Here is a 288,358-nt window from a genome sequence, read left to right as displayed (position 1 = left end):
CCATGGGGTGCAGGGGGACATGTGTTAGCAGGTCACTTTGCATTTAGGATTTTCAGGGCTGTCTGGTGCCTTGTCCTGATTTCTCTATCATGTGCCTGGGTGATCCCTTTTCATCTATGGTAGTTATCCTGCCTTGGGGAAGCTGTGCCCTTTTCTCCACTGCTCTCCATGCACTGTGCCAGAGGGAAGCTGTGAAGCATTTCTTCCTGTGGCAGAAGCATCAGCAGCTGGTGGGACAGTATGGGAAGGCAGCAAGTGGCTCTTAGATGGTGTGGGGATGTGTAGTGCCAGGATGGCCTGACTGCAGCCAGCAATTCCTTGTGTAAAATCAAATGGAGGAGAAGCAGTGTCATTAGTGAGCAATCCACTTAATGAGTTCCTTGGATTTTGGGCTTCTCTTTCGCCTTCTCTTTCCACGTGGTGGAAACCCAGCACATGATGTGCAGCATCACCTCCCATCCTCACATTCCATGTCCAAGCATTTGGGTTAGACCTGGCACTCTTGGAGGGTTGGAAGATTTTTGCTTTGACAGGGCCTCACATTCTCTGTGCTCTAGGGCTTCACAAGCTGCACTCAGTGCATCAAATAGCTGCTGACCTAAACTTGAGTGCATTCCCTGGGGGCACTCAGCCCAGGCTTTTTCTGATTTTCTGCTGGAAAGTCAGTATCAATCTGATTTTATTGGTAAGAGTCAACAATTTCTTGTTAGGCTGCAATAGTGCTGTGTGTTATTTGCTCATGGAGAGGTTGAGAATTGTCCCTCCAAAGTAAATATGAAAAGAGAGATGAATTCTCTCTCCCTCCACAGAAGATTTCTTGCCCAGCAGGTAGGTGCTGCCTGCTGGAAACATGCTTTCTTCTTGCCTTAAGGAAGAAGGCAAGAACTGCACTGGCAGCAGCAGGGTCACAGCCTGAGGTGACCAGGAGGGCTCTGCAGGCAGGGTCAGTCAGTGCTTGCAGCCACTCATCATTTATTAAGAGGGCAAAATGTTCTGGACAGACCATGTTTAAGCACCAGCAGGACTAAAACCTGTCCTTGCACCATTCTTCCCTCTGGGTTGAATTCCTGCACTTTTGAGGATGGAGTAAATGCATTTCTCCTCATCCAACCTCAATTCAGGAGGAGCACTTCAAGTCTGTGGTGTTTGTGCTATGTGCTTTCAGGCTGTGGCATCAGCTCTTGTGGTTTGACCCAGAATTTGCAGTATTTTTATCTTTCCTGAAGATCCAGGTCCTGGAGGCACGTGCTGACACGAACTGATGACATTTTAGGGTTTGGGGGGGTATGTAAAGCAGCTCTTGTTGCTACAAGAACCTTGAAAATACAAATTATAAAAAGAATTCTTAGAAAAAAAGAAAAGTGAAGGAAATGAAGACCCATATTGATTTAACCTGCCCCTGGCTCTCATCAGCACTGAGCTGCAAGCTCCTGATGCTGAATTCTCACAGCCCATCAACAGAAAAGCACAGTGTCTTTCCCCAAGGCACTGCCCTGAAGACTTTTACTTGTCTGAGACAGCCAACACTCCTGGAAATGAAGGAAGAACCAAGTTGTTTGTACAAGATGAATGTTAAATGGGCTCCACAAAGATTTCTGTTCATTCCCCTGAATTTGTCAGAGGAGGAGAATAATTACTGGTGTCACAGTGCTGCAAGTCAGTCTTGGTTTGGGAGAGAGGGAGAAGTATGGCAATAAGTGAAGTGCAGAAATATGGTCAGATGAAAATTACCAATTAAAAAGACTCAATTTGGTCACGGCTCTCCTCCTCCAGCCTAGGGAAAATATGAACCAAGAGATTCAGTGTCTGATGCTTCTGCTATCTGTGCCCTCTCCTGCCACATGGAAACGTCACCTGTGGCCAGAGGGAGTTGTCCTGTGCTGATGGGAAGAGGGATGGCAGCACTGGCACCTGCTCTTGGGTGCCTTGGGTTGTTTGAATGCGTGAGTGTCACCCTGGAAGGTGTGAGCTGGGCCCTCATGGGGTGTTAAACATGCAGCACAGCCCTGGAGCTGTGGGGTGCTGTGGGAGATCAGACAGCTGCAGAAGCTGGGCTGGGCAGTGCTGCCAACGTTTTGGCCTTGGTGCAGTGAAAGCTGAGGGAGAGATAAACTCAAGGCAAGAACAGAAGAGAAGACATCATGTCTGGTGATGCTGTCTGCTCTGATGAGAGGAGATAACAAGGACATTGCTGGGGAGAGAGTTTAACAGGGACATTGCTAGCGTAAGAGGGATTATCGAGAAGATTGTGTTTCTAAAGGGGACCAGGACAAAGGGGTCTGAGTGGAAAATGTTTGTACAAACATAGTGACCTATAAATACTGGTAAACTGGTGTAATGAACTGGCTTTTCTTTGCTGGCATAAGCACAGTCCGTGTCTGTCAATCCTCACAGGGTGTGTGTTATTTGCAGGATTTATTCCTCCATGGGAACGGAATGCTGTGTGGCACCACGCTGATCCACAAGGGGCAGTGATGCTGCTGGAGAACCCACTGCTGACAGCAAAGGTGGGGAGGACTAGAAATGTGCTGGGTTAATTTTTTTTTAATCTGAATTATTATTATTTCACAGATGGCTGAACTGTCAGGTAAAGAAGTTCAGTGCTGTGGTTTTTGTGCCAGTGGTTTGGCACCAGGTGTTTACACAAGTAATGCAAACATGAATGACTTGGAAGTGTCATTACATGTTTCATCTAATCCTGTCAAACAAACCAAGTGCCTGCAGGGGACACCTCAGGGTGCCTGTTAACCCAGATCTGTGGTGCTGGCACTGATTTTGGTTTTGGGTTGGTTCTGCCCTGTGAGCAGCCGTGTGCCAGGCAGGGGTTCCCGCTCTGTCACTGCTGGCTGCTGGGACTGCGTGTGGGGAGTGTCAATAGCCAGCCAGGCCTTTCACTGGGCAAATGATGTGTGGCCAGCTTGAATTCTTCAGATCAATAACCCAGTGACAGGCAGCTTGAGAGCTTGGAAATAGCATTAAACCCGACACTGCTGTTTTGTGCATTGCAAGGGATCGAAGAACACCAGGGCCTGAATTGCAGAGCTCCATCACTGTGTCAGGGCTGCAAGCATGAATATAAAGTGCTGTGGAAGAATGTGTGGCCTCTTTGAAAGGTGAAAAGGAAATGTTAACATTTGGACTTGCCAGCTGCTGGGGAATGGACATGGGAGCTGGGACCAATTTCCACCAAAGTGCCATATCTGGTCACTTTGCCCATCCACCAGCTGGAGGAAGGACAGGAATATAGAATGTTTGAGTTGGAAGGGACCTTACACCAAGTTCCAACAGCCTCCCATGGGCAGGGACACTTCCAGTCCAATAGGAATTGAGGTTCCTAATCTCCCTGGGTAGAGAATGCAATCCTTGTACATTGCAGTATCTGTTGTGAGCAGCAGGGAATTTTCTTCCCTTATGGGCAGGATCCACATGAATTTCCTTTTCCACTTAGGCTGATAATATTTGTTATGCAACAGAATACTGTTTAATCTCTAGCTGGGATTTTTTTCATCCCCCAGAAGAAACACCTTTTTTTGCTCATGTTCCTGAAATCCATATGTGTAGTGAGTCAAGCATAAAGATCCTGTGGCACAAAAAGCTGATGTAGAGCTTACAGGGCTGTTCTTGATTTTATTCCAGGTCTTGCATTTAATCCAGTGTAGCTGGTTCTTAAATGCTGCCTCTTCTGAAAGATATCTGACGAAATGTAAATTTGGAACATATTCTCTTCAAAGAACAAATAAAATTGCTGTACCTGCAATGGTTAAACTATTGTTGCAGCCTAGGGTTCCTCTCCCTCCTTTTGCATTTTAGTTACTCTGTTTGCTGTTCTATTAAAAACTACCAGTGGTTCTAAAGCATCAAATTTTTGGCTATGGGAAGCAGATGCCTAGGGAGGAATTTTAATATTGCTTTTGCTAATTGCTGGGAAGTGAAAGTTAAGCAACATAAGCAGGCATTGAGTAGAGCTGGCAGATGACAGTCATTACAGACAGAAAAGTCTGGTGTCACTTGTGAGAAGGTTTAGTGTAGCAGTAGTAAAACCAGCACAATGTCATTAGAGTCTTTATAGGAAAAACATTTCAGAAGCTGACTCTGAATCCCAGTGAAGTCTGTGCAAACACTCCTGCTCACTTTTAAAGCCTGAATAAAATCCGAGATGATTGCTAAGCTACTCATAATGTCTCCAAGGTCAGAGGAAACTCCCTGTATGGGCTTATCTGTGTAAAAGGAAAAAGAAAACACTCAACCAAAAAGCCAAACCAACCCTGATGCCTGAAGAAACAGCATAATAAAAGCCTGCATAAAAAAGGGAAGTTTGGGTAGTGAAATTGTGATGGAATGTGTCTGTTTTCCCCATGGAATGTGAGCGTCTCTACCCAGCTCAGCAGCTGAAATTACTCTATTGAATACATGTTGTCTTGTGTCCTTGTTGTTTTGTCTTCAAGATCTATCTAAATGTATACCTCTATAATTCAATACATATGTATTTGTTTGACATATTGCAGCATTTTAATAGATGCCATTTCCCTGTGAACAAAGGTTTTCCCCATCCCTACCATCAGCAGCCTTTGCTGACTAATCAAGACGTAGCCTTGTCCTGCTCTGGCAGCCTGAGGGGCTTTGTGCAGCTCTGTGGGGTTTTGTCATTCATTTGGATGCTTTGCCAGTGTGTTGTGTACCTGGACAATGTCAAATACAGATTGTCCACAGCAGCATTTAATAGACTTCCTGATGTCAATGGAAAGTCAATAACTCGAGGTCTTAATTGCAGGACATGTCTGGGTCCTGGCTCATGGATGATATTTTCTGTGTCAAATAACTTCAGATATTTGGAACAAAACTAGAGTATTGTTTTCTCTATGGCCCTAGGAAAGAAAAATAACATTTTGAGAGGCAGTGGTATAGAGAAATGTTCATTTTTTTCTGGAGAAAGAGCTGCAAGATGGGTCATTTTCTCAGCACAATGAAACATTTACCAAATTGTTTCAGTAAGTCAGCTTTGTAGAATGAAAGGAAAAGCATTAGAGAATTCCCATTTGTGAGATCAGAAAGGAAAAGGTGATGTATAGACAAAAATACTGATTAAAAGCTACATTCATCCTTTTGAGAGGAATGCAAAATATGCTGGTGTGGCATGTTCTGTGGGGGAGTGTAACCCTTTTATGTAGTTGATTATTGAGCTAATACTATCCTTAATCAGTCTACAATTGAATGTAAAACTAGCTGAGGCTCAAATTCTCTGATTTTCAGAGCCCTGCACTAGAATTAAATCCTGGCAATTTGTCAAACCAGGGCTGGAAATCAGCAGTTTTAAATCCCCCAAAGCTATTTCCTTGTGTGGAGGAAGGAGGGGCAGGAGTGCTGATGGCATCTGCCTTTTTGGTTTACAGCTGGAATCTCAGGTAAGTGAGACCCCAGGGCAAACCTGTGAGCCTAAGGTGTAAGTAAGGATGCAGCTGGGCATGGCAGGGACAACAAATAGGAGCCCTGACCTGCAGGGTGAACATTCTTTCCTTTGCATATGTACTAAATCCAGAATTTATTGTGGTTTTAGGAAAAAATAAGAATTTCAGAGACAGTAATAACCAGAGCTAAATCCAACTGTTGATGTGGCCAGTGGTTTTGGGCTCTTGACCCTCAGCCATGATGCTGGCTGAGCTGCTCAGACCAAAAGATGGCACTATTTTTCTATTTCACTGCAAAGGAAATTCCTCTCTAAATCAGATTCATTCACTGTTGAACCTCTCTCAATACCACTATTTTCTGAGGCTTTACATACAGCCAAGTCCATTATTTTGAAGGCCAAATTGCTGCCAAAAAATCTTCAGCTAAAAATATATATCTGTAAACTAATAACACATCATCCTGATGAATGATAAAACAGGGGAGGATTTTTTCTCTATTATTAATGGCCAATGTTTGTTATATTGTTGTGTTTAGTCCAAGAGGCCTTGATAGAGAGAGGCTTTTCAACATGAATGGTACTTCAACAGGCATTTTATAAATTTTACAAAAGAAAAAAGATCTCTGGAATATTGAAGCTTCCTGTTGATATTAAAGAATGGAAGCTGCAGGCTGTGGGAGAGGGATCAGATGTGGGATCAGATGGCAGTGCTGCCATCCCCCAGGACAGGAGAGCGAAGCTCAGGGTGCGTTCAGGGCTCCCCCAGGTGGGAGCACACCCAGCACAGCCCTGAGAGCCCTTAGCTTCAATCAATTCAGGTATCAGCTAAGACAGACTCCAGGTCTTGCTGCAGGTGAAGGCTCCTGATCCTCAGGCCACTATAAAATGTTCCTTCCTCTCAGCAAAAGGCAGGAGTGTGCACCAGAGCTGAGCATGGGTCCCACAGCACCTCACCTCTGGCTACACAGCTGGATGAATTATTCAGGGTCAGCACAGGATTTAGACACTCAGTCATGGTGTGTTACTTTGATGCTGCTTTGGCTGCCCTTCCTCTTCCCAGGGCAAGCACCACGACATGGTGTCATGGAGCAGGGTCCTCTGGGGGCACTGGGGTGTTCTGGTTGCTGCATTCCCTGGAGGACCAGCTGTGACATGGCATTGCTTTCCTCAGCATGGCTGGGATAACCAATGGCAGCACTTTTGTCACATATAAAGTCCCTATAGCTGCCTGATACAGCCCAAGAAATGAAAATTTAAAGCAGAACGGAGTAGTAACACTGGGTTGAGTGATCAGAAGAGACTCCTGTTCCCTGGTGAGGTCACTCAGCCCAGCTGCTTAATTGGAGGTGATAATGCAGCATACATTTCATCTGGCAGTGTCTATATTGCAGCTTATCAAACAGGCTGAAGAGCTCAAGAATAGCCGAACAGCAGACCCCAGCAAAGACAAAGGGATGGGAACAAAGTTCATTTCATTAAGAAAATGCAGGAATAAAGGAATAGAGCTTTTCAGACCAGCCTCATTAAAAGCCTAGGCAAATTAGTGACATTATGGTTTATTAAATATTATTATGCCAAGGAGAAAAACCCTTCCAGCAGAATGCTCACAATGGCAAAAAAAGAAAGAAAAAAAGAAAAAAAAAAGGAAAAAAATCTACGAAAAACTTTGTTCTCACTTAAATGCTGCCATGTAATGTAATCCTGAGATCTCTTGGTTTTAGCTTTTAAAACATTAGAACATTTACTAAACAAAAATCTGGAATTGAACTGTCCATGCTGAATTTGAACATTTCAGCCAAATATCTTGGGAGGTCTCATAAATTCAGAGAAACACCAGCCAGTGAAAGTATTTTCCAAGACTCCATTTGTGGGGAAGAGTGTCACAGATTTTTCTTTTTCCTTTCTTTTTTCCTTGAAAGCTAATTTGCAGTGGTACATGTGCAAGTGCATGCATATTGATTTTATTAATTAAAATTAAGATTGTACAAATCTGCCTCTGTGGAGGCTGTGGGGTAGGGAAAGGGAAGGTTAATCACACTTAGCATTTCCTGCTGCCCGTGCTCAGGATTCCCTGCACACAGGAGCTGTGTGTCAGCCCTGATTGGGATGCAGAGCTCCTTCTGCCCATCTTCTGTCTCTAGACTGTGGCACACATTGCGAGGAAGATAAAACAGAAATAAAGATCCCTTGACCAGCTGATTGCAATGCGGACTCAGAGCTGTTTGGCACAGACCTGGGCTGGGCACAGACCCACTGTCAGCAACTAGAAAAGGGAGAAGGGCTTTGAGCTGCAGACACAGACATTTCCTAAGCTCAAACCAGGTACTGTGAGGTTGGTTTTGGGCACAGAGGGCAGAGAACAAATCTGGTGTGAAAAAAATGAGATTAATACATGTGAAATACTTCTCATTAATATATGTGAAATCTCATTCATTTTAGCTGATTCTGATGACAATGCCTGCTGATGTGCTGGAGTGGAAGGGCAGTGGAGGATTTATGCTTTGTTGCCACCAAACTGATAAAGGGACCATGAGTAAGTAGTGATTGTTGCTGTTTACCACACAAGGACATAATTTCTGCCGAAGACTTGGGCAGGCTTTTCTTAGAGCTGACTCACACATGAAGCTGCAGTGGGATTTTCTGGTCTTGTGCCCCACTGGAGTCACCTTCTGTCTGGTTCAGTTCAAGTGAAGTCTGAGCTGGCTGGCAGGAGGGTGAAGTAGCAGGTGAAGGATGATGGAAAAGAAAGCCAATGTTCTGCTCCATCTTGACTGGCTACAAGCTGTCTGCATGTCTGTGGATGAAATGAAAGGAGTCACAGTATTTGGCCAAGAGATAAATGTGTCATCAAACCACAGAACACCTGAAAAACCTGGTCTAGTGGAAGGTGTCCTACCTATGGAAGGAGGGTTGGAATGAAATGTTCTTTAAGGTCCCTTCCAACCAAAACCATTCTGTGATTCTGTGAGTGAAGAAGTACTTGGTGTAGCTGATTATCTGTGTGTGCAATATGCATCTTCAAGGGTTTCTATTTTACAGGGATAGTGGCCTCTCTGGTCACCTCCTGTAGAGAGGGTAAAGCTGGATGACTTTGCTGGATATGGTTGCTCATATTTTCCCACTTTGTCCCCAAGCCATGTGGTCAGACGACCAGCTGGACACACAGACATGAGCACACAGCCAAGGGTAGGGCTGGAATGTGACAGAGATGCCACATGTGCCACTGGCTGTTACAAAGCCCGAATGAATTCTTACAGAGGTTGACAAAAATAGCCTCATTTGCATTCATTTCAAATCCCATGAGGTGCCTGTCTTCATTTCTAGGCACCTAAATACTTCTGCAAATCTCCCTCTTAATGCTGCGTGAGCTGGGGACTGATCTGGCACATCAAACTTCAGCTAAAACAGGAGCTCCTAGATCTGAGCAGCTCCTAAAATGAGAAGCAAAGCTTCTCTAACATATGCTGAGGTCAAAATTGCTCATGCTAGTGAGAAAGTAATTTCTGGAGATATGCAGATTTTTTATTTTTAAATGCATTTTTAAGGGCTTTTGTTGCAGTTGTTTTTTCATTTATGCTATGGCAAGAGGCAGAAGATATTTCTATCAGCAGTAACACATTGGGAATTGTTTGGGTCAAATAATTTCACCCTTTTGTTAAACATTACTTTTGGAATATTATCACATCCATTGGTTATATTAGCAATCTGTTTATCCAGGTAACTGAGAGGCAAATAAAGCCTGCTAGTTTCTCAGGAGGACAAAGACAGTGTGGAGAGTGTTTATATGATCCTGCACAGAAATTTATTTGTTTTGATAAGATATTACAGAAATCCAGAAGAGAGGTTGGACGTACATACTTGTCACTATGCCCACTCTCTGTGCCTGATGGGCTGCTGTTGGCAATTCCAGTCCACATGGGTGGCTTGGCTAGAGGGATCCCTGTATCCGAGTGCCACCATGCCCAAATCCTGATCCTCTTCTATGCTGGCCCTGGGCTTGTGAGGATGCTTGAGTGGTTGCAAGGACAGTTGTTCAGGGCCTTGCTACCTCCTTATTTTTGGGGGGTGAAAGGGGAGGCTGATTTTTTCTTGTCTTGATCAGCATTGCAGTGGCTTTGCTCAGAGGTCTGAGCAGGTCTGCTGGGTACAGAGCTGGTTGTCCTTAGCCCAGCTCATTCCCACCTTGGCATCAACAACAGTGCTGAGAGAACTCTGCCTTTACCTGTTTCCGAGTATTTTCAATGTTGCTGGAAGCAGTGTAAAATGTGTTAATGAATTTAAACTCCACCCCTCCCCACCCCCCAAAAATAATCTAAGAATGAAAAATTGTGGCAGTGGTCACAGGGGTTTTCAGGTGAAGGGAGAGACGAGAATGTTGACTCTATGATCAGAAGGCTTGATTTATTATTGTATGATATATATATATTACATTATAACTATACTAAAAGAAATAGAAGGAAAAGGTTTCCTCAGAAGCTAGCTAAGCTAAGAATAGAAAAGAAAAGAATGATAACAAAAAGCAGCTCTCTCGGACTCTGTCTGAGATGGCTCGGTCCTTGATTGGCCATTAATTATAAACATCCAAGATGGGCCAAGCACAGGTGGACCTGTTGCATTCCACAGCAGCAGATAATCATTGTTTAAATTTTGTTGCTGAAACTGCAGCTTCTCAGAAGGAAAAATCCTAAGAAAAGATTTGTCATAAAAGATGTCTGCGACAAAAAATTGCTTAGAATCTCCTGTCAAAGCAGCAATGCTACAATGCCAATTCTGCAATTACAGAGATCATGCACGCATGAGTGATGAGACTTTTACATACATGAGAAAGAAGAAGAAAGCCTTTTAAAATACAATTTAGTTTTACTACATGATTATGTGGAACCAGGATGATGCATCACAGAGATATCCCTATGCTCAAGTATGAAATTGTTTGAACATTTATTTTTATCCAGAAGCAGTACCTTGAGCAATTCTTCAGAAAACTCAGAATTGACTAGAATTATATTAGTCACATTTTTATTACAAAGACAGTAATTTATGCAGGTGATTTAGAAGGTTTTGATTTTCATCTCTGAAGACCTGAAGGGTCAAAACATAAATCAGAGTAGCACATGGTAGTGCTGAACATCCAGGCTATAAAAGTACTAATAATTATGTTTTAGTAAACCCTTAAACAGTGTTATGTGGAGTGGAGAGTCTGTAGCCCTGGAAAAAGAGGTCATGAAGCAACTGATAGTATGGAAGAATTAATGAATATTAATTAATAAAAAATAGTATATTAATTCTTTAAAAAATTAACCTGGGAACATGAGTCACAATGTGGCCTCACAACTTATCCTTAAAACAGAGACATCATCACTTTTTGCAGCTTTGTCGGAAGGAGTCAAACCAGCTTTTTACCCCCTGGAAGGTAAAATGTCCCACACATTTAAAGAGTTATTGTTTGCAAAGAACTTAAAATGTTGTTTCTTTTTTTTTTTTGTTTTCCTGCAAAGAACTTCATATGAAAGGTACTGAATGTTGTAAACAGGATCATTATTCTGCAAACCACTGTGTAAAAGATGCAAATTGCCTTTTGTCTGGAGTGAAACAGGCTGTTCTTGCCAGTCACACCTGCTGACTCCTGAGACTGAACCTGGAGATCCCTGCCCATAATAAAAATAATAATCCCAGACAAGAGCTGTTACAGGTAAGCCTGCATTTTTCCACTGTGTGGAATTACATAAAGACTTGATAGACTCAAACATTACTCTTTTGTTTTTTCTCCAAGGCACAGGCTTGAAAATAACAGTTTTATAGAATCATGGAATCATAAAATGGTTTGGTTTGGAAGGAACCTTAAAGATCATCTCATTCCAGCCCCCTGCCATGGGCAGGGACACCTTCCACCAGCCCAGGTGGCTCCAAGCCCCATCCCAGGAGTCCTTATATTCATTTGGGCACCACTGACATTCTTCTGGGCACCACTGACACAAACATGTGAAGACAAGGACATCTCAAAAGCACAAATTGCTTACTGACAGTATTGGATTGCTGGGTAGCCATTTGCTTAGGGCAATTACCACTAATTATTTAACAGAATTGGGAAAGCAGAAAAATAATCCATAAAGGGTGCTAGGGACACATTACTGTGTGATAATGGGATTTTACAAAGATAGACAAAAAGTACTCTGTTGTAAATGTCTGTAGATGTACAAAAACAGATACAGATTTTTGTTACTTCTGATATTTCATGATAAAAATCCTAAATACTGCCTTGTATTGAGCATAAGATTAGGTTTTGGCTGATATTTATTTATGGAGGAAGATCTTCTTGATAATTTAGAAAGTATGTAAAGTGCATCTAATTTTATTCCCCCAGATACACACATGAGATTCTGTCTAAGCTAAAATTAGCTGAGTGGTTTTTGTCTAGACCATCTGTAGATGTAATTTTATCTTGCAGAGTACATGCACACCCAACTGTAGCATATAATGACTTGAGCTTCTTGTCCCCTCTGAGGGGCAGGAAGGAGAAAATGCTCCATCTCAGATCTGCGGGTTGGATTTTCCCTCTCTCTTGGTCAGGGTTTCTGCTTTCTACCCCAGCTACCTTCCTTGCCAAATGACCTGAAGTCAGGCTTATGGGGGCTTGTGACTTTCTTTTATTGTCCCTGCCCTTTTCGTCTGTAAAAGGAGTGTCATGAAACCCATTTAGATCACACAGCTGCCGTGAGGATTATTGAATTGAAAGTGGTTTTGGACTGTCAGTTGAAAGAATATCCAAGTATTGACTGGTGTTAGTTCTGGTCTTTACTCAATTTTTGTAATTAATTAAGATGGCAACTGTGTTTGGGGAAGAGTTTGATCCCATGAAGCTGCAAGAGCAGGAGTGGCTGGGCTGGTCCAACACAACCCTACCCAGTTTGTGGCTCTGCCCCAGCCCTGAGAGCCCACAGGGGTGGCTGGGCTGTGACCCCACACCACTCCTCCAGCCCTGGTTGTGCTGTGCCTGGGGGTTCTCCAGGGGGCTGCTGGAGCTGTGGGTCACTGCTGGGCTCTGCTGCTCCCCATTCCCTCTCCCAGGGAGGGCTCTTGTCACCAAGATATTTTCTGAAAAATCCCTTTGTCAGGATTTTCTCTCCTGGGAAGTTGAGAGGCCTCAGAAAAGAATGAAAACAATGATTATCTGATTGTTTGGTAATGTGGTCTGGAGATCATTTACCAACAGGTGCATCTTTGATTTGTTCCGTGTAAATTGTTTTTAATTAATGACCAATCACCATCAGCTGTGTCGGACTCTGAGGAGTCAGTCATGAGCTTTCCTTGTCATTTTCGTTCAGCCTTCTGATGTATCCTTTCTCTTTCTTTAGTATAGTTTTAGTATAGCATTTCTTTTAATATAATATCATAAAATAATAAATCAACCTTCTAAAAATATGAAGTCAAATTCTCATCTCTCACCTCATCCTGAGGACCTCACAACACCACAGGTTGTCATCTCCTACTGCCCCACTTTCCTACCTATGGACATCATGAGTCCCACTCTGTGGTTTTTGACAGTTTCTTGATGCACAGCTGGTGCCATTGCAGAGCCAAGCAAAGAGAGAATGGGTTATTTTAGAGCAAACCATGGGTTACTGATTGCTTTCTTGTATGTCACTCCAGCTATCCTAGAATCATGGAATGGTGTGATATTGGGAGGTGCCTTCAAGTCCATGCAGCTCCAACCCCCCTGCCATGGGCACTGGCACTTTCTACTAGAACAGATTGCTCAGAGCTCCATCCCCAGAGAAGAAGGAGGCTCCAGTAATTATAATATAGCAGTAGTAATAATAATAATAATAACAACAACAATGACTATGTAATGTTTTCTGCTAAATGGTAGCCTAATTGCTTTCAAAAGTTAGTTAACAAGCCTTAATTACAGCTTTTTAAAACCATGTTTTTATAATTTGAATTGTCATTCCAGCAGTTCACTTTGTTGGAGTCTATTAGGAGAACAAGAAAAATCTCCTGGTTTAGTCCTGTTGGTAGTGAATGGAATGAAGCCAGTGGATTGCACTGTGTGAGGGAAGCTGATCCCTGGAGAAGTGTTTGTTTTTCGCCAAGATAGAAAATGCTGCTGGATGAGGTGTCTGTGGGCACTGCTCCCATATGTACAGGCATTTTGCATGAAGCTGGCCAAACTTTGTTTACTGAGCAGTGCTTTTAATGCAGTTATAGATCTCAACTGCTGTGCATCAGTGCTGGACAAAACCCTCTGATAATGATGATAATCTTTTATTTATTACCTATTCCCATGTAACCCCATTTTGTTGATTCAACATACCAAGTCTTTACAGAATTGCATCTAACAAGACCTTGGATTGCATTGAAGTCACAATTTCAACTGTGGTTCATCTTTGCACCTTGTGCTTTGGACAGCTTGAGTTGCAGTAAGGGCACATGGATTGCCTGGAGTGAGACAGTGACACCACTTCAAGGTGGAAAACAAAGGAAAAAGGACCAATGGATTGAGCCAGCCTAAACAAAGAGTATCTTTTCTGTGACTATTAATTAAGTAAGATTGTTGGCTTGATTGAGAAATCCTTGATAGAGGGATTTAACCATATAGATTTGATTTCTTTGTTTGAAAATTGGGGGTTTAAAATTCATGTACTTAGGGATTTAATTCAATCTCTTGATATCAGGTGTTTCCTAGGTAGCACAATCAGATGTTATTGACAGTCAGCATGTTGTCAGAATGCTGCTACTTCCTTCAGAAGGTTATGCAAAACAGCTACGTTACCAAAATTAAGAAAACCGAAATATTAAAGTGTGGGGATTGGACTCAGCTCCCTGAGAGCAAGACTCTGAAATGTTTTTTATAACCTCCTGCTTCACTCTCTTCATATTGACTCACATCATTATGCAAATGCCATAAATTGCAATAAAATCAATTAAAGGGCTATTGAGTCTCATAAAAATATGTACCCATTAGTTTTCTGCTGAGACTGTATTTCTGCTCTGCTTCCTTTGGGCAAGGCAGAGAGGAGTGCCCAGCTCTGGGAGCCCTGGTGCCACCTGCCCCCAGTGCCAGAACCCAGGTGAGCAACGTCCTGCTCACATCCTGTGGGCTGAGAGTGCACACCTGGGGAAGGGGCTTGTGCTGGGTGCCAGGGAGTCTGGAGAGGGATGTTTAATAAAGATATGGAGTGACAGGACAAGGGGGAATGGCTGCAAACAGAGAGGTTTAGGTTTAGATTGGATATTAGGAAGAAATTCTTCCCTGTAAGAGTGGTGAGACCCTGGCACAGGTTGCCCACAGAAGCTGTGTTTGCCCCATCCCTGGAAAGGTTCAAAGCCATGCTGGAGGGGACTTGGAGCAACATGGTTCAGCGAAAGGTGTCCCTGCCCATGACAGGGGTTGGAACTGGATGAGCTTTAATGCACCTTCCAACCCCAATCAGTCTGTGATTCCAGGATTTCCAGCCCTGCTCCAAAATCTAACCATGCAATCTCTTCTTTTCTAACCATGAAACTGCACCCTGAAGAAAGGACCTGACACACCTGCCTGCAGGCTGCAAGAGAAGCTGCTAGGAGCCATAATTGCATAGAAAATGTGGATTAAGAAGTAAGTCTTTAATATTTGTGTTTCCTGGAGAGTTGCATCCTGACTGTGCTTAGGGGTTTGTTCTGTTCCCTTCTCTGTAGTAACTTTGTCACAGAGAGCCCTGATTAATTTCTTAGTTTTTCAGGTTTTGGCGTTTCTTTCATCACGCTAGGGCAAACTCTACCCAGAAAAAAAGAGAGCTCTGCAGGATACTGTGCAGTGTCTGGGTTTTACATTGCTTTGGGGAGAATTCCTGTAGCTAAAAACTTCACTGCCAGGCTGGGAAGGCTAATGCCTTTTCCTGCAGACCACAAGGACTACGTCACAACAACATAAAAGTGATGCAGCAAATCACTGCAGTGCTCTGCAGTGCAGAACTGGTGCCATTTTTCTGTGCAAATAAGGTTTGCATGGACCTAGTTGGTACCTGAGCTCAACAATATCCCCAGGCAAACTCTTCTATTCAGTCTGACTGTGCAAAGAAAGGAAGTCAGCTTTGTCTCATCATTTTGAAAATATAGAGGTCATGATACACTAGGAAATACCACCCAAAAAAGGCAATACAAATTAGATGAAGGGAGGTTTATGTAAAAAATGTCTGTGCCTCTAACCCAAGAACCAAGTAATGTTGTTCACAGAGTGCTACTTTGAAGGAATGTTACTTGAACATGATTTAATGTAAAACTGGTGTATCTGCATTGTTGTATACACCTTATCTTATTTAGATTTAACCAGACCTTAATGTGAGTGTCCAAGGCCTGACCCATCTGAAGGGTAGCTTAGGAGAAAGTGCAATTGCACTATAAATAATTCACTTTGGTGCCTTGGCTACCATCCACTATAGCCCTTTTGATACCCCATAAACTCAAATGTACCATGCTATTTCTCTCCATTTTAAACTGCTCTCCCAGGGAAAGCAAATGGAATAGCACCATCAGACCATATGCTGTGGAAACCAGGGAGGGCATGAAATTGCAGAGGTACCGACACGTGCTGGATTTTTCTGGCTGTTAAGTTCATGTGATAAAACACAGCTCATTCCTCCACCTCTGTGTGATATGCGTTGAGAAAGTTTTAATACCACAACTTCTTTGTGGGCTGCAATACCATCTGGAGTGAGGATGGAGAGTTCTCCCTGGGTGTTTTGGTGAGCAAGGAGTGTGCTGGTGCTTGTCCTTCCTCATCTGCTGCTGAGATAGAGAGAAAAGGAGCCAGTCCCACCTGATGGGCAGCTGTCCTTGGCTCAGTAACTTAGGCATGATTGTTTCTGAAGTCCTATGGTTGCAGATCTGGTAGAATTTTAGGAGAATGGTGAGTGCTTCAGACAAAAGATGCAGCTCTCTTTAAAGCATTGCAGTGTCCTTGCTTATCCCACATGGTTCTGCTCTGTGACAAAATTTTGGAGATGTTACACCCAGCTCAGTTACTGTTGTGGAAAGAGAAGGGAGAGCTCAAGCCCTGAGCAGGTGTTTGCACCAGAATCCTTTATCCATCTACATTTGGATTTGGTTAAAAAAGGGGGGGGTTCACCACAGCTTGTCTGCAGAGTCCCAAAGTTATCACCATTATCCGGTTTCTCTCTGCTCTTTCCCTCCTTCCCTCTCTCCCTCCCTAAAGGTTAGTGAATCGATTTTGGGCTTATGCAGGAGTGAGAGGACTCTGGCTCGTGGGCACCTTGAATTTACTGATAAGGAATCTCAAATGAATTTTCCCCAAGTTATGAAATGCATGGCACCTCTAAGGCTATTGTCCCATCTGGCAGGAGACCTGGAATCCCCACTCTGCCTTGTACAAGCCTCCATTAAGCAGTGTAAAATCACTCTATTTATAACTCATTTTAGGGTCTAAATCTCAGGATGAAGCTGAAATGACTAGAGCTTCCTGGAAGGCAGCCAGGATTTGTCTTGCCCTTTTCGTTTTCCTCTTAAAGAATAAAACCCTCAATTAGGACAGAAAAAATAAGGCAGGGTGGGGAAGAAACAAGCTAGTGCTGAGAGGGAGAAAAGCTGCTCCTGGGGCACAAGCTCTTTTTGAAGGTTTTACAGATAAGAGTTTGCCTTGGGGCCTGGTGTGGAGGGGATATTTTGAGGGATGATTTTGGGATTTGGTAATCCAAACCCCTTTCTAATCAGGCCTGGTGTTGCCTGGTATTCCTACTCCTACAGTACACTGGCCTCCCTTCTCTTACTGCTAAATTAGTTCTTTTTTTCCCAATTTCTTGAGTTATTAATTATTGCTAAAATGAGGTGTGAGAGCAGAGCTCCATGTGTGTCATTTGATGGCAAATTCCAGGTTAAGCTGAAAAAAATTTCCAGACTTAAGGAGCTTCCAAATACAGCAGTGACTCAATTTCTTGGGTTTTTGCAGTAATTTCCATTTGGTTTTCCACTGCAGACTGTTTTCCTCAGCTGATTTTCTAACTAGGCTCTGCCCTCCAAACCCTGAAAATCACATGTTACACCACAAGACCCCTCCTCTCTTCACTGCAGCACTTGCATTTAGTGCAATGCTCTCTGGAGTTACTCATTTGCCTTGGTTATTACTGAATAAAACCTTCTCTCACCGCCAGCTCCTTCTGCTTCGTTCTGCCAACAGTGGCAATCCAATGTTTGTAAGGTAATTGCAGCTTCTGTGACCTGTGATGTGAAAAAGGCAGTGGCAGCATTGTGGAATGAAAGCAAGAGGATGAATTGGACACTGAGAAGAGAAAATGTACCTGTTTGCAGACAGTCAAGTAACCAAGAAAGGAGAAAAATGAAAAAATTGGGGGTTTAATAGTCTGGTAGAGTGAGCAGTGTGGAGGTGAGTCTCTGTCCTCTGCTGCAGGTTCAGGCTGGGCTCCACCAGCATCCCTGGCACCCCCTGGCTGGTGGCATCTCAAAGGCCACCATGGACATGTCACCTCTGAGTGGCTGACTCTGTTGATGTCTGCACCAGTTAGTTAAGTTTTGGAGACTGATGCTGATGCTTCTAAAGGAAAGCAGACCCTGGGATGACTGGCATCTCTATAAGGGACTTGTGAATTTTGCAGGACACAGAATCTGTTTCTGACAACAGCATCACTTCTTATTACATCGCTTGCTTTACTGTAGCTTTTCTGTAAGTTTTGGGATCAAATGGGCCCCAAATGTCCCCTGACCCAGTGTGATCCACTTTGTGTCTCAAGCTGCAAATGTCACATCCTTCTGTTGCAAAGTGATAAATCACTGCTGCCTTCTGACCATGGAGATGGTGGAAGGCATGATTAAAATCCTGTTGTTGCTGGTTTGCAGCAGGTTTTTTGGCATGTTGAAGGAAGCAAGCTTTGTAATGGGTTAATGCCCCCTTTTTCATAAGCTTAACATTAAACACATGCTTAATAACTTTGTTTACTCAAAGTGGGGGCCTACAGTGAGTGACTGAGAGCTGGACTTTTCCAGGCTCTTTGCTTTCACTGACTCTTTCTATAATGCTGTGGATAGTCATTTAAATGTCTCCAGTATGTAAGTTTACCCAACTGTAAAATTGGGTATAATAAGGCTTGCTTACTTTACAGCTGAGGTTTAATTCAATAATGTTTGTTGTGAGTGTCAGATCTCATCTAGGAGGTATAATAGGAAAGGTGTTATAAATGGGCAGCACAGGGGGATGTCCATTAGCAAAGCCATTGTTAGAAGGAAAATCTCGCTGGAACAGAATACAGAAATCAAACAGCAGCTGACAAAATCAGATAATGATCTTGTCTGTAAAACATAACCCTCCAGATAATGAGATGAAGGTGTTAGGAAGGGAGTTGGTGTGACAGAATGATAAGTGTCACTAAGTGCCTGGAATCAGCCTGGGTGCCAAACTCAAACCCGTCCCACCACTGTGGCTGCTGGGATGGACCTGCCTGGCCCCTGCCCAGCCCTTTGCCCTCTGCACTTCTGCTCAACGTAGCAGGAAGACTTTTTAGAGCAAAGTAGAAACCACATGGTGGGCTGGGAAATCTGCCTGCTGCACACTCATCTAGACCCCAAAAACACCAATAAGAGCAATACACTTATTTTAGCTCAGCTGCCCTCTGGCAGCTTTGTTATGCTGAACACCCCTGTTGAACAGTGGATATAGTTTGTTTGAAATGCACATTTATCACTTTCACGGGTGATTTATAATATGAAGCACATTCAAGGAATAAGGCTTGTGGTTTGTCCTGCCATAAAGGTTTTTGTTTGTTTTTGTGGTCTCAGTGCCTGTTCACTGCAGAGACAATCACTGGGGGGTTGTGGGAGGTGGTGTTCTGCTGGAAGCTGTTGGTTTTCATTAAACTCCTCTGTGTTATGTTAAAGGCTGGGGGACAGCCAAGCTGGCACTTTCTTGCTTGGCACATGGAAAAATTCATTGCATTAAGGTGACAAAAGTCCAAAAAATGGTAGTGATAGGGTGATGAGAGATAAATTGCTCTGAATAGAGGTGACAATAGAATCAGCTGTGGCCAGTGTTCACTGGGTGAAATCCAGCTGTGGCACACCCAGAATCTGGTTCCAGCATAGACAGGCAAATGTTTTCAGAGTGGTTTGGGTAGCCATCCTTGCTTTTCTTCATCACTCAGGTGTAATCATTAATCTAAATAATCTAACTGAGGATATGAGGACCCAATTTTGACTGTACCAGGGATGGCGTGAAACTGATGCCATGCAAGCCAATGTGTCTCCCCAGCACTGCTTCTGCAGAAGCAAAAGCTCTATCCAATGCTTTAACCAAGAAGGTTCCAATTTGGCTATAATTTGGCCAACAATTACTTTGTAACATGGAAACCCTGAGGCCAGATAGGCTTTTCTTATCCTCCAGCACTCTGTGGCTTTCCTGCCTTTGGTGTTTTCTTTGTTGTGTTTTGTTCACAAACAAAACTGCCTTAGTCCAGGTGAGTATTTTAGGTTTATTTTGTGAACCATGTGGTTTTCAAATCACTTGGTGTGAATTGTAGTAATGTCCAGAAGCTGTAGCTGTTTAAATTATAATTATCAGATCAATCAGGCAATCTGGAAAAGGTGCTCCCAGAGAAAAAAAATCCTTCTGGTTCTGCTTTTCTAATGAACTCAACAGCTACTTGCACTTACTGTATATTACAGACCTTTTTTTGACTTTTATATTTCATGCTTCCACTACATGGCTCTTTGTTTCCAGTGTTAGGAAAATGTGGCCCACTTCTCAAAAATTAAGGGCTTCTAAGGGCTTCTAATTAAAGCCTGACTTTCTAAAGCATTTCCTCTACTAAGGAACACATCCTCTGCTTCTCTTTCCCAGCCTCTCCACAGTGGAGAGTTCTGCTGGGAAAGGGCTGTAGCACTGACTTTGATCATTGCCATGTTACTCATAAAAATGTCTCCTCTGTAGATTAATCTTCCCCTTGCATGTTGACACAAGCCCGGGACTCAGTGCCTGGATGGAGGGGGGAGTTCCCTTGTGCCTGGCTCTGCACTGGGCTGTGCTGGGGACACTGCAGAGACCCCTGAAAGCTGCTGGCCAGGAACATACTGAAATGTGCCTCACAGATCCTGTGTAAATGCCCTACAGCCAAGCCTGCCTCTCACACACACGGTGGGTAGAATAAAAGACAGCCAGTGGATAAGAGAATGGCAGGCTAAATAAGCAGGCAAAAATAACAAGTTTCAATTCAGCCAGGGCTCAGATTTCAATCTGAGAGCACAATGCATTTCATTGCATTAAGGGGCAAGGGATAAAACAGGTCTCATCTCTTTCACAAGTGTAGCACACTGGACGTGGAGATCAGTCAACAGCCCCTCTGTGTGTGAGGAAAGGGCTGGGCCAGCTGGGCCCTTTAGTGACACAGGGCAAGACCCAGAACAAGACCCAGAACTGGACTGTGGCTACAGAGACCTGGCACACGTGGAACCTGCCCTCTGGGGTGCTGCTGATGGTGCCATGGAGCTCCAGCTGTGTCTGCAGGCAGAAAGCAAGTGGGAATGCCAGGATATGCCAGAGGCATATGGTGCCCAGCCAGAGTGGTTCCCAAGAGATGGCTTAAAATTGAAGATAAATCAAAGGTCTTGGAGATCAGGAATGGGCTGAATAATACTGCTGATAAAGGGAGCACCACAGAGCTCTGACCAACAATTCCTTACGCTGTTTCTCCTTATGCTGTTTCTCTCAAAACATTGTTTCTATCATGGCAATCTGTTTAAAAGTGCTGCTGCTTCCCGTGCTTTCTCCCTCCTTATTTATTTTGAATGTTGCCTAATATTTATCTCACTGTCCAACTGACCTTTCACTTTTTCTCTTGTTTTAAGACAATCTCTGGACTCCCTTTGTCCTTGGAATGATGTTGGAGAGCCCACATGTGCGCCCCAGTCTGTCTGTGCTGTTCATCCTGTTCCATGGGAGCACTGAGGAGCCTTCAGCTGCCAGCCCAGCTCTTTCCTCCTCCCAGCCTGGCAGGGACCAGCAATGCCCATGAGCAGGTTGTCAGAGGTGAAACACAAACTTTTATGCACTCTCTGTAAGTGTTAATGAACCTTGTAAAGCAAAAGCTCAGTGAAGAATATCAAGCCCCAGCTGTTCTCCCAGGGGAAGATAACCTGGCAGAAATAGCACTGCTGTTTCCTGAAAGATTCTTCCACTTCTAAGGCTGGTGTGGATATATAGGAGGTGCTTGCAGAGGGAGATGCTTGCAAAGGGATTGCTACCCTTGGAGCACTATCCTCCTTCCAACATGGTGATGTTTCCTTTTAAAAATGTCTTTTTTTTCTCTCTTGCTCTTATCTTTCTTCTAAATTCCTAGTCACTGCCCTCAAGTGTTCTTTCTAATGTCCAGGAGGGGAACCCAGTTTTATCCACCCCACAGAGGCATACTCACAGAAACACAGGGTTGGAAGGGAGCACAGTGGCTCAGCAGGCTCAGCCTCCCTGCCCAGGCAGGGCTCCCTGGGCACCCTGCACAGCACTGCACCAGATGGTTCTGCAAGGGCTCCAGAGAGGGAGAGGCCACAGCTGCTCTTCCCACAGCCCGACTTTTGAACCAGTTTGTGAGTCTTTTCTGGGCAGAATCAGGTTTCCAGTAGTGCATCTCACTGTGCTTCTGGAGAAACTCAGAGTTTTGTTCCCTCCCTTGACTGACTAGAGCTGACATAAACACTGCAGCTGACATTTCTGAAGTGATCACAGAGAGCACTTGGAGCTGAGCTGAGCTGAAGGGGAAGGATAAGAGAATATCCATTGCAGCAGAGGATGCTGCCAGGTGCAGATGGCAAGTCCTAGGAAAAAGGCAAAATGAAAGATAGAGGAATGGAGTGACACTAAAAGGGAAAATATCTCTATTTTGAAGTCAATAACAGAAATGTTAAGGCTAAGCAGCCTCTCTGAGTTAGTTATTAATAACCTACAAATGACAATGAATTGACACTGCCAGCCTGGCTGCTTGCAGCTCTCTTGGTGAGTATCTGTTGTGTCAGTTAAGATGCGCATCTTTTTTTGGGTTAAGTTACAGGAAAGAGGCAGGGGTATGCTCTTACAAGCTACCCACTAGTTCAACTGTTCAAACAAAAAATTTTCTTCTTTCACTCTAATACTTAAGACAACAGGAAGCCCTTTAGTTCTTAGAGAAAAAAAAAAAGTTCCAGCTTTATATAAAATATTTTTGGCATCACAAAAGATCTACTATCATCAGTTATTTCTTTGTAGTTATGAATTGTCACTGTTGCAATTTTTACATTGGATATTTCTAGAGCTATAGAAGATAATTCTTTCTGGTTCTGTTTTGTTTTACGGAATTGCAAGTTGTGATTTAAGTTTCTGCATTCAGGTTTATTTCTGTCTCCCACTGGGATAATATAATCAACAATAATTACTATTGCTTTCATTTTAAAGAGAGGATTGATGAACCAGTGCACCTACATGTCCTGAATGAAGTTAAATTAAATACATATTTTAAATACATATTTTGATAGTTCCTTTTTTTTTTCTTTAACAGCAAAAGGATATTATTTAGTACAAGAACCAAAGATGAGAAATCCCAAAGGTGAATTTCTTTATGTACAAATTTCCAGGCAGTAAATGAATGATTACCCTTTAAGTGAGGATGGATTCTAATCTTTATTCTGCAGATGAAGTGCCCATAGGTTAGTCATGAGACTGAAAAAGGCATCTATGTCCTTCATTTTATGAAATCTTATGAATTATCTGACTGGGGATCACTAGATGGGCTTCAACACATCTTGAATGCGTTTGATGGCCCATATGTTTAAAATTTGTTCATGTAGCCATATGTTGCAAACTTCCCCAAATGCTGCTACTTCTTATTTTTAGGCTGTTTTTAAGTTTTAAGAAAATGACAGTCTAATGTTGTGACCCCTGTTACTTCAGGCTGTGCCAAACATATTGAAGTCAGCTACTCCACAGTGACCCCACAGAGATGGGAAGTGTAGGAGTGAATGTTAGGGAGGCAGAGAGAAAAGTCTGGCAAGTGACTGCAGTGAGGAAAATGGAGACAAGTGTTTGGAATGTGCTGTGATTATTATCTTTCTCCTTTCTTGCTAATAATTGTGCAAAAAATTTAATTCAGAAAGGGAGGATATTATAGTTGATAACCAAACTGTAATCTCTCTGTATAAAATGTTGCAGATCATCAGCGTACAACTCTCTCCATATGCACACCACTATAATTTTATATTCTCATCTTTAGGGCTTGTTCATGCTCTTGCATGAATTAAGTCTCTTTCTGTATAAATGATTAGATTATGGACCTCTTTTAAGGTTATCACCTTCCTTTTGAACAAAGCAGATTTGAGTTTAAACTCAGAAATTTTCAGTTGTCACTTCCAAAGTGGCACCCACAGGTGAGCCATGCTGGACCAATTACACAACAAACAGATAAAGAGGTGGTAGGAGCTCCCTCCCACACCTGCCTGTGCTTGCAGTGGCTACTGAAGCTGAATAAATAATGCAAAAAATGAGTCTTTTCTTCTCCATTTCCTGCTGAAGAGCACAGTATATGCTCATGTTGGGAGGGAAATGCCATTTTCCCATCTCTTTGTGCAAGTACTGAGGAACTTACACTGAAACTAAGGCAGCAACACAAAAGTGTGCAAAGGAAATCACTTTCTGAACTCAAATATATTAGAATGTGAACCATGGCAATGTAAAATGTCTAATCCTTCTATTAGTGCTGAGTCTTTAGTCTAAATGCTAAGTGGAAATGCTGTGTGGAGAATTTAGACCCAGGACTTGAACCTGATAGGGGATTACCTACCTGATATGACAAACAGAAATAACCAGTGTTACTAGGGTTAACAGTTAGAAAAACTTTCTGGAGGGAGATTTAAAAGCTCATGCTTCTGAATCTAAATCAGTATTTATCCATGTCTGAGGTAAACAAACATAGAATCAGAGAATGGTTTGGGTTGGAAAGGACCTTAAAATTTACCTGATTCCAATGCCCTGCCATGGGCAGAGACACCTTCTACTGTTTCAGGTTACTCCAAGCCCCATCCAACCTGGCCTTGGGTCTTGGACACTTCCAGGGATGGGGCAGCCACAGCTTCTCTGGGCAGCCTGTGCCAGGGTCTCACCACCCTCCCAGGGAGGAATTTCTTCCTAATCTCTAGTCTAACCTTGTCCTCTGTCACTGTGAAGCCATTCCCCCTTGCCCTGTCACTCCAGGTCCTTTACAAACTTCAACACAGCACAGACAGAGCTCCTGGATAATGGCTTTGGTTCAAGTGGGACATCAACTGCAACACTGATTAAATGAGGTTTAACACAGCAATCAGTTAATAGGTAGGTACACTGTGCTCTCTGTGCCCTCTGCACTGACACCAGAGGACCAACACTCTGCTTTTGTGTCTGTCTGACTAAAGCAGTCTGAGGGTAATTTTTCAGGAGCGAGTTAGATTCACCACAACACAATTAGCACACTGTCCCAACATATCAAGGCCTCCAATGCTTTAAATATTTTGCAGCTTTTCTGCCAGTAATGTCAAAATACGTTTCTTTGATGCTTAGGCACGTTTCACACACTCGCCATCAGACTGATACATCTGAACAAACAGAGAAAATTAATTTATAGAGCTGTTAGCAGAAATGTTTGGAAAACATAAAACATGATTTATCTGCTATTTCCTATAGCAGAGTGAAGCTCTACATGTTCTCTGCTGTACTGCTTTGTTCTGGCCATCCCTCATGGCTCCCTGGGGCTTGGCTGGCCCAGGATCTGACTGCCCAGTTCTGACAAAATTGGGAAGAAATTTATTTTTAAATTCGAGTCATAATTTAAAATATCCTTGGGCAACACTATGAGGCTTTGGGGACTCTTCTGGGGTTAGCAGCTTTAAAAAGCCTAGAATCAAATGATATTTCATTTAACTCCATTTTATATCAATCAAACTATTTAAAGAACAGGTATTGCTGTTGGTTTAGATTTTTATGCTGGAAAACCACTATTCAGACATCTCTAACAAAGAAAAAAATTGTTTCAGCTCCTGTTGCAGGTGAATATCTGTCATTTGAAGATCCATCCTGGGATGAAGCTCTGCCCAGTGATGGAGCAGGTCAGCCCAAGTGTCACCACCCAATGTGTCCAACAACATGAAATCAGTGCTATTCTCCCTCAAAGAGCTGGCTAAAGGTCTGCGGGTCTGCAGGTACCTTTGGAAATGAGGGCTCTGACCATAAGGGCAGAGAGAAAGAAAGAAGGGGCTGGGAACTGGAGGTGAGATGGGAACTCTCCTTTCTCTTCACTCTTGTGATGCATGGACCAGCTGGGTGCATTCTCTTTTGGGTGAGAATTGTTTGAGGTTTGCTGTGTTGACCTGAAGGCAATTTTTTTCTCCATCTCAGACCTGAGGAAAAACCCAGTGAGAGAAGTTGTGCTGGGAATTATATATTGGAATAAAGGTGAGTATGTGTGTATATATATATATATATGGATGTATGTGTATGCAGCTCCTGAAAACCCTTCTGGCATCATGCAGAATTTGAGCTGAGAACAGCCCCCCCAGACAGTAGCTTTGATTTATGCCTTGGAGAGGCACCACAGTGCAGCAGGAGCTCAGCTGAACCCAGGAGATATTTTGCAGCAACTGCTTGCCACAGGGGCACCTCATGCGGGGGTCCTGCTCATGTGCCTGGGTTTTGTTCAGGCTCTGGGAGCTCTGGCCATCATGTGCTTCCCTGCTTGGTTCCTGGAAAGTCCTTTCATGCCTCTGGCTCAGTGTACTCAGCCACAGGACTGCCTAGTACCTCCTGGATAAGGTTTATGCAGCTTAGGAGGAGCTTCCCAGTGCCCTGGGATAAGTGGTGCCACACAAATGCCGAGTACTTTTATATAATAAAGCACTTAATAACTAAGTGTGCCTCTCAGAGAAGAAAATCCATGAGGAACTCTGCAGTGGAGAGGGCACTTGGTTTTGTATTGCTGTCAGTGCTCAATGAGTACCCTGGAGAACTGTTTGAAATGAGTGTGGTATCTTCCAGGGAGATCAGGGTACTTCCAGAGGGGTTTTGCTCAGAAACCTGTGAAGCTTCTGTTCCTGTAGCTTTTGACAGCTTATAGCTTTCTCTATTTCTGCCATAATCATTCATTAGGTTTTGTCAAACTGTTCCAATTGCTATAGCAACTCTAATGAAATCTTGCTCTCTAAATAGCCACACCAATTTTATCAGGTCAGAATCTGCCCTTTCCAACTAATTCACTACCTTTTGAATGTACTTTTCTCTCTGTAGTGAGTTTGCAGCCAGAAGGAGCCAATTATTAACCCAAATATTTTTTCTCTTTTCAGCTTAAACTAAATGTAGGATTTTTTTTTTTTTTAATCATGTGTGTAGTCCACTAATGTTTGTGGAAAGACAAACCCTCTGGGGAAGCAAGCTGAAGCCTGTCTTGTTCCTGTGATGATCCTGCTGGCTGACCTGAGGATTTGGAGCAAGGCACTGAAAATTCACCATCATTACAATCCAGCACGAGTAAGATTTCTCTGAAATGCTCTGTAAATCCGGGGAGAGGGTGTAGTGTGTATTTTATGGTAAAATCTCTACTATTTCACTGCAGTAAGACCTGATCTGGCTTGAATTCAAGGCCCCAACAAGGCAATCTATATTATATTTGCTGCACCCTGAGGCACTTAGTCACCCCTTTCCCATGGAAATCCAGGACAGAATTTTGCAGTACCTTTGTTGGCATGTGAGTGGGTCTATAATTGAATAGTAAAGGTCTCTTTTTACTACTTTCCTTCTGGAATAATATCTACTGTGCAAAAGCAAGATTTTCTTCCAATTTCTGCCAATGAATGAGCTCTTTAGGGTGTTTAATTTAAAATAATTTGTTTCAGTTTATGGGTTGGAAGGAATAAGATGAAAGTAAAAGATGAGTGGCACGCTCTGCCCCGAGTTTCAGCTGCAGCCAAACAGCATCAATAGATATTACCCAGCTGGACAGAGATTAAATTATTCTCTTTGGCTGGACAAAGAGGTTTTTGCAAAACGAATGACTGAAGCCATACCCATAAATGACAGCACCTTAATAATAAAACCACCATATTTCACAAGTTTTGAACAGAAAGCAGGGAAATGTGGAATGAATTCGGCAGCTGAAATAGTCTGCCTGATGTGTATTGAGGTACTTTGAAAGGGTATTGTGAAACTTCCATTATATCTTCCTACATTTTACATGAGCGGACACCTTCCTCTTGCCTAGCTTGTATATGTTTCTCCACAAAAGGAAATGAAAAAACTTTTTCCTTGCCTTTGGAGAAAAATGGTCAAACACCCTCTGAGACAGCTGCTATGTCCCCAAATCAGAAAACTGCCTAATAAGCACAATGCTATGAAGTCTAGGCTAAAGTACTGTTTTCAATTTGCTTGCAGACCCTCATCAACTTCAGCACTAGAATTTCATTAGAGATTGAATTTTTGAAGATATTTAAGGAATGGAGTGGAGGCAGAGCCCCAAGTTTTGCTAATACACCATGCAAGTTAGATGCTTCACTTTTTCCCCTGCTGCTCAGGTGCTGTACTGCCCTGCATGCCTTGCTCCCACAGCTTTGGTGGCACATTGTGTTGATTGTGTGCCCTCTGACCCCTGTGCTGGCAGAAGACTCAGCACAATCATTTGGGAGTGGTGGTTCAGGCTGGATATTGGGAAAAATTTCAATACTGAAAGACTGATTAAGCATTGGAACAAGCTTCCCAGGAAAACAGAGGGGTCACCATTCCTACAAGTGTCCAAAAATGAGTAGAGATGAAAATTTGTGATGTGGTTTAGTGGGAAAAGTGGTATTTCATCAAAGGTTGAACTTGATGATCTAGGAGATCCTTTCCAACCTTAATGATTCTATGATTCACCTACCAGAAGATGGTATAACCCAAATGTCATTGCCATCCTCTAAGAATCTTGCCCTGTGTTCTCAAATAGGTGTGAGGAGTTTGGGAGGCAGGAGCAGCACTCATTTATAATGGTAAAGTGTGATCAGAATGCAGCAGGACTCAATAACAGAAGTAAAGTTGGGTTGGAGAAGCAAGGGGATGTTGGTAACCTGGTGGAAATGAGGAGACTCTTGCCTGACAGCAAGAACCCCTGCAGCTGATAACCTTGATGAAGCTGCCCTTGGTACAGCACTCATTTGGCTGCAGCTGTTTTTAATTGTTTTCCACTCTCTGCTGAGGTTTCCATCACCACCCACACACTCTGTATTTAACCAGCACACAGAGCTTTCTGGAGATCAAGATTTGTGTTGCTTTGGGGATACACCATGTAAATACCATCCAGCCAAAGCCTGACTCTACTGGAAGTGGCGCATTTGTAGGAAGATGGTGCAGGTGAACATACGTGTTTTGTAGAAGTCCACAGCTTAATAACTGCCAGAACCGTTATTATTTTACATTGCAGACCCATCAAATGAAAGGCAAAGGCTGCAGGCAGGGGTGCTCAGATTTCTCTGTGGGAGCAGATGCAGAGAGAGAGGCCTGCAGGGCAAAGTCAGGAGGATCATTCTGAAATCGAAGCAGGGCCTGATTAAAATGGGAATATTTTGATGCTGAGGGGATTTAAGTATAGGAGATAGTAAAAAGCCAAAAAAGATCTCCAGAAGCAATGTACAGATTCAAATGATGATACTTCAGTGACTGGAAAACATGGCCTGCAGTGAAAGACAAGAATCAGATTCCAACACCCTGAGGTTGGCAGCACAACAATGATTGGCGTGGTTAAGCCAGACTTTGAAATTCTTCTCAGAAAATCACACTGCACTAAATTCTTTTTTCTCTACTCATGTGTTCAATCAGAAATTTGTTCACTAAATATTTTATAATAATCTCATGTCACCTCAGAGTCTTACAGGAATATGTTGGCACTTGGGAACTTTGCTTCCCCGCGTTACAGAATTTTTATTCCTTTTGTAAGTTTCCTGAGCTTATTATACATTTAACACGCTGCTCTGGCTGACTATATAATCTGAAATTTCTGCAGTTAGCAAATGCTGCTCTGCTTTAGCTTCTGCTGATCTTGACAACCAACCTGCTCACATCACTTAAATCACTAATCCCATGAAATAACTCAGTGTCAGTCTCTAGAGTACATAAAAACCCCAAACAAAACCCTCATCTAAAATGTAATGTCAATCACAGAGAACAGTTATACATTAAATTTTTGCTATGGGGAAAGAAAAAGCCCAAACCTCTCAATTTCACTCATAAAAATCTTTTTAGTTGTGAGTTTTTAGAAAATGCTGTCTAATTCAATGCATTTATGATGTTAAATTACCATTTACCTGTAACTCACTGTTACCCACAGCCATTAAATCTTCCTCAGCCTATGCCTTCCTCCTCTGGGAAGAAGGTGATAGCATTACTTCCTCTCCAAGCTAGAAAGCAATAACTTCTTCTTCCCAGCATTTTTTTTCTGAGAAAGGCACTACAGAAGAATTGAGACATTTCCACTATTGAAGATTACTTGAAAATAAATGTTTTGCTGGCTAAAATAATTCCCTTGGCATTTTCCCTTTGCCAAACCACATTTACATTTCTAGCCCTATTTAACTAGAATTTTTCCCACATCTGTTGCAAGAAATTAAGCATTCATATTCTGGATATTGTGTTTCTGGAGATAACTTCTGAAACTAGGAACATTTTCCCAGAAAGGAGGGCTCTCCCCTGTAGACCCTGTCTCTCCAGGAATCCTTTGGGATATAAAAGCAGTGTGGGGGCAAGTTTTTCATCATCAAGATTTCAAGGGACTTGTGTTCAGCTTCTTTTTTCTTCTTAAGTGTCAGCAGCTGAGCACAGATGTCTGATTGGCAACAACTCTGAACCCAATTAACCCAGTTAATGGCACTAGAGCCCTCCATGAAGTGAGGGATTATTGCAAGCAGAGGTGGCACAGCCACCCACCCCTGTTGTGTGCCCTTGTGCCACTGAGAAAGGATGTGGAGGTAGGAGCCACCAAGTGATTAACTGTTATAATATTGTTAATTAAGCACCAGTAGGAAGTTTGCCAGAAAAATAGAACTAATCTCCATCTATTTCTGTATATATCTATTTCAGTCCAGCATCTGGGCAGCAACTTCAGAAGAAGAAGTGACATGAAGAAAGATGAGAGAATCAGGAGGTGTAACCCTGCCATTCACTGAAGTGAATGTGTGACAAATTGAAATCAAACAGCTCCAGAATTTCACTGGGTCACCCATTTCTGCACCCCTGTGGTGGTGGGTCTCATGGATTGGAGACCAGGACAGCAAACTGGAGCAGTCAGGAGCTGTAACCAGTCTGGCCAAGCAACTTGAGGTGTGCTGATTTGCAAGATTACACTTACAACCTGCTGTTGTAAATCATTGAATGGTTTCTCAGCTTCACATGGACTGCACAAAGCAGGTGAAAGCAAATAGCTGATTTTTTAGGGTGGTCCTCCTGCAATCTCCTCTGTCCATTCTGTCTGGTTAACAACAGCTGCAGCTTATGTGTGTTACTGATGGATCCCTGCAGTTTTACACAAATGGTTGATTTGATTTTCCCCAAATTAACCAGCTCAGGACTCCTGCCACCCTATTCACTACTTCAATTTCTCCCTGGATTTAAACAAGAATTTTTTTTCTGTGCTGTCCCATGAGCCACATTTTCCTGAGGGTGAACCTGAGCAGTGGAGTGCTGTGGGAAATGGCACAGTTAGGCAGCAAACTGCTGTTGCAGAAAGAAATGTTAAAGCCATATTTCAGAGGAGATTTTAAGAAAACTACAGATAATATCCTGACCTGTGTTATCCACTCAGATAAAATTGAATGTAATCCTACCCCTCTCGCTACACCACTAAATGTATTTAAAGGAAGAGATTTATTTCCCCTCCTATCATCCTTCTGTTCTTCTTTCCTCTTGCACTCCGTGCTACTTAGAAGTTCAGAAATGAATATTTTAGCAAGAAACTTCTGCTCACCCCCTCATCTCTGGGAAATTTCTGGGGTAATGTTCAGGTATTTCAATGCTTCCTTTCCTCTACTATTATGATTCAGGACTTCAGGGATCTGTTTTGTAGACAGGCTTTAAAGGTTACTCCCTTTAGTACCTCAATACCTCTTACTCTAAGGTTATTCTGCCATTTTTTCTCTTAGAAGTCTTCAATTTTTGTTTTAAATGACAAATTTCTCTTCTAGCCCTTTTGAAGAAATCTTGTCATTTCGCCCTGCTTTTCCAGCTCTTTGTGTTACCACATCTCATTTTGATCACAACTAACTGCAGCAATTATTACAAATTCTTTAGATGTTCTGGTAATTTACAACGAGCAAGGAGTGTCAGCCATGGTCAAGTAAGTCTTTCTGCATCTTCATCAAAATTCAGGCTGGACCCTATTCTTGGCATTTTGAATAAATTTTTTTGAATAACTGAGAAATTGAACCTTGCTAGGACAATAATGCTCATTATGTAAATTCTAATCCAGAACAGGCAGCATCATTTGGATTTTGAGTTGACAATTTTCTCTGATTCTCTGCTTTCAGGACAGCATGACCCAAGACTTCCTGCTGAACTGAGATCTCTGCATCCCTTATCCCTGTGAAAAGGGCAGAATGTAATAATTTTAATGTTTGAATTCATTATTTGTTGCTTAGTTACATATGTCATGAAAGAAAAACAGTAATAGTGCATGATTTATGTAACTAACTGACAGTCCAAATATTAAGGCTTGAACATTAACTATTCATATCATGTTTATATGAGCTATTATCTATGAGGGGAATATCAAGAATAAATTCAACATTTTCTCTTGAGCATTTTTAAGCAAATAAATCATTAGTTAGTCTGAATACTTGGCTGTGTTTTATAATTAAATCTTTAAGTGTCATTGTACATAGGGTAACTCTTGGCTTGAAATTTTCTCACCATGGTGATGGGCAGATTCTGCTCTCTAAATTCTGCATATTAGAGTGAGAGTCTGTACAGGGACAAAGTGTGCTTTAGGAAAGGAAAGGATTAACTATTAAAGTAAAATGCTTTCAGTTCCTTGGGGAATAGTGGGAATGCATTTTCCTATGTACCCAGTACAAAATATCCCCAGGACAATAGGGAAAAGAAGAGCATATACTTGGGAAGCAGAAAAGAAATGCCTTCACCATGACAAATGTACAGCAGCACTTTAAAAGTACTGCCTCCTGAAATAAGGAGATTTGCAGAATAAAGGGCAAATGCATTTTCTCATTTCTTCGGATGAAAAGGTACTAAGATTTAAATTTTCAATTGAATGCGATAAATTCTTCTTTTTAGGAACTAATCTATAAATTGAAAAGATTTATCAATTCCCCTAAAATGTACACTTTCCCATAATATGCCAGGCAATCTGTTCTGAGCAGTCATCAGAGACAGCCGAGCTGCTCTTTTGTGTCCATTTTTGCAGTCTTGCTGCAGTCCAGGAGTTTGATGCAACATCTAATGAAGTTATTAAGAACATTTCAATAGAGACTGTATCAGGCCTTTAAACACTAAATATAGTTTCTAAGTGCAGCTTTGTACAACCTCCCATTTGTTTTTATTAATTTTAAGCTTGTTCTGTCCTGCATGTTAGGAAAGGATTTACACTAATCTGACAAGTACTGAATGATTTAGTTTAAATTTCTGGCTACTGCTTTAATGTCTGGAAAGAAGACAAATCATGTCAGCTTTGTTATGTGATAGAATTGAAAGACTGGAATTTAAGCAAAGTCTCAGCATTTTTCTTGTGATTTTAGTTACTTTACAAAGGCAGTTACCCTTCTGTGTCTTCATATATATGTGAGAACAGTGCAAAAGCCTTCTTTCCTCAGCAGTGCCATTCTGAGTTGTGTCATTGAAGAGAATCTTTTCTTTTCTCTTTCTTTTCTTTTCTTTTCTTTTCTTTTCTTTTCTTTTCTTTTCTTTTCTTTTCTTTTCTTTTCTTTTCTTTTCTTTTCTTTTCCTTCTGTAGATGGGACACTTTGCAGTGTGGTTTATTGGACATGGAGTGTTAGGTCAAAGGTTGGACTTCATGATCATGGAGGTCTTTTCCAACCTTAGTGATTCTGCAGTTTAACTTACTACAAGATGCCGCCTTGAGCATTTTTGTGCATGAACTGGAATATGTTTTTTCAGCCAAATGTAATTTAAACTGAGTCATGGGGTGGATAAAGCAATGGTATTTAAGGAGTTGTGGCCTTGAACTAGTGCAGCCTGCCAGCCCCATGAGAGCAGCTCTGCTCATTCATCTGGAATTCACATGGAGGCCTGAAGTAACATCAGTGTTTTCCAATGACCGACTCTTGCCTAAAGAGCTGAGTCATTTGACCATAATAATCAAACCTGATATTGACTTCATGATGAACAGGACTCTGTCACAGGGATGTAAACAATCTGGGAGCTGGTTTGAACAGATGAGCTCCACCATGATTCAGCAACAAGGAAATATACCTTACCTGCCAAAATACACATTCACACATTTTCTGAGCTGGCATCATTCAGTATGATGAAAGATAAAATTGTTAGAGTAACAGGCTGCCCTCAAAGAGCCAAGGAGTTTGGAGCTGTTCTGTACAGCAGAGCTTGAGCATGACCCAGAGTTGGTTTGGAAGGGAACTGGAGGAAGGAGATGGACTCCCCCACCTGGCTTTGTGGAGCAGGGAGTGAAGGAAAGGACGGGCTGCCCTTTGACAGCAGGAGGTGAGAAGGACAAACACCTTTTGGACACTGTAATCTAGGGTGGAGAGATGTGTTTTGCAAAGAGAATCTCTTCCAAGATACCTATTCCCTCCCTGTCCATCTGAGGGATATTACTTAAGGTTTGAATCAATGAGGTTTCACTCCCTGTGACTGATTTCAGCCTCAAATGTAGAGTGAAGACGTAGAGAAAATTCAAGGTTACTGGACAGTGTGAATTTATTTTCTTGGCCCATGTGTTTTTCCTTGGCAATAGGAATACAGTACAGTATTATGTATTTTGAAGAAGTTATGGACCTGTTTGGAAGTATAGCATAGAACTTGTCTGTGAGTAACTTAGGCTTTAGCTTCAGTGTCCTCAAAAGCTGTGAATCATGACTTTTTACTCCACTTCAAGGGTCAGTACTCTGTCCTAGTCTCTACTTCCTTCTTAAGAAAAAAATGGTCTCCTATCTCTCACCAGAGAGGTTTTCCATTCCTGATGCCATATTGCTTCATTCTCTTTGGTCTTGTAATGAATGTGTCTGTTCCTTTGTCTCATTTCCCCTCTTTGCTCTTCCCCCTTTTCCAGTGCTTGATTACAAGGGACTAAATTTGTGAAGTGTATTTAAATGCTTGAACCTTTTTTAAGCACCTGACTGACTTTTTCCCCTACTGTGATGAGGATGTAGGCCTAAGTGATTAATCTGTCTTCTGGAATAATGACAAGAATGTTGCATCAGCATGAGAGGATCTAACCTTTGAAAAATTCCCCCAGGAGCATCCACTTCTGCTGGGGATTTCACTGCCAGTCAGAGCAGTTAATCAAAAAGGCAAAGCTGATAACACTGCCAGAAGTTTTTGCCCCATAGAAGTCAGAGGATCAGTTAGAGACTGTCAAATGTAACATATGGCATTATTAATATGAAGAATTTCAGATCAAAATGGGGCTTACTGTCCCAGTGACTGGGTCGTGTGGAAGTGGCTGTGGAAAAGGGGAGCCTTCAAGTGGAATTTTTAGAGGAGAGTGCTTGGGCAGACTTTGCAGAGTCATTAATCTCAGTATTTCAGGAGGATGAGAAAGTGCAAGGTAGGAGAGGAGATTTTCTATCTGTAATGCTGGGTGTGTTTCAGCATGTGGCCTCTGAGCTGCTCAGGATGGGGGAAGCCTTTCCCTTCTGGTGAGCAGTGTGGGCAGCAGGTGCCTGGACAGGGCTGAGGGACAGGGTGGGAGCCTACCCAAGCACCTAACAAGTCATCTTGGCTGCTTGCAGTGCCAAGGCACCAACAGCATCAAAGACAAACTTCTCAACCTTGCCCCCAGTATTTTTTCTCCTCTTTTTTAAAATGTCACACTCTGAAAACATGGGCTCAAACCATGCAGGAAGTTGCAGTGCCTGCTAAGAATTCATTATGCAGTCATGATCTTTTCATAAAGCCACAGACTGTTTATTTGTTTAAATATTTGTTTTGTTTGTTTCATAGAAATGATCCCAATCCTTATTATCTAAACACGCTGTGTAATTCATCTCTCATCTAGTGGGACAATGCTCTAGTACAGCTGCCTGGAAAGCTGGCAGCTTAGACAAATATTCATAAGGCATCCTTAGAAGCCTAAAACTGGCTTGGTAACCTATGGAGCTTCAGCAGCTTCTGTTGAGTGCACAATTTCTTTGACAAATCCCATCTTATTGTGTGTGAATTATCTACCAAGAAAAATTGTTTTTAAAAGCATTGGTTAGCTTTAAATAATTTCTCAAATCTGTATAGACTTTTTTGTGGCTGTTTCATGTCAAGGTATTTCTTTGAGTGCAGAATGGATGTGCTGGGCTCCTGATAACCCTTTATTCCTTGATTGACCATAACTCTTGGAAGAAAAATTTGTTGCACACGTTTGGCTTCAGAAATGTCTTTGCATGAATGTTTCCAAGTTTCCTGGGCAGGTCTGTGCCTGTCCCTGGTACTCTGGGCACCCCAGGGACCTGGATCCATCACCCTGGCCCAACTATGGGACTGTGAGTGGGTGGGGAGCCACAAATCCTCACAGGGGCTGAGAATGAAAAGTGCAGAACTTGGTAATAGTTTTGCTTATATAAGCCCATTACCAGGCTTGTGTAATCAATTTAAAGCAAAATATTCTGCTGTGTTAGATGTTTGTATTTAACTTAATTTAATTTTCTTATATTAAGGGCAGCTAACACACAAAAAATGATGATTCAGGTAAAGTGAGCTGTTTCCATGTAACTTTTGCAAGGAGCAGTATTGCTGCCCCACTGGAGAGGAATGAAGGGCAGTTAGCAAAGTGATTAACAACATAAATCTCCATTCCTTTTTACTTCTAATAGCTGTTTTTGACACCAATACCAGAAGGTATTAGGTTTTGGTTGGCCATCAGGTTGGTTTTGTGGTCTTTTTTTCTGATGGACCAGATTTTATTTCTGTAATGGTATCCCTGCCCCAGCAGTATTAACTGGTCAGCCACAACTTTATTTTCTGTTATTACAAGCAGGAAAGAAGATCTGTGACAAAATACCCATCTGGAAGAACTCTTTAGTACCAAGACATGGATTCATCCCATGAACATTGTGACCTTTCCCTTCCCCTTCCTTTCCCCCTGTCCTTCTTACCATTGTGTCTCTGACCGCTCTCTATAATTGAGCTATGAAATAAGAGAAGATTTCTCTTTCCAGGTAAAGTGAGATGAAGTGTTCCTCCCTAGAGTCCAGGGAATCATTACTTAAGTATTTTTTGCTTGATGTAGATAATCCCTCAGCAGCAGAAGGGCACTGCTACAAGCTGCATGTGTGTCCTGGGCCATCTTCTTTAACTCCCTCATTGTGAGGGATCATTTGTAAGATAACAGGAAAAGACCATTTTCCCACCAGAAGGTTTTCCAGCTCTCAAATTGGTGATTTTTTTTCCTCATTACATGTCATGGGCTGTTCATCAGCTCCTGCCTGAATTGCAAAGTAATTTTGAAAGGTCTCAGCAACTCACAGGCAGCGTGCCCTTGTACCAGGGGAAATCAGAGAGTATTTACTTCTTCAGATACTTTCCCTCATAATGTAATCGTGCAGCTTTTCAACAAGGATTTAAAATACTTGTTGACACAGCAAGGATGGTATGTTCTGCTTTTCATCCTGATGATGCTTAGTGTCTTTAGGGGCTGCTGTATTCCTCAAGAGTCTAAACTTTCAAGATTTTAAAGCTCTTTGTGCTAATAATATTTGTCTTATAACACTATATTTAAAAATGTAAGAGTGAAGGGCACCTGGGGAAGGTTGTACCTGGAAGATTGCTTCTGCCACACAGAGCAAAATACCAACTGTTCTTTATGATGTAAGACCGCTTAACTAAAATTTGAAGTGGCAGATTGCATTAGATTTTCTCAAGATAAAAATTGTCCAGTTTGCTTTTTGTGATGTCTTTATTTCAGTAGCATCAGAGCATCAAAATATTACTGCCTGCTGATCATCTGATAAAAATCATCTAGCATGTCTTGAGTGAGACAAAATTGAGTGCATAAAAATGTTCCTATTTTCAGTAAATCCTTCCAGTGATAGAGACACTAATTTGGTTACTTTAAACCTTGTTTCATTACAGAAAGGGTTTGGCAGCAGACCTGCAAGAACTAATTCAGTTTGATGCAAGAGACCCACTCACAGTATTTTTAGTTAAAACCAATGGGGATCAAGATTTTATCCTTCAAAGTGTGATGCACAATGCATAATGTGTGGCTCTGGTGTGGGACTGAACTCACCTTGGGTTTGGTGTCACAATTATCTGGATGATATATGAACACACAGAGCCAGCTCAGGGCTCTGTGCTGGCACTGGGAGGGGGCAATGAGACCCCACCAGGACCTCAGCACCACTACAGAACCATGACTGCATTTTTTTGTTTTACAAGGACATATAGTGACAGGACAGGGGGGAATGGCTTCACAGTGACAGAGGAGAGATTTAAGTTAGATATGGAGAAGAAATTCTTCTCTGTGAGGGTGGGGAGGCCCTGGCACAGGTTATCAGAGAATCTTTGGCTGTCCCATCCCTGGAAGTGTCCAAGGGCAAGCTGGGCAGGGCTTGGAGCAACCCGGGACAGTGGCAGATGCCCCTGTTCATGGCAGGGGGTTTGGAACTGGATGAGTTTTAAGCATCCTTCCAATCCATACCATTCAATGATTCTATGATTCCCTGGGAAAAAGATATTTCCTGAAGCCCATGGATCAGTTTAAGATATGTCTGTTTTCTCACCTCACAAGCTGCTAAGTGTGGCTGAAGAGATGGGGAGATCCCTGTCTGAAAGCTGTTCTCCCCTCATTGCTGTGGAAGATTTATAACAAAATTTTGCCCAGAAATGACTAATCAGCAATGGTCCATCCATCTGCCTCATGGATCCCAGATGGAGGGAACTGTCTTCTCCCATCCTGTGTTGCTACAGTGATGCATAGTTTGAGATGTCAGAATGCACAATGACTGCTAAGATCAGTGTTAAAAAAGGGAGATTTCAAACAGGGATTGCTTGGACCTTCATTTAATATTGGATCCATGGCAGGAGCCATGGCTGGAAAGATCTGTAGTGTGTCTTTATGTACATGGAGGATAATGCTCAGAAAGTACAGGAGTGCTTTTTTTTAAAGGCTTTCTGGAAATTATCACAAATTTGACCAATATGGAGCAATTAAGGTTTTTGCAGCTGATTGTGCTCTACAGCAAGAAATAGAAGCTGTTTTCACTCTGAAGGTGTGATACCACTTTGGGGTACCTGGCCCTCTGCACATGGTGCTGAGGTCTGGATCCGCAGTCATGGCCCTACCCACAGCTGCAAGTGGTGATGGGCATCCTGTTTGTCAGAAGAGACAAATTGTGGGATTTTTTTCAAGTCCTTCCAATGTATCTGTGAGCATGAATGACACTGTTGTTATCTCGCTGGGTGTTAGAAGAGCTACCTTTTTTATATCTTTTGGTTTTCAGCTGCATCTCTTCATCTGAGCAGAGAAATATTTCTCATGCACCATTGCACAGAGATAAACCCACTGTGTCTGTGTCTGTGTGTGGGGGTCTGAGAGGTGCCAGTGTTGCTGGGAGCCTGTGTAATACGTGATTTCTGCCTTTCTGTGAAGAGGCACCTATTTAAAATCTGAATTAAAATATGCTGTGCAGGGAATGAACAGAGGAGAGAACAGACTGGAAGCTCCTTCTTGGAGGCAACACTTCAAGTATTGGAAAGGGAGAAGAAATTGCATCTGTAGTGGAGGGATCCCTGACCTGGTGTTGTTTGGGGAAGGGCAGTGGTGCCAGGGCTGGCACAGTGAGCAGGGCACAGGAGTGGGCAGCCGCCCCCATGGGCACTCCAATGGCTTGTTTACTACTGGCCCTGTGGTCAGCCCCAGTGACAAAACAGCAGGATGAAAAGAGGAAACAGGATTAACACCAAAACAAAATATCAGGTGGAGAATTAATCATGGAAGGAAACTCTCGGGGTTTATTACATTGAGCATAAATTTCACCTAGGTGGCATTACTGAAACCAGATGAGGAGATGGGTATGACTGGAATGTTAAAGTCCTTTTTTTAATTATTTATTCAGCAAAATCTGATTGGGTTGAAGGGAAGGGATAGTGACATGGCAAAGGTTCTGCTCCTTGTTGGACACCTCAGAAGCAAGGGACATTTTGGCACTAAGGGTTAAAATATAAGAAGGTAAAGTACAGCATTGGATACTTGTTATAGATGCTCCCAACCCCAAATCACACTCTCAGAATAAGCTCAAGTGGCTCAGCTTCCCATCTCCTATAACACAGCCCCTGCCATGCTACAATCACATACAGGCCAGTAAAAATTAGAGTCTGCCAGGTTTTTAAGTGTTGAATCCCAAGAAAACAAAATATTTAGACTTTTTTTTGACAGACCTGGAGAATATAATTACCAAACAGAAATGTAGCACTGGATGAATGAATGTCGTTGTGATTTTGCCATTTCCAAGCTGGGTCTGGTGTATTTATGGGTACAAATTCCAAAGCACATGTGTGTGCAGGTATCTGCAGAACACACACATGCACTCTCTCTCACACACACACAGAGGGCATTGGCACAGCTAGGGTCAAGAAGGCAGGAAAGACTTAAAAAAAAAATCAATGTGAAGGAATTTAAACCATTCCAATTACCATTCATGTTCCTTTTATTTCAAACCTATTAGCAGACACTGGGGAATTAACAATTAGGTGTTCAGAGACTAAAGGATAGGTCAATTTAAGAATAAAGAGGTTGATTTCCCAGCAAAAGATATCAACAGAATCTCATTTAATTCAATTCAAACATTTCATTTTATTAGAGGTAGATTTGCTATGGTACATATCTCTGGTTATCCCCATAAAGGGACATTAAGGGCATTTTGCCATTAACTCTGCAAGGGAAGGTGAAATAGAAAATACAGCACAAGAATATCCTCTTGAAATTCTTATGTATCTGAAATGTTATATTTACAGATTCCAGGAAGATTAGCAATCCATATGGCAACAAATTACTTTGTGTTTTTAAAGTATATACACGCACAAAAATTTGAATACATTTGGTGCTGGTGCTACTCCTGTGCTTCTCTGCCCATTCTTCTTCCCCACGTGCCACTGGTCCCTGGGCAAGCTGGGGGGTCACTGCAGCCCTCACCTTCAGCCCAGCCCTCCCTGGTGCTCACACTCTGGCTGAGCACTGGGGAGTGTTCTCATTCACTAAAAATTGCATTTTTATGTGAAATTTATTCCAGCTGTTTGCTCTTGTTGTCCTTATTTTCATTAATGAGGAGAAAGACAGGTACCAATCCTTACTGTGCTGAATCAAATGTGAAATGGTAACTTGGGAAGATTGAAAGGCTTTCTAATGCTTTATCAAGTCTCAAACTGTTTCTGGTTCTGTCTTAAGCTTTAAATATTTGCATTAAAATCCAGATTGCAAGTAACTGTCTCAGAAAAACGTGAAGCAGGAATTTTAAATGGAAATGTGGAATGGAAAATGTGGCATTCTGGAGCTGGGCTTATCTGAGCATGCAGCAAAGATGCAGTTGTCTGCTAAAGCAATGACTCTGCTCAAAGGACATTCAGCAGGGCAAGCTGGGTGCTTTTTTTCTGCCTGGAAATGCAGGCTGCCTTCCTGCCATCTTCCCTTCATAATGCATTTTAATCAAGTCACAGGATGGTGAATTTGCAGTCAATCCAAGCCAGGAATCTATAATCTCATTGAAAATTATTTTTAAATAGAAACAATTTAATATCTTTTTATAAATTTATGTCCACTATGTAGTTGGGATTTAATATGAAACCTGTTTTCTGTGCACCTGGATGGAAAGTGGATAGATAAAATCTGCTGGAATGATTCAATTTGTTTTTTCCTGGTCATGTGGAGTGTGTTCGTGTTGATTGCTGTTCAAGGCAAGCACATTAATGAAGCACCTTCCCTTGCATTCTCCATAGCAAAATCACATTAGTTGAAATAGCTTGCACACAAGTGGTGCTGGATCATATATAATGAGGAAATAATTAAAGAACCAGACATTCCCATCAAAATGTGTCACTGTGAAAGAGGAGCCAATGCTGTTGAGGTCTCTGCCCTCTGTTTCCATGTTTTCCACCTGTGAGGTGAGCAGGCAGAGGAAAATGACAATTTTGCTTGTCATCCCCAAACCCCCTGGTGTGATATCTTGCAACCATAAAGCACTGGCACAATCATGGAGCACGGGCAAGGTGGGAGCTGAATGTGAATGTGTTTGATGAACTCCTTTAAATGATGGTGTGGACATGTGGGGTTGCCTGCAGCAATCAATGTCTGAGCAGGGCCCTTGCACCAGCTGAGACAGGATGCCCTGAGGGGCAGGAAGGACCAAGCTGAGTTCCCCAGCCTGCATTTGCCACTGTAAATATTTTGATTTTGTCTATATGACATTTGTATTCCTGAGGCAATGGCATGAAGCTGTGTCAGGGAAGGTTCAGGCTGGATATTAGGAAAACCTTCTTCTCCCAGAGGGAAATGGGAACAGGCTCCCCAGGGCAGTAGTCACAGCACCAAGCCTGGCAGGGTTCAAAGAGCATTTAGACAATGCTCCCAGGGTGGGCTTCCTGGGGTACTGTGCTGGGCCAGGAGCTTGACTCAACCATCCTTGTGGGACCCTTCCAACCCAGGACATTCCATGATTCTATGATTTTGTGCATGTCCATATTTCCACTCTCTCCTTTACACCCTGGGGGCATTTTCCTGCAGTCCTGCAGGGATGACCAGCTGCTGCCATGGGTCAGTACTTCTGGTGTATGCAGACATGCAAAAATCAGACTTGACCTAAAGCCCAGGAGCTGGGGAGTGATAGCAGAGGTATCTGCTGTCACACAGCACCCACACTGCAGGGTAATGGGGATTTCTGGGGTCTGTGGAAAGGATAGAATGGAACTAGTGAGTTAAAGGTCAATAAGGCTGGGAATAAAGCACAGAAAAATCATGATAAATAAAAGAACTGCTGACAGCAATGGGAAATGAATAATTTCATACAGCTGCTATTGCTGAAAACTCTTCCAAAGGAGTGGTGGAATTACTCATTGTGCTAATTCAAAGTTGCCATCCAAAGTCCTGGCAAGTGCTGATAAGAGGAAGATCAGCATAACTCACAGCTACCTGAAAACACTCAAAAAAGATGTGGAATAGCAAAGGGATGTGGAAAATGTGCTGGGGCAATGTCAATCTCTGCAGCAGTGGCAGTGCTGGGCCACGGGCAGTGGTTTGGTTTTAAGGTCCAGGCTGAGTGGGGACAGGGTGCAGAAGCTCACAGCCTGAACTGCCAGCCAGGGACAGCTTCATAGAGGAGTCTTCAGAAAACCAAATTATGGTCAATAGTTACAAAATCAACCTTTTTTATTTGCACCCACTAAGTCTTTAAAACTGTCGTTAAAACAGCTGGTAATCACTGCTGTAATTAGGTCATGCTCTACACCTTGAAGACAAGCAGTAAACCTAAAAGAAAAAAAGGAGAAATTGTTTTGGGAGGCATTTATAACATGTGTTTAATAGAATCACAGAATGGTTTGGGTTAGAAGGCACTTCAAGCTTCCCTTGTTCCAGTCCCCCTGCCATGGATAGGGACACCTTCCACTGGACCAGGTTAATTCAAGACCCATCCAAGCTGGACACTTCCAGGCACGAGGCATCCTGTGAAATTCCAGCTAAACAACCTTAGCCAAAATGATTTTTTTCATATCCCTTGGTTAGCTCTTCCCTGGGTTCAGCAGCCAAACTGGGAATGTCTGTGCTGGTTTTGGTGGTGCAGAGGGAATAACCTATGTGTCATTGCAAACAGCTCCAGGTTGTCACAGCCGATAATTCCTCCAGGTTTTATGTAAGTGATTTGCTTGTTATGATTTGGAAAAGTTTTCTACTAATTAAAGAGACTGTAGTTTTCCACTAACTAAAGAGACTGTAATTAGGATACATTATTCTTTGCATATCTTGTATATCTTGTCATTTACACACACACACACACACACACACACACACACACACACACACACGTGTGTGTGTGTATGTGTGTTTGTTTATACACACACATACATACATACATATACACACACTCATGCATAAATGGCAGCTATTTGAAGGTAATGCCTAATGTATATTTATTTTTATTATGCACTTTTTAACATTTTCAATTTAACCATACAGGAAGCCCAGGATAAAGAGTCAGGGCCATGTGCAGAGCAATTCTTTCCCTCTCCTTTTGTGTTTACACACAAATTTATATAATGCAATTAAAGAATGAAAAAATGCCATAGTATGCAGGTAAAGCAGTATTATTTTTTTAAAAGCACATGCAGTAAATAAAAAAGCAATATTCAGACTAAAAGGAAAGTGAGAAGGAATGTTTGTTTTTATCTGAAATACCATAAAAGTCTGAGGAAATTTTTTGAGGTTATGTCACCCTCTCCACATATAATCAAGGATTTATGAAACAAAGCAGGATTTGGGGCAGAGCTTTTGTTTCATGTCTTCTTCTTGGCTCTCTTTATCCTTTTTCATGCCTCAGCAACCTATTTTTTATTTAATTTTCCCAGAGCAGTCAAAGACAAAACGTGGATTAGAGCCCTGAGAGCAGCTGAAGCTTGCACTTGGGTAATGGCATTGAGAGTAAAAGTGTCCAGATTGAGGAGATTGCTCCAAGTTTTACTAGACACATGTGAAAAATATAACTCCAGAGATGATAAATCAACATTATTACTGCTGGTTATTATTAATTTAGGTCGTTGGCCTTTAAAGAGGACGTTGCTGCCTAACATTGGATGTTGGAAGGTTGAGCTACAATGCAAAAATGGGATTTGGAATCGTGGTGAATCATGAAGGAATTATTATAGAGAAAAGTTTTAAAAGCATCCCTAAGGTACTCTGATCTTTCCTCTTCTAACCAGAAGTCCTCACTCATGGCTAGACCCTTTAAATTCTAGACTGATCTGCATTTACCTCCCGTTGTTGTGACCTTGTTAAGTGCTCTGCAATGATAATGCAATTGCAGATACTTTCAAAGATAATATTAATTCGAAGATAACTGATTAATTATTGCCAAATAAGCCCACAATAGCTCACTGCAGTGTGGAGCAGCTCAGGCTGGGTACCCTGGTTTTTCACTGGGAAGAGAATGTGGTGGTCTCACCACATTCTCTTCCTGAGTCTGCCCACACTGCATGTGCCCAGGATTGACACCAAGTTTTCTTGTTTAGAAAACCTTTGTAATTCTTAAGTCACTTCTGTTTATTATGCTCATAACCATCAGACCAACTACATTTGCATTTTGGCCTAGGAGAAAAAATCTGTACATTTATTTTCATTAAGAGGATAATTTCGTTCTTGTCCGAAACAATGCAGCAAAACATCAGAGTTACCCTGAGTGATCATTGGGAGTGTGGCTGCTAATTAGTGACTGATTTGAGGAACAAAAAATCCACTTGGGAAACATGATAATTACCCACATATTTCTTTGGGTCAGGCAGTCATGTTACATCAAACACTAGATTTATTATTCCATTTAAATAATTTTGAAATAATTAAAATAGTGTTGTGCATCTAACTGAGCAGATCCAAAGTACAAAATCATACATCTAAATTATGAACTGAATGGAGCATTGCCCAAAAATATGAGTAGTGAAGTACATTTCTACTTCTGAGGCAAAAAGAAGTAAATAGACATTTTCTACATCACAATTTTCCAAAATATTTGCTGTTTTATTTCCATTTGTTTTCCTGTGCCTGAAAATGTGCTAAAATATAGGTCCAAGCAGTACTGGAAAAATGTCAGTATCTCTACATTGGTGGTTACCTCCATTTCCAGGTATACTTAGAGACAATAGCTGGGCCAGGGACAGAATTGCCTGATGACAGCATTGCAGGGGATTTAGTTTATTAATGCAAATATATAAAAATTTCTATTGATACCAAAGATGGATGCTTATTGAGTGAGAATTACCAAATGTGTTCAGTCCCAGAGAGAATCCAGTGATTCTCATGTCACCTCCTAAACCCTAATTCTTAGGATTGAAGTAATATGTGATCTCATTTCTGTATTTCTAAGGAATGAACAAAAAATGCCTGTGTTAAACTCAACAAAACAACATTTTGGGAAAATAGTTACTTCTAGATACTTCAAATCAATCTGAAAGCTCACTGCTTTAATCTCATACCAGTAGAATGGCAATAATTTGGAAGATGTCCCAAACAGAGCCTTGTGATAAAATCACCAAGTTTGTGGGTTTAATCTCCATATAGGCCATTTACTTTAGAGTTGGACTTGATGATCTTTGTGGATCCATTCCAGCTCAAAATATTCTTTAATTCTACAAAATTTTCTTCTCTAATTTTCTCTTCTTCAATATACACTGAATCCTTTGCAGATGCTTTTATAAAATATGTATTTTTTTTCTAGGTATAATCCACTGATCTGGAAGCGCTGAATTTTGTTTTGTTTTCAGTGAAAATGGTATCAGTAATGTTTGCAGGAGAGAGCATGTGCCATATCTACTAATTTTTTTAACATTTCCAGGGATAGTGACTCCACTCCACCACTTCCCTGCAGAGTCTGTTCCAATGCTTAGCCACTCTTTCTGTGATTTAATTTTTCCTAGTATTCAACCTGAGTAAGAGGAAACAAACCAGATGAAACAAATATTGTTTTAAGTTTGTAAAATGGATATCTATTAGTGGTTTTTTGAACATGGTTGTGGGGGACACAGTCACAAACCAGGCTGGGCACAGCGTCACGCACTGTACCCCGCTGTGGGGACAAATCCATCCCGTTCTCAGAAGTCAGGCAGGGCAGAGGGAAGGTGTGAGGAGATGAAGGCAGCAGAGCTTCACTGGTGCTCACAAGCTGGCAAGGGTGCATCTCCAGCAGCCACCCCTGTGCTCCCTGGGGTGACCCACAGGCAAGGCACAGCAGCATCTTTCTCCCATTTCAGGATTTTAATGTTTTCCCCCCAGTCTCCAGCAATTCCACGTTTCTGCTGCTCTTCCTCTCCAGAGTTCTTGCTGACAGAACAGAATGCTGGTAGCAAACACATTATTCATTGTGATTGAATGCCTAGTAATTACGTTATATATTTTTTTTTTCATTTCTCAAATTAAACCTCTTTGCTATTATGAACAGATGTTAAATTCGGGACTGTTGCTGATTGTTAGTGTGACACACACATGAAATATTTTAAATGAGAAGGCTGATTGAATTTTAAACATACTGATCATACTGGTAGAATTGAAAGTAATTGAAACAGGGAATAGATGAAATGTTTCCAAGAAGAGGAGACAGAGGTGGGGTTTGCTTTTCAAAATCCTGATCACACCAATCATGTTAAATTCTGCAGACTAAATACAGTAATTTACTGTATATTATAATACCAAACCTGAGACTTACATGGTTGTTACTTCGAAGTGGTATTAGAAAAGGATTTTAAAAATAGGGAAAAATCTATTTTCAAATCAAGACTTCAGATATTATTCATGTGCTTGTAGGAGCTTAGGAGCTTGTTGGTTTTTTGGGGTTGTTTGTTTGTTTGGGTTTTTGTTTCAGTTTAGTTTTGGGTTGTTTTGATGGTTGTGTTTGTTTGTCTGTTTTTGTTGGGTTTTTTGCTGTTTTTGTTTCCTCAGTTTATTCAGTAAAGTCACATTTCAGGAAATCTGGCATTGCTACCATCCAGGGGTATTGCCACCATTCAGGCTGAGCTGGCTTTTGGAGTCCTTTCACCTGCAGAAAGCCCCAGATCCCTTTCCCAGCTGGAGAAGCTGATGGCTTCACTGGGCTGCATGTAAGTGTAACCTCTACCTGTGGAACTGTTTTTATTTTTTTTTTTTTACTTCTGCAGACAGATTTATCTGCACATGTATTTTGCAGAAGAAAATAAGCACCCTAATAATGTATTTTTGAGAAAATTTTCTATTTTATTTGCAATGGAAAACTTTGCAGCATTACATTTTCCAGTCACCCTATGGCTCTGACACCTTTCTGCTGGATCCATGAAAACTCTGGGGTGTTCATTGGGACTGACAGATGGGTTCTGCTCCCACACTTGCCCCCACACCCCACGAGGTCTGGCATGAAGTCTGCAGTGTCAGTCCCACCAATCTATGTTGCACATTTTCCAGCTATTGGAAGTTGTTGAGTGTCTGTAGATCACTTTGCTGTATTTGAATTAGCCAGATGCATGTGTTACATGTAGAATTCTCTAACCTGACTTTGCAGGATGTATAGCATACGAGGCATGAAAGATCTGAGTTTGGAAAGTAATGCAGTAACAGCTGCAATTAACCTCCAGAATCCTCAGGTAACCTCAGGGTGTTAGCTTTAAAGCACACTACTTTTAATTAAGTTTAGTGGCCAAGTACTGCTTTTTCTAAAACATTTTACTGGCATTTCTTCTGCAAGAAATTGCTTTAAAGCCTGAATGCTGGTGCCAGCTCTACCCCATGTGACCTAATGCCAAGAGGCAATGACTCAGGGAAAGAAAATCCAGATTGAAAAAGCCATTTCTGAGCAGGGATAACTTTTATTTGTGCCAAACCACTTTTGTGTATGCGGTTTCCTCTTACGTCTGATATAATTTACAGATTTATAACACTTGCTGTACTTCTCAAAACAAGCAAACCCCCATTGAGACTGCAAATCGTTGTTGCACTGAGTGATCCTTGACAATCTATTGCCCCTATATGTGCCACATTAAAGCAGCCTGGCACTGGTACTAGAGAAAGTCTTCTGACACCCGGTGTCTTCTGGGGCTGTCATCCTTTATTATGTTCATGATCCATGGAGGAAAGGTTGCTAATAGCAGACATTGACCCACTGGTGGTAATTGCTGTGAAAACATTATTCAGGCTGATTATGTTAATGACAGAAGGATGAGGCACTGCCTGAAGAGTTAGTACAGCATCACCAGAGATGCTTTATTTATTTAACTGATTGATCACTTAAAGGTTTGTAAACTGCCTTCTCAGTATAATAACACTGCATAATCATGTACATACAAATTAAACAATCCAGAGAGCTAAGGCAGAGGGGTTGTTGCAGATCTGATTTTCATGTAAAATCTCAAGATTTTATGGGCTTATTTACATAACAAGTCATGGTCTAGTCTCCTTTACCAGCATCAGCTTGATGTGGAGTTGGCTTCAGCTATAAATTTTTATGGTTTGAAGCTAGTGGAATATAAGAGAATGGCTCACATATTTTAGTAATTTGAAATACATTTTTTATTGAAGAAAACAGCATCATTTTCTTCCAGCAGAACAATCTCTTCCCTAAAAATATGATCCTTGCACACTTTCCCAGGGCAAGGTTATGACTTTTCTCCTTCCCATTAATGCCTGCAGACTGCTCCTCCAAGTGTATTCTCCTCTTTCTCACCAAAAATCCACTGCAAAGCTCTGGGTCTGAGCATCCCTGGTCCCTTGGAGCTGGGGGTAAGTACAGGTCACTCTGCTCTCAGACTGGTGAAATCCAAGCAGATAAAAAGATTTTTACATAGACAAGGTGTAGGATTGACATGCCCTCCAGCTGGAAAAGTACAGTCAGAATATTTCTCAGTGAAAATGGTTCAGTAAAGAGATATTAGTGGTTGGACTTGATGATCCTAAAGTTCTTTTCCAACCAAGTAATTCCATGATTTTGTGATCTTGAGGGTCTCAACCAAATTTGCTGACAGCAGTCTCTAAACCAGACGTGGCTGAGTTGGTGAAGAAATTACAGAGGGAAGCTCTGAGCAAAGCTGGGAGAGTGATGCATCGCTGGCCCAAAATGATGGCCAAGATTCTCTGCCTCAGGATCAGCCCTCAATGGTCCCTCTAGGCTGAGCCTTCAGGCTCTCAGCTGTCCTCATTACACAGTGACTGGACTGGAAATCCCAGGACAGCTACTGCAATGCCCTTTGTACCATCTTAAACTCATTTGATCACGGCCAGAGGGCTGGAGAAATAGATAATAGATTTTCATGTTCAGAAGAGGCCATTCCCCCTGTGACCTCTATATATGTTCCCACAGAATTCTACATCTTTTGAATATTATTGTGCTTGACAAATCTGACAAAATGGCCGAAACCAAACTGATCTGGAGAATTTCCCCTCTCTTTCTTCCCTCTTTCATGCTGAAGCATTCCTGTTCCTTCTGCTCTTCAACCCAAGGCAATTTTTGCATTTGCAACCCCTACAGAGTTACACAGAGGATACATCACAATACTACACTGTTTGACAAGTTTTCAAATAGCGTGGCCAAAACTTACATCTATTCATACATCACTCTGTATTAAATCGTTTCTGCACCTTTTTCAGCTGTTATGACTCTGAACTTCTACAAGAAATAAAACCATGAATCCTTTACAGATGACACAAATAAATAAATCTGCTTACACATTCTTTAGAAAAATCAGTGTGTGATTGCAAAAAGTCTCTAATTGCATTTCTCTCTCATGTCAGAAAAAAAGACAAACCAGATGTCTGCTGTGTATTCAAAGGCTGAAAGAGAAAGCAGGTTTACTACCTTATTTTCCATCTTATTTTAGCTATTACAAAGCAGAATGGGGAAAAACCCAAAGCAGAAGTTAATGTTTTGCCCAGTTCTCTCCACCTTCCCAGCATCTGTGTTGCTTAATAAAAGAAGCAGTCAGATGGACAGATGAGTTTTCATGGCTCTCTTTGTTCTACAGACTGCAGGGGGCAACATCTGTTTCTCCTGATCCTTTCTCCCCCTTGAACAGGAAATTAAATACAAATTACCCAATTAAAGTAACCTGAAGAATTAACTTAATTAAAAATGAGGAAGTTCAGGCTGGAGTCTCTTCTCCTCTGTCCTTTGGAAGGTTAATGTGGCTGAGGCTGGGCGGGCGGGAGAGATCCGAGGCTCTGACAGAGCCTGTGCTGGGGTGCACGTCTGCATTGCCAAAGCTATTGCAGTGCTGCCAGCTACTATTGATTAAACTGTGTTTGATATTGCTGTTGGGGACTGAAGGGTGCAAATCAGCTTCATCCCTGGCTTTGAAAAGGCAGCGATGCTGTAGCAGCTTCCCCGACCAGTCTACTGCATGAATACTGACACAGTCCCCTCAGCTCAGAAAAGAGTCATTAAAAACCTTGTTGAAATGTTGGTAATTTGAGTATTTCTGGGGAGAGCCTGCTTCTCTGAACATCCCTGTGTGAGAACCACATTCTGGTATTCACAGCACAAATCATCTTTCGTAATAAAAATTCAATAGCTCTCCCCAGAACTACCTGTTAAAACTCAGACAGTAGATTAAATATTTACTTGTTCTTTCTCAGGATCCTCTGGCTCAACAGAAGAATTTAAAGAGGTACTAAATGCTGAGGAGCAGCTGGGCAGCAGCAGAGCACCCGGGCTGTGGGCACAGGGTGGTGGTGGCTCCCACGGGCCTACAGGATCCAGGTACCAAACCCCCACATCCCTTCTCTGCACTTAGACATTGTAGGTACTGCATAAACCCCTCCTTGGGATTTGACACTATGGACTGGAGGATCTGCTAAGAGCTGATTCAGCAGTGCTGAAGCCTGTATCTAAACTCCCCTTAAAAACCACTGCAGTGTGAACAAGTGTTCAGCTCATGTGGTATGAGTGCGGATAGGTTTAGGTTTGAGCATTATACCTTGGGGTTATACCTTGGGCTGAAGAGCTTTGAATCAGACTGGTTTCCTACAGTTCCTACAGTTAATTTTTATAGGCTTGAGATACAAGCAGTGTGCAGGCACCTGAACTAGTAATTTTGCTATTTGAAAATAAAATTAACTGGGATTACAGACTTTCATGCTTCCCCCCATTTATTCTCAAGTAATATCTATGCAGTCATTGAATATTTTGTTCTATTTCAATTAATTCAAAACTGATGTGGCGAAAGAATTCTGTTTTTACTGTTAGGGCCAGCTAATGTTTCTTTGTATTTCCTTATTCATTGCATTCACTTGGCCTGAAATGGATGTTTGATTGTCATGTAAACTACTTTTCAAATGCACTTCTGAAGTGCAATAATATTGGAGTGGCTGGTACAATATTTTCTAGAAGTGTTAGTGCAAATGACAAGATAGAGTGGGTGTTAATAAGGTCAGACTTTCAATGGTAACCCACATGAGTGGTGCTTTTTTGTGTGCCTTGTAAAGATGGATTATAAACACACACAACAGCATTAAAAAAGCAATTTAGATACAATGATCTGATTTCAGTCAACCGTGTGAACTTTATATCTCTCACATCTTTTATTCTATGTACAGTTTCCCTCCCTCTTGAAGGGCTTGCTGTAACAATTGAGCAGTGTACAGAAAAGCCTGAGATCTGAACTAGGCACCTCTCTGAGCTTGTTTTTGCAAGTAAATATGAATTTGTTACAGGAGCTTAGGAGTTTTGCAGGTTTCTTTGGAAATGGCTGGCTGAAGGTCAGTGGATATGTCGAGAGGTAATATAAGAGAACTTTGGTGGACTTGCTTTGCAACTCATATTTTTATGTATTCTATTACATAAAAAAAAAACCCAACAAAAAAGGAACTTCAGTGCAATGTACTTTGGAAGTTAATTGGAGCAGACATTCAAGTCTTAAGTAAATCAGCTCTGTATCATTTGACACACAACATTACTTCAATTAGTATGACTTTCACCATTATCTAGACAGATGAAACGATGTACCATGCTAATCAGAATATTAAAGTGACACTAGCACTTATATATTATGAATATTTACTCAACAAATGAATGCATGATAAATGAGATTGGTCTAGAAATCTTTCTCAGTAGAGAAGATGTGGATTTTTTTCCCCGTCAGGAAATTCTTTTTTGTGCCTAATCCAGTTATCAAATTTTCAGTGCATCTTAAGCTGCTTCCTCCTTCCCCCCACAGAGTAGTTTGTGTCTCAGCTCAAACAGGGTTTTCTGCACATGCAGGAATCATATGGACTGTTCTGAAAGGCCCATGAGGCCGAAAGCTGTTTTGAGAAGTTTATTTCTATGTATTTATACATATATATATATGTATATATAGTATTTATAGTCTATGTATATATATACTATATATATAGTATTTATAGTATATATTATAGTATATATTATAGTATAAATAGATAGATAGATAGATAGTATTTAATGTATTGTACATGTATTTCTACACACCACTTGATCCAACCACAGATAGTGGGGCCAAATCTGGAGTGTGAAGTCCCACATTCAAGCCAATTTTCACAGTCAGATTATTGTGATCACAGGGTTACTATGTGGACCATCTAAAGCTGGACAAGTTCAGGTGCAATGTCAGTACAGACAGGCCTGTGCTTAGGGCTATGGATGCACATTTTCTCCCAAAATGACTCAGGTTCCCTCTCCTTGAGGCTCCTCCTGGATCACACAGGTAAAGTACACCTCACCATCTGTGCATAAGGCTTGTACTTTCTAGGTAGGTGGCTGCCATCCCTCAGAGTGCTTGCAGTTGTAAGCTTTCTGTGAATTTTTCTTGGCTCAGTTTTCTGGGGAAGAGGTATTTTAACTCAGAGAAGCTGTGGGTGGTGCCTCATGCCTGGAAATGTTCAGAACCAGGAGCAGTGTGGTCAAGTGGAAGGTGTCCCTGTCCCCAGTGGGGATGTTGGAATGAGATGATCTTCAAGATCCCTTCCAACCCAAACCATTCCATGATTGTAAGAACAATAGGATTAAAAATAGCTTAATGAGAATGAGATGAATAAAAGCACATTGACAAATGCTGACCTTGAGCTCCACATTGAGGCATGAAGCGAATTTTACTTTGAAAGCTCATAGTCAGAATAAAACTGACTATGTTTTATTTATGACCAGAATAAAACTCATAGTCTGAATTGTCAGAGTCAAAGCAAATCTCACATTTGCCCCATCTGCATCTGTGGGCACCACAGAATAGAGGACACCACAGGCTCTTCCCATCCACCAGGAAAAGGGGAGAAAATACACAGGGATTCAGCTCCTTGGTGCTGAAACCCTAGGAATTTTTACTAATTCTGGTCTAGCATGGAATAATCTTCTGGAGGTAAAAAAAAGGTTTTTTTATGGCTCATTTCTGGGCATAATCTTGAAATATTACCAAGGGCTCTGGTCCATAATCAGGGTTGCAACTTTCAAGGTTTCAGTGCATTATTCCTGGGTCCCTTGGCCATCACAGGCCCTTTTGCTGCATGTTTAAAATGCAGCTAGGTCCCATGTTGGTGTATAGCAATCACAGTGTCCTTGTGCTAGCATTGTCATGGCCATTTCTCAGCCATCCATCATGTCAGGATCTCAGTGTCCTTACACAGAGCAGGTGACACCTTCAAGCAGCCAAAGAACTTGGATTGCATTATCTAGAGTTCAACTCGGATTGCATAATCTAGAGCTTGACATGAAGGGTAACTCTCTAGAAGTTCTGTACTGAAGGGTAAATCAAGTGTCTGCTGGGTTTTTCCACCATGTACATCTTAGGGGGGAGCTTTGTTGTGTAGCTGGCTGTGATGGGGCTCCTGTGTTGACTTATTTATCTTTGCTTCACAATGTTCAAGTTCATTCTTCCCAAAGCCTTTAATCTTCTTGGATGGAAGACATTGGCACAAAGCTGAAGATGTTGACACAAACCATCCATACACTCAGTGACCCTCACTGGGACTTGCCCCAGAGGCTACAAAGAAGGAAAGGGAGATTTTAAGAGCCCATGATGGCAATGAAAGCTCAGGTACAAGGGTCTTTCTTCCCAGTTAACCTGCCAAGGACCTTCCAGTTTCCCACACAGCAAACACATGGATGATGCAGCCCTGTGCTCCTGCTGGGTGCTGTCCCTCTTTCCCACTATTATTACTAAACTCCTGCCCATTAATCCTCTCTTGTTGAGTTTCTCTTAAACAGGAGAAATCAGCAACTGCAAAATTGAGAAGCAAGTAAGGCTCATTTTCTTGGTGTGTGATGACCATTGACAGGGTTTGCATGTGTGACTGACATGGTAGATTAATTTACAATAAAAATGCAACTTTCACATAAACGACATCAGGCGATATCTTCAGTGCTGCGCTCATCTGCCTGAAGGGACAATGTGGTTTTCTATTACTGCTAAAATGCACAGTAGTGTTGCTCGGCTGATTTGGTTTTATTTTTATATTGTGCTGCCAGTTCAGTTAGAAATCTAGGCAAGCTCTGTCAATGCCAATAAGGCATCCATCCACCAAAAAAACAGGTTTCTTCCCCATTCAAACCATGAGGGCACCTAAGGAATCACTGGCCCCTTCTGGAAACAATGCATAGTATGGTAACTTTGAAAAAGGTGAAGTGCATGGATTGACACGTGCCCTTTGATACATTCTTTTGCCCAACTGAAAATGGATTAATTGATCTTTCATAGCACCCTTTGGATCTGGAATTGTAACGTCACACCCACAGCAGAGTAGATCGTTTTACAAAGAACATCCCTTTCTGTCATTCCTATTTGCCTAGTTCATTAAGTTTACAATTCTCTGGAAAAACTGCCATTCTCACATACTCAGTTAAGGCACTGAAGAATTTTTAGAAGTCATATTAACTCATGTTTTTGCCTACAGGCCTGGGATGCTCCCTATAATTGCATCCCTGAGACCAGTGAGTATGAAGAGATTGACTTTTTAGTGCTTGATTTTGTGACCTCAAGGATACCCTTTCAGAATACCTTCTGGTTTGCCATTCCTTTGGATGGGTGTGGAGCTGGAGTTGTGTTTCCTTTGCCAAATGTAGAAGTGGCCTAACTTCCATGCTCTGTCTTACCTTTTTTATTACAGTTATCTTGCCATGGGACAAGAATGCAAGATGAGTCGAGCACAAGTTGATTCTCCTGCTATCTCATTGTCTGCAGTACATAAATCTTGAAAAGTGTGCTTTGAATAGGAAAGGATACCAACTTAATGATACATTTACTCTAACTACGGCTGGGTGTGCACAGAATCCTAATGCCTGCTGCAGACTCTTCATGGTAACAGATGTTGCTCTCTACTTATAAAGTAAGTTTATTGCATTAGCTGCCTGTAAGCAGTTTAGTCTCTAGAAGATTCATAGAGTAAATTAAAATTATCTAATTATTTGTTATCTAATTTAATAGAGAAATGGTCTTGATCTTCAGATATTACACATATATTATTATATTACAAGGCAGTATGGCAGAGGTCCCTTTCTGAGCTCTGGGCTGCTAGTGAATGAGAAGAGGATCTTGTACTCACATACAGATAAATCTAGACATGGGGTGCAACAGCCTTACCAGGGAGAACTCACTGGGCTGTGGTTTTTATTTATTTATTTACTTTATCTGTATATATTTTATTTTGCTGTTCATCCCTGTCCCTCTGTCCGGTCACCAGGCAGAGTCCTGCTGCTCCCAGCAGCCCAGCTGCCCCAGAGAGACATTTGCTGTGACATCTCTGATGTGCCTCTTATCACAAGGTCCATCTCCTGCTGGGTCCCTGCAGAGCCTTTGCAGCACAGAGCAAAAGGAATGCTCCAAGATGAGTCCAGCCTTTGTAGGCTTAGCCGATGGCAAAAATTGTGTTTATTTACTAATATTTAAGTAATTCTCCTCTCCACACATAACAGACCTTTCTGCTTTCTAGCTGAAGAAATGCCACCTCTCTCCTGCTCTCAGCTCCTGGCTCTTGAATTGGGGTAAAGGAGGCTGGGTCCATCATTGGGGCTGCTCCACAAACCATGATCAGTGTGGGTTCAGAGGGGTCTTGGTTTGGGGCAGAAAGTCACACTTTTTCTTCATGGGGAGAACAAGTGAGGCCTCTTCCTATTGTCATGCTAATGTGTACATCTTATCCTGCCATTTTCTGAGTCATTATGACAAATGGCTCATGCTGATGTCACTCATTTCCCCAAGGATGTCTCAGCTCTCCAGCCAGCATGTAGCAAGCTGCAAAGAGTATTTCAAAATGAAAAATTGCAGGTGTTTTCTGGATGTCATCCAAAGGAAGGAGCGTGGATTTCAGGCAGAAATCAAATCAGACCACACGGAAAGATCTCCCTGAACACCCCAGACAGCCAACAGATGGTAGTTGTGACATTATGAGTCAACCTGCACACCTGGGAAACCATGGCCAGGAGCTGCAGAAGTGTACATTTAAATTAAGTCTTCCATAAAATCTTTTGATAAGGAAGAGCTGAAACAGCAGAAATGCCTTGCCACAGACTTTGTCACTGCAGCAGAAATAAAGAACATTTTCTGCTTCATGCCATGTCCTGCCTGCTAAATGTAATGATAATCCATATCATCTTTGGAGACCCACTTGATTATCTATCTGTCTGTCTATCTATCTATCTATCTATCTATCTATCTATCTATCTATATCTATCTATCTATCTCTCTATCTCTCTATCTCTCTATCATCTATCCATCTTATTATTAAACTACAGTAATGGTTTTTGCTGGAGTCTACCAGAGGAGCATTCTGGAATGGATCTTTTGAGGTTATGTTAACTGTAGTTGATACTTTAATTGTCTTTACCAGTTTATTCCATTCTCCACCTGATTTGCTCCAGGTGTTGGGGAAGTCCTGTATTTTCTCCTTATCCCACTCCCCATCTGACAACCACATTAATACATCCTTAGCAAGATTCTTATATCTTTGGTTAAGCCTGCTGGATAAATATAATTTATGTAGCCTTCACTGACACTATCTGTTTCTGATGATGGAGAAATGAATAATGCAGTTATGAGAGGAGCTTACTCATGGGTTACCTGTAACTCTGAGTGAGTGCATAAATGCTACTCTGTGTTGGAGCCAGGGCTGACATAAACAAAAATTTCCAAAATCGAATATTTGAGTGTTTGGGTAGATGCTTGCTGATTATCCAGCTTCTTTTCACAACCAAAATGTAGCTGCTCATAAAAAAACACAAGAAAATCTGAAAATGTATATATAAAATGGCAGAAACATGGGAGGTTTTTATTAGGAAAAAAAGAGTAAATATTATTTGAATAAGGATTGTGTATTAAGACACAACACTTCCCCTTTGCTGCTTCTTTTTCTTTGCAGTGACTACAGTTCAAATTCATGTTTTATTTGTGAAAACACTGTCACAAGCTATTTTGGCTTTAATACAGCAAGGAACACAAATCCTACATTTGTAGGAGAATATTTTGTGTTTGGCTTGGCAAAAATAGCTGTATGGAAACTGTGGACCTGGATTTTAATGAACCTTGTTGTTAATGACAACTACTTAATATTTTACTCATATATTCTTTTGGGTTCATTTAAACAGCAGCTTGCCTAAGCACTGCAGAAAGACATAATATGATAAATTAGGCTAGGTCAAAGAGGAGAAATTATTTTAAATGAATACAAACATCTAATTTGTCTGGGCTTCTAATGAATTGAAATGCCAATATTACAAGACTTGACAGCAATGCATATTCTAGTAAATTCAGTAAATTCTATACTGAACTTTCCTTAATTTTTTCCTATTTCTTTTCACGTGTTTAAACATCACATCACTGCGGTGAGACTCGCTCTGCTGAAGTGGAACCAGTTTTCCTATCCTGGGGTACCCATGGGCCACCTTTGGGTTTCAGTCACACACACAGACACCCCCTTCCTGGTGACTGAGGTGTCTTTGGGACCCCCACGTGCCTCACACAGTGCAGGGGCCCAGGTTTCCCCCTTGGTGCTGCAGCTCCTGTGCTCCCCCAGCTTCCAGCTCCAGACACAGCCCCAGAGAGTCATAAGGTTCGTTGAGCAGTATTTTTGTTCTGAGGTGAAAGGGCTGCAAACTCCTGAAGATGCCATGTTCACTTTATTGATGATCTGGGAACTGGCAGCCCGGACCAGGGCTGGGTGACCACAGCTTTTTCTGACATTGAGTTTTCAGCAAACTCACAGCATGCTCTAGACCATCCCAGCCTTCCCAAGGAGGTGTGAAAATAAGTGCAAATGTTTCCATATGTCAATTCCATCCATGAGTTGGGAGGTTCTAGGCGATGGTCTGAAGGGTTTCATGGGCAAGTGGTGCTACACAACAAGCATTCATTAACTGCCTCTCTCCTGCAACACCACAAATACATTATTTGCCCCTCGTGAGCAGTAATGTGCATTTTCTCATGGGCCAGTTTGCATTAACACCATTGCCACCACAGTCCCTGATTTATCAGTCAAGGTGTGCTTTCAGTGATATTTACAGCCTGGCTTAATAGTGTGTCTGCTTTCTGTTTGCTGCAGATGATAATTCAGGGATTTGCTTGGCTGACTCAAAGAAATACTTGGAAACCAGAGCCAGTGGGTTTGATTTTATTGCTGCAAGGATTTAAATAAACACAAATTGATTCAGTATCATTGCATGATGTTGTGGGATGACTGTATCAGCCTCCCTCCTGCTTTGTGACGTTTTTAAGGATGTTTGACACAAACCTGGTTATAGTTTCTAAAACCTGTGCTTTATTCAGAGTCATAGAGTCACAGAATCATTTGGGTTGAAAAGGACCTCAAAGATCATCCAGTCCAGCCATTACCCCAGCACTAAAGATCACCACTAAACCATGTCCCCAGGTGCCACATCTACATGCTTTTTCAGTCCCTCCAGGGATGGTGCATTCCCAGCCTCTCGGGGCAACCTCTGCCAGTTCCTTGCCTCCCTCACAGGTGGATATTTCTTTCTAATAACTAATCTAACCCTGCCCCCTGTTTGTTGGAATCAATTCCCCCCCGTAGCACGTTGGGAGTCAGCCTGTAGCTGTAGCTGCAGTAAAGCCAGCCCCTTCCCTGCTGCCCTTTTTCCTCTCACACTTGCCCTCTACTACATCTGGAAAAGCAGCGGATGAGCTACCAGTGGATGAAGTGCTGTGTCCTTTGCGTGATGGCTGTTACTCTCAGACATTTTTTTCCTGCTAATTTACCAGTGCTGTCACAGACTGATGTAAGAGCTGTGGCTATGGGGAGTTTGTTAGAGCATCCCTGAGCCCCCAGGGCCTCAAACAGGAGAAAAGAAGCGAACTGTGCTCGTTGACCGTTAACACAAATTGACTGCTACTTCTGCTGATGTTTTCAGCATAATTCGTTGCAGCTTGAACTTGTTGACTATCTGCATAATTTCTCCTTGAATAATTTTACTGCCATATGGGATGCTGCAGACCTTGAGTTGCTGGCTTTGCACACAACCCCTCTGCACATTAACGAGCCTCACTTGACGAGCGGTGAGCAGCAACCTCCACATCCCTGGGACAGAACCCATGACTTCTGCTGATGTGCTTCAAGGAGGGACGGATTTTTAACCTCCAACCTGTTATGAGAAGCACTCAGGAGTGGTGATAGTCCTGCTGACACAGCCTCTGTGCTCCCATATGCACCTCTGTGGGATTTCAGGTCTCTCCAGACCTTGGGACAGGGCACAGAGGGCTGCCTGTGTTGATGAAAGGAGTTTTTGGGCTTCAGAGAGGATTTTAGCCTCCAAAGCTGTCAAATTGAGTGTTTTCATCAACATTGATTTAAACTTCTAAAGTAAAATACTGTTCAAGAAAATGAGCCAGCTTAACCTTGTTATACAGGCCAGTTTAAGAATTTTTTCCAAAAGCTCCTGGCCTTTACCAGTTAGCCTTAATGCAAAACTTAAACTCTAGGAGTATCTGCTCCAGTTAGCAGTGTTGACAAGCTAGGCTGTCTTTCAGTCCAGATTTCATGTCTTAATTAAATGGAATTTGTTTCAGCAAATAGTGCTTGTCAAAAGCAGGATATTTTTGCCTTAGGACTATTACAAAGATCATATTAGACATATTGATAATTAGCAATCTGTGTCTCAGCATTACAATGGCTCCATGTAAAAACAGACTAATTTTTCCCAAGCCAAAACTATAATTATAAATTACACAGACATGTCCAGCTAATCTTAAAAATAAACCCATGAAGCAGCAGTACAATGTGCTTCAGAACACTGGGAGCTCACCTTGTTCAACTCTATTGCTTTTAGAAGAAGTTCTGACACCAGAATGAGCTGTGGAGGGACCAGGGCCAGGTGTGGTGATAGCTGGTTGCACCAGGGGAAGTTTAGATTGGATGTTAGGGAAAATTTCTTCATGGAAAGTGTTGTCAAGCCCTGGAACAGGCTGCCCAGGGCAGCGGTGGAGACATCATCCCTGGAGGGATTTAACAGAAATGTAGATGTGGCACTTAAAGACATGGTTTAGTGGGGGCTTGGGAATGGTTGGGCTTGATGTTTTATCTGCCCTATTGGTGTTAGAAATTGCTACCAATGGGTGGTTTTGCCACTGTGGTCCACATGTGAGGGAGGAAAGGGCAATGCCATGTAAATGCATCCCATTGCTCCATTAAAAAAGTACAAATTATGGAAAAAATGAAGATATGAAAAATAAATTCTTAAAAAATCATAAGGAGTTTTTAGGCTTGAGACAATGCCTTGCCTTGAGAGAATAAAATATACATGACAAATCATTAAGAAGAAATAATTTTACAGAGAGAAAATACTTAAAAATTTTGGCTGTGGGACAAAGCTGGCATCTTATGTGCCAATGGTAGGATGCCAGAACCAGCCAGCTTCAAAGCTGAAGTTGTGTTTTACACGGAGCTGACTTTGTGCTGAGCCAGCTTGGGAAGTGTAGAAGTGCTGAGGGAGCAGGGCTGGCTGGCCCTTGCTGTCTGAGTCAGGGTGGGCACCTTCCTGGAGGAACTCAGCTGTGCTGGACACGGCACGCGATGCTGTCTGCGCTGGGGCTCGATGTGCTCATGGGCTGGAGAAAGAGACCAAGCTGAAGCTGAGCTGCCTGGCAGGAGATGGAGCAGTGCACATCAGTCACCAGAAAGAAAGGGGTGGGGAGGGGGTTGGCAGAGAAGTTTTGGGTGCCCCAGCAGGGCCAGGCTGGACAGGACTTGGAGCAACCTGGTCTAGTCGAAGGTGTCCCTGTCCATGGCAGGGGGCTGGAATGAGATGAGCTTTAAGGTCCCTTCCCACCCAAATGATACTGATTATATGATAATAAGGCAGTAATTAGCCTCTCTTTGTGGCCTGACAACTCATCAGATGTCAGCATTTTTGACACTATTTTAATTATAATAATATTTGATTCAATATGAAACTAAGAAAATATGAAACTAAACCCAATGCAACACTCCAAATATAGGGGAACATAACATAGCAGCTCATATGAAACTGTCTGCAAAACAGGGCTGATGTCCAGCTGAGGAAAATTCATTGTTAATGCTCAGAACAGCTTTGACAGGTACAGAAGGTACTGGCCTGCAGGAGCAGCTGTGCCATATAGGATGACAATTAAAAGTAGGAAATACTTTTAAAACCCCTACCACCCCAAATTCCTAGCCAATGCCTTATTTAAAGAAAAAGAAAAGGGAGCTGCCAGCCTGGTTCTCCTGCCTGACTCAGCTCAGCTCAGGCTTTGCCAACCCTAAAAGCAAATCCTCTGAAGAAATGATGAACTTTCTGCCACAGAAACTCCAGCTTCTGAAAGCCCATTAACATTGAGTTTACTGTAGCCTTAAATAAAACATTAAAAACTCTGCAATACTCCTTGCAGTAAACTCCTCTCCAGGTAACTCCACACCCTGCTGCGACTGCAGGTGATTGCAGTGCCAGCTGTGGTCACACTCTCTTTTAACTGAAGAGAAACTGAGGAACACACAGCTCTGGGCTGGGGATCTGATGGCACAGGGGTGATGTGGCCATCAGGCCGTGCCTGGCATCACCCATGTGCAACAGTGGCAGAAAGCTGTGCTGACCTGGGAACTGGAGCCATGCTTCTGGAAATGCCAGTGGTCTGACCTTTGGAAATTGGGATGCTGCTGGTTTGATTTAGTGCTTGTCTTGTTTACGAGGCACAGCTGGCTCTCTGCTCTCGCTGTGCTCACTGCCTTCATCTGATGGCTTTGGAAAAGTGTCAAAGACACCATAGACTGCCAAAGGTTAGTGAAGTGCTGAAGTGCTTAATTAAACAAGCCTCTGGGATGTGGCAATTTGCTTGATAGGAGCGCCACACCAGGACTCTTTTTATTTTTCTTTATTTTTGTTTTCTTCTAAAGTTAGTACTGTGAACTGGAATTTTTTTTTTTCTTTTTCATGCATTTTGTTTTCAGCTACAAGCATTTAGAAAATACGCCCCACAATCCCCATATTTCCTAAACTCAAGATGAGACATGCAAGAGGCTTTTGTGCTACTCAGATGAGTTTTCACCTTTTTCATGATTTTCTGGAATAAGGGACAAATAAAATCACAAGGGAATAGTCCCCAAAGATGGAGAGCTTCTTTAGTAGCCAGTCACGTCTGTGGGGACTGTAAGTCACCTGAGCATCCTGTGCCAAGGCACCGAGGGTCATTAACAGCACTGTGAAGGCACCACTACATCTTTCCTCAGGGCTGCATGGTGATGACCTTTTGCTGCCACAGAACTGAGTAATGGGCATTAATTCAGCTGGTGCAGAGAGTAGATTGGGCCAAGAACTTAACAAGCTGCACTGGTCCTGCCCAAACCATCCTGCTCTGCTTGTCCAGGCTGTAAATCTCACTGCACTGTACAGGGCAGACAGAACTGAGGGTATTTTGGCCAATGAATTAAGCTGGGCTGCACAGCCAGATCACATTGCATGGGATAAAAAAAATAAATGAATGTAAGGTCTGTATTTGCAGCTTCTTCTTCAGATGGCCCCAGCCCAAGCTCAGTCAACCCCCATCAATCATACATGACTCCAGGTCAGCACCTTTGCATTTTTGGGGCATCCTGATTTCTAGCACAAGTGAGCAGATGCAAGATTTCTGCCTGCCTATCATTCTTCTCTGTTTTCAGGCTTATTAAAAAAATCTTTAGAGCCTTGCTATTTAATTCTTTTAGAAACAAGTGTTAAAAAACCAACTAAACCCCAACCCTCTTGTTGGAGGCAGGATAAAAAAGAGTGACATTTCAGGTGTGTTTTTCCTAAACTGGCAGAGAGGAGCAGTCCATTCCTGGGCTTGCTGTGCTTGGCTGGGAATTTTTCTGGTCTTCCACACCACACACCATCACACCACCTTGTGTATTAAAGGAACACATGAGTCTTCCTGGTCTCCAGACGGAGAGATGTCCCTGTGTTTTATTTCAGTCTACTTCAAAAAGTTAACAAGGGACAAAATATAAATAAAAATCCCTTTTGCAGAAGCGGCTGGGGGAAGTTTGCAGCACCCAGGTGAGTGGGACACCACAGTGATGGGCAGGAGCGGTGCCCACATCATGTCTGAAATGCCTTGTGCTACAGATGCACAAAGGGGAAATCAGATGTGACAGGCAGAGGGGATGGACTTCTGCAGGTTGGAGGGGAGCTTGCCAGGCTGGGAAATGAGCTCCAGTGAGCAAACAGCAGCACTGGAAGAGACAATTGTAAGGCTGATCTCTGTTTCCTATACACGGACTTTGGTGGGTTTTTTGTTTTTTCTGGGCCCATGAGAAAATGCACAAAGCAGAGGGTGAAGTGATGGGTGCTGGTTTCATATGGGAATCCCATAAAGGCGGCCAGTGCTGCTGCTTGCCTTGCATAATGCACTTCCTTAAGAAAAGCAGGATTTACCCCCAGGTTTTCTAAGAAGCAATTACTGGAGAGTGAGGCAGTGAGTCATAAGGGTACAAGGCAGAAAGGGAAATCCCTGAGTCCTGGGGGTCAGTGAAGGGTGCCAGCTGCACCTGTAACCTGAGAGAGTCACAAAGCCTTGTACAGGGAGGGACAAAGGTGGTGTTTTAGGGAAAAAATACCAAGGCATTACGGCATGCCCACATCTCTTATGAATATCCAGGTTAATGCATATCTGTCTCCACAGCCTCTGTTCCTGTTCCTCTTGATGACCTGTTGTAGGGTCATACAGGGAATTAGCCATTATCTCCTTACAGAATGAGATCTTGACCTGTTTTATCTGTTTTACACAGCACCCAGTGCACTACCAGGCACTCAGGCAATTAAGACCTAATCATGGTATAAATCAAGTAAATAAGTACCTGTCAACAGATCGTCAGGACTGGTGTTCCTCTTGGGCAAAGCTGTGTTCAAGGAGGTCAATGCAGCTAAATGGCCCAAGGCCTTCAAGGCAGCGTTTTTCAATAGCCCCTCATGAAATCTCTTTTGCAGGGGGACCAACCCACCCTGCCAGTTCCCATCTCCCACCCATTCTGCAGACAAGCCCACTAAAATATCTTGGTACTTCTGTTGATTTTTTTTTAGTGGTATAAAAGAATAAAGTATTTAATGATAAGAATATGTTAACATATTCCACAGATTCCAAATGAGGGACTTGAGAGTTTTGCTTCCAGTTTAAAAGTGGATGGTTTCTGAACAGGCACTTCCTTTAAGAAAGTCAAAATATAGAGAGAAATACTAAGACAAACCAGCATTTCTATCCTACTGCTGTTTAACCTCAGTGATGAATAGCAAATGCATCTGATCTTGACATTGGAATCTTAGTGGGCAACCAAGGATTATTTTCCCCATGATTCTAGTGTCAGAACATCCTACTGACATATGAGTGTATAAGTTAATGAAAAGATCATTAATTCAATTTATATCAATGTTGATTAATCACCACGATTAGTTAATAATTTAGTAACTAGGAATTAAGTGTGAATTGGTGGAGAACCAAAAGGATAGTGAAAGAAATTGCCCACAAGGAAATGTAGTCTCTTTTTGACAAAGTTGAAAGGCAAATATGCGTTGAAACATTTTTTTTGAGTATATATAAAATTTCTGTGTTGTAAAAAAAAAAAAAATCAGAGTAACAAATGTGCAGCACTTTAATGTCAGATTTGACTGTCATTGGAACTGTTCACAAGTAGTGTGGACAATCTAAATTATACTTCATTTTCTAAGTATGATATATAACCATTAGGATACTTTAGAAAAACACATCACCAGAACTTGGGCTGGAGAGGGAACAAAGGGAACATCTTTGGAAGGTCCAAGTGGGATTTTTTCAAGTGAATGTTATTCCAATACTTTGCAACAAACAGGAAAAAGTGAGGTCTGTTACACATCTTTCACAGCCTATATATAAACCAGCCTCAAGAATATTTACCTGAACATATATATACACTTTTTTTTTTTAAATATTCTTAAAAAAGTAATATTTGCTTGATCTATGACACAATGAACATCTCTACAGGGAAAACTTACCATAGGCATAATAAAATACTCAAGAAGTCATAAAAGGTAACACGAGAGCAGTGTTTGGCCTTGGTAAAACACATTTAGGATGGCTGCAATGTATGGATACAGCTTTGTTCAAGAAAGGAGCTGTGCATATTTAAAGGTACTTACAAAGCTGGTCTTCTCCTTTCTTTGACATGGGATATGTTTCCTAATGGGATGAATAAAAAATCATGGACACCATGCATTGCTGAAGGAAGGCTATGCCCATCTGATTCACATGTCTGTGTTGCAATGATGGAAGAGTCTCTTCTAACTCCTATGGCTCATAAGTGAAAGAAATGTAGGACTCAGCACAAGGATGTTGAAGGACAATTTCAAGGACTCCATGGTTAATGAATTCATAGGATTCAGCTCCCCTTCTCTGTCTGTTGGAACAGATTTTTATGTTGTCTATAGAACTGAAATGGTGTAAAATACCTCAGGTCTACAGCCATGCTAGAATGCTGCTCTTCTGATAAACATTTAAAGCAAAGATTGCCAGTGTTATTCTGCATCCTTCTAGCTTAAAATCCCTCCGTGTATGTTGTGGAATGGGTGACTTAAAGCATCTGTGGAGGGAAATAATTACACCACTACCTATCACTGCACGTGTTCAAGGGCAGCTTTTTGCAGACTCTGGGCAACAAGGTCCTTTGCAAACCAAGCTGGGTCTGTCCAGAGGCCAATGGGTGCCTCCAATGCTACTGATATTTTACCTGCAGAGAGGTTTCACCCACCTGAAGACCCCATTATCAAAGTGATGGTTACAACTGCTTGGATGGCACCACTTCTTGCCTGGCTCTGCTGCCACAGTTGCTTTTGCCCTCGTTACTTCATGGTGATGGATATAGAAAGTTAGAAAAATGCAAATAGAAAAGTTTTTTATATCTTCCAAGTGTGCAAATAAATGGCTGTATGTTTTTATGGGAACTAGACTGAAATTTCTCAATGCCAGCTGTTGCATTCTTGGATAATTCAGCTGCTTTTACATGAATGTCTTTGCTCATAACTAAAAGATAATTGACTATAAACAAGTGTACTATAAACAGAAAGGAAAAAAAACAAAGAAAAATTGTTTCCTAGTTGTTACAAAAGAAACAGGCAAATTAAGGCTATGACTAGAAAATGAGTGAGTTTTCTATTAAAAATAACCTCTGTTATTTTAACTGTTATTTTATGAAGAACCAAGTGATTCCAGTGCTCCTAAATGTTTAATGAGGGAAACCAATGATTTCTAGAACCGTTGCTGTCACCTATGGGAATAACCATAACTAATTCTCTACCCCCACAGAGTAGATTTTGCATATTGTTCCCAAACTGACCACACTCATGAGCTGTTGAAAGACTAATGCCACCTTCTCAACAAAATTGTTTACATAAACTCTGACCCCCCCTGTCAGTATTTTCCAGCTCTTACCCAGGCCTGGATGGGTAATGACCTGGATATTTCATGGCAAATTTCTCAAATACAATCACACAAATGTGCACGGGAAGAGGGGGGACTCATCCCATTGCCTTCAGTAGGACCAAGAGCAAAATGAAGTGCAGAAGCAAGCGAGCTGACAGTTACTATTTCTGCGATGCCAACTTCTGAAAGCACATCAGTGAACCCTCTCAAAGCCATCCTGCAGAGAAAACTGATCAGTTCTCATTAAATCACTGTCCTAGGATTCTCTGGGTTGAAAACTGCTCTGATGTTTACTTTCCCTCATCATCCAAAGGTGAATATTCAAAGGTGAATAGTCCTCGCTGCTGCTGTCTCCTGTGCTGGGGTGGGGTAGTCAGTGCAGCCAATAGGCAAGGGATACAGGAACAAAAACTGATGTTAGGACAGAACATAAAAGCTCCTCAGTATGGAAAGTCAAAATCTGTTTTGTTCTACAGAATTATTAGGTTTCGTGGCTTGTATGATATCTCAGTGGAGATATTATTTGCTTCCCAGCATTTTTCTCATAACCACAAATCATACCCACAAATAAAAAATATCCCTTCAAAACCACTTCCTATTAGCAGAGCATACTTTATATTATAAAACTTGCAAGTAGACCAGTGTTGTACCATGAAGCCTATACAGCGTTTTTTTGTCTTTTTGTTTTCCCAGTGTAAAAATATACAATGCTACTGCTCATTTCCTGCAGTGTAAAGGTCCAACTGGTCCTTGCCTGCCGAAGGCTCCACTGCTACTGCCCTTTCATACCTCCCCAACCCAGACCACTGTGTTACCCCTCCTTATACCTGAAACCTCACAGCGTAACGTATTTTGCCTCCCATTTATAACAAACAACGAATCTTTAGCTGGTGTAATGAGATACTGTCCAAATAATCCACTGTCTTTCATAATTCTGTTGTTGCTGCTCCAGGGCCAGTCTTTGGATGTGATAGGGTCCTTTAAATTCTTCAGTACATTCATCCTCCCCGTTGACAGCTCCACAAAAAGCACATCTGTTTGCAAATGTGAAGTAGCGTATATATAGTACTGATTGCCTTCAGTGAACGAGGGCTGAAATGTCAGATCAGACACGTGTATGTTTGTTTTTAAGTCATAAATCAACTTGATTTCCCCCCGGACGGTGAGGGCCTGGACGGCGATGGCGCCGCTGGCGCGGTCGGCGCTGACCAGGTAGCGCCCATCGGGGGAGACGTGGGGCGCGCCCGCCACGCGGCCGTTGGGGCCGACCACGGCGTCGGTGACGCTGTCGATGACGAGCTGCAGCGAGGGCCCCCCCGGGCGGCTGCTCCTGCACTGCACGAAGTAGTAACCACCCAGGTGAGTGTAGGCCATGGCCTGAGGCACGCAGCCGTAGGCCTTGAGGTGGATGGTCTTGATGTGCGTCACAGTCTCCAGGTCGATCTTGTGAACCGCGTGCTTGGAATGGTTGAAAATGAAGCCAAACCTGAAACGGAAAACAAAGCACTGAGGTCACCTCTAGAGACATGGTGACATGCTTGAGCAAAGACAACAGTCAGCAGAGTTGGGGACCTTTAACTGGTTGGTTTTGGAAGCGCATGCAACAATGCTGTCTCTTTTTGTAAGAAATGTCTTGTTTTAGTGCTTCTAAAACATCCTAGAAGGAGGGATATATTTCAGTCAAATTAGCAATCTGATCCTGGAAATTTGAACATTTGCTTAGCTGTTTGAATCTTTGAGAGCCAAAATCTTTTATTGGGGTTTAAAAATTGGGCACAAAATATTGATATATGAAAATGAAACAGCAGCTTTATATTGGGAACTTATTGGGAACCTTTTGGGAAGACCAATTTCTATAGAAGTGATATCAAAGTTTGGGTGTTCAGTGGGATAACAGTGACCGGGTTTGTATTTAATCTGAGATTATAGTAATGAAATTCAATATATACACAAGCATTCCATCTCAAAATAGAAAAGCATTCAAAATAGAGCATATTGCTGCCAGGTTGGGGTCAGAGAGTAATTATATTAATAAATAATTATAAGTAATAAATAATTATGAGTAATTATATATAATAAGTATAGATGTGTACAATATAATGCATAACCACTGAATGAAGACCATATCTAATCTCATCTCTTAACTGACAGCACCAGAGGGAAGCTGTGGTGTGTGTTTGGTACCCGTGGTGCCTGGGAACCACTGCAGGAGATGGCAAGGCTGTGGTGCAGAACAGACTCTTAAAAACCATCCTGGCAGCCCAGGGAAGGTGTAAAACATTTCTTGAGGAACATAACCAGGTTGCCCTGAAGATAAGGGGTCTTCATTTTCTGTCTCAAGACAGGGCAAAAAACAGTGAGCAGAGGATAAATGTTCCATAAAAGATATATACTGCAGCACATCTGACCTTTGCTGAAGACAAGAAAAGGTCAAGAATAGCCAAGAAAGGTTTCTGTTTAATTTGAGAGGGAGCCCTTAGAAACAGCCTGCTTGTGTTCCACTGGATTCACTGACACTGACTTACAAAAACTAATTTTACATCCACTATCTTTTCATCCATTCAATGCAGACAGAGGGAAATGAAGTGAGTGCTTAGTGCTGTATCACTTCCTCAGAAGATGTAAAATTGCCTTGTGAAATGTGGAGAACAACGTGCTTCTGTGCAGAAAATACATATTTTGCTTGAAACACTAGGTTTATTTCTTTATTCTTAATCCATCTGTCAATGAGACACTCAGCAATGATTTCACTTCTAAAGGATGAGCCAGTGTAGTGTGTGATCCCATGAAAATCACTGGGCTAAGCCTTTCATTTCCCCATTATACTCACATCCATTAGAGACTTCACAAAGTATCTGCAATGGAGAGTCGGAGTGCACTGTGTGTGAGCAAATTGGATATGACACTTGTATTTCTCCTGGATGAATGAATTTTAAGTACACTTTAAAAAGTGCCTTCCCTTACAGCTCTTTTTTTTTTTTCCCAAGACTTCCTTAATACTTGGCCAAATGCCTGAAGAACTTAAGAAATTATCTTTATCATAAACTCCCATTTAAAGAAGTGGGTCAGGATATATTTTATGTGCCCACAGTTGCAGAAGAGGCTCAGCCCTTTCATGAAATCTGTGATCTGAAATCTCAAAGCAAACTTTGTACTTAGAGAGTTTTTAATAAACAACAGTCTACCCTTGGAACTAATAAAAAGGGACACATTTCTAGATATCCATCTAAAATAAGAGGCAGCTGAAATACATATGCAGGGGTATTTGCATACATACATTATTTGGCTAGTGGAAGAAATTGCTTAAATGTTCACCTTCCTGGGAAAGGCTGGTACTGCCATTTATTGTTTCTGAGTGGAGAATTTAGAAAATCATCCCAATGAGTCTCATTAGCCTGCAAGCAATTATTTTTTTTTGTGCTGAGGGTGAGAGAGAACAGACAAAGAACTGGCCGCGAACAAATGCAACAGGAAACCAGGGACTGCATCTGCAGCTTTGCATATGGAAAACTATGGACAGCAATCTATATTTATTATTTCAGCCAACTAATCACACTGAAGCAAAAGGACAATTAAACAAACAAAAATGTGTAACTGTTCCACCTTCCTGTCTTTGAATTCAATTCTCACCTTCTCAGCTCAGATTTTAACATTCAGCAGTCATTCACCTCCTAGCACTACTATTACCCATAATGAAATTGTGAAAGAAAACTGGAAATATGAAGTAGAGAGAAATTACAAATGACAGCCATGAGGCATGCATCATTATTTAGTGTTTCAGCAGGCAAAATTATTTATTTTGGAACAGATTCAACACATAATCATTTAAGTTTAACCCCTTCTCTCTCGGTGTTTCCTGCAGGAAACCTAAGATTACTGTAATGAATTACATTATGTTTTTTGAGTGTTCAACTTAGTTAAACTATATAGAGGACAGAAGATGGTTAAACAGTTGTTCTAACATGGAAATAATAGTATAAATTGCTGTGCAGCTATCATCAATTTTGATAATGTTAATGGGAGGCTTCCTGTGCCTGCTGGGAAGCAGCCAGTATTACTCCAGGTTATTAGTATGTTAGTTACACAACCTCATTAACCACTACATCACATTAACGTTCAAAACTGATAGTTCATGGAGGTTTGTTTTTTTTTATCTGCAGTGCATACAATTTTTCTGCTCCAGCCATAAGGCTCACACAGAGATCCAATACTTGAACAAGCTGGGAGCATGTGAAAGAACCACATTTTATGCTTCAGGCAGAGTACATATTTACCAGTTCAAGCAATATATCCTTGACACAGATTTCTGCTCAGATCCACAACAGTTTTGTGGCAAGGAAGGTGATTTTTGGGCCATCATATTCCTGGCACAAGTAAGGCAGGGCAGTGTGCCATAAGCTGCAAGGAGGGATGGCTGACTAAGGTGAGGTTTGAATGCCTGTGCATGGTCTAAGGGAAGCCCAGGATTGTTTCTTGCTGTTTTACTGATTAGCTGAATAACTACTGGCAATTTCCTCAACCATTTCTTCACTTCATGTGTGAAAACAGGGATAAATGTAGTTAAGATTCATTACAAATTTATTTATTCCTTCACTCATTCATTCACTCATTCATTTTTTCATTCATATCTGTAAAGTGCTTTAAGGTTATGAGAAAGGAGCAGCATGGTCACCATTACTATTCATTAAAAGAATTTCTCACCTAACATGATTAATAATAAGATTTGTAGGTGGTATAAAAAAATCTCCCACTCCTTCAAAGGGTGTGTGGATAACATGTGGATCCTCTCCAGTGCTTGCCTCTGGAATCACCTACAATAAATACACACAAGGTTGAGCACAGGATAAGCACTGAGTAAGGCAGAAAGGTAAATACAGATTAGAGACATACACAGCACCGAGTGGCTCCTTCCAGGCTGTAGTAGACTCAACTGATTAATGATTTCAAAACACTGTTTGGTGTAGTTGTCTTGAAAAGCTGTGCTAGCAAACAGTATTTGAGGCATGACATTTGTAAGGTAAGTACACAACTTGACTCCTGTAAGTTGTTTACATCTCAAGAATGAGCAGTCAAGCAGGAGCTGAAGCAGTATGACAACAGCAGGACAATAATAATTTATCCCTCACTGTCTAAAGTAAACATTCACTCCATGGTCATATTTATTAATCTCACTTAAATGCACGGTGATAATTTACCACCCTGAAGGATCAAACACTAACTCACAGCAGTTAATTATCACTTTGAAGGAGAAAAACTGTTCATCCATCAATATAAAGTCCAGGGAGGAGTGAAGAAGCTCCCTTTGGCTGTCCCCTGGTCCTGCCCTCCAGCACAGCACAGATCTCCACGGACAGGGGAACTCAGCTCCTCCACTGCTCCAGAAAGGAAAAGTTCTCAAAAATGAAAATGTTAAACGCTCAAATTGTTTGCTGGGTTTAAGATGACTTTAGTCCATTCATTAGGACCTTCTGCTGCTCTAATCTGCAGCAGTTGTTGCTTTGAATTTATGGCTATATAACTCATGAAAGACATGCTAAATCCCTAAAAGGTTTATTTCAGACAGCTGTTCTGGTCATGCCATTTAGATTTCTTCCAATTAGATTGCTCAAGAAGGATGCCCAGCCTAGCACAGTGCTTTCAAGAGGCCAGACATTTGCTTCCCACTAGCCAGTAATGGCTAAACAACAGCATCCCCTTAGCTGGCTGCACAGGCAGTTTGATAAATCCCTGACTTCCAGAGGAGTGGAAATTTAGATCAACCTCTGCAGCAGCATCTTCATTAAAAGAAAGTATTTTATTGCATTTCGGCAACTGAACACTGCAGGTTTTAAGAAGGAACTTTGCCCAATTAGTCACTGCCCACCTTTTAGGAAAGAAGGTCAGAAAAAAGAAAGGATCTGCTGCTGATGATACTAATCTCATCTCTATGTGTGTAACTGCACATCATAAAGATAACAGAAAGGACTATCTGAGATCTGGAACCTTCTAACAAGTTTCCAACTGTGCAGATGGTGTGTTCTACCTAATAATGACATGCTTGTGCCATCTCTCCTTTAATTACAGAAACTTCTCACAGCTGGATGGATGAAATTAAGTCAGAAAGGGTAAAAAGAGCCCATTTTGTCTCCTTATACCCTGTACAGGAAACTCACATCCCCAGGTGAGACAACTTGGTGTTGCTCCCCGGGAAACCTTCATTTATGTGTCTCCATTCCTGTTTTGGCATCTTTTCCTGAAATTGCCTGTGATGAGTAGCTGGTCCAGTGTTTATTATTGACAGTCAGCACTGGATGGAGCATGTGGATGGTAGGGATGGCTCATCTTCATGGTGCAGTATATCCCCAGCAGAAGCTTGGGTAGCCCCACAATTAATGCAGACTCCAATTTGTTGGTTTTTAGGTCAGAAAGCACAACCCCCCTTTTTCTCTGCCTGCTGGGAAATGCTTCAATGTAGACCTAGCAGCAAACACTTGTGGCAGAAGGATTATTCACGTGACGCCTCTTTCCAGAAAGGGTGGGCAGCAAGTGCCAGAAAACCACCACCAGAGAATGGGATGTCTGGAGGGATCAAATCAGATCCATCAGCTGGTGTCAACTCTGTCATACATCATACAGCAGCAGAAAAATGCCCCATTAGATGGCAATTCTCCATGTTCTCTGTGCTGTCAACAGAAGAGTAAATCTGCCAAGATGATGCAGAAGTGTAAGCTAATTTGGGTGTCCAAACTCATGTGCAGTGCTGAGTCCCAGTGTCACTGCAGGTCTGGTGGTGCTGAGCATGGAGGAGTTCCACAGATATCACTGGCACCCCTGCACTGGAATCACTAACACCCAATAACACAATTTGTCCCCGAGGTTTTACTTCTCTTGGTTTGGCTTTTTTCCTTCATGCCCTAGAGAGCCCCTTCTTGTATTTTACTGTGACAGACTCACAGAATCACAGAATTGTTCGGGATAAAAAATCCTTCTAAGATCATCAAGCCCAACTATTTCCCCACCACCGCCAAGCCAGCACTGAACTGTGTCCCCAGGTACCACATTTGCAGTTCTTTTCAATCCTTCCAGGGACAGTGACTCCACCATTGCCCTTGGCATCCTGTTCTGGGGCTTGAGAAAGTTATCAGTGAAGAAATTTTTCCTAATACCAACCTCAATCTTACCATGGCATAACTTTAAGCCATTTCATCTTGTCCTGTTACTTCTTACATTGGGGAAGAGACTGACTTTTATCTGGCTCCAACCTCCCTTCAGGGAATTGCAGAGACTGATAAGATCCCCCCTGAGCATCCTCACCTGCTCCTTGCCAGACTTGTGCTCCAGACCCTTCCCCACCTCTGTTGCCCTTCTCTGGACACATCCCAGCACCTCAAAGTTTGTCTTGTAGTGAGAGCCCAAAACTGACCCCAGGATTTGAGGTGCCTCAGCAGTGCTGCAGATCACAGCACTCTTGTCCTGCTCACAGCCAGCTGCCAGCCCTTGCTGCACAACTTTTTGGCACTTGGCTCTGTCACCAGTCTTAAAACAAATCAGACCTTGGCACAAAGCAGCCCTGCTGTCAGCCTGTGGCACAGTCATTGCTCAAAAACAAATTAAACAGCAGGAAAAATATGTGAGGATGGACAGAGGAGGGATGAATAAAACACACTGGATATGCAAATGAAACAGCAGCTTTATATTCAGACCATTAAATGTGGCTAATTAGCTGCAACCCACCAGTTACCAGTGATGCTGAGCCCAGGAAGAGCAAAGGCTCCAGGGTGTAAGGACTTACCTGCAGTGTGGGTGATGATTTCCTCATGTCCCCCCAGCTGAGCACCCACACTTGGTCGTGGGACTTGTCATAATGTAATTTGGTTGGTAATGGGTCCACATCCAAGGACTTAAAAAAGCCCAGAGAGAGTTATTTACACAGAGACAAATGAACATGACAAGGATCACATCAGTTCCCTGCAGCATTCTCATGCAGCACTGTTATGTTCCCTGTACAGCTTTGCCTTCAAAACAAGTGGGGGATCAGCAGCAGGTGAAAAATTTGGCTGTTTGGTGCCATTTTCTGGGTAGACATCCCTCCATCCTCTGCTGTTCCTTACAGCCAGAAGATCAAGGGCCAATTTCTGCCTGAATTGTACCCACACCAGCTCTTCCCATTTACAGGCATTCTCTCCAAACTGCTTATGACCCAGGTCAGGCAGCTAAGCCAGAAATTCATCCCAGTGCTATTTTACCAGACTCACTGTGAGCTTGGCTGCAGAGGCAGCCCTGAGCCTGTGATCTCCAGCCCACAGAGGAGTTTATTCTGCCAGTGAGGTCACAGAACAGTGAACTCCATGTGATGCCACTGGTCAAAGCAACACAGACCCAGCTCTTTACTGATCAGCAGAACTTTGTCCAGCAGACCCACTGGGCAAAGATCTGATTTTTTTGTCCTATATCAAGTCTTTTGTCATCAGTGAATAATGTGTTCACTTGTAAGTACCTGTATGGCTTTTTGAGTCTGGATATCAATTATCATTACTCTGTTCTGCCTTGGCTGTGTCACATAAATGTACTTGTCTCTGACATTGACTGCTGAGGCCCAGAGGCAGGACTGAGTGTCTTCACCTTCCACTCTAGGACAGATCTCCTCCTGAGGGGGTAGAAAAAGAGAAGGTTTAATTTTTACAAGTTCAGGGCCTGGAGCAGCAAGAAGCTTAGCCTTGTAAACTGCAGGGAAAAAATCCCTGGGGATTCCATTAGGATGATATTTCTCCCCTTTCTTTCCTGGAAAACATGAAATAATTAATTTATCAGGTACCACACTTCAGCCTGGCTCTATGCAATGACATTAAACAGCTGGACCTCCTGCGAACCTATATTGAATTTAAATAACCACAGAGCCTATGGATTGATCTTTTGAAGCATGCTGTGGTTCATCAAGACTTGCAGTGCTGTCAGCATTTATTAGCAACAGAACTATCACTCTGAGCCTTGAAAAAACAGTGATTTACATTAATTGAGTCACTGATTTATATTTTTCATAAAGTCTTCATTTTCTGCACAGGAGTTTGAAGAGTCACTTTTGGTCTCACCAACAACTCCCTGCATGTTTGCTACTTCTCATTGCTCTTCCTACTGTCAAGATGCTTTATTTGAAAGAGCAGTTGTGTGGGACCAGACTGTGGGGAGGAAATGGGGTAAAATGGGAATGAACACATATAAATTTAAGTGAGCACAACTGTTGATTTTAGACCTTGTGTTGCGTAATATTAAATAATGGTCCAACCTACCTAAGGGAAATGTGATTGGAGCTGCATCAGAGCTTGTTCAGGGAAAGAGGAGGTACAACAAAAAACAATGTCAGCACTGGAGGAATAGAATAGAATAGAATAGAATAGAATAGAATAGAATAGAATAGAATAGAATAGAATAGAATAGAATAGAATATCCTGAGTTGTAAGGGACCAACACCATGTGCAACAGTTATGGATAGAAAGCTGTCACCTCCAAGCAGCACAGCTCTGCTGGCTGAGTGTCATGGTGGAGACCATGAGTAAGGTTTGAAGATAAAAGACTCAATAACTTGGCTGCATTTTCCTTTCTGTTCCTCCAGCCAGGCTGGGAATCTGTGCTAAAAGCCAGAAGATGATACAAAAGCCCAGACTGGGGCTTCCAGGAGCCATTTATGCAGTCAGGCACCTGCCAGCCTTCACACTGCCCTCCTCATCCTCAGCTCTCACAACACAGCACCCACTCAAGCCAAGGGTGGATGTCTACTGTCTATGTTTGCTACTGTCTATGCAGCAAACATCCAAGATAGTAAAAGGGAAAAGGGAGTAAAAAATGTCAGTTATCCCCAGGCCAAGGGAAGGGTCCTTGGAGATCTGTAGGAATCCCTCAGAGGTGTCTCTGAAGAGCAGCCAAGTGGTGTTAAAAATCCCTCTCATGCACACCAATGTGCTGACATGATTTCCTTAAGTGCCCTCTCTGTTTTGTTCTTTTTGATCTGTTTCTCCAGGTCCACCTCTTCAATATTTACAGTTCTTCAGAAAAGAAACACAGGATTTCTGTCTTTGTAAAGCTTAGGTGTGGTTTAATAGCATTAAGTCCATAGACTAGCCTTGGGGCAAGCATCAGTCTGGACTTCTAAGGTATATTAAAATCTAGTGGAAAAAACCCAGTATCAACCACAAATTTATTAAGATTTAGAAAATACTTCCTATACACTCATAAGATGCAGAGCTTGACCCGACCTGCAGGGCTCATGACAGCAATTCTAGCCTTTGATCCCTCCCAAAACTGAAATCAAGGCTGAGCCATTTTTTTTTTTGAAGAGCCACATTCTTTAGCCACATTTTCAACTTCCCCTTTTAAAAATTAGAAAGTAAGGAAAGGAGTGACTAAAAAAGCATTTCTGGCTGTATTTCAGCACCTGTGTTTTTTTTAAGAACTGTCAGTTTCATGAGGATATGCCTGCTGTATGTTCCTGTGCAGGAGTACATAGCAGGTCACTGAGAACACTGACCTCTCAGAGCCTCCAGGCACGTGTTATCCCACTGGCCATGTTGAGCTCCACTGCCTACAAGCCAGTGCTTGACATTTCTGACACCTGAAAAAATGTTCCTTGTAATTCCTAAAGCACGGGTTAGGTAAATTCAGTGCAGACACAAAAGTGCCCACAGCAAACACAGACGGTGCAGTCTCTCTCTCAGTGCAGAAGATGCAGAGGATCTCCATGGCACAACCATTTCCTGGGCATTCTTATTTGCCTCCCTGCTGCAGTTTAACATAGCAAAGCACTTGCAAAGAGCAGAAAGTGGCCCAAAGTAGTCCACTTCTTTGCCTATGGAGCCATCAGTAAAAAGAGCACCAGTGAATAATGTGCACATCTCTCTGCTGTTGACTTTTGTACCTTCCCTAAAGCCCAGTTACAAATTTGGGGCGTGGATAAGTAAACAGATCAAAAGGACAAATGAAAATCTTTGCTTTTGTGATAACTAGCCAAATTCTCTGCAGCGTGTCAGTAAATCCTCCATGTCAGCCTTAGAACTTAGGTGGATCCCCTGATTTTCAAGAGAAGATGCTACACCTCAGGGATGCTGCATGAAGCCCACCAAGCTCCAACACCCCTGTGGCAAACAGGTCCTTTAGCAATAACAACTCTGAAGAGATTAAGAAAAAGTTTCCCAGCTGTCAGCTGTAGCTGCTGGGTTCAGGACTTACATAACTTGTGAAAATCCTCTCTTCAGGCCTGATGTGTCTCCGGATTTCACATTCATTTGGCTGAAGGACTGTGATCCCGTCATCAGAAAAGACATAGAACATATTCCCAACACTCAGGCCTTAAAGGGGGATAAAGAAGAAGGAGTTGAATTTTTTTTTTTGCATGCATCCATAGCTGTTAGGACTTTTTTAAAGAACTTGTCCTCCTTTCCCGACAAACAAAATCTGCCTTACATAAAAGTTGGTCATTTGGATGCAGTTGGAGCATTCACAAATCAAATTTCATGTCACAACAAGGGCTTCAAGGAGTGAAGAGGTACAAACACATTCAAAAATGCATTGCCTTGGTGGCGGTGGTTGTACCAAATAATTATGGCTGGGTCTTGTAAATAGGTACCAGAACAGGATTTGATCCCAAGAAGCCTCTCTGTTGCACTGCTACCCCCCTCAGATTATTAATTTGTTTTTTTTCTATGATTTCATTAAAAACAGCTTGACAATAATTTGAGAACTGAAAGACAAGCTTTAGTTAAAATTAAAGTGGAGGTCATCCTGTTACAGGCAACTTGACCACTGGTAACTGTGATGTTAAATGGAAGTGTTTAGCATCTGTACCATGAATGAAAACATATAGATTTCTTTATTTCCTTAAAATATAACTAACTACAGCCACCAAAATAAATACATTTTTGAAATCTTGCAAACTGTAATTCACAAATGTGGAGTAGTTCAGCATTGCATTAGCACTCATTTATCCAACCAGGGCATTCCAGGAGATTTGGAAAACTGGCTGATTGTCATTGCTTTGCCATTAGGAAATTGTATTTTATCACTTCTGTCATGCTACATGGAATTGCAATGACAAGATCTTTAAGAAATGTTCAGGATCCTTTCAAACCCTCTAGTTTCAAAGATCCAATAATTTCATTTTTTCACACCACCACCAGTAAGTGTTTGCAATGACCACTGTCACCCCTAGCAGTGTTGATCGTGTACTTTATCTGCCAACAATATGGAGATGCTATAATTTGTATCTTCTAATTTATTCAATTTTTTCCCATGGAGAAATAAAGTCCCCATTCTATGGCTCTGAACAGTGTTCAGTGCTAAAAATTCCCTTTGCTGGTCCTGTGGTGGCAGCTCTAAGTACTGCTCACAGAGACAGTGTTTCTCACATTTCTTAACTGTCTGCAGGATTGAGATCTAAATCATCACAGGAAATTTGACAGTAAAAATAGGGGTAATTTGGACAAATGCATTTTTGGAAAATGTTGTAAAACACGTTGTTGTATTTAGTAAGGCTAGAAGGGTGTTTTTGTTGCTAAGCCCCCTTCTTTGATGCCAAATAAGCAATTTCAGAGAACAATGTGTCAGCATGTGGTGTTTGCTGTACTGACATGGTTGAGTCTCTTGAACCACAGCACAGAAATCCCCCAGTTAGGGCTCAGGTGGGTACAAGAGCTGTGATCCTCAAATGTGATTGCACAGGGCAGGATCATGCATGTAGGGAAAAAAGCTCCATTGAGAGTTATTTCATGGACTAAGGGTTATTTTTCCCCAAGTATATTGGTAATACATTTCATTCAGGCACTTTGGACCAAAACCTGCACTCCTAACATCCACACAACTCCCACCTGCTTTAGTGGGATTTGATGAACACTCAGAGGGCAGAATTTGACCCTGGCCTGGAATGAGTGCTGACATTTCATGGGTAAAGGACTTTAATCCTCAGAAGTGAAAACAGGCAGGCAATCAATTATGACTATTGTGAGGATGCTTATTATTATTTTCATGCACAAGAGTAGTGTGATTTTGTCTGATGATCCCATTACAATGAGGGTGTATTAAAGAAGACCATAATTACCCACAAAAATACTTTGATTAAAAATTTTACGCCAATAGGTTTAGAGTCAGAGACTTGGCAAGTTCTACTACTTATTTTACAGTAAAATGAGTCCAAGTTTTTGTGCAGACTGATTAAAATATACTACAAATTCCTGAGAGCGTTCAGTTACTCTCTTTTTAAAAAAGTTTGTCAGTTAAAATTAAACCAATTTTTTTCCCCAGAGATTGGTCTTCATGCTGATATTTAGACCAAGCAGGATTTTACTAGACAAACTAGGTGTTTTATTATTGTGACTTATGAAACATTTGCCAAATCTTGGTTGGGGTACATCCTAAACAATCTCAAGGTCATCAGTAGAACGGACTCAATTTTTTATTATACTGATGCAACTCCTTAGTGCAGGGAATTGGGAATTGTTTCAGTACAGAGGTGGGCAATGAAGTATTTTGTGTTTTTTATAGTAGTGAGGAAGGTACTAAATTGGGAACTTGGGGACTAATGAGGAGTTTTGAAAAATTTTTTCCTTTTGAATTGAGGACATTTCAGGTTAGATGACACAACTAGTTCAAAACCTAAAGGCATAATGAAAGGCAAAGTACTTCACCTATATTGCAAAATATCCCTAATATAAAAAAAAAAAAAAAGAATGGGGAGGGCTTTCTAAACATAAAAGTTCTTATTTGATCCACTCCAGATGAAGTTGGTTCTAATAAAAAAACATTGGGAGGACACCTGATATCAACAAGAGCTTATCTGAGAAATACAGTGTCTCCATCAGTGTACATTTATACATCCCTTCTTTGAGATCAAAGGGCAAATTTTTCACCACAGAATACTCTCCTTTGATCTTATACTTAAATAGTTTTCCTCAACTTAATCTAAAGATTGGAAATATTTTAGAGCTTACATTTGGTAATGAAAAGGCTTTCAGCTTTTTAAGTGCATACACTCACATAACTGCTGATTGCCTGCTGGCACAAAATGCCCCTTTTCTCCAGGTATTAAGTAAGCAATGCTCACTACAGAAATGAACACTGTCATGAAAAAAAAAAATCTCTGCTTTGCATTTGGGCTACTCATGGTTTTCTCTGGACAAAATTAAAAACTATTTGTACATTGAGTAAATACTGCATGTGCTTCCAGCCCCAGGTTTAACTGGCTGGTTGTCCTACATGCACCCATTTTTAAGGCATTGCTTGTGCATGGTGTGAAAGGTTTTGAGAACAAACTGACAGACTGACTTTTAAAATGACCAAATACTTGTGTTAAAAGTTTGACTTGCAAAAGTTGTTCTACACCGTATTTTGTTTAGGCATTTTCCCGAGGTTTTAATTACTTCAGACCTTGTGGGGATGAGGTTTTGATCATTTTAAAGGAGCTCAAACCTACCAATGCATCTGTTAATATTGCTACTTGCACATAGTAAGGAATTGACCGGATATATTAAAACATAAAACCAAAAATGTCATTCCTGTCTTCCATCTTTCTCTGTGCCAAGATTTCACATGCTGAAGTATATTCTAGAATGAATGTGCCCATCACATACCACAGAACAACACAAGCAGGGTAATAAACCTGCTTTACAGATACTGAACTGTTTAGGAACATCAATAGCAGATCTGCTTTACTGGCCATGTTTTGCCTCAACATTGCTCATACTTTCGTTTAAAATGTGCAAAGTTGATAAGCAGTAAGTCCATGTATTTAGCAAAATTATAACAAGACTTTCTGCAAACCACTTCTCAGCTGTTCTTTAAATATTCCTCTACTTCCACATCTGGTAAGATTATCCAACTGCTTTCTTTAAAAAGGAGCATAAGGAACACTTTATAAAAACAGCCATGAAGCATCGTGCAGGTGATGCTGGACTGACGAGATGCATTAGAGATTTCATGTCCAAGCAGAAGGGAAATAGCAATTCTTAGTGCCCAAAATGCCATTTACAGGAACACCAGCAGTGGTGACTCCTCACAGCCCTGCACCAGGAACCTGCAGGTGGGGTGTTCAGAAAGAAATGCTGGGGAGCTCTCCTAGGTGACTGAGCCACTTCTCTGACCTCAGTGAGCTGCATTTGCCTTGGGTTGGAAGGGACTCTAGAAATAAACCACTGTATTTGCTCCATGTGACTGTGGCCAACAGTGGCACTGACAGTGTGCACCAGGTTATGTCACCATGCCCTGGCACCCTCTTTCTGCCCCCAAATCCTTTGTGCCAAGCCCAAGCTACCCAGAACCTTCCTGCTGAGGCTGGAAGCCCAGCTGTTGTTTAGAGGCACCCTCCAAAAGCAGAGTGAGCCTGAAGCCCTTCTTGGAGCAGCAGTGTGAGGGAGTTTGGGGGTTTGCAGGGGGAGCAGCGTGAGGGAGTTTGGGGGTTTGCAGGGGGATGTGGCTGAGAGCAGTTTGCCACTGCACAGCAACCCTTCCCACACAGCTTGAGGGACACCGAGGTCTCAGCTGCCTCACAAGGAGCTGGCAGATGTGAGAACTGGTTTATATCTACACTTGAACCTCAGAACCTTCCTCCAGGGAGTGGGTGTCCTGCTCACAGGCCCCCCAGGAGCCCAGGGTCACAGGGTCCCCTCTGCACACCTGGGCTCCTCACCCACAGAGTCAGATGGACAACCTGTGTGAGAGCCCCTTGGGCTCTGCATGATGCTTCTCACTGGGTATTTTGGGAATTATGATAGCACATGCATGCACAAGATAAGGTGATTTTAAGGGCCTCCATGATATCCTTGAGTCAATTAGCTGCTCAGGATGTTTTTTTTTGTTTTTTTTTTTTTACTTTGACTTCCAAGATACACAGTTGTTGACCTTGTGAAGGGCGCACTGTAAGTTTGATCAAACTAGAGCTCTTACTGCCAATTAAAACAAGGAGAAATGGGGCAACCTTTACCCTGCATTGATTCAAAGGATAGAGGGAAGAAAACCTGTTGTGGTTTGGATTTTTGTTTTGCCTAACAGTCAAGAACACAATTTCTGTTGCTCACCTAGAAAACATAAATACATGCTATTGAAAAGGAAGAGCTCGAATTGCTTGCTTAAAAATGCAGTATATTGAATTTATAACTTACTTGTTCAATTATGGTAATTTGAGAGCACTTTTGTCACTTGTGTGATTGCTAATGCAGCTTGAAAATCTCAGGCTACTCACATTTCTGGCAGTATACATAAAATTCATATTTTTATATATTTTATGGTCATCTATTAATTCATAGTGGGAAAATGCAAGAAGCTATAGGTACAAGAGTGACATCTCTTATTTGAATAATTTAGCTTTTAAAAGTCTGGTCTGTACTTAATCTGGTGACTGTGAAAGTTGATAGGGTTAGTGGCAAGTCAGTGGAGAATGGCCCATCATGGAATTATTAAAGCAGACAAGCACATTATCACTACAACAAAAGAACTTTACTGCAGTACCTTCCTCTCGCCACAGTATGTTTGCAACTGCAGCATCAGAATATTGGGAAAGCCAGAAAATAATCAAGAAAAGAAAAAAAACAACAAAACAATGTCAAAACTTTCATTGTATCAAGTAACTAAATAAATACTCATGTTTACATGAACTGTTTAATTGGTGAAAATTTTGTAACATTCATTCAAATAAAATACCAGGAAAGACAGAGAGTTTTAAACACATTTGCTCCTTCTAGAGACAATTAAGAAACTTTGACATGGGAAAAATCCTTCCTGAAATGAAGGCAGCTGTGCAAAGATCAATGACCTACTAAAGAGGAGCTGTTACCTCCAAATGCAGCTGCAGGTATGGCACAGCCTGTGGTTTTCTGTGCAGGTTCAATGAGGAAACACAAGGTGGAATTACAGAATAATTAAGGTTGGAAAAAACCTCTAAGATCATCAATTCCAACCATTAACCCAGTTCTGCCAGGTCCACCAGCATCTTTCAGAAGAAGCCTGAGGCTGGCAGCTACAGCAGCTACACCCTTGGCTGTGTTATCTCCTGGAACTTCATGCAACTGCATTCTTTCACGATTCACATAAGCTTTTAAAGTACACCTACATTTGAATTTCTGTTCCAGATAGATCCAATTATTTCTCAACATACTATAATTTCCCTTGCTCAAGTATTCAAGGGAAAATGACCAGTATTAACAAGAGTATATAAATCTAGTTAATGAGGAATAGGATATCTTTTCCAAAGATTTTCCTTGAAAGCTCATATTTATGGGTAACTTTGTTTCAATTCTTGCTCTATATTAGCAGCCAGAAAAGCAGTAAAAATCACATTTGCACCTAGACTTTTAGTATCACCATAAACCCAGGTAATCTCCCAGGCATTCAAGAAAGCAGAACTGGGAAAGATCAGGCCTCTGGGAGCTTTTCTATGGGACAACTGATCACCTCCTTCAGCAATTCTGTTTTGGGGTCAGTGTGGTCAAGATAACACTGCTGCACTCCTATGGGAAATGTGGGAGGAGTAGCTGGGAGGGTATTTGTCTTTGAGGTGGAAGATAATTTCACACTGAGGGAAACCTATTTTGCCAGTCAGTGATGTAAAAACAGGTAAAATAATTTAATCACGACATTTTTCAGATATCTAAATATTCAAGAATTTTGACTGGTAACTGGCTTCAAAAGAAGCCTTATACAGAAATCAATGAGATTTATAGAATGTGACAAAATATTTCATCTTGGATTCCCTGATATCTGAAACTATTGCCAATTTGTTACTCCAATAAAGCTGTTACCCATCACACACTCAGTATAATTCTGCCACATGAAAGACACCATCTTCCTGGACAAGATTTTACCTTCTCTGCATGATTTCTATCCCCAAAAAGTGTCCAATCCTCTGATCAAAGTGCATTCAGAACTGTCATTACCTTATGTAAGATCCAACTTACTGCATGCAATAGCCTGAACTAAATTACATTAAATTAAATTACATGTATATCATCACATTCCAACACTATTTAAAGGAAGAAATGCATGGAAAATTGAGCTTACGGGTCTTTCTCGCTGAGTCTTCAATGAAAAGGGAAGAAATGTCCTCATCCACTCCCACCTCATTTTTGGCAATGCAGGTGTAGGCACCAGTGTCTTCATAGCGAACACTGCTGATGTGGAGCTCACTTCCATTTGCTGTAAGAGAGACACTCATAGACAGTGCTCCTCACTGCTGCTAATTGCTCCCTGCCTTAATTGTCCTCCATCACCACAGGCACCCAGTGAAGGCTCAACAGGGTGGTTCCACCCCAATGTGTTTCCTCCTATTTAACTAGAGGTTTTTGGGGATTCTCATGGGAGCAGATGTCTTGCTCCTTTCCATCAGCACATCCACACCAGAGAAGAACAAATAACAATCTCAAGTCAAACTATAAATAACATTTCATTTATTTCTTCTTTCTGTTAGAAAAGTGCTTTGGCTTTAGTGAAGAAAAATTAATTTCCGCTTTGCAGACTGTTTTTCATCAGATCACAAAAAAACTTTGGTTTAAAGGGGTCTCTCTACAGTTCCTCCTACCATTTTGCTTCCTACAGTGGGACCAATGGCTAAAACCTTTGGAACATGTTGAGATATTGTATGTGTCATGCAGCAATATCAATGTTACCAACACAGGCTGAAGGGCACAATCTACCAAAGCCAGACTGGGGCATGTTGAGGATGGGGTTAATATTTTTACATAGAAAATTGCAAATAAATGTTTTTGCCTTTTGCTATGCCGGTTGCACCCTCATTTGAATGGGGAGCTAGAAGAGTTAAAATCCCAATTCCTTCAGCAGGGCTGAGTGGGAGAATGACTCTCAGCTGACTTGCATCCTGTGTGGGCTTAGACGTGAACAAATAATTTAACGAATTTCTCTTCAAATAATTTAATGCATTTCTTTTCTCCTGTGCTGTACACAAGAAGCAAGGCAGTGAAGAAACAGGCAGGCTGTCTTTGAACAGAATGCAATTACCACTTACATCAATCAATAGTGTATTTCCCAGGAAATTCACAGGAGAAAGAGATAAAAAGAAAGAACAGGGGTTTTATAACACGATTTCCAACAACTGTGGCTTAGCAAAGTACAAGAACTTCTGGTTTAAAGTGCAAAATAATCCTCCTTAATCCCTGCCTACAATACTTTAATTAATCAGAATTCTATTCTTACCGAGGAGCGATAGCTGTTTGGATAGTTTTGGCATGATATCAATGCCGTTCTTCAGCCAGGTAATGCGGGGATTAGGGATCCCTTCGGCGTGACATTTCAGGCTGGCTGAAACACCCGGCTCCTGCGCCTGCGTCTCGGGGTACACCCGGATCACCGGAGGCACTGCGGGGGCAAGGAATGGGCACTTGAGGACTTGAGGAATTGGGGAACTGGGGACTTGAGACTGGGGAACTGGGGACTTGAGGAATTGGGGAATTGAGGAATTGGGGAACTGGGGAATTGGGGAACTGTGGACTTGAGACTGGGGAATTGGGGACTTGAGGAATTGGGGACTTGAGACTGGGGAACTGGGGACTTGAGACTGGGGAATTGGGGACTTGAGGAACTGGGGACTTGAGGAATTGGGGACTTGGGGAATTGGGGACCTGGGGACTTGAGAAATTAGGGACTTAGGGACTTGAGGAATTGGGGAACTGGGGACTGGACTTGAGGAATTGGGGACTTGAGGAATTGAGGACTTGAGGAACTGGGGAACTGGGGATTTGAGGAATTGGGGACTTGAGGAAATGAGGACTTGGGGAATTGAGGACTTGAGAAACTGGGGAACTGGGGACTTGAGGAATTTGGGACTGGGGACTTGAGGAATTGGAGACTTGAGACTGCGCCAGGGCTGCAGAGCCACGAGGGGCTTTGAGCTGAGAACCACGGAGATGAGCTCGGTCTGGCTGTCAGTGCAAGCTACAAGAATGATTTTTCTACAGCTTGACTTTGGGGGCAGAAAATAGAAAATAATGCTTTTCCAAGCACTGGCATGTGAGAGAAGCTGAGGATGGCCCATCCCTGGAAGTGTTCAAGGCCAGGCTGGATGGAGGTTGGAGCAACCTGGGACAGGGGAAGGTGTCCCTGCCCATGGCAGGGGGTTGGATTGGGACAGTGTCTAAGATCCCTTCCATCCCAAATCTGTGATCCTATGATTCTATAATAGAAAAGAGTAAACTAATATACCAGTGCCAGGGAGGAACCTTGTGATCCAATTCTGTATTTAGACTTTCATTGAGTGACTAACTGAACTTAACAATTGGATTAAAACCTAATGTGGGTACTCACATATTTAAAAATTAAAGTATAAACTTCAGATCTTCACTGAATCTAGGAGAGAATTTGAGTTCTTGCCTATGAAAAATAACTTAATCTTGAGCATTTAATTATCCATCAGGAAGTGGACTGTGTATTCACTACTTCTTATTCTGAACAAATAAAGTGTTTATCAATTACTTCTTTTCACTGAGAGGTTTTTAAAACATGACTTACCTTGTTCACAAAGGCACTCCTGAGCTATTTAATATACTCCACTGGCAGAACTACTAATTATATTACAATTTCAGAGATGTTCATTGATTTTCAATCATCTTTCCTTCACTGCTCAAACCAACAAGGCTTAATACCACCCATTCACTATTTCTTAACAATTTACTGACTCGCTTTAAAAAAAAAAAATTGCAATATTTCAGCATCAGTGAAAGATACCAGCAAGACTCTTCCATCTTGAGGGAAAAATAAAAGGAAATGTGAGGATGTCTAATACCGTGGCTGATGGTATCTGTTTCACAATGAGGCATTCAACTTTTCTATCAGATAGGGAGATTTTTGGGATTAATGATGTAGCTGCTGAAAGCTTTACAGTTTTGTAAAATTATGGCCAGAGTCCAATGTGGATCTGTCCAGCCTGGATGGGATGCTACGAGTAACATTTTTAGAATGAAATTATTGAGTAAGTGAGGTCCATTGAAGCCCAACATGATTTATTTAGACTGACAGCTGAAGGACAGTGTGCCTCCTACAAATGCAGAGGAAAAAGATTTACAATATTCAAGAAGGTCTGATTCTCAAATCCTGAAATCAACTGACTTGGCTGAGATCTCACATGGCCAAAGGCACCAGAGAAATTTCAGTCCAAGCCAAGTGTCTTCTCACCCACCAGCTCTCAGAGACAGAGCCCATCCCAGTCATCACCTATTTAATCTCTAAAAACCACTGTGGGTTGTTATTTCCTTAATATTGTTTGCTTTAGGCTTTCCTGCTCATCTGGGCAGCTGTGTCAGCACTTCCCAGGCTGGCCACAGAATCAGGGCACTGCAAACAGACTGAAATTTCATCTCTCACATTTTTACCTCACACGTTGATAGCCTGCACATGAATAATCCACCTACTTTACCTGGAGGGCTGCAAACACAACAGATTTATATTGCCAAAGGTAGCTCACAGGTCCTAGACACTGAATCAATGCTCTGCATGAAAATTAACTTAAAATTATAGCAAGGTATCTTTTCAAGAGTGATTAATAAGGAAACTGCTTGTTTTCACCTACAAAGAGTATGTGCTTCACCTCCATTTCTGCTCTCTTTTCCTTTTCCTTCTATTTTTAAACTTTTTATTTCTTCTCCCTTGTCTTATATAATTCACTGCACAGGTAAATTATTTCATGCAAATGCCTTGTGATAACAGCAAACTGCAGAATATATTTTTATTGTCCTTGCTACAAATTAATACATTCCAAGTAAGCACATTAAACTTGCAAAGATTTCAGTTCCAGACTTTGGGATATATGGATTACCTTTTGCTTTTTCCCTTGGTGAATATATATCATTGCTAACCATTACTGTGTCTGCAACCAAGGGCAATATAAAAATGCCATTATCTTAAGCAAAGTAGGAAGAAAGAGGCATTGAAACAAGTATGAGACTGGGTAGATTGCCTACCACTGCATACTGAGCAGCACCTCACTGGTGAGCAGACCAATTCATTACTACAAAACAGCTCAGGTGATAAAGCACACGATGAGCACAGATGGTGCCACCAAGGCCCAAAGACATCCATTGCTGCTGTAGGAGCTCTATACTCCAGGGTGTAGCAATAATTAACAGATCAATCATTTACTCGAGATGTTTTACATTTATGATTTGAAAGGAGCTTGCAGCATTTTATGTTTTCTTCTGAAAAGCCACATTAATGAAACATCCATGTTTATAACATCTCCCTTACTGGAAAATTTGTCCTATTGGACCCTTATAATTGGACTGAGGATCAAATGGCTTTTTTAAAACTATTTTCAAGGAATACAATATTCTGATTTATGCTGATGTTTTCCTGAGTGCAAGGACCAAGAAACATGATGCCCTACACGCAGCAAATCTCCTACACTCAGTAAATCTCTTGATTTACCAAGAGACTTACCAATTTTCATAGTTGATTACTATTTTATGAGATTCTTTATCCTCAGGACCTCTTTTTTCCTTTTGAAAGTGCTAAATTGCTTTCTCCCAACAGTTGTGTATACTGCACACATTTCCCAAGCAATATCCATACATGGGAGAGAACAAAATTTTCCCGCTGTTCTTGGCTCCTCTTGATCAAAGATACCAGAATGCAAGATGAACTCTTCAGTCTTAAACTGTTTAAACATTGCCTTTCAGCACAATTTCTTTTCCTCCAAAGATGTTAAGGGCAAGCTGCATAAATACACTGACTTAAATTTTACCAGTAACTGTGAATCCTAAGATTGATGAGCTCAACCAAACCTCTCCCATCAAACAGGCTGAATTTCACATGTCCAGATGTGAGCCAGCACTCACCTGGTGACCTTCACATTTTCTGCCAAAGAGGATTCTCATCTCTGCTTGTCAAAATAAGCATCTGGATCTACCCATGTTATTTGGGATATCCTGAACCATCTGACACAAAGGGAAACACTGCATAGCATTCAGCAGCTGAGCAGTAGTAGAGCACCAAATCTCATAAACATTTAATGTTGTCAAAATTGGGCTGCAAACTTTGTATTTAAGCATGTATTTCCTTATTTTCTATGTTACCTAATCAATGTAAGAATCTAGCTTAATGTTCTAAAAAGAGACAAAGAAAAAAATAAGTTAAAGAGCATCTAATATGTTGGATAAAAGCAGAGGAAGTGAGCACATGTAACTAGGATCAAATTCTTTTGTGAGCTCACTGCTGTGTCTCAGAGGAAACAGTAAGACAGGGCCCAGGTGGTCTGGAAAAGGACCAAAGGATGCTGGAGGAATTGCTGCAGCTTTGAAAAAACTGCATTAACTGAAAAACATTCTAAAAGTTAGAACCTGCCTGTAGAGACATAGCGGGCTTGGGAAGGGTGGCAGATAAACCCTTTTACTTCTAGTTGGATCTTCTTTCTCTATTCTCTCCCAAAAGACAATGGGAGATGTGAAAAGAAAAATTCTGATAATTTTCACAAAATAAAAAGACCCCAAGTTTTTGATGTTGAAAGTAGATCAGTGCCTCCCTAGAGGAGACAGGCGAGCAGATACACCCGAGTTCTGGCTGATTTGCTTCTGTCACATTCTCTTTCCATTCTAGTCCAACACAAGAAAGCAACAAAAACCCTTCCATGCTGAAGATGGAGTTTTTAGTTTGATACAGACAGACAGAGACAAGCCCCAGTGCTGAACAGAGCCCATCAACTACACTTAGATTCTCAGCATCTTCACTCAATTCAGCTTGGCTCAGTTTCTTCCCTCTACTCCTGTCAAGAGAAATTCCTCAATTTGTCCTTTAAGTTACTAAAACTGAGGTTTCTTTCCGTGTGAAAGGCTCTGCCTTGGGAACCCTCCAATGCATTTGAAGGCAAGCAATGTTCTCCTGCCATCAGGGCTGTCACCCCTGCATCAGCTGCTGGAGGAAACTGTGACACAGGCAGAACAGGAGGGAATAGACTGATGTGGGCAGCCACATCAAGAATTGCAAAACCCCAGCTTTGCAGAGCCTAATGGCTCACAAGGGAATATCAGATGCTGTGAGACAAAGATTTCTAGACCCTGCAGTGTTTTCTAGCCAGCCTGAGTTGATACCAGAATGCAAGGCTTTTTATTCTGTATTTAGTGACTATATAGCATATTAAAAAGCCCACACAGATAGTGTTTTTTTGTATAACAGGATTATTCTTTTGGCAAGAAAGCCCCCATGCAGCTATGGTATGAAACTTCCACTTAAAAAGAAAATGTGATCTTTCAATAACAAGTTAAATCTAAGTGGCAAGCGTGAGTATGGAACAGATCACCCCCTCCCCACACTCCATCCAGCTCTCCTCTCATTCTGGTTTAAGTTTCAAAGCCTTTGGGCCTTCTATTCTCAGTGCTGATAAAGTCTACATTGTTGTCTGCCAACTAAACTCCATTCAGGCCTCATAATACATCACATAATAGACATGGGATTAAGTTGTTAGCTGGCTTTTCTTTCAACTGCCATTCATCAAACAAACAGCACTTTGAGGAAGGAAACCTATTTTCTCAGCTGCAGCACACACGACTTGGTTATCCACATTGCTGAGATTTACAGTTTACTTTCTCAAAAAGATGGCAAATTATTATGTAGAGACATTAAGTCAGCTTTCATTCAGATCAGCCAGATACTTTGTGCTCTCCTCCAGGCACTTGTGTGGTGGGGGGAGCACTTACACACGTCCAGAAGACCTGAAGTCAAAACAAAACCTCAAAACAAAACCACCATGGCTCCTCTTAAGATGCACAAATATCCCTCTTTACTGTTTCTCCTCTCACTGCTGACCTCTGTGTCACCTCTGTGACCTGCTCTACCAGCTGAAAGCTCTCCTTTGTGCAGGTCAACACATAGCCAGAGAAAGGAATAAATACTATTTTTCCTTTTATCATATATACCCTGTAATAAAGTTACTGAATTTTCCTTAAAAATAAATGCTTTCATACCAGAGTACATCCCAGAGTGTACAGCCCATTTCATACCAGAATAACTAACTGTAACCACAGTTAGTAATGGGTGCCCCTGTCCCCTGTTCTGTAGACACTGCTGGGCACCATCAGCACATGTGAAAAAGGGCTGAAAGCTGGAAAATGCTGTTGCTGCTGGGGAGGTGGATACTCTGTGGGCTGGTCCCTTGATGAAATGCTGGCTTAATCTAATGTAATTTTAAACTAAATCCAGCTGAGTGAGTTTGAGGTCAGGAGATAGATAGTGAGCACCTGAATATCAGTTCCACCAGGCACAAATGTAGTCCAGGGGATGGAGGTGCATGAGAATGCTGGAATTGTGTGATTCTCTCACCTGTAAAATGATTTGCCCTCATTTTGCAATCCAGTGAGCCAGTGTAAACAGCCCTCAGCAAACCAAGCTCAGTACAACCAGGTAATAACCTGGATATACAGCTGGAGGTTAGCTGCTTTTGGAAACACTGCTGTATTTATTTAAATATCCTGGACTATTTCATGCAACAGAAACGATTTTCTGGAAAAAGAAATTATTGAGGCAACACTTCTGTTGACAAAAGTAGTAATTACTTTAAGAGATGCTTGGAAAGGCTGCTCTTAACTCTATGGAAATGTCACTGACAGCTTGTTTAACAATGAAAATCCCTCCTGAAGCCCAGGTAATTATACACAACCCCCCCTTGATACTTTTATTTTTGACTGCCTGTGTGACAGTGTGAGTGAGCAAACCCCAAGCTGCGTTTGCTCTTGTGCACAGATAATTTGGGCTGTGGCTTTACACATCTCTGTGTGAATGAGGTTAACACACAACTTTTCTCAGGGAATGTTTTCATGGAATGTCACATATGCCATTTACTAACCATTCACCTGAAGGATGTGGGTCTGATACAGCTCCTCATAGCCGTAGGCATGACAGGTGTAATTGCCCATGTGAATTGTTGTTACCTTGGTGATGTAGAGGGAATCATCTTCTCCAAAATCCTGAATGGAACAAAAGACAGGAAAGGTGCCTTATTATTTAGTAACAACATTTTAAGCACTACATGAATGGATACTACCTGCTCAGAGGTTTTGATAGCAATGCAGCCTGGGGACACAGCTTGAATTTTGAACAGTAGGCTATAAAGTTCATAAATCAACACACAGGGAGAAAATGAGCAGCGATTTAAGAGTAAGGTAAAGTGACTCATCTGAGAATATGAACTTTTGTGCTTTGTTGCTAACAAGGTGCTTTTTGCACATAAAAAAGATGGCTATTTCCAGCTGTTTAATTTATGGGGGAATTTAATATCTACCTGTTAACCTCAGATGCATAAAATGCTAACATTTGGGTGGGTTAAGGTTTCCTTTATCTGTGCTGGTTCTTAGAAAATGCACTGCAGCCTTGAGACCTGATGAAAAAGAACTGAAGCTCTTTGTTACTCATGTCAGACAATATCCTAGGCAGGAGACAAGGAAGAAGACAAAAAGCCTTTTCTCAAACGTACCTGTTTAGTTCTGTAACTGCTTAACAAGTATATTTTTTCCTCCCCTTCATCTTTCTAGACATGCTCTTGCATTGTTTCAATTTTTGATTACAGATGGAAAGGATCTGAGTTATTAGACACACTTTTGGCACTTGATTATGCTTGATTATGCTGTATGCTGCTTAGAAATTTATTTCATTATTTATTTGTTAATTTCAATGTTTATTTACTGAATTGCAGCTAAGAGAACCACAGCACTGATGGCTAAATGAAGCAGCTTCTCTTGTTACTCCACCAACCTACTGACTCTGCAGCTTCAGAGTGTTTGTGTTTCTATGCAAACTGTGGAGGATACATTTTGAAACAGCTCATGAGCTGAAAGATTTTTCTGTAATCATCCTCACGTGTGAAATATGTCAAACTGAACTCTTTGAGTAATTTAACTACAATATTATGGGAAAATTCAACTTTGAGTCAGGGTGGCACAAACCCAGTACAAGAGGGTGAATGCTGGAGAGTGGTTCTGCTTATGAAAACACAAGAATTTGTTTTCAGAGCTCCAAAGTGCAGCTGGAAGCAGCCTGCAGCCCAGGATGTGCAGGGAAGCCCTTCCAGGAGGTGCTGCCTGCTGCCACCCCTGTGTCTGGGACATGCAGCAGTCAGGAGGTGACAGCTCAGTGCCTCCTCTGCATGGCAGCACCCACCAGGGGGGACAGACTAAACAGGAACATCACTTTGATCTGCTGGCTCAGAGTCCAGAACTTGCGTGCTGATTCCTTTGTGCTGGAGGAAGGGAATCCACACACACACACACACGAGTTCTGATGCTGCTCCTTCCCTGCTCACCCACGGCAGCTCCAGCTCTGTGAGGAACCATCCACATCCCCCTGCTGCTGCCAAGCCCTGCCCAGGACCCAGAGATCACAGGCTGGGGCTGTTTGATCAGCACATGGGCTGATTTCTAAACCCAAACCTTCTGGGGCTCCTTACATGTCACATTTGCTGCCTGCTCAGGGTGCATGTGCTTTACAGTTTGAACCCTCCTTTCCAGACACCACACTTTGAACATTTTTTGAAGGAAGCTGTGATTCTGCAGCAGACATGCAATGCCAGCTGGCACCCTTCAAGAGAAGTACAAAACAGCCCATCTCCTGCAGAATGGATTGATCTGGCACTACTTCTGTCAGCTCAGGAACCTTCTCCAAAATCCTCTGTCTGGCATTAAGACGCACATTCATGCCTCACCTCTCAGTGGCAGGTCAGCACTGGCAGAGGGGAGAGAATTCTGAGAGCTTGCCTAGTTTTTAGACATGTTTTAAGGCAGGTTGAAAGTGAGCACTGAGAAATAAGGAGTTTACTGGCAGGACACAACCCTTCCCAAAGCACAGACCTTCACCTGAGAGGGCACAGACACACCCACAATCACAACCTGGTTCTGCTGGTTGTGCTGCTCCCATGGGCAAATGTGTGAACAATTATAAAGAACCAGAGTAAATCCACAGATTATCTGAAATCCATTATCTATAATCAAAAGCATCTAAGATATTATTGTCACCTTGGTCTCAGGTATCTATGCTATGGGATAAGCTGGTTAAGTTCTCCAATACATTATTACAAGTATCTACTCGAAAATCCCCATTTCAAGCATTTGCCTTTTTTTTGGTCAGTTAGATCTTTCCTGATGGAAAGCAAAGATGCATGAGTAACTGCTAATGGAAAATACACCAACCCTGTACAAATGATATTTGCATGAGATACATTAAATTCTTGCACTGGAGGAGAATTAATAACAGTTTTTGTAAGTTAAAAGAAACTAAAATTGAGTTTAGATTAAGAAAAGCAGGATGGCTACTTTAATAGAATAATTTAGTCCAAGGAATTGTGGAAAACCAGGATAATATAATCTTCTCTATTTAACTATATTACTTCCTTTAAAATATCACAGAAAAATATTCTGAATGCTTGGTTTGTGCTCTGTAATTGTCTTTTTAAGGATGATTTGTTTATTTCCAGTGCATACTGGAATTATATTATTATATTATAATTATATAGAATTATATTATATATTATAATCATATTATGCATACATAATACATGTATTAATATAAGCAAAAAACCCTTGCACAATTAAATAGGTGCAACAATATTGTATTATTAACTTCCTTTCCAAAAGTGTTTTTCCTGAAAAGCAGGGCTTATACTGGTAAAAGCACAGTTTGTGACTTTTAAAATCTATTTTCTGACTTCTGGTGTTTAAAGAAAGTTATCAAAGATGATTTAGGTCAGTACCATATCACCATGTCAGGCATAGAAGGGAAACCCTGTATTAGAACCTGCACTCAAAGAAAATTCATATATAACTACACAATTGTTAAGAACTGAAAGTGTTTAGGAGTGGGAAGGAGAAAGTGATTGTGGCATTAAATTTTAACACTGAACCTTTTGTTGCTGCAAAAGCAGACTGAATTCCGTAACAAATTAATGACTTTCTGTGTGTTTATTGCAGCTCACGGTTTTCTCCCCGTGTTTCCCTGTGGATATAGTTAGCACATCAGGATTGCACTGTTTCATTTTATATCTATGGATGCATTCTTATGCACAAGCACTTTCTTTGTGTATTTCATAGGGGTGTATTTGGAAGTGCTGTAAAAACCCAAGCCCTGGAGCATTAAGAAATGATGAGTCTTTGATTCCTTAATAGCCTCCAACTCCACATCGTGCAGCCAGGAGTGCTGCACTGCAGTTGGAAGCTGTGGGATGTGTTTGGGATGTGCCCCACATCCCCCTCCATGGTGCAGGGCCCCTGGGAGCTCTAGGAGCTGCTCACAGCCCCTGCCCTGTGCTAGCAGGGTGTGAGTGAGCACTGATAGCTGCTGAGCTGCTGCTCTGTGTGCCTGGCATCTGGATGGGGTGGGCAGAGGGAATGGGAATAATTCACCATGGGAAAAAGCAGAGGAAATCATTTCACATGTTTTGACTCAGTTCAGATGGCTTTTGCTTGTTAAGCCAGTTCTCCAAGTCACCACAAGCCTGAAAGCAGACAGAGCAGAACAAAAACATCTATAAAACTGATGCAACATAATTCTTCTCTCCCCAAATCTATCCCAGCTTTAAACCAGTATTTTGAGGCTGTCAGGGAGGCTCAGCAATTGCTGCACACCCCAGGGAGCTGTTACTGCCCTACTTGACCCCAGTAATGCCTCACAGTGAATTGAAAGGACATTTAAATATATGGCGCCATGAAGAAGAACAGGCAATCAGTAGAAACGCAAAACCAGCAAGCTCTGAGATATACTTTGGTTTTCCTCATTTACCTGGAAGGTGAATTATCATGGAATCATGGAAAGGTTTTGGTTGGAAGGGACTTGTAAGCTCATATGCCACCTTTCACCAGACCAGGTTGCTCCAAGCCATGTCCAACCTGGCCTTGAACCCCTCCTGGGATGGGGTGTCTCTGGAATGGGTGCTCAGGGATGGGGCATCTCACCATTTTCTTGTGAAGAGGAAGAAAGAGAAGTGATGAAACTGGAGGGGGTGCCCATCTAACCCCACAGAATCATAAGCCCTAAATCAAAGCAGCCAGATAAGGGCAGGGTGTTCATCACCTCTACCTTATGAAATCCATTATAAAGTAATTTTTTGAATAAAAATAATTCAGAAAGCTATGCTTATAATTTCTCATACTTGATAAAGTCAACTAGTGGCAACTGATAAATTGACTTCTCTAGGAGTTTGTATCACCTTCTTTCTCCCTTTTTCAAATAAAAAGTTCTCTGTTCTTCATGAGCTCCTTTCATGTCATGCATTTACCCTTCAACCAAATGTTTGATTAAATGACCTCAGAATATGTTTTATCTTTTCAAGATGTAAAAAAATGCATCACTCTGCATTTTACATTGATAACAGCTTGGTAATCTATAAAATATTAAAAAAAAAAAGTTGTTCCAAAAAAATAACAAAGCAGATCCTAGAAAATGGATATATACCTTTTTTTTGGTACAGTATTTCCTTTCCTTTCCATCACTACTGATTACCCAAGGCATTGGTCTTTCCAAACACAAGATTTTTCATATTTATTTATCCCATTCCCATTCTAATGCATTCCCTGGTCATGCACTCTGCTGCAGTTCAGGGGCACCGTGCTCAGAGATGTGTAAAACATTGCATATTACTTGTAAATCTCGTTCACATTCTGTCTCAAGTGAATTCCAGCCTGTGATTGTAACAGCACAAATCTCCTGCTCTGACACCCAGGAAGGAGCTGGCAGGGAGGAGCCACATTAACCCTGGATGCTGAGCTGGCTGTGGTGCCACAGGGTGCAGGGCACTGCCACCCACCTTCTGCCTCTTTCAGATTCTCATGAAGATTTCTAACATGCCTTAGGGTTAGTCCAACATTGTAAACCCTTTAAATTTTTGTCAAACTTTCCTGGTTTTCAGGAAATTTGAGGAGGAATGAGCACAGACCCTTATTTTTTAGGTTAGCTTCCAGTTGCTTGAGGAAAAAACCAGAATGACTTCAAATCATAAACAGGAAGAAGAAACAGGAAAGTCAATCCCACTGACATGAAGGCAGAGATTCCCCACATCCCCAGCTCTCGGGGAGGGCACACTGGCACCAGTCACCCCCCAGTATGGCACTATGGGTTACACTCTCCCTTGCTCAAGCCCTTTACACCCACACAGAGATTTAAATCCATCCAAGTTAGATACTGAATGCTCCTAATAAATACTGGGCAGGAGGGAAGCCCTAAAGACAACCAATACCCTCTCACCACGACGGTTTAAAGTGTTCATAGCAGAAATAATGGCAGAGGGAATGAAGTTCCCTGTGTAGTTCCTCTCTCAGGAGATCTGCTTTCCTAATACTATTATTACTCCTACTACTAATAATAATTCACTTCATTTTAACCCCTTCCATTCCAGCCCAAGGAAGCTGGAGACCTCAACGTGGTTTCAGTGCCTACTGACAAAACCAGTCCTGGCAAAGGGACTTGCTGGTGTCACCAGTTTCCCACCAGAACCCCAGAATGGTTTGGGTTGGAAGGGACCTTAAAGCTCATCTTGCCCAACCCCTGCTATGGGCAGGAGCACCTTCCACTAGACTAGGCTGCTCCAAGCCCCATCCAACCTGGCCCTGAACGCTTCCAGATGAAGAAAAACACCATCCTGATCTCACAATCACCAGCAAAGCAACCAGTATTAACTAGTTCACACTAAAAAAGCTTGCCTGATCCTCAGTGTCCTAGAAATCTCTCTCTGATAATGTTTACAGGATTTTAAAACAAAATGTACCCAAGCATTTAATGAGATTATTATTATGCAAAATCTACAACAATGGCTATCACTTTGGAAATGATTTTTCCTTACTAATGAAATGCCTCTGATCTTTTTTACAATAGATTGATGAGTGATTCATATAAAAATGATAAAAACTAAATTAATCATGGATCCTTAAATCACTTTCTTTGATGCTTTTAATAATTCATTTCTAGAGACAAGCTGAAAACTTATGCTTCATTAATATTATTTGTTCTTGGTTTTTATACATCACTTTAGTCATTTACATGGAGAGAAATTCAGCCTTAAGCAAATGCTAGAATACTGTTGCAAACATAGCGTGATGGGGCATTCATTTATCTTTTCTTGTTTTTCTGCTCAAAAAATTCAACACAACATGCTGCTGAATCAAAAATTTTTTGCCTTGAAAATATGGACATGAATTTCTTAGATAGTTGTGTAATTATAATATAACAAAAAATGGGTATGTTTTACATCCTGAGAAACTCAGAGAAAACATTACAAGAAAAATGAATAGTAGGTACATTCCTCTAAAAATGCAAGTTGATATAATTTCTGTAATTTTCATTATGACAAAATGTGAGACTAAATATTTAGAATATATGGTCAGTAGTAATTTTGCACTTAACCTCTATTTTAGAGCCTGTAAATACATTAAGAAGTTATAAGCAATTTCATAAAATTTGATGTGAAAGAGAAAAGATTCGGTTGTAAATATCCAACTTTGTGTAACTTGCTCCCATCACTGCACCACTGCAGTATCTAGGATGGCCCAGGGTTTGATCATTTTAATGGCCCTAATTCCATTAGAAGGGAATTAATGGGGTTATTCACACATGAGCTTTTTGTTATTTAACAGTGAATCTGAATGAAAAGCATCAACATGAATACATTGTCTTCATACAGACTCTTTTAATGAGAAAACTAATCCCAGTGACTTGCACTTTAAAGGTCGGCTGTTTGCTTTGGGTTTCAAATCCCTGGAAAAGGGACATTTTCATGAGCATGCATGAAATGTGTCTCAAGACAGCTGGGCACAGCTCCTGTAAGGGCCATGGGATGCACATGGAGGTGATTTCCCAGGGGATGGGGAAATCCAGCAGTGAGGGCTGTGGTCTGGAGCTCTGGGCCTGTCCCTGGGTGGGATGTCTGGAGAGGGCAGGGCTGTGCCATCCTACCTGACATCAGCAGAAATGCAGAACTCTGTATTTACACAATTTATATTGTGTAAATATAAATATATAAATCCTATTTTTGAACTAATGACCCAACGCCAGTGTGAGTTAAACTGTACAGATTAAAATGAAATGAGTAATTAAAGACACTAATGAGTTTAGGCTATAGCGACCTGCACAACACTTGGTAATTCACCAAATTCTTATCTACCTCTTCACCACATTTGTTTTCTTATGGTAATCTTCTCTTTCACCATGCTTCTGAAGGAGCAACTTATATTTATAAATTCTATCAATTTACACATGTTTCTCTGGAGATAATGCCAAATCATGTGAAACAATACCCTATAAATACTACATGCATTTGACTCCATGAGGAGTTTATTTTATTTTTAAATTGAGGAATGCTTTCATAATCACATACTTGAGAAAACATATCACTTGTTCCTAGGAGGCAAAAGTATATTATTTTGAATGATGACACATTTTAACCACTTCACTTTTGTAGTCAGAAATCAATTTATAGCTATAACAAATTTATCAGTTTCAGCTATATTATAGTTATTTTCTGCATGAGAAAAGTTGATGTGACTTTATTAAAGTGGAACTGCAAAGGGACTTCTAATGGATAAATAATATGGATGGGTAATTTATGGAGAAATAATATTTTTATGCTAAAAGCAATCTTAAATGTTTGCAAGAAAAACTGTTTAATTACATGTACCATTAGGATGGCTCTTTTGCAATAGCTATGTGACAACTCATTAACAGAGCTCCCATAGACAGGACATGACAAATTGTTACTAGTTGCTTATGAAAGCTTCTGATTAAGAGAGCAATGAAAAATAATAAATATTTTGTTGCCAATCAAGATATCACATAAAAGTGATTTAACTAATGCAGTTAAACAACGAGGCTTTATAGTTATTTTCAGTCTTTCAGTTCTGTGCAAATTTAGGCTTATCTAGGTTTTTGTTGACTATCTCAGTCCCTCCCAGTATTATCCTGGAACACAGGTCACCTTCTCAGATCACATTTGTCATGAATCTGGAGAGAATAAAGCAACAAAGCAAAGCCTTTCCTCTGCTGCTGTCACACCTGGTTGGCAGGATTCTGTTTTTTCAGACTTGAGCTTCTAATTTAATTTGATTTCTTGAATTAGCATTTAGAAGAGAAAGAGTTTAATTGAAATATAATACCAGGACTTTTCCAAGTGTGTGACTATCCTGTAGGTCTGTATGTGATTAGCAATGTGCCAAGAGCAGGGAGGATTTTCTTGAAGTTAAAAAGGTACAATTAATCTCCTGTTGCACTTCCAATTAGCCAAATTGCCAACCTTATTGTGAAAAGCAGAAATGCAATTGAGTTTCTGCTTGAGGCGTACTAAAGGAAAACTGGAGTAATTTAATTAACTACCTTCAAGTACATTAAGAAGCACACTGCCTTTACTTTCTGCTGTCAGGGCCTTTAAATAGATTATTGTTTAATGTGAGTTTGTGTACCCATGTAAGGCTGAAGCTTTGAACTGTCTGCTGCCACCCCCTGACCTGAGCTGTTTGGTGTTTAGGAAAAGACCAAGATGAATGGAGGGATGGAGCACCTCTGCTAGAAGGGAAGGCTGAGAGAATTGGGATTCTTCAGCCTGGAAAATAGAAGGATTAAGAGTGACATAATTGCATCCTTCCAGTACCTGAAGGGAACCTACAAGAAAAGTAGAGAGGGACTTTTAAACAAGGGCATGTAGTGACAGGAGAATGGAGAATGGATTAAAAGAGATTAGGATTAGATTAGATATTAAGAAAAAATCCTGCCTGTGAGGGTGGTGAGGCCTGACACATGTTCCCCATAAAAGCTGCAGATACCCCATTCCTGGAAGTGTCCAAGGCCAGGCTGGATCAAGATTTTGGAGCCTGGTCTAGAGGAAGTGTCCCTGCCCATGGCAAGGGGGGTTGGAATGAGATGAGCTTTAAAGTCCCTTCTAACCCAAATCATTCTGTGGTTCTATGATAAATAAAAGGCTGCATTCAGCAGCTGAAGGACCATCCATGCTGCCACCAAGTGCTTCAGACATGCAGGGGCCCATCCTCAGCAGCCAGAGAGTAGACATGCCTGAGCTCAAGCATCCTACATAACACCCACTGTGGAAAGGGGAAAATAAAAAATGGCCAAATTGTGCCTCCTCAAGCAATCAGACCAGAATACAGACAGCAGTGTATGTACAGAACATAAAATATTTACAGAGTGTAATTAAAGATAAAAAGTTGTGGAGGTGCTCATTAGACTAGAAAAGTTGATGTTCATTAGTAGCAGGTGTTATATGACAAGGTGATAGAGGTCATAAACTGATATGTGACACATTAAAATTGAGGCACAAATCTTGTTTTTTCTCCTTGTAGCAATCTCAGAGTGCTCTTCTAGTATAGTTTCTCAGTGATATACTAGTTGAAACAGATCAAGAAGTGATGCTCTTCTAGTATAGTTTCTCAGTGATATACTAGTTGAAACAGATCAAAAAGTGATGGTTTTTTTGCTGTATTACACTCCATGGGAGTGTTGAATCATTCAGGAACCAGTCAGCTCATGTGCAAGGACATAACTCTGCCTCTTAACACAGAATCACCAATGAGAAACAAAATTACTTATAAACAAACCAGAAATCCACTTGGGCCAGTGCCAAGTTATCTGAAGAACTGGCATTGCAGTCTGAAAACGTATTCAACATTCTGTTTAAAACAGTAGGAGTTGCAAATGAACCCTCAGAGCCAAGAACCATCAGTCCTTCAATAATGTGTTTCTACTCAGGTTCTTGGACGGCCATTTTGTGTCCAGTTCACACAGGAACTTTAATTCTTTAAGATTAATGCCATCATAACCAAAATTTCATAAATGTAAGCTAAATACATGAAATTTTCATTATTTTTGGCCAACAAAATCCTAAGACTGCTCTTTAGCTTTCAGAGGCTCTGCTGCATTTCTACATCAAGCTCAAAGCAGTGACAAGAAATACAAAAAATTTTAAAAAGATAACACTTGCTGTGATGAAAATAAAAAGATGTTTAGATGGTTTTAATTACTAAGTTTGTGCACACAGTAATTGCCTATACATGGTGCACATGATTTTCCTGCTAAGGAAGAGTCAACAAATAAAGCACTGAGATTCTGTGTGTATTTCTGTCCCATGTGCTGTAATTTTCAAATTTTACTGCAGAAGAATAAACTAAAGATTTTTCCCATTTCAGCAATCCTGGATTCACAACAATTTAGGGAGCTATAGTATTGACTGCAACAACTCTGAACTGAGTGGTTATCAAATTAACAAGAACTGAATAAAAATATAAATCAACTCTTGCTGCAGTGTAATTAAAATAAAACCTGATTTACCATATACTTTAATGAAAAGAGAAATGAAATAGAGACCATATTTTTTGTACACTACTTTCCACTCTCTCTGTAATTAAATGTTATTAAATAAATGAGTAAGTTTATACCATCATTCAGGTATTGTCTTTACTACCAACTATGACTCAGAGATCAGACCAGCACTGTGAATTAAAAGAGATTCATCTTCCTTCCTGTGAGGGCATCGCCACACCCTGCTGAATAATCCCATTTTTAAACTGCTTGTCAGAAATAACAGCCAAGGAATGAGAGAGGAGAATTGACTCAAAGGCAAGAGAGACAGGAGGATCTGAGATAAAAACGGATTATTTGGATTAAAGACAGGAGAGACCCATAGTCACCACAAATGTTTTGTTTCATCTTCTTGATGAACCTGTTTTGTTGAACTGGGAAAGACATCCCTGAGGTGTGAGTGGTCTGTAGAGCTGTTTTCCCCTGAGTTTTGAGGTCTCTGGAGCACAGGTTGAAAACAATGAAAGAGGAACCAATGAAAGAGAGAAGCATAATTTCATATAACTTATTCTGAGTACTCCTGCTCTCCCCTGCACATACACTACTTTGCTTTTATTCCTGAGACATACTGACATAAATCCTAAACATTGCACCAGCTTCCGCTTTCCGTAACAATAAGATAAAAGCTGCACCCTGACAACCACCAGCTGCTAAAGGAGGCCATACTCAGGGTTGTGATCAGACAATGACAGGAGAGGCTCAGGACGTACGTTGATGTCCTCCAGGTCGAGGAAGTTGAGCACGACGCCGTTGCGCTTCCAGACGATGGGCGGGCGCAGCGCCCCGCGGATGCCGCACGTCAGCACGGCGCTGAGGCCAACGGTGATGGTGGTCACGGTGACCCGCTGCTCCTCGGGCAGGCTCAGCTGGACCACCTCTGCAAAGGGCAAGAGAACGGGCACAACGTCAACATCAACAGGGAAGCTGCTCCTCCCCTCCCCTCTCAGACTTCTGTTTTCATTCTGGGAATAACTTCAGCGGATTTTGGCAAGGAGATGGGGTACCCATGATATATGAAAAAAACCCCATCAACAATAAAGCCAAGTAACAGACAAATTGATTCTGTCTCAATAAAACTCCCTGCCCCCCTTTCCTGAATCATCTTAGCTGTAGCATAAGGGCACTACGATGGTCAGCTGGCCAGCCTGGCTGCTGTAGTTTATACTTAGTAGTTTATACTTAATAGTTTAAAGCAGTCAGGAACAGGAGGACAAATAAAGGCTCTCCAGCTTGAGATCATTTGGGCTTGCTTCTCTACAACACTCCTCTCTACAACACTTTTCACTCCACTACCTCTCTTTGGTAGGAAAGCCTCTCAAAGGCTCTCCTACCAAAAATGGTACCTCAAAAGGTACCATTCTTGTACTTTTAAAAGGTAAAAGGACGAGTCATGTTTGTTCCTTAAGGAAGAATTAAGGTCAGACTGCTGCCACGGAAATATAGATAAACCTAGTTTCAAATTGCCCAAACACTGGAAGTCACCAAGCTTGAAAACTTGTTTACCAAACACAGCCACATGCGGCACCTGAGATACAGATGTCCTAAATATAAAAGCTTTCTAATATTTTATTTAAATTAAAACCCCAGTTATTTTGACTTAAGTATGCCACACAAGAGAAATTCCTGAGGTAGCAGAAAAAACTGAAAAACTCACCACCATCTCTCTGAAACCACACTATGTCACATCGTTTCCTTCTGGCCACTGACATGAGATGCGGCTGCATCTTTTGCCATGTGTGGTCACACAGAAAGGTCAGACCTGATACCAGAACTAGCCTGGGTGCAGATTGTCTTTATGTAGCATTTTGGCAGCAGTGACAGTGACTGGGCAGTCAGGCCACATTGTCCAAGCTCCCCTAGCCACAGCTTTGTAATTCACACAATGGCTTTTGCTTCCTCTTATTCCCAAGCTCTGCAGTAAGTAAACTATCTTACAGGTAATTTATGAAGACTGGTCTTTCAAGGTAGTGGCCCATTGAGAGGAACAGGGAATGTTCACAGCTGGTGTTACTTTGCTTCAGCCAACTCCAAAACCTGGGCTGGGGAATGAAACAACCTGTCCCAGCACCAAGGGTGCTCCTTCCTCATCTCCACTGGCAACAGCAGCAGTAAAACATAAGAGAATGATGCTGCCTCACCCAAGACCATGTGCTTTGGGAAAAAAAAAAAACCTTCAAGCAGTGGTGACACTGTAAAATGACATACAAGGGTCAGGTTACTCCCTCCCATCAACTGGTAAAGTTACTCTTCATCCCATCCACTTTCCTCACAACTCTGTCATTACATCCCACACAAGATCTGAATGTCACTTGCATGGAATTAAAATGAAAAAAACCCCAGTATCGACATTTGCAAGTGCAATTTTCCACCTTTTCACATATTATCTAATTGAAAAATTGCTTTAATACCTCTTGAGTAGCAAACCTCTTAAATCTGTCACTAAAATATTCAGTGTATTTCAGCATCCTTGGGCAGCCTGGACAGACTCAGTGCTCTGGTACAGCAACTGATTGTGAAGAATTAGTGCAAAACCTGCTTGTGAAAACATACTCCGACAGCTCAGCACCCCTTCTCTTCTGCTTCTTCCACCTAAGTGAGAAGCTAACGTGCCACAAAGTGTTCACCACTGTGGATCTGAGGCTGACTTTGGGCTGCAGGGTCCATACAGCATTGCTGTGTCTGCCAGCAGTGAGCACTTCTCCCACTTAAAATTCCCAGTGCTATTTCAGGAAGAGTACAAGCTGCTCCAAATAAAAGGTAACTACAGTTTTGATAGATGGTTGATCAAAATAAGGAATGTTTGACCAACGTGGTGCTACTATTTGTGTTATGGTGGCTCCCACAGACATTACATGAGAAGACTGACACAGTCTGGCCATCAAACTTTAAAAATCAAAAGGGGAGATGAAGGAATATTGGGAAGAGAACATTACCCATTTAAGATCACTGAGCAGATCACTGGGAAGACATAATATGTGAGTAAATCACACTGCCTTCAGGTACCATGGGCAGGGACATCTTTCACTCGACCAGGCTGCTCCAAGCCCCATCCAATCTGGCTTGAACCCTTCCAGGGATGAAGAGTTCATCCCACCACCCTCACCCAGCTGCCTGAGGCATGGAAACAGCACATAGGGGCTAATAATGTAGTTATTTTCTACATAATGAACAGCTTCTTTTAATGAATAAAATATTTGGAGTGCACTTGACAGGATAAAGAACTGATAATTACAATAATTTGTAGCATGCAGTAGGGCTAATGAGGACATCTCCTCTTGAGGAGGAATGAAATAGAAGGCCATTCATTTACAACAGAATTGTTTTTTCATCTTACTGCTGTTTTCCTTAATTCCCTCTGCTGTTTTTCTTGGTGCCTTGAGTTCCCTGGCACATGCTGGGCTTCCATAAGTTCCTTCTTCAGCAATGGATTTTCAGTGCTCTCTTGCAGTGGAATTTAAGGCTTCCTGCCCATCTTACAAACAACTGCTAAAGAGGCTTTGGCTTTTGCTTTTTAGAAGCACAGTAATGAAAAATACATTAAGGTTTAATTAAGAAGACACCTTGCACAGCTGCCATTCTTGGATGAACCATATGAGGCCAAGAGATGAGTTTTTTTATGTTAAAGCATGTAATTAGCACAGACTACTTTAACAATACAAACACACTCCTTTTTAGAGTATTTCTATGGAGTATATTTGACAGCATCTTATTACCAGTACATTTGAGGGACTCGAATTAACATCTAAAAGCCTTTCTACTAATACAGAATTATTTTGTGTCGTTTCAGTTATTGCTTTTTTGTTTTCAATAGAAAAAGATTTCCTTATACAAGCAGGTATATTGGGGAGGAAACAGGGTTCCCTAAGATGATGTGAGGGCTGAGCTTTTTAAAACTCTTTTAAAAGACTCAATATTGTATTAAGTTATAGAGCTTAGACACTGCTGCTGGTTTATGTGCAAAAATTATTCAAGTCACCATAATGATTTTGTGTAGAGCTTCTAGATTAAGTATTGAACACTGTTCATTTTATTCTTAAAAACCTTTAGGAGATAAAAGGATTTTTACCATGGGTATAAAACTGAAGAGAACAAATAGGCAATATTCAAAGGGTGCTCATTTGCAGAAGAAAACAAGCTGGAATGAAATTTGGTCCTAAAATCAAGCAATGTTATGTTCAAGTTATGTTCATTTGGAAATCCTGAAGGACGAGGCATCCAAACCATTTTTCTACATTCCACAGGTTCAACCAGTATCAGTCCTTGCTGACCATGGTTACCAAGCTGTGTCAAACCTGATACTCTGGGATTTCAGCTGAAGAAGCTCCTCAGCTTATTCCAGCTGGAAATAAGTTCCTGCCAACTATTTTGCCATCAGACATAGATACTATCATCAGAGAATGGGATGCTATCATTCTTCACTCAATTTTTAATAGTTCCAGACAGGGGTAAAGCCTTTGTAATGGTCCCCTTTAAAAGGGAATTGGTGTAAGGATGTGCCTTACTGTGACTAATCCCTGATCATGTAGATGAGAGACACCAAATGTGGAACAAAATCAAGGTCAGTGAAAGGCAACCAGGACCCCACAAACTCTCCATTGGTGATGGCAGCAGCTCAGTGCCTGAACACCTTGTGGTTCAGGAGTTAGGGCAGTGCCATCTCCAGACCCTTATTCAGGAGGGTAAGGGATCCCTCCCTGCACGCTGGGGGTTAGTGCCAAGGGGTTTTTCAGGAGAGGGATCACTCTTGTCCATCCTCTCCCACCTTTCCTGCCTGGTGTGATATTCAGCCCAAAGCACTGAGCGCCTCTGGTGACCCAGCTGTCACCATCTTGACGTTCTTACATTAAACTTCTTGCAATACCAGGTCCCACAGTGACATGTGAGAATGTGAAATCTTAGTAATTCCTTTCCTTGTAAAAAAGTGCCAAGGTATTGCTGAACATCTGTCCCTCCTCCTCTCCAGTGTTATTTAAGCTGGAGTTACACTGCACCTTCACAAGCTCTGCATACTAATGCAGCAGGTATTACCTGTTGTGCTGGTTTATCATGGAAATCTTTTTCTCTGCTGTCATTTGCAGCCCACCAAAGGCAATCATAATTTCACAATGAAGACATGTATAATTGAGGTCATTACAGGGGGCAGCCTGGAATGAACATTTATGGAGAAAACCTCACTGATGTAGCATGGCATGGAGATAATTTACCTGGTGATGTTGGGCACCTGCCTTTGCTTGTGCTGCACTACCTACAGAAACAGATTTCACACTTTAAATAGTGCTTAATATCATGAATTAGATATCTTCCCTTAAATCTAAAGAAAATACACATTTCAATGTATTGCTACCACCTTCAATCATTGCTACAGTTGTTCATGGATATCTTGCCTTGCTGAAACAGTCTCATAGAATTGCAGAATGTTCTGGGTTGGAAGATCATCTCACTCCAATCGCTTGCTGTGGTCAGGGACACCTTCCACAAGACCAGGCTGCTCACTGCCCCTCCAGGCTGCTGTGGAACATTTCCAGGGATGGGGCATCCACACTTTCTCTAGGAGTCCTGTGCCAGGGCCTCATCACCCTCACAGGGAAGAATTTCCCCATAATATTTAATCTACTCTTGTTCTATTGCTTAGATCCTGCTTATGAGACATATGAGACAAGGCAATACTTTTTAAATCCTGTTACTCATCCTCAGAAGGGAGACAATGAACCAAATCTTAGCCTTGTTTGATGTTCAACAGGAGAATGACTTTCAAAGAAAGTCTCCAGCACTGATTCTTGCCCCCAAATTAATGCAGAGAGACCTGTTGTTTGTGAACTGAAGCATGGGTAACAGCCCTAAATACATCGTGTTTCTCCAGCAATGGTTCAAGTCAGGGGTGATTTAATGGGATGGAAACTTTAGTGTCTACTTAATTCCCCAAGTCCTGCAGCTGTGTTTATGCACTGCATTAGTAAAATCTGTTTATTGCCTTGTGGCCATGAAGGTCAGTGGTGATTTTAGCATTTGTTTCAACAGATAAAAGAGTTCTCCAGCTGAACACATTCTCAGGTGAGGAGCTAACTGAATCCAGAAAATGAAAAAAATAATAGAACATAGTTAAAAACAGGATATACCTTTTATAATTACTCTTTTCTCCAATAATTTTGATGAGATGTATTTGGCTCTGCATAGAGTTTGGAGAAATTTTAGACCCTCTTAAAGCTAAGCCAACTGCAGCTAATTGATTTTAAAATGACTGTGTTATTTGTGAGATGCATTTGTAAACATGAAAGTGAAGTTTGGCCAGCCAAAGAGGGACTCTGGTGATGCTGTTGGGGACACACTGGGATGGGATGGGATGTCATCTGGTTAGTCACAGCAGGGAGAGGCTAAAAGCAATGAAGGATGATTCACACTGAGTCTGAATCTGTACAACATTGTATAATATGCTTATAAATTGCTCATATTAGGATTTGATTTAGTTTCTACCCTACTGTATAGACCAAATAAATGAATTAGTAACAACCTCAGTACACAGATTACCCTGGGTTTGCATGCCTTTGCAAACCTCTTCCACTGGCTGTTTTTAGGATTATCTCCAGAAGAAACATTGCCATGCCATCACATTTTGCTGGTCATTAAGGTTCAACAAGCTGGTCTTACCCAGACACATTTGACATCTTCTCACCTGCCCAGTCGGGTGAAAGGATTGTCTATCACCCAGTGAAAAAACCTCTTATTTTCTGAACGCCAACTTAGAATTAGAGGAAAGCCAGTCATGCTACTAAAATTGTTTATGTTATTAATTAACGAGCTTAGAGTTGTTAATGACCATGATTAAAGTAGTTCACAATTAATGAACCCAGAGAATTCCTACAGCTCCCACGTCAGTTCAGTGCAGGTGACTGGGGATGAGGTTTCTGGCTTTATAACCTGTGACAAACACCACCAGGAGCTGGCTCTGCCTCTGGGCACCCTTGGTGTGACCCAGCCCTGCCCAGCTGCCACTGTGGGACATCTCAGGAGCTCAGTGTCCCCCAAAGAGACATACCTCTATGGATTGCAAGCTCAATTAATGTGAACAAGAAAATGATTTCTAAAGCTGAGTAGAAATGTTCATATCTCAGCTTTATTTTGTAGCTGCAATTATTCAGGTTCTTAACGTAATTTATAAATCCTCAGGACTTTTTGTGGGCTACTTCAGAAAACATTTTACTGTAAATTCTCTACTAAATTACTAATGCTGTTTTTTAAGTAATAAAAAGCTATAATTATATATCTAGCAGAATTTAGTACCTGAAGCACTCTTCTGTCATTACTCTTGATGGCCACAGGCTATGACTCCCCAAGGTAGGTCCCAACCTTACATTTGAAGCTAAACCCCATCTTGTTGTTGAATTCAAAATAAATTTGTCCATGTCCGCATGACACAGCTCTGGTGTGGTGGTGAAGACACTGTCTCTCATCTAGCCCATGTCACCGTGACTTTGAACAAATGTAAGAGAAAAACAGCCATTGAAATAATTAAATATTATGATACCTTTTACTTTTCTTCAGCAACTGAGTCCATAAAATGCTATTGATGACATTTCATAGAATGGTTTGGGTTGGAATGGATCTTCAAAGCTCATCCTGTCAATCCCTTCCCATGGGCAGGAACAACTTCCACTAGACCAAGTTGCTCAGAGCAGCTGATTATTTATATAATATGTCACAGAAAATAAAGTATAAATTGAAAAAAATATTTAATGTCAGAGTTTGGGCCAGCTTATAAGGGGATTAGAACTTCACAGAGACCAGACTGTTCTGTTTCTGTGAAATACCTGCATGTTCCTCTCTGGAAGGAATGCTCCAGGGGAAGATGAGCATCATTTACAGCAGCTGGATTTGAGACCATCTGAGAATCAATTCTGAACCTGAGATTTGGAGGCTGGGGCCATGCCTGAGAGGGTGCCTCAATCCCCTTCTGAGCCCACCTGGGACCCTGGGTCACCCTGCCTGGCTTGGGGATCTCTCCCAGGAACTGAGTAGAGAGAATCTTCAGGTGAGTAATTCTGAGCCACCTGCACTGGAAATGTCACATCTGGAGAGCTAAACTCTGTTCAGACAGCTGCTTGAACAATTATCTAAATTATACACAAAGTGGTCCCAAAAATAATACATATTTAAGAAAAAAAAGTCCCCTTCTCTCATATGAATCTGAATCAAGCGTATTCACATTGCTAATAAATTGGCTAAAAACTGTTTATATTGACTTTTAACCAAACACAGCTTTTTTATGTACTTTATCCTAATGATCAATTTGTTTTCCTTTTTTTTAAAGGAAATAAGCAACACACTTTCCATCACAAAATCCCATCACTGTCCTCCTGCTACTAATCAGAGGGAGAACATTGAGTTTGTGCAGGAAGGGATAATTAATTCATTCTTGAAAGTACATGAATAAATATAAGTTGTTCAGTGCTTAATTATCTAATCTCCTGAGGGTAGTGATGGATTCATTATGTAAATAGGCATAAGTAGTCTATTTTGGAAAAAAGTTTACATAAAAGCATTTGTTTTTATTTTAAATTCCTATTCCCACAGATTGAGAGCAATGTTGATATGATTAATTTCTGATAAAATATTCCCATGTTGTACCAAGAGTATCCTGCTGAGACTGCAGCAGCCATGCATTTCCCTAGTCACTTTATTGATCTGCAAAGTAAAATTGCTAATGGTCTAACTGGCTCTCAGAATTCCTTCAGGGAGTCATAGAATCACAGAATGGTTTTAGTTGGAAGGGACTTTAAAGTTCACCTCATTCTGCCTTCCCTGCCCTGGCCAGGGACACCTTCCACTATCCCAGGTTGTTCCAAGCTCTGTCCAGCCTGGCCTTGAACACTTCCAGGGATGGGGCAGCCACAGCTGCTCTGGGCAACCTGTTCACACAAGTTTACCATGAGACTCAAAAACTTGTCTCTTTTTCTTAAAAACAGTCAAAAATCACACTACAGGGTCCTCCTCTGCTTCTTTACAAATAACTGTGGGAGAGCAGAATTAAAACCTCTCACTGACCCCACCAAAAAATAAAGAACATTATGAGTTTTTGGGGACAGATGTGAAGATGCAGCTGCTCTCTGAGTTTCACATTTTCTATCCTATTGGGACTGTAAGACAGAATTAGCATCAGTTGTTTCATTGCCACAAAAGCATAAGTTGTCTCTTTTAAAAGGTTCATTTCAGCATTTTTAGGAGTTAAAAAGTTTCTCCAAATCTAGAAATTCCTTAGCTTTGAGACTGGGAACTCTTTAGCACAGGCAGGCTCTGTCAAAACAACAAGACTTTGAACAGCCACTATCTATATTTAAACTATGGTATTTCAGAGTTTCAGAAAAAAAAACCCACTAAACTTATTTTTGTAACTTTTCTAAGTTACAACATCTGAACTGATTTATACCTGATTTAAGGCAGAAGATGATAGCTTCTAGTGGAGGACGTGGCTCACCAAGTTTCTCCCTGGAGTGAATTTTTATGGATGCTCTATAAACCCCCAGGGTTTATCATGGAAATACTGTCAGAACATTAAGTTCAACATGACTCGTGGGAACCACTAAGATGTGTACAGAAATTACTTCAAATATAGAGACAAGTCAGGCCATGGCTTATCTGGGGATCAAGAAACATTCACATATAATTTACAACCCCTGAGTCATCAAAAATTGCCTTATCAAACTGCTCTGATATTTCACTCTCTGTCCATTTTCCTTTGAGTTCTTGGCCAGCATTTTGGAATGAATGTGATGCATGGAAAAAATGGATGAACCAGGAAACAAGGATTCTAGAAACTAACCTTGCACTTCTTCTAAATTCAGATGAAGGGTTTGTAAAAAAAATCCCAAGCATTTACAATGAAGTATGCATGTTTCTTTCACATTCCCATATATATACTGTGCTCATAAACAACCAAATCAGGGTGAGTAAACCTTTGGAGTTGTAAATAAGCATTAGTAATGTTTTTCATGGAGCTTTCATTGCTTTCTATGGATGACTGCAAATTTAGCTACGGTGATTATCTGGATTTTGCATCTTTCCGGACTAAAGCTACATTCAGGATGCTTAATAAATGCAAGGACTCTGCTCTCCTGTGCTCATGCCAATTCCAAGACACAACCTGACAAACTTCAGGTTGGATGGGGCTTGGAGTAACCTGGTTTAGAGGCAGGAATCCCTGCCCATGGCAGTGGGGCTGGAACTGGATGATCTCTGAGGACCCTTCCAACCCAAACCAGCTGTGATGCATTTCTTATCCTGAGGTGCTGCTGGTCCTGCCCTCGAAGGTGACCAGTATAATGTGTGCTGCAGTGATGTACCAGTCTGGAGATGGCCCAAACAGCAGAAATTTGGCTAGTGGGGATCCTGCAAGGTTACAGCAAGGTTGCTCTGCACCAACATTTATCCAGCTAACATCTTGCACTTTCAAAACACATTAGTTGGTAAAAACTTTGGCATCAGCACTCTCACCATGTCCTTCCCTTATTCAGAACCACCTGACTGAAGTTAAGGAAAAAGTCAAGAATGTGCAGAGGAACAGCAAAGGTTCAATAAAAATTCAATAACATTCCTTTCTGGAGAGGATGGTGCAGGGAAAGCAGACAGCAAAGTACAGTTCCTAAACAAACCCCCCAATTTCCTGCTATCAACAGGAAACACAACATTGTTTTTTGTGGGCAGGTTTAGTCCTGCTTAAACTCTTCTCTGCAGAAACCCCTGCAGAGAAGACCCTTTAACTGGTTAATTCATCAGAACTCCAGTGCAATGCTGGGCAGGCAGCTGGGACCTTGGGACAAGATTTGGAATCAAGGGGGACAACAAAAGGTTTGGAAGGGACCAGTAAGGAATGGGTAAGTACAGCCACCAAAGTGGCTTCTTCAGTGGAGCAGAAATCTCTGCAGAGAGCTACAGAGCGTCAAGCTATAGTCATAGCAGGAAAAGCAGATTTAATCTTTGTCTAGACAGTTAAACCCTACTCTGCCTCAATTTCCCCCATATGAAACCTCTCCAGGACATTCTAGGAATAAGGTGTCTGAAAAGATTTCTTGGAACCATGATAATAGGTGTCACACAAATACCCACAAGCATGTTGGATTTCTTATTAAAGCCTCTCTGAGGTTCACAGATAAAATCCACATATAAAACTGAAATTTAATTACACAAAAATACTTTGAAGCTGAGATTTGAAGCCTCTGCTGCAAGAAACTTGAATTCCAGTAAAAAAAATGATAAATGCTGCATCCTTGAAAGTAACTGGAAAAACAAATCACCTGGACTACCATATTAAAAAGCATATTGAAAAGCAAGATATGCTGGCAAAACGTGGCCAGCTGTACTTTGTGTATCAACCTGACACCAGCATCTTGAAACTTTTACATCTGCAGAGCAAAATGATTTATGGAAGCTGTTCTTTATCATTCAGGCTTATAAGTCTTATGTCACATAAAACCCCTTGGCACTGGAAGAACATTCTGATTGTGCTGGGAAACGGCTGCAGGAGGGGGAGCAGTGACAGCCTCCATCACCTGGGCTGCCCAGCACCCTTCTCATTCTGCTGGCATACACCAGGTTTGCACACAACAGGCAGGATTTAGTTAGAAAGCAGCTATTCAACAATTTTATTTTTCTTATCTTATATCCCCAACCTTATTTTCAACTATTCAAATGCAGCTCAGAAGGCAGAAATGATTCATTGCTCCCTGGATTTTTCTGTAACACCCTTCACCATTAAATCGTCTTCAGAAATGCTCGTGAGCACCTTTGACATGTTTGCTTTAGCTGAGTTATGTGGCCTCACAGAGGGATTATTTGCCAAAAAAGAACTTTTTAGCCCTTCTGCCCCATTTCTGCTCAGCATGCTCCCAGCTCTGACCTGTCCAAAACCTCCCATTCCCGCTGAGCTTCAGTCACCCCACCTCACTGACTGTAACTGTGACTGACAGCCCTCACCAGCCATCCCATGGACAGCTGCTGCCCCTCTCCCTTCCCCACAGCCCCAGCAGAGCTCTTGCATCCAGATTTGATGCCTCCCAGGTCCAGCAGAGGCTGATGGAACAAAGCAAGGCCTGGTCCTGCTCCTGCCTCTGCAGGGACAGCCCCCACCCCTTCTCAGCAAAGGAATTTCTCTGACAAAAACGGAGAAACTTTTTCCCGAGTCTGGGCAATCTGCATCTGAATTGGCATCTCAGAACTTGGCCCCATTTGTGCTGTGGGCCCACCTCTGCTCTCCAGACCACCAGCCTGCCTCAAAACGTGTTTCATCAACTCTTCCAACCAACAGCATTTAAAATCGTAGAAACATAGAACCACAGAATGGTTTGGGTTGGAAGGGACCTCAAAGAACATCCATTTCCACCCTCCCTGCACCTTTCACCTGACCAGCTTGCCCCAAGCTCCATCCCACTTGGTCATGAACATTTGCAGCAATTGGGCAGCTACAGCTTCTCTCTAATGGGCACATTTCCATTCCTTCTTCCTATGAAAATAGCCTTTTAATTTTTTCCTATATTTTGTTTCCTCCTCAACTGCCATCAATTGTATCTCATTATCTCTTTGTGTGTGACATTAAATGGCTCTATGCTACCCACACCTCCCAATACAAGCAAACAGCACAGAGATTTCTCTTGTACTGAAAGAACAGGATCCTAGATCTCACCATTTTGGTGAGGGCTGCTAATATTGACTTTTTAGGCCAATTGCAGCAGATACATGCTGTTTACATTTAATGATTACAAATTAAAATCAGCTCAACGAACTGAACATTTGAGGAATGCACAGTGCACTATATATAATGAATTACTGTTGATTAGGTCTATAAATTAAATATCAACACAATCTTTAAATATACATTTAATTTAAAACACACCAGAAACCCAATGGGCCAAATGAAAGACTGTTTAATGCTAAGTTATTTGCCAGCAAAACCACCATATGCCAAACACCACAAATAACAGCATTCATCACAACAGGAGTCTGGAGACAGCTTCTTTTTAAGATCTTTAGCACAGCACTCATCACAAATATTGTCAGCCAGATGCTCTGTTTTCCCAAGAAATAATAAATGCCTAATGTGAAGAAGAGCCCAGAAATTCTTTCAGAATGCATGACCATGAGCACATCACAACCACCATAGCACAGAAATGGTTAAACATTGTCCATCTTCAGAGATAGTTCCTGGCTGAACATGAGCCTTCCTCACCTGCTCCAACCAGCCCTTCCTCTGGGTCTCCTTTATGAAGAGACACGGAAACAATATCCACAATATATTTATTTACTCACCAGATGTCAGATACAAATTAGTACATCATAAAGAGCCAAAACATCAGCCTTGATGGCTCAACTGCTTTTGAAATACCTTATTTAAGTTAAACCTTGGTGACAAGAAAACTACTGAAATCAACATTTAAGTGCAGTTACTGCTCAAATGCTAAAGTTAAAAATTTCCAGTGCAAACCCCTCAGCCAATACAAGTATTAATAAGATCGGTGGTTGACTTGTGGATGCTAGTATTTATTATGCATTCTGTAAATTATGGCTTTGCTAATGAAATGATTTTCACAAACACAACATGACATTCATTCACTCAGATATAACACATACCTGCAGGGCATGCAGTGAAAAGCCTTCTGCTGTATTTTAATTGAGGCATAGTCCTTTGTGGCTTATACCCCTTCAAAGTAATCAAATTCTACATTTTTAATTGGTTCAACTGTGTTATTATTAATTTGGTAAACAATTAATGGTAATTTATGGAGCTATTATTTCATTAGTCCCAATGCTCTTACAGTGCCACACATGATGCCTGACAAGGTTTGGTTTGGATTCTACATGTGAGCCACAGACATAAAAAGGGCCCAGCCATGGCCAGGACTTCATAGAGCAAAGCTGTGTTCAAAAATATATTACAAATATTTTAAAAATGCAATTCATGCCCTAGAGAGCTGCAATGAAAATATGCAACAAAGCCAGAAGATGGAATGAGAAATCAAGGCATAGTTAGAGAGAATTACTTGTGTTGGCCAGAGCAAACCTTGTCTCCCTGCTTCTGAGCTGTACTGACAAACCCTCAAAAGAGTCATAAACTAGTGTGGGAAACATTGTTTCTTCTTGCTGAATTCTGATTTTGTGTCTTTTCACTTTGAAAAGTGAAACCAACTCAGTGACCAACTCAGCTACCAGTATCTGGGATTTCTCTGTCTCTGGCAGACCCCAGGTGAATGAGTGAATGTTCCTGTCAGTGGAACACACAGAGTACTCCTGTCAATAATTCTAGATGGAAGGGATTTAATAAGCATTAGCTAGATTATGGTATTTAAACAGGTGACACGAATATTCTTTCATTTGTCTTATGTCTCATCTTTTGCCAAAACCCTAATTTCTCTATTTTTTCTGCTGTTTTCTCCCTTCCCCTTACTAAGACTACACTGAGCAAGACAGCAAAATGCCAAGACATGGAATTGAAAAGATTGTCTCTGATCCTACAAAAAGGGCATCCTGTAAGTGAAAATGCCTCCAACTAGCGCCAAAAGCTGAGAGACACTGCTTTTTAGTCCAGGTCAGATCAAGGAGGATGTAATTTTCCACCCTGATTTCATTATAAGAAGGAGATGACAGTGCTCCTGCCATGAGTCAGGCAAACCTCACCTCCAGCCATGGGCAGGGTGAACTTTTCAGGAAAAATCCCTCAGACATTCTGCAAAGCAATGCTTGGATTACACAGGCTCACAGCACAGCAGGGCTGTGGTAATGCTTGATAAACCTCTCCAGATAGATTAGAACAAAAGTGTAGGATGAAGCCTGTACCTTTTCCTGAAAATGAAAAGCATCAGTGGTACCTCAAGGTGTGCACCAAGGGCTGACTTCCACAGGCATCCCTGTTCTTTGCTCCACCTAAAGCTATTCCAGTAATTTTAAATTCCCCTGCTGAAGATTTGACTGTCTCACTCAATGCACTGCAAATCAGGAAAACTCAGTGTAAATCAAGAGCAATGTGCATACAGGAAACATCAAGGATGAAGTCAGGGACAAACTGTGAAAAAAGGCTCTTAATGGTTCAGATGTTTAAGCAAACAAAACATTCATAAACCTCAGCAGAACTGCCCCTTTCAGGCTGAACGGGGCCTCTATTCCCAAGTTATGGAAGATAGTGATTGAAGGAAGGAGAAAAGCCAAGGACACTAACACAGAGCCAACACTGCTCCCCAATATTTTCATGCAGAGAGGCACAGAAATGCTGATCTTTTGTGATGCTGCCTACTGTGGTGTGGATACTTGGTTAACCTATTTTTCCCTCCTTCTTCTCTTAGCAATACCTGAGAGGGAGTGAACTGCTCACTGGAACTTGCTGTATGTTTGAGGGTAAAGCATCCTTATCTGCTGCAGGGTTACAGAGGCTGGTAAAAAGCACAGAGATCCGTTCTTCCCAATCTCCCATTCATGTCAGGCACATCAGCCCTGCAGATGCTTGAAGACCACCTCAAGGAGAAGTCTGGCTGCCACACCTGCCAGAGCACTGCTTGGGCAGGAGAGAAGAAACCTGCATGGAACAGTATCTTGGGGACACTTCAGGTCTAAAGCAGTCTTACTTCAGGACTATGTGGATTACATCACTGAATCTTATGGTTTGCTGTAATTTGCACTGGGAGACACAAACCTGCACTTGCTCAAGGCATGAACAGCATCCAATGTCCAAGAACTCAAAAGAGTATTTCATGAGAGAAGAGGATGTGAGTTGTTTATGCTTGGTGATCAACACCGAGTGGGAGAAGCTGGCATTTGCCCAGGATGTCAAGGTTAACAACCCTTCTATTACAAAATATTTTATGGGTGAATCTTAAATGACTACAGATGTTCAGGTGTTGATTTTGCATGTCCTTTGAAAGACAGTACTGTCAGCAAAACAGTGCCTTCTAACCAAATTTTGAAGTTCAATACTCTGTCAGCAAGGAAGAGTGTTGGCTCTTTAACTGACTCATCAAAATCCTGTTTCTTTAGTTACCTCTAGTGACTTTCCATTTGAGTACTGCTCTGTGGCTGGCTCACCAGGACAAGAATATCTGCACAATTCATTGCTGGTTTTTTTTTCTCTCCCCAGTAATATTCCTTTATGTAAAGAATGTAAAAATCCTTGCTTTACAGATGGTGAGGTGAAGCAGAGATGTTATTTAGCTGCAGTTACACAGCATATCTGAACCAGAACCAGACACATGCCTTATTTCCCAAGGTTACTCTTCCAGCCTCTCCGAGATTACTTTATAATCCCATTATGGGTGGAAGAGCAATGTACACACAGCTGCCTCCTTGGATTGCTCCTCTTGAAGTGTGAGCAAGGTGTGAGTGCTCAGTGATCGTCACGCCCTGCTTTGGCCACGGCTCCTGTGGGGGTTTGCAGAAGGGCAGAGTGGGGAAAGTTACCACTGAACCTGAAAAAACAGCCTCAGAGGAGACTGGGGCTGGGCTAAAATACACAACCACTGAACTAACAGCCTAACACCACAAGAAATGTCAGTTCAAGACTTTCTGCACCTTCATGCTGTTACATTACACTTGTAAGTCATCTCAGCTGGTATTGCTGGAGTCTTTTGATCCTTTCTCAGCTTTTCTATGTGCTCTGAAGAGAAGCTCCCCTTCCCAAGAGAAAAACAGGATGTGTCATCCCATGGCCATATTGTCTATGGGACAAGAACAACAAATCACCTTCTTTGCTGTGCTGGCACCTTTCCTGCCTATTTTCTACTTCAGCTGGAAGCTTTTCTTTGTCCCCAGTTCTCATTGAGAATACAGTCCTGTGTTCTAGGGAGGGTGGGATCCCAGCAGCACTGCTGTGGGGTGCTCTCCTCCTTCTGGGCTCCCTCCCAGCCTCATCATCCCAATATTGGTGTCACAGTTATCACTGAGTGATGCACACAAACACAAAATACAATAGACTAACTCATTTATTTCCACTTGTTATTGATGACCTTTCATGACTTTCACAACTCTGCCTCGCTCTAACACTCATGAGTTATGGGGTCATCCATAACTCAAGGAAATAAATGAAGTATCCCATCAGCCTTTTGTATATCCCCATTTATTACCTCTTTTATGACCAACCTTTAAAGTTTTATCCCCTAGTATTTTGCTTTACAGTGGTGTAACATTCAGATGCAGGGATGTATATGAATCAGGCCAAAGCATTTTCATTGGGTTGAGTTTCACTGGAGAAGAGCTGTGGTCATCCACAGGTACAAGGGCTACTTTTTCCACACCATCAGACCATGTCTGAGCCTCTACAATGAAATTATGCCAATGCTCAGGCTCCTTTGTTTCTAGTAAATGACTACTTCACCTCAAGATCATTTGTGGAACAAGTTTATCCATAGAAATAACAAGATACATCACATAAATTATTGGTTCAAAGGTTTGGAGATGTGTGAGAGGTACTGCTAGAGAGTATGATCTGTATACAGTGTTGCCTAAAACATGGTGAATAATAATCTTTTAAAAAACTTCAGCTGCAGCATTTCTGAGCAAGTGCAGCTGCTTTACAGAATACCTTTTGTCTTTGACCTGCCAGTAAAATGCCAGAATACTTAAATCAGATGGCATAGTAAGTCTCAAGGTAATAATTAACATTCTTTGTCTGTATATATCACAGGAGGTCCTGTGCCCTAGGTCAGTTCTGTGGGACAGGGCTGCCTCTGTGTACACCCTCATGGCTGTGCCAATTCCCACAAAGGTGCTGCAGCTCCCTTGGGACCGTGATCATAACTCATGAATTGAGCCATGGCCAGTGCTGTCCTGGGGACAGCCATCCATGAGGTTGTGGGCAGAAATGTGGAGCTGGACTTGCTGGATTTGGGGCAAGTGATGTCCTTTCTCCATGCAACAGAAAACCACTAAGGTCTTGAATCACAGAATTGTTAAGACTGGAAAAGACCTCTGAGATCATCAAGCCCAAATGTCAACCCAGCACCACTACAATATTTACCACTAAACGATGTCCACCCTATTCACATGTTTTTTGAACCCCTTCAGGAATAGTGACCCCACCACTTTGCTGGGCAGCCTGTTCCAGGGCTTGTCAACTCTTTCCATTAATAACTTTGCTCTAATAACTCTAATAACTAACCTAAACCTTTCCTGGCACAACTCGAGGTCACTGAGGTCAAGCGGTTTCCTGAAGGGTGGCACAGATTAAACCATGAAGAAGGCTAGAGCTGTCTCCAGAAGTTTTGTGTGACAAAGAAGCTGCAGGTGCAGAAATCAGATGCTGCTCAGTGCAGGCAAAGGTGAAATAACCAGCCCCAAGCACAGACCCATGGCAGGAGCAGCTGCTGACTGAGGCACTTGCGCAATTCTCGGCAGGACGTGAGGGTTAATTTATTAATCTATTTTGAACAGAAACCTGTAAGACCACCAGTTAGTGCACAGCAAGAAAGTCAAAGCAAAGCTATTATGCCATAAGAAGACAAACAAAACCTTGTGACTTGTCTTTTTGATTGCTATCTATAGGCAGTCACGGCAAGGAGCAGTGTCACTGCTCTGTCAAACAGATACTACAGCCCCCGAACCAGCCCAGGATCAGAGACGTTGAGGGTAGGGCATAAATAAAGGACATTTCCTCTTAACTTATGAGGAAAATGCTGAAACTGCCCACTGAGGCTTTCAAAAAGTGAAAGAATTGGAGACCTGATAATACTGATATATTGCTGCACTTCCAAGGAGTAAGAGAGCGCTATAATAAGGAAATATGGTCAGACTTCAGAACACAGAACAGCCTCACAAAATAAAATAAACAGACTTTCAAAAATATTTTTTTCAGGCAATTAACTGAAGTCAAGAATATGAAAGGAGCACTGTCTTCTTTTTGAAGGGAAGGCCAGAAAAGAAATTGAAAAGACAAGAAATTGTCTCTGAATCAGCTCAGGGGACTCCCTTCTATTGACTTTGTGGAAAATAATTTACTCTACCAATTCAAATGTAATGTCCTTCCTTAGACCCAAATGAAGGTCCACCCTGCCTGGACTGCAGGGAGCTCCCCAATCCCAGTTCATGGGGTTGAAGGGCTTATTCCACACAGATCAGAAAGTGGAGGGAAGGGGGGACAAGGGACTTGTGCCAACCTTGAACCATGCCTGTGGCCTGATCCTAGGAAAAGAATGGAAGAACCATGATCCCCTTCCTGAAAGGATTGAAAATGAAAGAATACCATGTGCTTAAATAACCACAGCTCTTGGGAACAAAGACCAGGAATACAACCCCCTTCACATAAGAAATTCCCACTGCAGACCACACTTGTTTCACTTGAACTGGGAAAAAGCATTTCCTCAAGTTCTTTGCAAAAGTATTCCTTGCTTTGCCATCCAGCAGCTTCCCAAGTAACATTTCCCTGCAAGTCCAGGGAGCAAGGGTCTGGAGGAGCTCAGCAGTGGAGGACGTGGCTTGCTGAAGACTTTATTGGCATAGGGTACAAGTCCCTTTACAGGTGAATGGGGAAAACTCAATAACATTCACTGTCATTACTGAGTATAGTTATTAGCTTTGAACGTTTTCTAAAGTAAGCCTGTCATTAAGACGAATGTCTTGGTAATGGTAGGAATTTCCCAACTGAAGCATTAAAAATCCTGCAATGCCTGCATCATTAGCTGACTTGGAAGGCTCCTCCACCCTCTCCAGCTCCATGTCACAATGATCAGAGCCACCCTCAACTCCATTCATCTGCTCCACATCCACCCTGGAGCCTTTCCCATCATGATTCCTACTCTCCACAAAGCCTCTCATGGCTCTGCCTGTGTGGGTTCTTTCTGTCTGCAGACAAAGAGGATCTCTGCACTAACCTGGAGGGAAGGAGAACAACATTAGGAAAATTGTATGACCCACCCACAACTAAACTTCCTATGTAAGGAAAAGACAACTAGAAAAAACTGGGAAACTGGGAAAAACCATGCTCTCCTGAAAATACAGCCCAATCATCAGCTAGATTTTATCCCAGTCTGTGCACCTCTGCATCTTTAACCTCTTTCTCAGCCTGCTCCTGCTACTCCTCATAACAATATCCTCAAAATTCCCATTTCCATATCCCAGTTTACTCTGCCTTCATTTGTCGTCATTTATACACCAAAATGACACTATCCAAAACAACAGAGTAGGTGACTCCTACTGTGATCTACACAAAAAATGTGATCTAGGATTCACATCAGGATTTTGAAACTGGAGGTGTCCTCCATAATGAACAGAGAAAACAGTTGGAGGCACCCATTTCTGACTTGTGGAGGCAGTGAAAGCCCAAAGTAACCAAGGTATTAATTTAAGCCCTTCAGTCAGATGTCCTGGATAAGGTGGGATGAAAAACAGGTGCCTCAGGACACACTTACATCACCTTTCTGTAAATAAAACCCACGTTTTCCATTACAAAATGCAATAAAAGTAAATAAATATTTTATAGCCCTGAGGGGAGCTGACATTTTTTTCTCCCTGCTAGGGTGATGCCAGCTTTGTACTCCCTGTTTCAGTACAACAGAAGTAAATATTTTCAGTATTTGTATATGCTATCGATGGAATTCAGGTTCATACCAAGTGTTTGCCAGCATGCATGATAGAAAGGGTCAGCATTAGGGAAAAATATTACTTATTGAAATTATTTAACATTTTATACCTGTAATTCATGATTCCCGTTTTTCATAGTTTGACTTTTAAATTTATCCTGATAATCAAAACTTTAATTTTGACAGAGATATCAGAGTCTCTGCTCTGGTAATACCACTTGGAGACAGCAAAGATCACCCTGACGTTGAAATGACCTTGGCAAAGTGATTTTGTTGAAATAACTGGGCTTCCCAGGTTCTTCTCAAAATAAAAGAAATACATCTTCTGTAATGTAATTTAAGAACTAGCTACTAGGCTGTGGGTAGTTTTGATTTTATTGATATTAGTTTAGTGAACACTGTATATTGTAAAACTGATAGAGTGGGAAAATGACTTCACTAGATTATCAAATTTGATGGAGCTGGTAGCTGACTGCAAACCTAAGTATGGCAACTATCACCTAGGAAGGTACTCAGTATTTCATTGTGGATTTTTTAATGTTTCATATTCAGAACAACATAAAACACTGGCCCTGAAAACAATAAAATATGCTTGTGCAATACTGCCATTTATGTGCAGTTACACTTCATTATCCCTGTAATCTAACATGGTGGCTCAAAAGGAGAAGGGGAACATTTTCTGAGTGATTTAGCAGGATGCTTTAATGATGTATTGAAAATGAACATTGACCCTATGTAATAGGTGCTAAACTGACACTCTTAAAGCACTCCATCCGTTTCACTCAGACTGACTATCCTCCTTAAATCATCCCTGTGTCATTTTTATGATGCAGATCCATCTACTGAGACTATGGGACTGTGAAATGTCATGAAAAAAAGCAATAAGAAAAAAAATAAAATTAAGTTGCAGGTGGCAAGTATTAGCATTTCAAATATGTTCTGTTGCATTACACTATTATTCCATCTCTGTCAAGGGGCAACAAGATTCAATTCTCACCTTGAACAGCCCGTGTTGTTGAATGCATTAGCTCAGGGCATGAGAAGCTCCTGTGCCAGCTGAAGGGCATTTAAAAATAAAGGTAAAATATATTTAGGACTAAATTTGATAGTACACAAGGGTCAGCCTCCCCCTCAGAGGACAAAGCCACAATTCCTATTTTTCTTCCCTGTTGTGTTCCTTAGCTCCCAGGCTTCTTACAAATTAAAGCCTTGAAACTTTCTGCTCACCAGAAAAGCTGAAATAAAAGGCAGAGGGTGAAGGAGTTAATTGTAATCCTAAAGGTCAGGCTCCTCAGTTGGCAGGGCTGGCACTGTTTATGCAGCGCAGACTGAGGACATCAGGACAGCACAAAAGTGCATCCCTTCAGCTCATTTCTAAATCCAGCTCTAAGCTGAAGGGAGATACCTGACTCCAGGTGCAGCCCAACTGCCAGGTTTAAATCCACTACTGCAAAACATCCAGTATTAAACCTTCACACTGTAGTAGTAATATTTTTTTTTCTGTAGCAGGGACTAAACACTGGGCATTTTTCTAATCTTGTTATCAAAAGCTGCTGAGCAATTCTTAATGCAATCGTTAGAAAGCAAATAAAAACTACAAATTCACTTTCAGCAAGTTCCTGGCATGGAGGGTTTCAGTGCCAATGCATTTGGATTGGCAAAGGTGGGACTGGAAAGAAAGCCTCTGTGGGAAACATTGAGTGGATTCTGCTCCCAGCCTCATGCACAAGGCACATGGGGACCCAGAGCCCCACAGCAGTTTGGGAGGAATGGAAAGCTTCATCTTTTCCCCAAACTCTCCTCTTTTCTTGCCTCATTTGCCCTTTCATGGCTCCTTCTGAAACCATGTTATAATTTCAAACCCTTGTCCCTATTCAACTCCTAAGAAGTCCTCTCCTCCCATCTCAAGTTTTGCATCTCTTCTCCTTGTGACCAACACTTTGTCCATTCCACAAAACTTATCACAGGCTGAGAGAGTTGGGGTTCTTTAATCTGGAGAAGAGAAGGCCCCAGGAAGATCTTAGAGCCCCTTCCAGCACCCAGAGGGAGCTACAAGAAAGCTGGAGAGGGACTTTGGGCAAGGGCATGGAGTGACAGGGTAAGGGGGAATGGCTTTAAATTGGAGGAGGGTGGATTTAGGTATTATTGAGATATTTAGAAGAAATTCTTCCCTGTGAGGGTGGGGAGGCCCTGGCACAGGGTGCCCAGAGAAGCTGTGGCTGCCCCAGCCCTGGAAGTGTGCAAGACCAGGTTGGGTAGGCCTTGGAGCACCCTGGGATAGTGGAAGGTGTCCCTGCCCATGGCTGGGGTTTGGAACCAGATGAAATTTAAGTTCCCCTCCAACCCAAACCATTCTGCAATTCTGTGACCTTCAAGGAGGCAGCTGGAGCACAGGAGCCACTGCTCTCCTCTTGGGTCCTACAGCCTCCTACTGCCCCTGTGCCTCCAACAGAGGCAGCTTCAGTGATCTGAACAAGGATTCCAAGTCTGTCAGCAACCAGGGGATTGGAGTTATTTCCACTGCTCACAATTCAATTTATTTTATTTATTTCTAACTGCAAATCTGGCATACGATGATTTTCAAGGGCTTGAACTGGTGGCCTCTGATGCTCCCAGTTTATGAATGTGTGAATTCCTGTATCTATAGATGCACACATGCTTACACACTCCTAAAGCACACATCAGTTTAGACACTTCCCCCTAAACCTGTTCCATTCCCAGATGGAAATGCACAATAAACACTTCTGCTTTGCCTATTTGTGCAATGACTGAACTGGGAGTGATTCACTCCTACAGTAAGGAATTTGCAAAACACATTCTAACTGTTTACTACATCAAACAGCTTAAATTATGACTGCACTTTATCTTTCCATTCACAGAAGGCTGGGTCTTCCTTCACAGGCTTTCATCTAACAGGATTCTGAGTGTGCTGCTTCTCCCGTGACTGGAAGCAGGAGTCTTCAGTCAGCAATTTCTCTCCTGGAATAGTTTTTATTTCTGTGGGTTCTGGAGTATCAGTTACTCAGCAGTAAACAAGCACTAACCAAGCTGGGACGATTAAAGATCAATTAAGGCACAATAAATTTTATAACAGATTGTGGCAACAGAAGGCTTTTGTGCTTCTTGGCCTAAGGACTAAACCTCGTAGATGGAAAAAGACTGGAAAAGTCAAATGATGAAGAGTTTTTCTTATTTTCCTGGATTACTCAATGGAAGATGGTTTATTTGGTTACAGTAAGGAGGAAAAATGTGAAGAAGGAAGGCAGAGGGTGGGAAGAGACCAGTATTCTCCATGCTGTGCTACTAGCACAGTATGTTGTCCTTGAGTTCCCTGAGGAATGCAGTTAAAGTTGTGTCCTTTACTCCTACTGAAGTCACGCAGGAAAAGTCCATTCCTGGACTTACATAAATATAAAATATGATATATCTCACATATAAAATGACTGACTTCAAAGGCAGCTGCATTTCTGCTAACAAGAAGCTGACAAGGTGCCTAACACAAAGCAGGCTCAATGGCCAGTGTGATATTTGTCCTACCTGAAGCTTTCCCAGCAAATGCTTTATCTGTCAGTAATTAGCACAATGGGTGATCGAATTGTATGAGCTCTACAAAAGCACAGGACAGGGCTGTTTGAGCGAGCCATCAAATGTCCAGGGCAAACAAAAGTAATCTCCATCATACTGGAGTCAACCTGCTATAACCACATCCTGCGCTGCTCAGGTAAACCACCCAGGGAGAGTCACCAGGGCACATAACCAAGTTTAACTAATTCAGAAACACCAACAAAGCCCTCTCACTCACTCCAGAGGATTTTAGCTCCATTGCTGAGTACCCAGTCCTCTCCCAGAGGAAACTGGGATGGAACTAAGGTTTTTCCGTGTCACCATTACCTGAGTATTCTGGTAGCCTTATAGAAAATATATTATAGCTAATGACTGCACTTAAGGTAGTCCCCAGTACTGCTGCTGTTGGGGGGAAACATTTAAAAGTGACAACAAACACTTCAAGCACACATCAGAGAGGAGCTTTATGACTCCACAGAGCCAAACAGCAGCAAATTACTTGCCCGTTTTTGAGAATCAATGGGACATATATACATTATGGGCCTTTTACCCAGCACCAGTATGAGTATTTCAGATGACTCAGGTTTTAAATATATTTTATTATCCTAATATTCTTATTATTGTAATATATTAGTCAGATTAGATTGCAATTCAATTAAAAATTTCATCTGGAGATAATTTATTCCATTCTCATTACTAATGGAATATTGTAGCCTTGTTAGCATTTTCATACAGCAATGCAACTTGCAGTACTACTGCAGAAAAATATAAATTATATTTCATCCCTTGACTGTCATTGGAAGAGCTGGATATATCTTGCTTTGCATTTTTTCTGCGCTCTACTGAGGGAATATTTAAACGGGGAGTTTATTAATGTGTCAGCATCATGTGATTGTGCTGGGTGATGCACCCAGGACCAGCATCAGGGTGGAAGCAGAGTGGATGGACACGGGGCCCTCCTGGGCAGCTTACATTCATAATGACCCCAGGAAACAGCAGGATGTGTAGGCAATAATAAGAATATTAGGATGATAAAATGGTATTTAAATATTCAGTGCTTAAAAGCAGTAATGGATAAAAGGCCTTCAGCAAGTTATTCCAAGATTTTCAAAAGTCTTCTGGTTATACAGGGGGTTGAGGGACAAAGTGGAAATTGAAGATAGGTGCCTGCTAGGAGAAGGCTGCTGATAGAAGTGCAGCTGTGATAAGCCACAGCAGCAAATCTGCCTTGTCCACATGCCATTTATAGGGGCATAAAATGAGCTTTGCTGCTACAGCTTATAGCAGCCCTCAATGAAATACCTATCCTGGCAAAACACAAATGTGCTGAGTCCAATGCATCGATGCTGGGGCTATTTCAGGTATAAAAATATTACAAAACCCTGGAAGGGCAGAACGTGTCCTGATCAGTGGTCTCACTCTCTGCAATGAAAAATAACCAGAGACAGCTTCTGTGCTGGAATAACTTCATGTAAATTACAGAAAGAAGAAAAGTGCTGGTTTTAATTCCACTTAGCAAGTCAATGGCATCAGATCATGTCCCTCAATACTGGCTGGACATCCACAGACATGTGGAGGCTGGACAGAGGGGTGAGCAACACCTTTGGTCCCTGATTTTGAAAATCAATCACCCCAAATTTCCACTCAGTCATCAGCAGTGCACATTGCCTCTTCACCCTGGGTGTGACTGACCTATGCAGTGACTGCCTTGTGTGACAACACCTGCCCCAAGTGACAATGGCTTGTGCTGCTCCCCAGAGCAGGGGTGCAGAGCACCTGAGAGCCACAGGGCAGCCCAGCTGCATCCCGCAGCAGGTTTGGAGGGTGAGGATGTTGCACAGCTTGAGCAACAACATGCACACACTCGCTGCTCTTAACTGATGAAGGGCACTTCATGGTAATTTGCATCAGATATTTAAAAAACGCATGTTTAATGAGTTTCTGTAAGCTGGAATCTCGCAGGTGTCGGGAGAGAAGCACATGGATTCAGCAGAGCAGTGTTATTTCTGCTGCTGGGGTTTAGACACAAGGTTAACCAGACCTCCTCCCATCCCCACCCCTCGCCTGCTGTGGTGACCAGGGCTGAGATATTTCCCTGCTCTTTCCTAATTAGAGGCAGATAATCACTGTGACAGTGATAAATGTTACTAAACACAGTAAATTTAATGTTACAAATACTATAGTGTGGTTTTTACTGCTGGGTCAGAGCCCTCTGTGGCACATTCAGCACTTAGATTATGAAGGAAGGTTTTAAAGATTTTCCTTGTACAAAGCAACAAAACCCCAGAAAAGGTTACTCCAAGGCTCATGGATCTAATTAGCAGACTGCTGCTTAAGCCAAGCACACCTCCAACTTTCTGGTTCTATTCTTGCATGGTGTTTAAATTCCAGCACTACATGTAAAGCAGTAATTCAGCATTAGCACCCTGCTGGATATTACAGACTTACTTTCATTTAGTTTGCATGAATACAGAGAAACCCCAAATCCAGGAACAAATACTGCACATTACTTGATAGGTAAATTACAGATTTTTGGAGGCTTTTTTTCCTAATTACACAGCCATGAATAAAACAATTTTATAACAAAAAGGGATGCAAGATCCCACAGCATTTGAGTAATGCTGATGGTGCCAGTGTGATGCACTGGTGTTTGCATTCCACAGCAAGGCTGTGGATGTTTCCTATAGACATATTCAACCCACATCAGAGAAGGATAAACTCTCTCTAGTTCTTTGCACACAAACCCACCAAACACCAGAAACAAAAGCTTGCACAGCCCAAGAAAGATTGGGGAAAGTGCACACTGAGCAAAAATGGAGTAAAACTCCAAATTACCAGCAAGAAAATAGCACCCAGGGGTAGCACAGGATGGGAAAGGGAAGTGCAGATAATGGTTCAGTAAGGAAAACATCTCAAAATCCTCTCCCATATGGAAAACAGGAAAAAGCATGGTTTTACTTTTACAGCACTATATTAAGACCCAAAGCAGGGATCAATAATATTTAATTAACTAGCAGCACTAGAATTCTAAAATTATTGAAGTTAAGGTTTGCCTTTAAATATGGGCAATGTCACACTTGCAGGAATATAACGCCTCTCACTGCTTGATGTTCCCAAATTAATAGTCCTAAATATCCACTTTTCTATCAAAATCCTTGAATCATAGCTAAGCACTGTTTAAGGGACCAAGTTATGTCTTTCTCTACATTCTAATGCCATGCATTAGACTGTTGTGAACAGAGAGAAAAGATTACTCAGAACCTCCTTAGGCTCTGTGGATGTTGCATACAATTTTGATTTCCCAGACCCTAAGCAGGGTATTTCCTCTGCCCAGGACTTGCACCTGGGTTAGCAGCAGACCTCTGAAAACATCTAATGAAGGATCAATAGCAAAACCACATCAAATCTTAGCAATTATTTCCGTTTTCACTGTAGTTACACTATTAATGTCCCACCCCTAGGAAGGGACTGTACATGCTACTTGAATGGACAATAAGGTAATGCAATTAAATTGACAGCTCTGCGTGTGGCTCTTATAGACTAGAATAGTCTAATTTTCAATTATAATAATTTAATGTAGACATTACCCAAGCAAGCTTCACCTTCTATAGTTATCTCTTCATTTTAAATTACTGCAAGGTAACATACACAGATGTTATCTACATGCTAGCTAAAACATCATTTTGAATAAAAACCCACTGTAGCAAACCTGTGCAATGAAAGTTGGTGTAACTGAGAAAATAAATCAGCAGATTGATTCATCATGAGGCCAGGTCCATATCAGGTATCTCTTTCTCTAAAGTTTTGTATTTTTAACTGTGGTACATCATCACCATCCCATCCACCCACTGAACTTGCCTTTCTGCCTTTTACAACAGCACTTTTACAAAGTGACCTGCCTATTTCATTCATTTAAAGTCCCATTTGCTTATTTTCTTAGGAAAATAAAACTTTCCTGGTCAGTACAGCCCTCCAAGTGAAATCTGCAGCACAGCATGAACCCAGCAATGCCAACAGCAAGAGTGAAGCAACCTCAGGCTGCCAAAGAACGAACATGGTTCCAATATTCAAATTATGGTTTGATTTTCAAGTTTCAATGAATTTCCCAGTTAAGTTGTGTGCATACAAAAAATACCAAAAGGCACTGTTACACTTTGGGATGGAAGATAACAGTGCAAACACATCTACACATCTTTTAGTCAGGAACATATTTGCAAAATAATGACGTGGCAAGAAAGCTAATCTAATTAAAAATAATGCAATATAAATGGTTGTGGAAATTTAATATTCTAAGAACACCTTATTTCTTACTCCACTGGAAGTGGTTTGTTACTTGATTCAGATCCAGATGGCACAAGGTTTGCAAATAAACCAAAACACACAGCACTGGTATTTCAATAAATAGCATGATACAGAAATAGTATTTTGGGACTATTAATAGTGTTGAAGCAAAAATATTAGTGTTGGTATTCCACTAATTTTTTCTGGAATGCTTTAATGATTTCCAGGTTTTCTGTGATTTTATCTTGCTCTTTTTTTGTTTAACTACCACTTTGTACAAGATACATAATAAATGTGTGACTTTTCAATAAAGTCTCCGCCTGGCACAGAAAGATGTTCACTTAGGATTAGTGAACTTAATTCATTAGAATTCAATTTTCTTTAGACAGCAAAAGAAGCAGGAGGGCACAGCAGCATCCTCTGACTGGTCTGCTCTATCCAGTTCAGAGTGTAAATTTTTACCCCATCAGCCCAGCTGGCAAAAGCTCTCTCAAGTTTATATCACCTTTACTGGTATAGAAATCACTGATAGCACCTGCTTTCAGTCCCCATGGTAGGATTTTTGCCCCAGGCAGCTTTTCCCACTCTTTGCAAGAACAGTCTCGCAGTAGCGGCTCTTTCACACCTCAGGGTAGCAATGAAATGTTGGAAAGGTCATCTTGGCTCCTGGCCAGCAGTTATTACCAGGAGCAAGAACTCTGCCATGTCCTTCAGATGTGTGTGCTCCTCCCAGCCTTTGAAGGTTTCTGAATTTTAAATTACTACAAGCCCGATTTTATTGAACTGGAGGAATTAGAAGAGATTTTATGAGATTTACAGAGGGACCGCAACCCACTTGGGAAATAGGCCACCAGGAACTACACGAAGTTGAGCAAAGAAAATTGCCAAAGATGGAAAAATGATGTTCTCACAGGACAGAAAGACCTGACTGCCTCAACCCAGAGATTGAGCTCTCTTTGGGCAGTTTCAAGGCACAGCTTAGGTATGGACTCATGGCAGCTTCTGACAGCCTCTGAGACCTTGTGTTACCCTTTCCACAGGCAGCCCTGCCACATTAGCACCCACTGCTTCGCCAAGAGAGAACAAAGCTTTTGTCAAAGCCTGGAGCAAAGTGATCTGGTTAAAAAAGAGGAGGTGTATCCAAAGGTCTCTGCATGCATTTCAGATATGCAGTAAATTTCCCATCAGCACCTCCATTCATCTCTCCCTTGTCATAGAGCTGTGTGCATTCTTTACAGATAAATGAGAATGAAATGTAAACTCCTCTCAGATGAGTATGATATACAGGCTGTCTCACTGGGGCTCTGCAGCAAGCATTTATATAAAACAGCCTGTGAAGGGATGGAAGAGCAGCTACTTCTATTTTGTGGAGACACTCATCCCTGTCTGATACAGAAATATTATTACAACAGGGCCCAGCTAGAATTGTTCATAAAGTTCAGGATTTTATTTCAAGTGCACCAGTCTAATTTCACAGATGCACACATGAGTATATGAATTTCTGCAGAGACATGATGTTAGCCCAGTGATACTGAAATTTATTAAAGAGGTTCTAAAATAGCAATTTTACTATTTCTGTTCCTGCAGGAATGCTATCAAACGTTGTCAATATGAATCAGTTGGTTGACCTGGAGATTTTTGTTGATGAAGAATTCAGTCAAGTGTGTACCTCACCTCATCTACTGAGCACTGTGCTCCACATGCTCAGCACCTACCACCAGATGTAGGGACAAAGACTTGGGCAGCTGGGGACACCCATGGATGTGGGGAGGGAGCACTGAAAGGCCCACAGGAGGACTGTGGGGAGGTCCCATCAGAAAAAGGATGCACATCTTAAATAATTGGCAACTGAGTTCTTCTCAGAACTTCAGAGGAAAGACAAGCAGGGTGCTAAATAACCAAACTGCCATCTCTCCCCTCCTCCTGTTGCAAATTGAGAGCTTTCCATGGCAGCCCCATTATTAACACTATAAATCTGTCACACGTTTTATTCAAACACGCAGACAGGGATCCACAACCCTTGTGACAGGTAATTTACTTTAAGGGACCTTAGAGGAGAAGCCTTGTAAATCAGTTTGCCATTTTAAAAAGGTAAAACTCTCAGCTGAGATGAAATAACTTAAATTATCTTTCTGTGTATCTTAGATTGGTGAAGAATTTTGGGTTTAAGAATTATGCTGAGATTTTATTAGTGCCTGGGACACTGGGATAGTTTGCTGCACTTGAGTGCTCCCTATGCTTTGAGAAAAGATATCCAAAATAATTTATCATCTGTAATGTTTGCACCAAGCATTTGTTCTCATAGATCCTTTTCACACACAAATGGAAAATAAAGATATGAATGCATTTTTCTGACACATGCATTTTTTTTATTTCTGATCACTGAACAAAGAAATCTGATTTCTCTCTTCAGTCTGCAGAATAAACCCCTGAACACCAGGCTTTCCTATTTAAAGATGGCACAGCTCTTCATCCTGATCTGGAATAAAGACTTCCTGGGCATTTTCCTTACTTGTCCCTGGGTTTGTACCCTGGAACATACACTTGATTTGCAAATTTAATCAGTGTACAGCACTTACACCCCTACAGCTTGGGCTCTGTCTCCCAGTGTACCACAGCAGATGATCCATATTTTAAACCCTAAGCAGGATTTGATGAACTTGCCACAAATCAACAACAGCTGAAAAAATAGGGAGGATTTTGTGGCTTCACTCCAGGCAGAATTGTGAATTCTGGGATGGTCCTTCTATTTTTTTCCCTAGATCTGGTATTCTCATTTGGCTATTTATGAACAGTTACTTTTTAGCATCATTTGGATTTTTATGAAACTTTAGGGATGCCCAAGCAGATCTTCGTCACCCACTGAGAAACCACTTAAAATCTGCTCTCACTTCTGAACTCCCATCAGGTATTTACATAATTTTGAATGTCTAAATGCACATGACAACATGATCTGTATCACGTGGTGCTATCCTCTAACTCTCCCTAGAGCAAAGAGTGAGGACCAGCAAACGTTCTGGTTTTCAAAGCTATATATAAAATTAATTCAATAATTATGCTATTATGTGAAACTGCTCGGCAGGCAGAGCCAGGCAGGTTGCAAGAAAAATGGATATAAACCCATGGTCTTGAGAAGAACACAAAAGTTGTTCATGCAGAGTATTCCTGTCTCCAGAACAACTCCCAAACACGCCACCAGCCATCACCCAAGGTCAGAACTCGGATAGGCCATTAGGGACCATTTTTACCTTCTACATAAAACAGCAGGGGTAGGTACACATTATGATCTCAGCCTCAGAGTAAACAAGAATAATTTTCATTTCAATAATCATATTTTGTGGGTTTTAATGGAAAATGGAGAAGTAAAACCTTCTCCAGCTCAGTGCATGCCTGTGAACAGTTCTGCTCTCTGCAGTGTCATTTCACATTCATGAAATAAATGAAATATGTAATTGGAAAACTTGAAATGAATTTTAAACCCATTAGCAACAGCATAATATTTACCCTAAATGAGAGTGTTTCTCATGAGATACGAAAAGGCACAGGGTCCTACAGCAGTGGTACTGTCCTGGAATGAATGAGCAGGGAGGAAGCAGCTGTGGGTTACATTGCAGGCTCTCACCATCAGGGCTGGGATCCGGAGGAGAAAACAGCTTTCAATCCATACTTGGCAAAGAATTCCTCACCAAAGAAAAAAGCAATTTATTTCTACAAGTTCTACAGCACTTCATTTATGAAAAGACAACGCCACCAGATTGCCAGAGAGTGCTTTGGGTCTGTCTTCAGAGCTCTTGCCTCTACATCAGAAAATGTTTCTAAAAGAACAAGTGAGACAGACACTTGCAAATAGATCCATGTTTGTGTAGAAGGTTTAAACAGATTGACTTGGAATAATATGGAGAACTGCTGTATTAATATAATGAATTCTTCAAGTACCATAAGAAATGTACACACACATATATGTACACATATATATAGACATATTACCGAGCTGCAGCTGGCTATACAGCATCCTAAGTGTTAATTCAGATATCCAGAAACCCAGAACTTATCACTTCCATTGCTGATTCTCACATAACACAATCAATCTGCTTCCTGATTCAACAAAAGAGGCTTAAACCACTTTCTTCTCTCCCTACCAAGTAACTGTTTTTGGTGTCCAATAGAGGACAGGAGGAAAAAAAAGGCTGGGATGTGGAAAAGGAAGTCTCAGAAGAGATGAGTAGGGGTCTTTGGTCTCCAGTCCTTGCCAGTGGGGAATACAGGGCACTACAATGCAGCAAACACCAAAAACCAAGCACTATCCAAAAAACCCAAGGGGAGCACTAGTCTAAGAATACCCTGTCCAATGCCAGCCACTATCATTTAACCTCATCTCTTCTGGGTTATGATTTCTCTCTCCCCTGCTCAGCCCTGTATTAGTTATTCCTGTCTAGCACAGACAAAACCCAACAGCGACAGTTCAGGCATGGGACAGACAGACTCCATTGCTGTCTGGCTGTTTACCAGGTGTGGGCTCTTACAGCACCAGGTGCAAATCACATGATGCCTCTCTCCAAAACAGAGGGTCCCTGCACACTACCTGCTCTTGGATATCAGGAAACATCTTTCCTAAACTGTCAATCCCCTGTTCGATCTCCTACTAAAAACCACAGGCTGAACTCCAAAAAAAAATATGTATAACTATCCCCATTTTCCAATAAAGAAGTCTCTGTCCTGTGAGGCACCACCTGGTCCTTTTGCATCTCCCAGCAACACATGGTGAGCTCCTTAATTGATGCACAGAACATCCAGCCCTGCTCCTTCCCCTCATCCTCATGAATCCCTTTGCAACTTGGGAAGAATCTGTTCCTGCTGGGACTTCTGCTAAGCAACTTCTCTTAATCTTACAAGACTTCTCACACTATGCAAGCTACTGCCACAACATTTATTTCCCACAATTGTTAAAGAATAAAAAAGAATGGTGTCATGTTGAATGAGACAGGATTTCAATCCTTATCTAGTTTTCAGTTCTGATATAAGAATGCTTCTAAGCTTCCTTTCCTGCAGCTTCACAGTCATTTTCTTTCATGTAAAATATTTGCAAAAGAACTCTACATGCCACTTACTAAACACTACCTTCCACTGCATCAAGGCATTACAAACAGCCCAGTGCTGTGTGCAGTGGATGTGATCACCCTGCTGGAAATTTGTGCCATCCACAGAAGGAACTAACAGTCCCACTAATTACATCAGGAAATGAATTTTAAGGTATTTGTAGTTTTGTACTGTGGCTTTCTGCAGGTCAGATTACCTGGAAAGAGAATGAGCACCTGTACAGTGATTAAGTGATGTGCCCACGAGTAAATACAGACCAGCTCACCCAATACACACAGGACGGATGGGACAGTGTCCAGGAAGGCTGTGACAGGAGGAGTCAGAGCCAGCAATGCTCAGTACACGTGAATTTGGCTGTTGTGTATCAGAAATAAACCCCACTATGCAACAACACCCTAATGTGGAGCTCAAGGAACCACCAGCTGAGTCTGACAGAAGTAAGAGGTGGAAAATTAAATCTGTTTCTTCTGAAAAGATCTCTGACCTGTTAGACTGAGAAGAAGTTTGGATGTTTGGGTTGCACACAGAAGCAAGAAGACATGAACTGTACATCTGCATAAAGAAGTATGGATATTAGGAAAGAAAAGGGCAAAAGTTAATGCAATCCATAATTGTAAAAAACCCCCTCTTTTTTCAAATTAAAAAACATACTTTAATATTTTAAAGTAGATCTGGTTTATGGGTGATGGGCAGTTAATGCCATATACTCATAGTAATAAATATTCCACAATAATGTTAAAAGGACAGGATGAAGACACATGCTCCAGGGCTCCATCTGAATTTCTAAAGTTTAAGACTAAATCAATTCTCTGTTTACAGCAATCAGCCCATTCCTGGAGGGACAGAAGTGTTCTAGCAAACTACAGCTGACACACACAATGAACAATTCAATTTCTTCAAGATTCAATAAAAGATAATCTGAAGGGTGAAGTTCCCATTGCTGACAGCTGCCAGGTGAGAAAAGGGATTTACTTTTATTAAACACAGACAAAGAACCAACAGGTTTTTATTCACTGGGATCTAAACAAAAATATGCTGACGAGTTTAACATTTTGGAGGGGTTTTTTGTTGTTAATTTTTGAGTATTGTCTTGGTTAATTTTTCTTTTTTTTCTGCAAGGTTATAAAACAACAAAGCCAGGCTGGATGGGGCTTGGAGCAGCATGGGATAGTGGAAGGTGTTTCTGGCCATGGCAGGGGGGTGGAATGAGATGAACTTCCAAGGTCCTTTCCAGCCCAAGCAGTTCTGATTCCATGACTGCTGTTGACAGTAATGAGCTGCTGTGCACAACAGATCTCATGAATTTGACCTGTCATGTTTCCTCCTGTCTTACAATAAAACTATAGCCATTTCCACACAGGTAATCCTATTCCAGGCCTACACAAAGGGCTACTTTTATACAATCAGGAAACTCACACAAAACTTTAGAGTTTTCCAGAATTTTTTCCCCTCCACTGCCACAATGGAGAGGTTCTCCCTCCTCAGCCAAACTTCCAAGCAAATCCTTGCAGAGCCAGCGAAGAAATAAAATACCATGAGGATGGGCAACTTTACATTAGGCTGCTATTAATGTTAAGTCCATGACAAATCCATTAAGTCCTGTAAAGCTCCATAAATAGCTTGCCAGGCTGTAAGAACAGAATGGTCCAAATACCTCGTGCAGCAATTTATACTCCTATATAAAAGATCTGCTTTTTGTGTTAAACCTGTGACTAGAATGATTTAAAACTCCATTGCAAAATACACTGTTCTTCCCATTTCCCAGCTACTAAAAATATTGTTTATAAGGTATTAATCTCTAAGAAAAAAAGGCAGATATTTTGAAAGTTCTCCAGCAAAAACTGTGTTTGTAGCAATTAAATCCCCCACAATGCAGCAACAAGCCAAAATCAAAACCTCACTTCAAAACTAATAATATATAATGCTTGGAAACTGGCACTTCACCCTTTTACTCAAAATATTGCTGGACATCTGGAAGTTATTAGATACAGTAATAATTTCTACTTTGCCTCCAGTCTACCTTTTTCCTCTGGGTCACTCATGAAACATTTTTAATCCTATAAAATAGAAGCCTAAACCAAAAAGTATCGATTCCAGGCATCTTTTGTTTTTTTTTTTCCTCTCCCTGACTGAAAGCACTCTCTCTGCTGGGCCCATTCCCTGCATGGCTCCATTGCAAACTCAGGTGCACACCATGATCCAGATGTGCAAGACACAGAGGGACAGAATCCTTGGACTGGAAGGGTCCCTAAAGATGATCTCATTCCAACAGCCCTTCCATGGGCAGGGACACCTTTTACTGTCCCAGGCTTCTCCAAGCCCTGTCCAACCTCTTGTTGAACAAGGGATGGGGCAGCCACAGCTTCCGTGGGCAACCTGCACCAGGGCCATCACATTTTCACTTTTACCACCCCAAACTTGGCTGAAATGTTACCCCCTTTAACAAATGTGTAGGAGACACTTCACAGACACAGAAATATTGGAAAGAAAGTAAAGTTTGAAGGTAGGACTCACAAAGTCCTAAATCAGTCCTACAGTATTAACAGTGAACAAAAGGCAAAATATCATCATCTGGGTTAATGTGAAACTTGGGTAGTTCTCAACCAACTATAAATATTAAAATTCTCATACATCTTCTCACAGTCCAGGTATAAATTATGACTACTTGGCCAAATTCCAGTTTAGTTAATTACAATATCACATAAAATAATATCCTGTCCAATTTAATTGGAGCATGACATAATAGGGGATTTATATTAATCAGAAAATTCTGGAATAATAATTCATTTAAAGAGCAATTTCATTACAGAATTCTATTAGTGGCAGTTTTCACCAAAAATGTAAACCGTAACCACCATTTTATTATATTTTTGCAGTGATCTGTCTTTGGGTTTTATACAATCCTCATTCCTGTAGCACTTGAATACCTTCTATGTGAAATCAATACCAATATCAAACCCCATAACTGGATAACGAAGTTTCTAAAATGACAACAGAGCTGAGATCTCTTCTCTAGCACCTGTATTCTCTTCTGCTGTCATTTTAATTTCAGGGTTTTGCTTGTGTGGTTTTCCTCATGTTGTTTTTGTTGGTTTTTTTTACAACCACACAAACACTTGTAAAAGAAGTCTTGAAGAATCTGACACCAGATCTGATGCCTGGAAAGCACTGGGATTAATTTCTGTCATGGAGCTTTTAACAAGTGGATCAAATCCTTAAAAAGCAATGAAACCACTGCTGAAGCCAAGAGAACAGGGTGATGGGGTGAGAGTTAAATGGAAGGAGGAGAACATGTGTTGATAACACAAAACTGGAAATTAGTTCATGGCAGCAAAAAGAAGCATGGAAGAGACTGCGTGGCATCACTGCCCATGAGAGCTGCCTGGTGGCCACGAGTGCTTCCCACCTCCTGGTCATGGAGAGCATGGCAGCCCTGTGTCCATCCCACACAGACACTGGCTGCACACTAGAAAAGCTCCACTGATTCCAACAGCATTGCCAGTCCAGTTATGTTCCATGTCCCCTTGAATTAAACACCTCAGAACAGCATCACTGCATCAAGTGATGCTCTTTGGGCTTGGTCCTGTGGGGATGGGCAGAGAGATGCCAGCTCTGATCAGGGCAGCACCTGCCTGAGGAACCCAAGCCCCTGATGTTCACTCTGCTGCTGGGCTGCCTACAGCACATCTGACACACCAAACTGGGGCTCCAAGCTGAAATTCTGATGCACATGAGGTTATCAACCCTTTAAAGTATCTGGCCAAGAGGTCTCCAGTGCTTTGGGCAGTTGGTTCCCTCCTGTGCCTGGCTGGGCACGGGCATCCAGCCTGAATGAGGCACAAACCACAAGCTGGGTAACAAAACCCCAGGATTTGTGTGGCTCAGGTAAATAAATGCAACCCAGAAGAAGTGGCTGCTCTCAAAAGTTCACAGGTGAAACAAAAGCTCAGTGACAGCAGGTAGCAGCACAGAGCGTGCTGGGAGTGGCATGGCTCCCACCCCACACACACATATTCCCCTTTTATTTAATGCTGGGAAAATCAACTTTATTATAGGAAGAAGCTTAGATAATTTCTTCACTGAGGTTAGATGCTTCTTTGACTACACTGACTGCTACCTCCAGCAATAACGCCTTAAATCCCCCTGGGCAGGGTTTGATGGCACAGTAATAAAAATGTCTGTGCCCTGTTTATACCTCAGGGGCTCCCCCTGCAACAGCAGTGATGAACAACATATTTGATTTTTTCCCAGTATGGAAACACCCTTGCCTGTCATCCCTATTTGCTCTTGGTTTCTCTCCTTTATTTTCATGGCTGGAAACAGATTTTACAGTTTGCTGGGTGTGGCTGGCATTCCCAGAGGGTTTGCACATAGCCATCAGCACTCTGGGTCACTGAGGTACCTCTTTGTGCAAGGCTCTCTGCATATTTGCCCACCTGAAAGGGAATTCAGACCACATCTCTCCAGTGAAGAACCCTGAACATCATTTCCCCATCTTGATTACCCAGCTCAAAGGCCCATCTCATTTACATCAGGTAAGACAAGAGGATTCTGGCCCCCAGGGAACCCAGGGCCCAAATTTCATTTCATTTAGCCTGCAGTCATAAGATTTTTTTTCCTGTTGAATTGTTACTGCTAACATTAAGATATATGACCTGCCAAATATGTTTAAATGACTTTTTCGTCCCCATCATCACCAGGAGAAAGATAACAGGATCTGTCCAACCTACCTAAATAGAGATGGGAGGGAGCTGGGAGGAGACTGCAGCATTTAATGAAGCAGCAAAGAACCAAGGCTTTCTATAGAGGTGATAAACACTAAATAAGTAAATAAAAAAATGGCAACAATAGCCTGAATGCCTAATTACATCATCACCATAGGCCTGTTTAAATCAGTTGTATGTGCTTATTCTCTCTGGTTTCTATGCAGACACAAGTAATCCTTAAATGATGCAGTCTTCTGACTGAGGAACAGCAACATTTTATAGAAATATAAAAACCAACAAAAAAAGCTGCACGGGCCCATAGGTCACCTGTTACCTGCCATCAGAGCAGATTGCTACATCTGAAACATGAGATGAAGGATATCCCACCTCAGCCTCAGGACACACCCTGCAGGTTCTCACCATCCCCTCAGCCTGGATGTGCAAACACAACCCATAATTATTTACTTCTTCTTGTGAAATATACACTTTATGTGATTAATCAAGGCCACAAAACCTTGATGGGACAGCTGCTATGTTATTTGATGAGATCATGGACAAAGGGAACAAAAGACAGAGGAAACCATCTACTGCTGTTAGAATTGCAGAAGTAATGTATTTAAGAAAAATAGGGAAAACATTCTTGAATTTCCTTGTTCCTTGCTTCAGACAGCCCATACCCCCACTTGTGTGCATTCTTGACCAAAACAGGGGCACAGACCCAATCTTTATGCAAGCCAGCATAAAATGGATCCTGAGAAAACCACAGAAAGTTGTTCTACCTGAAATCACTCAAAATAATTGGTTTTAGCTTAACTTCAATCTACCAGAACATCTCATGCCTGTATTTAACAATCATATTAACCAAAACAAAGTAATGAAATAAGAACAGTTTCATACTTATTTCAATTAGTCCAGCCAGGCTGAATCTAAAAGGTTCATGGAACCAGATTTCCAACTTTCATTCTTTATTTTCTGCATGAGATGATGCAGAAATTCTGAATGTATTGTCACACAACACTTAGCATTGAACAAATTTAGATGACTCAGAAATTTCAATCAACTTCCAAGAACATGGGAGAGCATCTGACTGTAGTGTACAGTTTAGCTTAATACAAGAATACCCAAAGTCAATTGGTTTTCCCAACTCCCAGTTTTCTCTACACCATGTGAACAACCAGGGCACAATTCTTGCCCTGGGGATTCTGTGGTGTGAAAGACTTTGCCATGTTACAGCACACACAGATTTAACTCAACTGTGTCTGTTTTATTTTTCTCTTTGTGGAGAGAAATATATGGAAAAAGAAAATGGTTCGAATTGGTTTTTTATGCAAATGCAGTAAAGATAAACTCCATGTCCTCTCTTAACATATTTCTGCTTGCCCACAGGTGTAATAAAGAGCTGACTACTGAAAGCTTTCCATGCCCTCAAGTAAAGAACAGACTAAAAGAGAAATTATTTCTCTAAACAATTCTAAGCAGTCAATTTGTTAAGCAACAATGCAAGTTCCCTCTGCTTGGAGCAACAGAGAAATATCAACAAGGCTGCAAGCTGCCACATGGGCTGCATCAGGATTAATTGTTTTATATTACAATCTCTGGAAGTAGGGAGAGCAAAAGAATTAAATGGGACTTTATGTTTTCAGCCAGCAAGGGTGCCGTTCAGCCCACTGGCTTCTGTAAGTGAAGAGACAGCTTAAAGGAAGATGAATCTGCCTCCCTGGCCATATGTAACCTCCTGGAATCTGGAAATCAACAATAGGCAAAGCAGAGCTGAACAGTTTGAAACACAGCTGTGGTGAGACATGTTTAACCTGGACTGGAGGAACTGCTCAAACCCCTGTTTTCAAAAATATTTCAAGAAATAGGAACAGATGATTAATAAATACCCTGTGAAAAAACATCATGTCCTACCAGAGAAAGCAAAATGTGGGTTATAGCAAAGTCATTCTGCTCTTGCTGTGATCACAAACTAATACAGTGAGAAGGGAACTTAAAAAAAAAACCCATCTGAACATCTGATTATGCTGCTGAAAGAGCATGTCTCAGCACTGGAACTGAAGCAGTTCTGATTTATCCAGCAGCAGCCCAAGGCAGGTTGGCTTTGGCATCTAAGATGATGAGAGCTCCCAGGGATGCTCCCTGCCTGTGGGAGGTTTGGCAGGACCTCATCCGTGTGTTCTCCCATGTGTACCCAGGCAGTGAGCTTGTTCTTCAGTGCTCCCCTCACCTGGGACAAAAATGCAATTTTTTGTTTCCTCCTCAGTTGTTTTTAATGATATTTGGCACATTTTAAACTTTTGTATCTCAAGAAATGTGACTGGAACTAGTACATAGACCAAACAATTTTAGGTGAAGTGGGAAGGAGAGATGAAGCAAATAGCTACCTGACAAATGCATTAAAGTGATCAATACTGAAATACTGCTGTAAGATCCTGGACTGAACCTTTCCAGACAGCCCATCAAGTTGGAGATGAAGGCTCCTTCCTGCCTCCTATAGGAGAGTTTGCTCAGAGAAAAGTAAAATCTTCCCATTTGCCGTTTCCAGCCAGGTAACATGATGCAAAAAGATCCCATGTACTGCCCTGACATGCAGGTGATGTAAAGGAATATTGCTGCTTTTAAAAAGAACCCACTACAAGGGAAATGACAGGTGGTTCACTTCTATAAATTCAGGTTCACTGATTTAAGGACACAGAGCCTTGGAGCACAGATGCTACTGTGTTCTCTTCCTTACCATGTTCTGCAAGAGGTACCATTTTTCTGGGAGATAGCCAGGACAGTCCCATATTCTGCATATTACTCAGTTCTGCTTTGGAAGTTTTTTCCACAGATCCTTTCTTCATCTGCTCCTGCCACCATTACAGCAGATTTAGCTGCAGAAGAGGGTGATACAGCTGTTCCCAGACACCACAAATATTACCCTGCAACAATCAGGGGAGCCAGGCAGCTCCTGAGTGCTGCAGCCAGCCCCAGAGTACACAGTGCAGGAGTGCCACCAGCCCACCTTGTGCTACAGCTCTGCCCCAACAGAGTCTTGCTTAGTTATGAACACCAGGCGCTGCCTCTTTGCCTTCTTCCACACAACCAACCATGTTCTCCTTGCTCCAACCCTGTCCTTTCCTGAAGGTGCAGTTTGGAGGTAGCAGTCCCCACATCCTCCTCAACCTTCCCAATCAGACATGCCCTAACTCTTGGTGTCCATTCAGGACCCAATGTTCATTTTCTGCATGCTCTGGAAGATGGTTATAAACAGTCTGTATCCTCCTCCATCAGCAGAGCTGCTTTGTTCCTAACACACTATGAATAGGTCATCCTTTTCTATACAAATGAAACAATACCTTCTCTTGTAAAAAATTTCTTTCATGGTCCAGGGTCCTCTAACTTTTATGATCACAGTTAGGTTACTTATTGCAATGAAATGATGGCATTTAAATAATAAGAAAATCTGGCACTTCTGTCCTAGGGTTTTTTTCTGTACCTGGTGAAAGGGGGGCTTTGAGAGGAACAATCCACAGCAAACACACTGCTTTTAAAAATCCAGAGCATGATCCTTTACCACATTTGTAAATCACTCCTCAGCACTATCAGCATCTCAGCTTTAAAGTTACTGCAGTGCCTGTGTGTGGTACGTGGGTGTGGCTGTCTCACTTTAGAGATGAGCAATGGTGCTGGCAGTGATTCCCTGGGACCCTCAGCTCTCACAGCAGCTTCAGCAGCAGATAGCAAGGTCAGACTCTGGGGAGAAGTCACTCTGAGGCACAGGGAGAATGAAGTATTCTTCAAAAGTCTCATTTGAGCTAGAAGGCAGTTTGGGCTTTAGCCAAGAGGGTAAAGAACTGCGATGCTCAGCATGACAACCCTCTGCAGCAGCGAGTGACAATGTCCTTGTGAGGATGTGTGCCTGCCAGGGCCACAGCCAGCACTGAGCATCCCTGGGCACAGTGGCAGCTCCCTGGGCCATCTCAGGCACTGGCCCTGCTCTGACTCCACTGACAGATGCCAACAGCTGCCTGTTTGGTGCTGGCTGCAGGGAGGGCATCTTTATGCCCATCTTTATGGCTTCTAAGGTCATTGCTGGAGGGCGGAAAAACAAAAAGTTGAATACTATTAAAAACCCACACAACAACCACTTTTCTGAAAACTGAGAGGCTAATTCAGACTAACTGGGCACCCAAACCCTTCCCCTTGTCCAGCCCTGCTGTCCTGTGGCACAAAGGGAAGCCTGAATACCATTTAACAAAAACTGATTACTCTCAATTCTAGGAAAGCATTAGGCTCAGTGGAAATGTGTAAGTGGCTATGGCAGAGAAATGGTTAATCCCTTTGCTGCGTTGAAAAAAAATTGAGAAAGTAATTCACAAAGATAGGAAGACCAAGAAATTTCTCAGGTAGTATAATAAATAATTCCCAGTCATAGTTTGCAATTTTAGAAATTAAATCTTCATAATACAAACTGCAACGAAGTTACCCATGTAGGTCTTGTTATTTCCAGAAGTTTTTCAAATTCATTTCAATGTGTTTGCTCTACAAACTCAGACTCTAACCAATTTCTTCAGGTGATGGGTAAAGTCTAAGGAAATGTCTTGTCATTTTGGTTTAACTAAAAAACCCTGCGATCTGATGAGATTGTGATGTCGACATTGTACCAGTGCTCAAGCATACAAAATCCTGAAGACTTTATCTAATATATGGATTATTCCCTCCTTCACCTTGCAGAGGACACATATTCCTGCCAGGAAACACCACTCCCACAGCTACAGACCACACAAATCAGCACTGAACAAAAAGACCCTGTTTTCTGGCAGGGGCATTTCCATGTGGCTGACACCAACCTCCACCATCATGGGACAGGCTACCAATGGGATGAGTAAATAATAAAATAATGGGATGAGTAAATAATAAAATTATTTAATAATAATAAAATTATTAAATAATAATAATTTATTTAATAATAATTAAATACTATGGCACAGGCTACCAATGGGATGAGCAGTCATAACAAAATTAAATATTGCGAAATCTGGATATAGCTCTTGATGTGCTGCCCAACTAATTCAGAGAAAAGAAACTCCCAAACATTGCTGCAGCAGGGAGATGCTGTCAATCCACTGGAGCAGGGATATCTCCCAAAGGAATCCCTCCTTAGAAACCAGCAGAGCTTGCAACATCTAATTCACTTGGACAAAATCCCACTATTATTTCCACATCTAAGGCTGATGCAGATGCATCTAAGGAGTTTGTAGCACAGGAATGAGCAATTGTGTAACCTTTCCATGTGTCGTGCCAATGCATTTCTTTCTGCACTGGAGAGCACAGGGACATCAGAGCCAGCCCATGACCAGAGGAGGAGGACACAGCAAGTCCTGCAATAGATAGGCTTAGAAGGATTAAAAACTGTGAAAAAATGGGGTTTTTTCTTACTCTGGTTAGAAGAGATTTGTGAGATAAGAGACAAAAGTTACCCTTGACTTTTCCAGCTTTTCAGCACCCATGAATTGAAGAGAGATGCTGTAGCCCCTAACAGCTGAGACTCATCTGCTGCTGACCCAGAATAATTTCTGAGCAACAAAGGAAACATCTCTTGGACACCCATAGTCAACCTTTTCAAGAGTTATACAAGGACAAGGCTTAGAAATTCAATAATTTGCCAAAATAGGAATTGTTCCTGTTCCTCTTGTGCCTTAATTTAAAAATCTTTCCCCTTATTTCCATCAGAGTAGAACGAGGCAGATAGGAAAAAATAGACTAATTGAGAAGAGAAAGCCAGGCATGTGAGGATGGGAGTGGAGATCCTGGTGGCTATGGGTATTCAACCTCTGTGGCCCTGGGTGGCAGTGAGCAGGCAGGGAGAGAGTCAAAAAAAATATAAATTAGGAGATTCTATTTCTCCCTGGGCTGTTTTTCCTGCATCACTGTTACTGGTTTATTTATTTATTCTTAAGACAGGCTGCCTTGGTGATCAATGTCTTGTTGATTTTATGGAGTGGGCAGAAGAAATGGGTTAAAAGAGACTGCAAATATGTATAGACAGGTGAATTGTGACCCAGGAACAATTCCACTTACAAGTAAATGAGCTTTGTAAAAACGATTAAAATTACAAGCAGGGACAAGTTCCACCAGACCAGGTTGCTCCATTCAAGTCCCATCCAACTTGGCCTTGAACACTTCCAGGATTGGACATCCACAACTACTCTGGGCAATCTGTTATTCCAGCTTACAACTGGAATAGGCAAGGACTCAGAGTGTGCAGAATTTGTATTTCAAACACAAACCTGATACACAACAGATTTACAAGACGTTGCACACTTCAAAGTCAGACACTGCTGGGTTTGCTGGAGACTGGGCACGTCAGCTGGGGCAACCATGCAGCCTCTGCATAACCTGGGGCTCACTCTGGCTCAGACAGCACAACCACCCACAAGACTAATTAGATAAAACTTCAGCACAGCAAAATCATCTTGATTACTCTGGCTGATTATTAAGTAATTCTTCACAAGAAAATGAAAAGAGAAGCAGTGAGTCTCACACAGCACTTCCACTGTCTCTGTACAGGTGGAACCACAACTGCAGCATTTACTGGGCTGCTTGCAGAGCCCAGCACCAGCTACCCCCACTGCACTGAAACACATCTGTTATTTCAAGCAACTTAAAATGGACTTTATCTGACAGCTGTTGATGCTGGAATTTTAAATTACCTGGGCCTCACAATCCAGTTCCTACGGGGCATCGTCCACAAAAACTAATAACAAAAGCAATAATAACCATAGGAAGTCAAACATCCCCACAAGTGGTATAACTGCTTCTTAAGATATTTCAACCCCTTCTACGAGCAACTTGTATCTATTCTTCAGAGTAAATTATCCAGTGGGCTGACATGAGACATGTAATGAAATTGCTTTGCCACTGGCCCTGTTGATTTCTTCAAAGTTTCTTTCATTATAGGAAATTAGTGGATCACTAACACTTACTAAAGCACTTTTTGCTTCATGGGGTGCTTGCAGAGCCTGGTGGAAGATCTGTCCCTCAGAGAGTGACTGCACAGGAGGATGAAGGTGATGGCTCAGCACAAGGTGGTACCAAGCCCCCCAGCCTTCCTTCTCCCTTCCCTCCTGCTTTCTCCTTAAAGGAAATTACACCTGCCAAGCCTTCTCTTGCCTAATGTTTAACAAAAGGAGTGCTGATCAATGATGGCTCAGAGCTGCTGATCCCCTCCCAAGAGCCAGAGGGATGAAGCTAACCTGCCACTCTCTTTTTTTGTTACTTGTAAAGCTCTTGGACACATGATGCCTGGTGCAAGGGAAATCTTTCATTCCTCAATGTCCGCTGTTAAAGAGCTCTCACAGAGCAGGAATCCAACAGTTCATTACTTCTATCTGCTCAACAGACTTTTGACATAATTGTATTAGTGCCTCACTGCAGGGCTTGAAAAGTGAAATCTGAAAAGCAGCTTTTGGCTGTTGGTTTACATGTTTGCTGGAGCCCTGTTTATGTACTGGAATACAAACCACATTATTTGCAGCTCCTATAATTTGTTTAATGCATTGCATTCAGAGGCTACCTGTGCTAATGCATCACAGCAGTAAGTGGGTTACTCTCACTGTGTTTGAAAAAGGAAAAAAACCCCATATTTTCTGTGCCAAATCCTTCCCTCAATGCAACTGTTTCCACTGAATTCAACTCAGCAGGATAAGGGATAGGTGGAAGGAGGGGCAAGAAGGAGACACTAGCTGTGCTCACCTGGATGGCAGCAGTCAAGCTTGTTCTTTTATGTGCTAAGCATCCCTCTCATTCATGGATAATGCTGGAGGGATGTGCTGCTCTCCAGAGGAGTTCATGCACTAGCAGCCCCTCCAACACCCACACTCTGTACTTCTGCCAGGTCACTATGTTTTGCTGCTGCCAAAAAACTCCTGCTTGGCAAAGAAAACGCATTTCCATTCTTTTTGAGAGGTCTTTGACTCGGTGGGTGTCCATGTAGCACTGCAAGATGAATGTACACTCTGTCCTAAGACTAAGCTGTTTTCATCTTCCATTCAGCTACAGTCACTGCGTGTCAATGTATTAATTACAATCCACAGTGCCTGTCCATCCCATTACACTGAGGTATTCAATAAATACTGATTAACATACTGGAGTCTTTCCATGAGTGCATCTTGGAGTGAATGGGTTCATAAAAATACATCTTAAAACAAAATAAGGAGGATAATAGCAATTCTGTAACAAATTTAGCCTCATATACATCTCATATTTTAGCAGACGATTGCTTAGCAAATTGCATTAAAAGCCACACAACTCTCTAGACTTGCCAGAAGACACACTACACCTCTCAGCAGACTGCAAGCCAGTCTACCTAGGAGACACACTTGTATTCTTTGTGCTTAGTACTGCACTGAATAAATATTAATGGGGGAAAAACCCAATAATAATTAGTTTTCGAATAAGTGGAGATGTGCTAAAACAGCCAAAACATATCTCCATTTTATACCTTCTAGAGCCTGTAAATTACCATATGGACTGCTCCAAAGGCTGGAGATGAATTTGGTGGCTACCAGTGTTACAGGAATTAAGGACAGACAGGGCAGACTTTTATGCTGTTTACTGTGGGACAATCTGGCACAAAGATTTTTTTTCTGTAGCTACAATAAACTGGAGCGCCCTGAAGAGAAGAGACCGAAGGCAAATGCCTCCACTATCCATAAGGACCAAATGCAACCAGATGCTATCACTTGTTCTCAAAGAACTTTGCCTCCAGGTCCTACAGGAGTGTAAACCCTATCTAGTGATGCCTGCATATCAGCTACAGATTCCAGGATTGACAAGTTGCTGTTTGGGTATTTAGGGCAGAAAAAGGAGTTTTGGCTCCAGCTGGTTTAGTCTGTTGATGAATCTGGGTTTTCCTGTTGCAGGAGGATGGGAGATTCCCACCTCCCACCCCAGCCAAGGTGTCCTCAACAGGAAACCAAAGTGTCTTGCTGCTGAACTAGCAGATTACAGAAAAGCACATCAGCATTCTAAGAACAATAAAGAAATGAGACTTCTGTCCTACAAATCAGGTCCTGAACAATGGTTATTTTTAAGTGCACTGTTGTAAACTGCAGGAAATTGTAACTTTATGGGCTTGTACCCACAAGAGCCATCCTCTAGAGAAACCTTTTCCCAGATGTGTGAACCTCTGGGTTCTTGGGCAGGTGCAGAGTAGCAGCTGACACAGCATATCATTCAATTTCATCACACAAACATTAACAAATGTCTTTCCTCCAGCTCCCAGTTTTGTTACAGGATGGGCTCATGGACAGGTTAAACACCACCAACAACATTCAGCATGGACCAGCAGCAGCAAAATCCATTTCCTCTCATCAGCTTGCTAAGGAATCCATGCACAGCTCCTGAATTTTCCTGGCAGAAATGATGTCTTTTCCCCATCCCAGCAATGGGTTCCTCCAGCCTTTCTGGAGTGAGCAGAATGGAAGATGTGTGCAGAAAAAGTTTATGAGTTTAAGAGCTATCAAATAACAGCTGTGAAATGTTATATTAAAACATGCATAGATATGTGTATAAAATATATGCTTGTATTGCTGTAAAGGTTGCACCTGATGATCTTGAAGGCCTTTCCCAACCTTAATGATTCAATGAAAAACAAACAGTGCAGTGACAGGGCCTGACCTTGCCCATTCAGTGTCAGGACTGGTGACAGCTCTTGGGTTTCCACAGATCAGGGTCAAAATAACCTGGGTTTTTTTTGCTGCTACATGTGGACAGCAGGACAGCACCCCTGGCAGCACATGGAGCTTCAGCAAAGGGCTGGGATTGATAATGCTACTTGTGGCAGCCCAAAACACTGGAGAAAGCTGAATTTTCTCCATTATTACAACAAAGCATGAACAACATGGAGAACCAGGTCACAGAGCCAGACAGGAGAACAAAACCACAGGGAGAGTCTGTCTGGGCAGCATCTTTCAGGAAAATCTTCAAAATCAGTCTGTACCTGAAAGCAGTTCCAGCTGCCAATCCATCAGACCAGAGCCCTGCCCTGACTACAGGAAATCAGGATATGGGAGAACCCTGTGAAACACAATTCATGTCAAAATACAGTCTGAAAGGGTATTTGAAATGTAATCCTGGTCTTTCAAACTCTCATTTCTCTCATTTAATTTCATATTTAAAGGGCGTATATATACCCTATGAAATCCCAGGGTGAGGATACTTTCATTGTCTTTTCACCCTATTATTTTTCGGTGTTTTGCTACATAATCATTGTCATTCTCACTCCCTGTTCCATCACCCTCTGCATTCCCACCCTCTCTGCAATTTTGGGAGCTCTGGTAAATGGTGCTGCTACTCAATGCTGGGTTTCAGCTGGCCACAGAGCAGGACACCATTCCAAGTGTCTGGGACAGGACCTGTGATCTTTACTAATACATTATTCAGATTTGTATGGTGAACAGAATGACAAACAGATATATACTTAGCATATCTCCTTTTTTTTTTTTTTTTTCTTCTATTAAATCATGGCCACAAATTACTTCTCTAAGCAGCAAGTTTCAAATAACACTGCTGGAATATCAGTGTCTGAACTGTGGTGAAAGCTACAGGAATCTAAGTGCGGCATAAAGCAAAGAGTTTAGTAGTGCCTGTACTTGTTTGCAAAAAGAGAAACAAAAATTCTGCAGCTGAATTTTATGTATTGCAGATGAAAAAGATGACAGCAGGAACAGTGCTTGAGAGGCACAGCAGGGCTGAGCTTGCCCTTATTTATGTCCATCGATGGCTCCTGATATTCTTTCTGAAGTTTTCATCATCAAAAATCATGAGAATGAGTTTTTTATGGTGGTGCTAAAGACAGATATTAGCAACAGCCGAGTTTCAACTCAAATCCTGATGCCACTGAAGCATCTCTGAAGCTTTCTACTTTTTTTCTAAAGGCTAGAACCCTTTTTAATTCTTTTTGGAAGTACTAAAGCAGAATCAACCTTTGAGTTCAGCTTAGTTCAATTTTCTACTGCTGTTCTTATTTAAAGTTTCTATCTGGGCATCCTGGATTTGTCAAGGAGATTTTCTCCTGTGAAGAACATGAAATAAAAACATCTCAGCTGTGGCTCTCCATAAATTGTATCACTGCACTGGGAATATATACTGTACTCAATAATTTTCTGATGGCTGCTCTGGCATTTTGATTACAAAATTAGCACTGCAGCTCTGTAGTGCTGTACAGTGTCAATAAAATCTGTCCTAAATGAACTAAGAACTGGCTGATGGGCAGATCTCTAAAAGCATTTCTCAGAGGGATCTATTCAAAAAGGGAACCAGATGAGATCACTAATCCTGGGAAAAGGGTCAGTAAGTGACAAAACACGCAACAGCAACACAATCCCTGCCTGGATGATGAGGGAAATAACATGGGAGGGGAAGGGTAATAAAGGAAGTTTTACTCTCTGCACCTACTCTGGTGGGAATGAGGCTGTGTTAGGTAATTTTTAAATATATATATATAATGGAACATTTTTGGCCTTAAAAGCTAAGAATCTGCTCCACCAGTGGAAGAAAAGATGAAGAACATGAAAATGGAGAAGCAATTCAAAGCATCCATGAGGTGCCTGTGAAGGCAGAGACCATTCACAGCAGCTCTGCTCAGGTGAAGGCAGATTTTGAAAGAAAAATAAAACTCTAGCAATTACCCACTTGGAAATACAAGGAGAGAACACAAGAAAGAAGAGGAAAACTGCAGCTAAAATGTTCTGGACTGTATGTAATAAAACAAGATCTGGCTCAGGATCCTACCATATCATGTCTCTGACTTCATGTAAAGTCTTAGGCATTGTAACTGTAATTTTGCCCATTTTTAACAAAATTTCATCTTTGCTTCATGAAAACATTGCATTTGCTTCAAAAATTCCTCAGAAAGATAGAATATGAATAAAAGATAAAAAAACCCACAAAAAACCAAAACCCAAAACAACACAAAGTTTGGGTCCAGTTTTCATTCAGAAATGGTCTCTGGTTTTGCAAGACCATAAGGAAGTCATAGGAACTCCTGCAATTCTTCACTCCCAGCTCACAGAAAATGAAAATTATACTATTTTAGACCCCTAACTACCTGACTTAAAGGTGCACAGAGAATCATAGAATCATTTAGGTTGGAAAAGCCCCCTAAACTCATTAAGTCCGATTGTTAGTCCGCACTGCCAAGGCCACCATTGAACCATGTCCCCAAGTGCCACAGCCACACATTTGTTTAATGGTTGGTGATGGCTCAACACGTGTCTAGGACTGTCAGCCATTCTATGACTTCACCAATATTTCTATTTGCTCTTCACTGACATAATTCTGTGTTTGCAAGTAACCCAAAATACTATTATTTGTGCATGTGGAATTGCTTCAGTGAACAGTGCCAGCGCAGATCAAATAATTTTTTGAGTAATGGTATTTGCCTGGCTTATGCGCCAGTGAGTCACTCATAAATACTGATAAATATTTAAATATTTTAGTCCTGCTAGAGTGTGTGCAGACATTTGATATGGTTTGTACTACATCACCTCTGAAGCACTACTCCACATGGCAATTTCTTGCATTTAAAACCAAGATTAACAGATCAATGCACCCTGAAAAACATTTTAAGATCAACAGTACATTGTCTTCTAGTGAGTTTTCTTTGCAATTTGTAGACAATAGATTTCCAATAACAACTTGTAATTAAATCACTTTCTCTTATTCAGTCGTTGCATATTAAGAGTGTTGACATTTTACAGATGGTATCTTTGGAAATGAACAAGGGGGAATGGCTTCAAATGAAAGATCCTGGGTTTAGATTAGATTAATTAGGAAGAAATTCTTTCCTGTGAGGGTGGTGAGGCCCTGGCACAGGTGCACAGAGAAGCTGTGGCTGCCCCATCCCTGGAAATGCTCAAGATCGGACAAGGATTGGAGCAACCTGTCCTAGTGGAAGAGGTCCTCACGGCAGGGGGTTAGGACAGGATGAGGCTAAGGACCCTCCCAGTCCAAACCATTCTGTGCTTCCCCATTGGAAAAAATACTGGAGTTTGGAAATTGGCACCTGAGTGTGTGGATTCTGACATGGGAACAGCCAAACCAGTGTCAGGCACCTTCTCTGGATTTCTATGAAAAAATCTGGCCTCTGTTCCTGACATGAAACCACAATCACTCTAATCACATCTGTGTTTACCAGCAATTCTGCTAAAATATTATTTGAGGAGGCTCTCTTAATTGAAGTCATAATGCCAAAATATATAAAGTGTGTACAGTACAAAGCTGAGCAGCACCCCTGATTAAATGAATTAATGTCTGATCTGGAAACCATGTCTGAACATGGAAACATTTCTCTTTTTAGCCCAAGGCAAAACCATGTCCCTCTCTCCACTGGCAAGCATGCATCCACATAGAACATAATTATTCTTGATCTGAGCACTTTTAACTTTTTCTCTGGGACCTTTTTGAAACCTTTTTGCTTAGATTAAACTTGTCTTTCTTGCTAAAAATTAATTCTGATTTTTCTCTTTTTCTGAGAAGATACATTTTGTTCAAAATGCAGCAAAACAATTGAAACTACACAACAAACCAGATTCTGAAAACTGTTTTGTGGAACTGCAAACAATGCAGGGCACTTTGCTGGAGCCCTGAGATATATGTTAGACTTGAAGTGCAAAAGGTTTTTCACAATGAGAAGAGCTTTAAAAGAGAGACAGAAAAAGAAATCAACTCTTTCTTTGCAGAATGTGTTTCTTTGATAGCAAGGGGGGAAAAAAAGAAAAAAAAAAGGAGAAAATCCAAGGAAGAAAATTTTCAACATTCAAGAAGTAGCTGCTCACTAAAATGCAGTACAGATGAACTCACTGTGATATCCCCAGCTGAGGCATCCTACCAGACAAAAATTACATTTCCAGATGCAGCAGGATCATTCCCAGTGCTCAAGCCAAGCATCTTACACTGCGTTTATGAGTGAGGCAAGGAGTTAGGTGCTTCTGAAAATGATCTAAAGTCAAAACATATTGAGCAGGGAGATCTCAGGAGCTGATCAAAGGCTCCTCCATCTTCGAGCACGTGCCCAGAACTCAACCCTGCCCACTCACGAGCCTTTGGGCATTCTCCCCTGTGCTGAGCTGCTGTGTGTGTCTCCAAAACACATCAGCTCCATCCTAAAAACGCCTAAAAATCCAGCATGATGTCACGGCTCAGCCATGGGAATGCTGGTGACAAAGGGCTGTTGCATTGACTTGGGCGCTTGTTGGGCTTTTCTGTCATCCCTGTTCAGCCACTTAGTACTTTCTGCAGGAATCAAGCTGAATTGTTTTCAATTTCTGCTTTTTCCCTTGACTTTTTTATATTTTTAGTTTTGCTTCTGCTATAAGATTACATTATTGCAATAGCAGTAATATACTAATAATGAAAATAATAACAGTGACAATAATAACGAAATATTACTACTAGTAGTACTAAATGCCCAATAAGTTGCCTTCATCCTCGGTAACACACCTGCACACCATTCCTCGAGGCAATCAAGAATGGGCTGCTTTGACCAGCTAAAGAAAATCTCATTTCTTTGCTGAGGAGCTCCTCTAACACCACATCAAACCAAAAGCAGAGGCTGCTGCTCCCCTGCTTGCCCAGCTGTGTTTGAAGTTGGGCTATCACATCGCTCACAGAAGCAATCAATGCTGGTAAGCTAATGAATTATTTCCAAGTTTGTACCAATATCTGCAGCAACATGAAAGAAAAATCACATACCAGGGAGATGACAGCGGGAGAGGCAGAGCATGGGGCACAAACTGTCAATATTTCAGAGCTATGATTTGATTCTGTAGATAACTGTTGCTACAACATTGCTCAAGAAAACACTGCAAGCAAAACATTTTATCTCACAATATACTTGTCCACTGTAATTATCTGGGCTTGACCAATCCAGCTGGGAGGAAACAGCAACAAATACCTGACTGTAGGTGCTGTGCTACCAAGAACAGCCCCATGAATTTGAGAATAAACACTTCATTTGAACGTGGATTTTACAGGTGCAATTGCTGCTGGAACAGTTGGCTTGCCACACGTGTGTGGAGTGAATATACACACACACAGAGCAAATAGGGGTATTTGTTTTCCTCAAACAATATTTATTCACCATTATCACCTTGTTTATTATGAGACCATAGAGTTGGTTATGCTGATTTATCTACTAAGAACAGATACCCTGCTGAAAGCCTCTTCCTCCCTCAACATCTTCCTCTCCCACTTGACCCTGCAAACCCCTTTTTATGCTTCATTCCCTGTAGAGCTTTGCTTTTTCCCAATCAGCACCAATCCCCATAATTTTGGGACAATTAAAAGCTCTGCTTTAAAGTTGTTTCTAGTGAATCAGAAAGATGCACTCAAAAATAAATCTACTCCACACTTCTAGTGAGCCTCTGGAGGATGGTGGAGGAATCAGGAATGGATTGCCCCCTTCTCCACACCACACAGCCATGGGGAATACAACTCCTGGAGATGTCAGGATCACTGCAGTAAATCTGGAGCCAGTCCAACACTGCTCCTCTGCATTGGCAGCGATTTACCTGACACCTATGGCCAGCCCAGGCTCTCAAATTCATTTTTTCACCCAGTTCATTCAAATTCCATCTGGTCTCCCAGCCCCTGGGGCTGGCACCATCCACTCTCCCTGGCATTTCCCTGACCTCCTGCTGAAAGTGTGCACATCTCATTTTCATACTTCTTCCTTGTGCTTTTTTGGTTAATATTAAGGACATTAAAAAAGGGAAGATTTGACCTAAAACAGAGTCAGAGAGTAAAGAAAAACATTGTCTTATACTCGTTAATTGGAGTTAAGAGAAGAGCACATTAATCCTGCAGCTGCTGCTGCATTCATTCCTGCATGAAAAATGTCCCTACTTGTGTTTTTTAGACAGCAATATATCCATGGATGACATGCCTCTCATCTTAGAGAAACAGCAATCTTCTGTCTACATGTAACTTATATGCAACAGACCATGGCAAATAACAACTGGACTGAAAAATAACAAATTGGTATTTTTCTTTCAAACTTCATTTGTAGGTTGTTTTGGTCTAGCTATGACATCAGGAAAGTACCTTAATGGGCCATGATCTAGAATTTAAGGGGATTTTATTGTTGGTTTAATAACTCCTTATTAGCTAAACAGTGTTGACAGGATAAAGGCATTTTGATGGGATGCATCTTTTCCCTCTCCCTCAATTATCTGTATTACAAATTGACCTGTCCATATTGATGATGAGGAGGAGGAGGATACAGATCTAGAAGATTACACAGATTTTTTTTTTTTTTAAGTTGGGCTTTCACATCTGCCAACCTGCCACTTTCCCATTAGAGAAGACAACAGGAATGCCAGAAATGTCATGCCTAATTTTAATGACCTCCACTCCGATACAGTGCCAGAAGTTAGATCCAAAAACCACCCATCAGAGCATTCCTAAAAGTGTGACTCAGCTGGGTGATGTGCTTGCCAGCTCACCAGGCTATCTCTGTGCTGATTAATTAGATCATGCACTGCTTTAGCTCTTATGCCATCTAAGCCTTTCATTTATTAGTCATGTATTGAATCTTCGTGACAACTTAAAGAAAAGACAACAGACAAATAATCTTTCTAGTGCTCTATTTTTGGCGTGTGAAAAATCTCCAGATCATCATATAATTTTTTTTTAATTACAGTCCTGAGACTCCTTATGTAATAAAAATTTATTAATGAGGAATTAGAAGACATCTACAAGTGGTTCTTACCAGATCTGCCAGGAGAGCGTTTCATCTGTCTTATGCACTACTTGTGTATGATTAAGGCAATCTGAAAATTGACACTTTAATCCTGTGTTAACAGATTTCTAGTCATCCTCATAGATGCAAGAAAATGCTTAACAGCTTAATTCTTGGGATTAAGGAACAAAAGAACTTTCAGAAAGCCAGAAAAAGATGGTAGGTTTAGAAGGAAGGCCGCTATTTCTGTCCATAATCCAAAACTGTGCATTAAAATGTGTAAGAAAACTATTAGCATGGTTAGAAGTTATGATTAAAAACAACACCTATTAGATTTAGTGCTTGTTCTGGCAAAACCACATTTCAGAAAATGTAAGACTGGATTTCTCTCATTCATGCACTTTTCATTTATTTACAGATGATCAACATGATGAGGAAGAAACATAACCTTTGGGTTCCTGAGGGTCTTAGAGAGAGAGGATGGATCAAGGGAAAGCAAGAGGCACACATGGAGTGAGAGAAAGAGGCCATTTTGTGGCTCTGTGAGTTACAGCAAGGCCACAAGGCTCTCCAAAATGAAATACAACTTGTAATGCAGCACAAGAATGTCAGATGGGGAAGCTCTTCACATTATCAAGGTCATTTTCAAACCTTTCCAACACTGCGACTCTCCACCAGAGCACAGAGCACCAAAACAGATGTGACAGAGTCTGAGAGGATAAATTAGATTGAGACTTTCTGATGTCACTGAATTCTGGTAATTGTGTTACTCAGCTTGCCGTGCCCATACCTTGTTGCCAGCCTGTGGCAGCCACAATTCATGGCTTGGGTGAACTTCAAGCAACAAAAAGATCTCTCTAATAGGAAAAAATAGGGGAAATGTGCCGGATGCACATTTGATGTTCCTTTAAACTAGTGCTGCAAGCCAAATTCTGACTCATAACAAAGCAGAAATCTGATAAACAAAATTTTCATAAACCAAAGTGTGCCCTTAAGTGTTTAAAGTATTTTTTCCTACATCATTTAATAAAGTAAAGGGAAAAAATATACTTCAACCAGGCATTAAATTTGCTTCCAGGTTCCCCAAAATTTCAGAAGTTGCAAGCAAATTAACTTTGGTTTTAAATTAAAAGTTGGTGAGCCATTACCTGCTCTTGATAAAAAGTCAGGATTCTGGGAAAACTGAAAATGGAGAAGTCAGTCTAGTTTTCAGCTTCACTTGGTGAGCAATTCTGTTCAGATACTAAATTTCTCTGACAAACAGTCATTGTTACCTTGTGTTTTGTTAAGATAATTATGCAGTTCATCAATATTATTGTGATTAATTGGTTAATATTTTGTACTTGTCTTATTTTCATTGCCTACGTAAAATTCCCTGAACCAAACCCCACAGAAATAATTCTTGGAATTTAGGTTTAAGTTGATATGACTTTGAAAACCCATTGATCTAAAAATGCTCCCAAATAACTGCATGTCAAGCCTTTATAACTGGGTTAATACACTTTATGCCTTCTTAATGTACGAGATTTTATGTTTTACTGTATATCTGCTGCGTTCAGTTAAATGCAGGTGTGGTTCAAACAGGTCCATGGTGACAACTGGGGCTAATCTTAAAGCACTTTAAACACCTCCCAATATTTAAAGGCTGCCTAGAGGAGAGCTGAAGATGGACTTTTGACAAGGGCATGGTATGACAGGACAAGGGGGAGTGGCTTCAAATGGCAGAGGGCAGGACTAGGCTGGATATTTTATGAAGAAATCCTTCCCTGTGAGGGTGTGAGGCCCTGGCACAGGGTGCCCAGAGCAGCTGTGGCTGCCCCATCCCTGGAAGTGTCCAGGGCCAGGTTGGACAGGACTTGGAGTGACCTGGTCAAGTGCCAGGTGTCCTTGCCCATGGCAGGGGATGGAACTTGATAATCTTTAAGGTCCCTTTCAACCCAAACCATTCTGTGATTATTATCTAAATTGTTTTTTTTTTTAATGAACAGCTGTAAATCAAGAAAACAGACATCACCCTCTTAAGAAAGGAATCCTGCTTAAGAGGTAACCAGATTGTTATTGGCCCTTTCCCTGCACTCAGCAGAGTGAGTCAATGGTTGAATCCTGCTTCAGTTTTAGCCACAATGTCTTAACCACACCCAAGTTCTCTGTAGCTCACTATCCTGATTAATAAATAACCCTGCCCATTTCCCTTTTTCTTAGTATCCCAAAGGAACACACAACAATACAACTTTCTATCATGCAGATGAAAGAGACAGTGTGGGCCTTTTCCAGGGAAGGACTTCAAAAATCTTGCTTACCTTAAAGCAAGAATTATTTATGAAGATAAATGGGATAATAGAAATATTTATTGTATCTCACTGTTTAAGCAGCTCTGTGATCCTCAGATCCTTGCACAGGATGCTGAGATTTGTATTACGATTGCAAACTCTAATACACTCATTAACATGGAAACAACATGTAGAAAACATAATTCCCAGGCAAAATATTCAGTAAATACCTTCCCCACAGCAAACTAACCCATATTATCACAGGGCCTTTGGACAGGTTTCCATCTTGTTTCTTTAGGGTTAATCAAACCACGTACTCAGGCCTACAGACCTTGGCCAGGCCACCATCTCTCCCTTGCCATCAACAAGAAGCACAACAAAACAGAAGAAAATAAACTTGACACACCTGTACCAACCTCCTGCTCCACGCTGCGGAGCACAGACACCTTGGAAACAAGCCTTGCAAAGTGTTTTCATGGCAATAAAGACAAAAAAAGCATCATCTTGGCTAACCATGTCCAGGAAGACAAGAGTGCCCTCACAGATATTGCCATGCTCCAAAGAGCCAGGAGAGAGCAAAGCAGGGACTCACGGAAGGCTGTGTAGAGCTCCTGCAGGCTCAGGTGGCCGTCGTTGTTGTAATCATCAAACTGGAGAAGGTCTTCAAGTGTACAGCCCAGTAAATCACCCTCCAGGTCCTCCTTCTTCATCAACTGCAGCAAAGAGAACAGGTGACCTTACATGTAATGCAATGCTACACACTGCTGGCCTGGCTCACCAGCAGATTTTCCATGAAATGACCTTTGGGGACATAGATAAGAGATAGAGTATCATATCTATCATTATATATTTGCTTTCTAACAAGATATTTATATTCCTGCAGCACTTCACAGACCATGGATTGAAGAGCCCCTTCCTTTACCAGCAGCACAGAAATGCATTTTTGTTTTGAAAATGGACTGAAAAATAAATATTCAACAGGGGAAAAGGAAAGTCTGCTTCTCCTTTCTCCTCTGTAAGTAAGGACAAAATAGTATGCCCTGATTTTACGACTATTACAGGCAACAGTGGATGGTGTACACAACACTGATGTGCTTTTCCAACCCCTGAGAGTTTGCTTCTTTTGTTTTTTCAGCATTTCATCTGGGTTCTCTGAATTTATGGTAGAAGATGAAGAAAACTGCTGAACTGTTGCATCTTCCAGGCAGGAAAGCTTTTTCCTGTAGGCCAGGGATTCTTTTATTTACTATTCTAGTCTTGACCCATTATGTTGAAGCAATTTAAAGTAATAATGCTAAAAAGATGACCCTTCACCTAGCAAGTAAAAAATATTCAATAAAAGTGAGATCAACCATAACTTCCAAGATCAATCCTCTAAAGATGGAAATTTCCCTTTGTCTACCCTTTGTATAGAAAATTGATTAACTTTTCATAAGACTGACAAGTTTTTACTAGTCCTTTTGATTTAATGTCAGGGACAAAAACAGTGGAAAACACTTCAGCTGTGACACACTTAGCAGATTTACAAACCTGACTTTAAAATATATTAAAGATTTAAATGGAAATAATATTCCAATTACCACCTTTGTTAATAGCCTTATATATCCATGGTTGCAAAACTACATGGTAATTTCACTGTTGGGTCCAGAGAGAAAATATTGGATAGGGTCTACCAGCAGACAGGAGGCAAACCAGCTCTAAATAGAAGGGGATGGGCCAACTGCCGCCATTGCTTTGCTCAAAGCAATTCTGTTGCGGAGAACACACAGATGGGTGCTGGATCGATGAAGCACCATCCCCATTCTCCTTTGGGGTGAACCCCTCTGCAATGAGCCTCCTAAAGATCCACTTCCAGGTCTTAAAAATCTCTTTTTACTGCAGCAGTGCAAGTCACCTGCCTTGAGTTTTTTGCTTGCAGACAAAGTTACAGTGCTCGAGAGACTATTTTTCTTTTAAATAAAACAAAGCAAAGGCACAGCACCAGCTCATCCAGCAGTCAGAGGGAACAAGATCTCACTGCATCACGTTCAGCTCAGCTTGCTCTGCCCATGGGCAATGAAATTCCCACCTTTTGGGGAAATTTAAAGTTGCAGAGAGCTTCAAACTAGAGAGCTAATGCAAATTAATTACAAATCTACCTAAGAAAGAGGTAAGAATAGTTCTGTTAAGAATATAACCCAGGTAGTTAAAAATGGCTCATTATAAAAAAAAAAAAAAAAAAAAATCTCTTGAAACCTGGGTGGACAAACTGCTCTTGTAAGAACACATAAAAATCATCTCATTAAAGAGAAAAAAATAAAGCACTGGCATGCTTTATATAAATAAGCTGCGAATCCTGCTGCTGTGAGAGGCCAGAGCTGCCCACAGATGTGTCCCCAGCCTGGTTGGGACTCAGCCATGCTGCCACCAAGGGGCTCAAGACCAGAGACACTCAGCTCAGGGCTAAAAGCACTTGTGGTTTATCTAAATTGTGCATTAATAGGTATTATTTTGTCTTTTGAGAGATGATCCCACTGTCAATTCAGCCAAGCTATTGGCCAGATTGCATGGAGAATGGTTGGGTGAGAGGGCTCCTGGCTGAGGCTGAGCTTATTCTGGTCCATCAAAATGTAATGGGCTCCAGATGTTCAGGCACATTTTCTGATTTTGATAACAGTGAGAAGAATTAAAATAAGAGTAGCCAATGTCTGTGTTTGCACTTGTGAGAGAGACCTGGGCTCCAGGCACATCTCAAACAAAGCCCAGAGGAGCTTTGAGGCAGACCTTACAGCACTGCCTGAGCTCCTTTGCAATAACAATTGCTTGCAGGATGCCAAATCTTTATTTCCATGAGAGTTTTAAAATCCTAATAAAATAAGTTTCATGTAAAAAGGGCAAAAAAATTGGACAATAGAACAGACACTTAGATCCCACTATGTAAAATCCAGCTTTGAATTCAGATAAAAGTGTTTTCTTATAGCTACCATGTCTTTATGAAAAAATCATTGCCTTCAGAGGAAATATTGCATATATTCATAGCCCTGAGATCTAAGGGAATTTACACTGACACTTTGCATTGTGTGGAAAGGATCAAGCATCCTGTAAACAGCCTGAGGACTAAAATGCAGCACAAACTGTCCAGGAGAGGAGTGAGCTCAGGGAGGAGCAGGCTCGTGCCTGCAACACCAACATGCTCTGTGTTCCCTGGGAAGGCAGAGTGCAGATGAGACACTCAAATGTGAAATTACTCGGAACAACCTGGTCTGTGGCAGGTGTCCCTGCCCATGGCAGGGGGTGGAACGAGGTCAGCTTTAAGGTCCCTCTTCCCACCCAAACTATTCCATAATTCTATGAAGGAACAGCTTTGGAAACTGGAATAGGTCCTAGATAGGACTGGCTTCCAAAGGCTCCTAGAAGGCATTTGCTTCTAATTCTTCTCATGGATGACATGATAGAATGGAAAGATATTTTACAGGACTGTTTTCCCAGGTCTGCAAGTGCAAAGAGCAAGTTGAGGCCACAGAGTACCCAGAGTGACTGTTTGGTTCACTTTACCAAGGAGATGAATTCCAACAGCACAGCATGCCTGAAATTAGAAGTAATAGTTTTTTCAAGCTCTTACCTTTTCTATCAATTTCTGCTAATCCACAATGCAGCATCTGCCCAGGGATTTTAGGACAATATACCTGCTGACAAACATCCCAACTTTGCTGTCACATTACTCCATGCTAATGCACAGTCCAGAACGCAGGGAGAAGAACTGAGAGATTGCTGCCTAACTTACATGCACCTAAAAAATCTAAATTGATTCTCCCCAAGCCAGCTAACTGGAAATACTTCAGAAGATGTCAGTCAGCACAGCAAGGATTATTATCTATTTTGAGAAGTATGGATGGGGCTGGAAAACTGCCATGTTTTTTGTTTGGAGATGAGCTTCAAATGCTTGAGACAATGCTGGGAGATGCAGAGAGAGACTCACTGACTGTGTTAGACTTTCCTCCTGTACTTGCTGCTGACTGGACAGGTACAAATGACCATTCCCACCCGAGTGCTGCTGCGTTACATTCAATTCACACTTCAAATGAAAATCCACTTCATAATTCCATTCTCACTGAACAATAAACCTACCTGAGCCAGTTCAGAGCTGCTGAGGTGCTCATCACTGTTGAGATCCAAGTGCTTAAAGAGCTCTCCAATGAGGAATCGCTGCTGGGCTGGCCTGTCCTTGGCCAGGCTGCCAGGGGGGCTCTGCCTCCGGGCCTGCAGGTCCAGCAGGATGCTCTTCAGCCGGCTGTAGTCTGCCATTGTGCACCTGTCCCCTGAGAAATAACACAGCATTACTGCACCACCTGCATTTATCTTTATCTCTTCAAAGGACTGAGGTCCTAAAAGGAAAAATTAGGTACATATGTCTGCATATTCAGCTCCGCACTTGAGGAGCTCCTGCGGTTGTTGCCTTTTGTAATAGCCTGGCAGATTTTCTAAATCCTGCTGTCAGGGATAGTCCTCAGCATGCTACCTTCCAGATTTTATAGGGCTTCAGTTATAGACTGCCACACTCAGTTTTGTAACTCCAACAAATATTAAATTGGCTCTATGCTTTTCTATATGAATAAATTTATCCCATAAAGTAAAAAATAAATCTAGCGAAGCTGATGTTTAGGAAGTTCCACTAATGTAGCTGGTACCTCAGGCTGTCACCCTGTGTCGAACATGGGGCTGGTCTCAGGGAACCCCCAGAGGCAGCCTGGGGTGGTAGAAGGCCAGAGGAAGGACAGTGAGGAGTGCAGGGCTGTGGGGAGCCCCTGCAGCTGTGGTGTCACTGGTGCCTGCTCTCATCACCCTGCTGCAGACTGAAATAAACACTGTGCTGTCCCTGACCAGGGAAAAAGGTTATTACCAGGGAAAAGCCCTCAAGCCACTCTCCCTGAAGTGACTCTGGCTTGGCTGAAGAAATCAGATTGAATCCTCCTGACCCTGAAAGCTCACGCTGTGCCTGCAGCATCCAGCTCTTCCCCTCCTCGAGGAAATGCATCCACATGCCAAAGTGGTACGAGATATTATGACTCTTTTCTGCTCGTCTGTTGGCTGGCAGAGCTCAGCAGAATGAGAAATGGCAGCTGTCCTTCTGTGCAAATCTGTTTTCTTTAGTGCAGAGCACAGTGGCTGGTGCCTTGCAGGAGCCTTGGGGCAGACCCTGGAGCACCCTCAGGCTCCAGCTGTCCCACACTCTGTGGGTACCAACCACACCCCACCAACAGCATCAGCACCTCCAGCTGTTCCCCTCAGATGTCCTTATGTCTATAATGTAACTTCCCCATAATGTAAAAGCATTACTCTCTGCAATACTGGGTTTAAATCAAACCTTTCCTTTATATCCCATCACTGATCCTCTTGGATTAAATCTCAGATTTAATCTTAAATCTAAGAGAAGATGGTCCCACCTCAGTTTAAGGTACAATACCCTTGTAGACCAGCTCCCCAAAGACTCTAAACATTACTCCTCTGAAAAATAACAGAAGACTCTGGCACAGTGACAACTAATGTTCCTGTCCCTTTCTTGCTGAGCTGCAACATTTTGGACCTCTCGGTCCCACTACAACTGAAACCCAATTAAAATTCCAGGTGGGAGGCACTTCTCTGATAGCAAACCCATCTACTGTCAAGGTTTTTTTTCACCCTTCATATTTTGTGCTCACAACTTCAAAAGCATTATGACCTGAGAAGGTGAGAGAGGACACAGAGGCTGAACATGTGCTCACCAGCCAGGTCAGTGCCCTCCTGCTACACGAGCAACGACTGCAAGACAAGGCTTATTTCCTGCCCTGAACTCAGTCCCATCTAGTTTGGAGAGCTTCCCGCTGCTCAGGGATATTAAACAACTGGTAAATTTTGCCTTCCCTCTAAACAACCGCCAAAAAGCACCAGGTCCCACTTGGGGATCAGACTTGTTTACAGAAAAAACAAGGCTATTCAGCTACTATGAGTTTATTATTCTTGACTTCTTTATTCCAAACCATGTCATTTGACGGTTTGAGAAGGCAGTATATATTTTTTTCATTCAATCACCAGCTTATTTAAGAGAAAACCTGATTACTGTACCCATTTAGTCAAGCTATTCTGTTGTATATACTATTTTAGCTACTGCAATAATATTTTTTTCTCTTAGCTGGAATTTTATTTTCAATCAAAAGTTAATCCCAGAAATGTATCTAGGGCTAATGAAGACAGGGAAAGCGATTTAATTTTCTTCCACTTCTGTTTCTGCTTTGTGATTTCCATTAGTGAACCCCAGTAGTGCTTCAGGCAAGGTAATGGTGACACCTGGGTGGGCTGACCCACTTACCCTGTGCTCCCCACAAGGACAGGCCAAAGCAGTTCTTACTTTACACCCTCCAGGTTTGTTTTCAGCAGCTGGGACTTTTTTTTTGGCAGATATTTGCTGTTACTTGGGCTTTCCCAGCCTTCCTCCCTCAGCACTAACCCAAGTGTCACATCTACAGGGGGTTTTCACACTTGCAGGGATGGGGACTCCACCACGATCCTGGGCTGGATGGAGTCAACTCAAAAGATGTTTTTCCTAATCCTCAACCTAAGCCCCCCTGGTACAACTTGAAGCCATTTCATCCATTTCATCTCATCCTGTCATTTACTACTTGGGAGTAGAGATCGACCCTCTCTTGGCTACAACTTTCTTCCAAGCAGTTACAGAGAGGGAGAAAGTCCCCCTGCCTCTTTTCTCAGGCTGAATCCCCAGTTCCCTCAAGCATGGTGTGAGCCAGGGGACAGTGATCTCCTTTCACTGACTTACAACCCTCCTGCATCCTTCCATGCTCAGAAAACAAAGCCACCACAAAACTGCTTTTCTTGAAAAACTGCACACTGCTCTGGGCTGCCAGCCAGCCCAAGGTAAATGTGCCCATTTACCTTGGGGGTCACAGCCATGCTGCAGCTTCCAGGCAAGTGTGATGGGCACTAAGGGTGAAATAAAGGAAAGCACAGAAGGATAGAGCTGGTGACAGCTCTGGCAGCAATTCCCAAATCCTGCTATAAACTCATAATACATTTTCCCCCATCACACTGTTGCTATGTTCAGGGTCACGGATCCAGCAGACCTCCATCCTGCACAGCAGGGTAAGGCCAGTCCATGGTGAACACATCAAAGAAAACCAGCAGTAAGACAATTATGTCTCTTATTTAAAAAATAAGTCCAGTTTCACATGTTGCTAACATATGCTGCAGGCAGAAAGTCAGAAGGTGCTTCTAGCCCCTGTCAAATCAATACCTTCACTTCCTTCTGGAGAAAATCACACTCCCCAGCTCTGCTGGAAGTGGGTCCCAAGCCTCTCTCCAGAGTGGGGATGTGACAGACTGCATGGGTCTCACACCTTTGCACATTTTCCCTGACATCCCAGACATCTGAGGGCTGCAGTGACACAGCAGCAGTTGGGCAGAGCCCAGCAGTGCTGAGCTGTTCAGCAGCACACAAGTAAAAGCAATAAAGTTCTGTCCCAGGGCGTGAGATTGATAATTTGCTCCTTTGACTGAACTAAAAAATCAATAGAAAAATGCACTACAACTGTAATCTATATATGCATATAAACATATAATTTATATACTTATTCTTACTGTAGTGGAAGAACAGAGGGAAAACTTCTCCAGGTCATTTGAAGTACTGTGACCTGAAATTATAACTTTACACTAAGTCTGTCCAAAGCTCAGCAATTATCTGTGCTTGGGATGTCTGAGCTGATGTGCTGCTGCACAACCCAGACCTAATGCTATTTATTCCAAACTAAATGAGGCACTTCAGCAACCAGACATGGATGTCCTAGAAAAGACACTGCCTGCTCAGCCAAGATATGGAGGAGACACATTCAGGCTACTCAACACATCTGGAAAATCAATACCAAAGACAGCAAGATTCTCCTGCATCAAAGATCCTTCCCCCTTATTTACTAAGCATTATTATTGCATCTTTTAACCTAAGTTCCTGAGAGACTGCTGGCACTGAGCTTGTTTATACATCTTGGAGAGCAAAGCCCTGTATTTCCCCTCCTTCCCTCTCACTCTCTCCTGCTGTCCTGACATCTGTAATCTTCTTACACTGTGCCAAGCATCTACCAACTTTATCTACCAAATACTGTCTCTTTAAGCTTCTGCCACCTCTGGTTCTGTTCTTCCAGGTATTACAAATCTGACTGTTAAGCAAAAAGAATGTCAGAAAAGCTGTCTGTGTGCCCTCTCACTTATCCTCTCACTCTCCTCTCTCTCTGCTGACTGCCCCCAGCAGTTTCCTTTGCAACACAAACTCATCATTAGCAGTTTATCTCATCTCAGGCTGCTCTCCTGGGTAGGTCTTGCTAATGGATGTCTCTCAGCTTGGTTTCCTTGTTAGAGCTTCCCAGGGACTTGGATTCTGCTCACAATTGCAAGCTGTGTTGGGAGGTTTAGTTTGGATGTGTAGGAAAAGGTTCGTCCCTCAGAGGGTGTTTGCACACAGGAACAGCTCCCCAGGGAAAGGACACAGCACCAAGGCTGACAGAGCCCAGGGAGCATTGGGACAATGGTGACGCTGCTGGGGTTATCCTGTGCAGGGCCAGGAGCTGCACCTGATGACCCCTGTGGGCTCCTTCTAACTCAGGATTTTGTGATTCTGTGATTTTAGCTGACCACTGCTGCTCTTCAGAGAGGGGTTTCGAAGTGTTCCCTGTTTCTGAACATCAGGAATGCCACCACACGTGTTCCAGGTGCTGTGTGGTGCTGACAGCTGACCCTCTGTGTGCACTCAGGCACCATCCCCACCACTCAGCTGGGGAACCAACACACACAGAGACACCCACACAAATTCTGGAGGAGCTAATACTGCTATTCTGCCATGCCCTAAACTGATTCTTCAATTCTAGTCCATTATTTCCCTTTTCATGCTGGGGAAGGTCTCCAATGAAAGAAGCCCTTCTTATCAGTTTAGAGCATTTTCAAACCCAGTGAAGCCTAGAACTGTTTGAATTAAAAAAAATAGAAAAACAATAAGACAGAAGAAGAGTAAAAGAAAAATCCAGCATTTTAAGGTGTGATTGCTAAAATGTGGCAAATAACTGTCAAATTTACATGCTCTGCTCCAAGCAATGCTGCTTCTTGCTCTGTTTTGCAGCAGCCACATAATTCATCCTGTTTAGCACTTCTGCATGCTTTGGCAGATAAAATATTGATCAGCCTGCCAAGGAACACAGAATGCCATTATGTTTTTATGTCAGAACTCAGTAATGATCTACATTTATCAAGAGCATCCTCCCTGTGAAAGGTCAGTGGTGAATGTAGCTAAATTGTGATGACAGATCATTAATCCAGCTCCCTCAATAATTGTCCTCTTTAAAAATTTTACTCCTAGTTTCTGTGAATTGCTGCAGGTTTTTACACTTGGATCCCACAGCAATCTTCAACCCAGTTCTGAGTAAAAGCAGATAACAGAGGAACAGCAAGGCTGGAGATGAAAGTGTCCTTCAAAGGAATGCAGGATACAAAATAAAAATAAACTGAGGAAGCGAAGAGCTTCCTTTGATGGGGAAACTAATCTCCCAGTGAAATATTACTGTGCAAGGTGCCTTACAATACAATGATTACTCAAAATGTCAGCACTTCTTTAAATATCAAAAATGATCTGATAACACCTACAGAGCACCAATCCCTGAGACCTTGGTGTGCAGATCACCTGACAGCAGATGTGAGCCTCAACACACACAGGAGTCTTTAGGGGATTTGAGTCCCCCTGGCTCCTGAGCTATTTCTCAGCACAACTACACGGGCTGCAAGAATGGCAGGGGGCACCTGCAGCTCCGCCTAAAATCCGTGAGAGAAGCTGTGCAGCCATTAGCATCCAGGCTAAGAGTGTGTGATTACCAAGAAACACATCACAAGGTATATAAACAAGTTCAAACTTCTTGTGACCCTTCAAAAACTCTCCAGAAGTTTCCCCTGACTGGCATCTCCACACAGCTGGAGCACAAGTACCCAGTCCATATGCTCTCAGCCCTTGAAAATCTGAAACTGTGCTGCCACTCCCAGCACAGGGTTAGACTCAGTGTGGTGTTACCCCTGCAGGTGAGATAGGACATAACAACCCAGAGCCACCAGCCCTGTTTGGCTCCTGGATCTCAGCATCACCTGCCTGAAATCCACCCACCAGGGCAGGACAGTGCTCCTGCTCACTGCCCCCGAGGGGGAGGATGGTAACAGCCCAGTACAAATAACCCACCACTGAAGGGGGAACTCCAGTGGCACTAATTCTCTAGGCAGCCCTTCAGCACCACCATATGTGGCAATAAAGAGCAGCTTGGAGCAGGCTGGAGTGTCATTTCTGAGGCAGGAGGCATTGGAGGTGTCAATTTATTTGACAGATCCTCTCAGACCATGCTGACTATTTTCAGCTGTTCCTATGGCAGTTCCTATTTTCAAGCTCCAGGAAGAAATTCAATGCAGGAGATGAGAGCACTAAGATTTGTTTTCTCATCCGTATCTATAGGGCAAAAAAGATATAGTTACTGAAAATAACATTTCTAGACAAAATTAAAGGGGTTGGAGAAAAGTCCTGTTTTCAAAACAGCCCTTTCCTGTGTTTCACTCAGGTTTTACCTGGCATTGTTAGAAGGGTCAGAAAATGACTAAGCTAAAATGCTATGAATTTATTTCTGAGTGTGGCTCTTTAATTCTTGTGCCATTTATGGCAAAATTCCTCATCAGCACCAGCCTGTTTTCCTACATACAAAATGAAAGTGTTGGCTGGACAGTGGAAATGTGGTCCCAAAAGATCAGACAGCTGAACCTGAGTGAGACATTATGTGAACTCCTTACCCCAATGACCTGCTGCATTACAGCCTGCTTGACTCTACAGAACAAGTTTACATGGGGACAGGAAAATTAAAGATGACTTCAGTTCTTCAGGGGTCTCCTTGCAAATCCCCATTCTGCCATGCAAATTTTTTACCTGTCTCTTTCTATCTATCTTCCTCTTCCTTTAATTGCTTGTTTCTGCACATGCATGGAGAGTTTGGCTGGACTTTCCTCCCAATTTTCCTGTGTGGTTGGAAAGAAGAAAATAACTGCTTTTCTCAACAATTTACATAGACAGACTCCTCTGAGCAAGTGCAGCTGCAGGAGGAGAACATCAAGAAACCTTTTTGGAACCGACAATTTCTTCCAATTTAGAGATATCTGTGAGTTTTGAATCTTCCCAACTCTGATTTTTATAGGCTGTAAACACTACAGGCTGGATATCAGGAAAAAATTCTCCATTGAAAGAGTGGTTAAACCTTGGAAAAGGCTGCTCAGGGAAGAGGCAGAGTCATCATCCCTGGAAGAGTTCAGAAAATGAGCAGATGCAGCACTTTGCAATGGGACAGTGGTAATGGGGATATCTGGCTGAAGGTTGGACTTTCTGATCTTGGAGGTCTTTTCTGACCTTAATGACTCCAGGATTCTATGCAAGATCTGAGCAATTTAGGATGAAGAGAAATTAACTCAAATCTTAATATAGAAACATCAGTGAGAACAACCATTTAACTTCTGATCATTCAGAGAAAGCTTCCTATAAACCGCCAGGCTGTGCTCTGCAGCAATTACACTGCACATAACCCCACTGCAGCGTTCCTGTAACACCTGATAATGACACAGGGAGTGTTCTGCTGCCTCCAAACATCACTGAAGACCATCTCTGTGCACAGAGGAAGCCACACATCACAGATGTGACATTAAGGCAACGCTGCTAATTACATCCTGTTCCCTCACAGCATCACCTGCCTGCCTCCTTCACACACAACCAAGCCCCTCAAAGGCTGAGTACCTGTTTTATTCCTGAGTTGAGTTTACAGGTTAAGTGAAACCCTGGTTCAGTTCCTGCTAAGAGGAGCAGATGTTTAACTTCATGCAAATTCATGAACATCCTTCAGTTGCTTCTGCTGAAAAAATTCAATTAACAATAAAAATCCAAACTAACTTGCTTATCTTAGGGATGTGTTTCAGCTAATAAGATGTGCATTTATCAGGTATCCATATATAATTTAGCAGCAACTGGGAGCTCACCAAATTTATCACAGAAATGGAATGGAATATATGCTATGAAGTAGATACTATTAAACAATAGACATTTACAACCTGGAAGAGTTAAAGCATGCCTCAGTGTATATTTGTTCCAATATTTCATTTTATTACAAGAAAAAGCACCCATCTATTACTCTACAAGTTTTAAAAATATATTAAAAACTTACAGCATGAGAATATTAATTCCCAGTTCTATAAACAAAAACTCTATTCCTACCTTAAACAATTACCTTCCAAACTGCATAAAGCTAAATGAATCGTATGCCTCAGCCCCTAATGCACAGAAAGAGGTGGATGAATTTGCAGCCTTTCTTGAGAAGCCCAAGATTTACAACTTGGTTTGCTAAGTCCAAAGCCAAGTTCTAGATTTGTGTCCTGCCTGGAATGGAGCAGGAGCAGCCCCAGGGAGGGAGGCAGGAGGAAACCTGCAGGTGGGAAAACACACAACAAACCTAATTTATCAAGCGCCTATCACCACCTAGGCAGTGTGCCACAGATTTATACGTTTTTAAAGCCAAGAGGGATTATGTGCACACTCTGACCTCCTGCCCCAAGTTCAACAAGATTTTCCCTGCAGCAGCTCCATAATTTGTTTGCTCCATAGCACACCATCCAGGAAGGCTTCCAGCCCTAATTTAAGCATCAAAGAGCAATTTTTTTAAATGATTACTTAGTCTCAGTGGGCAAACACATTTTATTATTAATTTGTTTAGCTTCAATTTCCATCCACTGAATTTTGTTACACATGTTATCTGGTACATCACACTAAGTCTCATATTCCACATCACCTTCCCAGGTCCGCTCTGCTGTCGTGCCCATCTCATGTTACACCTGTCCTCTCGAGGAGCTGTGGGATACAATGGATCTCACTAAGGCAGCTCACTTTCTGAATGACTGGGTTTTCTCTCTTTTTTTGGGAATTTTATCCTTCTGTGGTTGGAACAAAATGGCTGTGGCCATGTTTGCAAGAACCTTTGGCTTCTAGTGAGCAGTGGGTGGCTTTTCCAAAATTGAGTGCCCACCCCTGAGGGGGCTCAGACCCTTCCTGGTACTACAAGGTGGTAGTGGGCACACACTGCTTTGTGTGCACTGCCCACAAAGAGCACAAACACGTTCCCAAGCCAGGGATTTCTAGATGATTTGATGGATGATTGCTCTCATTGCACCAGGACATCTCTCCCAAAGATCCACTCAGCATTTCGAAAAACTATTTAGCATAAAGAAGAGGTAACTAACAGCAATGCCTGGGCTGGGAAAGCACAAAAGCAAACAAGGCTATTCTGATTATATTTGCTGCCTGCTGAGTATTAGCTGTTATTTTTGTGTTAAAAAATTAAAAATTATTGTCAAACCAGAGGGAAGAAACAATGTCATGAACATCAATGCAGATGAAGGAACGCCACACAGTCAAGGCAAACAACTCATAACTCCTATATCGCTTGTCTCAACTATTAGGTGAGTGTAAATATAACAGAAATCCTGAGTGAATTATGCATGAGTCCTGTGCTGAAAACTGTCTGTTTCTAATGATTAATTTACTCAAAACACAGCCCACTCTGCTGTAAATCTATTACTCCCCACAGAGATGTGATCTTACACACACACACACACTCAGCTCTCTGTGACTGTTGTGTACTCTCTCTAAATTATATTATATATACAATAAGATTACATTGTTCTGCTTTTTAAAAGCTATTAAGCTAAACTAGTGATGCTGCATCCTAAGGTGCAGATAAGGGAGGAGGGGAGCAGGAGAGGAAAATGTCCCTTATAGAGGTCTTTTAACAATAACAACAAAAATAGCTTAAGAATGTCTAATTACTTAAGAATCCCACCCCAAAACAAACAGTGTAATGAATTGCTTCAGTGACTGAGAAACACTGTACTGAAAGAGCCTGGGAAGACAGTGAGGGTAAGAAAGAGAAGAAAATAAGACAAGAGAGGTGACTGGGCAGATGCAAGGTGAGTGCTGGGGATTGTCAATAGAACCTATAAGGGATACTGCACAATACTGCTTTCCAATATGAAAAACAAAACAAAACAAAATGACCAACAAAAAAGTAAATAGACTTTTTTGTGAAAAGACACACTCCCAGATAGTAACAGCTGAGCAGCACTCCTGAAATCAGGGGTGTTCTCTGTAAATCCAGGCTTGAATTTCTGTTTCATCACTTCAGCAAATCAAAGGTAATTAAAGGCAAACCTACTGTGTATGACTATGTATGACATCTCCATTTGTGTGATTTGTACTGTCTGGGGTCGATCATCCATCCCAGAGCCCTGATGCTCCATGGCAGCACAATGGGACACTCCAGGAACCTCCACACAGGCTGTACAGAGTGGTAAAACCAAACACTCTTCCTTTAGAAAGAATTGACCAGATGGTATTAATTTTACATATTTCCTTGTGCTTTTGCTGTAAGGATGGTTGGATGACAGCCCTTTCCATGGGCTGAACGTTTGGGCCAGCAGCAGTGGCAGGAAGGCTCTGATCAGCATAGCTTCATTGTGATGGGCTATGAAGGAGTATTTGGAGGACAGCTGGAGGTCAGCAGGGAATTTTGGGGTGTTGGGAGCAGTCTGTACTGATCTACAGACTTCTCCCTGTCCATGTCTGTCCAATCCATTGAGATAAGGTTCTCAAAGTGCTTTCAGAGAGCTCCTGGCATGGCTTTAAAGCCTTGAGTGCTGCCAAAACACAAACAGCAGAATAAACACAGCACAACACATCTGCTGGGACCTTTCTATCTGTACACACAGCAGCATCAGATGCTGTGTCAGTGATGGATTGCAGCCTCAATACAGAGGCAGCAAAAGCAGGAGATGGACAAGAAGTTAAGAGCTATCACCCTTGGCTTGATGCATATCACCACAGACAAGGGAAAACCCAAACCAAATACATCAAGCAGAGGAGTTGTTTGAAAGTCAGTAATACCTTTTGCAATGTATCTGCAGTAAGCACCAGTTTGCACCTGATGCTGTGCTTTAACCTAATTCTTCACACCTGATATTGCTATTTTTAAATGAAGGGAATTAACCTTTCAGACCATTAATGTCTGGGGAGTGCTGCTTTGTTAACAACAAAGCCAAATCTCCCTGAGTGATCTGCAGGACAGAAATAAATAAACAAGGTCTTTCTGGCCATTTGAAGCACCTGAAACCATATATGATAAAACCTGTCATTATGAGCTGGAAGAGTTAATTAATGTACAGTGATAATTAGCTTCACTCACTCTTCAGTTATGTGAGGAAGAGTCTCAATCCATCTGAGTGTGCAGGAAGCCAGACATGCCTATCACTGTAGCCAACACTTATTCTTCATTTCTGTATGTAAAATGTCTTCAGTACTTTAATTTGGACACCCTTTAATTTAAAATAACCAAACCAAACAGGCTTTTGTTAGATAAACAGGACGTTTGCTCATTGTGCCTGCTTCAGTTGGTGATGCTACGCAAGCTGCAGTTTGACATTTTACAAACCTCTACCTTATTCCTATTAGAGAAAGCAAAATTGTCTGGATTCCTCTGGGAAGTAACCAATGCTCACTTTTTTATGGCTGACTGGTATATCTATCAAATACTTTTAGATAGCAAATGTGTTATTTGGGAGCTTTAATAAACGTTAAAGTCCTCCGGCACTAATGTAAATTTTGCAGATTCTGTTCTGCTCTGAAACACCTTTCCAAATAATTCACTGGCTCTGCTGTCAGAAGGAATGCTTCACTATCACTCAGTGCTTGAGATTTCATGAATCTGACTCCTTGGTAAAGGTATTTTTCATTTTTACTGTCTGGAGTCTTATCTGTATGAAGTATGCACAGGAAAAGTGGCCAGCAATGTGTACTACAAAGGCCACCGTGCACCATGCTTGGTCAAGAACATTTTTTCTTTTTCTTGGGTATTTGTGTGCACAGGTTTTCTCTGTTATCTTCTTGGAGACACTTTTACTTCTATCACAAGACCACAGAATCTGCCACAGGTCATCCTCTACCACAGAGATTTTAAAGCAATTCTGAGCCCACTGCCTGTGGTTACCTGTTCTCTCAAGAACATCCCTACTCTGAAGGTGTGTGATTTTAACAACAGGGAGAGCAGAAGGTATGTGCACACACAGGGAAGCAGTTCTCACGACATTTTCAATCCAAAAGCAAGTGGAAAACACCCTAATTCTCCAGAAACTGCGTGTCCTTCCACATCCTCAAAGGCATTCAGAGAAATCCTCTGCAAAACTGCTGATTTACAGCACTTCCCACCTTGCACTTGAACTGTGGAGTCTCCCATATCCTCTTGCAGAGCACTAAAGGGCAGCACATGTAATTACAGTAAGCAGGAGTATTTATTATTGTTAAGGACGTGTGTAATGGTCTGATAACGATGTGCTGTGCCTGTTGTTCAGATGTCATTAGGAGACCTCTCAGGCATCTCATTAGTAGACCGTAACATACACCCTAAAGGGTGTTACTGCAATTATAAAATGTTAACTTCTGAAGAGGAAAACATGCACAAGGGACAGAAAGTACTTCTAATGGGGAAATAAGGCATTAAAAAAGGAGTAAGAAACTTCACACAGAAAACTTAAAATAGTCCAGAAACAACAGATTAAAGGGAAACATTTACAACATGCACATGTAGACACCAGAGCCTACCTACTCCTCCAGAATTTAATGAGGTCAGAAGTACTCCATTTAGTAGATAAAGAATGGCTGGATTTTTGTTATTATAATCACACACATATATAGTGTCATACACATATGGCACTCCAGAACAGTGTGAAATTGTTGGAGAGTTGGAGAGTGAAATTGTGCCACTAATGACTCAATGGCTCTATGCTATGTAAAGTGATAAACCCAATGCTTTCCATGTGACAAACAGTGCAGATGAGGACTCCAATGCTTATTGCACCAACCTGCTCAATCAACCAGAGCATTCAACTCAACCTCTGAATGGACCCTGACCTGTCTATAAAAGGCACCTGCGGCATTACAACTCTGAGAGCCCCAGAGAGAAAAACACAAATTCATCTACTCTAACTTCCCATTTACACCACCAACCCACATCACTACTTCCTGTCCTCTTCCTTCAGAGACCAGGCAACAGGAACAACAAGATTTTATTTCTGCTCTAAATCCATGTTACGAACAGCAAATACAGCAGATCAAGCAACAGAATGAATAAATAAAAGCTCACCAATGCTACAGGCTGAATTTTGGGGATTAATTCCTCTCCTCTTTCTTTGTGGGATTTCTTTTTAATATTTTCTCTTAAGCACTATAATGATGGATGATGAATGGGACAGTTATCTGAGCACTGGGAGTGCTTTGCTGCTGACAAGTCAAATAACCTTTCTGCAGTTCAGGGTACCAGTTCTGGAGCAGATCTGCTGGAGGCCTGTCAAGATAACAATATCCCCACACCAACTGCTGGCAGTGGGATTTTTCATTATATATTTCACTAAACTACAGAGGGAAGCTTCTTACCACAGTAATAAGGGGATGAAAACATGTTTTTTCCTGAAGATTTTCAGCACTGAGAGTGTCATATTCCAGGGTAAAGCATGAATGACAAATCACTGTGTTTTGATCCATGAGAGCAACACATCGAGAGGGAATTAGGACAGTTTAAGATCTGGGACAAAGGAAGCAATGTCCCCAAGGGAGGTGCCTGTCCAGGCAGAGCAGGGCTGGCACTGGCACTTCTGTCCCTGCCTTGCAGGGCTGCAGCTCATGCTCTGTCTCAACAGGCTCCCTCCAGACCTCCCCAAAGAAAGGGGCTCCCCAAATATCATCTCCCTGGGCTGGAATGACCTCTGTCAGAAACACAACACAACATTCAGACCATTATTTGATAGCTTTGTCTGCATCCACATCAACAGAATGAAAACAAATTAACCATTCCCTCTGTTGGCTGATGCCCTCTGATAAGCAGTGGCCACATACATTATTGGAACAAAGCTCCCAACTCAAACTTCTCCAGGCAACTAAAGTAACCTCTTGAGTTTTGTTTTTTGTTTTTTTTTTTTTAACAATGACAGGCAAATATCTGAAAACTTTAAAAACTAATATTCCTTTTATGAATTTTTATGCTTCATACGCTAGAATTTGTAAAACCACAAAATGTTTTGAGCTGCAATCACTGAAGTAGAAAATGTATCTATGGCTGTCACATATATTTGTTTTCAGCTATGAAAAAAATATATTGCTATCTCACATAAAGCAGTATCCTGGCATCCCAAATATATCAGCCAACAGCTCCTTGGTCTAATTCGTATTTCAAAGATATTGCAAGTGACCCATACATGAAATGTGATGGTGGTATTTGTGAGCAGATTTGTAGCAGTGGTGTAAACCCATTGACTTTTACAAAAAAGAGATAGAAAGATTACACATCTGGATCTCTGCTAAGGGGGGCAGAAGGTCACCAGCAATGCCACCTCTGCAGCTGGAGATGTTTGTACCACAGACACAAATACAGAAATGCATTCCCACACAGCAGTTCCCTTGCACATCACTGTGCTCAGCACTTCTTACCTCTCACATCCATGGGAAACACAACACACACCAGGGCCCTGAGCAAACCAGCAAATGTCAGAGGAGCAGCATCTTTAGTAATACTCAAAATCTGATCATTGTTTCCTATGACACACAAAGAATCCAGACTGTTCTCTGGCTGTGCCACTCCATAGGTCACCTTTTTTCCATGTCTTTGAGAATCTTATTTAATCCTTTTGACTTCCAGTTCATTCACTCCCTTCTGAAACAATCTGCTGTTCACTCCATACATCCAGACCTGAGGAAACTCATAGGAAATCCTGGGCATTGAAATTTCAGGAGAAGACATCCCAGAGCCTTCCAAACCCTGCCTTGGGAAGCCATGCATGGTCTCCTTCTGCTAATGAACAACCTTCCTTTCGAGGCTTTATCAGCATCTTTTGTCTTGGGAGCTTTGTGGCATATTATGGCATAATTGCTTTCTGACTGATATTCAAATGTAAAATCTTTAATTCATTACATCTTACAAAAGAATTCAATTTTCATGTCAGGTAGAAGATCTCCATGGTGTTTTAGGTTCCCTACCCAAGGCATGGGGCTGGAATGAAATGATCTTTAAGGTCCCTTCCAATCTAAACCATTCTGTGATTCTTTGATTCAAGGTTAAAATGCATTTTAAGGAAGCTAAGCCTGAACTTTGAAAAAAACCCCTGTTATTAGAAACCAGAGAGACACAGAAATAAATTTGTTTTCCCAGTTTTAATTTATTAACTCCTCAAAAGCCATTTAGGAAGGCGTTATCTGGGAAGGGGTCACGCTCCACAAGCACATTTTCCATGGGCACTATTTGTAATTGAGGGAGGTGTAGTTAACACAGTTTGGCTAATGCCTCATTCCATGGTGCTTCCCTCCCTTGGCTGTTCCTCTGCGAGGGAGGGATGCAATGAACACCTCAGGTAAAAACCAAATAGCGCTGCTCAAGATGGTGATAATGGCACATTTAAAACAACACCTGGCAGAAGTACCTGCAGATGGGACTGAGTCATAACAGACTGCAGCTACAGTATTTCCTTCAAGGAGTGGAATGCTGACAAAGTACAACTGCAGGAGCCTAAGAAGGCACTAAGAGGGTTGACAAATCAGGACACTTTCTAAGGAAGGATGTCACCAGCAACATCCTCCATCACTCCACCATGATGGCACTGCTGTGAGACAGTGTCAAGCCTTGTGGAGGCTGCCCTAGTAAATAAAAATGGGAGCAGTCCTCAGCATCGAGCATTAAACTAATCCCTTGGCTCCAGCCATCAGCTACTGCTTATCTGCACGTCAGCTTTTCTAATACATTGCCTATGAGCTTGAAATATCCCAAATCTGTACCAAGGGGTAGGGGGAGAAGGAGTTTGCCTTCTTTAAAGGAGCACCTTTTAACAGTGCTTTTTCACAGCCATGCACTATGAGACTGCAGATAAAGGTTTTGACTGTAAAACTTACAAAAATGAAATAATCGGCTGCATCTCTCAGAACCTGGAACATGCATTGATCTACATGGCTGGGATTATTTTTATTCCTTACAAGTTTAAATATGAAGCGTAACTAAACATCACTCAAGCACACATCACGATACAGACAATGGAGACATTAAATTCCATTATTCCTTCTATCTGCTAAAGCCAGAACTGAGCATAATGACCTAGAAACCTGGGAATTCTTTAATCTAAACTATCCTGACCTTGGTGGCAGCACATGGCCCCATATTCAACCATCTCAGCAGGACATGCATATTATGATAATACCTTTCTATACATTTATGTACATAATGCACACACAAGGACACAGCGCAGCACTAGCAGGGCCCAACTCTCCATGGCTCTGAGACAGCAGGACACAGGGGAGCTGCTTGCTGGCAAATTCAGCAAATTCAGCACTGGTAGCCTTATGGTCAAAAATCGTGCCCTAAACTGTGTCAATCAGGTCCCTAATAGGAGTAAAGCTTGGGACATACTTCTGTTTTTGCAAGTGAGTTTCCACTGCATGGGAAAGCTTACACTCTCAGAAAAACCCATCCCAAATTAGAAAATAAAAATTCTAGGAATGGAAATGTACTGCTCTTCCTTTAATGCTGTATTACAAGGGAAATATTAGTATTTTCTTCAGAAAAAAAGGGTATCTAATGAGCCAGAACCAACAGCTTTCAAAACATCCCCAGCACCTGGTTTGGACTTCTTTACTTCATTATTTTCTTTCCCTTTGTAATGTTTAAAATGTTTCCCTTTGCAGTGATTTAAATGGTGTTCTTTAGCAGGGATCCATCCTTTTCAGCTCATTCAAGCATGTAGCTCTACTCATGCTATGGAGAGATGGTCACTTTGCCACCCCTCTAGCCTTAAACTCTCCTAGACTGAATGCTGGCAATGCCTTGAAATGGATGTCCTGGCAGAAGAACTATTTATGTTTGACACTTATTTTAAATGCAGAGCCAAAAGAAATGTCCTTTCATTAAAATATCTAATTAGAGATTCTTTTTAAACATTGGAAAAAAATCCTGTCTTGTTTTAGATGAAGAGTTTCTGCTTCTTTGAATTGAAACAAAAAGCATCTGTTTTGGCAATCTCCCACTACAATCGTACATCAGCTGTTAAAAACATCTTGAAAGGCACAAAATTAAATGAAACACATCTGGAGCCAATTTGGACATGTATTTGTTTTCTAAACAGTATTAAATTCAAATCAGTATCTTGAAATCATAATGTAAGCATATCAAAGTCAATAGAAATAATGAGAAATGGCCTTATTCATACCATGATTACTATCTGTATATTCTTATCAAAATACTGGTGATCCTAACTCCTAAATAACTTAATGGAGCTAACAGATCACAAAATGAGACTGAAAATAAAACTAAATAAAACGGCAAGTCCTCCAGTGACTCTACCAGCCTACCTGCTAGAGGGGCAATACTTCAACGTCCACCCAAGTCACGGCTCCTTGGAGCAGACAGGAAACATCCTTTACTTCTATAAAATCTATAGGCTATTGATTCCTCTTTAGTGCAATTATTCAGACACAGCAAACATGCTAGACTGTAAAATGCAGTTCGTAGATCATAGAGCTGTGTTTGCAATCACAAGCTCTGTTCTCTGCATAGTCCCTAAAACATAAAGAAGATTTTATTTGATACTGGGCACAGCACAAAGGCAACAGCTCAGTACGTGATGCCTGTCAGTGTCCCCATTCCCATCTCTGATACCTGAGTAAGCAGGTGTGCACATTGCTCCAGACCAACTCCACCCTCCTCAACACTGCTCCACAGGCTCATGTGCTGAGGAAGAAGAGGATGTGATGGGGGCCACAACATGGCACTGGGACCCACCACCACATTCATGTCCACATGCACAGCCCCTGCTTCCCCCAGACTGAGCCTTGGGGTATTGTCAAATCATCAGGACCTTCTCAGAGAGCTGCCTTTGGTTTTAAATGGCCATGGTTTTTTGGAGTGGAAAAAGCACAATTCATGGGTTGAGTCAGTCCTGGTGGTTCAGGAGAAAGGTGTGATGCTGTCAAGTGCCCTTTCAAGGTGCTGGAGATGTGGAAAGAATAAACAAATCAAAACATCCCCCAGTAAAAAACTCTTTCCTGTGATGATGGTTCCTTAATGAGGTTCAGAGCCAGCCAGGGCTCCAAACACGTTAGAGCAAAACCTTCCCTCTCACAGTCCTCAGATCACACTGGGCTGGCTGAGAAACAAACAGAGATGACTCAAGTTCATAATTTGGTCTGCAGAAAACAGCATAGATAAAACAACAGGATGATAAAAAGAGCAAAACTGCAGGTAAGGCAACAAAGTTTTGGAAAACATGGTTGGCAGTACAGAACAAAACATGACAGAAGTAACTAATATTGGCAGTGACATTCTCTAGTGGCTGGATACTTCCTGCAGTGCTTTTCCCCACTGCTTACAAATAAAACATTAAATTAACAGAAGAAGAAAAATGCACAGATCAATTAAGTGTCTGTTCACATTAATCCAGGGAGTTAAGACATGTAGGGATTCGGATGATTTGTGTGGATCAAGACAGACATTTCCCAGCCCCATAGCTGCAATAAAATTTATCCAAAAATATGCTCCAGTCTTGCAGGGTAACAAACTTCCAACAGTTTCCTATAGAGACTTTTTCCTCCCAATTATTCCCAGGGACATTGGGCTTTCCCTGATGCAACCAGCATCAGGGAACCATGAAAAGATAGAGCACCCCCTGACCTGGCCCAGCATCCATCCCCCTCTTTTGCTGGCACATTTGTGCTAGAGCAGGGGGTTTTACAGAAGCCAGAAATGAAGCAAAACAAGATCAGGAGGATCTAGTCCACATACTAAAAAGTCTTCACAAAGGTCTGCTGTTCTTCCACCTTTATTTCCAATTCAAGAGCATCTCTTTTATAAGGACAATGAATAAGGAGCCATATAGTAATTCACAGCTGCCCTTCCTGACCTCTGAAACAAATCTGCCATTAGAGGAAATCAGATGCTGACTTCCAGGGCAGCAAGCAAGACCTTGTTAGAGGGTAAGCATGAAGGACCCAGAACTTGGCAAGCTTTGAAATGACCATGACTCACTGCAAGGAGGCTGCTGGCACAGGCAGTGAATGCTGAGCCCAAAGAAGAGCCAAGGCCAATGTCATATACAACTTCCTAGTGCCTCCCTAGCATCCTCAGAAAAACACACTGCAGTACAGTTCCCAAAGGACTTGGCTTCTCTCTCCTTCCTGAACAGGAAAAGTGTTAAAAAAATATAGAGTATAAAAATATTTTTAAGATGTATCCATTTTCTAAATAGGTACCAAAATGCTGTTTCTCTGGGGTTCTGGGAATCAAGCAGCTGATATCCCTAGAACAGGCAGATGATCTCCTTATCAAAACCCAAGGATAATGTCTGGCTTTTGAGAGAAGACAGAACAACATCCCCAGCACTGTCAAGGATGAACTGCCCATGTCACAGGCTGACAAAGCCCTGTGCTACCAGTGGTGATTGAGGTCTTAGCACTGGCACAGGCTGCCCAGAGAAGCTGTGGCTGCCCCATCCCTGGAACTGAACCAGGCCAGGCTGGGTGTGGCTCAGAGCCACCTGGTCCAGTGAAAGGTGCTCCTACCCATGGAAGAGGGGGTGGGACTGGATGCTCTTTGAGGTCCCAAACCATCCTAGAATTCTCTGTATCTGGCCATTGAGAACCACAAACCAAGGTCACACCACTCTAAGTCCCACTCTAAATCCCACCTCCCTGCTCAGAGCAGAGCACAAGTTATTAAGGGACTGTTGTTTCCAACTGTTCCTTGCACTAGTATCTCCCTGACAAACCAGTGAGATAAAAAGCTGATAAGGATATGGTTCCCATATCAGTGTGTGCATTACCCTGTGCCTGCAAGGAGCCAGCTATTGCTTTGTTTTCCACTTAATCTGGAGATATTATCAATAACTTCATCTATTTGTGGCACCAGAAAACAATGGAGGGTCAGCACTGAGCCTCTTCCATTGATTATCTATTCATGGGATCGTAAAGAGAAAGTCAGTCACACAGGCAGGAAGGGAGAGCACTTCTCTGGATGTGATTAGGAAGATGCTATTTCCAAAATTACTAGAACACTGAACAGCAAGAGAAGATTGTACTTTATCAAAGAAATAAAAGAAATGCTACTGTGGCCATTCCTTCTGTGTTTCAGAACTCACTTTATTCACAACCACCCACACTTTCTCCAGAGATTATGCATGCAGGCCTCACACATGCTCAATTCAGATAATCTGAGAGATCTTTCTTAAAATTTAATCCAACCTAAGATTTTTTCAGTTTTCCATTCAGTGAAAGCAGCTGCAGGTTGGCACCACACAAAGCACATGAACAGCTGCCCCCCTCCTGAAACACAGAGCAAAATTCACAATACTGAGAGCAAAGCTGAGTTAGAACTGTGCTCCTTGAAAGATGCATCATATGCATAAGACACATCTATTTTTACCCAGCTTTAGCATTTACATTCAAAGAATTAAACTGTCCAAATCTCTTCAATAAAACTAGCTTTGCATAAAATGGGTGGGATTTCCTTGAGGGCTATTTTCCATTTCCTGAAATTTCCTGCTTATTTTTGTTTGTTTAAAATCATGGAGGAGATCCAAGGCAGAGCACACTGAGAAACAAGGAGTCATTCAGAGCAGACTCTGAATTTTCAATTTAATATTTTAATTAACCCATAATTCTCTTCAAGTTTTTTAAAACAAAAGGATAGCTTTTTATGAGGAAGGTTACTATTTAGAAAATAAAAATATGATCAGATGTCAGACATATGCATGAATTTCACTGAATGAAAACATCTAAAAATTTTTGAAAAAGTTATCACAAAACACAAAACAAGGTCAAGTGTTCTAAAATGAAAAACATTTAAATCTTTACTTTGTTTTGCAAACTAAGGTGACATAGTGTGAATAGAGATGGTTTCACTACCAGTAAAACCAGCCTAAGTTCTACAATAAAGCCAACATTCTTCTTTCCCTTAAAAGATATTAATAAACAGCCCAGGCTACCTTACTGTTCAGATTCACAGAGCAACCCAACCTTCCCCACATTAAGAATACCAAGAAAGGTATCAACAGTTTGGGTGTTGATTAAGAAAATCAACAGATGAGACAATTAATGCAAACCATCCTATTTATAAAATTATAAAATACTTTGGGTTGGAAGGGACTTTTAAAGACCATCAGGATCCAACATCCCTGCCAGGGCCAGGGACACCTTCCCCTAGACCAGGTTGCTCCAAGCCCCGTCCAATCTCGACTGGAGCACTTCCAGGCATGGGAAGTCCACAGCTTCTATGAGCAACCAGGGCCTCACCACCCTCACACAGAGTTTCTTTCCAATAGCCAATGTAAGCCTGCCCTCTGTCAGTCTGAAACCATTCCCCCTTGTCCTGCCACTCCAGACCCTTGTGCAAAGTCCCTCTCCAGCTCTCCTGTGGCCAGTCTAGGCACTGGAGGGTGCTCTAAGATCTCTCCAAAGCCTTCCCTTCTCCAGGCTGAGCCACCCCAATTTTCTCAGCCTTGCCTCACAGGAGAGGCAAAAAGCCCATCTGGCTGCTGGCAGCATGTCCAGGTGCACCCGAAGGGCTCCAATGCCAACTGGGAAGCCCAGCACTGTGCAGACTCATGGAACCTTCCCACCTCATCAATTCATCATCAATACACTGCAGCACTCCTAAACAGCTTTCCATTATTTCACTCTTGCCTTATTAGACTTCCAAATCAAATGACAAAACTCTGAAGTAAAACAGCCTCTACCCTCTGCCCACAAATATAAATCCATTTAGCTGAAGACAGAGCCGTTCTGATCCTGCAAACATCCCCCCTGACATTACCAAGAGCTCCCTGAGCCCATCTCACAGGGACCAGAGCATCAGTGCTGCCCTTTTCATTTGGATAGGCCTTTATTCAATTAGCCCTAGGAGCCAGGGAACAATCTTTTTCATTTTGCAATATGCTCAAACCAGTGTTTGCCCTGGCACAGGTTCTGAACGTTCCCAAGCTGAGCAGGGGGCAGGGATTCTGTGCTAATTGCAGCCGCTCTCTCAGACACGTTGCAAGACAAATCTTTGTGACTAAAAGGTTTATTTCTGTCGGCAGTCTTGAGAGGGCTCATTATAAGTGATCACCAGATGTCACCAATTCTTCATAAAACACAACAGAAAGAACACTTTTTTCCCAGCAAAAAACAACCCACGACCATCAAAGTGTAACAAGAGCCATAAATACACTGTTCAGGAGTATCTTTAGTCATAGTATAGATTCCCTTTTTCTTTTATATATCTAAAACAACACCTACTGAAAAAGGAATGAGGCATTCTAATAATGTCAGTGCTGATGACAAGCTCTCATGAGCAGATAGTGACTTCACCCCTGCCTCCAACACGATGATTAACACATCTACAGCAGCACACAGCGCTGCAGCCCCCAGCACTGACTGCGAGCCCCATCCATGGAAATGGAAAGCACCAGAGGAAATGGCCTCAAGTTGCACAAGGGGAGGTTTAGATGGGATACTGGGGAAAATTTCCTCATAGGAAGGGTTGCTGAGCCTTGAACAGGCTGCCCAGGGCAGTGGCTGAGTCACCATCCCTGGAGGCATTTAACACATGTGTGGCACTTGGGTCATGGGTTGGTGGTGACTCGCCAGTGTCAGTGCTGGGTTAATGGCTGGCCTTGATGATCTTGGAGGGGTTTTCCAACCTCAGACTTTATGAAGTAACACAACATTGCAACCCGAGAGAGCAAAAGGACGGCTGGGGATAGGATGCACCTTCATCTCTCTTTGAAGAAAACATGCAAGAGAGTAAAAAAAAAAAAAAAAAGAAAAGAAGCTTGTCACACAGACCTGTGTGCTTTACCAGGGGAATTCCCCAAGATGAACTTATGTCACACTGGTGCAAATTAAAGGCAAAACATTCACCCTGCAGCCCTGGCCACACCTCGGCATCTTCCCTGCCCTATAAAAATTCACCCTGCAGCCCTGGCCATATCCTGGCATCTTCCCTGCCCTATAAAAATTCACCCTGCAGCCCTGGCCATATCCTGGCATCTCCCCTTCCAGGGGGGTTAAGCTGAAGACTGGAAGGTGTTTTCTCTTGCTAACTTTCCCTTGGCAATCCAAGCGACGAGGCTTCCCGAGGTAAATGATACACTTCAGCTGCCTATATCACTTTTCCCATTTTCAGATCTCAAATCAGATTTGGGCACTGTTTTCATTATCAGCACAGAGAAGCGTCTGAGCTGCTGCCATCCCAAATCCATCAGGACACGTGTCACTCATCCCTGGCGCAGTGACACATGCTGTGGGGATGCAGGCTGCCGCTCCAAGCGTTTCATCTCTTTCTGCCTCTGGGTTGCTTCAAATGAAAAATATTCTGTGCACAAACGGTGCATTGCTGCGTGCAGAGCTGTCAGTTATATTTATTTCACAAGCAGTTTAAGACATGACGTGAACTGAGTTGCTGGTAAGATTTTACTACAAGCTATCAAAGACTTAAGCAGACACCATCTATAACTCCTCGCTTTCATCCTCACCCCCACTGCCTCACACTCCCTGTTCCAGCAGCGAGCACAGCCACAGCTTCCAAACCCCCCCAGCTGTCTGCAGAGCCATCATCTCAGCGCTGATAGAAACCAAAACTCACCAGGAGAACTCCAAACTTGTGATGGTCAGTCAGCAATCCCAGAAGGAGTTTTCACTGCACAGGGGACACCAAACCCAAACCCATGTCTTGCCTCCCTGTGGGAACCTTTGGCCATTGGCAGAGTAACAGACACATCAATCTGAGGAAGTACTAAAGGGTCCACAAGAATTTGATTTGGGAACAGCTAGTAGGACCCATCAGGGAAAAAAAAAAAATCAAGAGCTCTTCCCAGACTTACTCCTGCCAAGTAATTCCATTTTAATAGAGGTTGATTTGGGAAAAGCCTGGAAAATCAAATGGCAAAGCTCTGCTGTTATACTGAGGCTTACAGAGATTTTAGGAATTATCAGTACTCTGTCTGAGCTCACTGGGAACATGGCATTGATTTCCAGAGCAAAATATGACACAACAGTTACTTTTTTTCAGGCTGCAGGGACGTGGGGTGCAAAACCCAAAGGCTCCTCCATGAGCATCACCCACAGCCCTGGCCTGCAGCTTGGTTTGCTGGAGTTGTACTCCTACTCCAAATGTAGGGAAAATGCTTAGCAAAAGTGCTTTAGCTTAGGCTATGACCCCACCAATTTCTCAGGATATCAACAAGTCCTCAGAAGAACCAGGAAAAACCACCTTCAGCTGTGGCTTTCAGCTGGGGGGTACAAGCAATTAAACCAGAATCCATTAAAATGATGATGCATTAGACAGAGTGCATTAGATGCTGTAGAATTATTTTGTATTAAGAATATATTTTGTTATTTCTACATGTGAATCCAGTCTGAAGATTTATTTATTTAGTATTAAGGGATTTCTGCAGATGGTGCTTCAAAGCATCTCTTTAAAAATGTAAATTTGCTTGCAAGATATGAGGACACATCTTACACAAATAAACATATTCACATTTCATTTGCTAAGTTCTATTTACATTCCTTTTTTTTCAGATATTTACTGCAGTGCAATTGTTGAAGGCTTCAACAATTAAGGCTTCACCCAATCATCATAACACCCAAAAGCAAAAATTGAAACGCCAACTTCTGCTAAAGTTGTGTAAGGCTGCAAAATTCTGAGTGCAACAAAAAACCTACATCCTTACAGTATGTAAAATTTACTTATTAATATTGCCTCCTTCCCTTCTCACTCTATGATGTTTTTAAAACGTGTTCAAATCCAGCTGCTGAGATTTCTGTTATTTATATAAAATTTATATAAAACTATATAGTTATTTATATAAAGTTTTGGGTGCAGTTTGTGTGTTCAGTAGGTGATGGGGATAGAAAGGACACACTCCTCTGAGGAAGAATGAAAGCATCATCTCCTAAAACACCCCACTCTCTCCCGCACGTGCAAGAACTCCTTTTTCCCTGAGCTCTTTGGCAGGAGCTAGGCAGACTTTGATGTCAGTCAGCACAGGTGATTTCCAGCACCCTGTGGATGAACTCCAGGATTCCCTGCTCCTGAGGCTCCCCACAGCCCCGCTGCTTTCAACACCAGCCCCACATCTGCTGCTGCTTGCTGAGCACTGACAAATTCGGCTGTGCTGAGCCTGGCAAGGAGCTTTGTTTCCAGCTGGGATTTCTTCAATTGCTCCTCACATCACAGATTTCATGTTGCTCCACAATCAGCACATGTCTGCTGTTAAGCTTCCCCAGAATAAACTGCAGCTTTGTGAGTTACAGAAAAATAATTTAAAAAGCAGAGTGAAAAGATGGGGAAGAGAAGAAGTGAGGAGGGAAGACAAGGGGGAAAGAAGGAATCAACCAAGCCACTATTCCTTCTCTATGGCAAGCATCTTGGATACACCTTCTTGTAGGTAATTTCTATAAATCAGGATGTACAAGCCATCCCTAAAGGAGCCAAAGTGACCTCCGACACTTGCACATGGTCTGTGGGGGCTCTGCCCAAACTAGATGCGGTTTGGAACTAACTAGAATAAGCAGTTGCACATACATTGCACTAACATGGTATTACTTTACATCCAGTCTTGGTATTACTCTGATTTCCTACCTGGAAACTTCTACAGAGTAGGTGCAAGTTTGGGCTTTTGGAGTTTTTTCTCCAACAGATGGCAGAAAATTGGGAAGAGTGCCAGCATTTCCTTTTCAAAAGCTGGCTGCTGAGGCTTCCAAAGGCAGCTCTGAGCACCTTCACTTGCAACTGTCACAGCAAGAAATTACACAAAATGTACATAAAGGGGGTTATTGAAGCATGCATGCTTTGGAACTCACAGAGGAAAATGTACGTGCTTTTAAGAACAATAAATAGGATGTTTTTAAGTTGCAGAGTTGATTTGCAATGCTCACCTGCAGCTTTTAGAAGCTTTTTCATTGGCATAAAAGGAGAATGTGCCTCCTACACTTCCTCCTCCTCCCCTTGTCTTGTAAGGAAATTTTGATTTTTGCCTTAAGAAGAGCTGTAGTGCCTAAAGCCCCCAGCTGGGCTGGGGATGCTCCCCCAGAAAAGCACAGGATGCTAAAAAAAGTGGCAAAAGACAAAAAAACCAACGTGGAGATGGAGAAAAGAGGTCAATGAGGTAGGAGGAAAGCACGGCTTCTCCATGGTGAGCAGCAGGCCAGAATCTCACCTGCTGACCAAGCTGCTGAATCCTTGCCACCTGTCTGCTTACATAATGCATCCTCCAGCTTACATCTAACAGCTTGAAAACTGGTATAGAACATCAAACCCTAAATCAGTGCCTCATGCTGACACACCATATGTCAGCGTGTACTTAGGTAGTCACCAAAAGTGTTAACAGCAATTATTTAAAAATTATTACAGTTTGTTCATGCAGAGAATTCCTTCTTGCATTGACTCAAATACTTCAAGACAAGAATTTTTTTGTGAGCAGCAGTTTCCCCCAGTTTTCAACATGATTTTGTGGTCTTTAACTACTTTAATTAAATTTTGGTTTAAAACAATGTACTTATTACTGAGGTATTCATTTAGAGTGCTGTTTTTAGGAGAAATTACTTAATGAAACTAAAATAAAAAGGTTTTCCTCCAAAGCATGGCATCATTTCAGTGTTTCCTTGGTTCTGCAGAAGCAAGTAGACTGTCCTGTCTCCTGATGCTGCTGTTTAGAACTTCTGACCACCATACCTGAGAACAGCACCCACAGAAAACCAGTAAAAAACCCCTTGGTGCCCTTAGGCCCTTTACCTGAGAGCCAGGTGGAAAAACAGCTGCAGAGAAGAGCCTTTTTCAGTGTGCAAAGTCTCCACTACCCAGCTTGATGCTTATAAGTCAATTGCTAAAGGAAAAAAATTACAGTGCATAGATCCACACAAGGAATTGAAAATAAAAATAAAGGAGAAGAAGAGAGAGCCCATTCCCATGGGCTTCTCTCCAGTGGCACAGGCAGACCTGGAAGCTGCAGCCAGCACTGACACAGGCTCTCCCTTGGATGAAGACAGCATCCATTAAGAAAAAGTAATTAGAGTGATCAAGTAGGGAACTATTTAGCAGATGATTAAAATACCCAATCAATCATAATTTCTTCAAAACAGTGTGCTGAAAATGGGTCTATAACACCCAAAAAGAAAAGAAACAGCCTATTTTGTCTTTATTTGGTGCCTTGCACTGCACACCTAATGCCACCTGCCTGACAGAGTGTCCTTGATCCCTGAAAGAGATCCTGGATCCCTCAGACCAAACTTCAGCCTGGTCTTGCATCAAAACTGCTGAGCCCTCATCACACAAATAATACACAGAAAAGTGTAAACCAACCTAAAACAGGGGCATGGCAATTCTCCTCCCTGTTTCACACTAACAAAATCTGGTTTTCCATTTGTCTGCACCTTTTGCTCTAAGGATCAGCAGGGCTGGAGCAGAATGAGTTTTTACAGAAGCCAGAGGGAGCCACGGTGCAAAATCCTGCTTGTGTCACCTGTCATCCTTCCAGCTCCTCCCTGCTTCTGAAATTTGGGGAGAATTCACAGGACTGAAAGGCACAGAAGGAAAAATTCCCCCTCTGGTTTCTATCTGTTACAGGTACTAAATTCCTACCAAAAACTGTTATTGGCAAAAAGCTCTTTCCATCATTGGGCTCGTGCTTTCCTCATCAAAGATAACTGTGAGCTGATGGTGGAAATACAAGAGCAATAAATCAATACTTGCTGTGTGACTTGCTCTGTGCTTTTTGTTATTAAATATTTGGGGGGTTGTTTTTTCCTACTCTAATAAGCATCAAGCCAAATGCAATAATGAAAGAAAATAACACCAACATTGTCTACAGTGCTTGGGAGCTTCCTCACATAGAATCACAGAATCATTAAGGTTTAAAAAACCTCAAGATCACTTCACAGTATTTAACATTAATGTCAGAGTAGAAGATATATATAAATAATCTTTTTTGTTTGTTTTGAACTTTTAAAAAGTATGAACTGGAGTGCTAACGTGTATCTTAGAAACATGCACAAATTCATGCAGCATAGAAAGGCAGGACTTATCAGAGAAACTAATTCATAAATAAAGCTCCTGTTTACTCAGGATTTGAACTGTCTCAAGAGGGATAAACCTCACCTGGCTTGGCTTTAGACAGCACCTGCTCACTCAAAAGCTCATAAAGACCAAGACTGTTAATTAGAACATTATTTCTACAAGACTGTTATGTATTTTTTCAACACACTAAATTAGATATTTTTTTTTTTACCTTTCTTTGAGCAAGTTTTTAGAAGGTTTTCCAACACCATAATTCAAAAGCCATGACAGTCCTGCCAAAGGATACAATGAAGAAGAACCACCTGCAGTGCTGGAATATAATTTCCAATGCCCCTAAAAATGCTCTCCCTGCATTTTAATTAAAAATTGGTATTTCTTTTTTGAAAACAACAAACATTCATAATCGTATTCCCAGCTTCCTCTGAACTTATTGATTGCAGATGCCTGTTGCCATCAGGCACATTTCTGAATTTGGGTAAAGCCATTGTAGGTTTTTTATGCTTCAGGACACAGCTGAGGAAGACCCTGAGTGACCTGATCCTTCCACTGCTGATGCTCTCCTATGTTCTGCACTGATTTTTTAAATTCCAGCTTCCATTTGCAGTTTATCTTTCCTGAGTGGTGCTCCAGCAGCAATGCTGGGCTCTGTGTCCTGACTGAGCAGCCCCTTTACACAGGCACCTGAAATATGGCTAAAAATGTCTGTGAGGATCACTGCACTTCTCAGGGGCTGGCTCCAGTTGATGCTTGGTGAGGAAATCCCATCAAAGAGCATGCCAGCCTCCTGCCTGACACTGGGAGTATGGAAATGTCTGCTCTGGGACCAAAAGGAGGAGAAAACTCAAATAACAAAGGGGGAAACCCACAAAAGCTTAAAAAAAAAATCAATCAAATGATATCCCATTTGATTTTCCTATAAACAGTCTATACCTTATCCTATACAATGCTTTCACATTCCCAGATCAAAACACTTTGTGAAGCATTTTGCAAATGTGGCTCCAGGCTGTTTTCTGATCCAATGAACATTATGAGATGATGTGAATGAAATGTCAGTAAACAGGTTAAAGATATCTGGAGATGCAGTAATTCTACCTGATTGCTTTGAAATGTCAGAGTTCTCCAGCTCCTTGCTGGGGACAATGGCTTTGTCTGGAGCCTTTCCAAGGAGGAGGAAGACGAGACAAGATTTGGAGATTCAATATTGCTTCTATTCTAAATATTGTTAGTATTTTATGTTTTTACTGACACTAACAGACAAGTTATCTTCATGATACTTATAACTTACTTCATGATAAGTTATTGCAAAAGAACACTTGCCAGTGGGAACCTAACTTCAGAAGGAAAGCATTCCCTGAGCTCAGGTTACCAAAGGCTTGTGTGAACAAGGCAGTACAGATGAGGTGTCAGCACAAACTAGACCCACATTCATGCGTGTAACAGCATCAAACAGGATAATGAAGCATTCCTTTAACACTTCTCCAATTCTTCACCTTGACTGCAAGGAAGTAGATAAATGCACCAAGATTGAAAAGATGAAAGAAATAAAAAAGGAGATGTCAGTTCACATAATAATATGGAAAACCCCTCAGCCCAGTGTAAAAAAAAAAAAAAAATTAAAAAGAGGCACTGTTTCTGAAAACATAAAAAGAAGCAATTTGAAGAAATTTTATCTATTAGGAAATTGCCATCAATTTAAGAAAGTGGTGAAATATGACTTTAAATAAAAACCTGAAAAAAATCCCATCAGGCCAGAAAGAGGATGGATTTGGGAGAGAACTGCTCAGGAGGGCATGGCTCCAATGATTTTCCTGGGCTGGTTGTAGCTGGAGCAGCCCTGTGGGCTGCCGGTGCCACCTTTTGCAAAGGAAAACAAAGCATTTCTGTTTTAAAAGAGCCAAAGGAATTAGCTATAACTGACGAGCCCGGAACAGCAGCCTGCAACCTGCTCACATTTCTAAAGTGAGCTCAGAGTAACTGCACTCCAATTTTCCCCAACTCATTATGTAAAATAAAAGCTAGCTGAAAGCCAGTGTGGGGCCACCAAATGCCTTCATTAGCTTTCAATTTTGTTCCAGTAAAAATGCAGCCAAAATCTACTGGGTTCAGAGAGGCTGAAATTTTAGCCTTAACAGCTTTTTACTTCCCCAACGCTGTACAGCTCCAGCAAGATTTTCTGCCAGTTAGTTTGGACCTAACAAGCCATTTCCCCATTAACACAAAACACAACGTGTCCAGGAGTATTAAGCATTTTCCACAAGGCCCTGTTTTACAGTCACTCCAAGAATGACAATACCAAATTATGAATCTCAGACAGATGTTTTCCAGATGTGCTGAGCACCTCACTTAAATGCTGGATGCAGAGCTCTTCCAAAATGCTGTGAGGGCTCTACCAGCTGCATTTAGATAGGATGACTCCTGAGTTTCTGCTTATGGGAAACTATTCCTAAGGCAAAAACTCTCAAGAAAATGGGCACATCTCACACATGCCTACAGAGGAGGAGGGAAGAAGTCTGATGGAAACCACTGGAGGGAACAAATGGGAAAGGAATGAGAGGCCGTGGACGGAGATGTGCAGCACTGTGACCACAACTTCACAGAATCATCGCAAAATTATTTGGATCAAAAGAGACCTTAAAGCTCATTTCATCCAGTTCCAACCCCCTCCCATGGGCAGGGACACCTTCCACTGTCCCAGGCTGCTCCAATCCCCATCCAACCTGGCCTTGGGCACTTCCAGGGATGGGGCAGCCACAGCTTCTCTGGGCAACCTATGCCAGGGCTTCCTCACCCTCAGAGGAAAGAAATTATTCCTAAAATCCAATCTCTGTCCTCACTGATGGCATTGAGGCCACAGGAAGGAGCAGCTCCCTCGGCCTGCAGGGCTGTGGTGTCTGCACAGCTCCAACACTGGAGGGCTGGAGACAGAGATGCTGCCCCACCCTGAGGGACCGAGGTCTCTCCCCTCCCTTCAGGCCCCTGAACACCAAACACCCACCCCAGTCCTGCCCTGCCACAGCCCCTGAGCAGCTCACAGTCAGCTCACAGCACCTGCAGTCCTTGAGCTGAGCAGGTATTCATGCCACTTCAATTTTTTTTCTAGTTACTCTAGAATTCAAGTATAGCTACTTGAACACTGGCCATATGAAAACAGCACCGCAGCAATTTTCTTTCAAGACTGTTTTACAACTCAAGCCAGAAGAATGCAGCAGAACCCGGGGTAGTTACCATTCAAAAACTTACACATTACATGGGACACACCAACCAAAAATATACATTTCTAAATCTTTCCCTCAGAACAGCTCTGATCCAAAAAAAGGACCAAATATCAGAGATTCCTGCAAGTCCTCAAGAAATTCTGCTATTGCTCCCAGTTTATCTGCAAGGCACCCAGGTGCTGCGCCAAGGGTGAGCTGCACAACCTTGATCCGGCTGTCTTTATACAGACACAGAGCTCCTTATATCAGTTTATCATGGGCAGGTTATGAGAATCACATTTGCAAGCAAGATTTGCTTTAATTGGCTATGCTGGTCCTCCCAGAGGAGCATTAAGATGGGGCTTAGATAATGCTCCCACAGCAAGTAACTGCAAACCCAAAGTTAAATCTGCTTTTCTACAAATATTCTGGAACATTTGCTTCCAGGCAACACTCCTGTTAGTAAACCAGTTTGCTAAAATATTCATGAATAGCAAACCACAGGGCCGTGGATACAGCAAAATGCTTACATGTGACAATACAACTAAATATTCACCACAAATGTTTGCACAGTATTTGGCTTGCTCTAGATTAAATGAAAAGAAACCCAGCCTACAGCAATGATGAGCATTCAGCACCATGGATTCCATTGGAAAATGTCTGGTGAGGAGATTGGCTGGTTCTGGACAAGGATGCCCAAGATTGTCCTGTGCCCTCAAGGTTCTTGTGAATCTCCAAACTGCAGAGGGACCATAAGGCACCAACATCTCCAAACCTGCCACAAAACCTCCTGGTGAGCTGCTGTGCTAGGGCAGGTAAATAAGGATTAATAAATAAAACCCCACTGAAATTTCATACTGAAATTTAAAATAATTTGAAAAATAAATACCCCCTCATGATTCCTGAAAAACAGCAAAACTCTCAACTAAACTGCCAGGGTGGCAGATTAAAAGCAAGGAAGGAAGAGGAAAGCCCTGACAGATCCTGACAGGAGACTGCAGTCACTTGCAGAAGAGACAAACCCCATGCCCACCACGGCAAACTCTTCCAGGTGAGCCTTTGCTCAGCCCATCAGGCTGTTCGCAGTGCAAACAACCCTCATTCAAAAGGTAAATAAAAATGTCTTCCTTTGGACACATCACACCAATCAACTTTTTACTACAAAGGTTACATTTAAATATTTAAATACTTGGATACATTTCAATTGTGAGCTCCCTCTCCATTGCACTGCTCATTTTTTTAAATTAAAGAGCAGAACAGACTAAGCTCTGTCTTCTGTTTTTACTCCATCACACGGGCTCATTATCATGGGGATATTTTTTTCACCAAGACCATTATGAGCTGCAAATCCAAACATGGGCCTGTGAGGGTGGAGAGGCCCTGGCACAGGGTGTCCAGAGAAGCTGAGGCTGCTCCATCCCTGGAAGTGTCCAAGGCCAGGTTAGGCAGGGCTTGGAGCAGCCTGGGACAGTGGAAGGTGTCCCTGCCCATGGCAGGGGCTGGAACTGGATGAACTGGAAGGTCTCCTCCACCCCAAACCAATCAATGATAATTCTGTGATGCTCCTACACACTGCCAACCCCTTCCCTCCCATTCCTACAACGGCACTGATAATTAACTCTGTACTTTACATTTGACATTAATCTCTATTAATAGGATTTTTAGCAGGAAAAAAAAAAGTTTCTACCCAAAGAGCTTTCAAGCCATGAGCAGACAGAATAAATCTGCAGATCACTCATTACCTCCCCATGTCAAGTTTTATTATTTGTGGGAGCAGTTGCACTTCAGGCAGGCGAGCAAAGGCAGATAACCTCACCCCTGGCACTCCGTGAGCCCCTGAGGAGAGAACAGCTTCAATTCTACATCAAAAAAAACAACTGGGAAATTACAAGGGGCTTTATCAGTACCCCATGCTGGGGAGTGCTCATTTCAACTCGTATTCCCATGACTTCAGGACACCTCTGGTAGGATTCAGCCCTCTCAAGCATATTAGCAAGAAGTGCCTGTTAAATCCTGGTGGACAGAGGCAGGAAGGGAGTGAAGGCTGGGGGATGCTGGACTAGCATTTTCCTTGCAGCTACCTAATTGAATCTGCAGCATCCAGCCTGTTGGTATTCCCAGGCACTCTGAATTTCCATTTCCTCCACAGATTTTTATACTGCACACCCAGAAAAATTAGCATTTGTGCTGAATAGCTTTTAATCAGCTATTTTAATCAGTTCTTTTTATCTTTAAAGGACTTCTAAATCTCCCTGCCTCAGTCTCCCCAGCCCTAAAATTTATTCCAGCCATTTGTTTCCCTTCATTCAGCTTCCAGCGCCCTTTACCATGATCTAATCATCTTAATCTTTAATGCTCATCTCTACCTTTTAACCTTTTCAGTTTTCATTTAAAGCAATCTCTCTATCTCTCTCCAGTTTGGAGCTTTTTTATTTATTCTGAAATTAAGGTTTTCCCTGGCCCCTGTCTCAGCACAGAGCTGGAGGTGTCCAATGGAGAGTCCCCTGGCATCAAGCTGCGTGTTGCTTCTCAAAAGGTAACTTGTGGGGGCCTTAAGCAAGTCAGCAATTTTTACTATTGATAAAAAATTATGTAATTTTAGGGAAATAAAGGTGACTTCAAAAGTATTAGAGTATTTGTTGCCATTCATTTGAAATTACTTGGCATAGGCTAGCCTTTCCTTCCACAGGGAAAACTATAGATGTGGAAATTTCATGGAAATATTTTAGTTTGGAAAAGACCTTTAAGAGAATTGAGTTGGGGAAAAAAACAGACAAACTTTTGAGCATCCAAGCTCTTTTCAGGGCTGTGAGAGGTTCAGCAATGCAGGAGCTCAGTAGATGTGTCACTTCTTAATCATGACTTTGTAATGCCCCACTTTGCTGGCATTTCTCCAGTTTTACACCACTCAGAGCGTTTTGGAAAATTGCTGACGGAATGGTGAGAGCTAATATTAAATTTAACACACTAAAAAAAGCAGAAACTTTTCCTACATAAGGCTCTTCAATATTTAAGTATGTTTTGAGCTCCAAAATGAATGTACAATAAACATGAACGTGACTTGCAAAGAAAAGTGATGTGGACACAGCGAGTTCAGACTGCCACCAAATCGCAACAAGCACGTGTCAGATGCAAAGAGCACACAAAAATAGATAAAAAAAGAAAGACAAACACCCCCTGACATAACGAGTGTTGCAGAAAGCAGCACCAAAGTTGGCACAGGAACTTCCACTGGTAAATACAAACCACCTCCCTGCTTCTCTCCCCACACACTTTAATTTGATTCTTCATGGTCCTCCTCTGCTCCGTCCCCCATCACAACTGCTAAGGCTGTGCTTCAAAAAAAGCTTCATTATCACCTCTCAGCTTTCCTGAAAGCACTGCAGTGAGGGCTTTGCAGACCCAGGCTTGGAGCAGATGGCTCCCTAAAGCCACCTGCATCTCATTTCCTGGCCCTCAAGAACACGAAGCTGAAACCTGGGGGGGCTTCAAACTGAGACCACCTCATGGAATATTGTCTTCCTCCACAGCATGGAGATTTAGGCTGAGCTTTTCTATTTCAACATGTCAGCAGTTCCTCTCACACTTTACATTCATAGAGAGCAGGGATTGCTACACAGTGCTGGGTGCTGGTGTGGTCCTCCAGCTGCCCATTCCATTAACCATGGGCTTCAGTGACTCCAGTTCAACCAGTACATCCTCAGTTACAAGGGGAAACAGATTAGAAAGATTAACTCTCACTTTTCTTTTTTAAGATGTTAATACTGCTGTAGAAATAGCCTTTAATCCCTTTGTTCACTAGCTGATACATAATATGAAGCTTTTTGGTTTTATGGGAGATATTATGGCCATACACATCAAGACTGGCAACTGGAGAAGATTAATAGACTGGGCCCTAAATAAGATGAGACAGATAACAGTCACCAAATAAAACTGTCCATGGAGGTCACAGTCATGACTGCTCTAAGCAAATGTTACACAATTTCATATCTAAAAAATAAAAAGCCACATCACAGTTATTCCTGCACTCCCCAAATGGCTATTGCCTCAAATTGGAGCGATAAAAACACCAAGAATGCTGGACAGGGATCACATCAGATAACATCACTTTTTCCACTAGCTTCATCCATGGTATGTGTTCCTCAATTTTGGCTTTACTGACTGGAACTAAAATCTGTCACTGGTCTATGCAGTCCCAGCAGCAGGGAAACAGATTTTTATTTTGGCCAAGCAGAAGCAGGTAACGGCCCTGCTGTGAGGAGTTCCAGTGAGCATAATTCATCTTTTGATTGGCCATGTCAAATTCAGCGTCCATCGCAGGATTCCAGTCCCACTTTCCCTCCCACCTGTGGGATTTCCATTATGGCCATGAGGTCCCCAGCAAAGGTTTTCTATAACTAATATGTAATCAATATTCAATTAAAGACCTCTTTTTGTTAGACTTTATGATCTCTGCTATTTTTGATTATTTTGCTTATGCTTAGACTTTCCCCCCCTCTTGCTATTGGCATTTAATTTCCAGTGAAAGCCCACCTATACCACAGAGTTTCACAACTGACTGTTAGCCAAGATTTCCCTTCCATGAATTTAAGGAATGTAAGCATTCAATTTTCTCTTAAAATGGAAAATACTTTTCAAGATCCTAAACCTACTCCTAGAAAATTTCTATTACCAAAGCTAGGAGCAGACTAGCAGTCCCTTATTCGTATCCTCACATAAATCAATGGAATTTCCATAATTTACCCCAAAGATTGATGCAGTCTGTTTATTAGGTGTAAAGCTATAAATCACATTTAAGAGCAGTCAGCCTGAAAAGCCAGGTAAAATTGATCCCTCCCCAAAAGACTAAGTGGAAGGAGCTGAAAAGGCAGGGTGAGAATAGAAAGGAATCCCTCTGGAATTCAGTTTATTAAGAACTGCATCAGCTCTACTGACAGCAAACACATTCCTTCATTTTATACAGCACTTATCTCTCTTTATAACACTTTAAACTCCTAATATATTTACACTGGACACTGAAATGATGATTAGAGGCTTGACCTGCATGTCAAAGCCCCCAGCCTCCTCCAGCAGGGATTAATTGCCTTCCTCCCAGCCGCCCCTGCCCAGCTCGCTGCCACCGGAGCAGCCTGGCAGCACTGCTGCAAAGTTGAATCAGCAAATATTAATTGCCAGCTGGGAAAAGTGCCATTAGTTCACACTCAGAATTTTTCCAGCTGGAAAGACAGAGAGTGTTAAATGGAGCAGATTTCCTTCCAGTCTGCAAACCAGCAATGGAGCGGGTCTGCCTGTGCTGCAAGCACATAATGAGCAAAACATTCAACACCTTCCCAGAGATGTTTTGAAATGCTATTCCGTAGAACAAATTACTTCTGGAAGTAACAAAGCACAGAACTAACACATGGACAACAAATAAAGTACAGAGAAAATAAACTACCACCACCTGAGGCTGAATTCATATGTATTTGAGATTACTGCAGTGATACAAGTTATCAGCCTGCTTGTTTGGTTTTTTTCCCAGGTTTGTAATTTATTTACATTCAAGCATAGAAAATTTTCTGTCAACATGCAGAAGATTATAATTTTCCTTAATTAGAAAAAATCTTTTTTGAGAACTGGAAGAAAGATAAGAGTGGTTGAAAATGAAAGATGCCATTACCTAAGGTCATGAAATCATAAGATTATGGGATTATATGGGCTGGAAGAGACTTCCATCAAAATATTTAGTGCAGGTCAGACTAGGTTGGTTCAGGGCCGTTCCCAGCCAGGTTCTGAAAGCTCCCAGAGATGGAGATGGCACTGGGCAGCCTGTCCCAGCACTCAGCCAGTCTCCAAGGAAAAGCCATCTCCTTATATCAAGCTGAACATCTCATTTCAGCTGTCCCCTTTGCTTCTCATTCTCTCTCCATGCAGATCCAGGTTCCAGCCTCTGCTACACTACCTGTGCATAAATGTCCTGAGAGAACACATAATTCTGGCTCTGTCAATGTGCAAACAACCTGTGCATAAATGTACTGAGAGAACACAATCCTGGCTCTACCAATGTGCAAACACACTCACACGTGTGCACATGCACAATAACCCAGCACACAGGCATGCACACTCCAGAAGACTTTATATATAAATTCATGGCATGAAATATTATTCTGAGCATCAGTGTAAGCCTCAAACGAAACAGTGGGACTGTGTGTGTAACAGAAAGGAGAAAGGCAGGTGGTTTTCCACAGAGATTTCTTATAAAATTCTGTACAAATTATGTACAAAATTATGATTTATTACAGGACAAGAAACGACCTTGTATAAGGAGGAAAATTACTGCCAGAGAGTTGCTTAAAAGAAAAAAAAAAGACACATTTTAAGCAACAGGACAAAATTATTGAAAAATTAATACTGACATTTCAGTAGAGAAGGAAGGAAGAGAATGGGACTGGAATACCAGACATGAACATGCTTTTACAGCACACCATCCCTCTACCTAAAATTCTGTCAGGTTTCATAAAATTAGAGCTTTGGTACAAGCGGACAAAAAAAATATTAAGTAGTCAACACAGGTATAGTGCATTTTCATAATGGAAAGTTCAAGAATTTGGTCAGCTAAGTTGGACTGAATTCATGCCACAGCACAAACTCAATCTGACCAGCTGCTGCACAAAGCTGCTGTACAGGCTGGCAGGAAAAGCTGAGCTTTTTATAAAAAACCCAATCCACCTGGATAAAGAGAGGATGTCAGAACCACAGAAAATAACAAATGAGCTTGAGCAAGCAAACATGGCTGCCTTCCTCCAGCAAGGGCTTGGCTGATGCACAGGAGCTCTGAGATTGCTGATCAAGCAGAAAAAAGCAGGAAGAGAATGAAAGAAAGAAAGAGGACAACTACTCCTAAATCCTGAAAATGGAAAATCACAGCTCTAAACAGAATTTCTGTAATGTATGCAAACTGCTAGGGAAGTGCATCGCTCTGATGTTTCTGGTGGAAGGAAGAAGGTAAGGGATGAAAAATTATTGAATGGTGTCTGCACAGCTACCTCTGGCCAAAAATAATAAGAGAAAAGTCAGGGAAGAGACAGAGTGGGTGTAGACAGTCAAAAGGAAAGGTAAATGAAAAGCAGTGGAAAAAAAGGGGACTCTGCTATGAAAAAGCAAAATGTAGTCCAAAATACTGTGCTGAAATGATATAACCTCATTATCCAAGGCATTTATTCAAATAGGAACATTTTCAGGCCAAGTGCTCATTCTGGACATCCATGGGACAGTTGTCATTCTGAGCACAGCTATCTTTCCAGTCTTCATAAGTATTGGAAGAACTTTTAGGGAAGAAAAACTTCTTTCCTGACCAGTTCAGCACACAGTAAATGCACTTTTATGTACTTTCTTACCCAGTAAAAATCACCAACACCTCAATCAAATGACTACAGAAACTCACAAAATAGTGAAAACATAGAAAATGAAAAAAACCCTGCCACATGGTAGAAAATTCCTAAATAGAACATTTTCCTATGGGAAAACCAAACTGTATTTCACACCAGGAAGGACAACTAGATCAAGGAGAGTGTGAAGGGCTATGAGTGGGATTGACATTTCTCCCGAGATCTCTGAGTTTAGGGCTTCTGGTTCACAGTATTTCCCTTGTGACTTCAAACTCCCAAGTGAAATTTCCCACCGATTTGCTTTATCAACTGAGGAAAAGGGACTGCATTTACGGTTTTGTGTACGTGGAACTGAGCGGCATCAGAGGCTGAAGGATAAAGCCTGGGGAGATCACTCCTGCCGAGATCTCTCGTTTCCACAAGTTTATTCAATATTTTGGACTCTCAAGTTTTCAAGGAGCCATTTTATTCCAGGCTGGACCAAGGAGAAATCAGTAATTTTTCCAGGGAAAAATTTTCTTCTGCTCTTCCTAATACTATCGCTGGTACAGAATACAAATGCTTCTACTCACACAGGACTATCTGCTACCCACTAGTATTTATAAAGCACTTCACATCTGATAAATATGCTAAAAGATCAAAAAATCCTTTCCCAAAATACACAAAAGAAAGCAATTCCCTGCTGTTTGCTTTATTGTCAGTTGACTGTGGATAGGCCTAGCCCAGCCAAAGTAGAATCAGGGTATTTGATCTCTGTCTTACTTTAAGTCCATCCAGTTTGTCACTGATAACTGGGCAAACTGGCGGAGCACACACAAACATCCAGTCTGCAGCATCCCTCAGCTCTACACAGGAATTCAAATCTTAATTGAACAAGTAAACAGGGACAAAAAAACATGAAGCAGCCCACTCATCAGTCTGAGTGTACCCAAATAATTAAATTATCTACTTGATCGAAAGCAAACAGAAAACACATGCAAGGTGTCCCTGACCACACCAGTGGGGTTGGAACAGGAGGCTCATTAAGGTCACTCCCAACCCAAACCATTTTGGGATTCTGTAATTTTGCACCTTAAAGGTTTTTCTCCAGTCAAAGCCTTACATTTCATGTTACACTTATAATGGTACTTAAAAACCTGTACCTTAATTGCTGACTGAAAATTTTGATTTAAGAGAAACCACTATCATTCTTGATTTAGAAATAGGAGACTTAAGTACCAATAAACAGAGCAATATACAGAAGGCTACTCAGGAACTGCATGGTAGAAAAAAGGGCTGAAGCCAAGTACTTCTATGGAGTCCCATTCTGTGGGATTATTCCCCACTTAAGGTAAACTTTTTTCTGTATGTTATCTCTGCAGACAGAGGTGTGAAGTACATTTTTATTTATTCACGTGGGAAGAGAAGTGAGCTTGTTCCTTTCTTCCCTTCCATAAAGCTGTTATTCTGCTGAAAAGCAGATTTAAGCAGTGCTCCCTGGCAAGAGTTCGAGGGTTACTTTAAACTGGGACACACAACTCCTACTTTCTGACATCATTTCATGGTGTGTTCAGGGAAGTATTCAAGCGTGACATTCTATCATTAGGCATAATACAGCCACTGCAGGGGCTGATTACTGCAATAAGAACTCATTTTCTTTAACACTATATGTGATAAGGAACAAATAAAAACCCAGGGCAGACACACTGTCATGAAAAGGTGGGTGATGTCAAGAATGAAAAACCCAAGGTATGTTCTTGGTAGTCAGGGAAAGAAAATCCCCTGAACTGAGTGGGGGGTTGGTGAGCATCTCTGAAATTAAGACTTTACTTTTCTTTGCAAGGTTTCTCATGCTGCAGAGGCCCACCTGCATCTTACTCAGGGATGGACACTGTTTCCAGCTTGATCCATACCCTGATCTCACCTGATACCCAGAGGCAGAAGCACAGCAGTTGGAGCAAGGCACAAGTGTCCTTTTCAGATGCTCCTTTTTAATGTGACTAGCAAAAAAATCCCTCTTTGCCTTGATATACTCATGTGCATGAAATATGCCTTTGGGTGACCCTTCCATGATTTACTTCCTACAAGGTCTATTGATCCTAATAACTTGCTTTGGTAAATTCAGAGGCTGCCTGTGACAACCTAACCCAGGGTGTTCACCAAATCAATGCTCTGACCAGCTGTGTTGTCCTCTCCAGAGCCAGATCTTCAAAGCAAATGAGACTTGCAATGCACTGCAAAGCAGTGTCTACATACCACTGGAAAATTTTAGTCACAACAAGACACAATGTCTTCTCCAAGACACAAGAATGGCACTGCTTTTCTATCTCCAAAGGGTATCACAAGGACACATTAATAAGCTCTTCAAATGGGCTCCTGTTTCTTAAATAGGCTCTTCTAGCATCAAGTTAGCAAAGAAAACTCAGGATGGATAGCTCTGTATACAGCCAATCTCCTTGGGGGCTTAAGTGAGCTGAAGATAAAGGAATTATTTTCATATTTGATCACATAAATGTCACTGGATATATTTGCAACAACCCGCTCAATCCCTCCTGTAGGTATACACAGTCATATTTGACAATGAGCTTTCAAGATATACTCAAGTGAGGCCCTTTGTGAGACCTCTCATTAGAAGTAAAATAATTTACAGCTTCTTCCATTCCCTGGCATTTTATCACATGCTCCTACTCCTGCAGTCTCCCTTGATGGCAGGATGGTACATGGCACACAAAATATTAATGGGAAAGATTTGGGACTGGCTTTGGTACAAATATGATAATGAAATTTGCCACTGAACCAGTAAAAGAGCTCCAGATGTATGCATCCCACTGGTAACTAGAACTGTCTTTAAAGTTATTTAAAGTCTGTCCCCATTCCTTACTTCATTTAAGCAGTTCCTTCCCTTTGCCCGTGTCATTTGCCTAACTAGGTTTTCTTTTCTCAATGCTGCAGCAAACTTTTGTTTATACCATCTACTTTTTCTTAACATCTTTGTCTTGTTCAAAGCATTTTCAAATGAATTGGATTGTAAAAAGTTATTACACTAGCAGCTGAAAGTACTGAGCAGCACAACTCCAGTGCACACAATGCATACAGTGATGTTAATTATTTACCAGTCCCCAGTATGATTACATTTTGCATGGCAATGGCACTCAGGGGCTTAATAGCTGCATAAAACATTGTGTATGTTCTCTGCTGTCCTGGAATAAATCATCCCTGAAAAATTTAGCTCTTAGAAATAAAACACACCGTTCAGCCATTTACCAGGATTACGGCGAGCGACGAAAGCCCTACAGAAGTATTTATTTTCAACAACGCCCTACCTTTGAAGAAGCAGTCCTTGCTGTGGATGATGTAGATTTTCTTCCTCTGCAGGCACGAGGCTCGATGCAGCTGGCAGTGATTCTCGTAGAACCTGCCGTCAGACCCACAGACGGGCATGTAGGTGGCCTTGCAGTCCTCCAGGCACCGGCACTCGGGCTGCTGCGTGTCCCCGTTGAGCACGCACCGGCTGCCCCGGCCGCAGAACCGCCTCTGGCAGGGCCCCTCCTGCCCCTGCAGCACTGGGGACAGCAGAAAATGAACCATGAGCCACATTCACCTCAACAGCCCACACAGCTGCTGCAGCAGCACAGCCCCGGCAGGAGCAGCAGAGGTGCTGCAGGTACAAAGTGCTCCCCTTTGGAGAGCGCTCAGATCTGCACTCCCAGACCTCCAGCTCTCCCTCATCACAACACTGAGTGTATGCTCAAAGAGCTTTCTTGGAAAGCGATGGACACATAACCCTTTGTTCTGTTAGCTCTTCACAGAACTAGAGCCGAGAATAAAGCCCAGCGAGAGCATTTCAGTGCCCACACTTTTTCTGAAAGCAATTCTGAAACCCTGCGCTACTCCAGCCACAAACCTCAGCCAAGCGCCCCAAATGTCAGCACTCAGCTCCTGGGCACATCCAGAGTCCAGCTCTCACCCCGGGAGCCAGAAGCTCCCACCCAGAGGCAGAATATCCTCCAGGCTAAAATTCACACAGGTTTCAAGGACAGCTCACACAAACAACTTTTGAGAGCTTTTGAAAAAATAACCCCAAAGAAAGACTACTACTGAAAGGAATGTTACTGAATATCACAGAAGGGAATGAAATGGGAAAACACCACTCATTGTTACAGGGACCATCAGTATCTACTCCTACACTCTGAGTAATGACACATAGTGAAAAATAACTTTCTACTACTTTTAAGAATTCCCTGGATATGATATTCTGAATAATACTGTGGTCTTTGATACAATTAAAAGGGCTGCTCTTGTGCTATAACATTTTCTACTTATGAATTTTCCTCACTTAAAGGCTTACAGAGGACATTACTAAAATTCACACAGGACAAGGCACTTCCAAACAAGCCACTACTCAGAGCAATAATTAGCATTACACTCAATGAAGTGAGTTTCAGGAAATTAGATCATTCTATGCTAACTGGAGTTCACCAAGTTGAGCATCACAAAGGGGAATTGCAAAAGGCACAACTATACCAGGATCAAGCCTTTCCTTGTGCAAAAACCCACAGCCAGCCTTGCACAGCCTTCCAACAGCCAGACTCTGGCAGCCCCAGAGCCAGGCACTCAGTCTGGACCAGCAAGATGCTTTGGAAGCAAATCCCTTTTCTCTACATTTACCACATGCAGGTTTGGCTCTTGGAAAGGTTTAGGTGTCTGCCAGCTCTCAGAGGATGTTCAGGTGCAAGCACTACTCCAGATGTGGTGCAGCACCCAGTAGAACACACCCGGCAGCATCTGGGATGCCACAACATCTTCTAAGGTACACCCAGGGCTTTCCCCTTCACAGATTTTTCCAGCAGCCAAACAGTTCAGCGTAGGAGCACAGACCAGATCTCATCCAGCTCCTTATCACATGCAAAAAAGATGTGAGAAGCATCAGTGCCAGCTACTCCAATCTCATTTTATCATGTTAAATTCCCTGCTAACATCAACACAGCCTCTGCCTGCCCAGCATTTGATGCCCATTCAAAATGTCCCAGTGCTGAAGCTCCATTTCATCGTCTTGTGGTCAAGGGGTTAAAAGCATTTGCACAGAGACAAGCAAGAGTTTCCAACAAAAACCCATTTTTCCTGGTCCCCATTAAGCCTTTTGTTTTTATCACAGTAAATCTGAAAGGGAAAAAAGGTCTGTTATTGGAGGATTACCTATTTGACTCAATAACTCATTAAAATTCCTCCAACTTGGCAAGCTAAGAAATATTGACTTTTCCTGACTTGTAATAAACTAGAAGGTCAAAGCATCTCTGAGCAGTGCAGAAAGTACAGCTCATGGAAGGAGCATCTGACTATTCTTTACCTAGTTCAGTAATTGTTCCAGAATTTTTGCAAATTATCCTCAGAAATGCAAATTTTGTGACCTCAGGGAGACCTCACTGTAAAGGTCAAATTATTTATCAGTGTCTGCTGTAAATCAGAGGAGCCCAAAGGATGAGGACTTGAGGAAGCTCTGGCCCAGCATCCTCTTCCTCCTCTCAGTGGCAGAACCTGCATGAGTACAGGCATTTGCCTTTTTCCATCACAATGTGCCTCAAAAGACATGTTTTGGATGCTGTGGTTGATATTAAAGTTATTTAAAAATCAAGATTCAGCAACTATTATTGTCTATATAAATGTAATTCAAGTACAACTACAGCAAAGACCTTCAGGGGCTGCCTTGATCACTAAAAATTGATCTCTCAGAGCTTGCACCAGCCAAGGACTGTGTTATGCATCTCACTGAAGGTTATTGCTGCCTCCTCATTCAAGGCACCGCTCTGATTTAATGCACCAGGTCACATCTGAGCAGGTGACAGCTGCACCCTGCCCCGAGAGCAGCAAAAATGTTCCTAAGAGCCTCAACCAATCCTGGTATTTTGATTTTTAATATAAAATTTGCATAACTGAAGACAAACATTTTTATTAGAACGGGATTTTTAAGTTTTTTAATGATATGTCAAAGATTTGTTAAAGAAACAGCTTATAAAAATATATATAAAATACTTAATCTTTCTTCCATCTATCCCAGTTACTATGGAAAAATCCCAGAAACTCTGGCTATATTTATGCCTTTTCCATTTTGTTCAGAGTTTAATTTACTCTGTGTTCCCAGATGGACAACTCCTGGTTAAACAGCTTAGTTTGGTAAGGGGATAAGAAATATACCCCACCAACAGCCAGAAAGGAAATATTCAAGTATTCTGGAATCCTGATGTGCTTCTCTTGTCCAGGTCCACTCTGAAATCCCTGTGCCTGCAGGCAGAGTGCAAACATCAGTTATCTTTGCCAGAACCTTGTAATGTTGACAGCAGCTCTTTAATTCAATTATTATTTGCATAATCCTGTGAAGAACTAAAGCTCCCCACAAGCTCACTCAGCTGCACCAAAGGACCCCCTGCCCAGCAAGGACAGCACAGGGTGTGGAACAGAACCGAGCAAATGGAGAGGAAAGGAAGTGTTTGACTGTGCAAGCACTGCTGTCTTTATCCAAGTAATTATTTATCAGGAGCAGCACCATGAACCATGGAAAGGGACTTTGCCTGATTGCATCAAGGTGGATTACACAGGCAGGACACTGGTGTGCAGCTCACAGTTGTGAAACATGCCTTCCACTGCTTTTTGGGAACTATTAAAAGTGACTGAACTCCTTATTCTTACAAGGATTATTAAAAACAGAAATGGAAACAGTAATCAAGTGGAACTACCAACTAGCTGCACAAAGTATTTATGAGCCCCACTGTACTTCATGGAAAAGGCATAATTTATTCAATTTATTAGTTGCAAAGAAAGTAATTTACATAGTAAAAAGGTCTATCATCTTGCAAAACAAGACACTCTTCAACACCAATTAATGGCCAGTCTGAGGTGTTACACTGCAGTAAGGACAGAAGGACGGACAGAGGAAGCCCAGCCTCATCATACACCCATGAACACACTTGACTTCTCAAATTAGATCCTGGTTACCCCTGAGAAATTTGGAATTCCAGCGGAAAACTGACAAGAGCTTGAAAATAACTGAGCTCAGGAACTTCATAAGCTCAGGCTGCTTGCATCTCAAAGCAAGACATTAATGAGGAAATTAAGATGTTCCTGCCACGTTGGAGAATGCACATCCTCTAACTGTGCATTAATTCTTAAAGACAGGGACCTCATCTACCTTTTGCACACCACTAAATGTGTTACAGATCAGACTAAGGCACACATGCTTTTTTTCCTTCTCTCCCAAATACAATCCTATTCCTTACTGCCTCAAAACTCCCAGAGGAAGGCTGGGTTCAGGACAAGCGCTGGTTTCACTTAGGACCAACCAGGAAAACCCACTGCAGAAAGCAAACCCAAAAACCAAACAGCTCTATCACATCACTGTTCACAGCTCACTGCTTATACACAGCAGAAATGTAAATTATTACATTTATATGTTAAAATGAAGTTTGCCCTCAAGTAACAAGTGAGCTCCAGTAGGCAGCTGGGCATCCAGGTTTATTGCTGAAGGAAAAAGTTTAGACATTTCATCAGAGCTAGGGTAAACACTAGAAACTTTAATTATATATGACTGAAACTGGAAACTTCTACACCAAGTTCTTCCAAGGCAATGATGCACCTTGCAAATGTTGTATTAAAATAAAAATAAAATGCAACTGCCATGACAGTGATACACACAGATGTATAGTTCAAGTGTGTATTTACACACAATCATTCACACACAGATTATACACAACCACACACTTCCCATGCACTTCCTTTGCCACAACTCATCTTTGCTGGTGACACAAAGTCAGACGCTGCAGCACAGCTTCCTAGACCTTCCTTATCCAGCACATCTTAAAGAGATTCTTGATGAACTCATGGTTGGAAGAAACCAAAGTTGAGCTACATGTGGAACCTGGGTTATGATCAGCAAGCAAATTGTGTGCTGCACATGTCCTCACTGCCAAAATACAATAAGAAAGGAAACAAAGCAGGAATTTCATAATAGTCTCTATGATGAGAGTTTTCTAAGAGTTCCTGGGTTTTTCATTGTGTGCCTGACATGAGAGCAGAGGCAGAGAAGCCATGGTAAATCCCCTGGGCAAGGCAACAGCAACTTCATTGTCTCTGTTACCAGCCTAATATTGCTATAATTGATTTATTTTTATAAAGCAAAAATGGTGACTTGTCCTGAAGAATGACACAAAGAATAAGATGTGTTTCAAGCATATGATCTGCTATAGGTACAAACTATTTTCTTTCAAGATCCATAAGACAACTCTGTGGGTATGTGCACATCTTGGAGCAGGATGGAGAGGGACACATCAGCCTTGGAAGAGAAGGACAGAAAATCAATAATTTTCACCAGTTTAGATGGTCTACATGAAACAAAAGGCAGGATAAAACGGACTGCCACCTCAGAACAAAAGATAGCAAGAATTCCCAGATACTCATGTTATTTCAGGAAGAGTCACAGACTTTATAAAACAAAACTAACCCAAAAAGGAATGGAAAATAGACTCTGGAAAGAAGGGTTGTGACAGATAGTTGTACCAAGGACACTAGAACGAAGGGAACTGCTGAATCTGCGTTTGCAGTTTAATACCAAATAAAAACAAATTGTAATTCTCAACAGAAGCTCAATGACAGCAAGCAGTTACCCTGCAAACAACAGCAAGAAAGCACTCAATACTATAGAAAAATGTTCTGTATCAATTTTTTACATCTGAAAATGGGAATTAATGTTACTTTCTGTATCTGTCAGAACTCTGCAAACCATTGGAGGTCATACCATGAAAAGGCATTTGAAAATCAGAAGTAACTATGCTATTCTTAGTGTGATTAGCCTAATTTTGTCCCATTTCAAATCCATCTAACCACTGTGAGATCAAAAGCTTAATCAAGTATTATTTTTGGATAGTATTGTGGTCTGTGAGGTTACTAACAGGAAACAAAGAGACAAAAGACACCTAGAGATAAAAAGACCCAAACTATGTAAAGCATATACAGAGATTACTGAGGAAGAAACACCAGCACAGGTATGGGACCACATATATTTAGACCCTTGCTGTGAAACTTCACTGTGCACAATTTTCCTTATTGTTCTCTTCTCAAAAGAGCTGATGAAAAGGCAATTAATAAAATTGCTCTTTATTAAATGTTTATCTAAATTTATCTTTGATAGGTACTGCATGCTGAAGGCAATTGTATTACAATACTCCTGTGCAGCAAGTATAGACATAAAGGTAAAATTGTGCAGTTCCCATTGGCATCACAAGTTTCCTTGCATCTGTGAGCTGCTTAGCAGGTCTCCACAACCAGCTGGACAAGAGACAGCACAATGCTAGCAAAAAATTAATATATTTCCTGCATTGATCAGAAGGATTAAATGTCTGGGGCCAGGCTGGACATCATTTGATGCAACCTGGTCTAGTGGAAGGTATACCTGGCCACAGCAGAGGAGCTGGAAAAAGATGAGCTCTAAGTCCCTTCCAAGTCAGTCCATTTAATGGTTCTGTGATTAAATTCAATGCTTCCTTGGGCACCCATATTTCCAGTGCTGTGAGAAACCCAGTGCAGCATGGCAACAACATGCATATGCATGTGTGCACACACATGTATTTTACTTGATTGTGGTTTTAATTTTCTCAGTATTCCACATAAAAAAAAAAAAAGCTGAAAATTTCAGTCTGAGATCTGGAGGGAATAGATCACATTAATATTTTGGTTCCTTTGGCAAAACTCCATATCAGAAGAACAGATTCTTCTGAAGGAAGGCAACGGAATTCCTACGGGTCGCTGCTCAAACTCAGTCCTGCTGCCTTTACTCTTGCTCATGAATCTTTTGTCTGTCCTGTTTCTTCACTCCTACTCTCAGTACAAGCCTGGCTCCCCTTCCTTGTTTTCAGTGGGCTTTTATCCTGTGTGTCTGTATCTTCCTGCTATTCCTTCAATGAAATTCTCATGGCAGAGACCAGGGGGAGGTGACAATCCAATAATAAAATAACTACAGATGACTCGCCTGTTTTCATGCCGACTGCTCCAATTGCATTACCTGGAGGGAAGCTGAACAGCCTGGGTCTTTCCCAGCTGTTAACCCTTAAATCTGTCCATGGATGCTGCCTCTGGCTTGCTCCCTGCTCCCTCTGCCCCTGGACACACAGCCCAGGGCTTTTCCCCCACACCTCCCCTGGCTCCTCCACCATCGCCACGAACCCAGAGACCTTTGCACAGCTGCCCCCAAAGCTCCTGGGAACCAGGCAGAAATCTGCCACTTCCGCCTATTTTTCAATATCTAATCCTAAAATTTTCACAACTTTACCCCCATTTGGAACATTTCTACTTGGTGGAGGGTGAAATCAATAAACCAAATGTATTGGCACATGCTGCAGTGGCAGAGAACTTGCTAGGCCATCACTTATAACACCCATGTAAATTGCAATATTATCAATTTTTCAAGACCAAAAAACACCCCATTTCCATCTGAGGAGCATTCTTCAGTCTCACAGAAATCTCTTCTTTTTCTATTTTTTGACTCATTACTTTGCAATAAGACCATTTATCAGAAAATAAATCAAATTGTTTACTGCATGCCTATTTTCCCCTTACATATGCACAAATGCAATGTTATTTCAGCTTGGATAGAAAGACTTTTACAGTTTTCTATTTATTTTCTCATTCAGACATCAGTTTATAAAGCTCATTGAAGCCAAAGAAGAGAAGCAGAAAGACATTTCATCATTCTAGTAACAAAAAAAAACCCAACATTATTCTGATTATTTATTTTTAATTAGAGAAGGAATAGATAAGCTTTTATAATTAATATCCATTCAGTTTCCTTATTTCATTACTCTTGAATTCAGCTCTATGTTAATTTAAAAATCATCTGACTTGCTCCAAACTGTTTAAATGCTACTGGAGGAGGTTTCAACATGACAGGTTAGAATCCTCCATTAGTGTCACCACAGTGTCAGCACTTCCAGAAGCATTTAATTTTCTTTTCTTTAAGAGGTGCATGTCACACACTTCAACCTTACAAATGAAGTCATATTCTTGATGAACATCTTTAAAGCTTTGCTTAAAGACAACCCAAAAGTCTTTAAGAGGCAGAAAGAGCAGATTAGAAAACGATGGACGTCAGCAGGGCGTACCAGCTAAATATACAGTAATTAAATCACAGAATGGTTTGAGTTGGAACAGACCTTAAAGCTCATCTCATTCTAACCTCCTGCCATGGCCAGGGACACCTTCCACTATCCCAGGCTGCTCCAAGCTCCATCCAAGCTGGCCTTGAACACTTCAGGGATGGGGCAGCCACAGCTTCTCTGGGCAACCTGTGCCGGGCCTCAGCATACTCACAGGGAAGAATTTTTTCCTAATATCTAATCTAAACCTGCCCTCCTTGCCTGATCCCCTGGAGATAAGGAAGACCATGCATGCTATGATGGGGGAAAAAAAAAAATCTTTAGGATGATAGTATCAAAGAACAGCTCAGCTCAATCTATTGAGAAAATGAATCTATAGAGTCTTTTCCTGTCCCTTCCTTCTCCTGCCCCTTGGTCCCAAGCAGATTAATTTAGAAGGGTAAAAGCTTCCAGATGGAATCTATCAATAGTTGCATCTATGTACAACTTGCAGTGCTTCTGTCATTTACTACTACACATAAAGGAAGGCAGAGAGCTCTGTGTGAAAATTAGGGACTGGATTCATTTTGTGAGTCTGTTTCTGAGAAGTGATGCTTTTCTATAAAAGTTAACATTCGCTGGAAGTAAAAGAGGAAAAAAATATTAAAGCTATTAAGTTGTAATGGGATTTGTGTTAGTGCAGGTGTTTTGTGTTTGGGTGTTTTTTTCTCCTGGGTAGAGCCAAACTTGTATTTGACTCACAGACATTTTTCTTGATTGAAGAGCAGCCTTAGCAACAGGATTAGTGCCCTTCCTGCATCACACCTCAATCAGCATAAACCTCCAGCCTGAAACTGTTGAGACTGCACAGTGTCTTTTCACATTTTTTCCCCAAGACATTTCATTTATGTTTTCCCAACTAGATGCCTTAGAGCCTCATAGATTATGAGTTCAGGAGTGTTACAACACAGCACAAGTGTGAAGCAGGAGCCAAACAGGTCCATTATGGGGAGAATTACAATCCCACAAATACTGAAGAAAGGTGTGTTATATCCGCACTGGGACACAGAAGAAAGGATATCTTATAAAATAGTTTTCCTAGAATCATAGAATGGTTTGGGTTGAAAGGGCCCTTAAAGATCATCTTGTTTCAACGCCGCTGCTGTGGGCAGGGACATCTTCCACCAGACCAGGCTGCTCCAGGCCCCTTCCAGCCTGGCTTTGAGCACTTCCAGGGATGTGCAAGGCAGACATGTGAGGCACACTGCTGGCAGCATGTGCAGGACAGCATCCCACCTTGGGACTGCCTTTAAAACTTAGCAAGAGCAGGATGTGTCTTTAAAATGTTCTCTACATACATTATGCAGTGCTCATCTGTTAAGGTTCTGAAAAACTCAGGAACAAAGCACATTTAAATGATAGCAAATCCAAACAAACCAAACATTCTCCAATGGGACAGTCCTGAAGACAGATGTACATATTGCACTGGGACTGCAGATAACCCTGAGATTAACCCAGTTCTGCCCAGCAGCCCAAAGGCTGGGCTCAGCTCATTGCTCAAGCCAAGCCATGGAGCACAAGTGCACTCAGGTGACTGCATAACCAGGCAGAGAGAGTTGCTTTTAATTGCAATGTTACCAACATATATAAAAAAGTACAAGCAGCCCCCCAGTCAAATTCCTGACTCCAGATGTGCCCCAGCAGCTGCCCTTGCTCCAGCACAGGAGACTGCAGCACCCCAAGCTTTAATTCAGTGCTGGTCAGTGGGAGTGAGCAGGAAATGCTCCAGGAGCTTGAAACCAGACTGAAATATCACCACAGCCCAACACCAATCAATAGCAATTTGCACTCCCCTTTCCCATTCTCTGTTATCCTTAATGAACTCCTTTCCAAGACTAAGAAATAAGGAGAAACACTATTTTTAAAAGCAACTGCATGCAAGACTTCTGCACCTAGTGCTAATTTTGTAATTCTCCACTTGTTTAATTTTCTATTTATTGTCTAAGCCAGGACACCTGTATTTTGTGGACACACCATTTTGTTTATCTCCATCTGAAGCCAATGTTAACACATGGAAACCTTCATCTCATGATGAACAAAGCCCTTGAGCCTGTCAGCAAGTGCCTGTCAGACCCAACAGCCATTGTTAATACCCAGAATTTGGAGGCTCCGTCCCCAGGGCAATCCTATTTCTCAGCCCCTCCCTGAGGATTTTACTTTTGCATCAATTATGGAAATCACTCTGACTGTGATTAAAGATTTATCTCCTCTGATTAATGACATTTCAGGATCTCTTCCTACTCCTGAGGTAAATAACCCCAGTACTTTTCCCTGTGCTGTTCTACAAAGGAGGACAGCAGAATTAATGCCATTTCTCCTGCATTACAAACCTTTTACTCTCTCTGTATTTGTTCTATGCTGAAGGAAGCATTTTAAAGTGCATTTACCTGATGGAAAAGTTATTGGCTACTGAAACTCCTGAAAGGATAACACAGTAAGATGAAAAAAAAAACCTACTAAAAAGCTATTTTGAAAGTGAAAAGCCTTTAAACTTCATATAATGTTAAAACTGGCTCTGAAGGTACCAGTGCAGAAATGGAGCATTAGCACCAAAATGCTAAGATTAGCTGCTTTTCGTTTTTATTGTGAGGAGTAGAATGTATCACTGGTTTCTCAGGTTGAGACTCACAATCTAAAAATAAAAATTCAGAAGAGATAAAAAAATAGACAAAAATCCATAACTAATTAAGGGTTTCTGCAATGGTGGTATTTTTGTTTCAGATGGTTTTAGTTTAATCTGAATTTTCTTTATTTTTAAGGCCAGGCATCTGGTTTGGGAAATTGCCAGGAGAGCAGAGCCCCTTCCCTTCACCCCCTCAATGAGCTTTGTCCCCTCCATGGCATCAATGCTGGTCCACAGCCATGCAAAGAGTTCATCCCGGATTTATCCTGCTGCCAAACGAAGACAGAAGCTGAACTCAGGGTGCGGGAGCCCTCCCCAGTCACCCACACCAGGAAAGACTGGAGAGAGCTAGATCTGAAAGGGTGGTTATAAGAGTACATGTATTCACTCCCTTCCCTTTGAAAGTGCTCTGAACATGAATAGAAACAAGCAACAACTGATAAAATCAACTGAACACTGTTTCCCTTTGAATACAAAGGCACCAAATGAAAACAAGAGGGTCACATTTAATAGCAGAAGAGAAAAAGCTTGAGATAAAAAGCTGGAATAAGCAGCAATCATCAGTCATCAACATCAGAGTATACTGGGCAAAGGCAGCATTATGGGGCTTTTTATTCTTTTAAGAAAGGGAACAGAACAAAAGGCATTTTGGTGCAGGGCATGTTGTGGGGCTGATCCACGTGGATACAGCACAACTACAGCGAGAGGAGGACAAGGAGAGCACGGACACAGGGAGCTCAAACCTGTGGGTACATCTGAATACAGGTGAGATGAACATCATGAAAGGCCCAGAAAACCAGTGGCACCAGTTTAAAGCAGAGACATGCGATGCCCAGCACGAGCCAAGAACAGGTTGGCACCAAATTTTCGATAGGAGAATGGAATTGGGCTTTTACAAGCTCATTCCCTAATGCCTTAGAAAAATGAAGTAAATTTCACTGTAAAAAGGGGGGGAACAATTCAAGAAACTTCCTGGTCTGTCACCTCAGCCTCTGTTGCTGCCACTTGTCCCTTTGGATCACCACACAGAGCTCTTGGGCAGCTTGGAGGGAACAAGGGAATGAAGAAACAGATCAAAAGAAAGGAAAGAGGTAGCATTTCCACCAATCTTTTTGGATGACTCACCAGAAAGGAAAAAAGGTAGTAAGAGTCACTATATTTGACTCTGCAGGAGTAAAGGCAATAAATAAATAAATACAAATAGTAAATAGGAAACATCCTGTGGCAAGGACACAACTCTTTTCCATAAGCACATGAAGCTCAAGGGATGAATTATCAGCAGAGGCAGCAGGTACTGCCCTTTGACAAAGCACCCAGGTCCCCTCACTCTGCAGACCCCATCCAGCATCCACCAATGCTTCCCCACCAGCCTGGTGTCCTGGAATATTCTGTAGTCAGCACAGCAATGCAGGAGCCTAAAGCTTGCAAAGGAAACTCAAGAGCAGCACGACAGGGATGACTGCAAATGCCTGGGGGGAAAAAGTTCACTACCAAAAACATTTGCTTTAGAGACAGAAATTGCGTTTGGTCCCCTCCAGCCTGGCTCTTCCCATCACACCATGACTTGGAAAGGGCTGACAGTCCCTGCCAGTGCTGGGCAGTGTGTGCCTCCATCAGATCCACTGCAGCACAAAACTGCATCAACCCATTCACAACAGAACCTCACACCCAGCAGCCAAAACCCAGCTGGCATTTTGTGCTCACAGTAAATAGGATTACTGGCAGCAATGAAAAGTGAAGTCCTCTGCTGAACAACACACTGGGGATGGCAGCTGCTTTCCAGTCTTAGACTGCAAATACCACCTTGCCAAAGCTTTCTGTACTAATGGGGCCTATTTTCTCTATAGGAAAGGAAAAGGCAGGAGAGAACTCAATTTTTATGCTTCCGAGTCTCCTATTGATGAGCATGTGCTCAACTGCTCCTGTTCCCATTAACACCCAGCATGGGAGATTCAAACAACTTCAGAGCTGCTACAGCTGGGCTGGGCCATGAGATACAGCTCATGTTTAAGAAAAAGAAAAAAAAAAAAAAAAAGAAAAAAAAAACAAAGACAAAAAAGGTATTATTTGAAAATTTTCTGCACTAAATAATGCAGCACAGCTTTGACTTTAAAACCTGCATTTTTCAATGGAAATATTTGTCTCTACCTAAAGGACAAACCAGAGCTGCCAACTATTCATGTTCATAATCCTCACTGACACCAATGGGAGCTGCATTTGCAGAGCAGGGCCCCACAGGGATCCTGGAGGGTGATTTGCTGCCTCCAACAGGACCTGCAGGCACTAAACGGCTGCCTCCAGGTTACTCAGGTGGAAGAACATGCAGAGTGCCCATTTTGGAGGAAAAAAGGTCTGAGACTGTCAATAAATAAAAAACCCCTTGGGTCTCCCAGTGAAATGGAGTGAATGACCAGCTGGCAAGGAAGGGAAAAGGGAAGAAAAAAGAAAACAAGAAACAGGCAAATTGCTCTCTGTGTGATGGCAGGAGTGATCCTGAACTGCAATCAGGTTCCCCAAAGTTCACATTTAAAGTCCTATTTGCCTCAACAATGCCCACTTTAGTGGCTAAAACATATAAAACAATTAAAAATTACAGCATCTCTTCCCTTGTAAATGCCCCTCTGTTACAAAGAGGGCTCAGATTCTCAGGAATGGAGTTTAGGGAGGAGAACAACCATTTATCTTGGACTTTTTTATGTGAAAACCCAACGCATGTCCCTGATCAGTAAAGAAAGGAACAACCTGGCACAGGGGCTCAGTGTCCCCAGGCTGGCACAGGCACCATTGTGGACTTGAATTCCTTATAGGACCAGAGCTACTGGGCTCCAAAAGCTGTCCAAAACCTCCTCTGACTGGATTTGTTACACACATTTGTACTGGCAATTCCAATTGATTTTATACTGAAATATTGCTTTGGGATTAGATACCATCGTGTGAGGTGCTGACGTGTTTAACATGATCAGTAGCAAATACATAGTTATTAAACAGAGGGGTGGGAATATGAAAGAATCATATTCAGTACACTTAAAGCAAATATTGCATTTTGAAAGGAAAACCAAGGATCTCATTTCTTCCCTTCTTGGGCATCTCTGCCAGCACAACTATTCCACATGTGCAAACTAAAATAAAAAACAAACCTGGGAAGTTTTGGAAGGCATAAACTGGGATATAGAAAAACAAGCTGCCAACTCCTTGCTTTGTACCAGAGGGTCCAAGGGGAGTCCACAGCAGGGACACGGTAGAATGCATTAAATCTCAATTAGATCATAGCACACAACAAAGCACAGAACATTCTCATCGTATTTGCTCACCCAAGGATTAAGGGATTTTCTCCAGAGAGGTCTGTGCTAGCAGAGCATCTCAGGGACCACATGGCTCTGGGAAGGGAAGAACAGGAACCTGTCTATCCTGTCTTAATGAACTGCACCCATTAAATGGTCTCATAACAGTATTTTACACATATGTGTGCCAGACATGGTTAAATACTTTGAAAGTGCTTCCACAGCACTTTTGGTAAATATATCTTACTGGTGACTGCATATACCAAAATGTCAAAAATAAAAGTGTGGAAAGAAAAAAAAAGAAAACAGAAGAATAAGGAAAATATGGAAGGAAAAAAAACTTCGATGGAATACTTTAGATTTTAAACATTACTGTAATAAGGTAATGTTCTAGCCACTTTTAAAGCAATGATTTAGGCAACATTATGAAGTCATTATTTGTAAATGTGTTCATTATGCAATACTTACTATTAATAAGACCTCATAATCAGGCCTGTAAACGGTATTACAGTATTAGAAATGCAATATTGGCCATCCAAGTGCCCTCAGAAGCCTGATGTGCAGCAATGGGCAGCAGAGCTGGGAGCAGTACCCAGCCCAGATTCCCACTGGCTGATCCTGCTGCATGAGCTTCTACAGCAGCACCTTGTTCTGCAGGAGGATTCATTTGGCCACATTAAAGAATCTTACATCCCATCCCCATCTCCTCTGAGCTAAACTAAGATTTGCTTCCATATGGCTTCACCAGCCTAAAGACTTTCCCTATGAAATCACAGAATCATAGAAACATTTAGGCTGGAAAAGCCTGCAAGGCCATCGGATCTGACTGTTCCCCCAGCACTGCCAAGTCCACCACCACACCACATCTTCAAGGGCCACATCCACACGCCTTTAAATCCCTGCAGGGATGGGGGCTCCACCACTGCCCTGGGAGCCTGTTCCCTGACAGTGCTGTGGGTTTTCCTGTACCAAAACTTGCCCCAGCTCCTGACTTCACCAATTTCTCCCACCCAGCCATTTCCACAGCTCTGAGCTCTGCTGCCCCCACTCCCAGCACGACTCATGTCTAACACCTTCCAGCACTGGGCATTTCCAGTGCTATCAGCAAGGACAGGCTTCACCCAATGCAAACAGTTTGCACTTTCCTCCTAAAGATCAGTTAATGAAGTGCAACACTTCAGAGCTGTTTGATTAAAGTGCTAATGCTTGTAAAATCAATATGCCAGGGAGTGAAGCTTTCTTCATATTTAAGCAAGAAAAAAAAAAAGTCTTAAATTTTATTTGAATCCAGATGCAGCAACAGGAGGGCAGACACACTGTTTATAGCTGCCTCATATAATTTACAAACACCTGCTGTTAGTACACCTTAAAACACATATTATTCAATAAATGCTGCAGAAATTATCTTAAAAGCAGCAGTGCCTTGACTTGCTTCTACAAAAGTCCTACAATATCCATGCACAGCACTGACACCTTTTAAAAGGTTTTCCTTGCTGAGGAGCAGTACCAATAGTCAGAACTGCAGCAAGGCCAGCAGCTTGGCAGGTCCCCATCACCTTTGGAGTGTGCTGCTTTAATTTGCTCCAGGCAAACCCATTCCCTACCCACACAAGAGTATTCAGTCAACTAAATGAATAGCTGAATGCACTCCACTGCTACAGATTTGGGCTGGAAAACTTCAAAGCATGGCAATCATAATATTTTCATTACAGACAGGAGCTATTATTCCTCCCCACAATGAAGCCTGGAAGACAGGCTCTAATCCCCACAACACAGGGCTCTCTTGAAAGGGAACATCACGCTGCCTTTCAAAAACCCACCAGGGATGTGGAGTTCACAGCTCTGAAACCTCCCAGTCTCGGCAGGTCAAACCTGGCATCAAAGCACCCACCCCGCCCCAAAATAGCTCCAGGTTTCAGATGTTGTAACTCCCTAAATGGTAAGGGAACAAGCTACATGGTCACAGCCCAAATTATGTTACACATCCCCTGACTGCACACTGAGATTATGACTGCTCAGTGCACTCAGCACACACACACAGCCACAAGGGAACACTAAAAGCAAATTCTGGCCCTGTCTATCATCCATAATTCAAGAGAAATCAGGGTTAAAAAAAGTGCATGAGCGATTGACATAATTTATATGCTGCAAGTGGGAGAGTTGGCAGTCTCTTGCATCATAAAGTTTAAATAATTGTAGTTTAACATCAGATGTACCCACAGCTGTAGTGCCATTAGCTCCATTACGCCACGGAGCAACTGCTTCCTGAGCTGGGTACCCCCATCTTGTCCCACCAACAGCTTGCTTCACACAGGATTTCACCAGGAATGATCAGCCAAGCACAAACCCCTCAGTACTAACAGCAGGGAAAAGGAAAAAAACAAAAACAACAACAAAACCAACAAACCTTGAAATGTTTAGTGATGCAGTTGGTATTGGAAGGTACCTTTAAAGTGAAAGGAGGAAAGAAAGGAAAAGAGTATTCAGCAGTGGCAAGAAGTTTTGGAGAAGCTGTTGCAAATTTTTGACCAATATCATGACATTTACCATTTCAGGATATGATTTCTTCTTATTGTATACTAACAAAAAATATTCTTTACCCAAAGAACTATCAAATTAATTCAGTGTGTGTGCATGCTGAGGGGCATTAATTGATCACTCAATCCAAACCAGTCAATATTTCTTATGGAAACAAAAGAAAGCTGGAGCAGTGACTGCTTTGTCCCACCATTCTCAGGCTCACCCATAGCATACTGTTATCAGGGGAAAACTTAAACTCACAGAAATAGGAATCCCTGAGGGGTCAGGCATTGGGAATGAAGGTGCCAGAAGTCCCACCTGAAATGAGCTTTTTCAACCAATCCATTCTCTGTCTCATCAGTCTCTCTGCAATTAGTAATAGGATGACTCTGAAGTGGCATAATATAACTTATGCTATCCACAAATGTAGAATTGAATTGAGGGGATGCATGAGCTAGAAAGCCCAAGCCAAGCCTACAGTCTGGCCACAGTTCCTGTTATTCAGAAAAACTCTTTTCAACAGAGGAATTTTGCAGAAATCAAATGAGAACTTGAAGACAGCAATCCCTTAGGTAAAAGAAGTTGGTGAAAAATCACCTGGTTTCACAGCATCCTGAACTTCTCAGGATACCATCACCACTCTAAGTACCTTTTCAGGTTTTTTTTTTTTTTTTGTTTTTTGGTTTTTTTTTTTTTTTTTTTGCTTCCTTTCTGTTGTGCTCAGCTGACAAGTCTGGCTAAGCTGTGCCATTAAAAAAAAAATAACATAAAAAAAAAGAACCAGCACAGAGCCTGAATCTTTGGTCCAAAAGTCCTTTTTTACATCCCACGTGCAGATTCAGCACATCCATGACCATGGCACAAAGAGGAAGAGGCACATCCCAATTTAATCTTGAAACACAGCATGGTAAACAGAAAGCAGCAAGAAAAGCTGCTCCCTCCTGCCCGTCTGATTCAGCTGAGAACATCAGCAATGAAGTGGAGCAGGTATGGTGGCAAGAGGGAACAGCTGCTCCCCTTGGTCTCTCAGAGCAGAATATGGAAGTTTGGCAGAGAGCTGAAGCCTCATGTAAGAAAAACACAAAAGATTCAATCTCTCATTTTTACCTTCAGCAGCACCAGCACTTCCTAATCTCACTGCTTCCCAGGAGATGATTCTCCATCCCCAGGTGTGCTGAGCATGCTCCATATTATCTGAAGGAGCAGGAAACCCTGAGTTATGGGGGCTCTTTTACCCTTTTTTTCTTCCTTTTCTAGGTCATGATATTCTTATCTGAGCTTGCAGAGCGCATCATCCAGACAAACTGCTGTCTTTCTCCCCCAGTTGCACCCAGGAGCATGCTTGCATGAGGAAAATAAAAGGTGCCCAAGATTTGAAATATGGCAGTGAGCATCCCTGTAATGCAGCCACGGGAGCTGCCAGCAAAAAGCACTTCACAGGGGATTTACAACATGGATTTTTCTGCTACATGAGGTGGGGAGAGAAATCTGCAAAGAAGGCAGATCATAATTTAAGTTTATTTATGATTTATTTCAGTAGCTGGAGAAGAATTTAAAGAGGCATTTCCAGTGCTTCTTTGAACACCTGAACCACCACATACCCATGCAGCTCAGTAAAAGCCCTGGACTATGTTACCCCTGACTGTAAAACACAGTGTATGCAAACCGGCTGCCCCCTTACACTGACAGTGTTAAAATGCAGGGCACATATGGAACTAGCAAAAAATTTCAAGGAAATTAATAAGATGACTTGATAAAATCCTTCTCTCTGAGCTAGAGATGACCTAAGGCTGAGTCATGAAAACATGGGGGGAAAAGCCACCAAAATCCCATATTCCAACTTGAACATCCTAACAGAGGACTTCTGCAGCCTCCTTTAGGCACCAAAGGGTTATCTTTGCATGAAAGCTTTAAAACCTTCCTTAACTTGTTCTCTATTGAAGGATCCCATCAGCCTTTCCCAAGTCCTCTCACAGCCCCATGGAGCAGCAGAGCAATGGGTGCTCATTGCCAACAGCAGCTGAGGGTGCAGCAGTGATCCCCTGGGCTCCTTGAGGGCTGGGGATGGTACAGCATCCAAAACCATGCTCAAGAGAGAGCAGGGCATCCCTGCTACAGAAGTACTGCTCACTGACTTGAGGGGAAAGTCCTTCATTACAATCACAAATCCAAACTACTCCACAAAGTATTTTGATCCCATTTGGATGTGCCCCTACCAGGCATGAGCCAGGCTCTGCCCCACCTGGTTGGGGAGCACAAGGGAGCACAGCCCAGGCTACACAGCTGCTCCTCCAACAGCCCCAGGCTTATTTTGGGTTTGTAGTTGAGGGGGAGCAAGATTAATGCTTTCCAGCACACAAAACCCATTTCTGGTTTTTTGCCACCATGAGGAGCCTGGCATTGTCTATCCCCGGCAGCATGGAACAAACACACATTTGACCTTGCCATGCCACATATTTTGGGTGAGCACCAGCCCTTGCAGGGGATCCAGGGCCCCCATTCACACTGCACACCTGGCAAAGTCCTGCTGGGTCAAATCAGACATCAGAGCACATGAATTGTCTCACCAGTGCTACTCCAGAGCTTGCTCACCTGGCACATCCACCTCTGCCTGGTACATTGCCTCCTGTCCATGACTCCCAATCCTCCTCCATACTGTCTCAGTGAGACCATGGAGAGGCACACCAAGGCAGCAACTCGAGGGAACAGAGATTTACCAGCACTGAAGGTTCCCCTCCCCACCTCCCACCAGCACCACCAGGTGTGATGCATCAGCAGGACTCAACCTTCCTGCCTGCTCCCACCCACACCTGAGCTCCATCACACTCATCTGTCTGATCTAGGTTCCCAGGAGCCAGGGTGTAGGCAGGTTACATGGCAAAAAGGGTTCTTTCACTTCAAATGAAGCACAAAAAACCTGAAACTTTGGGAAAATGTTCACTTTTTCTTTTAAAAAATTGTATTTAAAAATTGGAGCTTCTAATCCACAACATTTTAGGGACAAAGCAATTCTACTCATGAAACCCTTCTTACTAACATGGGTTGTCTGAGAACCACCTTGTGAAGGCTTTCCCTTGCTGATCCTTACAGTGAATTTCCCCTTTAGAACACCTGGAGATCACAGCCCTTCCATGAGGCCTCAGCACAGCCCCCTGCCCAGCAGAGCTCAATGTTCAGGTACTGGCAAAAAGCAGCACAGCAGCACCAGCAGTGCCTTCAAAGAGAGTGCAGAATTCTAGTTATTTATATAAGACTGCATTTAACACCTCTGCTCACCTTCACCTGCATTTTGCCCCACATACAAATCAAAATTTGCAGTTTGTAAACTGGAATTTAATGACAGTGGAGTTAAATTCATGTTCATATCCACATTCATGCATTTAACACCTACCACGACGAATTATAACCCTGAGTTGGAAGGGACCCATAAGGATCATTGAGACCCAAGGGAAACTATCCTCTCTTGCCCCTTTTTTTTCCTGGAAGCCTTACTGGGGTCCCACCCATAATAATAATTTCAGAATCCCATGGAAGTAGTGTGAGAGTGTCACCATTAAGATGGTGCAAACACAACTCCTGGTTGCATGTATTCCCTCCAGACTGCCAAGCTATATTTAAATCCCTTCCCTCAATCGGAAGGAACTGAACCAAGCTGGAAAACAACAAATCAATGCTACTTGCCTTGTTTTTCATGTCTGACTCCACATTAATGCTGTGTCAGACACCATCAGCATCAGAAGAGGCTGCACCAGCCTTTGCCAGAAGTGTTGCATTTTCTCAATGAAAAAGGGAAATAGGTAAGAGGGATGAGAAAATTATTAATTTCACAGGATCTCTTTTGTGTCTCACCTCCCCTGTAATTTGGGCAGAGCTTCTTTCTCTGAAAACAAGAACTGGGAGAGAGAAGCTGTGGCTGCTCTGTCCCTGGAAGTGTTCAAGGTCAGGTTAGATGGGGCTTAGAGCAATCTGGTCTAGAGGAAGGTGTCCCTGACCGTGGCAGGGGTTGGAGCAAGAACATCTTCAAAGTTCCTTCCAACCCAAACCATCCTATGCACCCTCACAGAGAACAGGGATTTCCTCACAACACAATTGGCGGACCGAGAATCAGTTTCCTCATCAGTGAAGATGACCCCAGTGAGGGGCTCTGCTTTCTGCACCAGATCAGGACAATTCCAAGCAAATATTGAGCCAAAACTCATCATTGTGCTGTCAAAGAAAATTCTCCTAAGTGCAGCAGCTACTTCCCCAAAGTCTTCAAAAACCAGATAGGCTGTGGCATCTATTTGCCATTGTTTAATCAGCTCTGGTTAATGAGTGAGACTTGTCTGCAGCACTTTCAGGGTCAACTTAACTAATTCCAGAAGAATACAAATGCACTTATAAGGAAACATCAAAAATAGATAATAAAATCATAGAGGGTTTATGCACATCCTTTCCTGATGTGTTTAGTTGCATTTGAAACTGCTTCAATTGCAGATCTATACAGTTATGTGAGCTGGTCACTGCTGGGCTCCCTGGAAATCCTGCAAGCTGGAGGGACAAGTCAAAGTGTCACAGTCAAGAATTTATATACAGCAACAGCAGAAGCCATGTGAGTGGAACGATTCAATCCCTTCCTGCTGAAAACTAATTGGATATAGGAAGGCAGAAGATGCATACTGCTGTATGCAAAGGAAGAGGAGTATGGAAAGGCTCCAAAACCAGTGCATTTGGTAAGCTAATGTTATTCCAATGAAATTCAGAAAAGTCTGCAAAATTATTTTATGTCTTCTCCAATAAACATTCAGTAGAATATAAGAAATAAAATTAATCTCTTAGTGCAAAAGATTATTTAAATACATTCTATTACTAAAATTTTGTGCAACTAAGAACTTGTAGCAAAGATGGAAAAGAGTGTTCACAAAAGCAGTGAACATTACATACGCAGTAAAAATACAGGGCAGATCTGCAGACCAAGGTCCTCCATCACACCTAAATTGAAACATAAACCCATGGCAATGTATTCTCCCTGTGAGCTCTCCTACAGCCCTAACCAGAGTACACTGCAATAGTCTGTGGAGAGAGAAAGGAATGTCTCCTCAAATACAACAGAAACACCACTGCTGGAGAACAGGAGAGGTCATGGCTGTTTCATAGACCTAAAGAATGCTGATATTTAGTAAACATTAAGGACCAACAAAGAACAAAAATTATTCTTTAAAAAAAAAATACCTACAGGGCCTTTAAGAAACCATAAATAAAATTCCATGAGATTTTTCAGAGATTTACAGCACATCAGCTTGGCTGTGCACTAAGGGGAATCCCTCTGGCCACAAGCCAGAGCCTCATCCCTGGGGCCCAGCACCCCAGCAACGCTCACAGGTCCTGCTCCTGCTGGACCCACTCACAGCACAGACCCTGCAGGAGCTGAACAGTGACCCTGGAGGAGCTGAACCCTGCAGCAGCAGCAGGGAGGTGCAGGACATGCAGATTCTCTGGCCTGGATGCACTGCCAGGCTGGGGTCCCTGCAGGAGCACAGCCCCGCTGGCAGCAGCACTGGCGTTAGCACTGCCAGGACCTCCCAAAGCCCAGCTAATTCACACAACTGGGAATGCAATCTGGACAGGTGAAGCTTTAATCCTCTCCCAGAAGCTCTGCAGCCTATCAAAGCCCTGCATCTGAGCTGGATTATTAGAAGGATGAGATCAGCCATTACAACAATTAATTTTTGTGTGGCATTCTTCACTTCTGAATATTTGAGCAGTGCTATTTTTTCACCACATAGGCTTTTGTAGCCAAAAAAAAAAATGCTTGAGTGCATTACAGCATCTTTGTTCACACGCAGTACTGAACTTCTTTGAAATATTCAAAGTTCAACAGATTGATTTTGCTTCTGGCAAGTCTCCCTGCATGTAGTTTTGCTGAGTGTGTAGAGCTACACTCTCAAAGAGCAACTTATCACCTACATGATCTATTTATGGAAGAATGGACGAATATCCATTAATATAAAGTCTAGGAGACAGCATGGTCAATATGAAGCAAAGAAATCAGAGTAAAGAGCAAGAAACTTTCTTTGATGTAGAATCCCAACTGCCTTTGCTTTCCAATACAACAGGAGTAAGAAGGATAAATGACAGAAGGGACAGGGTTGCAAAATGCTAATATCCATTCACTTTGTTTTGTTTGTGGCTTGTTATTTATTCATGGATTTCACATTAAGTTTAACTCTGGAAAATCATGTAGGAATTTATCACCATGCCCATTCAAAATGCCATGTAAATATTAACTGCTATTAATTGTTTTGTGGTTGGTATTAATTAATGTTTTCCTTGATGGAAAGAAGTTTCTATGTGCAGACAAAGTGAACAAATCCTTCTAAATCCTTCACATTTTCATGTCACATCATCAAAACTGTTAATTTGGGCTGTTCCAGAAGAAGATGGAGGACAAGACTCAGATAATGGAAGGAGTGCTGAATTTTGAGACAACAGACTTAACCTCCCAGCCTCGTGCATAAACATCTCATCAAAATTCAGTGCTTAATAGTAACAGGGTTCTTGGCACAGTGATGAGATTGGAAATCATGATCTAAAGCATTACATATAGATTGCTTCTCTCATCCTGAACTATTCTGGTGCCCAGACTTTGGGGTTTTTGTCCATCTTGAAGCAAGAGAAAAACATTAATGAAGTAAACAGAAACACTGTCCTTGCCAGCTGAGAGAGCAGGTCTCCATACCACATTTTCTACTAATGCTGTAAGACTCAGCTGTCTCTAAAGATGTGTTTTTTTGCTTTCCAGTTCCACTATGCCCTGTGACAGTGGATGGCAGATGCCACATAACTGACACTGCCGGATCCTGACACTGCAAAGCAATGGGACAAATGAAACCTTCTGCAGAAGGTGTGCACAGCTTCCCTGCTGGTTTTCTGGGAGAGAATGCCAAGGCTGAGCCCTCCTCACTCCCCAGGCTCAGTGCACAGCCAGAGCTCCTGCAGCACAGCACACACTGGTCAGGTTCATGCCAGCAGCCTTGGTGCAAGGAAAGCACAGAGAGGGAGACCACAGCACTGAGCGTGTTCACTTCCAGAATGCAAAAAGCATCACAAAATAAACCTAACATCCTATTCATTCTTTTTAGTAAGGTCTTTACAAGATAAATTATTGTTCTGCTTTTTTTCCTTAATAAAAATAGTTACATGAAGAGACATCAGTATTCATATTTATGACGCCTTAAACAGGCCCTAAAGGTTTTCTGTCTTCAATTTAACTCAGCTTCTAATAACCTATTAGCATGAAAATGACAGTTGAGCCGATGTAAGCTTAGATGCCTTTTCAAGATACAATTTCCTTCACGTTGCAGAGATACTCTTCACATGAAACCAAGCTATGAAAAAAACAAGCTACCCCTTGAAGTGCTCCAGAATGTATCAAAATATTTGAATGCTTTTCAAAACACATCCTGGCACTTTTCTCTGAATGTAATTAATACCTTTCTCTTTCAATTATACACATGGATGCATATATTGAAATATTAAAAAAAAGCCTCCAGATGGGTTGTCCTTTTCAGAACCTGATGAACTTTACAGGACTCTCTTTGCTCTGTTCCTCTGTCCTATCTTGTCACCTCAGCCTTGTGTTTCTGTTGGTGGGTGTTGTCACCTTATTGCAAAAGTTTCATACCTTCTCAGTGATTTCTCGTGGGCAACTCCTCACAGCACTGACTTCTTCTTCTTCACAGCCAACAACTCTAACTCTCTTCACAGCTCAGCCAACAAACTCCAGCTCTCTTGTAGCACTCATCTTCTTATTGGACACAGCTGTGGCCCATTAAGGGCAGACCTGTTCCTAATCTTTGGTAATTAGTACAGCTGCAACTCCTCAGGGGTAAGATTACCTTCTGCACCATCTTTATTTTCTTACATTCTATCCCTCCACAGGTGGGGATTTCCTCTCTAGGCTCAGTGACAGCAGGAATGAATTGCAGCACGAGCACCTTTCCATCCCAGACTGGCCCTGGTGGTTCCTGGTCACACCATGCCTTGGGTCCAACTTCCAGCACAGCTGGGTGCTGCAGGTCCTCCCGTCACAGCTTCATCTGCTCATCTCAGCTCATCTGATGCTGCTGCTCTTCATGAGGCAGAAGTGTTGCAAGCTGCCTGCAAAGCTTTTTTCCTGTACTTGCATGTCTCCTTTATTAATTCTCACAATTTCGATGCAATCAGATCTCAAAAAGAAACGTTCACAGTCCTATTGCCAGGTTCACAGCAGCAATAATTTGTGTATCTCCTGAAAGGTTTCTAAATAAACGTGCCCCTCAAATGCTGATGGGTATGAAATGCTCCTCACTCCTGGCAGAGCTTGGTGTTAGCTCAGCAGTTGAACTGAAGACTTACAGAGCAAAACAGGCAACAGGTGACAAGACAAGAGAAAATGGCATCAAGTTGCACCAGGAGTTTAGACTTGGTATTAGGAAAAATTTCTTCATGGAAAAGATGGTCAGGCATTGAAACAGATTGCACAGGGGAGTGGTAGAGTCACCATCTCCAGACGTGTTCAGAAACGTGGATATGGCACCTGGGGACATAGCTGAGCGCTGACCATGGTGGGGGTGCTGGGTTGATGGTGGGACTTGATTTTAAAGGTCTTTTCCAACCTTCCAAGCTGATTCTACAAAAGCGATATAAACTTTTTCCACAACAATTAATTAGCACCATTGTGATTTACCATCCCTTTATTCCCCTGAACAGATGCAGCAGATGCATTCCTGAAGGAGTCATTTAAGTCACACAAGGCAGAGCCTGGCTTTGTTGCAGGGATTTTGGCAAGCTGCAGTCCCAGCCCAGTACGCTGAAGCTGCTCACAGGCTGCCTGAGCTGCAGCTCTGTGCCAGCACCGTGAGCAGCACCCCAGCCAGGCTTCTTGCCCTTCCATCCACCTTTCCCTTTCAAGGACATTAATTCTTCTGCTAAACCAACATGTAGGTTAAGCCCCTAACTCATCACCAATCTCAGGTACCCACAGGACAGCCCAAACAGGATTTTCTTCTCCCCAGAGGAATCCACACCCTGGGCATGTTACTCATCACCCCCATGGCATTTCCAACCATGCACACCCAAACATCCATCTGCACATGTTGCAGTTTGCTTTATCAATACCTTAATCCTGTGCTTGACTCCATTAATGCCTAGAAAATGTCTATGTGCCAGCTTTTCTACTTACTTGGAGAGTTAGTGCCATCTCTCAGGGAGAAGGAAGAGACTGTATGCATCAGCAAAGAGAATAAATGATACACTTTCAAGCCTGACACAATTCCTTCCAGCTCTTTGAATGCATTGCAAAATTAATTGCAATTTCTTCTGTGATTTTCTATTTTGAGTTTATAGTTAGATGCTCTGGGCCCACAAGGAATGATGCTATGTAGTTACCCAGTGAGAACGTTGGAATTCATGTCCTGAAGTTGCTTCATTAGTTTACTTCATGCTTTCCAAATGATCAAAGCAGATCTAAATTTTTCATTAAGAGGAAAATTGCACCTTTTGCATGGTAGAACAACTGGGTTAATTGCCAACATTAATATTATATTTGTTTCTCAAGAAGTCACCAAGAATTTTTATTGTAACTTAATAAATATGAATCAAGGCATAGTCAATTCAGAGAGCAAGGAAAGCTGGGTCCTTCCTTCAAGCAATTATACATATTACCAGCAGTTTGGACCTGCTATTTCAGTTTTACATTTTGGGATGATCAAGCACCTACCTCCAACAGCTCATTTTTGCACAGAATGGGAAACCTCAGAGCACTGGAAATATGGAGGCTTTTATTGGTAAGAGGCTCTTATCCAATTTCCCACATTCAGCTTGACTGTTTTATGTTTTAGGGAAAAGAAACTACATCTTCCTTTACAGCTATAAACATGCAGCATATCTTGAAGCCTTTAAAGAAGCTTGAATTTCTTCTTAGAGTTTTCCTTAGTGGTTCAGTAGCCTTTGGGTCACCATATTGATGTCCAGATTAGAAAAGACACTATAGGAATCACCAGACAAAGTTTCACACACTGGATTTAAGCAATATTCATTAAGACATTCATTAAGAACACAACTCTACACAAACCTTCCACTACAAACATGCAGTGAATTTGAAATCTGGCCTTGCTGAGGTGGTAGCCACGGCTGCTTTCTGGCAAGTCAAATGGAAGATGTGGGTAGGGAAGAGAAGGATGCTTTGGCTCCACAAAACCCACATTTTCAAGCTCAGATGGTTGGTACCAGTCAAAATTGCTAAGGGGTCTTAACCTGTGGAGTTTTAATCTGAATGTGAATCAGCTCCAGCAATGGGAGGGGAACATCAGACAATGTGCTGATATCACCCATTTCTTTGTGAATTGACATCAAAATAATGCAGCAACCCCACTCCTACAGGCACCCTCCTTCTCCCTTGGGCAGAAGTGACACATTACATGTAAAAAGGGAACTTTAATGAACAGAAGTGAACTTCTAATGAAGGCAGTATTGATAAAACGTCAAGAGCAACGTTGGGAGCAAGAACTCTGCTCCCAACTCATTTAAATACATAAGGAGAGAGAAACAAGTAGTTATGCTTCCCAGCTTCCCCAGGGCTGTGGCACATCTTCCTCAGCCCAGCTCCAGGGCAATGGCAGGAAGGGGGTGCAGAAACAGGAATTAATTGCTAGGCACAAGATCTATCTGTGCTGCAGAGCGTGCGAGGCTGCCCGGGACAGTGCAGTGAGCCTGCACACACATCAATGCCATCCCAGCAGCATCCTGCACACTTTATGTCTGAAACAAGAGAAAGAATAGAAAGGATGGGTCTGGTTCTCACAGAAGAAGTAGAAACTATGAGAAAAGGATGATAAAACCATGGGACTGCAGCGGTGCCGCACTGCATTATTCAAAGCTCCGTTAACACCATTACAGATGAGGACGTGCAGCAAGGGATGTTCGTGCACTTCTATCACAAAGTACACTTGAAGAGACAGGGCTTTGAGTGGTCTCTGGTTTCATCTGTCTGTGCAGTGTACTTGGTGTTCCAACCTCAACTCCTTTCGACCTGGTTTTATGGAGAAAGCTTGGTGTGCTGATGGTTCTGACACCTCTCCCATGAAACCCAACTCACAGCATCTATTTTGTATGTAATGAGGAATTCTGACATTTTTGATGAACACAGCTCTGTAGATGGCATATGGGCTTCCCATTAATTGGGAACTGGTCTGGTTGGAAAAGCAGCAAAGAAACTTAAGCTTTGTTCCCACTGTGGAAGGCAGAGGTGTTTGAGAATCAGATGTAACATCTCAGTGGTGATTCCACAAAACCATGGGACAACAAACAGCTTGTCCAGTGGGAAACTGGAGTCTGAGCATGACTGCCTAGATCACCCTAAAAAATAAAAAAAAAAGACACAAAAAAGGAGGCAGGATTTACATAAAAGTAATAGAGTAGTTTTGCATGGTGGATACAAGTAGCAAACTCTGCTGCAGTAAGGCAGAAGACCTGGGGGTTTCATCAGCTCTTCCAAGTTAACACCTCTAGCAGGAATTTCATCATAAAACAAGGTTTCCTCTCTTGGAATAGGATCCTCATTTCTGGTTCCAGTAATTTCAAAACAAATCAGAAAAACAGAGCAGAACCATATTAGCAAACACTGGACCAATTTAAACGTGTTTTGATGTTTTTACAGAAAATATCAAAAAGAGAAAAGAAGCAATCCTCAGAAAAATATTTACTGCCATCACGACCATAACTGTTTGACATCTGTGACAATACACTCATTAATCCTTCCAATGCAAGTTATATTTTCATTTTATGGAGTTGTGGGTATTAGTCAGGTTTCCTTATGGAAAACATTCTTTACTTGCAATGTTTTAACTGAAAATAAGAAGGACAACAGCCCTGACAGAGGCTGAGCAAGGTACTATGGCACGTGGACATCCCTGAATCAGTTTGAACGCATTCACAGGGGTACTAAAACATTTATCAAAAGGACATAGTTATAAATGTGTTTTGGAGTCTTAACTATGTGGTCTGCCAACATATTAATTTTCTGTTTTCATTGCAATGTGATGTTTACAACACTCCTTCATTCAGTTTAATTAAATGTCTCCCATCATATTTACTCCAATCACACTTTATTTAGAGATGAGTAAATAAATAGTGAGATTTTTTTATTGATGATGATGTTTGGTTTTACTGTAACCTCATTACAGGATGTATTTTACAACCTTCTGTCTCACAAATGATTGAACATAACTGCTGCAATATTACAGACCAAGTAAAATTAACATCCCTTTTACTTCTCATCTTTTTCATTAACCATCATGTTTTAAAGTTATATCCAAGCCACTGTACAAGCACAAACTTCACCTGACTTTAATCACCTGTTTTGTGCTAACAGAAAAAAACCCTTAAAAATTGCCTTTATCAAGAGGAGTACAAGCTGGTGTGCAATGTCACAAGGGGCAGTGTCTCACCTGGTGTATTTTAAAACCTACTTTCCTGCCACACACAGGGACTGCAGTGACTGACAGATGTACTCATTTCATGTTGCTATTGGTTTCCAAAGTCATTATATAAATTTTCAGCAACATCCCCAGTCCTTCCTTGAGACATGTGGATGCACAGAGGAGTTTAAAGTCATTGATTTCGAATTCTCTTGATGGAATTGCTTTAAAAGCAAAGCAAGAGGCATAACAGGAGTTCCTCTGTCTTAAATCATTGAATTGCTCCACATATTGTGCATGCTCCTAAGTTTCTGACTTTGACAAGATTTGAAATGGTTTTTCTAGAGGAATGAATGACTCCACGTGGAGCCACAGAGACGTGCTCAATGGAATCAGGTTTGGTAATTACACTGCCCCATTGAAAAGTAAGAAATGCATCTTAAAGACTCCTATCTCCAAGGAAAGTCTATATTTGGGATTTGGAATTGATGTTACAGTTAAGTTGCAGAATCATTTATGTTGGAAAAGACCTCCAAGATCATTAAGTCCAAACTTTGAGTTCTTACAAACCCTGGCTTCCACATGGCTGAACCAAGTTAGGGATGCTATTGCGGACTGCACAATAGGATCAATTAGTAGAGTTAAACATTTGAGGGAAGAGAATGTATTAGCTGGTTCAGCTGCAGGTGTCAATTGATTCTATTAATTAAGTTTACCTTTGTAAAATAATTAAGTTTTAAAAGTCTGCAAAAAGACTCCATTTTACTCACATCTCCTTTGTGAAAAGATCATTAAGATTTAAGACACCAAGACCTGAGGCTGGTTGAGACCTTGCAGTAAAGCCTTAAGGTGTCTTACAAATGTGGGCAAGAAATTATAAGAGGTCATATACTCAAATTTTATTATATGCTAGTTTGCTATATTGCTCAAATTATTTACAAGTTTCTTTTTTCTCTGTTCTCTGTCACGCTTTCTGCTTGTACTGTGCTGTTTCTATGCAAGAAGAACAGGGAGAAACTTCCCATTAAACTTTTATTCTTTGAGACTCTCTTGAGTTATCCTTATTCCCAAGCAGCCTTGCTTTGCCAGCTCCCCCATCAGTATCTCTTCTCTCACCTCTGCAAACAGGAAAGCAACATCTCATGAAAGACTTGTAATACTCTTAAAACATCCTGTGAAAGGATGTGATTTAAGAGCCTTATGCACTGATCAAATTTAAACATGCTTGGCTGGCCAGAAATAGATTAGTTTTGGAAAAAAATTATAAGCCTACCATGGTCCTTTCCCTGGCAGGAATTTGAGAATTTTCCATTGCAAGACATTTCCACCACTTTTACACTTGCCTGGTCCCACACTCTCAACAAGCTGCTGCTACCTCTTCAACACATCAGCTTGATATTCCAGCCAAGTGTAGAAATTGCACCATCTCCAAGTACCCCCTTTCCCTTTCCATTCCCACACTATTTACCTCTTTGTGTCTCATCTCATTTCTAGTAAAGTTTCTGAAAATGAGGAGCAGCAACCAGGCAGCTAAACTGATGAAATGAAGTCTTTACTCATTTTAAACTTAAATGCTTTGGTTTTGCCTTTACTGGGCTTTATTCTAATAGAAAAGTCTAAGATCAGTTTTTGTCACAATAGCAAATAGCCTTATAGTTTGAAAATCCATACTGGGATAAGCTGCCCTTATCAGATAAAAGCACATTCTCATAGTGACTTTTGACTGTCTGTAATTCTTATCTTAAAATCCAACTGAGAAAGCACTTTCTTCATAAGCAAAAATTTCAATCACCAGGACCAGAGACCTCTGCAAATGTGTGGTCAGAGCTGCTGGCTGGACAGTGGGACCCGCTGTCAGGGGTTTAGAAGGGAATTCACAACCCTTGAGGGAAAGTGTCAGTGCATAGCTGCTATTGCATTTCATACTGAAAATATCATTCATACAAATCACTTTATCAGGTGATTTTTCTGAGTCAGTATGGTTATTCCCAAACTGATTGCACAAGAAAGTACTTTGCCACATCAGTAAACTCCTGCACATATTGTCAGATCATTTTTCAAACTGATCATGGGAAAAGCTTCTCCTTATTTTCCCTGCCATCTGAAGGGAACCATCCCAGCACATCACTGGGGAAGGCTGAGCAAAACCCCCCAAGAAGGATGCAGAGTGAACTAGAGCTGCACATAATTATACAAACATTTGCAGGAATACACACAGCAAACAGCAGCAGCTAATCCCACAAAATCCTCCGAGAGAGTGGGAAGAGTTTTCACTCTCTAAAACATGATAATGAAAAAACAATTCCCAGATGCTGCACCAGATGAAATCATCTTGTTTCAAAGTTTATAATCATATATGTTAAATGCATTGGTCCACTTTCAAGATTAGTGATAATGATCTTACATTTTTAACAGAGCCCTTCATCCACGAGGATTTGATGTCAGCTTGCACTGGCACTCCAGGACTGCTGCAGTCACCTCTGCCTTGAGATGTAGCAGCTGTTTAATATCACTGCATATGCTGTAAACAACACACTGTTGTACAGAATAAATAAAGGATACTGTGCTGGTTTTGCACAGACTGGATTTTGGTAGCAGGGGTCCACAGAGGTGGCTTCTTTCAGAAGCTGCTGGAAGCTTTCACCATGTCGGGTAGAGGCAATTCCTGATGGCTCTGAAGATGGACGTGCTGCTGGCCAGGGTTGGGCAATAAGAGAGGTTGGTAACACCTCTGAGGTAACAGATTTGAGAGGAAAATCAAAAAATGAAGTGCGACATGCACAATTTTTCCTCTAGTCAGAGAAGAAGAGGAGAGCATGTGAGGGAACAACACAGAGACACCAAGGTCAGTGGGGAAGGAGGGGCAGGAGGTGCTCCAGGGGCCAGAGCTGAGATCCCTTTGCAGCCCATGGGGATCCACAGGGGATGCAGAGATCCACACAAACTGTTTGTAAGGGCTTATTTTACTTCTCATTATCCTCCTCTGATTCTGATAGTAATAAATTCCCTTTGTACCTTTGAGTTGAGCCTGTTCTGCCCTTAGAATGTTTTCTCCCAGTCCTTATCTAAACTCATAAACCCTTTGTAAATTGTTTCTCTCCTCTGCCCAGCTATGGCAGGGGAGGGTGGGTGAGCAGCTTTCTTGGGTGCCTGGAGTTTGGCCAGTATCAAACCACAACAATTCTCTTTTTGGTGGAGAATTGCAGGCCATCATGAGGACTTTGAGATAAGGATATTAAATGGGAGAAACAATGGGCAAAGCAAGCATTGACTCATATTAAATAGAATTATAGTAGGAAATTTGTACCATAATTGCAGCGAAAGGTCCAAGGGTGCATTTCTGTGTAATTTCTCTTTTTTTGTTCTGTGCTGGGATTATTGTTGGATCTGGTATGGGGAACTTTTTTCTTCTGTTCAGTTTAGTTGTTTCTGTTGTTCTCAGTGAAGATTGTGTGTTTATTGTGGTTTTGATGATAAGTCCCAAATATGTTATCAGTGTCAAACCATGATAGATACTCATCAGAGTAAAGTTACAGAAAAGCCTCCCTCAGCCTTTCCCTTTTCCATAGAAGAGCTCAAGAACAGAAAAAGGTGATGTGCATCTCTAGAAGAGATGAAAACCATGAGGACCCACATTGGGAAGCACATGTGGCATTTGAGGCAAAGACCTGAAAGTGGAGCTTCCCAGGCCCAATGTAAGAACCATGGAGTGGTGCAGAGCCCACCTCCCCTGGCTGGGCAAAACCTCCTTAACTTGGTCACAGGAGAGAGCTGACCACCTGAAAAGCCCATGTTCAAATGGGCTGCAAACAAACCCAGCGCTGACCACCTGAAAAGATCCCCCAACCTTTGGATCATGTTGGCTTTCTTCATTTCCAAAGAGAATGACTGTGATCAGAGAAACTACTGCAGAGCAAAAGAACTGGCATTAAAGGCTTCAAGATAATTTCCTCACCTCTGGACATAGCTTAGCAGGGTCATGGCAGGACAGGTCACCAAATACAGACTGTGGGATGAATGGAAAAGCAGGATCACCCCTTAGGAACACTCTGCAAATTGACCTTGGACTCTAATGTACAAACAAGACTTTTGTCTTTTGCTCTCAAGTGTAGCCCTTGAGCTTTATCCCAGGTAACTGGAGATGGCAGAGGAGAAGCCATTTAACCTCTTCATCTTTAAATCATGAAGAGGCAGCAGAAAGTGGCAACGCAGAGAAAAGCCAGGGAGTCATTGAAGCTACAGCATGAAATGAAATTAAATGAAAGAGGAAGCCTTATGATTGATTTTAATAGGTTTTGAATTAAGCTCTTGAAATTGGAGAGCAGAACTGAAGAGATGCACAGATGAGCAGACTGCATGTCACCACTACAGGTGATATTACCAATTCCCTACAAAAAGCTGTAGTAAAGGGCATGTCTGAACACTCTGATGGAGGTACAAAGTGGGAGATGTATTGCAGTTATTCAGTTCTGCATTCTTTACTTTATTCTCTTTTATCAAGATAAGCTCAAGCCACAGAAATTGTTGAAGGGCGTTGACTTTCCTTACACACCTGCAAGTCTTCATACATTTCCAAAGAAATATTTCCAGAAAAATAAGTGCAGTTTGCTGTTAACATTCTGGGCTGAAGGCTTAGCATGGCACACAGCCACTCTCCTCATCACACAGTTTGAGGCCAAACTAATCAATAGCAGGTTCTTAATGCCAATGAATTCCAACCAGCAGCTTGTTTTTAAAATGAAGTTACTGAAACAGAACTAAATATTGCCTAAATCAGATTAGCTGCAGTAGCAATAAATAATTAAAGTAATAAACTAGTTCATAAATAGAGAACATAATTTCATTAATTTTACCACCATGTACAGCAACATCAATACTGCAGCGAGATGGAGTGCAGGGAGCTAAGGCAGTTTTGCATCCACACACAGGCAGCACAATAGCAAAATGATTGTATATACATAAAAATCAAATCCAAGCAGTAATAGAGTACTTTGGAAGAATAAGTAGCTGTTGAGAGGCAGATAACTGGCTCAAACAGGGAGACACTGTGTATTTGAAATACATTTTGCAAGGCTGAGGGAGAGATAAGAAGGACAGAGCAGGATGAGTTATTTGTGGCAAAATCTTCACTAGCTCTAGATAAAGCACAGTGCTCATGATCTATTCCTGCTGATGCCACCATGTGCCCTTTTCTGTGTTCCCCATGACCACGGACAAATCTGTAAAGGCTGCAGTCTTCTCTCACCTCCTACAGGTAAACAACCAGGAGCAAAGTCCAGGACAGTCAGTACTGAAAGTGGGACGAGCTGGTGGGCTGCTGCCGTGCCCTCCTGGTTCAAGCACTACTGCATTTACTCTAAATGCATGCACAGGCTCCTGATCCCTGCAATCCCAGGATTTTGGGGTCCCTTTGTTTAACTGAATGGAGTGGAGGATCACAGATGGCCATGAAATAAAGACCTTTTTTATTGTCTGAATCTCCTATTTGAAAGAAAAAGCAAGGGTGCATACCCATATTCTTTCCTGACTCTGGATCACATCTACACACATCTGCTTTTCCTTTACTAAAGCAAAACCTTTAGGGTTGAGTAAGATCTGTTCAAATAATGAAATACAAGGAGAGATTTTTGCAAATGTCAGCTGCAGAGCATTGCTCCAGTACTATAGTATTAACAAAGCCTTGCTCTATTCAAAGAAAGTAGTTACAAAATACCAGGATAACACTTAGTCACCTCATGCTGTTGAAATGTTTATCTGTTTTTAAAGGAGGTAAGTGCAGCCCTTGCAATCTCATCTTTCAGTGGAAAGCACTGCCTTCCCCAGAGACAGCTCTGAGGAGCTGCTCTGCAGAGCTGTGTATTACAGAGTCATTGGGGGCTGGTCCATACCCCAGAAATAACTATCCAAAATAATTCAGCACAGCTAAACAGAGCAGTCATACCCACTCTGACAGCAGAGCTCTCCTCTAAAGATAATTCACCTCCAGCACCCTTAGTGCTACTTGTTAAAGGCAGGGAGGGTTTCTGGAGGGGCACAGTGATGTCTGACAGCCAGAGGGGTGCTGCTCTGGGACGTGGTGGCTAGGATGTGAAATCCTGACACTTTTTCTTTCCTTTTAAGCCTGCCCTTGCTTCAAGAGAAGCTCTGAACACAAGGACCACGAAGGTTCTCTTTCAAAGCGTGCTCAAGCAGCAGCACAAACCGGGCATTTCATTGTTATTCACTGCACACAGCCCCATCCCTCTGTATGTTCTGTATGATCTCTCCAGCCGTCAACAAAACGGGAGAGCAAGCAGCTAAAGGCCAAATTTGCAAACACAGCCAAGCACACAAGTCCCACTGCTGCCACCAGAGACACACAGTGAGCAGCATGGGCTGGGGGGAGTGAAGGCATCTCAGCAAGCAGGCCTGGCCCACAGCAATGCTGCAGGGTCATGGGAAGGAGGCCCTGACTTCCAGGGATATCTGGGGCAGAAGGACAGTTTTCCATGCAGAAGTGAGGCCAGAAATACCCTGTGGACCAGAGCACATAGCAAGCTTTCAGCATTGAAACATGCCAGCATCTGTCATGGCATGCCATGCTAAAATGCCCTGTGTTTCCCTTTAGAGTGAATTTAAGGATGTCAAGCTTTATTCTTTTGAGTTCTTCAACAGGAAAAGCACCAGAAGCACCAGGAGCTGCCTGGCAAACAATTTTTGCAGAAAGCAAATCCATCTCCTAGCATCCTGCAAGTCACTGCCTCACCTCCGTAAAGTCAATCAGGTTTGAGGTTGGTAAAGCAGACTAGACCTGGGGCTTTTGCATTCCCAAGCACTTGCTTCCCTTTTCTTCCACTCACTATTCCCTCTCACCCTAATTGTTACAGGATAGAAATTTGAGATCTCCCTCACCTTCCTGCACCTCCCTCCAGTTTTCCTCCCTGCAGCAAGCAAAGTCCCTGGCAGCCTTTCCATTTTGCTGCTGTTTTCATGGGGGATCCCATCAACTTTCCTTTAGCCATTAGGTTTCCTTCCAGAGAAGAGTTTTGAGGTTCTTTCTTAAGAGACTTGAAGAATCCATTCCCTGCCCAGCTGCACATGATGCAGTATTGCAGAGCAAGCACAGCAGGAAACAGAGACATTCCAATGAGGTTCCCAAAGATGTTATTTCCCCATGATTATCCCCCATAATTTGATATTTAGCATCTGACAGTATCACTTTAGTCTGAACTATGTTGCAGAAAGGAGCCCTACTGGGTAAGGGGCCAGAGAAGCAGAGCAGGTGATGCCCTCACCAAGCACAGAGGTCCCCACTGTGAGCTTCTGATGGATAAATCATGGTCCTGCCACACACCTGTCCTTCTACACATCCATCATGGGGGACAACAGTCTGAGTGACAGCCTGTCCACCCTCCTGTCTCAGTAACTCCAGTAAGGGAGAGATGTCCTGCACACCTTGCAAGGGATGCTGCTGAGCTATATTCAAACCCCACACACCAATACCAGCAGGTTCTGACCCCACTACCACAGTGGCCCCCAACCCATCAGTAATTTTAGCAGCTTTCTGTACCTGGCTCTGCCACTGACTCACAAAGTGTCATCAGCTGAACCTGGGCAGAAAGCAAAGTACATTGCTGACATACACACACACAGAGCTTTATTTTAAGGAGACCAAAATACTTTAACCACCCCACGCAACAGTTCTAAGTTTACCCAGTGTTATCCCCACTTCACACATGAGAAAGGTTACTTGCTATGATTAAGATAACACAGTGACTTTTAGGGTAAAAACCCAACAGCCAATAAAATTCAGTATAAAGTGCTGAAATCCATCTGAGAACATACATATAGTCAATATAAATATACAAAGAACTCCTGTTATTTTCAGAATTGTGTGACTAGGAGTTAAATTATTACTGCATCCAAGTCATTTGATATATCCTAGGGTGTCCAAACCCACTAAGACCAAACAACAGGCTTAGCAGTTACACCCTGTCTTGCAATGTAAAGCAACTTCTTGCTGAAATAATGCACACAAACCCAGTAAATCCATACACTCCGCACCAGCAGGGCTGACACAGGATAAAGCATCGGAGCAGCAGCATCCCAGAGGAACCAGCATCTCCCTGTTGCTTTTCCCAGTGCTATGCCTGCTTTTCCACTCACAGCTTGTATTTAGGTCAATTGATGTTACCTTTCCTTTACACCTCCCTCACTGAAATCACGACAAAGGCAGAAAATAGCAACTGAACGAGGTTTGCATAGAGAAATCACTGAGACTAACTAAGCTCCAGGAATCAATAAGACTATTTTTAGTCACTCTCATAAAATTTATTCTTTGCTTCTGCTATTGGAAGTACCAGAATAGAGAATGGAGCCTCTTGGGCATCAAGAGTTTAGTTCAGTGTTTTGGTTTGCTTCCTCAAAAGCTTCAGTGAGACATGACATGTCAGGGATGGGGTCTTAACTCATGGCCTTCAATGATCAGCCACTTTGCTGTGCTCCTATTCTTAAAAACAAAATACAAACAACAGCAAGAAACAGCAGCAGAAGCTCCTTCCTGTGCATTTTGCTCCTCCAAGTGATACACTAAAAACATGCTCTGCATTAGTCCCACCAGGAGAGGAGAGCTTTCTTCTCACCATGTAAAAAAACCTCACATTCTCAGACAAGTAATTATGTAATTACACAAATAACTGTGGGACTCCATATCTCACTAATACCAGCCCATCTCACTCAGAGGGTCACATCTTTCTTGCAAATTAAAGACAGCAATTAAGAAGGAAATGTTAAAACCTACAAAACCTACATTCCAGTGTTGCAGGATATTCTGCTACTAAAAGTTTCTTTCTTGCCTTTTTTTCCCAATATAAGCACACAGTTTTAATTATTTAAAGCTCAGAGTCAATAGAGTTGGATCAGCAACAATGACAGACTGCCACTGTCAGGCAGGGAGACCTAAAGGATTCACTAACACTGTAAGGAAAAAGGCACATCATGACTATCAGTTTAAAGGATATTGACACTTGTGATAGTGTTAAAAAGTTAAATATTATCATAATTAGTTTTCAGCTGATTTTATCTCTGAAATCACACCAGCTTTGGTGATGTCTGCACTCCAGTGAACCTTGTTTTCATGTGTTTTTTCCTATCAGAGGATACAGAAGAAGGAAATCTGAAGGGGAAAAATGTATCACTGAAGAAGTGATCATTATTTTTTAACTTCTTCTATCAGACTTAATTCCCATTAAATCCTGAGCAAGATCTCAGTGCTAGAAGCAAGTAGAGAACTGCAGCTAAACCCCTTGGTGCCAGCTGCAGCCTGGCTGCACCCACAGGCAGAGAGCTGGGGTCTGGGAGTGCAGCATCACAGCCTGACAAACGTCATCTGCTCTAAGTATCTGCTCCATGAATTTTAATTTCTAACAACCTAGCTCCCAAATAAGGTCTTGTTCTGGGCAAAATAACATCCCAACAGCTAATGCAGAGATTGTGCCACGCTGGGCATTCAGCTGCAAACCCCATGGTGTCATCCACACATGAAGCACAGAAACAGAGAAATGTTTAGGTTGGAAAACATCTCTAAGATCACTGAGTGCAACCATTGACCCAGCAGTGCCAAACCCACCACTAGCCATGTCCCCAAGTGCCACACCTAAAATGTGTTTAAAATTTAAACACATTTTAAATCTCTCCATGAGAATGTGGGCTCCACCTCTGCCCTGGGCAGCCTGTGCCAGGGCTTGACAACCCTTTCAGTGAAGAAATTTTTCCTAATATCCAATCTAAACTATTTCATAAGACAGCATGAAGACAGCCGCACTCCTTATGGCACACATCATCCCTACACAGATGGAAACCTTGGCCCCACTCTCAAGAGGACAGAATGAAATCATAGCAGGACTGTAGGGGACGCTCACAGCAGAGTGGCCACATCCATGCCACCACCACCAAGAAAATTCCAATATACCAAATTGTAAGCTAGAAAATAAATAAAGTAAAAAGGTAATATGCCCATCGCAGACTCCACTGTCGTCCTCCCCATTACAGTGTACCTCCAAAGCTTTTGCTGCTAAATCACACTCTTATCTAAGTCCTAGAGTCATTTGGCATCACAGGACACACTCTGCAAAGTTATCTCTATTTTTTCCTTCAAAAAGAAAAGACAAAAAACCAAAAAACCCAAAGGAGGTAAGAATGGGGGACCTGAGAGCCATTTTTATCTTAATAGCTGGCAAACACATCATTAGATTCCAATAACAAGTAAAAAGATTGTGTTTACACTAACCTTAAAACCAGCAAATTCTGTTTAAGTGTAAAGGGAGTGAATTCACTATCTGACAGTTGCCATTAACATTCTAGACCTGATGAACAGTTACTGAGCTCAACAGCTTCCCACATTTCTCAGCTGGCCTAGTAAAAGTTACTTCTTCTCCCTACAAACCATGACCTTCATATTCTAGTGCCTGATAAATTAGCAGCAGAAAACAGATTTTTATCTGACCTTAAAGAAGAAAGTCTGTGTGCTCTCTCAAGAACTAAATGAAGCTTGTGAAACAAAACCCAACCGTTTTGCCTTTAGAAAAACTTGCCTGTAGCTCATGCATATGTTCCTGGAAACCTCAGACCTTCTTTTTGTCATATGGCATTGCCTGTAGGAAACAGGGGTAGTACCAGCAATTTTTCCAGTAATTAAGAGAAATACTAACATAGTATAGTGGTGTTTGTGGGAAATAACATTTATTTTTACTGCAGCATGTGTAGCATCAAGTAGTAAGGAATTTGTTCCACTGAAGATCTAGACAATGCTTAGGCTCATATCTGTTCACCAAGAGGCAAAATCTGAACTCATCCTTTCTTACCAGAAGTAAATAAACTCAAAAACCAAAAAATGTTTGTTGTATTTAAGCCAGCAGAAATCCTAGTTTTAATAATTATTAACTCATTTGATCTTATTCTTGCTCGAATACACTTCATCTATAAGTAATGCTAGAGGGTGCCTGTTTACACATTGGAGATGGGATTTTGCAAGTGAGCCAAAAGGATCTAGTTTGGGGTTGAGTTTCTGCCTGTTTATTCCAACTGCAAACCCAACAGAGCAGTTCTGACCAACCACCTCTAACTCCTTAATGACCTAAAGCCCTTGGAGCCCCCAAAGACAAGCAGACCCCTCACCCCAGAAGCGACCAGCCGGCATGGTTCAGCACAGAGCTTGGGAGAGCTCCCAGGAACAATGCAGTGCCAGGTTAATGCCTGGATTCGATGATCCTAGAGGCTTTTTCCAGCCTTAACAATTCCCTGTTTCTGTGACCACATCCCCCTCCAAGCCCTTGCCAAAACTGCAGGCTCGCAGACAAAAGCTCCATCCACACAGCAGCCGAGGAGAATTTTAAGCCAGCAAAGGAGTGTTTGTTTGTGCTAAGAAAGAGATTTAACGTCTAAATTAAATAAGTGCACTATGCTTAGCTCCCACTGCCAGAGCTGCTGGATATTAATGGCTCTCCTGCTGGAGCTGGCTGTCCCTGGAGAGCCCTGCTCACAGCAGCCGTGTGCTGATCAGCGCATCAGCAACGGGGGCACGCGCGCACAGCCGCTGCCCCCTCCCTGCTTCCCCCCAGCCTCCTGGAAGGAACTGCTCTGCTGCTCTGACAGAAATCCTCCCGTCCCCTGGGAACGCACTGAGAGAGCGAACAACAGGTTTGGTTCATGGAAAGTCTGAAAATTATTGCTGCGAAATCAGGAAAGTGAAATGGAAACTCCACTGGTAGAGGGCCGGGTCAAAATTAGCTCCTGGATACAAAGGAAAATAGGCTGGATACTTTATTTTCTTTATCATTCCTGTTGTTAAATGAGAACAATAAAATATGTTTCATTATGTAATTTCAAATACTAAATGCTGTGGCATTTGAAACTGAAAATAATCCCACAGGTTGTTTCCCAAAGAGAGAAAGCTCCATGTGCTGTGCAGAGGTGCTCAGCGAGGCCAGCAGCGCCGTTCTCCCGACAAGAACAGCCTCTCACCCTCCAGTGAGCAAACTGCATCCTGAGAAATAATCACATTAGAGCTTCTGTCTGCTGGAAAGGCAGAGGGGTGAAAGGAAAGACAGAGGGCTGTAATGATTATTTCTGTTTTAGAATACTAGGGGGTGCTCAGTTAAAGATGTGTGAATGATGATGGGATCATTGAATCAGAGGGAACACAGCCCAGATGTGATGAACAAGGCCTGATGAACACGCTTCCTTTGAGGAGGGAATTGCAATGCCCAGCACACAGATCAGGCAGGACTTGTTCTGGTGGTGTTATTTATATTGGGTGAACATTACAAGGGTGAAAGAGTCATTCTCAGCATTGTCTCACAGTCAATCAGGAAATCATTTTCAAGTTCACTCAGAATCCAATTACTTCACCAGCACCTCCACACTTCCCAGGACATGTTAGGATGATCGAGTCATAATACAAACTCTGTGACTCACCAAAAATGATCACTTAGCACTCTCTTTAATCCAGCTGACCTGTTTGGAATATACTTACAGGTGTCATCCAAATGTAAACCCTCCCATGCAGGAAGCATTTATTATATATCCAAAAGGAAAAGAGTTGTCTCTCCTCCTTTACTGCTATCTTTATGTGAAGACTTAGTTCTGATTGGGACACCTTGTAGTAATGAGGAGCAGTCAGGGCTTTCTGGATAATTTAATATACTGGTAAGGGCTTTGACTTAATCCACATGCTCTGCCTTACAGTAAAGAGTTGCTCCTTACTGGTTTTGAGACTCCCAGCCCACTAGAAGCTGTTACAGTCCTCTATCCAGCACACACACTGCAGCCCTGGCTGGCCAGTTCATCCTCATGATGGCAAAACCCAGCTTGGTTTTACAAGCATGTAAGAACCTGTACTTCTCTCCAACTTTCCCAGGACTCCAACTGCTCATTCCAAAACCAGCATCAGGAACAGGCACACTAATCCAGCCACCCTGAGCAGTGAGACCATGAACCCCTCTGACAGACCCTCTCAGGGTCTCATCCTGTCACTGCTGAGGGTTAAAGTATTATGACAGAGTTAGGAGAATGAACTTCTTAATTTATCAGAATTTTTGTGGGTCACACAGTTATTTCATCAGGGCACAGTGCTCAGATGTAGCCTGGATCCCAACTCCTGCACACCTGGGAAATCCCATCGGCATCCAGGAGTGCACACACAGGCACCTCCCAGGCTGGGATATCTGCTCCAAGCACAGCCACCCTCTCTGCTCACAAACTGGTGTTCTCCCATGAAAATGTCTCTGGCAATGGATCAGCCCTCACTGACACCGGTGCCAACAGAGTTGGACACGTTGATAAGAGCAGAGAAGCTGCACAGGGCTGCTTCCAATTTCTGGCTTCACTGATTCTATTTCCCAGGGAATAAGGGTTGCCACAATGTTGATTCTGCTAAAAACAGCTGATGAACTTCTGTATTTAACAGGCAATAGGAGTTTAAACCTAAATATGGCTATTATATAATTTAGGGAAAACTAATAATTTTTGAAAAACAATTACGGGCAAAGAAATAAAAACCAGGATAATAAAAAAAAACCTAACCTGAGTAACTGAGAGAAAAATGATTTTTTAAAGCATTCAGATATGAAAAGTAAAGAAAAAAGATCCTGTTATAGGCAATTCACATCATAGAATTTCAATGGGAAAAGCAAAACAACTAGAGGCAGGAGCACTGCATGCCACTGTCACCTACTTTGCAGTTGCAATGAGAAAGTAAATTGAAATCTTGTAAGAAGTGACATTTTGAAAAATTTCCAAATCTGCAGATGGAAAACGCAACACTTTTTTCTTGTATTTTTTTATTTTCCAAGATAGAGCATAATTTGATGCTATTATCTGCTGGCTGTGCAAGATAGATTTCAGCCTTTGCAACAACTATTGTGCACACAAACCACAGAAACAGATACAATAACAACCAGACATGGTCCCCTGTGCTGAACAAATTTAAAAGCCAAAACCCAACTTATGCCTTTGCAAGGAACCAGCTTTGAAGTCTACAGGTCCAGAATCCCTTTGTGCATATGTTAGTTTCATCCTGCTTAAACATGTTACTGGATGAGTTTTGTGATACCTGAAATGAGTCAAATAGTTTTACACTCAATTAGGAAAAAAAACTGGGCTGATATTCAGCCCTAATGACTGTCACATCACTGGAGACACTTTATCAGACAGAAATTCAGCAAAAAGAAAGCACATCTTAACCTCACTAAAACTGAGAGAGTAAAAAGAATGACAAAAAGACATAGCACCTATGAGGGAGAGGCAAGGATAATAATGAGGAGGAGATGAGGACAAAAATACAAGGATCACTCTCATGCTACTACATAAACACACAGTGCCCATTATGCTTTATGCAAAACAACAAACCTGCCTAATATTCTTCAAAAATTCTCATCAAATACAAGCAAGCAGCATGGCATAGATAAATAACTCCTGTCTCGTGACAAACAAGGAAATATTTATGGAAGGCTATTAAACTTAGATTACTGAGACCTTGGAGCAGTTGCACAGTGGCCAATCAGCTCTGTTGACTAAATACATATTTATAAATGCTTTACCTCTTTTATTTACCCAATGGCTTATTCATTCTGTTCTGGTTTTATTTGGGTCTATCAAGAACAGTAAATGTGCAGTTAGATGCATAATAAAAACTCTTTTAGAAAAGTAATTACATTACCTTATAGAGAGCAGATTTTTCTTTCCCAAGCACCATGAACTGGACCATTTCACAGGCTCCTAAGTTCTTATTAAAAATATACTGACACATGCTAATTACTGAAATGAAATCTTGCTTAGAAATGTGAAGTCCAAAAGGACCATGTACACACAAAGTGGGGCTCTCTGAAAACCACTCACTTAAGCAGAGAATGTGCTCTAACAGCAGCCAGGGATGTGGCTATGGCCCCAAACACCTGAATGGCTCATTCTTCACACCCTATTAGGAAGGAATTCTTCCCTGAGAGGGCAGTGAGGCCCTGGCACACATTGCCCAGAGAAGCTGTGGCTGCCCCATCCCTGGAAGTGTCCAAGGCCAGCTTGAACGTGGCTTGAAGCATCCTGGGATAGCGGAAGGTGTCCCTGCCCATGGTGGGGGGCTGTAATGAGATAACGTTTCAAACCCCTTCCAACCCAAACCATCCTGGTATTCCATCATTCTGCTGGGTTGGGCTAGAGCAGGATACGGTGCAAGGCCATAACAGCCCCACAGTTAAGCACTGCAAGGATCACTGATGGCCTCAGCCACTGTCCATGTCACCTCCAGAGCTCCCTTAGAGCTCCCCTGCCTTAAACCACCCTCCCAGCTGGGCAAACCCAGTGACAGGCTCAGCACCTCCATCTCCACAGGCTGAGGCCATGACCACCTGGGAGTAAGTACCTGAACTAAGAGAGCATAAAGAGGGTTATTCCTCTCTTATTTTTAGCTCATATTTGAGCAGTGAGTTGAAGCTCCAGTACTATTACCCTAATTGCTCTGCCTCACAGTTAAAGCTCAGTTCAAGAAGAAATGGCATGTTGAAACCTATTAAGTCTGAAATTGAAAATGCACCATGCTCTTACACATATTAAGTAGACTAGTGGCATGTTCAAAAATCATGACTCAAAAATCTGACTGGACCCAGAAGGGATCCTGGACTTTGGATCTTGTTTGAAAGTCTGAATTTACTAATTTTTCTAATAGCTAAGACATGTTGAATAAACTGATTTGTTTGACAGTGTTTGCATATTACATTATATTGGCATTACCAGAAACATCTGCTGCCAGTTTTTTATTCAACCCTTAGAAATGAGTTTATGTTATAGCTGGTCTGAAAACTCTGGGTTTAGAGCGCATATGCACCTTTCAATATCATGTACTAGCATCACATGTCTGCTCCATATGAGAGGGGCTTCCACATCATGCAATGCTCTCGGTAACAACAGCATTCCACCAGAGTTATGTGGCTGGACACAACAGTAGAATTTCATAGAAAGAACAATGCGCCACTGAAAACAACCAAATAAATCAAATCCAACATGACTTCAAACCTCACTGTATTTCAACCTGGCTGCTGCTAATGATACTTGAGTCAAGAAAGGCCCGTTTGCCTAAAAATATTGGTTCTCTTATTCTTGAAGACAGGCTATCTTAGAAGACTTAGCTGCTTTACAGCTCTGGGGCAGCTGGAGAAAAGTGCTTTGGAGCACTTTTGAAGACGAGGCCAAAACAAGGTTTGTAGGACAAAGCAGCATCTTCTAAAAAACTTCTCAGTTCAGATTGAAAAAGTAGAGAAGTTTGTGGACTCAAGGGCTGACTGAAGCCAACACCACATGCAGCTTTTTCAGCTGCCAAATCAGCAGAGTTTGTTCTGATTTCAGATGGAAAAAGAGAGATGCCTTCAGGCACATCCAGCTTCAGCACTCTGAACTGGGTATACTTATTTATGATGTACAGCGGTATGGAGTACATATATATAGGTCATTTTGTATCTCCCTGTAAATCCTCACACGGTCTCATAGATTTCTGGCTCACCTCCATCTTCTCCCTCTTCCCACACTGGGAACTGAAGTTGTCCACTTCCTAAGCTTGTCCACAATCTGCTTGATCCAGCTGCTGCTGGGAAGCAGTTTCCTGATTTCCTGCCACTCAAGAAGTTTTCACCCCAGCTCCTTCAGGTCCATCAATCTGCTGCTCTAGCAAAGCCACACTCTATTTTATTTACTTACTAAACAGTCATGTCCATTCTGCCATGAAGAGAATTCATTCCTCCTGCTGCCCCAGAGTACTCAACTACACAAACTGATGGATCCATTTTACAGAAACCTTAACTCTGCAAAACCACTCTGTTTCCACCAGCCAGAGAGATGGGCATGCAAGGGGTTTGCTGTGCCTGTGGCAAAGCTGGGCTAAGCCATGTCTGTACTCACATTTTCAGAAGTATTCCATCTCTGTGAACAGTCATTTATCAGTCAAATGTGCGCACCAGGGCCAGCTCTTTTTGGTTCAGGAGCTGCTCAGAAACTCCCTGGCTAAGCTGCAATTCTCTGCCCCTCATCCCAGACACATGTGCAATACAAACAGCAATAGTGACACTGCCTAGGAGCATTGGCATTCCTGTTAATTTACTGCTGTGCCCAGCACTGGCTAATGTGTTGATTATTTGAGGTTCTTCCCCCTCCACAGGGTTTTACTCCCTCTTTTAATTCCTGCCACTTAAGAGCACAAAATATGCCAAGTTATAATTAAACACCGCTGCTGATAGGTGTGTGGGAGCAAACAACTTTGCCCTTTCCCAACTAGGGCTAGGCTGTTCAAGTGAGATGAAGTACAAAAAAAATCTGAGAAACTGTCATTTCATAACCTTGGAAACACAGACACTAAACATCAGATTAATATCTTGACCCAAACATCCTTCCCTGAGTAACAGATTTCAAAGCATACATTGTCAGTGAATGGCAAAGCCAGAGATAATAAAACTTTCTATGAAAAAATCAAGCAGCTGAGATGGGCAGAGACAAAAAACTTTGTTTGAAGTAAAGACTGAGTAATTGTTAAAACTAGTATAACAAACATGGAAAATATTACAACTTGTAATTCAACAAAACAGGGATTTTTAATGTAAAAGCTGTCCTTCAGACTTTGGAGGAATGTCCTGAAATTCAGCCAGTGCGTTTCTGAACACCCAGCTGTGTACAGAGCATACACATACAAATATTTACTTTCATATTATATCATCTGGATGTAACTGGGATAGCCAGATAACCAAGATCCTGGTGACACAGTTTCTTCTAAAGAGCAACATAGGCACAGCTACTGATTTTTGGAGGGTTTTGACTAAGTCATAAGGAAAAAAAACACAGATTTTTTTGGATTCCAGTAATGGGAAAAAACCAACATAATGGGAAATTAATAGGTGATTTACTACAAAAGTAATTACAGCTGACCACTTTGTGCTCCCAAAGGATTTCAGGACAGCAACTTATCATTCCTGCCAATTTTGGAGTGCCTGTCATCTTCCATGGAGAGACAAACATTTGAAGTGGGCAAAAAGAAAGGACAGAGTAAATAGAATTTCTGAAGGGCATTACTGTTTTATAACCATGAGTCAGTTTTTCATGTAGGACATAAAAACTGATGTCAAGTGAAGAATAATGAAATATTTCTTAAGCTGTTGGCTGGATCCTCTACCATTGCTAATTGATGCAGAGATTTTTCAATAAAACTCTAGCAACTTGAGAAAGCTCAGGGTGTACTACATTCTATTGCTCCACATTGTGATTAGGGATCACAGTGTGACAATGAGGATTCTGTATCTCCAATAAATACATACAAATAGGATATCCACAACACAGAGCTTGTGAAAACTTCAGACAAGTGTCAATTCAAAGAAGTTTTAATTCAAAGCACATATTTAAAGTTTGTATCTTTATGGCAGTGTGATGTCATCTGTCTGAATAAATCTAGAGTTGCATCTCATTTAATAAGATTATATGGTCAAAGCAGAAGCAATTTACTTGAACATTTCTTGGCTGAATGGTTTCAAAAGCATCTTTTGACACTAATTTGTTGAACGGATGATTGTGAACAACATAAAAACAAATTAAAACTTTTAAGTGCCTGGGTTAGGTTCTCAGCTAGTAAAAAGCAAAGGTGGTCCATTAATTCAGCAGAGCTTTGCTGATTTCTATCTACTGAAGACCTGGCTCTTTATGCTTAATGTGACTATACATATGCTTGAGCACAGTTCTACTCAGCAGACAATTTGTTCTAATACTCAGCATCCTTCAGCCCCACAGTGCCAGCTGAAATGGGAACATTTGTTAGCTCCAGAAGTTGCAGAATTAATTCCTATGTCCTTGCCATTAAAATAATTGGGGAAACCACTGGAGGCTCTGTTCTGCCAGACACGGGGAATTTGATAGACACAAATGTATGTGGCTTTTACATATAGAAGCTGTATGGCGTAATTTACAGCAACAGGTAAGTATTATGCATTCATGTACACTCATTACACAGGGAAAAGTCATCAATCTTTAAAATTAAACCCTGCCACTGTCCAGCCTAATGTCTGCAGATGCTCTCTACAAGCTTGGTCCCATTTCTTCCAATCTAGCACACACCCTTCAGTCTCCCAGTTTCCTGCACAGGGACTTCCCCTCAGACTATGTAGATTTTAGGAAGAAATTCTCCCCTGTGAGGATGGTGAGACGCTAGCACTTGTTTTCCAGAGAAGCAGTGACTGTCCTATCCCTGGAAGTGTCCAAGACCAGGCTGGACAGGGCTTGGAGCAGCCTGGGAACACAGAAGGTGTCCTGCCAGCAAAAGATGGCAGGAGGTGGAATGGGATGGGCTTTGAGGTTCCTTCCAACCCCAACTATTCTGACATCTCATCCTTTTCACTAAATGCCTCTGTGTCCACATGATCTGCACAAACTGCTGCTTTTCCCAGCTCCCTGCTCCTGTTTTGCTCTTCCCCATCTGCTCTCCTGCAGTATTACACTGCCCTGGACAGCAACGAGGAATGCGCAGGTTATTCCCCTTTCCTCTGCACTAAGGGCAGGAAAAATTAGGAAAAATTAACACAAAAATTAGAAAAGAGAAAAGTATCAGTTAGTGAAAAAAGATCTGGCTGCCCAAACTTGCCCTGTGATTTTAGTTCAACAGCGTAATATAACAGGGTGGTATTCAAATCCTGTGCTTGTTTATCACATGCTGGGGTTTCTTGAGCTTGTGTTTAGAGGTTTTTTGCATGGTTGGGAGCTTGTTTGCAAAGCACAATACCAAACCTGGCACCCTACCCCATATATTCTGGTTACCATTGCATGGACATAATATGGATGATAATATAATATGACCCACTACAGTGGGTCAATTGAGTGACCAACTCAGAGGCAAATTTCAAGTGAATTTAGAAAAATATTCCTGCATCTTCTAATCAAATCTCAGATTGAGGGTTTTCTCAATTAAAAAAATTATTTTTAGTCAAAAAGGGTAATATTTGCACACCAGTTAGACATCCCAGAAACCAAATAGTTCTGCAGCCATTTCCATTTCAATTGAGAAGAAAATCAGTCTCCAAACATCACTGAGAGGTGGCTGCCAGCTGCAGTCAGGGAAGCTTCTCTCCTCCATACCACAGCAATTAAAAGATCATGTAATTACTGCTGATCTCATGCCATGGAAGTAAAAGGAAAACCATTCATTGACTGTAATGGGCTTTGGAGCAGGTTCAGAATTTCTCCAGCATATGTAATCCTGATGCTTGGTAACCAAAACCTCACAGTTTAACTACACTCATCCACAACTAAAAAAGAAAAAAGTGTTTCCATGCTCAAAAACAATCAAGGCTTTGCTCCCTTTGAAAGAAAAGCGTCTGCTTTAAATCTAAAGGATTCAAACGTTTTGTCCCAAAATAAAGAAAAATTCTGAAAAGTCTAAACCACGATTGCCCCTCCTTTCACCAAAAGCTCTTTTTTTAATCATCTTGGATCATCCACAAGCCTGGGATAATAAAAGCAGATACAGAGTAAGTCTGCTGAGCTCCCACATTTGTGGGTGTTTCTGGGAGATATTTTTTAGTTTTTCAGCTTTTTATGAAAAAGCCAAAATTTCTACCAAGGGAATAGAACAAGGATAAACCCACAACTCCCAATCTCTTCCAATCATCTCATTTCCTCAGGTAAAAAACATTATCTGCAAAAATTACCATTTTTAGGGGGAAAAAGACTTCTTCAAAATCACCTCAAATCATATCACAAGACTTAGAAGAAATCCTTTTGTGTGCATAATAAACATTCTGACCCTCCTGTTATTTTTTTCCTGACACCAAATGATATCTGCTCTGTGCACATTTTAATACTGAACAGGTTTCTGAAGGAGCCTTTAGTTGAATTATTTTATAGGCACTATTGAGGAATAACTCCAGAGAGGAAGATACTTAAACATTGCTGAAAATCCCCAGGTAGCTCTGCAAATCCACAGGCTTTTGTTATCAAGAGGTATTTACCATGTTAGCATTTTCTTGACTTTTGAGGAGTTTGCAGTTCTTCAGACAGGCTTGATAATCCACATATTGCCTTGCTGGGCATAAGCCAAATTTATCTATACATCTTAACTCCCTCAGTTTCCATCCCCTTCACTCCAGCCATGGATCTAAGAAGGTTCTAACAGAAGTCCATTACATTGAATTCACTTCTGAAAAAAAAAGAATTATGGTTTTACCCCTTAAAATAAAAGTTAAGTCTTGCCCATCCTCTGGAAGCAGTGAGAAATCAGCCTCACTTAGCCTGGAAATTTTGTGTCTTGAGGCACTGATCTCCAAATTCAGTTATTGCTCTGCAGTAACATTCTCCAAGCACACAATCTGTAAACTCAAACCTGATTTCAAGAACTGCTATCTTTAAGCTCTCATATGTGTTGGTTACGTTCACTGTGAAGAAAGTTTTGGAAGCAGAACTCATATCTGAAAAAGGACTGGAGGTACATGCACAGGACTGGATCCAGCCTCTGTGCCTATAATGAACTGCACCAAAACTACAGCCAGGGCATGACTGAAATGTGTCCACACCCACAACACCAAGAGGTTTTCTGCACCCCAAAGCAGCCCTGACCCACCCAAGAGCCCTCATCAGGTTCACACTGAGGGAAGTACAACAGAGCTGGGTTTCTTCATGAAGAGTGGCAGAAATTTGATCGAACACACACATGCACTGGACACCTAAACCAAACAGATTTCACCTTTAGCAATAGCTGTATTTTTAATTAATTCAAGCCTCTCTGCTGCCTCAGCCTCACAGAATAAAAAAATCCCAAAAACTACAACAAAAAATTATTTGCCCAAATGACAATTTACCCTTGGACCTGACCTTCTTTGCTTATGCAGTAAAACCTTGGTGGTTACAACCTCTTCCCAACATATGGGATGCCTGAAACAATTCAAGAAGCTCTGGAAGGGAGCAGGGAATGCATTAATCCATTGAACAGCAGAGTGCCACCTGCTTCACATTCTACCAAGACAGATGAGGAAAGCAACTGCCTGATCCAGAAAACATCTGCTGAACAAAATCAAAATTAATGATAACCAGAATGAGCACTTTGATGGCCAATTCTCCCCCAGCTGCCCGGAGCCATCAAAGAGCCTCTCCTGGCAGAAGGCAATTGCTTCTGAGGCAGCAGAGTGCCCAGGAGCTGAGCTCAGAGCACCCTTGGGTGGAGCTGTGCTGGGCAGAGCATGGAGAGCCTGCTCTGCACCTTTTTCTCCCTGAAATTCTCCAGGGTTTGAGTTTAGCACAGAATGTTGTGGGTTGGAAAAGAGCTTTAAATCCATCCAGTTCCAACGCCCTGCCATGCCTTCCACTGTCCCAGGCCCGATGTCACTATAGGACACGAAACAACACAAGCACACACACACTGCTGCTTTCAAGGTGAAGAAAAGGGAAATCTATCTGAGTTTAACATTTATAGTTTTCCAAAAGTGACAGTGGATTGGAGGGTGAAAGTGCCACCTCTCCAATGACACTGGACAAACTAACAGTCTATGAAATTTATCTTCTTCCATAAAAGAATGCAAAACAAGGAGTTATTTACAGAAAGTGTGTCAGAAAGTTTGCTGCAAGAATGTAAACATCAGAAGGCTTAGAAAATCTTAAAAAATCAGAACAACAGCCCCCTCCAGCCTGGCTTTGAACCCTTCCAGGGATGGGGCAGCCACAGCTGCTCTGGGCAACCTGTGCCAGGGCCTCACCACCCTCACAGGGAAGAATTCCTTCCTAATATCTAATCTAAATTATCTTTCTTCAGCTTAAAGCCATTTAGGTGCCCTGCCAGCATCCAGACCTTGACATACACACCCAACACCATCATGAAATTCTGTGCTAAAATAGCAGCTTTTCATTGGGGAAAAAAAAAAAATCTACAATTTGCAACACTAAGAACTGTCAGACAAGCACCAGGCACAGACTGTTGGAAAACCCACAGCAGCACAACCTTTCAAGTGTGTGAACTCATGCTTATTTTAAAAAGTTACTGCAAGATACTCAACACCAACACACACACACTGAAAGAAAACCAGTTTTCCTACCTTTTCTTCTTGTAACTTCAAACCTTCTGGAGTCCTATAAGGAAAAAGAGAATTTTTTGTGGTGTTTTTTATTAAATGCAAGAATTGTTCAAAGGCAGGATGAACAACCCCCCCTAAAAACATCAATTACTGACCCAGGGAAGCATCTGTGAAGCTCAATACAATAACTGAGGAGCAATTACAAGCACACATTTCAGTTTGTCCACAGATATTTAATGGATAAATATAACACCTAAAATGACTCATCACTGTGTGATAAATTACATTGTAAAGCATAACATTTGTCTTGGAAATTGATTTTTTTTTCCCCCTCTCTTTATGTTAAAAGGGAGCAGTTAGGAGGGTTATTATTACTACACCGAAGATTTGGGGTTGAGGAAGGAGAAACCATTACAGATATTTTTAGCAGAGACTTCTGCAAATATCAGAATAATTTCAAAGCCACTGGACTACTCATGCTTAAAGCTGATGCTCATTTCAATCCATGCACACCTACATCATATTTTTGCATGTAATTTTTTTTTGCAAATCATCACAACCATCTCTAATATAGACACTTGTTTTAAAACAACACTGTTTCTAAAGGTATTGCATTTCCAGGCAACACTATCTGCTTATACTAATGGTGAGGCTTCAGAGGAATAAATATTTAATTCCACGCAGTAACACTATTTATGGGTTAATTACAAATACGTCCAGATTTCCATCATTGGAGCTATTTCTTGCAGCCAGTATTAGAACTAGAGGAATTGTGGGGACCATCTGGAGTGCTTCTGTTATGAGAGAGGTGGGGTTGTTCAGCCTGGAGGAGAAAGGCCCTGGGCACCACAGGCTGCTGTGCTGCAGGTCCCCATGGACTGACACAGAAATGCCTCTTTCTGCCTCCTGCCCCCTTCCAGAACCTTCTGGAAAGTCCCAGGGCAGGACAGAGCCACAGCTGAGGTCTCCTCCAGCCCATGGGCCACCTCCCATCACCCATGTCCTGCCCAAACACAGTGACAGTTTATTCTGCCCTTTGTCATCCCCTGTGCAGGCAGCAGATGCTGCTGCTCCTTCCTTCACACACCAAAGCTGCCTTCCCCAAAACAAACCTTCCACCACATCAGAGAAGGATCAGAACACCAGGAATGGCCTCCTTGGCACCCTTCAAGTCAGCTGAAGAGGATAATAAAAAAAAAAGGGTATTTGCTTATAAAAATACTGTCATTATTCCCTGTAGGATACCACCTCGGTGATCTTCAGCAATATATAAAATGGCATTCAGGATTAATACAGACTTCAAAGCATTTATCCTCTTTATGTAGCAGAGCTCTGAGCTATGCAGGCAGTTATACTCCAGGGACCTCTCTGAGCTTTTCAAAATATTAGTTTGAGAGGTGGGGCATGGGATAAAAAACCTCAGCTACAGCTGCTATCATTAGGGCTGTGTACATGCAATATATGCAAAAGAGGAGAATACTTTTAAAGTTCCCCAGAGCCCCTCACACTAACAAGCTGTTTGAATTCTCTGCAGTTCAAAAGCTTAGAAATACTAAAACTAATTACAACTATTATATTGATCAAAAGGAAATAGACTATCAAGGCTCTATTAAACAAACATCCAAGTCTCATCTCACTTTTATAAAATGCCCTTTTGTTATTTCCATGTCCGCACAGACATCATGAAAGACAAAGGATGGTCTTCAAAGTTTCCCTTCTTTTATTCTGCTCCCCTTATAATTGTAAGCTCTGATGAATATAAACTATCCAAAAAGAAGAAAAGCTTGTTAGAACTGCAGTGGGAGAACACGAGGTCAGGCTGCAAACCATCACTTGTTCTTGGGAAAACACAGCACTTGGAGCGTCCCCCAAAACATCCCTTCCCCAGAGAAACCCCCAATGACACTGAGAATGCTCAAGATTTCAGGAGGGTAGACAAAAAAAAAAAAAAAGGAAAAATGCCTGGCAGCCACAGCAGGGCTTAAAGTACAGTGCAAAAAGGCAGCAGCTCCAGGTAGGCTTCTCTTGAAGATGATACTGATCTCAACTTAAAAAAAAAAAAAAATCACATAGAGGTTTCAAAGATTTTAATAGTGTTACCCGTAGAGAACCAAACTATTTTGATAAAAATGACACCAAAGTTCTTGAATGCATTGCCTGAGGAATACTTTCCTGCAGAAGCCATAAAGCAGATGGTTATAAATGAGACTTATTTCATGGGCACCATTTAATGACTGCAAATTCCTTTAACTAAAAATCTAATTTTATCAGAGCATAAATCATCTGCTTTGAAGGAAAAAATTGTTTTGGATTTTCCATTCCTTCTAAAAAGCTTCTTCATGTACTGCTTAAAATAGCATTTCATTAGAGCAATACAACAGTTTTATTTGTCAAGGTTCACTTTTAGCACCTATTTCCTACTTTTTAATGCTAGTCAATTGAGTACAGAATGAAAGGTCCTTCTGTTCTGTATCTGAAGTACCTAATCACTATGTGGAAATCAATGCAGTATGTTTGCTTCAGGATTGCCTTTCACCAGACATGTAGCTATAGAAAAATTGCATCTCCAAAAGACCAACACCCCAGAGTCATCAGGTTTCTATTTCTACCTGGATTAGGAGGGGTGAAAATCAAAATCAAATAGAGTTCAGTAGCTGCTGTCAGACTGCTTCACTGCCCTGTAGCTGCAGTGTGTTGTACCAATGCCACTTACCAAATTTGTTGTACCAACACCTGTGTGAACCTGATGCCATTTAACAACTGCTTTGCACAAAGCCCTTTTCTGCTCTTACAAAAGGAATGCCAAGGCATAATAGTTGTTTTATGTTATATCTCCTGATTAATGATGAGTCATGGGTCCATGGATGAGCAGAGCACTAATGATAAATCAAATTTCATTCATAACAAACACGGAGCATTGGGAATTTCATTGTGCAGAGTTAAAACACAACATGAGGGAATACGCAACATGAAACAGTGCTTGGCAGCCAGTGTGCCACAAACAGGTTTTCCTGTGGTCATTAGCAATGGATGCAAGCAGCAAAAGCACTTTGGGGTTGTTTTGTACAGAACCACAGAATGATTTGGGTTGGGAGGAACAATAAAGCTCATCTTGTTCCAAACCCCTGCCACAGGCAGGGACATCTTCCACTACGTCTGTTCAAACTGGCCTTGAACACTTCCAGGGATGAATTCAGTATTGAGAGATTTTCACATGGCTGTGCATTTCCCCAAACAGGAACATTCCCTGTTTGTCCTGGCCTCTGATCCCAGTAGGGAATGATGCTGAGCATGGATCACCAAAGCAGATACCAACTGCCTCAAGCACAATATTCCATCAGATAACCTTGCAATAGTTTCAGTCTCTTGCCCTTTAATACTGATTTAGATTTAGTAAAAATGCAACCCTTTTTATAACTAAAATTTTATATAGGAGACTTGGGAAAAAATAACTGCAAAACTTAAAAAAAAAAAAAACAAAACAAAAAAAAACCCACAATCAGCAGCAAAAAACAATAAAACAATTAATGCAGCAGAAGAGGAGATGCAGAAGAACAGGTAACATTCCAGAGCCACAAGTTCCCTGCATTGCTGGCCCTACCAGACCCTTTGTGGGAGACAAGGCACTGCAAGCAGATAAATCAAACCCAGTCCCTGCAGCTGGGCTCCTGCTGGGTCTCACAATAAATCAGATGTTACCTCTGCACACTCCAGGTCTCCAGGGACCTGCTCTCAGGATCAGCCTAACTGCTGCACAATTTCCAAATATACAGTCCTAACTCATTTAGCAAATTAATAAAGAAGTGGCTGTTCCTATTAATAGATCACCATGCCATGGATTTTTTTCCTCCCTTCAGAGCCTTCTCCTCCTTATCTCCAGTGAGGGGTCATGCAAAGAAGACAGATTTAGATCAGATATTAGGAATTAATTCCTCCCTGTGAGGGTGGTGAGGCCCTGGCACAGGGTGCCCAGAGAAGCTGTGGCTGCCCCATCTCTGGAAATGTTCAAGACCAGGTTGGATGGAGCTTGGAGCAACCTGGGATAGTGGAAGGCATCCCTGCCTATTGCAGAGGGGTAGAATTAGACAAGTTTTGACCCAAACCAAACCATTCTATGAAATGACACTCAGTACAGGGCTGCTGGGACACTGCATGGGGACTGAAGCATCAGCACAGTATATGACTAATACACAGCTTAGTCTGGCAATCAGCATTTTCTCTCTTTTTTTTTTTTTTGATCAGGCATGAGGAAAAAATAGATCACATGCTGCTGTTTGGAGAAAGCTTGCTATCAGTGCAGACAGTGGCAATTTAGATTTGTACTGTCTGGTATGAACACAGAGGAACTCTGATGTCTCACATCACACAGCATCATCTGCTCATCCATACGGCAGCTAATTGAGATAATTACTGCATCTCTGATTTTACTCATTATTAGCTCTGGACTCCAGATGAGAAACCCAGGTATTGCTCCATAAATTTCCACATTGTGATGGGGAAGCCCATGGGACAGCTGTTTTAGAAATCCCAAATTTGTGGATATATTCTTTCTAATCTAAAAGCTGAGAATTGCCCTGCTTGGTGCTCAAAAGTACTTCAAGTAAAACTGCCTTCCTTTAAAAACTAATGCTACAACCTTTGTTTCAAAGGGATAATATGCTACATTTGGGAAAAAAAAATTGTTCAACATTTAGTCTTTTAAGGCAGAGTGGCTTCTGAACAGAATATGAGAAAGTTTAACTCTCTATCACATCAAAACCAACTTAAGATTGCCTTGATTCATTTTTGCAACATTATTTACTCTGGTCTTATTCTCTTCTTCACAATCATACCAGCATTTCCCCATCTCAGTATGATTTTTCACAGTTGCTCAACTGTGACATGAGAAAAACTTCCTGAAATTTGATTCCTGCAGTCAGTGAGTGCCACAGCTCAGCACAGAGCCACGAGCCCACATCCCTCTGCTCCCAGAGACAGCATCCAAGCATCCAAAACCCAAGGTCAGTAACACCCAATGCACCACAAACTGCTCCATGCAGCAGCAGGGACCTGTTCTCCTGGCTGGGAGGTGACAGCCCCCAGGAAAATGGGCAGTGCAGGAGCACCAGGAGCTATCTCACACTGCACCCTAACAGAAGCTTAAAAACAAAGAAAGCAGGATTTCTGTTCTGTAAGGGATGGCAAACAAGTGAGTTCCATCTTCAGATTGTGCTTTAGATGCATCTTGACAATCCCTGACACTATTGAGACATAACCACTCACGTAAACCAAAATTCTTCTAATTATCTGCTGTCACTCCAGTGTACAGTGACTGCCTTCTTCCAAATTTCATATTTTCTAGTACTTCAAGAGCATCCTGTAAGATACAACATTTATTAAGCCCTCTGAGCACACAGAAGAAAGTGGAGAGGGAGGTTGGGGATGCAGAGGAAGGACCTCAACACACCTAATGTAAATATTATCAAAATATTCCACAGCACCTTGAGCTGCAGATGCTCTGGTAACCAGCACTCAGAGCAAAAGCTTCTCATCTCCACAGGGACAAGATACCTGTTAAGATTTAGGATGCTCTACAAAAAAGCAATTACTGCTTGTTAGAGATACCACAGAAATGCAGGTAAAAAGGAGTAAACTATCACTACATCCCAAAGTGATAGAAAAATAAACTTAAGTCTTGTCTCCCTGTACTTTCATTAATGCTTGAAGCAGCAGTGGGCTGTGGCACAGTATAGACTTAAATTTAAATCTGATTTTCTTCCTTTCTCCAAACTGAAAAGCAGGAAGAACACTCAAATGGCAGACAATACATTACTATTATTAACAGTTAAAATAAATACCAGGATATTAGATCTTCAACTGTATATAAAATTTATACACTGTGCCTGTTTTATTCCAAGCTCATCCTCTGAAATTGCGTCTGTATTCGAATTAGATGCAAAAAGCTTTTATCAAAAAAAGCCTTCGCAATTTTTTAACTTGCTTCAGAAAGAAATCCCTTCCTAGTCTGTCAGATTAGGAAACATGACTTTGCTGGGGGAAGGAGCCCAAAATCATCCCTATGAATCCCTTGCTGCCCAGAATAACCTACTGTCATCTTCATATGCAGCAGTAAGTGATGCATCATTTAAGAATCTGAATATAACTAGAAATTTCAGCAATAATTGATACTCTTAGACAAGCAGGGTTGAGGCTTGTGAGTGGACTCCAGAGAAAGGTTGGATTCCAGTTGGGCATGAGGGCACTGAAGGGCTGGTCTGATCCAGCTGTTTGCTGCACATTTATACTTGGAGATTTTGAGCTGTCCAGGTGCCACAGAACCACAGAATGGTTTAAATTCAAAGGGACCTGAAAGATCATTCAATTCCAACCCCTTGCCAGGGGCAGGAACACCTTCCACTAGAGCACAGAGCCCCATCCAGCCTGGCCTTCAACACCTCCAGGGATGGGAATCTGTGTTCTCATTCAAGTATCAATTAATGAATAAAACCAATGGATAGCCAACAGAGCCAACACCTGCCAAATGCCAGCAAGAAGAAGGTTAAGGTGCCCTGAGAAATGAGCCCATGGAGCATCACCTGTGAGCTCTGTGCAGAGGAGCCTCCGCAGGGACACAGCTCCTCTCCCCACAGGAGCGTGGGGGCTCTGCATGGGTTCCTGAGACTCCTCAAGTAGGAGGATGGGTGGCAAAAATAGCACAGCATGAAAGGCAAATTAAAGCAATTAAGTATTTCTAGAAACCACAGAGCAGTTATGGTTCTGTAGCCCTAAACAGACCGCAGAATTCCTGCCAGCCTTTACTGTCACTGCTCAGGAGCTTGGTGACATCCAAGCACTTAAAAATGCAGCACAAAACAACTCCCCATGTACCACAAAACAGAATTATTCTCCACTTTCACACTACCAAGCTAGGACAATATTATTCAAAGCTACCCACCAGCAGTGCCCCAGAAAACATAACACAGAATTTAAATTTCCAAAATGAAGCTCTGTGATGATGTATAAAAGGAGCTCTGCTCCTGGAAGGGCTGATGAAGACCTGCAGCAGTGCTCTGCTCAGTTTAGGTTCACAAAAGGAGATGCAAGCTCTGCCCTAAGAACCATGGCAAAACCAGCTTGGCTTCAGCATGCACAGGAAATCAGCCTCTCACAGAGAAAGCAGGGAATGGGAGAAGCTGGCTGTTAAATTTCAGATGCTTTGCAAAATACATCAGGGGGCTGAAAAAAATCAGCCTGAGCAACTGGTGTGGATTACGTGGTAGAGACTGAGCAGACCAGCACTGCTGGCTTTCCATCAGAACCTCCTGGCCAAGTTCTCCTCCAAACCCAAACTCCAGGGTTATTTCAGATCCAGACTGTTTGTCTCTTTTCTGCTCATACTGGAAACTCTCTTCACTACCACTGGCAATGACTCAAAAAGCTGCATTTTTTGAGAATTCTATTCTAGAAGGAAGAGGTGACCCCAGATCACATCACCTGGTGTATCATGGGATACCCAAAGCCCTTCTGAGCCAGCACAGAGCTGCCCATGAATTGTAGTCACCTCTAGAACATCCAACTTGAACATGCAATCAGACTTACTGAAGGCAGAAGCAAAAACTTGTCCAAAACCAACACTCCAGAGCAGTAAGTTCTACATATCTGATACTTTGGCTTACATTCCACTGAACAGGATTTAATCTCGTGATGGTCCAGCCCTGAGGAGCTTCACCCAAGTCCACATGCAATGCCCAGAAGCCTCAAGAGCTTTCCAGCAACCCCTGGAACCAGCCGATGAGACATTCCACACAACACAGCAGGAGTCTCCAAAATTAATACAAACCAGGAATGTTGCAGCTCTCCAGTCAAACACTAATGCTGTCTTTTCTAAATTAGGTTTTCTATTTTAGCTCTTTCATTGAAACTGGAATTTCATACTGCATATACACATTTATTAACTATTCTAATCAGGACTAACAATATTCCAGAAAAGAAAGCTCTTCTCGGGAACACCCCATAAACTTGAGGGGTGAAGGGCTGCACATCAAGAAAAACACACACAATTTTTATATTAGAGGGTTGGTTTCTGATCAGAAAACCTTGTAGTCTTATTTTCTTTAATAAATTCAAAGCACAGCTGCAATAATTCTACCACATACCATGGAGAAATTGATTTAGCAATCTGAACATAAATTAAGCAATGTTTTTGATTCAGTAAACTTGTTCCTATGTAGATCAGAACAAGTATTAGTGAAGGTCAGTGACCCATACCCACGTATTTGCTTTGATGAGGTTCACAGGAATTTTCCATCAGAGCAGACTTCAAAATTATTTGACCTGCAAATTAACATTTTACTCATTTTTAAAGCAGTTTTAGCGACTTGCTAGGAGCATTTCTAGTTGTGATTTAATCTTTTTAATGCATATTAATGGATCTATGTATTAATCAAACCATAAAATTTGGAACCTAACAAACTTCTCACGGATAGGGAGGTCCAAATTGAACAAAGCCCTATAATGTTAGAAAAGGATTTCAGTGACTAGAAAGGTATTATGGATAAACTATTTTCTGAAAGAGAAAGTAACTGCTGTTTACTCTCAAAAGGTGATTATCTCAGTTTCACTGACCTATCTGAAAGTTATGCTCAGAGCATTCAGATTAATTTTGGTGTTTGGTGCCACACTGTATAAACACTATTCCTTGTGGAAACAAGTTTTCTGTACAGATACTTTTTTCAAAAATCTGATTTATAACTTACATTTCTTGAATCTATTTTAACTGCATTCTTTGTACATTCATGATTTTAATATTCACATTTGTTAAATTCTGTGCAAACCTGAGCAAATACATTCTTAGCTGAGATCCTTCCACCTCAAGCAAGATCAAGTAATTGGTACAATAACATTATGGTCTTTAGAGAAAGATCAAATGAATTAATGTCTTTCAAGTAATATAATAATTGTATTATTTATGTTAAATTAAATTGAGTAATGAATTTAATTCCTCAGAGCAACTTTCTTAAAAATTCTTTACTAATGTGCATTAGTAAAGAATGAGACTTTTTTTACCTGCACAAGCATGCAAAATATTTAATATTTTTTAATAAAAAAGGAAAATTGAGCAGAGATTCTGCAAGAACAGGTTAAACAAAGTGCCAGTGTACTACCTAACCCTACACAGCAGCAAAATAACAGTGGAGGTGTGGAAGGGGGCTGTTGTTCACTTTCACAGAGCAGAGGTTGGAAACCTCAAGGATAAAATACACCTGAAACAGACCTCTCAGCTGTAGAACATCCAACACCACTGAAATTACTTTTGAGCCCTTCTAAGCAGCAAAAAGCACTTTTTTAATTGGCTAAACTATAATGCAGATAACTGGGTATTTGTAGAGAGAGTGTGACTGGGAGAAATGGGATCCTCCAACTACAACCAAATCCCGAGGTTTAAATAGATCCAATTGCAACATGAATCCATCAAGGGCTTATCATTAGCCTGGCACTGACTGATGTGTCTGCCAGCACATAAGTGTTCAAGGCAATGGCAGCTAAAAAATAGCCAAGTGTCCTTTTCCTGTCCTTCTGCACCATCTCTCACTTTCAGACATTTGAGCAACCATTTAGGGAACATACAGGAACTAATTAAATAGCTAAAATTGTTTCAGCATTCATTCATCATTTACAGCTCAACAAAGTCACAGTTCCAGATTTTTGTGGCTTTTATTCACACGTCTCAGCCTGAGACTTGTGACAATCTGAGCGTACATCTGTGCCACAAGCAGTGCTGAGCTCTGGCTCAGAAATCCAGAGTCCTGCTGGGACAGGGACTGCTCTATGCACACCCCTGTGACAGCAGCCAGCACTGTCACCTTCAGCACTGGGAACAGGCTCAGCTGCTTCTGCACTCCCTGAGGGCAGCACTGAGCCCCGAGGAGGCAATGCTGTCCTGCCCCAGCAAGATGGGCTCTGGGGTGGAAGAGATTTCTACTCATTACAGTCACTGTTCCCTGCTCCCTTTCCCATTCCTCTGTGCTTCACAAAGGTGTCACATCAGGAAGTCTGGAGGAAAACACTTTGGGCAGGAATTTTGCTGATTCTCTCAGAACCACCTATGGCTCAGCTTTCCTTCAAAAGAGCTTTTTTTAGGTTTCACCTAAATGTCCACTGACCCAAGCGAAGAGCCAGGACAGTTTTCTTGTTAAATTTAGCTTCACTGATGTCAGCAGCCCCAGGACACAGCACACCATAAAGTCTTTGGGGCAAAGACAGCATCTCCACAACAGCCAGATGCATAATTTCACTTCCAGATGATGTCAATAAACCCAATAAGTGTAAGAGTTTCTATTTACTGACCTCCTCAGGAGGTGTTTAATACAAATACATTCCGATAAGCCCACACTTGTTTTCTGTTTGCAATATGGAGAGCCTGCCCACAGCCCAAGAACAGAAACCCAAGAGCTGCAGCAGCAGCAGGTGTACAGTACCTCTTGATGCAACCTCCCCACATCCGAATACAGGCTCCTGCTCTGGTCCACATCCATCCATCCCCTCGTGACCAGTGGGAAAATCCCCAGCAGTACAAGAGAGCACCAAAAGCTCCTTGGTGGCATCATTTCGAGTCTGTTAAAAAAACAAAACAAAAAGGAACAGTTATAGAACATTCATCTTGCAACAAAACCCAGCTCAGGTTTGGCAACACAGAGGCTTCAGCTGACAGTGTCCATCCACACTCAGTGCCCACAGAGCTCTACAGACTCCAGTGTACTGGCAATGAATCCCCATAATGTAGTTATTTTACCCCAAAACTCTCTTCCTCAGGGCATGCTGTTCCCAACCTGCTGCCACACAGCACCTGCAGAAACAGAGTCCTGGGATTTCTGTAATGATTGTGGCCAAAAGCAAACCACAGCAAAATAGAGTCCTGTGGTACTGCAGAAGCCAAAGGGCAAATTTCATCCCTTCTCCAGAGCCCCCAGCAGCACAGGGTCACTCACAGTCAGGGACTCACACCTGCACCCTCAGCAGATTTTCAGAAAATGCCAGACACACACCTTTGCTTCTCTGACTGCTGGAGGCTCCCAGCAATGTGACAGAAAATAATATCATCATTCCCCTCAGACTCAGAGGGGGACACTGCCTTGAGCAGACACAGCCACTGGCAGCCCCCTTGGCTACAATCAGGTGTGTGGGGTGAGCAAGGACTGAGAGCTCACACCAGCACACAGGGACAGTCATCATCCTCCCAATGAGGATACTGCCCAGATGGTCACCAAACACACCCAAACTACAAAGACACAAAGTAAGTCCTGTCCTGAAGAGGGCTGATGTGTTTCTCCAGCCATGACAGAGGTGAGTCCTACCTGGGTCTGATTTCTGCACTCCAATTCCTCTGACCCAAGCAGAGACATTTCCAATCCCTCCCACACACACTCCACTCAGGAGCAGCACCATCTCCCTGGCAAAAGCTCACCACAGCCCCACATCATCTGTGGGGAACTGGAGGGATTCTCACTAAATCTGCATGCACTTTGAGCAGTGGTTCTTGTCTCGTGTAGTTTTTTAATGAATTTGGAAAGAACACCAATGCAGTTACTCAAAGTGGTGTCAAAAGGAACTCCTGTGTTCCACACACCACAACCCAGCTCGAACAGGAGCTGTGCTTCCTCCATAACAATAACACAAGATTGTGTCATTACTTTCTACAATTAAAATACCAAAGGAATATTCAGGCCTGGAACCATTTCTGAGATGGCTGAGGAAGGCTAAAACGGACCCGTTAATGAAGCATAACGACCCCTAATGAAGTGACAGCATTTCTACAGGCTGCTGCCTGGCTGGAGCCATGCACATCAACAAGGAGGGTTACCTGCTAATGGCCAAATCCAGCCAAGCTGAATTAACTCACCATGACATACCTTGTCTTGACAAGATGCATTTTACAGTGTTTTCATGCCATGGATTTGCCACAGGGTACATCCAAGCCATGGTGCATCACTCCTAATTTTGGAGCCGTGGCCATGTACACCAGCAGTGACAATCTTAGGTATTTTGTTTGCTCAAAGACACACCACCAGTAGATTGAGCACAGCAAACAGCACCCAGAGAGCTCAGGCAATGCCTTTTCTTGGCACTAATGTAAACACACTGAACGAACAGCATTCAGGATGAAATCAAAATTTATTAGTCTTTCTAAATTCCAATTATGAACCTCAGATGTAATGTTACTGGGGCTACAAATAAATATTTAATAAACCAAAGTCACTACATCAATAAGAGACAAGTACATTGTTACTTTATGAATTGCTATTGCACAGGAACATTGTTTCTCACAGGGTTTTGGGGTTTTTTTTTTCCCAGTAATAGAGGTATTTTGAGCACTCAGTTGATTCCATCACTACAAATAACATAGCAGTTCTAGAGACCTCTGAATCATATCCTGCCTGAAATTACAATCCTGGAGCAAAACAGGGAAATCACTAGTTTAACATATATTTAATAAACAACTGACAGAAAGCACTAAGGTATCTGTATTAGGATCTGTAACACTGATAAAACTGAAAGGGCAGACTCTACCTGATACAAACTCTGCTTGCTTTATAAATAGAATTTCTAGATCATCTTTAGTCAGTTTAGAAATTGCTTATTTTTATTGCATGCTGACAGCACACTAATTGCTCTCAGTCACAGTAAGAGGAGGACACATTAATACACATTATATATCTTAATAGCCTCAATCAAGCAACAAATACGTACCATAGATATCAACAGAGAGCTTACTCTGGAGTCACACAGCATTTTCATGGCACTTGGCATCCTAAACCAGAGCTCAGCACTGCCCTACCCTGAGCTAAAGGGAAGGCTCCTTGCAGAACCCAGTCTGCAGCTACACCATAAAATACACTATCAGACTGCAGGCTCCAAGTTCCCTGAAGTCAACAGAAAAACTCAAATTGATTGAATAGATCCAGACCACCCCTGTAAGCTCAGGCAAGTTTTACTATCCATTTCCTTTCCTCACTCAAGGGAGGGACAGATTTGCTGGATTTGAGCTTGTAAGGAGATCACAGTCCAGAGAAATCAAAGCTTGCATATGGAAATGTCTGCATAAAACAAGCAGTTGTACTCAAAAGAAAGAATAAATATTAGCTCTTGATAAAGAATATACTATGCAAAGCCATGAAGTTTACCTGCAGGTTGTGGTTTCCTCCTCTGAGCTAGAGCAGCTTTCCTTGCAGCTGGCACTGCTCTAGCAAGAATCACAAGTGCAGCAGCACCAGGCTATGCACTGTCATCTGAAGCAGCTCAAACACGATGGCAACAGAAAAACACCCATCCCAAGGCCAGATGTGTCTGGGCAGGCACCAACACACAGGGAGAGCCTCCAATTTCAAGCAAATGGCTGCAATGTCTCCAGTGGAAGAGCAGCAAGCAGATGCCAGCCAAAAACAAGCACAGGTTGTAGGGTACAGGCTTGGGAGCTACTCAAGCAAAAAGGGTCACCTTGAAAAACAACAGGGACCAAGCATCTTGGTCATTTGAGTGGAGAACAGCACAAACTGTTTAAAGCATTTCTGTGACAGGCAACAACCACATCCTGCAGTGATCCCACAACTTTCTCCTCCGTAACAAAAGCTTTACAAATTCAATTACAGTGACCACAATGAGATTAAAAAATTTGCCAAAAGCAGTTATTGGTTTTGTTTCAGGACTACTAAAATTGCAGCTTATTTGAGAAATTACTGGTTTGTAATGCCTTTCAATAATTTCCAACAAGCTTCACATCAGAAAGAGGCTGAACTTAATTATGTGAAGTTCTGACTGTTACTATAGCAAAAAGAAAACACTTGGACATAACTATTACCTCTGTTCAAAGTGATGCTATTAAAACCAGATAAGAATCTGGTCCTTAGTTCCTGTCATCAACCTTTCCAATTGCTCCAGCCTTATCTAAGCAGCGTTGCCATTGCTGGCAAAATAATTTCAACATCCATAATTTCTTGTTAAATGCTATAGAACTAAGCTACAAAATTAAGCAGAAAAGCCAATTGTTTTGGCAAGACATAATGAAACCGAATAATTATTCAGTAAGCTGTCTGCAGTTAAATACTTAAAGTTTGGGTGCATTAGGAGCTCATTGGAATCAGCTTTGATGCTTAAGGACAAACCGGACTTTTCATTTGAGCAAAAGCTACTTAAAAATATTTCTTTTTATTAAATTTAATAAGATTTCATTTCATTGAAATTTCATTCTCCAAGAGACTTCAATGCTCCGGAATAAATCTGGGGAGCATCAATCCAACAAGGATGCAGGACTACCAAGAAACTCCTGAACCACGCAGAGATTTCGCCTCGGTTTTCAAAGGCCCCACGGCACGTTTCCAAACCGCTTTGTTCCGAGGTGACACACGGAGGGATCGCACCGCATCCCTTGCTGGGGCAGCGCACGGCGGGGCACCGGGCACCGCTCCCGCGCTCGGGCCGGCCCGGGCCGCCACCGCCGGCCCCCGGCGCCACCCGGCGGCCGAGCCGGGAACCGCCGGCCCCACTCGCGACCGCGCCGGGACCCGCGCCCGAAGCCGGACCCGAACCCGCGCCCACCGAAGGCGGCCCCGCCGGGCGAGCACTGCGGCACCGCGGGCCCGGAGCGGCAGCGGCGTCCGCCCCATCCCATCCCATCCCACGGGCGGCACGTCCACGGTGCGACACGCGAGGCACGGCGCAGAGGTCTCCGCTCGCAGCGCAGCGCAGCCCGTCCCGCCCGCTCCGCCGCCTGCCGGCCCCGCGGCGGGCACACACACCTGTTAGCTGGCCCGGCCCGCGGGGTGAGCGCTCGGCGGCACCGAGAGACCCCCGGCCCCCGAGGAGCGGACAGCGCAGGGAAGCGGGGATGGGGACGCGGGAGGGGATGGAGATGGGGACACAGCGTGGGGCTGCGCGGGTCGCTCCCGCCGCACTCACCTGGGCAGGAGCCAGGGCAGGGTTCGCTCCGTTCGGGCGGGGTGGAGCGCGGCGGGGCCGGTGCGGGCAGTGCGCGGCGCGGGCCGGGCCGGCCCTATTTCTGCTCTCCGGGCCGGAGCCGCCTGACGTCAGCGCCGCATTTGCATATTCCGCCCAATCCCGGCACCTGTGCGGGCGGCGGGACCGCCCCGGGGCTGGGGGGCAGCGGGGCCGGGCACCGGCACCGGCACCGGCACCGGCACCGGCACCGGGCACCGACACCGGGCACCGACACCGGGCACCGGCACCGGCACCGGCACCGGGCGGGAGCGAGGGGGGTCAGCAGCATCCCGGAGCCGTGCCGGGAGCGAAGGGGGTCAGCAGCATCAGGGGATGCTCGTGGGGCCGCGGGCCGCCCCTCGTTCTGATCGCCCCCGGCAGCTCTGTGCTCGCAGAGATGCTGCGGGGCGATGCGTGCCCGGAGCTGGCGACACAGGACCGCTGTCCCCTCGCTGCGTGGCCGTCTAACGGGGGAGAAATCGTGGGACAGCGGATTGTCTGCGGTGGGACGCCGTGACTTGCCACAGCAGGCACTGCGCGGCATTGGGCTGCGCTGGAGGTGTGCCTTCTATTCCCACGTAACCGTGTTTATAAAGAGAGGCAAACATTAAAATTCATTCATTCTCCCCTTCTTCATCTCATTAAAAAAAAAATCAATATAATAATTTCTTATCTAGCTTTTAACAAGGATGTTTGCACGAGCAGGAGGCATGGCAGGACCACAGAACCACAATATGTGGGTATTTGTACCAAAGACTGCAAGGAGGTTTAGGCAAAGGTGATGGAGCGCTCAGAACTAGCAACTGGAGAGGAGCAGTCTAAAAGACCTGATAAAACATGTCAAATTTTGTGTTTCTTCCTGTAAAGAATCTTACAGCCTGCAGAATTAGTTTGGATTTGCTTCAGCATGAAAAGGACAGGATCCCCCTCATGGCTGGTAGACATGGGCTACTCTGGGAAACTGGGTCTAAGTCCAGGAGAAAATGTGCTTAGTAAAAAATCATTTCACAAAATTCAGCACAAAGTTGCAGAAGCGGCTCTTTCATTACTAAACTTGGGGGATTTTATTTTCTATTTTCTCTGCAGGAAATACCAAGTGATCAGACTGGTTGGTTTTCCAGAACCTTTGTTTCTGGCCTGTTAAATCCAATACCACTAAAATATTTTCAGTGTTTGCAAATAAATGGAGCTTTTTCTCCCAAACTGTCACAAAGGCTCATAGGGATTTGTTATTTTGTGGTTACCTTCTTTAGGACAATATGAAATTGCAGATTTAAGGTTTGGATTTTAAAAAGAAATCACAAATGCAATCTAAAAAATGGAGTATCCACAGTGAATTGTGCCCAGGCAACATAAGAGAGGTCTTTGCAGAGTGTCCTGGAAGAAATGAGTCTGTATTTCATAGGTGCCCTATAGGTTTAAGAGATCTGAGGTTTTAAAAAAATAACACTGAAATCTAATCAGCAACAAATAGGATATCTCTGGTGAGATCTTTTTTTTCTTTCCTGAGAGAAAAAAAATTGGAAATAATATCAGTGCAGACAATTCTTCCCCATTTCCTGAAGGGAAGGAAGAAAAGTCTCTCCACTTACCAGCATCATTTTTTTCTATGAAAATATGTCTGTGCTGTCAATTTGAAGTATTTACTAATCTCTCTGTATCTCTTCAAGTCGGACATAAATACAAGATGCATTAGTAGACATCTGAAGTATCTGCACAGCCTGTGCTTATTTATATCCACACATGCTGGAAGATACAGAGTTCCTTCCCCACCAGCAGCTTGCCTGGGTGATATTTGCCACCTCACTTTCGTAGCAGGAGGAACATTTTGCTCATTTTACATCAACTGATGCAGTTTTCAATGCACGGGCTGGGGCTGCTGTGTTTCTCAAGAGGCTGGCAGAGTGAGCTGTGGGCAGTGCCACGAGCCTGCCAGGACCTCCCCGTGCCATCAGCTGTGTACCCCCAGTGAGGGGCTGTGGGGTCCTGTCGCCCTGATCTTTAATGATTTTCTGAGCCTTCTGATGTTTACATTCTTGTAACAAACTTTCTCACACACTTTCTGTAAATAACTTATTGTCTTGCATTCTTTTATGGAGGAGGAGAAATTTGATGGACTCTTGGTTTGTCCGGTGTCATTGGAGAGGTGGCACTTTCACCCTCCAATCCACTGTCAGTTTTGGAAATCTATAAATGTTGGAGTCAGAAAACAAACTTCCCTTTTTTCACCTTGAGAGCAGCGGTGTGTGCATCATGTTGTTTCACATCCCATAGTGACACTTGGGGTCCCTCCCTGGAGCTCTTGGGGCTCACCACCTCCTGCTCCACCAGTGCTGGCCCTGCTTGCCCACCTGCTTGTGAACCTCTAAATAAGCACCCTGAGCATCTCAACAGCTAAAACAAAGAATAAATGTGCCCTGCACAGTGTTGGACAACTTAACCCAACAAGGTCTGCTCTTCCATCAGCTCCCAGGTGCTGAGGGTGTCTGTATTCCCAAGCCAGATGTCCCTTTGCCACCACTGACAGAAGTAGGTACCTACAAGCATTTTTAGTGCCTCCTCTCACACATTTGGGTCCTGTGCATTTCTCCAGTATTCTGGTTCAAAATCTTTTGGTGTTTCCAACCTTTTCCAAGTCTTGTCTATAAAAAGCAGATGGAGATGCCCCTCATCACATCCTCAACTCCAGCCAGCTCCGTACCCCACTTCTGCAAACACTTTCAGTCTGTCCTGAGACCTTTAACAGCCCTGTGGAAGGGTGTCTGCATCCCAAGAGGTGTTTTTGAGCAGATGCTGTGGGAGCTTTTCAGGGAGGGAGTCAGCTGTCTCCCTACCCTGGTACACCCACCTTTGTGAAGCTGAGCAAAGCAAAAAGCTTTCTTTGAGACCTGGAGAAATAAACTCAGCAGGCTGGCAAAGAAAAGGTGATAAATTCCTCATCTTCAGGGCTGGATGAGTTTGAAGCAAAATAATTGTTGCTTTCTTTCGAACTGGGAATTGAAGAGACCCAAAAAAACAATGATTGTACTTAAAAAGAAGAGAAGAAATGGATGGTTTTAAAGACAGACTTGAGCACCCAAAAAATCTTAGGCAGAGAAAAAGGAGAAATAAGCTTTTTTTTTTTCATCAAAACACAGGATAACCTGTTCATTGTAATGACATCTAAAGCATCACCCATTCCTTCTGTTTAAAAAAACAGATATTAGAACCAGAAAACTCTGAAAGTTTAGAGGATTGAAGCTGCAAGAGACAATAGATTAATATGATGTGGGCAAATTTGAGGACTGTGAAGAAGGAGAGACTTGTACCAGTCCCAGCCTTGTGTACTTCAGTGAGAGGAGCTGGAAATGTGCAACCTCTTGTTAGCTTTGACTGATGGGACTTCAGGAATTTGATGAGGAATTTTAAACAGATTGGAGAGGCACAGCTCTGTGTCACTGAAGATATGATCCCATTTCAGGGTGACCATGACAGTTGGTTTAAGGAAAATAGTTTTAAAGAACAGATGATCATCTCTTACATAGCTTTTCTTTCCTGATTTACAAAAAAACCTAGCACAACAGAGCAATGCAAATAGCCAAGGCTCCCTGAGCTCTACCAGCAAAGGAATTAACTTGTAACCATGTCAGCCATTTGAAGTACTTCCAAAATCTAGCAATGATGTTGAGAAGAAGAGAAGAAGGCTTCCTCTGTGAAAATTCAAACCTTTAACATCAGCACATCACCCACCTACCTCACTTGTCCAGTCTTGCTGGCTAAATGCAATAACTAATAATGATATTTCAAAAGAACATTGTATTCACTGGGAACAAGAAGCTGAGGAGGTAATAGGACAACAAGATTCATGCTCATCACTTGGAGTTATTTGAACCAAGAGCCTAAATCAGACCTGATTAAGATCGGAACTCAAAACAAGATTCAATCAAAACTAGAGATATTAAACAAATACAAATGTGACAAGAGTCATGATTCAATTATTAGAAGTCCATATTTTAATTACTCATTAAGATGACAGTGTGTATCTTTGCCTATGTACATTTAGCAAAGCCTTTTCACTTTGACAGTGCATAAAATTATCCCTGCCAACTGTATTTCTCTTACTTTTTATGTCAACTCTAGAGTCACCAGTTTTTCATTATCCTCTTGCTCACAAATTAACAAGGAGAACAAATTTAACAGCAGCCTCAAACCTTTAGAGATTATGTCAGCCTTGTGTATCTGTGCCAGTTAAATTACCATTTATTTCTGCTTAAATTTAATGTGGTCATCTTCATACAAACACACACATATTCAGAGCTTGCTCTCGGGGTGCAGCAAGCACAAAATGAGGGGCTGCTCTGAAAAGCTGTCATGGAGCTTGGACTTGAACTTTTCTAATCACATCACCCTGTTAAAGATGCAGCAAACGGAGAGGACCAAGGTCAAGAGCTTCAAACACACAAGAGGATTCTCTGGGTGCTGCTCTCCCACATCATTACAAGCTGGAATATCTGTGGACAAATGTCTGCAGCAGTGGAATGTTCTTTGGGTGGTCAAAATGGGTTGAGGCACAGATCTAGGCAAGTGGTGACCCATCCTCTGTCTTTGTTGTGTTTTCCTGAATGTTTGGTGGGTGTTCAGTTGCAGTGCTTCATCCCTGCCTTCATAGCTATAAGTCCAAAATACAAAAAGTTGTAATAGTTTGTTGTAGAAGAAGTTTCATACAGAAGGAAATATGAAGGGTAGAAACAGTGGTTTGATTCATTTCACAGCTGTAGTCTTTTTTGATTTGTTTGTAATTTTCTACGCTACTGCCTCCAATTTGATAGTGTCTGGGCATCGGATGACAAAGGGAATGGGATAACAGATGATGAGCTCAAAATACTGAACACCATCACACTTACCCTTACGTGTACACAATCAATATGTCTCTTTGAGGAAGGAACCATCAGCCACTGGGCAAAGTTTGGAATATAAAATGCCACAGGAAATCAAGGCACATTTCTTATTTCTTGAGAGTTGTCAGAGCAGCTGGCTTGTTGCTGTGTAGGGAACATGTGTATGTTCAAATAAATAGCCCCAGAGACCTGAATTCAGATTGCTGTGGCAATTTTCAGCAGCTCCCTTCTTCTCCATTGTCCTGGGAGCCACAGGCACGTGAACAAATATAGGGTTAATGGAGGGACCAGTGGGAACAGGTCCTGTGGCCATTAATCCAACTTGTGGTTTTCCTCATCTCTGAATATTTTGTTGGTCTGTTCTCCCAAATATCATCAAAAGCAGCGAGCAGCATTCATCTGAAAACAAGAAGGGACTTTGAACCATGAACATGGATAATAACAAGGTGTTTAGCTTTTTCCCAAGCTCGTTGGCTATTTGCAAATACAGTGAAGTCATAGGCAAGTCTTGGTGCATATTCTAGAGCATTTGGTGATCTTTCTTTCAAGCTTGTTTTCAAGAAGAAGTTTAAAGCAAGGAGCTGTAGCAGAGATAGAGAGAGACATGGGACTCCTAATCCATGTCATCTTAACTCCCTGTGTCAGAGAGAAAGAGGCAGATGGATGAAACAGGTGAAGATAAAAGAATAAGCAGAAGAAAAAAACAACAAGAAACATGAGCCTGCTTTATCTGAAACATTGGAAAAAGCTTTCTAAAGCATCTTCACGTTTTATCTCATTGAGTAGGTTTTACTTTGCACCCGTGCATATCTGTGCTGTGTGTCAGGATCTAGAAATGCATATGAGCAAGGGTGAATTGTCTGCAGGTTCCTAAATTTGCCTTTACAGACAGATGGCCAGAAAGCAGCTGGGAGGGAGAGTACAAGCAAGGAGGCTGTCGTTCTTCAAGAAGAATTAAGAAATTAAGCTGTACCATCAGTGCTAAGAAAGACAAACCCCTGCAAAGCATGAGCCAGGCTCAGTTAAAACAGCAATTAAATTATTTAGAACAAGTCTGTGATAATTTACAATTTTTAAAGGTGAAAGGTGTGATTTTGGTAATGCCTTAAAATTAAAAGGCCAGCCACTCCATCTTTAAAACGATGGTTTCTCTCCTGAAAGACTTATCTCATTGTCAGTCCATTAGCAGCCAGCCAGAACCCATCCTTACAAAAATAATTGGCTATTGATATATGGTAATACTGAAAAGTTATTCTTATTTTTGTTCCTTGCTACGGAAAGATGTCCTCTCCAGCCTACACTTTCAATCATTATAAATGCTACTGTGAAAGACTAAAAACACTGTTCTGAGATAGATTAGGATCCAGTTCACAAATAAATATATTTTAGTACTGAGAGAAGAAGCAAATGTTACTGGTACTGAGTGTTTTATACACAGTAGAGACCACTTAGTCTGAAATATTCCCCTCGTGTTAAATTAGTGTTGCTGGCCATGCAGTCCCCTCTACATGACAGATTCCTGGGCAGGGTTTATACCTGCTGTGCTCAGGTGAAGATTTGGCTCTGAAGCACAACAGCAACCCCTCTGCTTCACATGAAATGGGGTAAAAAAGATGGTTTACCTTGAAAAAGGGTTGTTTACCTCAAAAAAGGATGGTGTCCTGTGACAGTGTTCACAGGGGTCTTAGGATGAGGGAAGAGACGAGGATCTGACTCCATGTTTCAGAAGGCTTGATTTATTATTTTATTATATATATTATATTAAAACTATACTAAAAGAATAGAAGAAAGGATTTCATCAGAAGGCTAGCTAAGAATAGAAAAAGAAAGAATGATAACAAAAGCCCAGCTGTCTCAGACAGAGAGTCCGAGACAACTGGGCTGTGATTGGGCATTAATTAGAAACATCCACATGAGACCAATCACAGATGCACCTGTTGCATTCCACAGCAGCAGATAACCATTGTTTACATTTTGTTCCTGAGGCCTCACAGCTTCTCAGGAGGAAAAATCCTAAGGAAAGGATTTTTCATAAAATGTGCCTGTGACAGTTTCCCAGCGACAGGCAGGGCCCACTGTTCTCTGCAGCGACCAAGGTACCAAATTCCCCTTGGCCCAAGAAAGGGTTGCATCCTGTGCACTGCTGCAGTGCCTGGATCCTGGAGGATCTGGAATGCTGGGAACAGCAAAACACCTCCACCAGCACCCACTGTGCCCTGTATAATTTGTGCCCAGGCTGGGAAGTTGGCACTGAGGCTCTAAAGCTGCGAGGAGCTGGTGGCAGATGCTGCACTTTCAGCTAAGCACCCCTCTAGAAGAGCTAATAAAACCAGAGGACATTAGGCTTCAGAATGCCATATTTTAAAGATAAAACCTCTCTGGTTGGAATCGTACTAAGATTTTTACTTTCTTGTGGACAGCTATTTGGCTGCTCTGAAGCACAAGCTCGAGCTGAAGTGAGACAATGGGTTATAAATCTCTGGCTGGGACGGAATGCAAGGGAGAAGAGAGGAAGTGGGGAAATAATCAAGCATGACAGAGAATATTTGGGACCATAGTTTGAGCCAGTAGTCAAAATTCCTCATGCTTAAGGCTCAAGCACACACCAATGAGAAAGTAAGGTGCTTCAACAAATCTGTCTTGGGACCATGTATAGAAAACTGATTTTTGGTTGTTTTGCCTTGTATATGGCAACTCATTTGTGGCAGTTTTTGATAAAATATTTTAAGGGGTAAAAAAATGAGTTTTAGATTGGTTTCAGCTGCTTATGGAATTATTTTTTCCTTATATATTTTTCATGTTTGGCCAAAATTCTACTGTAACCCTTCCAATACAAACATATCACTTTCAGTAGCTGCTACACTGAGTCTCTGTTATCCGTTTAGCAACAGCCTCTGCTGCAATAAAAGAAAATGTATTTTTTCTCTTGTCTCCTGTTGTTCAGAATTACACTTGGATATTACATTGTCAATGTTTAGTATTATATCATTTCCCTGACAATTCATCGTAATCAAATCTTCCACAAAGTCAATAGCAGTGACATTTTTATAAGGCATTGTCTCCCTCAGACTATTAGGTGATTTCAGATCTTTGAGTTTTCTGATGTGAGAATAATAGTGACCTGGAAGAAAGCATAAAATCTGGGAAAGTCATTCAAGAAGCCATGTCATTGCTCAGCAGCCAAACCTGTGGGTCAGAGCTCTCACTAGTTCAGACAGGTCACTCAATCATATGAATGACTTTTATTTTCTCTAGAAAACAATGCAAAATAAATAAATGAGCTAGCAGGCCTACTGGAACCAATAATATTTCTATTGCACTTAATACCAGATGTTGTCTTTGCAGAGGTTTATATGATGTTACACTGGGTACATCTGTGCTGCAATGCAAATATGGCACTGCAAGTCACAGGGAGGTACTTAAGCTGATTTAAAGGAGGCACCAACAGCTGCAGGACTGCAGAGCAGAGAGAAGGCTGGAAACCCCAGCCCAGCCCCAAGGATTTGTTTGCACCATGAACTGGTGCATGGCTGTGTGCTGGCACAGCCACTGTGCCATGAGGCTGAGACCTCTCCCTTCAGCATCCTTTCAGCTGAACACAGCTTTCACCACCTGCCTCCTATTCAGCTCCTCAGGATAAATTCCAGTTTCATGTTCTGCGTTTAAGAATGGCAGGGTCACTCTGCTGGGGGCTACTCAGGAGTGGAAGGAACCAAAATGGGAGCAAAGTCAAAATTAGGAATTAATTAATTGAAACTTTGCACAGAACCAATAGGACTTTTGTATGAAAGAAAATGGCATAATTACATCTTCCTGTCTTGGCTATTTGCAAATACAGATTGAAAAAATATTACAGTGAATTAAAATAAACAAAAATTCTTTATAGTTGTGCTTGCTACAGTGGAATGCCATAAAAAAGAATAGAGGCATATCTAAATAAGTTCAGCCCTTAGAGTAAAAGACTCAGGAGGGACATCACTGCACCTGCAGCTGGAGAGGGAGGGCAGCAAGGTAAGCCAAGTGTGTCCCATGGGCACACACTGAATGTGCATGGCAAGGGTGCAGGATGCATGATCTGGTGGATAAAGGGAGGGAAAAGTAACCACAAGGGCAGTTAAAGACAGGAATACGGACTCAAAGAGGTTGTAGGATCTTTCCTTCAAGGTATTTAAAATTTGAATTGATGAGTCTTTGAACAATCTGCCCTAGGAGACCCTGCCTTGAGCAGGAAGCTGGGCTGAATGACCTCCACAGGGGCCATCTACATTATTTTGTCTACAGTTCTGTTATTTTCCAAATAATTTTTGATTTTGCCCTCTGGAAAAAGAAGCATCACTTAGTGAGTATAACCAGCTAAATCCATGATCACTTTCAGGCAATCAGATTGGGATATGCATATTTTGATAATATTGAAAGTAACAAGTCTCCAGCTGGCTTCTAACTAAAAGAGCCAACCAAAGGCTTGGATTCTAAATCAATAGTGAAAACTGATCTACAAAGTCTTTTTTTATGCCTAGAAGCAGAAGTTCTGATGAAAAACACATATAGAATATTATGATGAATAGTTGCTGCTGTAGCATTAAATAATATTAATACATGTAAAAAGTCTCTTATTTCATTCTCACCCTCACAATAGCTCCTGAGGCAGTCTGAACTGAGATATTTCACCTACACTGTGTCTGCTCTCTTGTGGTTGTGGATGTTGTGGGTGATGCTGCTCCATGTGGCTGCCTGTGCTTCAGCAGAGATTTGCAACGCACAAACTCAACATCTGCAAGAATTTTGTCACAGAGCTCCCTTCAGCCTGAGGTTTCTTGACTTGGCTTTAAATCATACTAGTGCTGCTGTTGAGCTCTTGAATCACTTCCACAAACTTGGTACATACATCCCTCTTCTGTGTATTTTAAAGTTACTGGAGGATCTCTCAAATCATGAGGCAGCAGCCCAAGATGACTTAGTTCTTCTTTCACTCAGAGCACAAATCCTGCAGCCAGTGAACTCTCTACATCTGGCAGCTGATAAATAATGTACTAACCTGACTAAAAACCAGGGTGTACCAGACACAGCACAGGCTGTGAAGTAGCTGTGCTTTCTGAGTTTGATTTGAGCTTTGAGGGAGTGCAGTCACCTCAGTGCCACCAAGACATCAGCAGCACAAGCCTCAATTAACTTATTGTTTCCGTAGCAAGAAGCAAAAGCAATGCTGTTTTTGAAGATATTTCAATTTCTCTAACCCAACAACACTACAGAGCAGAGCATGGTCTGAAAGGGACCAGCTGCTGATGAGTGGCTTTCTCCCAAGAGTGGCTCAAACATGGTCGAAGGATGAAGTGTTGGAAGTACTTTGCAAGCACTTATCACTTGTGTATGGGTGATAGAGCTACATCTGTGTAAACCACAGGCATGAGTTTCATTGATTTGGATGGGTAATTTATTTCTGACTCCGCAAGGCAAACCCTTGGGGACCAGCAGTCAATACCAGTAGAAGTGGATTAGCACAAGAACACATATCTTTTGGGTCAGTGGGCAGAAAAAAAAGTTATTATTCCTATTAGCTCAGATTCAGGTGGAAAAAGAAAGGGAAAAGTTAGTGTCAGCTTCAGGCTCTATAAATGGTATTTCTACTTTTTCTTTGACGAATTACAAAATCTGCCACTATTCTGTTTGGTGGGGTTTTTTTGTTCTTTGTTGGTTTTTTTATAAAATTGATGCATTTTAAACAGGAAGAAATAAGAGAATAGGGACAGACCTAGTCCCTGTTCTCATCTCACCTTCTTCATGCATTGTGTAACTCCCTAATGGCTGAGAACCTGCTCAAGGCTCCTCATTGTCAGCATGTTCAGGTCTCAAGGGACAAGACCCACAACTATATTCAAGACAATATATTCCTGTCTATGAATAACATGAAGAAATTAATCCTTTTTTTCCTTTTTTTTCTTTTGCCTCTCACATGGCCTTAATGAAGATTTTGAACCCTGTCTCCCCAGGGCAATGAGCACCATCTAATATCTTCATTTAAATATTCACTCCCTGCCTGAAGCCCCAAACTGAAATTTGAAAATCAGGAAAATTGTTCACCCCAGGCTTACCAAGCAACCTACAAACAAGTTTCTGCAAATAACTAGAGCTTTAAACTAAAAAAGCCACAGCATAAAGAGGAAATACAGCCAATCTTAGAGGTCCTTACCTTTATAGGGATGCTGGAGTCAAGGCATGAACCTGATGAAACTTGATATAAAAGACTTTTAAAACCAGGACAAAAGCTATTTTTACAGCATTGTTCCCATGTGAAGTAGATAAAACTTTCCACTTTCCTCCTGCCCCACTCTCCATGCTCCCAAATGTCTTTCCACCTCACACAAGAGATAATGTGCCCCACTGGAAGATGTGAGCTTTGTGGGGAGCTTGTGGCTCCATGTGGAGAGCTTTTCCCCTGGGAAGGAAGGAAGAGCTCCTGATCAGCTCCTCCATTTTGCTCTCACTCACTTACATATGTGGCAAGATTTCCAGAAGTATATCTGGCCTTGAAATATTTTGAAAATCCATGAACTTCTGTGCTCCAAGACCTGTGCTGGATGTAGCTTTGGAAATCCTGCTGGAGAGCGCATGCAGCCCTTCTCCAGCAGCACTTGATTGCTCCATCTCAGGTGACCAAATTTCCTCCAAATTATTTCTAGACATTCGTAATGTTTCTGCATTTCCAAGAAGGCACAGAAACAGCCTGTCCAGGAAATCTGTGTGGATGAGGCTTTGTTTCAGGCACTTTTGCCAAGAGTAGGGATGTGAATGCTTCTCCTCACATGAATAGAAACTTCCAAGTCATTGTGCTTTTTCTGGTGAAAATAATGACAGCAACATGCTTCAAGCACACATGGACATCTTGGTTCAAGGTCCAGCTGGCATTTTTGCTTTGTTAGGTGATGGGTTTGAGTCCTAAGTTCTTATTGATAAAAACCTCCCAGTTTTTGTGGGAGTGAAAATGGATATCTAGACAAGATTTGGCCCTCAGTTCAATTGTCTAACTGGATTTTTTCTGTGATTCAACTTTAGGAAGCAAATGAAGCCAGCTGTAATAGAGCTGGAAGGAAGTGGGCAAGAATTAGAAAAACACACATGAATAAATTACCCCTTTTCTCCCGTTCTTTCAAATATTACAAATATTTAGAGTGCCACAAATGTCACATCAACAAAAAGCTCAAACTCACCAGGTGTTCAAGGTTACCCTCCCACTGGAAATGTAACAGGCATCCAGGTAGAAATGATGCTTTGTGGCCTCACAAACCGTCACTGATCTTGGTAGACAACCAGGATGCAATCAAAGTGGGAAGACCATAAAAAACTGATGTGTTGGTTGAAATTATTTATCCAAGCAACTTGATGAATACCTATAAATAAGAAATACAATAGCAGTGACTGGAGTTGGCTCAAAAATTATCCACAATTAATAAATCGACCCTTCCTATGCACTGTGTTATTTTCCCTGACATTTTCACAAGCTACAAATCTGATAATACAATTAAATGACAAGTTCAATCACTTCTTTATTTCATGTATATGTATAATATAATATTTTATAGCTATATTACAGAAATGACTGTTTACTCACGTTGTATCTTCCCTAGCATAATTCAGCGCTTTGCTTGCCTAAGAAATTACTTGTCTGCATTTTGATTAAAAAAGCAAAACCTCATTGTTCCTGTGGCAAATGAATTCAGTCTTTAAATGAAACTCATTGTCACATCCTTTTCTATGAAGCAAAGGCATTCAGCTTGTGGAATGGCTTTAACCTCCAGCACAGCACTTTTGTGTCTGTATCTGATCCACCCATAATTCATCCCTCCTCCAAAGCTTCGTCAGTGTTTGTGCTCTGTACTTAGTTCCCAATGAACTGGCTATAACACAGTAGTTACAGCTCCCTGGAAAATGACACACAGTAACTCTGTCAAGTTTTTTATTAGCTTGGATAGGTCTTTTATTTTAGCAATGTCTTTTATTACCTCGGATAGCTTTGAACTAGTTCTGAAGTGGATGAGTGAAGACCTGGAGATCCAATTTTATATTGAGAGCCATTAATTTTTTTAACCACAACCCCTTGATTATTGGTAGGCTTTTGCTCTTTACAGTCATTGCACAACACATTGTTTGAAGTGAATCAGAGCACACAAACTTTCACAGGCACCTGCTGGAGTTTGGATGGGCCACAGCAACAAGCCAGCAGAAGTTCTCTCACTTTCAGGATGCAAGAGGCATCTGCTCTTCATCAGAAGCTACTCTGATCCTTCCTGTTCCATTTTATTTCTCAAAAACCATCCCAAAAATGGTGTAGAGAAAGGAAGAACCTGTAAATCTCAATCCTTTTGTCCATTAATTCCCAGGTACACACAAACCCAGTTCATTTGGAATAGTTCAGCATTCCTTTTCCATAGCTTCATGAATCAAGGCGTACTCCATCAAAATAAATTAACAGAAAAGAGGGAGTACAATGAGGATCAAGGCCTAGAAGTGGATAAACTAGGAAAAAAAAATTAAAATAAACAGAATTTAATTGAAAAGCCAGTGCCAAAAATGGTGTAAATCCTTGCCAAAATCACATGCAATTCACCCTAATTGCAATTCCTTGAGCCCAGTAACTTTTCTCTTCATTAATATGCCTTCAGTTACACTTTTAGGACTTCAACACTTGTTAAATTTGAACTGATCTCATAATCTGGATTCTTGACTAGCATAAAATAAGAAAATGTGTCTTAGAAGAAATTTTGGAAAATGACCAAGAAATTAATTTGCTCCCTTTTTCTAACAGAGACTTCTTTACATTATAAAAGTACTTAAGTAATCTAAAGCCTTAAAATTAAAACAGATTGCAAAATTTTTGATTGCCTTTCTTCTTTACAAAAAAGTGCTGAGAATACAAAATTTCTCTAATGAACCACAACACGATTTCCTTACAAGTTCAATTGTTCAAACAGGGTTTATTTTTAAATTCAAAATCAAAAGGCAACACGATTTAAAGTTTGACTCCTTTCGAACTTTTAGGTATCTGAAATCAACCTATGACTATTACTTGATAAAGCTGAAACCTTTTATATGAATCAGTCTTATTTATGAGTCGAACCAAACTGTATTAATAATTTTATTTTTTTTTTTGTATTTAGGTTCTTTCTTAGAATTCTCTTGGCATTGGGCTATGGCATGTAATGTTTTCCTGTATTTTTCCTTGGATTGTCTGTATCATTGTGGCCTCCAGAGACCCACATCACAGGATAAACATTCTTGCTACTGTTAATATGACAACCAATTGCAACGATCCCCAGATTTGTCAAGCAGTGAAATAAATGGAAATCCATGTCTTTCCAAGATCTGCTTGGAAAGGGTTCAGCTTGGCAACACAACCACAACAAGAAGTCTCATTTTGACTTGAGTGCTAAAAACCTTTTTCTGTTTCATGCTCCTGGTGTTCATATTGCAGCTGTGAGTTACAAGGTATGCAGTGAAAGAACAAGGAAATGGCTTTAAACAGAGAGAAAAGGTTTAGATTCAATCTTGGGAAGAAATTGTTCCCTGTGAGGGTGGTGAGGCCCTGGCACAGGTTGCCCAGAGCAGCTGGGGCTGCCCCATCCCTGGAAGTGCCCAAGGCCAGGCTGGATGGAGCTGGACCATCCTGGTCTATGGAAGGTGTCCCTGCCCATGGCAGGGGACTGGGGACAGATAATTGTTAAAGTTCCTTCCAACCCAAAGCATTCTGTGCTTCTGTGACAGAGCAGCAGGGCCAGGAGCTGGACAGAGCACCTGCAGAAGGCCCCCAAGGAGCTGGATGGTTGTGGTGAATGTCCAGAGGATGCCAAACATTTTCCTTTCTCAGGAGAAAATTTCAGTGGTACTTGGCAGGGTTTGGACTTCTCTGCAAACCACCGCTGATCACAACACATCCTCAGGGGTTTGCATTTAATTCTTCAGACTGAGAAGTTTCTACTGTCCTCTGTTGTCAAGATCTCCCAGACAGATTACACTTTCCTGCTAAAAAATTCATACTGTAGGGATCAGCTAAAGTTAAATATAAGGGAAACAATACATTA

At 41.9% G+C, this 288,358-nt stretch overlaps 1 protein-coding gene across 4 annotated transcripts; it reads right to left on the bottom strand.

Moving 5' to 3' along the window:
* Positions 1-65,313: 65,313 nt before the first annotated feature.
* FSTL4 (follistatin like 4) lies at positions 65,314-273,439 on the bottom strand. Of its 4 annotated transcripts, none has more exons than XM_054287914.1 (16): positions 273,370-273,439; positions 268,896-269,031; positions 258,460-258,493; positions 206,670-206,909; positions 164,716-164,906; positions 161,201-161,321; positions 104,135-104,301; positions 92,932-93,052; positions 86,301-86,462; positions 85,152-85,286; positions 83,604-83,630; positions 78,339-78,457; positions 75,616-75,765; positions 74,911-75,018; positions 71,841-71,950; positions 65,314-68,625 (listed from the first exon to the last, which is right to left on the bottom strand). In XM_054287914.1, exons 2-16 carry the CDS (start codon positions 269,022-269,024, stop codon positions 67,923-67,925), a joined length of 2,517 nt encoding a protein of 838 aa, XP_054143889.1. In that variant the 5' UTR covers positions 269,025-269,031; positions 273,370-273,439; the 3' UTR covers positions 65,314-67,922. The 4 variants fall into 4 exon arrangements, with proteins under 4 accessions (XP_054143889.1, XP_054143890.1, XP_054143891.1 ...); XM_054287915.1 differs by lacking the exon at positions 273,370-273,439 and adding an exon at positions 273,210-273,231; XM_054287916.1 differs by lacking the exon at positions 273,370-273,439 and adding an exon at positions 271,599-271,619.
* Between the last annotated feature and the right edge of the window lie 14,919 nt (positions 273,440-288,358).

The sequence above is a fragment of the Melozone crissalis genome, unplaced genomic scaffold (assembly GCF_028551555.1).
Source record: "Melozone crissalis strain CALT ecotype California unplaced genomic scaffold, PUWL_Pcris_2 ptg000061l_1, whole genome shotgun sequence".
NCBI lineage: Eukaryota > Metazoa > Chordata > Aves > Passeriformes > Passerellidae > Melozone > Melozone crissalis.
This window is presented reverse-complemented; position numbering and strand designations above follow the sequence as displayed.

Bases quoted from the DNA above. Each gene is read 5' to 3' on its own strand.
- FSTL4 (XM_054287914.1), bottom strand. From the start codon at position 269,024: ATGATGCCACCAAGGAGCTTTTGGTGCTCTCTTGTACTGCTGGGGATT. The intron at 85,287-86,300 runs GTAAGAATAGAA...TCTCTCTTACAG, and splicing joins CAAACAGCTATCGCTCCTCG to CAAATGGAAGTGAGCTCCAC. The intron at 75,019-75,615 runs GTACTTACAAGT...GGCTTTTTTAAG, and splicing joins AGACTCAAAAAGCCATACAG to TCCTTGGATGTGGACCCATT.